Consider the following 288,358-nt stretch of genomic DNA (forward strand, 5'->3'; position numbering starts at 1 on the left):
TGTTTCAGGAGACTTGGGCCAGGGAGGAACACTCAAGAGTGGGATTTGCCACTTATCATGTACCTGCAAGGTGGGGAGGGAAAGGAAGACCTTCTGGGGGATTGGCTATATGTGTTGCTCTTCACTTGGGTTGCGTGGTGGAAAATATGCCCACTCATTCAGAGGATGTGCAGTGTTTAGTGCTTAAATGGCCAAATGGGTATGGACTGGCGGTTGTGAATGTTTACTCGCGGCCAGTTCGGATAGGGCTTGAGTCATCCACAATCGATGATCTATCCCAATTCCTGAGTACATTGCCAGGGGATTCTAGGCTTTTGGTGGCAGGGGATGTGAATTGCCAATATGAGCCTTTTTTTGGAAGTAGCGAAGGCGCGCCTATGGGAGAGGACGACTATTGGGCGATCCCCCAATGTCAGTCCCCACGCCCTAAGGTGTGGTCTCCATTGGCTACTCAGATCACAGCCCTTGCCTTAAATAATTCCCTTAGGGCTTGTAATGGCCGTTCAGCGTCCGATAGCCCGTCAGTATGCACCTATAACAAGAAGGGGCAAGAGTCCCGAATCGATTACATCATGGTGGAAACCCGGATGTGGTCGATGCTCATTGATTTTAGGGTAGTTGAGAGGGCAGATAGTGACCACAACGCGTTACGCCTGGAGTTGGTGAATCCAGGGCAACAAGAAACAGACTCACTTAATGCAGGAGGAGATGATGAGGGTACTGGTCTGATCTTATCAAGTAACAGGCGTAGGGTAAAGTGGGGGAGAGTAGTAGGTTCAGAAGAGAACTTAGCTAAAGTCTACAATATAGTTCTATCACGACTCCTGGAGGTCGAAATTCTAATCTCCCAAGATGCTCCCAGTGACTTCAATGGAGAATTTAGTGTAATCCATTCAGATTTGGCCCATAACCTGGCTGAAGTTTTCTACCCCCAGGCACCCACAAGAAGGCCCAGACAACCTGCCTCATCCTGGTATAATTCAGTATGCAGGAGAGCAAAGAGTAATCTTGTTACAGCAATTAAGGCAGGGCACAGCAAAATGGCGATCCGAGATTGCAGATTGCAGTACAAGGAGGTTATGGGGCATGCAAGAAAAGAATGGGATATGGAAAGGTGGATGAACCTAAAGCTAGCCCTGGACACAAAAGATGCGCGCAGATTTTGGTCACTTGTTAACCATGGTTCGGGTGACCCAAAATCTGCTATAGAACCGAATATTGCGGCATCAGCATGGGAGGCCCATTTTAAAGGTTTATATAGGGGGGAAGCCGCGTTGTGTAGTTTGCCCGACTCACAAGTCCCAGAAGATCAGCAGGAGCCCCTGGAGTTTACCTTGGGGGAGGTGATAAGTGCAATAGGTAAACTTTCAGTGGGAAAGGCCCCGGGACTTGATAAATTACCGGGGGATCTTTTTAGACATCAACCTGAAATCTGGGGCCCCTATCTCCTTGTCGTATTTAACGCTTTCTCGAGAGGAATGGAAATTCCCAGTACTTGGCTGGGGGCAGAGATAGTCCCGATATTTAAGAAGGGGTCACCTCTGCTCCCAGTCAACTACAGGCCAATCTGCTTAATTGACGTTCAACAAAAAATATTTGCAAGACTGGTCTTGGACCATTTGTTGACGTGGATGGAGGATCACGACGTACTGAGCCCCTTCCAGGCGGGATTCAGAAGGAATACGTCCACCATGGACCAAATCTTCAGATTGATCCTACTGTATTGGAAGACGGTAAAGGTAGAGGGTGGCAGCCTCTATATGGTCTTCGTGGACCTCCGGTACGCGTTTGACCGAGGTCCTAGGGGGAAACTGTGGGCTGTCCTAAAGGATCTGGGCCTCCCGCATCAGATTCTAGTGCTACTCATGAGATTGCATGAGGGGAACTTCGTCCAGGTTCGCTGTGGCAAGAATGGGACGCTGTCACCAAGGTTCCCCGTTGGCAGGGGGGTGAGACAGGGTTGTGTCTTAGCACCGACCCTGTTCTGCCTTTATGTCAACGAGGTAATCTCACATCTGGACAGTGTCCCTGACAATGACGCACCAAGGCTGGCTGGTAGGAGGGTGCCGGCGATTATGTTCGCGGACGACACCCTCCTACTCTCCAAATCTCCCATGGGGATTCAGAGGATATTGAATGGCTTTGGGGACTTCTGTCGGAGTAGAGGCCTTGAGATCAACGCTGACAAGACAAAATTCATGATTTTTAACCCGCCAGTGTATACTCGCGGAAATCCATCACTGGGCGATGTATGTCTGGAAAGGGTTACGACCTTCCAGTACCTGGGTGTTGTAATTCATGAAAATTTGTCATGGGGTCCGCAAAAGGCCAAATCCCACATGAGACTTTCACAGTTGTCGGGTGCTATCTCAAAGGTTTCCAACTCATCAAGCTTTAGACCAGTGAGTCCCGCCCTGGAGGTCTATAAGATGCAAGCAAGGGCAGCTGCACTCTATGGGGGTGAGCTTTGGGGTCACTGTGCTGCCCCTGAAATCACTAAAGTTGAGTCCAAATTTGCAAGGCGATTACTATCGCTTCCTCAGAGTACTCCATTAACACCGTTGAGGTTAGACCTGGGACTGACGCCTATTGCAAATGAGCTAGCAGTAAAGCCCCTAAGGTTCTGGCACAGACTATGGACCACTCCAGATCTTTTAAACTATAGGGACGAACTTAAACAGATCCTTAGTTTTAATTGTGTAAGCAAAATCCCCTGGCTTGCGTTCATTAAGCGTGAACTTCTAAGTCTAGGACTACAATCCATGTGGGAAGATCCAGATGGGGCATGTGGTCGGATATCACGAAAGATGTTTACCAAAATTTATAAAGGGCAAAAGCTGGAACTTTTAATCACGGCCCCTAATCTGGGTTCCCTCACTAATTCTTTTTTAGAATTCAAAAATTCTTATTATTTCGAGGACTTCATGGATGTTGTCTTCCCGATTTTAGCGCGTAAACTTTTTATCCAATGGCGACATGGCACTTTACCCCTCAAGGCGGTCACAAGCAAGTGGACGGCCTCCTCTAATAAGTCTTTCCCCAGCCGCAGCCGCGACTTAGAAGATGAGCTTCATGTTCTCTTCTTTTGTCCAGCATATACCAAACCAAGAAAATATTGGTTGATACCATTGTGCAGAAATCTGGGTTTTAAACATTGCCTGAATGCTTTTAGAATTTTTAAAACCAGTACATCGAGCCCTATTGTTTTTGCACTTTCAAAATTTTTGCTAGCTATGTGGTGCAAGCGGCGTAAATTAATCGATATTGATTGCTACCCTTAATGTTTATGAAATGAGTGTTTGGAACCTGACGTATTTTTAAATATTTTACAGATGAGAGGGTATTTTTGCCTGTACGAAAATATTGCCATGTGTATATAAATGTATTTTAAATGTTACTTGCCTTCCCTTCCCTCCTTCTTCCCCTTTGTGTTTTACTCTGTACTCTTTTATGGCCAAATTGGCCGAAATAAAGAATTTTTGAATTTGAATTTGGAACATATTGCAATCTTCAGGAAACAAGCATAGGCAAAGACAATACGTTTGACATTAATATGCCAACTCATGTAAGCATAGGCCTTCACCAAAGTTGTTCACTTGTGTTGCATGGATAAGTTATGTTTATCACATTAAATCCTGCCCTATTGGCTTTGCCAATGCTGTGAAAAATTGTGATTTCTTTCAGTATAGAATATATGCAGGAGATAAAGAATTCAATGTGACAAGCAGTTATAGTAGTTGCAACGAGATTGCTCACTTTTTTGCAGATAAAACTTAATCGCTCTATGCTTCCTTTCCTGATTCTGCCAAAAATTATGGGTTCACTCCGTCAGTAAGGACCAAGGACCCTTCCCCTGAAAGGTCCTTTGTGATCAAAAGCATATCGGAGGAAAAGCTATGCTCCCTGGCTGCTAATACTAAATCTGGCTCTCCGCTGGACCTGGCACACCCGGGTATGGTGATATGCGGGCTTACCACCCTTGCTCCCAATTTATGTGCTGTGCCTAATTTATCATTTAAAGCCGGGCTACTCCCAGTTGAGTAGAAGCACGCAATGGTGTTTCCCCTTTTGAAGAAACCAACTCTAGACCCCTCTAAGCCGGAGAACTTCCACCCAGTGTTATTGCTCCCATTCATGGCGAAACTGGCTGAAAAACATGTGACTGCGCAGCCTATGGATTTCATTGGGGAGAACAGTCTCTTCCATGAGACTAAATCAGGTTTCAGGCCACAATATATCACAGAATTTTCTTTGCTTCAAGCCTTGGAGACACTGCGAAGAGTGGCAGATGAAGGGAGAACGCCCCCCTCGTCATGCTGGACCTAAGTGCAGCACTTGACACTGTTTTGCATGCTGCACTGTTGTGTGTCGATTTAGATACTGTATATAGGTTTCCCGATTTATGTCCTTTTATAGGCACAATTCGCATTGCCCATATTTAGGCATAGAAATCCTACCCTTATTTAGGCATTATCCATGCTAAACCAAATACAGGCATGGCCACCTACATCCGTTCATCTACGTCACAGCGAGTTCTTGGAAAACCAGACTCTTAAGCCTTTAGGACTTCCCCTTGCTTGGATATTGATTTCTCCAATAACTCATTTATTATGCATGAACATCTATTCCTTAGGGGTTCATTCATGACGTTCTTCTGCCCGACATTTACGCCAATACTGGCATTCCTAAACACCTTCAAGGTATAAATATACCTTCACTTACCATGGCAAACCATGGTTCTGCTGCCTACTTGCACGACGCAGCTCGCCACGGCAAATTCGGAAGGAAGTCAAGTCCCCGCCTGACGCACTGACCAGACGCTTTCATCCTCCTCGCAGAGAATCCAGCTCCAGTTTTTCTGACTCCCCTTGCGGGGTGTTAGAGATCGAGACTCGGAAAGAGATTCCAACCTCACTCATTCTAAGGTATGGAGCAGACTAGAACCTAGAGGGACTTTTGGCAAATCTTGGCAACTATTGCTAAACTAAACTAAACTAGACGATAGACAGCACCTACTTCTTACCTCGTACTACACTTAGGTTAGGTACACTGGGGTAGAACTAGCTAGAAGCATAAGATGAGTATTAACATTTTAGCCTGTGTTATTTATGTATGTATTTTTATGAATATCTGTCATAGCTATAAACCATGCTATTGCAGTATTATTTTATCTTACTGCTAACGCTGTACGTATTATACTTCGCATTCCGTCTTACGATTGTAGCAGTTCATATCTCTTGCACGAGAAATAAGACTGTTCAATAAACCCTTTTTATTGAAATGCCCGTCTATCTATTTCTGTGTAACTCTGTAGAAACGAAGCATGCACGATTGATTGAGTGAAACTATTATCTATTGTTTCCACGATTTTGAGATTGTTCTGATTCTAAGGTAAACAAAGTTGTCATGTTTATGCGGTTGTAAGAAACTAATTCCTTCTTGTTTATTCGAGAAGTGTCTAGTGACCTCTGAGTTAGCTGGCACACACAAGTAATTAAGTTTAATGTACTCGATAGAGACATACTGACCTCTGCCCTATGTCAAAACTATAGTGTATATTATTCCAATGCGCAGAGCCTATCAGGAATATAGGAACTACACTACATGGCACCCAACAGTTTGGTAAAACACGATTTTAACGCTAGATACTGAAGTAACTGAGTCGTGCTTTTCTCAGAGACCCCTACTCATAATACTCCATAAGACGTCTGGAGTGGGTAGGGATAATATCCGCCATAGCTGAGTAGGACAAAAATCCTATGTATTAGCTGTTTGGTTTGTTCAACATTGAAGGATGCGGTGTTCCAAAATATTGTGCACCTTATCTTTGTTACCTTGAAACTTGCTCTGCAATTTTCATTAAACAAATGTCCCAAAACGGGGATAACAACACTGGAACCGGTGGAGCTGTACCAGACGATATCGCAGCAGCTTTTGATTATACAGGTTTTAATAAAACCGATGAAAATGTGAAAATCATCGCTCCAAATTTAAGGAGAGCCATCATTCTAAAATTTATAAAACATGGCCTAACACCAAGAGGTGGTAGAGCAGTTTTTGTGATAGAGGCACATGAATCTCACCAGACAGAGGTATTCTATTCATGGATAGTATTCCCAGAATCAAATCCAGTAACTAAAACGTTTCACTTCTACAAAGAGTATGAACCACCTGAGGAATATATTCCTTTCAAGGATATTGAAATTCCACTCACATACCAGGAGCATGATCTCTGGTTTAAAGGCACCCTAAAACATTACAATCACATTACCAGGCTCGGTCCACTAGGTAGACCAGGAGCAACATGACCGATTTTATCCGGCTACACACCTCATCCAGACATTGAAGAAATGTCAGACGTAGAATTACTTGCTCAACTCAAGGAGTTAATCAAAATATATAGACAATTGGTTCAATATGTCATGCGGACTTTCACAGTCCAACCAACAATAGCCATTCCAAGACAAACCACTTACCAGGGGAATGCACTAAAAATCACACCACAGACTTTATATGCAGTCATGGGTAAAATGCCCACAAAACGTGAACAAATTCCGTTCTGGATAGCTCAGAAAATTACTCAAATCGAAGCGGTATTTCCTAATACCAGCCCTTATAAGAAACATATGATTCTAACAATCTGTTTACCAATGGGCAATACCACATCTGGAAGACTACACCACCTGGGGCACAGTCTTTGCTGCTATCTACACTAAAACACATGGTGTTCCGTCTATGGTGGTAATACCTGATGTCCTGAAACAAATTCAAACCTAATACGGGGCAGAGCCTGCTCTGAATTTAGGTATAACGTTACTGAAAATTTTTGACTAGGTCTCAACAATAATATTATCTAATATTAAAGGAGAAGCAGCATCAGTGGCAATCCTCCAGAAATGAAGGGAATTCGATGTAACAGAACAACCACAAGAACTAGCCAGAATAATTTAAAAATCCTATGAAGAATTAGGCCGAGACAGTTTGGGGGGGAAACCAGTTAAACCACAACTGTCTGAAAGTCCTGAAAAGGCCTTTACTAAAAACAATCCTACCTCTTCTAAAAAGAAGTGGGAAAATAACAAACAACATTCAAAAGAGAAAGATTCTCAACTCCGAGGTAGGTCTCCTCAAAAGGAGCCCTCTGAAATGAGGTATAACCTCAGGAATAGGGATAATTTGAGAAAACCTGACAGGTATCAAGATACTGATACACATTTCTCTCGTACCTTTCCGATATCGTCACAGACATCCGAAAGAAGAGGACGGTCAGATCAAAAAGAAGAACGCGTGAAGTCCAAAGACGATCAACACGTTTAGAAAAACAAATCAAAACCTCAATTTCCAAGAAGAAAGTAGCAGGTCTGAAGATCAGACATGCCGAGGATTCTGAGAACACAACTCAAGAACGGAGAAGGGACTCAGACAATGTTGGACAGCGCAGCAGAAGTAACAATAGCTCGCCAGAACCTGAAGGGACTTCTGGAGACAGTGGACTTGAATGAGGACATTCAAGTTGAGACTGTAGACACCAGGGTTAGCTCTCCACATAGGTTATATGAAATAACACTCTGGATGGAGGGAGACATACCAAGAAAAGTGAAAGCACTCTTTTGGGAGCATCTTTCAAGGGGTTATGATATACTTCTAGCAGAACGGGACTGGCCACCAGAATTTGTCAGAGTGCCCACATGGCGAAGACATCATTATGCCAGCCTTCTCTAACCATGTTCTAGTACATTTAAAATATACTTATGCCAGGAAATGGGCAGTGGCCCAAGCCCCAGCATTATACAAATATCATGTAGGATGGGATGAGGACTCACCTCACCATAAGATCCAGTTAAAAAATCAACCAACTGCACAAAAGCAGTATCCAATTAAGCAAGAATCTAAAAAACAGGTCAGGGAGATCTTAGATCAACTTGAATACCAAGGGGTGATTGAAACATGCACCTCATCAATGAACAATCCTTTGTTTCCTGTTTCCAAACCAGACAATACATATCGTCTAGTTTTGGATTACAGACACTTAAACTCTTGTTGTTAAACATTTGCAGTACAAAATGCACATAGTACAGCATTAACAAATAACATTGTGCGTAAAAAATATAAAACCAAATTAGTTATTTCTAACGGTTTCTTTTGTCAAAACATAGCACCTGAAAGTAGGTATTTGACAGCTTTCTCAATAATGGGGACCCAGCGTCAATTCTGTCTTCTCCCTCAGGGATTCAAGAATAGTCCATGGTTATTCTCAGCAAGGGTAACAGAGTTACTACAAATTTATGACGACGAGGCATTGTCATATGTCGATGATATCTATCTGACCGACGATGACCTGAACAGTCACTTGAACAGGGTGAATACCATTATACTGGGCTTCACCTCTGAGGGTTATAAATTCAATTTACAAAAATCAAGAATTGCCCATCTCAACGTCCTTTTCCTAGGATATGAACTATCAAGTGAAGGCAAAAGCCTGGCAGCCAACTTTTTAGAAAAGTGTGCGCTGCTCCAACCTCCAAAGACAATGAAAAACTTACAGTCGATTCTAGGTTTCCTAAATTTTGGAAGAACATACATTCTAAACTACGCAGAAAGGGTTAAACCTCTCTACGAAGTAATCAAACCTGATTTTAAAATCACACACTGGACACAGGAACATACAGATATCCTGCGTTCACTTCAAGCTGACATGTTAGAAACAAAACACTTACAAACACACGTAAACGTATGCAACTTAGTGATCCGAATCATTCCGGGTCAATGCGGATTCACCTACTTAACTTTTAATGAAGGTGAAAAAGTACCAATTGCATAAAAATCACATTTGTATACGCAAGCAGAAATTAAATTGACATCGACAGAAAAAATTCTGACATCAGTTCAAACCGCTGTAGCAAAAGAAAGAGCCCTAGCACAGGGGAAACGCATTATGGTCGTAACCCCTATACCAGCCTTAGAGGCAGTTACAAAAGCGAGTATTCCGAATGCAAAAGCTTTACATCCAAGATGGATACAATGGTTTAATTCTCTTGCTGCAACTGATGTTGAATATGTTTTTGATCCTTATTTAAAAACACAAGCATTCCTGCAATACGAACACGAATTTCCTCTGCCTACTGAAATTCTCCCTCTTGAACAGTACAAATTTATAATTTATACTGACGGATCTGCACAACCCGCTACGGGGGTAAGCAAGCTTATAGTGCAGCATGCGCGAATGTTAAAGGTCGTATGCTCGATGGCAAATTTAGACCAATGGTCACAAAAACGCAATCTCTAGGAGATTGTACAGCTCAGCGAGCTGACCTACAGGCATTTAAATTGGCACTTGAAAATACGGATCGCGAATTCCCCACACTCATAGTGTGCGATTCCTTTTATAGTGTTCAATCATACAATTAATATTTACATAATTGGCTTCAAAAGGGTTTCAAAGATGCAAAAGGTGGCACAATCAAGCATAAAACACTTTGGGAACAAGTAGTTCAGTTGCAAAACGGATTACAAAACACTCACGTGATACGCACGCAGAGTCATCAACGTGATGGCGTTCACGTTGAAGGGAATTCATTGGCTGATAAAGCCGTGAAAGGGGCTGTGGAAACGGCTTCCGTAGCTGCAATCACTCGTTCAAAAATAAAAATAGACAGTGAAATAATACTGGCTGTCAGTGCTTCAAGCAAAGGCAGCGGTGCAGCGTTACCTAAAAGGTATCCACTCAAATACTCATATATAATTGATGCGAACAATGTTCCGTTTGCTCGAATCCCTGGAGTGGGGGGATAGGGTAATATCAGACATGGAACATAGATTAGGACTAATCCTAGCAGCACATGAAGGGATCGCCTCTGCCCATGAAGGTGTTTCCGCCACAGTATCGTTTATAAAACAGAGATACTGGTGGCCAGGCATTAGGAAACAGACCAGGAATGATGTTTTGGACTGTGAAATATGCCAGAAGATGAAAGTCTCTACTGTGAAACGTCCCGCGCAGACGCCCCTGTTAATTTCAGATAAACCATTAGCATGTGTTTACCTGGACCACTGCGGTCCCTTACAAAGGGATGGTAACTATAAATATATCATGGTCGCAGTGGATTTGTGTTCAAGGTTCCTTTGGATGTGGCCTCAGCGCTCGGCTGACGCTTGAACTGTTATAAAAGATTTGCGAGTCTTTATCGGCACATACACAATTGGCACATTACATTTTGACCAGGGTCCTGCGTTTAGCTCTCGAGCTTACAAAGAAGCCATGGCCAGTTTGGGCGTAGCATTGTGGTATTCTTCTCCATTCCATCCTGAGGGAGATTCTGTTGTGGAAAGAAAAAACCGGGACATAAAGCAGTCTATAACAGCTAGGGTATTAGTTCAGGTGATGGGTGGGTCAAACATCTTTATGGGGTCCAACGCTCATTAAACAATTTGCCAAGAAGTTCTCTAGGGGGTGTCACTCCATATGAAGTCCTATTTGGAACTAGAATGTTGATTCCGGACCTTCACATGAAAGGCACAGTGGTGGAAAATAAAAAGTTTGATATCAAAGATCGTTTGGCTGTTTTACAGGACTTAAATGAACTAAGATCGAAACAAAGCAACGTGTTCCTGAAGCCAACCACCACTGGGGACAAAACAACCGTCCCAGCATGGCCTGTCTGGATCCCAAAGCTTGGTGATCTAGTCAGAGAAAAGATCGCGAACAAGAAGGAATTTGGGCCTTCTTACAGGCAACCAGTACCTGTCCTAGCAATCCACGGATCGAGAACAATACTACTGCCGCCCCTTGCTGGTAAAAAGGAGAAAAGATTTTTGTCCATCGACCTGATCAAACCACACTTTGTGGCCGATACTAAGCAGTAGGCCAAGTGGACTCCGACAATGTAGCAGGCCCTCTCCACTAGCTACAATCCAAGAAATTCAAACTGAGAGACTCATCACCTTTGAAGATTCTACAGTGAGAAATGAAGGACTAAGCAACAAAGCTATGGAACCCGTCCCTCTTGTGACCCAAATAACAGTTCATCCTGATACACCTGTCCACAACGAAGTAACAAGTGATCAACTGGTTCCAGCGATTTCAACGAATCCTGATGCAATTCAAACCATTGACAGAACTGCCTCTGGCTATTTCATTAACTTTGATACGTTTTCTGAGGATCCCAGCGAACCTGAAACTACGCCAGCACAAAGAACTTTCAAAGAACAAGCAACAGACTTTTTTCATCTCCTGGAAAAGACTTATCTGGTTTCACCATAGATTGAACTATGGATTGTTTTGGGAATATTCTTCTTTCTACTTTGGTTAGCTCTGGTAATAACTCTGGGTATGGTGATAAATGGAAGATATATTCAAATGGACACAGCAAGTAAAGGAGTGAACTTACTTCTCCAGCCACACAAATCATCCCATTGTGAAGCAAGAGACTTGTCAGCAGTGAACATCACAGCCGTTCCTATACCAGATGGTATAGTTTGGGACTGAACTGAATATGACATTTTTGGCCCATCAGAACATTTGAAGGTTCCACACTTATTTAAAATTTCATTAAGTGACTTTATTGCCTCTAGTACCTTTTTTGATGATTGGGACTTCAAGAGTGTTAATAGCATGATGTCTGATCTAGAATTTCTGCAGTATTCACAAATCATGAATATTTAGAGGGTTCATCAGACTATGAACAAATGTATTGTTATAACCACTATGGTCATCATTTCTTGCATAAAACTGCATCACCTAGAAATGTATTTATATGTAACCAATGGAAACATTGTCTACACCTCCAAAGGGTAGCTCAAAACAAAAACTTTTGCGATGAAATTTCCATATTTTTCAGGGTTCAACCTATCAAATCCAGAATCATTTTATTTTAAGAATGTGATTAAGACAGGAACAAAAAATATGTTAACAATACAAAACAGATTTATTCTGCAGCCTTTATTGCCCAACTGTCTAGGCACGGTTTCGACTTTTTGGAAAAGACAACATTGAGACAAAATCTGTCTGGGGTACAAAAGATTGGCAAGTGCAGGGAATAGAAGCTTTGTTTAGAGCCTGTATCAACCCTGAGCAAATTATGTTTTTGAATGACACTGTCCAACAAGCGTCATGCCTTGGGTTAGCCAAGATCAAAGACATGAACACACCGACCATACCAATGCCTGCAAGTAATAACACTACACGGGGGGAGGTCGATGTACATAATATTTTGCAGCACAACAGATCAGATCCAGAATGGAAAAAAATGGTTGCTCTGGCCCACAGACACAAACAACTGTCAAGATCGATTCCTGAACAAAACACAGGCTTTCACTATCAATAGGCCAGACCCACGCTATGTTCAAAGACAGCATTCAGGGGTAGTAACAACATACAGTATAGGGAAACACTGTCTTGATTGGCTACAGAAAGCTACACAGCAGGATGTAAAACAACACTTATCTTTACTTAAAGAAGGCGCAGACCTTAGGGAATTCTTGCTAGGACCAAGAAAACCACGTCAAAAACGTTTCATATATGCCGGTATCTGCGCTGCTTATAATGAAATATGGAAGATTACAAATTGATCTTATTAATTTAGAGAAATCTCTCTCTGTAGTAGACAATGTGTTAATCTGTCGTCCAGGATATATTCATTGGACAGCATTGCCATAGACATCATGGAACAAGACTTGGTCATGCTGCAACATGGTCAGTCACAATTACGTTCTATAATGCTATTAGGCTGGACGCTCCAAAACTTGCGTTCAGGCTATGTGCCTTGGTGTTTAATCAACACTACGTCACTGTATTCAGAATTCAGAACAGATCATACTGGCACAAAGGGGAGCAGACTATAACGGTGCTGAGCATTGAAAAACTGGAAAAATTACCATGCACGGTGGCAGAAAAACCAGCTACTGAGTGGATCATACATGGTAAAATTACTCTACCTGTTACAACTTTCCATTTTCAATATTGCCTAAAACATATACCAGCAGGAAAATATGAAAGGTTGGGTAAAGAATACATCAAGACATCTTGGGATTTACCTTACACACATAGATGTTGGAGTGCGGGGCGTGAAGTGTTTCTTAGTGGTACAAACTGTGAAAACGCACTAAGCGGTTCTCTCCTTTGTCAGGGTATTAATTTACACGGGGCCTGCGATGGTTCCACTACAAACTTATCCTGTCACTTGCAAGGCTCACCAGCTGCAGTGATTAATCCAATGTTTGGACTACTTTTGAATGGAAGTTACCTCATGTTTAAAGATCACAGCTGCTGTGGCATGTTGCCAGGTATCCCATATCTAGTAATGGTTACATCCAGGGGCACTTGCTGTATGTAAGTCTTGTTTCCACAAATACAGACAGTCAGGGAGTCGCCTCTATGGCCTTCACTGAACATCTCTTCCATACGAATTGATACGATAAGCAGAATGAAAGCCATTCTTTTACAACAAACTGTGCCACTGACCTCGGCCAAAGAAACCTATGATCTACAAGGACTTCTGCCGAGATACATGCCCTTTTGAATACAAACTGCCCTATATAATTCTCAGAAATGTTAGAACGTATCTTAAACATGTCTGATACGAGCGTTATTGTACATGTATTTAAGACCGTGTGTTCAGGACTGTTAGCACCTTTTCAAGCAGTCCTCGCAATAATTCCCAACTTCGTGCACTCTGTGTTTGGCCGACTGCCACTACTTTTTGGACTTGTTGCAGGGATCCTGTTTTTGCTCCTACTGCTCCGATATGGCAAGCCAAATCACCGACGTCACTCCAAGCACCATAGAGAGAGCTCTATTGGAGATAAGGCGCTGTGAGCGCATCATCCAAATTTTGGGTTTACCTCGTCTATGAGAATTAAATACCACATGGTTTCTGTCATTCAGACCAATCTGGCAAGATTGCATCTTACCTGTTCTACGCTGCCTGCTTTGCGGTGAAAAATGCCTGCTAGACATCTGTCTAACACTCCCATCCATCATGCCTACGGATATCGATACTCTGCTGGACCCGGTAACGGCCCATGCTGTGTGTTGTCCCCAGCTGCTACCAATCTTGATGACGGCATTCATTGAGATCTCACAGACGCAAATTGCTACTGCTGAGGTATGAGAAGAAACAACAGGCACACAGGTAACATTCGATACGAACATTGCTGATGCGACCAATGCTGACGGCGATGCTTCTCATCTATTTGCGGTTAATCTTCTAAACGAGGTAATCCAACTTTCACCTATAACGGTAGACGACTTTTTGTCTACAGGATTAGAAGATTTCATGTTTTCTCCATCCTCATACACTAACTTTTGATTCAGCACACAGTGTACCGGGAAGACTCTGAATTTGGCCTTCATTTTTCAAAACAAAGACTGAACTTGGAACTTTTTCCTATGATTAATTATTTTTTTCTAAATTTGAATTTTTCTTTTTATGGCACAGTAATCTGCTTATAGTAGAACTATTCATAGAGAACAGAATTCTTTGATACACTTTCAGAGACAATATGTCACCTTGTCAAAAACAATTGATTTATGTAACGACATGAAATGGTTTTGGCCTTTTTTCTTCTTTTTCTTACGAGCCATTTCATAATGTGTATATATATGTATGTTCAGTCATTTAGCATTCAATGTAAATATGAGCTTAGAATGGAACATTGCTTTAATATGTACAGCACCAATGCATTTTTATGCATAGCAACAGTTTTTATGTATTTTACAATATGTTTTTATACATGTTCTTAGTCATCCATATGTAGCTATATTTTAGATATGTTTAGCATGTTTAGAATTTAGTAATGTCGTTCATACGAAAGTGGAGTGTTGTGTGTCGATTTAGATACCGTATATAGGTTTCCCGATTTATGTTCTTATATAGGCAAAATTCGCATTGCCCATATTTAGGCATAGAAATCCTACCCTTATTTAGGCATTATCCATGCTAAACCAAATACAGGCATGGCCACCTACATCCGTTCATCTACGTCACAACGAGTTCTTGGAAAACCAGAGTCTTAAGCCTTTAGGACTTCCCCTTGTTTGGATATTGATTTCTCCAAGAACTCATTTATTATGCATGAACATCTATTCCTTAGGGGTTCATTCATGACGTTCTTCTGCCCGACTTTTACGTCAATACTGGCATTCCTAAACACCTTCAAGGTATAAATATACCTTCAATTACCATGACAAACCACGGATCGGCTGCCTACTTGCAGAACGCGGCTCGCCACGGCAAGTTCGGAAGCAAGTCAAGTCCCCGCCTGACGCACTGACCAGATGCTGTCATCCTCTTCACAGAGAATCCAGCTCCAGTGTTTCTGACTCCCCTTGTGGGGTGTTAGAGATCGAGACTCGGAAAGAGATTCCAACCTCACTCATTTTAAGGTTAGAGATCGAGAATCGGAAAGAGATTCCAACCTCACTCATTCTAAGGTATGGAGCGGACTAGAACCTAGAGGGACTTTTGACAAATCTTGGCAACTATAGCTAAACTAAACTAAACTAGACTATAGACAAACAGTTTTGCTTTGTTTGCCATAAGTTGTCAGGGTATGCTCAGACGTGAGTCCCTTGCTCACTTTGCCACTGGATTCAAGCAAGCTTGGCTGAAGACGGCTGAAATGCCAGAAACCGGTCCTAGGAAGCTTGTTTCCGGTCCAGGGAAGACATGGCTTGGCAGTTCGGGCTGGACTGTTCCCATGAGGCACAGGGTCAGACTGATTTGCATATGGCCATGTCTGAACTGGGGTGGCAGAGTGGGCTAAAGAACGGTGATGGATTAAACCCAGATCAGTTGACTGGGGGTGAGTGCTTGCAATGTTCAACACTCCGTCCATCATTTCCTTTGATTTTGCTTTGTTCGCCATAAGTTGGCAGGGTATGCTCAGACGTGAGTCCCTTGCTCACTTTGCCACTGGATTCAAGCAAGCCTGACTGAAGACGGCTGAAATGCCAGAAACCGGTCCAAGGAAGCTTGTTTCCGGTCCAGGGAAGACATGGCTTGGCAGTTCGGGCTGGACTGTTCCCATGAGGCACAGGGTCAGACTGATTTGCATATGGCCATGTCTGAACTGGGGTGGCAGAGTGGGCTAAAGAACGGTGATGGATTAAACCCAGATCAGTTGACTGGGGGTGAGTGCTTGCAATGTTCAACACTCCGTCCATCATTTCCTTTGGTTTTGCTTTGTTCTCCATAAGTTGGCAGGGTATGCTCAGACGTGAGTCTCTTGCTCACTTTGCCACTGGATTCAAGCAAGCCTGGCTGAAGACGGCTGAAATGCCAGAAACCGGTCCTAGGAAGCTTGTTTCCGGTCCAGGGAAGATATGGCTTGGCAGTTCGGGCTGGACTGTTCCCATGAGACACAGGGTCAGACTGATTTGCATATGGCCATGTCTGAACTGGGGTGGCAGAGTGGGCTAAAGAACGGTGATGGATTAAACCCAGATCAGTTGACTGGGGGTGAGTGCTTGCAATGTTCAACACTCCGTCCATCATTTCCTTTGGTTTTGCTTTGTTCGCCATAAGTTGGCAGGGTATGCTCAGACGTGAGTCCCTTGCTCACTTTGCCACTGGATTTAAGCAAGCCTGGCTGAAAACGGCTGAAATGCCAGAAACCGGTCCTAGGAAGCTTGTTTACGGTCCAGGGAAGACATGGCTTGGCAGTTCGGGCTGGACTGTTCCCATGAGGCACAGGGTCAGACTGATTTGCATATGGCCATGTCTGAACTGGGGTGGCAGAGTGGGCTAAAGAACGGTGATGGATTAAACCCAGATCAGTTGACTGGGGATGAGTGCTTGCAATGTTCAACACTCCGTCCATCATTTCCTTTGGTTTTGCTATAGACAAACAGCACCTACTTCTTACCTCGTACTACACTTAGGTTAGGTACACTGGGTTAGAACTAGCTAGAAGCATCAGATGAGTATTAACATTTTAGCCTGTGTTATTTATGTATGTATTTTTATGAATATCTGTCATAGCTATAAACCATGCTATTGCAGTATTATTTTATCTTACTGCTAACGCTGTACGTATTATACTTTGCATTCTGTCTTATGATTGTAGCAGTTCATATCTCTTGCACGAGAAATAAGACTGTTCAATAAACCCTTTTTATTGAAACGCCCATCTATCTATTTCTGTGTAACTCTGTAGAAACGAAGCATGCACGATTGACTGAGTGAAACTATTATCTATTGTTTCCACGATTCTGAGATTGTTCCAATTCTAAGGGAAACAAAGTTGTCATGTTTATGCGGTTGTCAGAAACTAATTCCTTCTTGTTTATTCGAGAAGTTTCTAGTGACCTCTGAGATAGCTGGCACACACAAGTAATTAAGTTTAATGTACTCGATAGAGACATACTGACCTCAGTCCTATGTCTAAACTATAGTGTATATTATTCCAATGCGCAGAGCCTATCAGGAATATAGGAACTACACTACAGCACTGCTGGAATAGTACTGCTGGAATAGCTGTGGGCAGAGGGCATAGGTAGAAGAACTCTTGAGTGGTTTACAGACTTCCTTCACAAACGCTCTTTTCACGTGTTTCTGAGATTATGCCCCTCCAGGAGGGAGTGACGCAGGGCTCGGCATTGAGTCCCACGCTCTTCAATTTGTATTTCCTTCCACTGGCGTAAGTAATTGAACACTATGGCGTTAGTATGGTGTTGTATGCTGAGGACACTCAGCTAATCATCACATTGACGCAAGATGATGGCAGTGCAGCAGCAAACTTTAAATCCTGTTTGGCTGATCAGGCGACCGGGATGCGAGTTGTCTGAAATTAAACGCAGCCAAGACCAAGGTCATGGTGGTGGGGAGGCGACCCTCAATTTAGTCCTCCGCATGGTGGCCTTGTGCTCTGGGCCCTACGCAGATCCTGAAACCCAAAGTGAAAAATCTCTGCATTCTATTTAATGAACAGCTATCCTTTGATAGTCAGATCAAGGCTACGGTGGGCGTGTGCTTTGGGGTACTGAGGCTTCTGCGGATGGTTCTAGTGCTTGTACCGGATTGTGCAAAAAAAAAAACGGTAATACAAGCTCTTCTGATGTCCAAGCTTGACTACTGCAATGTGATCTATCTGGGGGTCTCCAAAGGGGGACTGGGAATGCTCCATAGGTCACAGAATGCAGCAGCTCAGTTGTTATTACGAATTCCGAAATGGCATTCCATTAGTCCAGGTTTCGCGGAACTACATTGGCTCCACATTAAGCATAGAGTCTCTTTTAAAGCTCTCTGTCTCACGCATAGGATACTGAATCGGAAGTGTCTGAGTTACCTTTTTCCTCTGATTCAATCCTATTTTCCCTCCAGACATCTTAGCTCTGGCAGTGATTCCTAGAGTGTGTAGACTACTTCTGGGGGGCAGTTCCTTTAGACTGCGGGCTGCTAAGTTGTGGAATTTAATGCCATTGCAATTGAGACTCAAACCCTCAGAGGCAAATTTCCGGAAAGATCTTAAGACCTGGCTCTTCAGGCAGAGGCAGTAGATTTAGCAGCCCTTGCTACAATCTGACTTTTTTTGACTGTGATCAGTGCTACTGCTCAGCGCGGGGACACTCTATGGAGTAACCAGGCGCACTACAAATCTTTCATTCATTCATTCATTCAATATGTTTGGCTTTATTATGCCAACTCATGTAAGCCCAGGGATTTACCAAAGTTGTTCACTTGTGTTGCATGGATAATTTATGTTTATCACATTAAATCCTGCCTTATTGGCTTTGCCAATGCTGGGAAAAATAGTGATTTCTTTCAGTATAGAATATATGTAGGAGATGAAGAGTTCAGTTGAACAAGCAGTGTGATAATTGAGTGGACTATTCAGATTTAAAATAGTTTCTCATGTATTCCAGCAGAATTACTTTTTGGTAGCTGAATGATACACCCGCTAATTAGGGTGAGAAAGTAATACTTCTATGGATATCGCCAAAGTCCAGACTGTATATTTTAAAGAATTGGTGACAATACCTTTAACAGACAGTTGCAATCTCTCATCTACTTTCCTTCACTAACAGTACATTTTCTTAGTTAATGGTAATGAGGGACAGGGTTGTAAATAGAAGATTTCTATCCACATGTATTCTCACTGGAGAGACTTGCGGAACTTCCTCATGCTCACACAGCTCATTTATTGAGGAATTCCCAACAAAACCAAATTATGGTCAATTTGCAGTTTCACGCCCCCATGGGGTCTTTGTTCCTGGACATGCCGCTTGCCTTCCAGCGGATCTCATCCACCCCCACCACCTCTCTTAGCCCATTCTTCCAGCACACTAACTCCTGTCTATGCTTGTTTCAAGGACTTGACAATAACATGGGACTCTCTGTGAAACTACTAAAGTCAAAGCAAAGGTAACGTCTTTAAAGGTGTTGCTCGATAAGAGCTTAATAAAAACTTAAATCAGATCCATGGTCAAATTAGTTTTCTTCCAACTGGATCATCTGAAAATTGTTCGATACCCCTTGTTGTAGACTGAGGTGGAGGTGTCCTGACCATGACAAGTTAAAGAAAATACTATTGTAATTCATACAAAGGGTTGTATCGCTGCACTCGGATAAAGGTCAGTAATTTCTCACAGGATATTCATCTGGTGAGGCTGGGATTTAGTAGTACCTTTAGAGCTTGTCTACCATTGCATTATGGTAAGTTCTTTGCTCACGTCAATGAGTGAGATTTAGTCAGGCTTTGCTTTAGTAACCCTTCTTGTCATCTTGTTTCCCCCAACTATATGGCCATTGTAGTCTCAAATTTCCTTCTTTCACTTTATCACTGTTTAGTATTTTGATATCGTTAGTCTCTGAAGGTCAAAAGTAATTCTCTTAAACATGTTTCAGTCGCACTTAATGCTTGACTGTATGCTGATCTGCACATCACATCTTACCAAGAAGCTGCAAATGCAGCACTGAGGGTGGTAGGACTTGGTTTAAGCCATGACAATTTTGGAACACCAAGATGAAATATAAAATAAAGAAACTGTAGCAAGAGTTGCATGTTTCTGGGTGCTCATGGCAAGAAGAGTCTCTACACAGTGGCGTAGCAAGGGTGCTATGGGCCCTAATGCAAGGAAGGAAATTGGCCCGTCCCCTGGCTTTGTAGTATAAAAAGGCTAGCGATTGGGGTGAAGTGGGCCCCTCGCATGCTTGGGCCCTAGCACCAATGCACCTGCTGCACTGTTGTTAGCTACACCCCTGTCTCTGCCATGCAGTTCTTCTGGTGATAGCGTGAGCCCAAAAAGGAGGCATCCTGAGTTGCGGAGAATGGACCAGAAAGGATTTTCTCTCTAAGAGCGCCTGTGCAGGGGAGTTGATGCAAGGAGTGATTTGGAGAAAGTGCTTTGCTACCAAAGCTAGTATTTCTACAGTGAAATGACTCACTCTTGCTAAATTAATTAGTTGATACATTGAAGTCTAGATAACGCCTGGCATGATTATAACAGGGGAACAAAGCCAAATGCGAGGGGAACATAGGACACCCTAAATGGTGGGAATGTGTATGGAACAAGCAAACATGATTTATTGACTAAACCTGTGGGGAGGCAAAGGTAAGTGCAACAGTGCAGTAAACTATATACAAGCCTACCATGGGGCCTCAAGTTCTCAGTTCCATCCACAGGGCCTGCTTCCTTCCCAAGTTTTTGAGAATCTTGGTGGTCGCAGTTGAGGCAATAGTCAAAAAGTACATTGTCTTTGAGCTAAAGGGTGGATCCAAATTAGTTGTTAGAGTTTATGGTTGAGTGGACAGGCTGGTCCCCAATCAAGAAAAGTCAGCGAAGCCAAGTGAATGAAGATCTTACAGATGGCAGGCTAGAGGAGCCAATGTACACAACTGAGAAGTAGTTAATGGTGTGACCTCTGGCAATTGACATTGGGTCAAGAATGCAGGATATATGGTACAAAAAAGTCCTACAGCGGTCCACGACTGAACAGGAACATAAATATTTTGTTTACATCAGCAAATGCAGGAATGGCCTCCGGATGGTGCAAAGTCAGACTCATCCGAGACCTGCGAGCCACTTGGAAAGTCTTCGAGGTAGAGTGTGAATGTCTATAAGGAACCTCTTTCAGTTGGGTGGGCAGTCCCCAGGAGCTGTGGCATGTGGATGTAGGATACCCCTTGGTCACTACCTGGCTGAAGAGGTAAAAGAAGACCAGTGTTACTTTTCCATCTGGTAAAGGAGTAGGTTTCAGCTGAGATGGTGCAGGCTCAGTAATTGTGGATGACTTCAGAGACGAGTTGGTGGCCTCTGTGTGCTTACAGACATGTGCTTCCCTAGAGGTTTGTCCTCCCAGGGGTTCCTCTTAGGTGTTTTGGGCTGCTACACACAATGGGGCCTCACCAGAGCTTGCAGGCCTAGTATCTGTGGCTCAATTCAAGGATTAACTTCATATGCTCTACCAGAAGAGAGAATCTTTAGCAGCAGGATCTCTAAGTAATGTTAGTGGAAAAGACCTGAATCTTTTAGGTAATATTGTAGGTGTCACATGTATTTCATGCAGAAGTGAACATGTTTCATTTTTAACTAATACATATGAAAGCGGTAAACATGAACTTTAAATATGCAAATTGGGAGCTAGTGCCTACCATCTTCATATGAGTTAAAAAGTAAAAAGAGGTATGACTCTGCATCTCTACTTCATAATGACCATTACCAGAAACTAAGACATCCTGTTGAGTAGCTGTGTAGAGTCCCAACTCTCACATTTCTCTGTTGGCCTCATGGATTGGATGAAGACCAGCACTGCAACAAATCAAATCCTTGTGGTCTCGGAATCTTTGGATGCAGTTTCAATTTCCAATGGTAGCCATGCATGGACATGTATCAAGTGGACTCCTATACTTTTTCCAACTAATGGCTGAGTCATCATTACTTAACAAATGGTTGGTCATGTATGTAAAACCCTTAACTAAAAAAAAGTTGATTAAAACATGAATGTTTATTAAAACAGTAGCTCTCTCTTGTCAACCTCCTTGATGCAAAGAGTCTCAAGGTCATAAATTGAATGTCTTCACTTTTGGTACCAAAACCTTTCTGGAAGATTTCCATGATGTCACAAGACAACCTGAGTTCACAGCCCAAATCCAAAGAAAGCAACCATTACTCCTTCTGTGTCCACACAGAGCTCCAAGTAAAGCCAAGTAGTGCCATGACCCTCTATGAAGGGAATGTCATTTGCAGAACTGTAGCCAGTCCACTGAGCACTACTGCAGATCGGTTTGCTGTGGTGTCTGTGGATTGGAGCCTGAGTAGTACATGAGAGCAAGAATTGTTCTGCAGTGCAGTGGGTAGACACCTAAGCCACTCTCAGTAATGTCTTTGTTGCAATGTCTATTTGCAGGACCATAGCAACAAGTGATCCACTAGTCTTCTCCCAAAGCTAGAGATATGGTGGCCGTCCCATCCTCTCGGAGAGATGCAGACCATAGAGGCCCCATGTTGCATGCAGATCATGGGTTCCACAGTTAAGGGCATCGTTCTTAAACCTTCTTTCAGAAAAGTCATGATGAATAGAAAGTGCAGATTCATCATGGTGTGAGGAAATGTATCACATTATAAGCAATTAATAGCACAGTTTTATTAAACATCATAATGCCTTAGCACCTAGGCACTATTCCAGTACATGAATATTGATTTTGTCCACTCTCTTCTAATTTCATCCGAAGATGACAAGCCAAACTCATTAGACGAACAATAGCAAACTATTATGGATGAATAGGGCACAGTGAGTTGGCAGAACATCCTTAAAATGTTGCATTATTGTGATCATGCTGGAAAGATTTTAGATGAGAGCAGTATGAGCTACTTCAATAGAAATAAACAAACATTACTCTGCCTGACTGTCTGCTACAAAAATAATGAACTATAAAATGTGCAGAGGGAAGACATCAGAGACATCTATTTTGTAAACATTTGCGACTAGGCCTAAATTGAGGCCTAGTTAAGAAGAGCTAAGAAAACACACTTCTAATTGTCATAGGGGAATTTGTTTCAAGTGTAACTGTAGTGTTTCAGGGATGCGGGTGCAGGGTCTGACCTCAGGCAGTGCGTATCAGGGGCTTGGCAGCAGACATATCGTAGTTTTAGGAAAGTGCCTCTTTTTGCATGATCATCCCAAAAGTTTTAGACTGATACTGCTGGTTTTTCCATTCTGAGAGTGCACTGAAGCCAGCTAACCAAACCTCAGTGCCTGTGCCAGTGTTCTAACCAATTACAAAAGACATGTTGAATTGGCTATCCTCAATTGGCAAAGATTGACTTACTTATAGATTCCTAGTACATGCTACCCAGGGCATGTAAGACAGAGTGCCCACCCAGGGCTGCAGAACTGGTTGTGCCACCTTGTGTGTGACAAAGAGCAAAAATGACTTCAAGCCTGCCACTGCACCCTGGAAGGGCAGTTTTAAACTGCTAGTTCAACATTGTCATTTAAACCAATGGTGAAGCCCCGATTTCCCTTAACAATGTATGTAAGTCTCCCCTAAGGAAGTCCTACCGAGTGCTAAGGCAGAGAGCTATATATTATTAAGTAGGACATATATTTTAACATGCCCTAACAGCAAAACCCCAAAATTGTCGGTTTTTGCTGTAGAAAAGTTAGTAGCCCCATTGGCTAACATAGAGTTACCGGCTGACCTCTCAACACGCCTAACTTCTGAATGGGAATACTGAAATGGGTACTTTGAAGTATGAGATTAATCATGGCATTAAACATGACATGATGACCAAGTTGAATTTAATGTTACTTTTAAGGAAAGGCAACTTTTAGACACTTGCCACTCTGTTGCACTGTTTGTCCAGTGGGATCACACAACTGTTGGCCACCAGAAAGCCTTCTGCCCTCCTGGGCAGTAGTGTGAATGACTCACAGGCTCAGGAACAATAGAACCCTGCAACAGGGAGAGGTGTTACCTCCCTCTTACAGGAAATCACCCAGGGTTTTGCCCCAAAAGTGAGCATCAAAGGCAGAGCTGACTTTGGTGGGCAAATGGCGATCACACTCCTGAAGGGTTGTCCCTTTGTTCAGGTAGGCATGCTGGTGGCAGGAACAAAGAAGGGAGACCAGTGTTGAAACAAGTTTTCCTGTGGGCGTGTAGCCCTCAGGTACCTTCACCTCTAGGGTGGGCTGCCAAGCTCCTAACATCCAAGGAAGGGTTCAGATATCTTGGAAGTGGGCAGGACAGAGCACCCTCCGATTGCTAATTGCCACACATAGCCGTAAGTCATTCCAGAGCAGGAGGGATCCTGGTAGTCCATTGGCTATCGACCACATGATACCCTCAGACACTTTCTGGGCATAAATATGAACCGCAGAAAACTACGGGACTGGAAAAATGACCAAAGAAGGACTGCCCTACTGATCCCTGGACTTGGCATAGAGAGGCTGCACCATCTGCTGGACTGCATCTGCCTTACCTTTGGCTAGTGGAGAGAGGACTGTGCCTGTGGCTCCTGGCTTGAGGAAAAGTCACTTCCAAGCTCCAGAACAAAGAAGGGACTCCAAAGGTAAGTCATCTGACCCCCTGGAACAAGCACGAGGGCCATCAAAGCTGAAGTAGCCCATATTGGCAAATCAGTAGCTACTTCTGGAGAATTGGTGCTGATCACCACTGGGTGCCTCAACAGAGCAATCCTCAATGGCCAAGAGTTGCACCTGAGTCTGCTGGGAGTGTTTTCTGAGTCCAATTTGATCACCCAAAGAGACGCTAGCCTCTACCAAAGGATACCCTGGAACCCGCTGCAGACAGAGACCGGTATCCCAGCAGCAGCTGACCCAAAGAGGACATAAAGGGAACCCAACCTCTGTAGCCACAGTTGCCTCACTTGACCCGTGGACCGAGGAGTAGCTCCAACGACACCCCCATCGACCGCACATCACCCAGAGCATCCTTGAGCATCCTCTATCTCCTGTATCCCCAGCATAGGGACCACCCTTTTAAAGTCTATGGCAGTCATGATGTACAGTTCAGAATTGGATTGGAGAACACTTTGGTGGCCAGGTAACTGTCCAAATACTCCTTAGTGGCCCTCTGACCTTCTCCCTACCGGATTTGGTCACCCTAGTCGGACCAGAGTAGCCAAACACAACTGTTTCAAACTTCTCAAAGTTTCCAAACTTTAAGGTTACCAATGTTTGTTTGCAGTTGTGATGAAAAGTACTGAGATTTACATTTAATTTAAAAATCTATATCTATTGAACCATCCAGTGGATTTGGTTCATTTTGGACTATAAAAATTCATAGAAATATAATCTATTATTATAAATCGGTGTCAAATTTCTTTTGTGTCGTGTGGCTTTATTTTGATGTTTAGTGCTTCTAAACGCTTTACACTAGTTCCTTTGTTTAAGCCTTACTGCGCAAAACCACAGCTACAAAGGGCTGAGGTTAAGGTTTTACAAATGTACCTGACTGGACCCCAGACAGTTTTTTGAGTGTATTACACAGTAAGTTTGCACAACCATACAATGTAATACACCCCAATCCTCACAGTGATAGCTTTTACAACACAAACAAAACATAGAAATTTACAGGAAACCAAAGGTTAAAGTAGAGTTATACGTAAGTAAGGTAGTACGAATTTAACTTACATTAAAAAAACCTTAGAAATCCACAGGGAAAAACTGTTTTAAGTCAAAATATACATAGGTCTTCAAATAATAAAAAAACAACAGTTTTAAAACCAAATAAACTTGGAAATTCACCAGTTATACAAAACTGACCTTTATATTGCATCGCTATGAGGCACTGTTTATGATATCACATATTACATCACTAATGACATTTCGAATCTATGGAAGTGCAAGTTCTACATAGATGTCAACAAAAAGAGGGAGTGGGAAGCTATGACAAGGTGATGCCCTAAGGCTCCCAGACTATTACAAATAACTATACTATGGATGCAAGGTGTGCGCGGAGCTGAGTAGGTATTCCCTCGGACGATGTCCATTGATGAACGTGTGACTACAGGGATCACCCACTGCCACAACCTTATGATGCCTCACTAATATGTAGGACATAGACCAAAACAAGGAAAAGGTGCTAACATGGTCTGTAGGGTTGCGTGCATGTTTCATTTAATTTGTATGACTGCACGAGTATAACGGTTGGAATTAGCAACATTGCAATGTAGGGATTTAACGCATCTCCTTGTCCTGAAGAAAGCCTACTGACCCACTGGGCATTATATAGGCTGAAACATGTTTACCTGATATGGGGACCCTGTGGACTCCCCTGGGACCACCACCTCCCCAGGGCTAAAATAAGCATTAAAGAGGAGAGCCACATGAGCACGCTCCCAGGCCATTTACAGCCCATATATACCACCATCTCCCCAAGGCCGGCCCATGCACAGAGAAGGAGGTGGGCCACGCAACACACCCTCCTGGAGCCATTAATGGCCCTGGGAAGTGCCAGCTCCCAGGGACGGCTCCTGCTATGTCCTGGGGTACTCACCCCGGGACATAGTTGGTCACTTTTGCTTGGAGGGAGCTTTGACAGCTACTACCAGGCAAAAGCAAATACTCCGGTTCCAGCAGGCGGGAGCTGTCAAAGTGCTCCCACCTGCTGGAAGCAGAGGTTTCATCTCTTTCTATGCCCTCAGAAATGCGGGCAGCGAAAGAGATGAAACTATTTGCACTTGCAAACAGAGCTGCATTTCCAGAAGCTCCCTGCGTGCAAGAGCACTGCCGGCTCCCACAGGGGGCGGAGAGCCAGCTGGGACCGCAAAGGCCTTGAGGCTCCCTCCACAATCCCCAAAATGCACACCGGGTGCCCTGGGTAGGCTCCAGGGCACCCAGGGAAACATGGCCTGGCCCCAGGGGTTAGGGTCTCCGTGGCGAAAATCGGTCTGGGTGGGGAGCCTTGCAGCCCTCCTCCCCATTGAATAATGGGCAGGCCCTGGGAGATGGGGTCTCTTGGGCTAAAATTGGCCCAGGGAGGGGGGCCACATTGGCCCCTTCCCTATTCAATGAAGGCCAAGCCCCAGGGATGAGGTCCCCGGGGACGAAATCATCCCGGGGAGGGGAGTTGCCCGTTCCTCCTCCCCTATTCAGTGAAGGCCGGGCCCCAGGTGTTGGGGTCCCCGGGGCTAAAATCAGCCCATGGAGGAGGACCGCGCAGCCACCCTCCCCCATTAAGTTTTGGCTGGGCCCCAGAGAATGGGGGCCATAATAGCCATAATGCTCATTTCACAGAAATTAGGCCTCAACATGAAGCATTTATAAATATATAGCAGGTGCCCCAGTTGAAGATTCACTTCAGTAAAGGACATATAATCCTAACTCGGAGGTTTGATGAAGGCAAAGTAAGTGTGTTTTCGCAGCAATTCCATATTGAAAATTGATCTGTAATCCTTTGTTGAGCTGACTTCATCGTTGATCTACTGGAGTGCAATCTATATATGACTGTGACCAGTGGGTTCTTTGTTGTCCTGCCTTGGTAAGAGTAGAGTCAGGGTCCATGGTTCTCCCATTAAATTGCTAGGAGTATGCAAATGTGGAAATCACTTGGTTGCTTCCCTGTTTGACCTCACCCACCTTAGTAGTGTCTAAAGGTCTTCCTGCCTTTTGCCAGGATGATGGACAGCTTAACAAGTGGCCTTCCCAGCTCATTACCAGCCAATTTTGGTGAGAAGTTCTTGATGCAGGGGAATATGGGGACATCTAAATAAGCACTTACTTCATATAGTTAAGAGGAAGGACCCTTGTTTGGTGGAGATTTACTTCTTTGTAGTCTTGTTGTCTATAGGAAGTTTCATTTTATTGCAAATTTCAGTATAAAGATGCACCAGGAACAATCATATTGCCAAAATATACACACGATCACTGGTGGTGACATTTCCTTGTGCTCCATTAATCAGCTGTTGTGTAGAATACGTACTGGACATTTACCGAAGGCGGTAGAAAGAACTCCGCTTAGATAAATATTTTGTGCAACACTGTGGACTCTTGTTGGATAAAAGGGCAGGTGTGGTTTCTTTGTGGCCGAGTCACTCATATAGCTACTGATACACCCATATAGATACTCACACACCCACTCACAGACACATTCAGCCACTCATGCACCCACTCACAGACCCATACAGCCACTCACACAGCTACTCACAGACCCATTCAGACACTCATGCACCCACTCACAGACCCACTCAGACACATACACCTACTCACAGCCCCACTCAGACACTCTCACATCCGCTAACACTCATTCACCTACTCAGATACCCACGCACCCACTCATAAACCTGTTCAGACACTCATGCACCAACTCACACACCCAATGAGACACATATGCAGGCACTCCCAGACCCACTCAGACACTCACACACCCACTCACTCATCCATTAAGACATTCATGCACTCACACACACACACACACTTAGGCACTCATGCAGTCACTCATAGGCTCATTTTCAAAGGTTATAGGTTACAGTTAAGAAACAAAATGTAAACAACCTTCAAAATTCACCAACAAACAAAGGTTACAGGGACATTATAGTTAGGAAATAACATTAAACAAAACATAGAAATTAATTAAAATAACCAAAGGTTACAGGGACGTTATAGTTAGGAAATAGAATAAAACAAAACTTAGAAATTCACTGAAAAAACCAAAGGTTACAAAGACGTTATAGTTAGGCTCAGATTTTATTAGTAGAAAACCAGTGACATTCAGCAGTTATAATTAGCTGAGCTAATTATAAGTTATGCCCCTGCAATGCACTGCTTATGACCTCACATATTACATCACTCATGACATGGTCAGTGACTTACAGTTAGGAACTAACATTTTAAAATCATAGAAATTCACTTAAAAAGCCAAAGGTTACAGGGTCATTATATTTTGGAAATAACATTAAAAAAATGTAGAAATTCACTAAAATAACCAAAGGTTATAGGGACTTTATAGTTAGCAACTAGCATTAAAAAAAACGTAGAAATTCACTGAAAAAAACAAAGGTTACAGGGATGTTATAGTTAGGAAATGGAATTTAAAAAAACCTTAATGTACTGAAAAAAACAGGTTATAAGGATGTTATAGTTAGGCTCAGATTTCACTCGTACAAAACCAGTGACATTCAGCAGTTAGCTAACTATAACTTACGCCCTTGCAATGCACTGCTTCTGACCTTACATATTATATCACTCATGACATGGTCAGTGACTTCACTGATGACATCTCAAATGGCATTCAGAGCCACTCACAAACCCACTCACACCTCCATACTGCCTCTCATACACCCACTCAAACACCCACATAACCACACACATACTCCTTCAGAGACCTATAGAACTACTCACGCACCCACTTAGTCACTCATACAGCCACTCACACAACTAGTCATTCACCCATACAGTTACTCATACAGCCACTCACAGCTACACACTCACCCATGCAAGTACTCAAACGCCTACTTATTCACCCATATACCTATTCACGCACCCACTCATTAACCCATACAGTCTCTCATCACAGCCACTTACTCACCCATACAACCACTCACACACCCACAAAACCACTTATATACCTATTCATAGAGCCATACGACTCACACACCCATTCACTTGCCCATACAGCCACTCACTCAGCCAGGGGAGGCCTGAACCACCCTTCTTAGCTAGTTCCATCTCATACAACCTCTTGTGGACCTTGGTACTCATCCAGCAGTCTGCATCCTGAATCAGCTTTCTGGGGTCAGCAAGCTTGCGGTCCATCAAGTGCTGGCACAGCTCTGGAAAACACAGCCCAGACAAGTGCTCCAATACAATCAAATGTACAGCCCCTGGTAATCTGTTACCTCACTGCCATTCACCCAGCCATCCAGCGCTCTACAAAAAGAATCCTCACACTCAAGCCGTGTCTGGGAATCATGCTTACTCTGTCGTAATGTAGCCCTGTACTTCTCAGGGGTAAGACCATACTGGGTAAGAAGGGCTGCCTTCATCTCCGGGTAGGTGAGTGCATATGCATCCCCTAAGGCCAGCAATGTATCCCTCCCCTCCACTGTGAAGTGGTTCTATATCCCTGACCCCAGTTTCTCTCCAGGACCCCATTCATGTGAAGCGCTACCTCATAGCCCTGAAACCATCTCTGGATGTCATCCCCTTTGGTATACTCTTTCCCTACGTGCTTTAGCCAGTGCACCGCATTCTCAGATTGGATGGATGAAACAGTGCTACCATTGGTGCTGGACTTGGCCTTCAAGTCAGACTCTCTTAAGCTCACCTCCTGAGCTAGCATAATTTGTCTCTCCTCTACTGCAGTTTATCCTTTTGGAGTTCCCTTTTATGCTCCATCTTAAGCCTTTCCAGCTCAAATTGATGCCTCCTTGTCTCCCGCCTGTCCTCCGGCTTCTCTAGGGACAGACCTCTGGAGGAAACACTGCTGCTTGCACAGGAAGATGAGTTCCTCCCAGGTGGATCCTGATCGACAACATCCTCCTGCAGGCTCTGCTCCTCCACATCATCATTCTCATCTTCTGGGTGCCCACCAGCCTCTTTTGCTTCCCACCTGGTCCTCAGCGCCTTTTGAAGCTCTTCCTTTTTAGCAAGGCCCCTGATAGAACATTTGAGTTTCTTGTAGAACCTTTTGAATTCAGGTAATGTGTAGGATTCCAACCTCTCTAGCTCTAACACTGACTCTGCAGCTCTCACTGCTGGCTCCCCAGACTGAGACGTGATTTGTAGACCAAAAACTCAGGAGTTGCAAAAGAAGAAAAAAATCGAAACCCATATGTGGTTGCATAGTAGTCTGCGATATGAAATAGTGTACACCAATCACTGTATGCAAAGTGCAAACACAAGTCCGATCCTCACCACTGACCACCAATGTTAGAAACAGGAGTCTCTAGTTGGCAGTGGTTTGCACCCCGTCCAAGTAGGGCCACTTATTCTCATCATGGTAAGGGGATTACACAGCTAAAATAAACCCTGCTTACTCCCTTGGTAGCTTGCCACCAGCAGTCAGGCTTATCTCAGAGGCAATGTGTAAAACATTTGTGCATACACACACAGTAACAAAGTGAAAACACTAGAAATGGACACCACACCCCTTTAGAAGAATATAACTTTAAAAAGGGTCAAAATCGTTCAGTCTATAGGGATCAATGGATGCGTCACTTTTATCACAAAGTACCTGGGATGCATCCAAGACAAAAACAGGTGCATGGGAGGTGAGGAACCAGAAAAGCAAATTGATGCCTTGGTTCCTTACTCCCAGGGAAGGTGATGCATCAGTTCCTTACTGTCAGGTGAGGTGATGTGTTGGTTCCTAACTGCAGCACAGGGGAGGTGATGCATCGGTTCCTTACTGTCAGAGGAGGTGAGGCATCAGTTCCTTACTGTCAGGGCAGGTGAAGTGTTTGGTCTCCGAACACGAGGCCTCTGTTCCTTACTGCTGGGCTACGTCAATGACAATTGGCACCCAGGGACGATGTATCGAAAATCCAGATGTGCTGTGTCGATGTGTTGGCGGCGGAGCAGATGCTGTGTTGATTTCACAGCCACGAAGCAGGTGGTGCACTGATTCTTCAGCCACAGCAGGGTCCATGTCGGAGTCAGAGCCTGTGCCACGGATGTCGGTGACACAGGGCTCGGAACTCAGGTTGTGGTGACCTTTCAGCTCCATGCCAGGCACTGAGAGTCGATGCATGGATTTTCTTCTTCGATTTCCGAATTCTACTTTCAAGGGCCCAGTAACTGGATTTGGCACCACGCACAAGTCAGGACTCTCAGCAGAAGAGCCCAAGCCTTGGTAGGGGAAGTCTTCGATGGCCCTGAGACTTCGTAAGAGAAGGCAAGCACGCACAAGCCCTTGGAGAATGTTGTAAAGCAGGATGTAGAAAGGAAAGTCCAGTCCTTTCACTCCTAGGACAGAAGCAGCAGGCTGGCACAACAAAGCAACAAGCAGAGTGTCAGTCCCTCTTACAGCATCCACCTCTTCTTCCTGGCAGAATGTTCTCTTAACCCAGAAGTGTTCTGAAGTTAGGGTGTCACAGCTCCAGTACTTCTACCAGTTTTTGCCTTTGAAGTAGTAGTGCACAAGACCTGGTCTTTCCCTGACTTGCCTCCAGACATAATACAGGGGGGTGAGACCGCTTTGTGTGAAGACTGGCACAGCCATATCCAGGTGTCAGTGACAACTCCCTCCATCACTCTAGCTCAGGAAGGCACATCAGCCTGGTGATGGGCTATCACGATATGCAGGGCACACCTCAGCTCCCTTTGTGTAGCTGTCTAGAATGAATGCACAAACAGTCAAACTGTCATTCTTCTCCAGACGTGGATTCAACTGGCAGACAGAGGCATAGAATGATAAAGAAAGAAAATGCCCGCTCTCTAAAAGTTTGGAAAACAAAGGGAGTTAGGCCGAAAGGACTAGGGTTAGGCAGGGCCGTATTACTAAATTGAACAACTGGGGATAAGCCTATACCTCAAATTTTTTAAAGCATATATGATTTCTGCTTCATGGACAAACACTTTATCTTTATGTTTATACCGATATTTTTATTTGTACCTTTTACTTGTATCTTTAATTTTTTTAGTTCATACATTAACACATGGAGAAAAAAAACATTGTCTCTTCATATCGACATGACAAACACTTCATAAAACATTTCAAGTTTACAGGTGATAAATCGTGCTATATACAAAACATCACAAGACTCTTTAACAAACAATTGTGAAAAAACAATATTTAAACAAAACCCAACTGACATCAACTACTTATGTCTTATTCCACAAATTTTGTGTGAAAAAAAGTCAATAATCTAAGACCTTCTTTTAGTGTCTACATCTGGTATCTATTTAATCACAGGGAAAATGGTTAAAATTTGAACATAAAAGAATTTAATCCTTAATTGCAAAGTGTAATTAAACCACAATTCCTCTGCGCATTTTTTGGGGGATGTGCCGACGCGTTTCGAATCCTAATGTTTCCTTCACAGGACTCTCATCAGGGCTTCCTTATTTTCTGAATAATGTGGGTTTTTCCTGTAAAGAATATGTGACATAAAAAGGTTTTAGACTCTGCCTCTTTTCCTATTTTCATTCTATGTACACTTCATTATGGTCTAGTGTACCTGAATACTGAGGTTTCTCTCCCCCACACTTCTGCTGGCCATGCCACCGGTGATCTCTTGGTTTAGAGACCTTCAGTTTTCTAAAAACAACATGGAGGGCTTTGTTAGCTATATTCATAGAGAATGTTGCAATCGCGATCGCAACTTATAATTAACATTTCCTACCTTGTGTACTTGCTTTTTAATTAAGCACTGTGTTCTGCGATCTTTTTACAAAAATATTGCCTGCCTGCAAAAAATATATATATATTTTTAATTTCTATAGAGGCTTTGATTTATATGCATTCATTAAAGTCTTCGACAAAGGTAAGGTACCTGTTTGAAATGCGCTTTATCCAACCGTGTTTATTCCTAACGAGTTTTCATACAGGCGCTTCGTGTCTATGGAAGAAATAACTTCATTTAGCCGATCTAGTCTTGCAACATTGTTTCTAAGTTAGCAGGTACACTGTAACAAGTGCCTACCTCTTTTTTCATGAGACGCGGTGAACGCCGCTTTTCATTCCTCACGTTTAATTATTTCACACTCGCATTTGCCTGAAATTAAATGTGCGAGTCTGATTATATATTTTAACTTTCCTTCAATTGACTGTGGCATTATTCTAATCTTTATTCTTGTGTGCTTACCGCAGTTTAAACGTCTTCACGCTGCATATCACAACTCCGGGGTACCATTATTGACGGTGGCCATTTTGCGCACAGCTTCTTCTAAATAAAGATTATTAGGTGTTTCCGGGTGTGTTTACCAATCACAGCTTGCTTCCTTCTATTGGCCATAGCAATGCATTCTGGGTTTTGGAGTTTCATGTTTTATTTAGCTCACTCATACTGTTTAATCCTGAAACCGTGCTATTGAATTTCAAGATTAAATACGCTTCTTTTTGTAGCAACGCGCTTTCTGTATCCATTGATCTTTTAGCCGCATTGATTGTCTCTAAAATAGTCCATTGAAATTAATTTTCGCTGTGAGCTTTTTTAAGGAAATGCTCAACCATTGGGGCAGTGGTCACCTTCTTTTTAATTCTTGATCGGTCCTGTGTAATCCTAGTATTTGCCTGTTGATTTGGCCTGCCTATATACATTTTTTGGCAGGGACATATTATGGCATAAATCACGTTCTTAGTTTTACAATTGGTAAAATGAGTGTGTTTCCACTTTATCCCATTGTGATTGAATTCTATACCTTCAACAGTACTGTTGCAAGCCACGCAATGGCCACATTTATGGTGGCCCTCTACTGGCTTCAAATTCCATTTCGATAGTAGGTCACTTTTTGGTTTGGGTAAGGAAATATCCACGCGTGTTATCTGCTGTCCTATACTTTGATTTTTTATCCCTAGCAAATATGGGCTTTGGAAAAGGACATTCAAGGCTTTCAAGGAGATGCCAATTTTTAAAAATAATCTGTCTGAATGTATTTGTTTCTGGGCCAAACGTAGTCACACAAACCAATGTCTCAAGTTCTTTCTTTTCTTTCACTTGGAGAAGGTTTTCGTGAGGTGTAAATCTCGCTCTTTTTATAGAGTGCTTAAGTAGTTTTTTTGGATAGCCCCTTTTCCCCAATTCTCTACAAAATGTTGCTGCATGTTCTTCCAAATCTAAGACCTCTGTGCAGTTTCTCCTAATCCTTAATAACTGTACATACAGGAGATTTTCTTTGAGGCTTTTAGGATGCACACTTTTTTAATGCAGAATTGTTTTTTAATCTGTATCTTTCTTATACAGTGATGTTCTCAACTGGTTTGTTTCTGTACTGATCTCAACATCTAGGAAAGTCATTTTGGTTTTACTTGACTGAACAGAGAACTTGATGTCTCTATGCCGGTTATTTAGCCAATCATGGAACGAATTAAATTCAATCTGGCTCCCCTGCCACAGGAGCCAGATATCGTCAATGTATCATAGCCACAGTGATATTTTATCTCCGAAGGGATTGTTATTTTCAATGAATCTTTCTTCATATTGGGCCATGTAGAGCACTGCCATTTCTGGTGCGTAAGGACAACCCATAGCAGTACCTTTGACTTGTAAAACAAACTGGTCTTCAAATTTAAAATAGTTTTTTTTAAGGCTACCTCTGCCAGTTGTAGAATGGATGTAGTTGGGACCCTATGGGGACGTTCTCTGCTGTCCAAGTAAAATTCCATGACTTCTAGCACCTCATCCTGAGGTATCTGTGTGTAAAGCGACGTGACATCAAGTGTCACCATCATTTGTACTTGGTCATCAAATGGTAGGCCTTCAACTTTCGTGATAAAATCTGTTGTATCTCGTAAGTATGACTTCACATCTTTCGCAAAAGGCTTTAAGAAGAAATCTACATACTTGGAGATTAGTTCTAGGATCGAATCACAACCAGAAACTATCGGTCTCCCTGGGGGCTTATCAAGAGTTTTATGAATCTTTGGCAAGAAATAGAAAACGGGGGTTCTTGGAAACTATTTGATTAAAAAGTCATGTTCTTTCGGTCCCAGGAATCCTCCTTCAATGACTAGTTGTAAAATTTTTGACATTTTATCTTGTATTGACTGCACAGGATCATCTTTGACCATTCGATACCAGGTTTGGTTGTTAACCTGGGTTCTCCCTTCTTCAAGATACATTTCCCGTGGCCAGATCACTACTGCCCCACCCTTATCCGCCTGTTTGATGACCGCTGATGTATCGGCTCTTAGATTTTGTATCGCTGTTTGTTGTTTCTGATTTATATTTTTATGGATGTATCTTTTTGCTTTTTCTAGTTTACCGATTGAAGATAGTAGTGTTTGTTCAAACGCATAGACTTGTTTGGGGATATTTTGAGTTGGGGTGAACTTGGATTTAACTCTAAAACCAGTCACTTCTCTATTTACCGTTGGTTCAGTGTTGTCAAAAAAAGCTTTCAATCTAATCTTTCTGCAAAACTCTACTGCTTCAAGTTTGAGTTTAGTATAGTCTGTTGGTTTGTATGGGACAAATTTTAGCCCTAAGTTCAAAACCATCTCTTCCTCTTTAGATAGTTGTTTCTGTGACAAATCAACTATAGTAGATGTTTCTAGGACTTGTAGAACCGGTTTCTTGTTTGCATTTCCCATGGTGGTTTGAACCTGGCTTTTTGCTGCCGGCCCTTGTCTAAAAAAGACACCTGTTTCTTAGGGCTACCTTCTCTGGAATCAGATCCTGAAGGCTCAGAAGATGAAGTATCTGAGAATGTAGAGAAACGATTCTTTGATCTTCCCTGATAAGAAATGAGGGCTCTACATGATTCAATAGAGGTGTAATAGTCCTCCTTGAGAAATGGATACACCTGCTCTATATTAAATGACTTTGAGTCCTTTTCAAACTTTGCACTCTTTATATTATAGTATTATCCTTGAAAGCCTGAATTTCCTTATCTAATTTTTCAAGAAGAGTTTTGGCTTCTGTGGCAGATTGGTTGTTCTTAATGGTCTGTGTCAGTTCTTCAAGATCTTCTAATTCTTTCTTACAAAGCCTCTGAGCTGTCTCTATCGTATGGACCATAAGGTCGCGGCTACATTTAGTATTGATATAACTGAAGCCTTTCTTATATTCAGCGTCCTCTATGAAAATTACTGGAACGTTCTTGACCTGGAGCCCCCAGGGGATTGTACCCGCTCGTAAGTGTTCCAGGAGAAAATGACCATGAAGCTCTGTACGAGTATGCTTCTTATGTAAGCGTGTTCGTTTTTCAGCCTCATTCTGCTGTTTAGCTGAAGAGCTAAGTGTAATCGTAGAAAAAGGAGAGGAAGCGATTACATTTTGGATGTGACATTCCGTGAAAGACAATGTTTCTTTCTCCGACATTATTTGCAGGAAAAATGATAATCCTGCCTAGAATCTACTTCTTCTGTATTGAAAGAAAAGTGGAGCACCTCGTATGCACCGTCCCTACTCACGCGGGTAAACACCCGCTCTATAGTTTGGAAAACAAAGGGACAAGGGTCAGGCAGGGCCGTATTACTAAATTGAACAACTGGGGATAAGCCTATACCTCGAATTTTTTAAAGCATATATGATTTCTGCTTCGTTGACAAACACTTTATCTTTATGTTTATACCGATTAAAGATACAAGTAAAAGGTACAAATAAAAATATCGGTATAAACATAAAGATAAAGTGTTTGTCCATGAAGCAGAATTCATATATGCTTGAAAAAATTTGAGGTATAGGCTTATCCCCAGTTGTTCACTTTCTAAAAGTGGCATTTTCAAACACGCAATTTAAAAAACAACTTCACTAAAAGATGTATTTTTAAATTGTGAGTTCAGGGCCCGCGCATGTGCAGTTTTGATGAAGAAGTAGCGATGAAGGAGGAAGAGGGAGCCCAGGGACGCCGCAGCTGAGGTAAGCTATTTTTCTTACTTTTAAATTGTTTTTAGAGGTTGTAATTTAATTGGTAATAGGGTGGGAGGGAGGCAGGGGCTGGCCAACTCCGCTCTGCTGTGGAGTGTGCGGAGTTTTGCCTACTCCGCCTCCTTCATGGAGCCCGGAGTAGGCAAAACTCTGCACACTCCACGGGCAGAGCGGAGCTCTCCGCCCACGGTTAATTCCAAGTAGAGAATTGTTTTCTTAGCCACTACAAAATGACGTGCATGTTTTAACCGATTTTCTTGGCCTTATATAGTCTGCTTATGATGTCGACCCGTTCACGTACTGCCGTAGCTTGAAATACTCCATTCACGTGAAACGCCGGGATCAGCATACTCGCTGAAATGCTATGTTAGACATTACAAGTAAGTTGCTTGGCTCTAAGGTACAGCTAGAGTCGCGATATGGACATTGTGATATCGACATAGGTTAGCTATGGCGGACTCAATTTATTATAATCTGGATTTTGTTTTACGTTTTGCAGGAATGCACATTTTAGTGTTTTTACTTACACTTATACCAGATCTGAGTGACACATATCACGCATTTCGAGATAAGTGTAGTGTCACTCTAGTACTTATGTTTACAATCGATTAGATCACTTTATTTTTCATCTTTCACTTGCCTAAAGAAAGGTTGCCTGGTGTTGAATCAGTTTTTGCTGCCAGGGTTACTATAAGCTTTCTATATGCCACTGTTCTTAACTTAAGGTTCCTAATGCCCACTTTGTGTGTATGCGTGTGTTATCATTATAGTAGACTTACGAGGTGATACTCAACTATGGTCGTACACATGTCCTTTTTCTGTAGTTTTCTGCTTAATATATTTCGAGCTCAGTTATTATGCTTGGGGGGTCTGAGAGACATATGACATATTTCTTTTGTGTGTTTAATTAGTGTATTCTGTTCCAATATTGCAGCGTTTTCTTTTTCTGAGATTACTCGATTCTAAAGATAAAGTTCATTTCACTAATCGATGTCCTTGGGGCTCCAAGGACCCTTTAACTTGAGATACTAAGTTATCGGTGATATTTGGGAGTATTGCATCGTCCTACGGTCTACTTATGGAGGTAGTTTCATGTATCTGTTTGGTTAATGATTCACACAGATAGTTTATTTCTCTCTTGGTACTTTTCTTTTTGGGATTACTTTGTGTTAATTTCCACAATATGTTGAAACAATGGCACCCTCTTCACATATGGTTTGGGGTTTTCCATCCTGGTTCCTTTCTTCTTCTTCTTCTTTTTTCCTCCTTTTGGCCTGTTTCCTCTTTTTCACTTTAACACGATTGTCCTCTGTGATCTTATTTGTGCACCACTTCCTTTTGGTTTTGGAAAGTCTGACCATGAAATTAGAAATAGATACTACCTGCATGTGAAAGTCAGCTTCATAAAATATGATGTTATTGTTACTCCGAGCTCTCTGTCGGGATTAAACATGATTGCTACATGTTCTAAGATTGTGTTCAGATGTAAATAACTTTTTTAAAAACATGTTATGAAGTTATAATGATTGCCTTTTTAATCATCAGCCTTGAAAAAGTCATTTTTTGGACGAAACACGTGTCGGCTGATTGCGGTCATCAGATACAGACCTGCGTGTCAACAGAATTTGAGATGTTTGTGCAAAATTAAAAGCTAGATCTACCACATTGTCAGACCAAAAAACGTATCAATTTGCGTAGTGCTCTGGAATTTATTACGTATAAGCCAATGATATATTGTAGTCCTGCACTTAATATTTACTTACACACCGAGGTGGCGTAGTGTTTATCCATTGAAGCAGACGGGTTGATTTTTTGTTCTTCTCACCTACCATGACTTGTTAGTGGTTGTGCTAGCCCTCTGTCATTACCACTGCCATCTTCCTTTTCTCTTTTTTAACTTTTAGCTCCAGGAAGCACGACTGAGGGGTGAGAAACCCAAGCAGTGGAGAGGGTGGGGAAGCACAGGGTTTATGTGGCGAAGACACTGAGTAGGTTGATTAGCTGTCTTAAATTGATATGTATCTGTAACCTAAAAATCTATGGTCACAGATATATCTAAAGAGTTCTATGCAGTCTAACACATTAACAGTGTGTATTTTGTGAAGCGCTTGTATGTTCTGGGGCAAGATGTGCACCATGTAAAATCACCCAAAAAAGAAAATGTGGATTATCTCCTTGACCACCTCTAAATTTCATGTTCAGCAAATTAATAATAAAGTGTTGGGTTTGCATGGCTGGAACTTCTGCCCCCGCCCACCCCAGACTACGGCATTATAATATTGGGAACCATGCATATCCATGAATGAAAAGTAGCTTCCCTTTCACCCAAGCAAAACTGTACCTATAGATCTGCAATTACAGCTGGCGAGAAAATGTGTCATGGTAAACCGGGTTCGAATTCTGAGTTCAGCTCAGTATGCTTTGAATGTCGGCAAATTTCCCTGCGGCAATTTTTATTAATATAAGCCAAAAGTAGTCTCTGTCTGCTGTGAGGTGCTTTTATGCTCTTAGGTGAAGTTTGTACTATGTAAAACTGCCCATAGTAAAATGTGGATTCTGCCCATGCCGCAACCCACACTCTAATGTAATCCTTCATGAATTAAGTACATAGATGAACCTTTTATTTCAGTAAGAGATACAATTTCGTGACTGATTTGTCAGTGTTTTACCAGCAAAATCTGGGATCAATTCCAGCTTCCCTGCTTGACCAAATTGTGTGATGTGAGGCAAATTCTTTATTTTACCGAGCCTTCTTTTGGCATTATTCCAAACCACAGTATTTTCAAATACGTGATGTTGGGATGAGCACTGATAAAAAAGAAACGTACGTGTTTGTTTACTATTCATTAATGATGTACCATCTATAATAAGAATATAGGCAGCAGTTAAAGGTATGCCTCATGTAGGCCATTATAATATGGGCAGACCCACTTGGCTGCGAATGAAAAGTTTCCTCACCTTCACCCAGGCAAAACGGCTCATGTTGCTTTCCAACTTCACCTGCCGAAAATGTTTCATGGGCAAATGGGTTTCAATCCTGGACTCAGTTCAGTATTTTGTGAATGCCACCAAATGTCCCTCTGCCCCAAATAAAAACCGTCAAAAGTAGCGTGTCTGCTTCGAAGTGCTTGTTAAATAGGATGATGTTTGCCCTAATTAAAGTGCCCACAATAAAATGTGCTGCCTGTCAGCCACACTCTAATGAGAGCCTTCAAGATTTAAGGACCAAGAGCTAACATTTAGTGACTGGGTTGCACAGGGTGAAACTGGAAAATCTGGGATCAATCACGGCTTCCCTGACCAAATTATGTGATCCTAAGCAAATGTTTCATTTTAAGATGAATCTTTTTAGTCATTGCCCCATATCAGGACGTTTTCAAGTATGTGAGCTTGGGACACTTCCAGACTTATTTATATGCCCAGTTATACATTCAGTCTTCCACTCATACTGTGACTGATTAACAAAAGCATAGAGCCACTCTCACACACAGTTAGACAGTCAGTGGCACTTACAAATACACACTGTGTAGACACTAACAGCCAGTCACACACCAATTGAAGGCTCTGACACACCCAGGCACACACTGATATAGACACTGACACACCCAGAAACACACTGATACAGCCACTAGCACAACCACCCTAACACTTATGCAGTTACGGGAACACCCTGGCACACACCCTTGCAGCTACTGATACACCCAGACAAATACTAATGCAGCTACTTAAACTCCCAGCCATACAGTAAAACAGCTACTTACACACCCAGGCACACAGTGACACACACACTAACACACCCAGGGAAACACTAATGCACCCACTGACCCACCCAGGGACACACTGATGCAAACACTGGCATACTCAGTCTAACACTAATTCAGTCACTGTACCACAGGCACATTTTGATACAAGCATTGACACATGCATGCACCCGGTTATACATGCACCTACACACCCAGTCAAACATTATTTACAGCTACTTACAGACCCATGGAGACAGTGCTACATCAACTTACAAACCCAGCAAAACACTAATACAGCTAATTACACACCCAGGGAGAAACTGTGATGCAGACAATGACACATCCAGCCAATCACTAATGCAGCTACTGACACACATGCACACACTGATGCAGACACTGACATACTCAGACAAACAGTAACACAGCCACTGACAGGCATACTCTGATACAGGCACTAATACAGTCAGGCACACACTGATACAACCACAGATAAACTGAGTCAAACACTAATGCAGCTACTTACACTCTCAGACACACACTAATGCAAATACATACAACCAGGGAAATACAAATGCAACCACTGAGAGACCCTTGGAAACACTGATACAGATACTGACACACCCAGCCAAACACTGATGCAGACGCTGATACACTTATTTATACATGTAAAGTAACACACTTATAGTGGTTGTTACATTTAAAATATAACTATATATGTAGCTACTAAATTGCTTAAACTATATAATGTAATACTATGTCATTTCAACCTACATATATTGTTTTTTGACATCTATCTGCATTTAGAAATAAATAGTAAGAATGCGAATAAAGACAGAAACAAGAAAGAAACAGAAAAAACAATACTAGCTCTTTGCAAGGCAAGAGAAAAGAGCTATTGGTAAGAACATTAAGAAATGTATTTAAAAAGTATGTGGAAATCTACAAAGTGTGCAAAATAATTGTAATAAAAAGTGACTTTAAATCAACTAAGGAAGGAAAAAGAGTAAGTGAGATTAAAACAAATAAATCATAAGAAAATACATGGTTCAACAAGAAGACAGACACAGTTTAGGACAATCGAGCAATAACGTTTCATAGTATGGCAATTCAGAACTTGGTATGAACAATGAGGCAGTATAAAAGGAGAAGGGAAGCAGTCAAACATATTTAGACTGTAGTCAATGAGGTATTTGCTCTGAAGAGGAAACTATTTATTTTGATACTGAACAGAATGAGAATACTGGATAAAACAGTGCTGTCTATGAAGAGAAGAAGCCAAAAAATAAGACTTGTGAATAGAAGTAATTATTGTTACATTTTTAGAGGAGAATGGAAGCATACATCCAGTACTGAGCCTTTCTTTAAGGAAGAAAGCTGCTTTCAAGAGAACACATTAGTGCATGCAGTTGAAACAACCGGTCGATGTTATGAAGTGAAAGATGGTACTCCCATTGCAAAAGAGGAGCTGGTTCTAGGAATGTAGAGAAGGACATAGCTGATGAGGTACAAGGAAGGCAGGTCCCTATATACAAATGAAACTGTAGAACTATTTGCAGTGTTCGGCAGGAATCACCACTTACCTACAGAGAACTAAAGAGATTGTTGTGGGTAGTAATAGCACCAACTGGATTAGATGCACACAATCTTAAAGTAATTACTTTACATCAGCTACTTATGCTACCTGTAGATGGATATATTAAGCCATTTTTTACTACAATTTCCAGATAGAATCAGAAGCGTCAAATGAAAAATTGCAATTTTGCTAGGATTAGATCCATGCAAAGTGATGAAATATACTAATTTACAGTGATATTCAGTGGTGTGTTTATCCAAAAAAGTGTGCACAAGCAACTTTCATCACTTTAGAATATTGGTTGTTCATCACTCTAAAATGCAAAAGTTTGTTTGGAGACTTTACTTTGTGAAAACACCTACCTTTTTTTTGGAGAAATGACTACATAGAAATGTGGATAGATCCAAACCAGAAGAAATATTTGAACACTATAGTATCTATCAATTGCATTCCAAATAGGTTTTTGGCGATTCTATTGATCTCTTTCAAATGAAACAAGGAAAAGGAGCGCCGATGAGTATGGGGGAGAAAAGTTTAGAGGCTCGCTGTTTTCTGCAACTATTTTCCACGCACAGAAGTCAAGCCCCTCCTCAGGAAACCCTCCGCAGACCCGACGGACCTGGAAAACTACCGACCCATCGCTCTCCTTCCCTTCGCAGCCAAAGTCACAGAAAAGATCGTCAACGCCCAGCTGACAATCTTCATCAAGGAGAACGCCATCCTCGACCCCTCCCAATCCAGATTCATCAGCAATCACATCACTGAGACCGCCCACCTTTCTGCCACAGACAACATCCGCATGCTCCTCAACCAAGGCCACACCGCCGGCCCTCATCCTACTGAACCTCTCCGCAGCCTTCTACACCATCTCCCACTGCACTCTGACAGCCAGACTTCACAACTCCGGCATATAGGGAACCGGCCTCGACTGGCTCCGCTCCTCCCTCGCTGGCAGAACCCAAAGGCTCAGACTCCCATCCTTTCCTCTCTCCACCCACAGAGATAAACTGCGGAGTACCCCAAGGATCATCGCTGAGTCCCACACTCTTCAACATCTGCATGACCCCCTCACCGCCATCATCAGACAGCATGGACTCAGCATAGTATGCTACACCGACGAAACCCAGCTCAACCTCTCCCTCATGAAGGAACCCAACGCCACCAGACTCAGAGTCCATGAACGAATGAAAGACGTTGCATCCTGGATGAGCAGTAGCTGTCTGAAGCTCAACTCGGAAAAGACAGAAGTACTCATGCTCGGACCCACCCGCTCCGCTTGGGACAACACCTGGTGGCCCACCGCCCTTGGCAACATGCCCACTCCCACAGACCACACCCGGAACCTCGGCATCATACTCGACTCTTCCCTCACCATGACCTGCCAAATCAATGCAGTCGCCTCCACCTGCTTCAACACCCTCCGCATCCTTCGCAAGACCTTCAAATGGATCCTCCCTGAATCCAGAAAGACCGTCACCCACGCACTCATAACAAGCAGACTGGGCTACGGAAACACCCTCTACGCTGGAATCAACAAATCCCTGCTACTCAAACTCCAGGCCATCCAGAACACCGCGGCCAGACTCGTCCTCGGCATCCTACTACATGAACCCATCACCCAACACCTAGGTGACCGCCACTGGCTCCCCGTAAAAAAAAAATTTACCTTCAAGCTCCTCACCCACGCCGACAAATCCCTCCACAACACCGGACCCAAATACCTGAACGAAAAAGTCTCCTTCCACCGACCCAGGAGAAACCTCTGCTCTGCCGATCCTCGCAGATACCCCTTGCATCTGCAGAACCAGAGAAGGTGGAAAAACCTTTTCCTTCATCGCGGCTAAGGCCTGGAACGAGCTCCCTATCAACATCAGGCGCTCTCCCACCCTGCACACCTTCAGAAAGAGCCTAAAGGCCTGGCTCATCAGCTGACCCGGAGCTACACCCCCCCAGTGCCTTGAGACCCTCACAGGTGAGTAGCGTGCTTCACAGTTCCCTGATTGGTTGATTGATTGACACTTACGAATGCTGTGACCAGTTGAGCCTACCCGGCTTGTACTCAAATTCAAGGGGAATTGTTTGGGTAAGTCTAGGCCCTGCAAGCACACTAAACAGAGTCTTAAAGTCTATCCCAGAAATTCAGTAGCTAGTAAGGTTTGACCCGGAAATTATAGATATTGTGAAAACAAACATGTTGGATACTTACTATGCAAGAAGGAGTCCACACCTTGAAAACGTGTGTCTTTACGAGATAGTTCAACACAATAGCTATAGAAACAACGTAACAGAAAAAGTAGCTGAAAGGAAATTTGCAGTAGTTGGTTGTGACGGTTGTTTGGTTCGATATGCAAATGGAAGTTTGATCAATCTTTCTCAACGACGTGAAAATGTTAAATGATGAGATTGAACAGGAGGAAACAATTGCTTCTGAGATAACTTAGGACAGTTCGCAAAGCAGCCAAATGTTGGAACCTCTAAGTCAAGATCCTCTTGGACAACCAATTATTAAAAATGAAGCTGCCATAGCTATGAATAAGGTGGAGACTGCAATGCAACAAGCAAGACAAGAAAGTGTTAATTTTGGAGCAGTTAGTTGGACAACTGAAAGATGAGTAGAAAGAAATGTACATGAAGGTAAAATAGAAAATAGAGCATGAATTCCTCCACGAAAGGAATGAATGTAAATGCTCATCATTTAAGTCAATACTATTAAACGTCAGTGGTCAAGCTGACACTGGGAAAAGCTTTTTAATTGATGTTCTCACCACTTACCTACAGAGCACTACAGAGATTTGTTGTGTGTAGTAATAGCACCAACTGGATTAGATGCACACAATATTAAAGTAATTACTTTACATCAACGACTTATGCTACCTGTAGAACATGGCAACAAACTGGAGTGCCAAAAGTTATCAAGTGACACTTGTCATGAAGTCTCAAGAGTACTGAAGAAACTTAAACTTTTAATCATCGATGAGGTGAGCATGGCCTCAAACTTATTGCTTGCCTTTGTACACTTAAGAATGCAACAGATTTTAAAAACAGGGTATGACGATGTTTGGACAAAAGCACTTAATTGTGTTCTGCGACCTATTACAAATTACCCCATCAAAGGACAGCCTGTATTCAAGACACTTCTCCATGATGAAATTCGGAATTCCTTGGGAAGTATTGGAAAGGTAAACATTTGGCTAAATTTCCAATCGATGGAACTACTTAAGAATATGCGTCAAACATCTGACGTGAAATACAGAAATATTCTCAAGGATATTAGAGTAAGATATCTCACCAAAGATGGAAAACGTCAATTAGAAAGTCAACTTGTTAAGAAACTGTTTCCTACAACCAAGCCAGCAGCAGAGCTAATGCTTAGTTTCATTCAAGAAGATAAAATCGATTGTCTGGCTAATTCCTACACTTTAAGAGTGTTCCTGTTTTAACGAAGAATTACTAAAATTGGAGAAAGAAGAAATTTTGCAACTTACAGAAATAGACAAAACGGAACACCAGGGTGTGACAGTACTCCTCAATGAAAAATTACGAGTGAAACTTGATTAAATGGAAAGGCTGTATCAAGGACTGTGAGATTAGATGAATGTTTAAGTGTTTGCAAGATTTGTAGAGTAATTTTGCGTAGAAATTTAAATGATGAGGAAGGATTAGAAAATGGCGCTATGGGTAAAGTGATTGATTTCATTAACTTTCTAAATAGGGATGAGGTTGACTACGTAGCAATAAAATTTGATCAGAACAATGGCAGAAAGCAGATTGGTAGGTGTACTGTACGTGTTTTGCTTGTAAAATACTTGCGTATTCTGTGGCAGCAGTTTCCAGTTTCTTTAGCATACGCTGCCACTATTCATAAATCTCAAGGTGTAAGTGTGGACGCAGCTTTTATTAATATTGGTAGTACTGAATTTAAGGAAGGTATGTCATATGTAGCATTATCTCGAGTTAGAACATTGTCCGGTTTGTTTTTGGTTGAATTTGATGACAGCAAAGTAAGTGCTGAAGCAAGTTGTGTCAAAGACGACAATCAATTAAGAAGTATATATGCTCCTCATTTAGGACAGTATCCCATTTATGAAAAATGGATAATGTGTCCAAAGCAAAAGCTTACAAAGGATTGTAGGATGTTGCTCAAAAGAAGGAAAAGAAGAAGAAAAAAGTGGAGAATGAGGGAGATATTCTAGATTACCAGTTGTCAAATCCTTCTGGTGTAAACTGCTATGCTAATGTTGTTTGCAATGTGCGCTTTCATTTACCAGTGTAAATGCAATTGAACAGAAACCACAGAAGAGATTATGTTCTTCACAGTGTAATTTGCTGCAAGGTTTAAATAGTGATAGAACTGTAATACATTGTGCTTCAGGAATTCGAGATCTAGTACATATATGTAGAGGATCAGTACAATTTACCCAATCCACAATATGCACAGGAGTTTATAATGGTCATCCTTAAGTTTAAGACAAAGAAGAAATAAGAATTGATGACTTATTTTGACAGTTACTCATGGAACCATGAGTGTGAAGAATGCTATTTTACATCAAATACACAAATAGACTGGAGCATTGAAAATGCTCTCGCCTCCATGAAGCGAAGCAGAATGCCAGCTCCCACAGGAGACAAGGAGCTGGCAGGGACTGTGGGGGCCTTGAGGCTCCCCATGCGGTCCCCAACGAGAGGCCAAGCCCCGGGGATGGGGTACCCGGGGTCAAAAATGGCCTAGGAAGGGGGCCGCCCAGGAAGGGGGCCATCCGGCCTCCTCCCTTTTTTTTATTTAAAAAAACAAACAGTTGGGCCCTGGGGATGGGGTCCCAGGGGCCGAAATCAGCCTGGGGAGGGGCCATGCAGCCCCACTCCCTTAAAATAAACAAAAAATATAAAAAGAAATGTCCAAGCCCCTGGGGATGGTGTCCCCAGGGCTGAAAATGGCCAGGGGGAGGAGGCTGCTCAGCTCCCCTCCCTTAAAAGAAGAGAATGAAAGAAATTGTCCAGGCCTCGGGGGATGGAGTTCCTGGGCTGAAATCGTCCTGGATGGGGGGGCTGCACAGCCCCCCTCCCTTTTCATTTAAATATAAATATAGAAAATGGGTCAGGCCCCGGGGGATGGGGTCTCAGGGGCCCAAAAGTGCCAAGGGAAGGGGTCCACACAGCCCTCTTTCCTAAATTTAAAAAAACCCCACAAAGCTGGCAACTTGCCGGATGTAAAAACCAAAGGAAATGATGGACGGAGTGTTGAACATTGCAAGCACTCACCCCCAGTCAACTGATCTGGGTTTAATCCATCACCGTTCTTTAGCCCACTCTGCCACCCCAGTTCAGACATGGCCATATGCAAATCAGTCTGACCCTGTGCCTCATGGGAACAGTCCAGCCCAAACTGCCAAGCCATGTCTTCCCTGGACCGGAAACAAGCTTCCTAGGACCGGTTTCTGGCATTTCAGCCGTCTTCAGCCAAGCTTGCTTGAATCCAGTGGCAAAGTGAGCAAGGGACTCACGTCTGAGCATACCCTGCCAACTTATGGCGAACAAAGCAAAAACCAAAGGAAATGATGAACGGAGTGTTGATCATTGCAAGCACTCACCCCCAGTCAACTGATCTGGGTTTAATCCATCACCGTTCTTTAGCCCACTCTGCCACCCCAGTTCAGACATGGCCATATGCAAATCAGTCTGACCCTGTGCCTCATGGGAACAGCTTCCTAGGACCGGTTTCTGGCATTTCAGCCGTCTTCAGCCAGGCTTGCTTGAATCCAGTGGCAAAGTGAGCAAGGGACTCACGTCTGAACATACCCTGCCAACTTACCGGTCCTAGGAAGCTTGTTTCCGGTCCAGGGAAGACATGGCTTGGCAGTTCGGGCTGGACTGTTCCCATGAGGCACAGGGTCAGACTGATTTGCATATGGCCATGTCTGAACTGGGGTGGCAGAGTGGGCTAAAGAACGGTGATGGATTAAACCCAGATCAGTTGACTGGGGGTGAGTGCTTGCAATGCTCAACACTCCATCCATCATTTCCTTTGGCTTTTGCTTTGTTCGCCTTAAGTTGGCAGGGTATGCTCAGACGTGAGTCCCTTGCTCACTTTGCCACTGGATTCAAGCAAGCCTGGCTGAAGACGGCTGAAATGCCAGAAACCGGCCCTAGGAAGCTTGTTTCCGGTCCAGGGAAGACATGGCTTGGCAGTTCGGGCTGGACTGTTCCCATGAGGCACAGGGTCAGACTGATTTGCATATGGCCATGTCTGAACTGGGGTGGCAAAGTGGGCTAAAGAACGGTGATGGATTAAACCCAGATCAGTTGATTGGGGGTGAGTGCTTGCAATGCTCAACACTCCGTCCATCATTTCCTTTGGTTTTTGCTTTGTTCGCCATAAGTTGGCAGGGTATGCTCAGACGTGAGTCCCTTGCTCACTTTGCCACTGGATTCAAGCAAGCCTGGCTGAAGACGGCTGAAATGCCAGAAACCGGTCCTAGGAAGCTTGTTTCCGGTCCAGGGAAGACATGGCTTGGCAGTTCGGGCTGGACTGTTCCCATGAGGCACAGGGTCAGACTGATTTGCATATGGCCATCTCTGAACTGGGGTGGCAGAGTGGGCTAAAGAACGGTGATGGATTAAACCCAGATCAGTTGACTGGGGGTGAGTGCTTGCAATGCTCAACACTCCGTCCATCATTTCCTTTGGTTTTTGCTTTGTTCGCCATAAGTTGGCAGGGTATGCTCAGACGTGAGTCCCTTGCTCACTTTGCCACTGGATTCAAGCAAGCCTAGCTGAAGACGGCTGAAATGCCAGAAACCGGTCCTAGGAAGCTTGTTTCCGGTCCAGGGAAGACATGGCTTGGCAGTTCGGGCTGGACTGTCTCATGAGGCAGAGGGTCAGAATTATTTGCATATGGCCATGTCTGAACTGGGGTGGCAGAGTGGGCTAAAGAACGGTGATGGATTAAACCCAGATCAGTTGACTGGGGGTGAGTGCTTGCAATGCTCAACACTCCGTCCATCATTTCCTTTGGTTTTTGCTTTGTTCGCCATAAGTTGGCAGGGTATGCTCAGACGTGAGTCCCTTGCTCACTTTGCCACTGGATTCAAGCAAGCCTGGCTGAAGGCGGCTGAAATGCCGGAAACCGGTCCTAGGAAGCTTGTTTCTGGTCCAGGGAAGACATGGCTTGGCAGTTCGGGCTGGACTGTTCCCATGAGGCACAGGGTCAGACTGATTTGCATATGGCCATGTCTGAACTGGGGTGGCAGAGTGGGCTAAAGAACGGTGATGGATTAAACCCAGATCAGTTGACTGGGGGTGAGTGCTTGCAATGCTCAACACTCCGTCCATCATTTCCTTTGGTTTTTGCTTTGTTCGCCATAAGTTGGCAGGGTATGCTCAGACGTGAGTCCCTTGCTCACTTTGCCACTGGATTCAAGCAAGCCTGGCTGAAGACGGCTGAAATGCCAGAAACCGGTCCTAGGAAGCTTGTTTCCGGTCCAGGGAAGACATGGCTTGGCAGTTCGGGCTGGACTGTTCCCATGAGGCACAGGGTCAGACTGATTTGCATATGGTCATGTCTGAACTGGGGTGGCAGAGTGGGCTAAAGAACGGTGATGGATTAAACCCAGATCAGTTGACTGGGGGTGAGTGCTTGCAATGCTCAACACTCCATCCATCATTTCCTTTGGTTTTTGCTTTGTTTGCCATAAGTTGGCAGGGAATGCTCAGACGTGAGTCCCTTGCTCACTTTGCCACTGGATTCAAGCAAGTCTGGCTGAAGACGGCTGAAATGCCAGAAACCGGTCCTAGGAAGCTTGTTTCCGGTCCAGGGAAGACATGGCTTGGCAGTTCGGGCTGGACTGTTCCCATGAGGCACAGGGTCAGACTGATTTGCATATGGCCATGTCTGAACTGGGGTGGCAGAGTGGGCTAAAGAGCGGTGATGGATTAAACCCAGATCAGTTGACTGGGGGTGAGTGCTTGCAATGCTCAACACTCCGAACATCATTTCCTTTGGTTTTTGCTTTGTTTGCCATAAGTTGGCAGGGTATGCTCAGACGTGAGTCCCTTGCTCACTTTGCCACTGGATTCAAGCAAGCCTGGCTGAAGACGGCTGAAATGCCAGAAACCGGTCCTAGGAAGCTTGTTTCCGGTCCAGGGAAGACATGGCTTGGCAGTTCGGGCTGGACTGTTCCCATGAGGCACAGGGTCAGACTGATTTGCATATGGCCATGTCTGAACTGGGGTGGCAGAGTGGGCTAAAGAACGGTGATGGATTAAACCCAGATCAGTTGACGGGGGGTGAGTGCTTGCAATGCTCAACACTCCGTCCATCATTTCCTTTGGTTTTTGCTTTGTTCACCATAAGTTGGCAGGGTATGCTCAGACGTGAGTCCCTTACTCACTTTGCCACTGGATTCAAGCAAGCCTGGCTGAAGACGGCTGAAATGCCAGAAACCGGTCCTAGGAAGCTTGTTTCCGGTCCAGGGAAGACATGGCTTGGCAGTTCGGGCTGGACTGTTCCCATGAGGCACAGGGTCAGACTGATTTGCATATGGTCATGTCTGAACTGGGGTGGCAGAGTGGGCTAAGGAACGGTGATGGATTAAACCCAGATCAGTTGACTGGGGGTGAGTGCTTGCAATGCTCAACACTCCATCCATCATTTCCTTTGGTTTTTGCTTTGTTCGCCATAAGTTGGCAGGGTATGCTCAGACGTGAGTCCCTTGCTCACTTTGCCACTGGATTCAAGCAAGTCTGGCTGAAGACGGCTGAAATGCCAGAAACCGGTCCTAGGAAGCTTGTTTCCGGTCCAGGGAAGACATGGCTTGGCTGTTCGGGCTGGACTGTTCCCATGAGGCACAGGGTCAGACTGATTTGCATATGGCCATGTCTGAACTGGGGTGGCAGAGTGGGCTAAAGAACGGTGAAGGATTAAACCCAGATCAGTTGACTGGGGGTGAGTGCTTGCAATGCTCAACACTCCGTCCATCATTTCCTTTGGTTTTGCTTTGTTCGCCATAAGTTGGCAGGGTATGCTCAGACGTGAGTCCCTTGCTCACTTTGCCACTGGATTCATGCAAGCCTGGCTGAAGACAGCTGAAATGCCAGAAACCGGTCCTAGGAAGCTTGTTTCCGGTCCAGGGAAGACATGGCTTGGCAGTTCGGGCTGGACTGTTCCCATGAGGCACAGGGTCAGACTGATTTGCATATGGCCATGTCTGAACTGGGGTGGTAGAGTGGGCTAAAGAACGGTGATGGATTAAACCCAGACCAGATGACTGGGGGTGAGTGCTTGCAATGCTCAACACTCCGTCCATCATTTCTTTGGTTTTTGCTTTAACTTGCCGGATGTCCCAACCCCTTTCTACTGCAAACACGCCTTTTGGCACACTCTTGGTTGGGGGATGAAGTCCCCTTCGCTACTGATGGTCATTAGGGGCCAACTAGCCCACCACGTACCTCCAGTAAGCCCCACACAGTGGGATTGCTGAGAGGTGGTCGAAGGCCACACCCCGTTTTACACCACTCTGCAAACACACCTCTTGGCACACTGCTGGTGGGGGTATGTGGTCCCCTTTAGTCCTGAGGGCCTCAGGACTAAAGTGGACTTCATCCCCCAAGCAGCAGTGCGCCAGGAGGCACGTTTGCAGAATGGTAGAGAAATGGGACATGGCCTCGGACCACCTCTCAGTAATCCAGCTGTGTGGGGCTTAATGGAGGTAACATCAGGGCTAGTTGGCCCCTAGGGACCCTCAAGAGGCAAGGGGACTTCATACCCAACATTCACCCATACATTCACTGATACACCTAATAACTCACTTACACAGTTAGTCACACACACACCCACTGAGTCATCCGTGCAGTCATTCATACACCCACTGATTCACCAATATACCTTGGTATATATATTTAACACTTATAAACTTTTAAAAAACACTCACAGTCACTGGATGATGTCATCACTGATTTAATCAGTGATGTCATTTGCGATTTCATCAGTGATGTCACTGACCATGTCATGAGTTAATGTAATATGTGAGGTCATAAGCAGTGCATTTCGGGGATGCGAGTTATAGTTAGCTCAGCTAACTCTAATGGCTGAATTTCTCTGGTTTGTACGAGTGAAATGTCAGCCTAACTATAACGTCCCTGTAACCCTTGTAGCAAGTGAAAACGTAAACAACTCCAAGAGCCCACTGCTCAGGTATTTGAAATGTTATTGCATGACAAAAAGACACGTTTCGACCACGTCCGTGGTCTTGGTCACCATATATATATATATATATATATTATATATATATATATATATATATATATAGATATATATATATATGTATAAATATATTTATATATATATATATAAGAAAACCCTCCTGCTTCACAACAGCAAGGCAAGAGTCGCACTCAGGATTGCAGGTAGAGAAGAATTATTTATTGACTGACGCGTTTCAACCTCACTGTCTTTGTCAAAGTCACTTCAAAGGCAGGAAGTGGTTACTAATATATGCATTTACAACCAGGTATGACCAAGCAAATTAGAAAATAGACATAGAAAAAAGAGTCAAAATGTACAAGAAAAAAGACTCTCTCCACATTCAAGCCAGCATTAGTAAAAAGTTATTTTCATATACAAATAAATTTACATGCCCTTCTTATAACTGCTTGATGTGGAAAGTACAGTAAATTAAAATAACAGAGTAAAGCACAGTCCATCATTATTGCGCCAACTTAATCCGCTTTGTGCAGAGAGAAGTCTCACTCAAGTGTGTACCAAGATCAAAAATGGTGCACATCCAGTATTCGTAACACTGCCAAGTGGCATTGTAGAAACAAACAAATTATCATTGGTGAAATTTAGGACCAAACCAGTAGTCAAAATATTATAAATGATACATAATCATAGGCCAGTCCTATTGATATAAATGTTCTACATGGAAATTGTCCAGAGTGAGTGCTGGATGGCTATGCTTAGGATATAAAAAACAATAAAATAGAAACATAAAGAAGAAAAGATAATAAGGATCTCACAGTAGGTGTGTCATAAAGGGTCTGAGAAAAAACTTGGATCTTACTGGGAAAAACCCACCCCTGTGTATTATAAAATCAATACGTGGTGGCAATGCCAACTAAACGACCAAGCAGCCGCTTGGAAGAAGTTGCAACCAAGAAATATAAGGAAGAGAAAAAGAGACTAAACTCTTCTGTACTGAAACTGTATTGCGATGGAGTGCAAGGGGAAGGAGGAAGGGAAGAGGGAAGGATTACAGGCGGGCCATAAGGGGGACCAGAGTATGTATATATATATATATATATGGGGTCTCAGGGGCCCAAAAGTGCCAAGGGAAGGGGCCCACACAGCCCTCTTTCCTAAATTTAAAAAAACCCACAAAGCTGTCAACTTGCCGGATGTCCCAACCCCTTTCTGCTGCAAACATGCCTCTTGGCACACTCTTGGTTGGGGGATGAAGTCACCTTCGCTACTGATGGTCATTAGGGGCCAACTAGCCCACCAGGTACCTCCAGTAAGCCCCACACAGTGGGATTGCTGAGAGGTGGTCGAAAGCCACACCCCTTTTTACACCACTCTGCAAACACGCCTCTTGGCACAGTGCTGGTGGGGGTATACTGTCCCCTTTAATCCTGAGGGCCTCGGGACTAAAGTGGACTTCATCCCCCAAGCAGCAGTGCGCCAGGAGGCACGTTTGCAGAATGGTGGAGAAATGGGACATGGCCTCGGACCACCTCTCAGTAATCCAGCTGTGTGGGGCTTAATGGAGGTAACAGGAGGGCTAGTTGGCCCCCAGGGACCCTCAAGAGGCAAGGGGACTTCATCCCCCAACATTCACCCATACATTCACTGGGACACCTAATAACTCACTTACACAGTCATTCATATACCCACTGATTCACCAATATAACTTGGTATATATATTTAACACTTATAAACTTTTAAAAAACACTCACAGTCACTGGATGATGTCATCACTGATTTAATCAGTGATGTCATTTGCGATTTCATCAGTGATGTCACTGACCATGTCATGAGTGAATGTAATATGTGAGGTCATAAGCAGTGCATTGCGGGGGCGCGAGTTATAGTTAGCTCAGCTAACTCTAATGGCTGCATTTCTCTGGTTTGTACGAGTGAAATGTCAGGCTAACTATAGCGTCCCTGTAACCCTTGTAGCACGTGAACACGTAAACAACTCCAAGAGCCCACTGATCAGGTATCAGCAACTTTATATAAATATATATATATATACATATATATATATATATATATATTATCTACTGGCGGTCGCCAGTAGATAGTTATAGTTAGGACCACGTTTCCATAGGAAATCCGCAACATTCTATTTCGAATAACTTTGGCGCCGGTCGACGAATCCTCGCGAATTTTTCAAAATAGGTGGGGCACTACGCTCCGCTCCTACCCTGAAAGTCTCGGGGGGATTCGTCAAGCGGGGGCTGAGATAAAAGGGGGGTCCCAAAACGCGTTTTTCCCATGCATTTTTCCATAGGACCTTTAGACAGAGCTACAGCCCGAACGGCTGAACAGAATTTAATGAAATTTGGCAGAGAGGTAGTCCCCAGGTCAAGGAAGTGCCTTTTGTAGGTTTGGTGTAAATCTGTTCAGTAGATTCTGAGAAAATAGCCTTTAAATCAATATATATATCTGAGCCAGCTTACGGTGCGCTTACGGTGCGCTTACCGTACGCGTACGGTGACGTGCGCGAGCGCGATTCTGATTGGCCGTTAGATCTTAGTAAACATTCGAATCGGTCGAAACCAGGAAGCGGCGGCCGCCATTTTCTCTCTCGCACTCTGACAGGGGGTTGAAAAACAAAGTGCAAAAACATGTAAAGGGGCTGTTTAGACAGCTCCCAAGCACCTAGCCATGTCGAGGGAGTCCCCAACGATCCCCCAAGTGAAAAAAGGCAATTTTAATTTTTTCGAAAATTTCGCCGATTACGCTTACCGTACGCGTACGGTAGCAAATAATAAAAAAATAAAAAAAATATCCACATTCTCCCCACCCCGTGTGCAAATGGTGCTCGTAAGGCACCATTTGTGCATGGCTTATCAGAGCAAAAAAAAACATATATTTTACCTGTCACAATGATGCTCATCATATGTTTCCTCCATGTGCGCACGGTGCGCGAAGCGCATCGTGCGTTCATGGCCCATCTAGCGTAACGTGGACAGTTCGCGCACCGCGTGCTCACTGTGCGCGCACGGAACGAACTGCGTTAAGTGGGCGCGCACGCCACAAATGGCGTAAAGTAACTTAGCATTTAAAAAACCGTACAAATTCACTGAAAAAACCATAGGTTTCACACACGTTATAGTTAGGAATTAGCATTTAAAAAACCTTGCAAATTCACTGAAAAAACCATAGGTTTCACACATGTTATAGTTAGCTGGACATTTTACTGATAAAAAAACAATGAAATTCCCCCGTTATAGTTACTGTAGGCAACTATAACTCACGCGACCGTAATCCTCTGCTGATGACATATGTGTCTTTATGAAAAAAAAATATTTGTAATATATGTATAGCTAAAATTTAATGGAAGAAGACATGGGCAAATAAGTGTCTAAATACAGTATTAGCATCAGCAGAGGATTATGGTCGCGTGAGTTATAGTTGCCTACAGTAACTATAACGGGGGAATTTCATTGGTTTTTTATCAGTAAAATGTCCAGCTAACTATAACATGTGTGAAACCTATGGTTTTTTCAGTGAATATATATATATATATATATATATATATATATATATAAACACAAGAACCTCCGATTGGGGAGCCCTCAACCCTGCAGGGCGGTCTCTTACTACGGGTACGGAGCCACCCGCCAAATTCCACTCTCTGTGAATACAAATGCAAGAGGCCCATTTCAGGAGACAAGAAGCTTTAATTGGAGAGATTCAGCACAGCGCTTCCTATAGTCCGACCGGTTTCGGCCATACTGCCTTTATCACGGACAGGAAGTGACGCAGGGTGCAGCTGAGCTTACGTTTTTTGTAGTCTTAATCGGCATTTGACTGATTGTGGCCTGCATCACCCATAGTGCACCATCCATGCAGGTAAGTGTGAAAGTTGAATGCGCGTTTTGCTGACAACAAGATAGTACTCCGCTCAGCTCCTTAGTGCACTTTACCATTCAAGCATATTTACAACAGTCAATTGTCTTATAAAAGCATAGTGCAAGATTTTTCGCTTACTCCAGTTAACTGCTTCTGTCAACAGAACGATTGGAAGGGGAGTCATCCCCGACCAAATCCCTTCCAGCGCTGCCGTCCTTGTTCACCATGTTGGCATCACCTGCGTAGGTCTGGCGGCAGCTTGTGGGTCATGCTCCCTCATCACACATAAACACAAGAACCTCCGATTGGGGAGCCCTCAACCCTGCAGGGCGGTCTCTTAGTACGGGTACGGAGCAATCCGCCAAATTCCACTCTCTGTGAATACAAATGCAAGAGGCCCATTTCAGGAGACAAGAAGCTTTAATTGGAGAGATTCAGCACAGCGCTTCCTATAGTCCGACCGGTTTCGGCCATACTGCCTTTATCACGGACAGGAAGTGACGCAGGGTGCAGCTGAGCTTACGTTTTTTTAAGTCTTAATCGGCATTTGACTGATTGTGGCCTGCATCACCCATAGTGCACCATCCATGCAGGTAAGTGTGAAAGTTGAATGCGCGTTTTGCTGGCAACAAGATAGTACTCCGCTCAGCTCCTTAGTGCACTTTACTATTGGAGCATATTTACAACAGTCCATTGTCTTATAAAAGCATAGTGCAAGATTTTTCGCTTACTCCAGTTAACTGCTTCTGTCAACAGAACGATTGGAAGGGGAGTCATCTCCGACCAAATCCCTTCCAGCGCTGCCGTCCTTGTTCACCATGTTGGCATCACCTGCGTAGGTCTGGCGGCAGCGTGTGGGTCATGCTCCCTCATCACACATAAACACAAGAACCTCCGATTGGGGAGCCCTCAACCCTGCAGGGCGGTCCCTTAGTACGGGTACGGAGCAACCCGCCAAATTCCACTCTCTATGAATACAAATGCAAGAGGCCCATTTCAGGAGACAAGAAGCTTTAATTGGAGAGATTCAGCACAGCGCTTCCTATAGTCCGACCGGTTTCGGCCATACTGCCTTTATCACGGACAGGAAGTGACACAGGGTGCAGCTGAGCTTACGTTTTTTGTAGTCTTAATCGGCATTTGACTGATTGTGGCCTGCATCACCCATAGTGCACCATCTATGCAGGTAAGTGTGAAAGTTGAATGCGCGTTTTGCTGGCAACAAGATAGTACTCCGCTCAGCTCCTTAGTGCACTTTACCATTCGAGCAGGTCGCCAGTAGATAGTTATAGTTAGGACCGTGTTTCCATAGGAAATCTCAAAATTCTATTTTGAATAACTTTGGCGCCGGTTGACGAATCCTCACGAAATTTTCAAAACTAATGAGGCGCTCCGCTCAGCTCCTACCCTGAAAGTCTCGGGGGGATTCGTCAAGCGGGGGCCGAGAAAAAAGGGGGGTCCCAAAATGCGTTTTCCCCATGCATTTTCCCATAGGACCTTTAGTCGAAGGTACAGCCCAAACGACAGAACAGAATTACTTGAAATTTGGCAAAGAGGCAGTCCTCAGGTCAGGGATGTGCCTTCTGCATTATGGAGTCAATCTGTTCAGTAGTTCCTGAGAAAATTGCAGTTAAAGTACATAAATATCTATAGCCGCGCACCGTGCGCGCACCGTGCGTGCACAGTGCGCGCACCCTAACGTGCGCGAGCGTAATTCTGATTGGTGGTTACATGTCAGTCAACGTTCTAATTGGTTGAAATCAAGAAGTGTCGGCCGCCATTTTGTTTGTTTTGAGTGCGAGAGTGAAAAAGGAAGGTGGCGAACGTGAAAAAGGGGGCAGGGTAGAGAGTTCCTGACCGCCTAGCCTTTGTCAGGGGGTCCCTAAAGGGCCCCGAAGGCAGAAAAAAACATTTACATTTTTTATTAAAAAATCGCGGGGTGCGCGCACGGTGAAAAACGTAAGACTATAACTCGCGCGACCGCCACTCTATCAAAAGGATGATGTCATCAGTGATGTCATGACTGATGCCACTGACCATGTCATGAGTGATGTAATATGTGACGTCATCAGCAGTGGATTGCGGTCGCGCAAATTATAGTTATCTGAACTAACTATAACGGGGGAATTTCATTGGTTTTTTACGAGTGAAATGTCCACCTAACTATAACATGTGTGAAACCTATGGTTTTTTAAGTGAATATATATATATATATATATATATATTCCACGTACTCCGTCAGTTATCCTGCTCCCAGCACAGCGGGTGCACCAGCCGCGAGGGCGGAACTCGCGAATCACTTTCAGCCACAGTTTTCAAAAATTGCTGCGCACTCTGGTCAATTGCAATTAAAGTAATTTATTTCAATTCGTTGCAAAACACGATCTGTAAACGCTCTGCTGACAAACGCGTTTCAGCCTCCTGGCCTTCGTCAATGTCAATAGTGTTCAATTACCATAATCTATTTAAGCATTTCATTGGTTGCCATGATCATAGAAAAATGGAAATAAAGAGCGGACTGCATATATACAGGTATTCAGTGTGGGAAGTGTCGGCCATCTTAACACTATGTAATACCACTCAATTCATAGAGACAAATAACTTATGTAAATCAGGAATATATACATGTGTTTCAATTCACAGTTAAGTAAACAGAGTTCTGTCTCACCGACTTTTAAATTCATGAAAACACTACGTCTGCTAATCATAAACGTTTTGCAAAGAATAATAATGAAATGCGCCCTGAATGGGCTGTCTTTCATATAAATCAAGCATGTATACCTGTGTTAATACACAATTAGGTAATAAAATTCTGTATCTACAGCTTTTAAATTCATGCAAGCACAACGTATGTTAGTCATAAACGTGTTGCAAAGAAATAACGCCCTGAATGGGCTATCGTTCATTCTGCTAATCTGAGTGGTTAATAGCCATACTTCCCCATGATCAAAAAAGTTTCAAGGGACAGCGGTAGGGTATAAGTTGCTCTATCCAATAAAGGACCAGAGTTCCTCCTCCTGGTTCAGTCCCCCCGGGGTTCTGGTGCGTAGCTCCACTATGAGTTTCGCCTCAAGTTGTCTCAGTGACCTGACTCTGTCCCCTCCTCTTTCTCCCGCTGGGACCTGGTCTATGCAAAAAAATGTCAGTGTGTCACTCTTAGCACCATGCACCCCAGCAAAGTGCCTCGCCACTGGGTACGTTTTGTCCCTGTTTGTTATGGCTCTTTTGTGTTCCAAGATACGCTTCTTTGCTGGGTGTATGGTGCTACCAATGTACTGCCGTCCACAAGGACAAACCAGGCAATATATGACAAAACTAGAGTTACAGTTAAGAAGTTTGTCAATAGATCTTTTAGCCTTTTTGCCTGGCACTGCATAGTCTTTCACCTTTTTGCAGTTTTTGCACGCCTTGCAACTCATGCAAGGAAAAAAACCAGTTATGGTTGGTTTGGTTCTCGGTTTCTCCTCAAAGTGGCTGCGTACCAGAATATCTTTTAATGAGGAACTCTTTCTGAAGGTAATATCAGGATTTGGAGAAATCAATTTCCCCAAGACCCCATCAGTTTGGAGAATTCCCCAATTTTTCTGTATAAGGCCCCTGATTTTGTGGGCCTCTGCCGAGAAGGTCATGATTAATCTGACCTTAGATTGGTCTTCTTCCAATACGCTATCAGGGACCTGTTTCTTAGTGAGTAGCTCCTGTCTGTTTCTACCTTCTGCCTTGTCAACCGCTTCCTGCAGCACTTTGCTCTTGTATCCTCTATCTTTAAATCTCAATAGAGACTCATCGGCTGCCTCTTGGAAATCTTCAAAACGGGAGCAGTTCCTCTTGAGCCTTAAAAGTTCCCCATACGGAATGCTATTAATCAAGTTCCGTGGATGCTGGCTCCAAGAGTACAGGACAGTGTTGCCCGCTGTCGGCTTTCGGTACAATTTTGTGCACAGCTTGTCATCTGCCACAAAAACCAGGAGATCTAAGAAGGCTACCTCCTCTCCACTGATGTTACTCGTGAATTTGAGGTTGTAATCATTCACATTCAAAGCCCTCACATACTCTTCTGCCTCTATTTGTGTGCCTCTCCAAACTATGAAGAGGTCATCGATGTACCTGGTCCATAGGGCTATTTTATCAAGCCAGATCTCATTATCACCCGCCCAGGCCACGTGCTTCTCCCACCAGCCCACGAAGAGGTTCGCGTAGCTGGGGGCGAAGCACGTGCCCATCGCGGTACCCTGTGTCTGCAAATAAAGTTCTCCTGCAAATAAAAAAATATTGTTATGCAGACAAAATGAGACAATTTGTGATAGCATTTTGTTATGTTCCTGGAACTTCAATGATCGGCTTCTCAAGAAAAATTCAAGGGCTTCTAGTCCCTGGGAATGTCTGATGCTTGTATATAAACTAGTTATATCAAGAGTTATTAACAATAAATCATCATCCCAGGAGATCCCCTGTATCTGACGGATAAAGTCTGTTGTATCCAGGATAAATGAACTCAGGTCCTTGACCAAGGGGAACAGAAAGGAGCCAGAGTGCGCAGCAATTTTTGAAAACTGTGGCTGAGAATATATATATATATATATATATATATATATATATATATATATATATATATATATATATATATATATATATATATATATATATATATATATATATATATCCAGAACCAAGTTCCCTTCAGCAAGAAGAAGAACGAGCCACACACGCGCACAACAGGTCCAGCAGCTTTATTTGGCTATTCAGGGCATGACGCGTTTCGTAATCAAACTTTTTCAAATGCCTTAAAATCATGAATGCTCATTAGTGTCCACCTTTTAAACCAGCTTGTCTCACTGCGATTGGCTGTAGTCATCTGGCAGGTACTAGGGAGTATCTCAAAACTCAGCGCTCCGAGTTTTCGCAAAGGCAGTCAAACGGCGTGAGTACTACCCTGGTGGGCGCTGACTGCCTCTTCTCTTAACGTACCTGGATCTAGCTTGTGGAAAAAGCAGCTGGCCTGGACGCTCACCCTTCCGCAAAGTGCATCCGAGACCTCGGAACATCCCAACAGTGCAAGATGCCCCCTCGTGCAGTCACGGTCCATCCAACGGGTAGGTAACTGCTGCAAAAAGCGGAGGTTCAGTGTTTCCCCGGTCCGCGAGGTATTCCTAATTGTTTGCCACTGTTAACACTGAACAACTTGTAGGGTGGGGGCTCAAGTGCGCTGTGGCCGCGCACATAATATCCAGAACCAAGTTTCCTTCAGCAAGAAGAAGAACGAGCCACACACGCGCACAACAGGTCCAGCAGCTTTATTTGGCTATTCAGGGCATGACGCGTTTCGTAATCAAACTTTTTCAAATGCCTTAAAATCATGAATGCTCATTAGTGTCCACCTTTTAAACCAGCTTGTCTCACTGCGATTGGCTGTAGTCATCTGGCAGGTACTAGGGAGTATCTCAAAACTCAGCGCTCCGAGTTTTCGCAAAGGCAGTCAAACGGCGTGAGTACTACCCTGGTGGGCGGTGACTGCCTCTTCTCCCAACGTACCTGGATCTAGCTTGTGGAAAAAGCAGCTGGCCTGGATGCTCACCCTTCCGCAAAGTGCAGCCGAGACCTCGGAACATCCCAACAGTGCAAGATGCCCCCTCGTGCAGTCACGGTCCATCCAACGGGTAGGTAACTGCTGCAAAAAGCGGAGGTTCAGTGTTTCCCCGGTCCGCGAGGTATTCCCAATTGTTTGCCACTGTTAACACTGAACAACTTGTAGGGTGGGGGCTCAAGTGCGCTGTGGCCGCGCACATAATATCCAGAACCAAATTCCCTTCAGCAAGAAGAAGAACGAGCCACACACGCGCACAACAGGTCCAGCAGCTTTATTTGGCTATTCAAGGCATGACGCGTTTCGTAATCAAACTTTTTCAAATGCCTTAAAATCATGAATGCTCATTAGTGTCCACCTTTTAAACCAGCTTGTCTCACTGTGATTGGCTGTGGTCATCTGGCAGGTACTAGGGAGTATCTCAAAACTCAGCGCTCCGAGTTTTCGCAAAGGCAGTCAAACGGCGTGAGTACTACCCTGGTGGGCGGTGACTGCCTCTTCTCCCAACGTACCTGGATCTAGCTTGTGGAAAAAGCAGCTGGCCTGGACGCTCACCCTTCCGCAAAGTGCAGCCGAGACCTCGGAACATCCCAACAGTGCAAGATGCCCCCTCGTGCAGTCACGGTCCATCCAACGGGTAGGTATATATATATTATCCTTTAACAGAAATTCCACGCACTCTCGAAGTACAATGCTCATAAGAAAGCTGATTTATTATAAGGTGTGAACAAGACATTAAGTTGTCGAAACGCGTAGCAAATAATAAATCAGCATTCTTATGAGCATTGTACTTTGAGAGTGCGTGGAATTTCTGTTAAAGGATAATAAAGGATTTACCGGCGGGGGCATACCGGCAGACGCACCACCTGACGCACCACCTGACTACGAGCTTAATCCCAGAATGACCCACTTTACGAATGAATATATATATGAAATTTGGATATTGTAAATATTGGTGTATATATATTGCTTATTTATGTATTTATATATTTATATATTATATATTTATTTATATATATATTTATATATTTATGTTTATATTTATGTAGACGCAATTTTGCACCATATATTTGTGATATATGTTCGAGTACCACACCAGTGTTTCATAGGTGAATCACATATATATTCACCCATGCATATTTCCAATCTATTAGTACTAGATATTATTCAGGATAAGTTCAGAGCAAAATCAATGTATAAATGACAAAATACCAAAAAAGGAAAATACTTCCAATAGTGACATCAGTGAAACTAAGAATAATTTTCATACATATATAAATTTGTAGAACAAAAGAAAAAATTCGAATTTGGTATTTTATGTTTATTATTATTTTTATTTTTAATTCTACATATGCACTGACACATTTTACTTTTTACTTTTCACTAGATCAACACTTTATAGCACCATTTGCACAATTGTAATCACTGGGCTTTTTATTTTGGATTATTGGCATTATTTACGATGAAGTATTCTGACAAATGGTAGGCCTTTGATGATGTTTCAAAAATGAAAACTGCATTTATGCAATTATTAATTTAAAAGCTATTAAGATATATAGATATAATTGTCTTCAAAGTGAAAAATAATTGTTGAACTGTTGAAATATCAAAAAAACGCATTATTCACGATGCAGTATTCTGACAAATGGTAGGCCTTTGATGATGTTTCAAAAAGGTAAACCGCATTTATGCAATTATTAATCAACAAGTTACTAAGATATATAAATATAATTGTCTTTAAGGTGAAAAATAATTGTTGAACTGTTGGAATATCAAAAAAACGCAAAAACATAGTATCAATGCCAGTTAATGAATTTGTGAAAATGATGAAGTTAAATACCTCTTCTATGCCCATTGATTTGTGCGAACCAATCACGGAGCACGTTGCAAGTTTAAAAGTGTCTTTGCCGCTAAACACCGTTACCATGTGATCAAGACTCGCAGGAGTTGAAACGCGTTATGGTGGCATCTAAATAAAAAACAATTATTGGCACTATTCCGTGGTCCGTGTCCCTGTGTTGCTGCGAAGAAAGCATAGACGCTGTGGAAATCGTGAGATATATATATATATATATATATCCTTCCAATAGGCAGACATATTTTCCATAGGAAAAGCGTTTGTGACTTGCACCGTTGGCACCGTTGGCACCGTTGGTTGATGAATCTTCAGGAAAGTTTCCATATAACGTGCCCTAATTCTTCAAGATTGTAGACACAACTACAGCCCGAACCGCTGAACGTCATTACTCCAAATTTGGCAGAGAGCTAGATCTTAGTCCAGAAAGAGCCTTTTTAATGATGTGGTGTTAATCCGTTCAGTAGTTTTCAAGAAAAAAGAATTTAGATTTCTAGGGACGCGAACCATCGGCAGATCCAGAGATCTCATGCAGTTTTATGATTGGTTGCCAACACTTCAACTAGGAATTGTTGGGAGCCATCTTGTGGCTCGAACTTGTCTAAGTCCCAAGAAAAAATAATTTAAAAAAACAATAAGGGGCCACGGTAGGAATACCCTAACCTCCTAGTCCTGGTGGTGGGGTTCTCACACTTTGCCCCAAAATCGCTGGTGCATCCAAGAATGTGCAGCAAAAAAACAAGCTCTGTCTCCCGCGCTTGTTTTTTAATTTGCCACCCAGGTGGGCTAGGTCCCAGAGGATAGATGTAATATTAAAATGTGGGTGGGGTCGCAGGTGGCCCCCATCCCCAGGCCGATTTTGGATTTAACAAATGGAAATTTATTAGAAACAAGTCTGGGTGCCTCTTTCAGGTGCTTTTAACAACACTACTAAAAGAAAGATGTGTTTCTTTGTGCACACCAGAGAAGCCACGGCTGCCCACACACCCATGAGTCCTTTTCAACATCGATTGTCAACATTTAATAAAATAACAGAACAGACAGGGAGAAGCAGCTGATCCCTGAGTGAGATGTGTGTGTCCTAAAGGCAGTGGAAGTAGTGAGCAGGAGGGGGTCCCTGGGGCCAGGTCCACCTCACAGAATGACCAGCAGAAAGTGGGCACACGCTGTCTGAAGATCCCATGGGCGACTTCACAGACCCCATGAGTGGACCGTTGTTCTCCCAAGACAAGAAAGCAGCTAAACAAGACACCACAAAGGGGCAACGGCTGACACGGGATGAACAGTTTGATGCCAGCTCGCCCCAACACTCCCCCATACAGCTGAGTACTACCAGAACAACCCGGTCTGTACACACCATGAAGGACACGTAGCTCTGCTACCTTATCTACATGAAATGCTCATTTTGGTGAGAGAGCCATAACCTAGGTTCTCCTTGCCTCACATGTGTGCTCCTCAGTGGGAAAGTTGCTAAAAGTGGAGCTGAGCAGAGCCTCCATGAGATCAAACGCTCCGGGGCTGGAAAGCATCACATCATCCATATAGGATCCGCTAAAGGGCCATCTTCGGGGTAAAGGCCTCCTGAAAGCAGCCTGACTGTCCTGGAGCTCAGATCACTATTACTTAGGGGAGGGAATTTAGCCACAGTGTCCCAGGCATGTACCATGCTTCTGACGGGGTTGTGTGTCTTCACATCACTTGCACACATTGCTCTCATTATAAAAATATTTTTTTTATATTTTTCAATCAATGAAAACAACCCTTCTACCCCATCTGTCCCCCACCACAGATGTTGGGGGTTCTGACAGCCCAGTCCAGACTTTATTCTAAGTGCAGCCGACTGGGAACCAAGGGAGAGGCACATAACATTGCAGGAGGAACCACCGGCACAGCACAATTCGACTTGGCAGCCAGAGCACGTGCAACAAACTTTCAGCCTTTACCATGGGGTGTCAGCATGCCCCCAAGAGGAGCCGGGACTCAGGGGGGTTAGTGAGCAGAACTGGGGTTTGCTCCTCTGGTGCTGCTCTGCCTCCCCGGGACTCACAGTAACTCCTACCTGCCTCAGCCCTGCTGCCCCGATGCTCCACAAAGTACCCGCAGCAGCCCTTCAGATGCCTGCTGGCTGCAGAGAGTCGGTCGAGCAGGGCCTGCTTACTGTTTTTCCTCCACACAGTATGGCACACAGACACTCAGACACTCAGACACCAACTCACACACCCATTCAGCCACTCTCACATATGCTCATAGACCCACACAGACACTCACACACCCATACAATCACTCACACACAACTACTCACACCCACAAAACCACCCACACACCCATTCACAGATCCTATGGCCACTCACTCACACACTGACTCGAACACCCACATAACCACTCACACCCACTCACAAACCCATACAGCCACTCACCCACTCGCACACCCACAACACTACTCACTCACCCACTCACACACCGATACAGGCACTCATACATTCACTTACAGATCCATACAACCACTCATACACCCACTCATATACCCATGCAGCCAATCATAAACTTTCTCACAGACCTATACAGCCACTCCTAACCCTACTCACACACCCACACAGCTACTCACACAGCCACTCACAGACCCATGGAGCCACTCAAACACCCACTCACTGACTCACAAATCCACTCACACGCACACTCACATACTCTCAAAACTACTTACACACCTACGCATACACCCATACTGCCACTCACACACCCAGTCACTGACCGATACATTAACTCACACACTCACTCACAGACTCATACAGACACTCACATACCCACACACAGACCCATACAGCCATTCACACCCCCATTCACCAACCCATTCAGCTACTCACACACCCACTCTCAAAGGGTACAGGTTACAGTTAGGAAATTCACCCAAAAAAACAAAGGTTACTGGGACTTTACAGTTAGAAAATAACATTAAAAAAGCGTCAAAATTCACTGAAAAAACCATAGGTTACATGGACATTATAGTTAGGAAATAAAAATTTTAAAGACTTAAAAATTCACTGTAAAAATCAGATTTTACACACACAAAACCATAGAAATTCAGCAGTTATAGTTACCTGAGCTAACTATGACTTATACCCCCACAATGCACTGGTTATGACCTCACATATGACATTGCTCATGACATGGTCAGTGACATCACTGATGACATCTCAAATGACATCACCAATGAATTTACTCATGACATCATCCATTAAGTGTAGGTAAAACTGTGTCTAAACTGTGTGAATATCTGTATCACTTTCTCAGTTGTTGTGTAAACTGCTGCACCAGTTGGTTACTAGCTACGTGAAAGTCTACATTAGTTATTGATTAGTTAACTGAGTATTTGTATGGGAGAGTGAATGTGTGTGTGGTTCGGTGGTGGGTGTGTGACTGCCCAAAGATGTGTGAATAGTTTATTCAGTAGGTATATGAGGTTAAGACTGCATGTTATAACAGTTGTTTGGGTGAGTGAATATCTTTATGGGTGTGGTGATGAGCAAATATATCTCTCAAAGGTACATGTCCAACAAACTAGAAAAATAAAAGGCAGTGTATGTGACAGTTGTTGTATATAAATAAGTATATATAAGACTCAGTGATTGTATGAGTGACTGTATGGATAACTGTATGCTTGTAATTTTATAACACACTAAGTATGAGTTACTATCTATATGAATAAATGAAGTGGTGTTTGTATAAGTGTGTAGCTGACTAAATGTAAGTATGATCCATTGTTTGCATAAGTGAGTAGGATGACTGCATAAGTGAATAGGATATGTGCTGGTGTGTAATGTCGATATAGGTGTATAAGTATATTTGATAGTGTTCTATTGATCATGGACAGCATGTATGAGTGAATCTATAGGTAAGTGATTAGATGTGTGTGTAGATCTAGGAATCACTGAGTGGGTGTTTAGAAACTTGTATTGGTGTGTTAATGGATTCAAATATGGTACTCTGTATTTTACAGTGAGTGATGGAAGGTTATACTACTGTATGATGAGGTTTATCCGATTGTCACGTGGATGATGTCATCAGTGATGTCATCAGTGATGTCACTGACCATGTAATGAATGATGTAATATGTGACATCATCAGCAGTGGATTGCGGGCGCGCGAGTTATAGTTAGCAGACCTAAATATAACAAAGGAATTTCAATGGTTTTGTACGAGTGAAATGTCCAGCTAACTATAACTGCCCTGAAACCTATGGTTTTTTCAGTGAATTTCTAATGATTTTTAAATGCTAATTCCTAACTATAACATGTCTGAAACCTGTGGTTTTTTTCTGTGAATTTCGAAGGTTTTTTAAATGTTAATTTTTAAATGTAATAATAGTTATATATATTTATTTGATACTGATTTTCTACAGTTTTTTAACTGTTTATTTTTACATATTTTATTTTTTAAATTACATTATATATTTTTAATATAAATGGAAAAAAATATTTTTTACAATATTGAAACTGAATTTTTTTAAAAATATTTTTATTTTAATATATTTATATTATTTTCGTAATTTTTTTTTGTGTTGGAATTACCAATGTTATCCTATGGAAGGAAATTCAATTTGCAGGTAAAGTATGTTCACGTTACTTTTGTAATCCAGTGCTGGACTCCTAGGTTCAGCACTGGGACCTCTACCTAAAACAGGCAAGTAATTACGTTTTTATCGTTGGCACGATTTTTAGAGAATATTTCTAAGTTTCAAAAGTCAACAAACTTATTCAGCAAAAAGCAGGCAATGATATCCTATGGAAGGAAATTCAAGTTACTGGTAAGTATGGTTAGAATTAGTTTTCAGGATCAGTACTGGGCTCAAAGATGCAGCACTGAGGTCTCTACTAATAACAGGTGAGTAAATCGGAATTCGTAGTTCGGCTGATTTTTGAGGAATATTTGTAAGTTTCAAAAATGAACACAGAAGAATTTCCAAGTGAAACCAGTCAATGTTGGCCTATGGAAGGAAATTCAAGTTACTGGTAAGTACGGTTAGAATTACTTTTCAGGATCAGTACTATGCTCAAAGATGCAGCACTGAGGTCTCTCCTGATAACAGGTGAATAAACCAGAATTCGTAGTACGGCTGATTTTAGAGGAATATTTTAAAGTTCCAAAACTCCACATTTAGAAGAATTTCCAAGTGAAACCAGTCAATGTTAGCCTATGGAAGGATTTTCAAGTTACTGGTAAGTACGGTCAGAATTACTTTTCAGGATCAGTACTGGGCTCAAAGATGCAGCACTGAGGTCTCTCCTGATAACAGGTGAGTAAATCGGAATTCGTAGTTCGGCTGATTTTAGAGGAATATTTGTAAGTTCCAAAACTCCACACTTAGAAGAATTTCCAAGTGAAGCCAGTCAATGTTAGCCTATGGAAGGAAATTCAAGTTACTGGTAAGTACGGTAAGAATTACTTTTCAAGATCAGTACTGGGCTCAAAGATGCAGCACTGAGGCCTCTCCTGATAACAGGTGAATAAATCAGAATTCGTAGTACGGCTGATTTTAGAGGAATATTTTAAAGTTCCAAAACTCCACACTTAGAAGAATTTCCAAGTGAAACCAGTCAATGTTAGCCTATGGAAGGAAATTCAAGTTACTGGTAAGTACGGTAAGAATTACTTTTCAGGATCAGTACTGGGCTCAAAGATGCAGCACTGAGGTCTCTCCTGATAACAGGTGAATAAATCAGAATTCTTAGTACGGCTGATTTTAGAGGAATATTTTAAAGTTCCAAAACTCCACACTTAGAAGAATTTCCAAGTGAAACCAGTCAATGTTAGCCTATGGAAGGAAATTCAAGTTACTGGTAAGTACGGTTAGAATTACTTTTCAGGATCAGTACTGGGCTCAAAGATGCAGCACTGAGGTCTCTCCTGATAACAGGTGAGTAAATCGGAATTCGTAGTTCGGCTGATTTTAGAGGAATATTTGCACAATGGTGAAGGAAGGGGGCAGGGCCTGAGGTGACATGTCTGCAAACACGCCCTGTGGCGCGTTTTAAGTTGGAGAATTCATTCCTCCTCAATCCCGAGGGTCCCTAGGGGCCAACTAGCACACCAGGTACCTCCAGTATGCGCCAGAGAGCTGCGTTGCAGAGAGGTGTTCAGAGGCCACGCCCCTTTTTACAACACTCTGCAATGCAGCTCCGTGGCGCTTACTGGAGGTACCTGGTGGGCTAGTTGGCCCCCAGGGACTCTCAGTATTGAAGAGGAATTAATTCCTGAACTTAAAACGCGCCACAGGGTGTGTTTGCACACATATAACCTCAGGCCCCGCCCCCTCCCTTCAGCACTGTGTAAACGCGCCCCATGGCGCGTTTTAAGTTGGGGGATTAACTCCCCTTGAATCCTGAGGGTCCCTAGGACACAACTAGCCCACCAGCTACCACCATTAAGCACCACAGAGTTGCGTTGCAGAGTGCTGAAAGGAGGGGGCGTGGCCTTTTTTTGTTGTTTTGTTTTTAAGAAGGGGGCTGTGTAGCTCCCCTTCTTTTTCTAATTTTTCGGCCCTGGGGACTCCATCCCCCAGGGTCTGCCCCCTAATTTTTCATTAAAAAAAAAAAAAATTGGAATGGGGCGCGTGGCCCCCCTTCCGAGGCCTTAGTCAGCCCCGGGGACCCCATCCCCGTGGCATGACCTTTTTTTTCCCTTTCTTTAGGAGGGGGGGCTGCATTGCCTCCCTCCTCTGGCCACTTATGGCCCCGGGGACCCCATCCCCCGGGGCCTATTTGTCTTTTTTTTATATTTATATTTTGGGGAGGGGGGCTGCGTGGCCCCCCTCCCAGGCCACTTATAGTCCCTGGGGCCCCATCCCCCGGGGCTGGTCCTCTCTGTTGGGGGCTGTGGGGGGTCCCCAATCCCCTCACGGTCCCAGCCGGCTCCCTGCCTCCTGCGGGAGCCGGCATTGCTTTTCCACATGGGGAGCTGCTAAGATGCAGCTCCCCGATGCAGCTCCCCGTGTGGAACAGCAATTTGAAAGAGAGAGCAGGTTTCCCCCCGGGACACTGCAGGAGCCGGCCCTGGGGGGTGGCGGTCCCCAGGGCCACCTCAAGGGCTGCGCGGCCCCCCTCTCACCATGTCATGAGTGATGTAATATGTGACGCCATCACCAGTGCATTGCGGGCGCGCGAGTTATAGTTAGCTCAACTAACTGTAACGGGCGAATTTCTCTGGATTTGTATGAGTCAAATGTCCAACTAACTGTAACGTCCCTGAAACCTATGTTTTTTTTTGTGAATTTCTAAGGTTTTTTAAATGCTAATTCCTAACTATAACGTCTGTAAAACTTAAGGTTTTTTCAGTGCATTTCAAAGGTTTTTAAAATGTTAATTTCATATTTTAATATTTATAAAACCTATATTTTTTCTATTTTTTTTGTAATATTTTGGAACTCTATTATCCTTTTTTTTAAATGTGAAAAATGATGTAATTTTTTTATATCTTCAAAAAAAAGTATGTATATATATATATATATTTTTTAAAACTAGACTCCCGTACCGGTAGTGTACCAAGCTCCATCACCACGCGAATCCTATCCGCGATATTGCGAAACTCATTAAGGATGCACATCTCGTATCCGACGACTTTGTAGCACTGTGTCCCGCCTAACATCATATATGCTTAAGGTCGCGGCAGCTCCTAGTTTGGTATGCGTACCAATATGCGCGTTACGTCATCTACATATAGGGTCGCGCTGGCTGCGCGTTCCGTATGCGACGAGTGCACGCTGCCATGTATTACGTCATAGACGTATGGTATCGCGCCGGGTACGCTATTCCCTCATTTATTTTTTTATTTCTCAAAACTATATCTAAATTAGTTTAAAGTGTATATGAGAGCAAGCCATCATCTAAAATATTTTCCACATTTATATATTTCTAACTGTAAAAAACTTATATTATGGTAAATATATTTTCTCAAAATCGCGTCGGGTGCGGCCTCCTTGTGCGCTCGGTGCGCAATTGCCATGTGACCTTAAAAAAAAGCTTTTGATTGGTTCATAACATCTCCCATTGTAACAGTTGGAGGACCACACCCATTTTAGTCATTCTCTCCACACCGTTTGATGAGAGACACCTCTTCTGCCTACAGAGCTTTTTTGAAAACTTTTTTGCTGTGTACACATATCTTATAGTACACACAACATCCAACGATCATCTTGATCAATAATCATGCTCTGTACAGTAGCCTTTGTGATAGCCATGCATCTGAAACGTTACATCAAAAAACAAATGTGTGTTACACGACGCCCCTGGTTTGTGTGCGCGCATTATTGTGCTGCCTTTCGGCCTGGGTATTGGTGACTCGAAGGGGTATCATCAGCCACGGGCAGAGTGCACACCCTAGATCACATGTGACAAACAGTAAAGAGTAATGTGTAGATTTGTGTTGCAGTATGCTCTGTTGTCAGGCTTTACCAGTATATGTGAGACTTTCAGATTCACGTTTGACATGTATTGCTTGACTGTAATGAGCGTTATCACTGTGTATGACGTAAGCTCACTGCTGATCCTCCCTCCATCCGAGCACATTCACATGTGTGCACTTCGCGATAGCAACACTTTCAATAATACAGCACACCATTGACAGCTTGACAACGACATGTGATGTTGTCCATTCAATGTTTTCGGACAGCATCTCATTTGCGATAGTTGCCGCCCTCCCGGTACATGCTACATTAATGTAAATTGCGGATTGTGCGACGTCAAAACTGCAACAGGGACACACACATAAGTACACACCCTGGCCAGGCAGGAACTGAACAACGCCCAGGTCCCCGGAATAATTATTCACACCCCTACGCTGGCCTGCGGTACGCAAGCCCAGCCCACTTTGCGTATGTGTAAATAGGATTACGATGACGCCACATGTCCAAGTTCTTCCACACTGCTTCAGGTGATATGGCCGCATCCACCTCGCATATCACAATGCGCAATAAAAAAAAGGGATCCATGAGGTGTACATCATCCTGGCAATCAAAACTACATCTCAATTGTGCACTCTGCTGGCCGTTGTGTTTGGACACAAACCAATGACAGCAGGTGAGCAGTGGGGCCTGAGTGCACAGGGGCTGCAATTGAGAGCGGTGCGGCGGGAGGGATGGGGTGCATCAGCCTGGGTGCACAGCTGCAAACAAGCGATGTTGCTGTGCATAATGATGTGATCTCTGACCTCATTCAGTCACATCTCTGTCTCATTTTAAGGACCTGCTGGACCGCACTGTAGGCCTGAGCCAGCGGGCGGCGCTGCCCTACAGACATGTGGCGTTGGCTTTTGGGGCACTGTAATGAGCTGATTACTAAGTGTACATGCACACAAGCTTGCGTCACTGCATTGCACGTGCACATTATGCTTCTAGCATGCGCTCTGTTCCTTTGTATGTGAACGTTAGCATAACATATTATTATTTACCCTTGTCTATTCTCGTGCACTCCAACTCCTCTTTGAACCACGATTACCACTAACAGTTGGTAGATCGTACTTCAAGAAGGAAGGATGCACTCAACTGGTGTTCTCTCTTAAGCTTGAAATAAACCTTCATTTACCTTAAGACGTTTCCACCATTATATTATTCCTCCCTTTTCAGACACTCAGTTAGTTGCACGAAAAAGCATGCAGCAGGTGCTCAACTGGTGCTGATGCTCTGCCCTTTCTGACGTCTTCCATCGTGGTATCAAGACAACGTCCCAGACCGGAGACCTGCTGTGCCACCCTGAGAGGCATCCCCGAGTCGGAGCTCGCACCGACACGTCGTTGGACACACCGGTTGTGGCAGGTGAGCAGTGAAGCCTCGGTGCGCAGGAGCTGCATTTGAGCACAGTGCGGGGGAAGGGCCTGGGGTCCAGCAGCCTGAGTGCACAGGTGCAGGCAAGCAATGTTGCTGTAGATAATAATATAATCTTTGGCCTCATTCATATCTCTGTTTCATTTTAAAGACTTGCTGGACCGCACTGTTTCTCGCGGACCCCAGCATCCCAGACACACGGGTGACGGGAGGTGAACAGTGAGAGCTGCGTGCAGTAGGCCGACGCTCTGTCTCCTCCTCTCTCTGTTCTTTTGACTCTCCCTCCCCTTCTCCCTTCCACCCACTCGCTCACTGTCCCATTCTCACTTTCTTCCTTTCATTCTGACTACCTTTCTTTTTCTCTTGGACATGACACACATACAGATGCTTCTTTTTTCTCTTGCAGGTTTTGTACGCTGCTTCCGGAGGAGTCCCACCCACTTTTTCCATGTTTTACTGTTGTTCGAATAAAGTTACGTTTCCATTTATTTGTGTTGTTTTACTAAAAGATTTTTTTTTACCAATAAATAAGTGAGTGTATGGGTTTTCTTTTTCTGACAACACTTGTCTGTAGTTTATTATGAAAATCGGCGGTTGATTGGAGGTTATGACGGAAAACATTTGTAATTTTGCAGTGCACCTACCAAATAAAAACCAACAGACTATTACATAAATGAAGCCTGGGTAATTCTACAACGGCAAGGGTTCTATGAGTGCATCACTTTATAACACCATGAGTACTGCCCGTGTGATTACAGAACCAATAAGGCACTGCCTAGGGCCACCGAGGCTTCAAGGACTGGCGAGGCCCACCCTACATATTTAAGTAAAGCCCCGGAGGTTGCCGATCCCCGGTCTTGAGTTGGCCTCGAAGCCCCCCGAACAATTCGTAAACAATACCCAGGGAGGTGGTGATCCCCTAGTCTGCAAAACGTCTCTGTGCCCTCCCGCGCCTAATTTACATGTGGGATTAAGGTCCCAAGTGCTGCAGAGACACCGCAATATAATAATAGGATTGGCCCCGGAACATTACCCACCAGTGGGCTCCTTTAAATGAACGGCTGAGACCCCGCTTCATATTTTTTCTCCATTTTTACCATCCGGATCCGCTTTATTGAAGCGATACGAGGGCTTCAATGAGTCAAACAAGAATTTACTATCACAGGGTGGAAGCAATGCTCCCGCCCTGTAATAGCAAACATAAATGTCCCACGGATGCACATCCCGGGACATTGTATGACCTGCGCCTGGGAATTGGCGCTCCATAGGGCCATGATGCATTGGTTAATGCATAACTACAGAATTAGTATAAACGCATACTAACGCTACTTGCACACGTGTAGTACAGCAACCAGAGTGTAGTGAAGAGGCAGAGGAAGCCCAAAATCAAAAAATATAAATCCTACCAGAGGTAGGCTCACATAGTTTGATCAGCCGACGACCCTGGGATGAGTAGAAACAGCTTCACCAAGAAAACGGGTCTTCAGCAGAATGCAAGCAAGCTCAAAATCTTGGTGAGTGCTGCCTTCTTTTTACCTTTTCCCGCTCGTCGCCAAATTTATGTAGTGAAGAGGAAGACAGCAGTGGATCTGATAAGTAGATTTATTGCAGGAAAAGAAGACAGCTTAAACAGCCACCAACATGACCAGACTGCAAGGCAACCATCTTCTCCAGCACCGTGTACAAACTCCCCAAGATTCCCCTCATGACAGCCCTACATTCTAACATTACATACTTACATTATAGTCAATCAATCAGGACATTTATAGAGCGCACTACCTACCCGTAGGGTCTCAAGACGCTTGGGGGGGGGGGGGGGTGTCGCTACTGCTCGAACAGCCAGGTCTTGAGCTTCTTCCTGAAGGAGAGGTGGTCTTGGGTCAGGCGCAGGTCGGCCGGGAGGGAGTTCCAGGTCTTGGCGGCCAGGTAGGAGAGGGACCTTCCTCCTGTAGTGGCTCTGCGGATGCGTGGGACGGCGGCGAGGGCGTGGCTGGCAGATCGGAGGTGGCGTTTGGGAGCATAGAAGTTGATGCGGTTGTTGAGGTAGCTCGGGCCTTGATCGTGGAGAGCTTTGTGTGTGTGGGTAAGGAGGCGGAAGGTGATTCTCTTGTTGACCGGGAGCCAGTGCAGGTCTCTTAGGTGTCCGGAGATGTGGCTGTGTCGTGGGATGTCGAGGATGAGTCTGGCTGAGGCGTTCTGGATGCGCTGGAGTCTCTTCTGGATCTTGGCGGTGGTTCCGGCATAGAGTGCGTTGCCGTAGTCCAGTCGGCTGGTGACGAGGGCCTGGGTGACGGTCTTCCTGGTCTCTGTGGGGATCCACCAGAAGATCTTCCGAAGCATGCGCAGGATGTTGAAGCACGACGAGGAGACGGCGTTGACTTGCCTGTTCATGGAGAGGGAGGAGTCCAGGATGAAACCCAGGTTGCGAGCGTGGTCCGTCGGTTTGGGTGCGGTGCCCAGGGCGGGGGGCCACCAGCAGTCGTCCCAGGCGGAGGGCGAGGAGCCCAGGATGAGGACCTCCGTCTTATCTGAGTTCAGTTTCAGGCGGCTCGTCGTCATCCACTCGGCTACCTCTCTCATCCCTTCGTGCAGGTTGGCTCTGGCGGCGGCGGGGTCGTTGGTCAGGGAGAGGATCAGCTGGGTGTCGTCGGCGTAGGAGATTATGTTGAGGTTGTGTTGGCGTGCGATGGCCACGAGGGGACTCATGTAGACATTGAAGAGAGTCGGGCTCAGTGAGGATCCTTGAGGGACGCCGCAGATGACTTCGGTGGCCTCTGACTTGTACGGTGGTAGGCGGACTCTTTGTGTTCTTCCGTTGAGGAAGGAGACGATCCAATCCAGTGCCTTCTCCTGGATTCCGACGTTGCTGAGGCGCTGCACTAGGGTGCGGTGGCAGACCGTGTCGAAAGCCGCGGAGAGGTCTAGGAGGATGAGGGCCGCTGTTTCTCCGTTGTCCATCAGGGCTCGGATGTCGTCAGTGGCGGCGATGAGGGCGGTCTCGGTGCTGTGGTTGGCACGGAATCCAGACTGCGATGGGTCGAGGGATCCATTCGTCTTGAGGAAGGTGGCCAGCTGTTTGTTGACGGTCTTCTCGATGACTTTGGCTGGAAACGGGAGTAGAGAGATGGGGCGGTAGTTCTTGAGTTCGGTGGGGTCTGCTGTAGGTTTCTTAAGTAGAGCGCTGAGTTCGGCGTGCTTCCAGCTCTCGGGGAAGGTGGCGGTGTCGAAGGATGTGTTGATGATGTCTCGCAGGTGGGGTGCGATGACAGCGTCGGCTTTGTTGAAGACGTGGTGAGGGCAGGGGTCGGTCGGAGATCCGGAGTGGACGGAGTTCATCATGTGGACGGTGTCTTCGGTGTTGACCGGGGTCCAGGCGCGGAGGGTGGTGGCGGGAGGCGTTGCTGCGGTCGTGGCGTGCGTCGGTTGAGTGCTGAAGCTGTTGTGTATGTCTGCGATCTTGTTGTGGAAGTAGGAGGCGAGGGAGTTGCAGAGGTCTTGCGATGGGGTGATGTCGTTGTTTCCGGCGTTGGGGTTGGAGAGCTCTTTTACGATGTTGAAGAGTTCCTTGCAGTTGTGAGCGTTGTTGTCCAGTCGGTTCTTGAAGGCCGTTTTCTTGGCGATGCGGATCAGTTGGTGGTGTTTCCGGGTGGCGAACTTGAGGGTGGTCCTGTTGTCCGGCGTGGGTTCCTTTCTCCAGGCTTTCTCGAGGGCTCGGCAGTTCTTCTTGGAGCTCTTGAGTTCGTCGGTGAACCAAGGGGCTCTCTTACTGCCGGGTCTGCTGGGCGGGATCCTCAGAGGGGCGAGTTCGTCTGCGCATTTGCTGATCCACTTCGAGAGGTTGTCGGCGGCCTGGCTGGGGTTCGCTGAGCTGGCCGGAGGGTGCTGGCTCAGGGAAGCATAGTAGCATTACATACTAACATTCTACTATGATTTACATTGGAATACTACACAAAGCACATGACTTTACAGCAATGAGCTCATGGTTTCATCCACAAGTGATGAGACCGGTAGGGGTGAGTAGTTCGCTTCCCACTCCCTGTATTGTATAAACGCAAACTAACAATACTTCCACAGGTATGGTACAGCACCCATAGCACATCACTTTACAGCAATGAGCTCACGGTTTAATCCCCGACTCTTCAGACCAGTGGGGTTAGTAGTTCGCTTTCCACTCCCTGTATAGTATAAATGCATACTAACTCTACTTACACAGTTATACTACAGTGGCCAGTATGCTACAGCGCCCAGAGCCCATCACTTTACAACAATCAGCTCGGTTTGATCCCCGAGTCTTCACACCGGTAGGCGTGAGTACTTCGCTTCCCACTTCCGGTATAGTATAAATGCACGGTAGAGGTCAGTAGTTCGCTTCCCACTCCCTGTATGGTATAAACGCCTAATAACACTACTGCCACAGGTATGCTACAAAGACCAGAGCACATCACTTTACAGCAATGCCCTCACGGTTTAGGCTCTCGGTTTCATACCCGAGTGTAGCAGCATCTCATCTCAGCACCATGTCACTCTGAGCAACACCGCACTTTCAGTCCGGTAGGAGTGACTACTTCGCTTCACACTCCCCCACAGAGGTTACAGTGCTCCTATCCTCCTGTTTCCTACTCTTTTCGCCTTTTTCCCGCTTAATCGTTTCAACGGAATCTCAACACTTCCTAGTTGCAACCGCTCGCACCGCTCGCAGCCAATAAGCATCAAGCTCATGCTCGTAACGCCTCAGCCAATCAGATGGCAGAATTCCCAAATATCGATATCTGCACATTTCGATATTTCTCCAAAACTACTGAACGGATTTACACCAAATAAACAAAAGCGTGCTTTCTAGACCAAGATCCTTTTTCCTGCCAAATTTGGGGTAATTCCGTTCACCCGTTCAACCTGTAGCCTTCTCTAAAATTTCCTATGTAAATTAACATGGAGAAAACATGTTTTGGGACCCCCATTTTTTCCCGGCCTCCCCCTTGACGAATCACCCCAACACTTTCAACATAGGAGCTGATATGAACAAAGAATTAGTTTGGAAAATTTCATGAAGATTCATCAAAAGACGCCAAAGTTATAAGCAAAACAAAAAATGCTCTTCCTATGGAAACTTGGTCCTAACTATAACTACCTACTGGCGACCGCCAGTAGGTAATATATATGTGCATATATATAATATGTATATGTGTATATATACATATATGTGTGTGTGTGTGTGTATATATATATGTATGTATATATATATATATATATATATATATATTTATGTATTTATTTATTTATTTATTCCACTGTTAAGGTATTAGCTGCACTGCTCTTCCTGCCCACTGGATCATTCATGAGGACCAGCAGCATGACAGCGGATACCTCCCACCCAAGTCAGTTCAGGTGGATGAATGACGTAGAAAGATACCTCAATAATGATTTACAGCAAAAGGTCACTTCGCCACAGTTGCAAAACAGGCAGCATATGGTTCATCTGTTTTGTGCTGTTTTCCATTTTTCCAATGTACTTTCAGCCCTTGGCAGCACACAAGTGGCGCATAGACCACTTCGAACAATGCAACACTTTCAAGGTCATTGGTACTGCTAGCAGTCTCTCAATGTGTAAGCTGTTAAAGATACTTCATATTGCAGATTTACTGGTTTCTCATATGACAACATCACTGAGAGAAAGTGCCCTTTTTGCAGTATCCCCCCCACTTTTTGCCCGCACTTTTTGCTAGATTTATTGCTGGTTTACTCACTTTGAAAACTGGAGCGCTGACATCCAGCACCCAGTCTATGTGCTCTGACCCCTATTGCATTTGTGCAGTTGGCTAACACCTGATTGGCATATTTAACTTAACTATAAGTCCCACTAAATGGTACTCTGTATTTCAAGGACATGTAAGGTAAATGCCACTAGTGGACTGCAGCATTGATTGTGCCACTACTACAGTGACAAATTAAATGAAAACATGACTAGAGGCCTGCCACTGCAGCATAGCATGGCGGTTTTACAATTGCAAATTCAGTCTGGCAAAATAAACCTATTGCCAGACCTAAACCTTCCTATTTAATTCCTATAAGTCACCCCTAAATAGGCTGTAAGTGCTCGTAGGGCAGTGAGAATCGTATTTAAAAGATTAGATATGTGTTCTTAATTTTTACGTGTCCTGGCAGTCAGTGGCGGCCTGCACTTTTACCAGAGAGAGGGGTAGGGGGTCACACACTCACACATACACACTCACACTGATGCATTCACACATGCACGCACACACATACATTCACAGCACTTTCACCGAAATATTCAAACATGCACACATGCATGCACCAAACATTAAAAATAAAATCATTCTTACCTGCGCAGCTCTGCCTTGGAGATCCCAGGAGGGTTGGGACTGCTGCCTTCCCTCATTGGCTGACCTTAGGTCAGCCAGTGAGGGAAGTCAGCAGCAGTCCCTCACTCACCACAGAGTGGGATAGGGCAGTGAGACTGCTGACCCCCACCCCACTCTGTGCTAAGGTGTCATTCATTGACATTCATCCCTGGGCACTTCAGGGCTTAGAACTGAAGCGCCCAGGTCCGAGACAATCAGTGACGCTCCCCCACATTACGAGGAGGAGGGCCTCAAGATGCTTTGCCAGGCTGCAGATGCCAAGCCCACAGGAGCTGTGACTTCTTTAGCCCGGCAAAGTTTAGCTCAGGCAGCCAAGAACATGCACATTTAGCACATTTCTAGCTCCTGGCTACCTGACCTGAAAATAAAGAGTGTCTGTCAGGCTGACCTTTGCTTATACGGCTAGATTGAGAAAATTCCTCCAGAAAAAAAAAATAAGACCGAAGGTAAACTTTTCACCGGAACGAACCTGGTCCCATCAGCGGACCCACGCTCCTTAGCAGTTGGCTTTAACTTTTAACTTTGACCATGACTGGCATGACCAGATACCCACAGTTGGCGCTTCACACATTTTGGCGCTAGAAAACTCTAAGGGGCACATGCATCAAGCATTTTTGCCTTTGCAAACGGGGCGATTCACAGAATCGGCCCGTTTCCAAACCCAAAAAATGCTTTTCAGATGCAGCAAACCCTATTTTGCTATTCGATAACCTGTTATTGAATCGCAAAATGGGTTTGCGGTTAGCTATTAGGAAGGCGTGTGTTTAGAGCATCCCTTCCTAATACTGAATCGCATCGGTATGTAGGAATGTTTTGTGACCGAAATGCGGTCGCAAAACATTTGCATTTTACCACCTACTTTAAGTAGGTGGTAACCCATTTGCAAATGGAAAGGGGCCCCCAAGGGACCCCTTCTCCTTTGTGAATGTTTGTTACAGCATTTTTTAAGAGCAGGCAGTGGTCCCACGGACCACTGCCTGCTCTTAAAAAATGAAAAGAAAACTTTTTCTTTTACTTTTTGTAAAGCATCTCGTTTTCCTTTAAGCAAAATGGGCTGCTTTACAAAAAAAAGAGGGTTTTATTTAAAAGCAATCACGGACATAGTGGTCTGCTGACCTCAGCAGGCCACCATACCCGTGATTTTTGTGATTTCTAGGGGGTCGCAAATTGCGATCTACCTCATTAATATTAATGAGGTAGAGCAATTTGTGAACCCCTAGCAATCGCTATCTGAAACTCTTTGAGTTTCATACATTGTAAATTGTGATTGCCTAATTGCGATTCTCAGGAATTCGCAACTAGGTATTCGCAATTTACAATTTTGATGCATGTAGCCCTAAAACACCTAAAAATCACATCTCCGGTTTAGCCATCGATTTGCGCATTAAAATGTATACTATTTTTACAAACTGGAGTGCTATTTTTTATTGTGTTGTGTTTTTGACTTATTAACTGTTTTGGTACTGATAAATGTTTTACACTTGTTTACTTTGAGTTAAGCCTGACTTCTCTGTGCCACAGCTTACTCAAGATTGACCTATGGTTTAAATTAAAGTAATCTAACTGGAACTGATATAAAATAGTGACGTTATTACTTGATGAGGCCTCACCACCACCTCAACTAATAAACCAGTTTCTCACAATCATGTATTGCCATTCAGCAATTGCAGCTCAGTTGAATGGCAGGGAATATGGAAACTTGTGGCTGCTTACTTAATCAAAGAAATACATTGAACACATGCAAGTTCACTGAGTGCACATCACCAAGGTGAATGACACTTATCACAGAACATTCCCCTTTGTTATCCTTGATGGAACTTCATAATGTACACATGAGCTAAATGCATTTTGATATATATTTATCAATCCTTTCTTCCTCACTACAAGGATTCTTCATATACTCTTTCTCTCTGTCACTCAATTCACTTCCATAGCCTCACAACTATGATCCAATTAAGGTTCAACAGAGCTCTTACACACAGACAGAAGGCATCATAAATTAAGCATTTGCTCTCATCAAGTTGCCCTTCATATGTCTTGATCACTTGCTACTGCACTCTCCAAATTGTTGTGCAAAGTCGCCCTTCCCTGTTTGTGTTGTATTACATTGCTTTGAAACGGCATAAACATGGACGTTTATCCTACTACGCCTTGCCTAGTGCAGCCTCTCAATGTGTATCAGTGCACTTGGGTCATTCACCATGTCTGTGACCTGCTACCACATATCCTGTTTCTAAGCTAAATTGATGGGGTGTGGAAGCAGGCTGGGAAGTTTCCCTTAGTGGAAAACCACAACATTTTCAGCAATCCTCCTCTCCCTGTTCAATTGAATGATGTGCATCTCAACAATGTTGATAGGACTTAATGTCAATGTGAAGGAGAAGAGAGAAAGTCTTTGGGAGAAGATCTTATTTCTTTGTTTCGGAGTTTCATTTGTTTTGCGTGGTGTGTGAGTGTGTATGTGTGAGATTATTTATTTAGTTATTTAATCATCCATTTATTTTAATATTCTTACGTAGTGCACCTGGCCCATATTATATTAGAGCACTTCAAATGAAACTAGAAACATGAAGATGGGTATAGCAGTAGCCAGGATCTAACAGTGCTAGACAAGATTCAACAAGGTGGTAGACCAACAAGATCAGGCCCATTCAAGGGCATATTTACAAGCCCTGTATGCCACTGGAACATCATTTTTTGTGACGTTCCGGTGACGCACAGGGCTTGGCCATTTCCACAAGGCCACGCAGAGCCACGCTGCGTGGCTTTTCATGGCCTTGTAGATATGGAGTAAGACAATCCAGCGCACGATGCTGCTTTGCCTAACTCTATGGGAAAGAGGTGTTCCAGGGGGGTTGCTGTGGGTGTTCCCACTTAACACCCATGGAATGTGATGCTGTCCCAGATTTACAACATCAGGTAAACCTTGGACCGCGCCAAATCTTGGGCCTCCTTAGAACAAGCGTGACGAGGAGACATGTTTACATTTCTCCTTGTTTTTTCCTCTTTTCACATGGGCTACATTCTGCAGCACACATAGAAAGAAGAAAAATGCCTCGTGATTGTTTTTGTGCAGGAAGGTGTACCTTCCTGCACAAAAACAATTGTGCCAACAACACAGACACCTTTGCAGCATGGTGCAAAGATGCCTGCAGGGCTACTTCAAAAGTGTGCTACGATGGGTTAATTAAGGAATTATCAAAAGAGGTTTGTTTTGAGTTTCTTTGTAAGGTAAAAGTGGTCAGCTGTGAATATGTCTTACTCCTCTAAATCAAAATCATGCACAGTATATGCTTGTAGTGCACAATATTCTATCTACACCATTTTGCGGTGTGCTACACTCAGTCGCAGGATTCCTGTATGCAGTTTTAGGGCCTGATTACAAGTTTAGGTGTTATTTATCGCAGTTGGTAAATAACAATACCACAGGGTTTATTTATCGGGTACAATAAATAGCACCTGTTACGAGTTTATGGGGCATAACATGCAGATTTGGGTGTTTAACCCTTTCGCTGCGGCGGGAATTCCGCCGCAGCGCTGGGGGGGGTTTGGGGGCAGCGCGGTGCTCATGACGGAGCCACTCCGTCATGAGCCACGGTTGAGCTGTGCTCATGACGGAGTGGTTCCGTCATGACTCCGCCCACTGCGCTAATCGCCCGCACAGGCGGGGAATTGGCGCCGCGTGGGCGGCGCGGCCGCCAACGACCGCAGCATGACGGAACCACTCCGTCATGAGCACACGGCGACCATGGCTCATGACGGAGTGGTTCCGTCATGAGTGGGGAAGGGGTTAACGTACCAAAATCTAACTCATCCGATAATCATTGGGTGCGTTAAATAACGCTAAACTCGTAATTCCGACTGGTGGGCAAACTGGGATTTACGTATGACTCGTAATAAGGCCCTTAGTAGGATTGTTAGGTTTGTACATCCAGGGATACACCAACCATATATTTGCATACTTGAATCACGTGTACCAGATAGCCACACATCTAAATGCGCTGGACTGTTACACGTGCGATTTTTGTGAATGCTATAATTCGGGACAGCACGCACCACCAGAGATGCACCCCTAAACATACAATATTCGTTCTGATTTTTCACTTTGTTATTCCCGCCCATTGTTCATTATATCACTCCCTTCTCAGTGCCTTTGCGGGGCGAAAATCCTATTCCCCGCCCTCTATTCGAGTTTCAGAAACTTTGTTTTTGCCAGTCTCCGAGAAAGTGTCGTTCCACATGGACCAGAGCCTCTCTCGGGGTGGCACGATTCCAAGGAGAACTAGTTATACTGGCATCTGTTTCGATAATTTGGCTGACTTTGCAGGACTTGACTCATTTATTTTGTGTCGGCCCCAGCAGGGGATTAATCCCGGGTCTCTCCCGAGGCTCCCTTTATTAGCTAACCTGCCTTCCTGTTGCCTGCTCCTCAATCTCGCTTTCTTATAAATAATCCAGTGAATATCTCATGCACAAACTATGTGCGCGTGTTAACATTCAGGCTAAAGAGCCGGGCTCCCTGGAGGGCCAGCATTCAGTGAACAAGCCACACAGAGTCTGATTAAAAAGGCCATAGGTTTGCAAAAAAAATCTAAAATTCATATCACCGAGCTTTCCTGAAGCAAGGGGCCCCGCGTGTGTGCGCGCGCGCCTGCACCGCTGGGAGCGCGAGAAAGTAAGCTGACTCGCGGAAGGGACTTCAGTGCATCCTAACTTTCGCAAAACAGCCTTTAATTAGGCAGTCACTGTACAATAATGAGGTTAGCGAACTTGTTAGCGAAACAAGTCTTGGCACGAGGCGTCTTTCCCCAAGCTCTTCATTGCTGTGGTTAAAATGTGTGCCTTGCCTTTCTGTGCTTGTGCGGGGGAGCAGCGCAGGAGATTTTAAATAGGTTCAAATTAAAATGTCCCTTACTTTTGGAAACAAAACAAACATTGCAGTTCATTGCTCAGTTTCTTCTTAATGTTTGTACTTCCAGGTTCCCTGCTCCTCTTACACCTCTTAAAAACGGTTTAATTGCTCTAACATAAAAAATAAACGTTCATATCTATTGATTCCCTTCAGTTTTGATGTAATGCAAGTATGTCTGTTGCATTTATAAACTGCTGGCAATCTCGTCTGCGTTTAAGATCTCTCTGGAGTCAGCACTGCTGAGAATCGACCCACCTACGTTCACCTCACCCACCAGCACCACAACTCCTGGCAGGACTAGCATTCACATGTCCACGCTCACCTACATTACCACCCTTGAATGCATTCTCCTAAACTGCTTATCTCTTCACGAACTCAATGGGCCCAATTCACAAAGTTTGTGTTGTTGTTTGGTCTTGTGGTACAGCTGAATTCTAGGAGCAAGCCAGCATTCCACCAGTAGTATTCGTCGCTTACTCCTGAAATGTATGAGTAACCGTTCGGCAGTACTATAAAAGTAGGTCACACCTACTCATACACCATTCTTTCTGACTCACACCCTCTGTGCTGCCGTGTGCACTGTTTCTCTTTGATAAGCTGCCCCTCTCCAAAATATTCAAATACATAGAGTGCTAGGCCCCAGTTTACAAAGTTTTTTTCTGTGACCTTTTGAATTTCCAACGGTGTGAAATTAAGTTGTTTTTGACAAAAACCCTAATAAAATCAAGGGAGATAACAAAAAAAATCTGGAGGCGAGGAAAGATTTTAGGGCGGTGTGTCCTCTTGAACTCTATGGCATGTATTTCTCACATTTAGACAGTGGGGATGAGTTCAAGGAGGGTGGCACCCTCGAAAACAGGGTTAGTTGAGAGATATGTGTTGGCATGACTTACTATTGCCAGGGTGACCACCTCCCTCGATGTCATTATAGTCATGTTTTCCAGTCCTGGACTTCTGTATGCTACCTAATGCATTCAGAGTATTGTAGTCATGTTTTCCTTTCTTTGAATAATTTGACTGACACACCTGAAATCAATGATTTGTCTGTGAAAAATTTAGGAGTGGAGATTGTGTCTGCGGTGACATGGAGTGAAATGGTCACCCTAACTCGTCTTACTCCAGACTTACTCTTAAATTTCTATGATCAATTCACACCTATTCATGGAATAAAGATTTGTGAATCATGCCCCTGATCCCTGCATGAGCAAACATAGGTCATGATTGGCTGAAGTAAAAAATTTGCCACCTGAAATTGGGCAAAGTTGGTAAGCTTATTCTTTCATGAAGACGGACTAGGTTTTGGCGTCACATGACTTCTCTCGACATCGCCCATCTTGAAGTTCAGCTTAATTTGATCCTATTCGCTACAGCAAGCTCACCCACCACCCCCACCACCTCAGTAAGGACAGGACTTCAGGCTGCACTGAATTGTTATTCCTGTTGTCATTCAAGGCAGCTCTTTGACCTGAATGGCAGTGTGGAAAGACCTCTTCTTTTTCCCGCTGCTGGAAGTCCAGCACCGGGAATGACCCATTTATGACTCTGGGTTCAAAACGTAAACGGCTGCTGAGAAGCATGCTTGAGGCTTTGAGCAGCAGTGAGAACATTCCCTTTGTCAGGTGGATCCCCTATCCCAGTTCATAAAAAAAAAAATGCACTAATGCAGAAAAAGTTGTGAAAAACTTGCAGACGCTGAGAATTGTTTGGAATTGCATCTTCACACCAGACTACCATTGAACGACATCCATGATTTTATTTCTTGTACGTCTCTAGTAAACACTATTGTGTGGCTGCATTTTTAATGGAGCTACTCACTAGCCTTCCTCTACAGATTATATGTAGATTTTATAGCAAGGCTTTGGATTAGTTACCATGGAATTACAGAAATTCCATAGAACTGTGTACCTGGTGCAAAATCCGTTTGATTCGCTATAAAAGGAAGCAATGTGATTTAGCACCAGAGGTTTGCAATTTCTATTATTTATATAGAGGATGGCTTGCAGGCAAGATAAATTACAGACTTGATTGAATTTCTTGAAATTTAATTGCTTAAAAAAAATATCTTTGTTTTAATTATGAAATATTTAACCTGAAAATAAGAAAGATGGTTTATCTGTCTTGTGGTTTATAGTATGCTGGCAGCTTCGATCAGCTCTCTAGGTCCCTTTACGGTATTTGTCAAATCACAGTCCACTAAGCTGGTTTGCACATATACTTGTGCATTATGAGAATTGTGTCTCTGTTTATGATCCTGAGCAGGCTTCGGTTGGAAAGAGATATTGGATGATATGGAAATCTAGCAAAGTCACCTACAGACATCAGTTTGCAAAACCCATCTTTAGACCCTAATGAAATGGATCATAGAGGTGATGGGAATGGTCTTACTACAATTAATTGTAATGTTTGTAGCTCATCTGAGCATGGTGACCCCACTGGGCCTGCCCTCTCCTCACTTGCGATTAATGTCGGAACAACCAGATCTGGCTTATTAATTCGCAACGAGGAAGTTAATGCGAAATCGATAGACCAGGTTGTGAGACGCAAGCGGGGTGGTTCAGCTCTGGCCAATAAAAGATCAAAAATGCAAAAACGGGCAAATGCTGGAAATTTGGACCCCGTGGGCAACACAGACTCCCAGCATATAGCGATCCAAGGTACTGAGGGTACGATGGGGACAGAATTCGGTAGAGATGTCTGGACAAAAATGGAGCAGATTCTCACCGCGACTTGCCGCCCTATTTGCAATAGACTTGACTTCATTGAAAAAAAACTTTCTAATCTAGAACTAATGTTTGTTGCATTGTTTGGGGACAAGGCGACAAGGGTTGGGGGGGGTCTAAAACAGATACAGATGAGTCAAATTGTCCTGCTCCCAAAACAATCAATATCCCGATAGATTTAACAGATCAATCAACCCTCCAGGGCAATAGACCAGGTACCAACACTCAAGTAGAATCCAATGACCCAACCCCATTAGCCTTATCAGGGAATTCAAGGAGTAAGGTGAATCTTGTTACTGCCAACCCACCGCCTGAGCTGAGAAATCCTGACCCTATTTCGGACAAGCCTATCCAACCGCAGCCAGGGTTTATTGCCAAATCCAAGATACCCTGCTTGGATCTCCCACCTGAATCTGTTCCATATGTAGTGGTTCTCGCGTGAGTCCCCCCTTTGAATTTTGGATCAAGGGAGGTTTCTAGTGAACTTAAAAATAAGTGCATACATTGGTTAAATTGTAACAAACCTCTCCCTAACCAGTGTAGAAGCGAGATATTACTTGTAAGGCGGATAAATTGGGTAGACGTAAGAGCTAAGGATATACAGGGTGACTGTGTTGTAATCAATTTCAGAGACCCAAGAACAGTTAGGTATATCTGCACAACCCAGTTTGGCAGCTATGGCAGTCTTCAATCAGCTATTAAAGCTATTCCACTCACTTATTTTTACCCGGGACCCTCTCATCACGGGATTGAGGCGCATCGGGGGTGCAGGGTGGATGGCTTGGGAAATGGTCAGGATCAATTCTATTTTTGCCCCTCTAACGCAATTCAAGTTTATGAACAATTTTGCCCGCCCCCATTCAAAGTATTTCACCATAATAATAGATTCAGTGTCCTTGATCAGGTGGATTGATGTCCAAGCTATAGTGTTACTTCCGTCTTGGCTGGGGAACAGAAAGGGCCACCTGACATCAACATGGGATTGAAGGATTGGAAATTGAATTCCTCTCAGCTGGGTCTATTAAAAAAATCACCCAGTTTGGATGTTATGGAGGAATTATCCTGGGATAACCCAAAGAGCACCCAGGGAGAGTCATACATACCGCCAGTGCTGGGTGGGTTGGTGAATGTATGTGTCCAGGAAAACTTAGGCAGGGAAATTATAATTATCTCCCCAGTTACTAATAGGTTTGCTGGCGATTCGATTCCTGACACAAGCAAGCCAAAGTAGAGTATAAATTTGCTCTCATGGAATGTGGCAGGTCTTAAGAGCAAATTGATCTGCGAAGACTGGGGAATTTTCATAGATACCTTTGATGTCTGCCTAATGCAAGAGACATGGCCTCTCGAAAATTTTCAACGGGCTGGTTTTGTGTCCTTTAACACACTTGCAGTTACAAGTGGTAGGGGGAGACCTTCAGGGGGTCTAAGCACCTGGGTGGCCCTGCACCTGGGTGTTACGGCAAGACAGCTTCAAACCAGCTCAGACGACATTCAATGTGTCTTACTTGATTTGCCCGGAAACACACACTTGGCTCTCTTGAATGTCTATTCTAGACCTTCCCCGAGTGGTTGGAAATCTAAGGTCATATTACTTCTGAATGACTACATTCTGTCCCTAGACCCCGAATACTCCGTGATTGTGGGTGGCGACTTCAATTGCCAATATGAACCACTTAGCCTGTTGGACCTAGACGATCCAAATGCGGAAAATGCACATTGGACCATTCCTGACCCCTTGATTCCCATGGTTAAGGCCTGGACCCCTTTGGTACTGCAGATCATTGCTTTTACTCTTTCTTTATCTTTAAGGGCATGCAATGGCAGATATAAATCGGACAGACCCGGATGTGACACTTTCAATAGAGTGGGGCAAACCTCAATTTTGGATTATATCCTTATCGAATCAAGATCGTGGGATAAGGTGCTTGATTTCAGGGTTTTAGATCGGGACGACAGTGATCACAATGCCTTGGTCATGACACTGAAACCAGGAAGTTGGGGTATGACTAGCTATGACATAGCGGCCCCTCTTACATCACAACCTCTTATCCTCCACAACAACAGACGCAGGGTAAGATGGCCTCGCATCTCTGTCTGCCCAGATAAAATAGCAGAAACTTATAGACATGTCTTGCCCCATCTTAGGGGAATGGCCGAAGCAGGGCTTAACTGTACTTTCATTGAGCGGGAGATCCGGCCTGTAGACATCCATAGTCAGCTAGTATCTAAACTTTTGGATATGTTTTGTCCGGAAGGGAGTGTGAGGGCCCACTTAGTTAGAACGCAATTGTGGTATACTGCTGAGTGCAGGAAGTCAAAGAGTGAACTGATCCTGGCAATTAAGGCCAAGGACAAAGCCAGGATCAAAATACTTCGTGCACAGCATAAACAAACAATTGAAAGGGCAAGAAAGTCCTGGGAGGACGACAAGTGGGAGGAGATGCGACTAACCTTACAGTTCAAAGATTTCAAAGGCTTTTGGTCCATTGTTGGTAATGGCAGGAAAGCATCCAAGCCCACCACATTTCCTAACATAGCCCCAATAGCCTGGGAAAATCACTTTGGGGGTCTGTATTCGGGCACAAATCCCAGTACATCATCCATTACTACCCCCCCCCCCCCTGCAATTTTGAGTGCCGAGCCGAGGATGTCCCGGCGATCACGGTGAAGGAGGTCGAAATCGCTATCCACATGCTGATACCCAACAAAGCGCCGGGCTTGGATAAAATCCCAGGCGACTTTTATCGGTCGGAACCCAAGATTTGGGCACCGTATTTTTGTGTCCTGTTCAACTCCATTTTGTCTGGCGCAGAACCCCCAGAAACCTGGCGTGGTGGCGAGATTGTGCCAATATTTAAAAAAGGCTGCCCATCACAACCTTCTAACTATAGGCCCATTAGCTTAATTGATATCACTCAGAAGCTATTTGGACGTATAGTCCTGGAGAGGTTGCAGAGGTGGGAGGCAGATAATAACATCTTAAGCACTCTACAGGCGGGTTTTAGAAAGGGTGTCTCAACTGTGGACCAGATATTCCGACTTCAGGTCCTTTACTGGAAGACTGTGAGCTTGGAGGGTGGCAGCCTCTACCTCATCTTTGTTGACCTGAGGTCGGCATTTGACCTGGTGCCACGAGAAAATCTGTGGAGAGTCCTTCAGGCACTTAATGTTCCTCCATATCTTTTGGATGTCCTGAGAAGACTCCACACGGAAAATTTCGCACAGGTCAGATGCGGTAAACATGGAGAGTTGTCTGAACGCTTCCCTGTAAATCAAGGAGTCCGTCAAGGATGCGTGTTGGCACCCACGCTATTCTGTTTATACATCAACGGGCTCATAGAACACCTGGAAGGCATCAAGGACACTGATATCCCAAGACTTGCTACGGGCAGGGTACCAGCTTTGATGTTCGCTGACGACACTCTGTTGTTGTCGCGAACATCTACTGGTATCCAGCGTATTTTACACGGTTTTGTGGATTTCTGTGGTGAAAGAGGCCTGGAGATTAATTTAGCGAAAACCAAATTTATGATCCTTAACCCCCCCAAGTATACACGTCCGAACCCAGCACTGAATGGTATTCCCCTTGAGCGGGTAAAGACGTTTGGATACTTGGGGATCATACTGCAGGAAGACCTTGGATGGGGGGGTCAAGTCGCTAATTCCACACTAAAACTGTCTCAAACAACAGGAGGCATTTCCAAACTCTTCAGAGGATCGGTCTCCAAGCCAGTAGCACCAGCAATAGAAACTTTTAAGACCCAAGCAAGAGCAGCCTCTATCTATGGAGCAGAACTATGGGGTCATTCCAAGATTTATACCCTAACAAGGACTGAAAACTCCTTCATGAGGAACTTGCTTGGTTTGCCCCCCAGCACCCCCCTGGTACCTATCAGGTTAGATCTGGGGTTGATGCCCATGGAAGAGGTGGTGGCACTGCGGCCAATAATATATTGGAAGAGACTTTGGTCCAATGCAGAGTTGGGCCCCTACCGAGAAGAATTCAAGGGGGTTTGGTCCCAAACTAAAAATAAGAATATTCCTTGGTTAAAGTTTGTTAGGGACACTTGTGCCAAAATTGGTCTCCCTGATCTATGGGGCTCTCCGGAGGCCTCAAGCCTGGTTGTCTTCAAGGCAAAATTGACTGAACAATTTAGATATTTTCATCTTCTGCGCCTGCATTCGAACACTGGTGCTGGTAGGTTGACTGCCCAGTTCCTACAGATTAAAGACAACTACAGGAGTGAGGCATTTTTAGATTTGATCTCCCCGCCGGTTGCTAGGAAGTTGTACTTCCAATTGAGAATAGGCAGTTTACCGTTTAGGTCCTTTACTTCGAGGTGGGATGTTAATATGATTACTGCTTGTCCTGCCTGTGGCTTTAGACTAGAGGATGAAAAACATGTCTTCTTTTTCTGCCCAATGTACCACCTGCAAAGAAAACGTTGGTTAAAACCTATTTGTAGAAATCTGGGATTTAGAGAATATGAAAAAGCCTTGAGAGTCTTGAAATACGATACCCATCCCCCAATTGTTTTTGCAGTCTCCCGGTTTTTGAATGCCATGTGGATAAAACGCAGGAAATATTGTAATTAATTCTCAAGCCCTAATTTATTTTTGAAAAATTCATGAAGCCTTGTACAATTTATTGTATAACTGCAATTTGATTTAGATGTATTTTAATTAATTGTATGTTTTGTTAAAATTTGTGTTACTTTTATGGCCTTGCTGGCCGAAATAAAGTTTACGATGGAAATCTGCTTGGATGGACATTATTAAAATATTCTCTTTTATGTTTGTCACTGTGAATGTTAAGGAGTGGTCGTAGTATGTGGCTAGTTCAGAACTGCAGTTGGGGACTAAATTAGTGTCCACCAGTGCCCAACAATTAGTGGCAAATTGCTTTAGTTATTCCTTGCCTGTTTAGCTGATCATGGCTTGTTTATTGCTGTGGACTCATGCGGTATTGATTGATAAATGTAACCTGTGGAGGCTCTGTCTTATGTGAGTTTAAGCAGGCTAAGGGCCATATGTACAGAACGCTAGCGAACCAGTATTCAGTCACAAACTGAGTACTGGTCACTAAATCGTAGAAATAGATTTATGGAACCCATTCGCAATCCTCGAATTAGCATTGTGAATGGTTTCTAAGTCAGTATTTTAGTGGCTTCAAATAGCAAATCGCATATAAGAAATCGTCACATATAATTTACCAGAACTTTGACCCAGGTGGTAATCATGTACAAACTATATAAAGTGCCTCAGAATGCATCTGAGTTTTTACAAAATGGCTGCTTTGTAGGTCATAGCACGGACAATGAGGATTTTGGCTGGACTGAAGAGAAGGTTGAGAAGACAGAAGAGGATTTTTTAGACTGAGGGTTACGCTGTTTGAACAATCAGAGGAGGAGATATACACCAAGTACAGGCTAAGTAGTGAAGTAATCTTAGATCTAATTGCTGAATTAAAGCCCCAGCTTGAGAGACATAACATGCATTTGTAAAGCGAACATTCACCCAAGGGTATCTTGGCACTGAATTACAGATGTTTATTGTTACCCAACTGAATGGTACTCATTTTATCGACCTCAAAAGCATGAAAGGCTAAGTGGACCCTCTGGTATTTGAACCTGTGACCCTGAGGTCGAACACAGGCCCCTACAGTGGCTCTATTGGTCCACTAACGCCCCAGAAACATCTTACGTAATAAGGCCATCCCCACCCATGTGTAGGTGATATGCAGTTTGCATCTATTAGCTTCTGGGAGCTCTCAAGGTGTGATAGCAGCAGCTTGTGGTGTATCCCAGAGTTCACTGTCGTAATCTTTCAGTGCATTCCTTGATTCTATGTTAATGTGAATCATACTCACATCTATTTGCCTAGAAATTACCATGAACTGCATACAACCAAGCTTCAATTTACAGGATATCTTATTTCCCAAATGTCATTGGATGTGTAGTTGGTATACATTTGTCAATCTGCTCACCCGCCACCATAGTGTATTTATTTTGCAACAGGAAAACTACTCATTCTATGAATATACAAGTTCTCTGTGATGCAAAACGTGATCACAGGCGTAGTAGCACGCTTTACTGTGAGCACCCATGATTCACTCATTTTCCGGCATAGTGACATCCATTCAAGTGGAGAGTTTGATGACGCATACGTTTTGGGTAATACGCCTATATTATTTTTTTTGTCATTAAAAAACATCTTTTTTTAATGTGATGTGTAACAATACACATTGCTTTTTCAAGTGATGGTGCATATGGCATATGTCCATGCATAATGACTCTATATATAAATCCATCACCGCGCAGTGAGCGTCACTACAATGTGGCACATAGGAAAACCCACAAGTGTGATTGAGCACAAATGTGGAATCCTGAAAAGTAGGTTCAGATACCTGCAGAAGAGTGGTGGTGCCCTACAGTACTGTCCTGACAGCTGTTGCAAGATTGTTGCAACATGTGCAGTTCTTCACAATGTAGCAACATCCAGAGGTTTAACTGTTACTGTATCTGACTCTGAAACTGATGAGGATGAAGAACAGCTACCACCTTGTCTGCAACTTGATGAGATGGAAGCAGCAGGGTGTTGAAAGCTCTGTGCCAACATTACTGAGGATTGTTTTTCTGGCTGAGTGAAATCTTGACTGACGAATGCTAAATAAATCTCAAGCCATTTTGTGCAGGTAGCAAAAAATCTAACTTTGATCCTACTTTTTTCGGGGACTATACGCATAGAAAATGACATTACTTCTTGTCACCAGCAGTATAGAAACATAGTTTGACGTGTGGGTTATGACAAACAGGACAATCAACATAAACCCAAGAATATCAGACTATGAATTCTGTTTTGTACGACCAGAAGTGCTGGCACAAAGATTTTCACCTTCAGCAGTGAGACACCTAGGGGCATTTGTACAAGCCCCTATCGCCAACACAACGTCACTTTTACCGACGTTGTGGTGGCAATAGGGTCTGCGCGTTATGTACCAGGCAGCGTTAAGCCACTTAATGTGGCTTAACGCTGCCTTGTACATAAGGCCCCCTTTCACTCTATGGTTAGCGTGAAAGGGGTGGGCAGTGGGTGTTGCGGTGGGCGTTCCACTGCAACACCCATTGATTTTGAGCTGCCCCCAATGTACAAGGGGGACGTACATGGGAGGCAGCTCCAAAATTAAGACCAGGGAAAACTTGGTCATAAGTTGGCGAAACGAGTAGAAATGCATTATTTCTCCTCGTTTTTGCTTTTTCCCTGTGTCTTGCCTTGTGCAGCACACACGGAAAAAGCGAAATGCCATGGTTTGTTCCCTTCCTGCACATAAACAAACCTTTAAAAAATTAAATGTTTTCACTTTCATGTATGCTGCATTAAGCAGCACACATGAAAGTGACAGAATGGCATTTTAGGATTGTTTATGTGCAGGAAGGGACACCTTCCCACACATAAACAATCCTCCCCTGCACGCAGACAGCAGGCACCCTTGCTCTATGGTGCATGGGTGCCTACATTGTTGCCAAGTTGCTAAACTTAGTGCCATCACAGTGGGAAACGCAAGGCTGCACCGCATTCTTGTAAATATGGTGCAGCCTTGCGTTTCTGAAGTGGCGGAGAGGGGCATTAAGCCAGGAAGGCTAATGCTTCTCTCCACCACTTCATTGTAGATATGGCCCCTAGTTTCATACACACCCATTGTGTCACTGACAGACTTACTACTCACACCAGAGTGGTCCTCACTCTCATTATAAACTACCTGACAGGCACCTATCTGAGTCCTTTCTAAGGTCGCAACAGCATTTTTGATCTGTACTAGTCCACGGGCCACATCCCTGCTGCATTGTCACATTTCAACCTGGAGGTTATCAGTACCTCTTGATAACATAGATGTTGCATGTCCAAGTTTGTTTATGGCTCTTATTAAGCCATCCATTCGGGCAGACTGCTGACGTTCCCTACATCTGTGTTGTACGTGTCTGCATTGATATCTAGACATAGGGTCTTCACAGCTTTTGTCTGATTACAATCTTAGCACATGTGCTGTTGATTATCAGCTAGGGTTGCTGCAATATTCTCCAATCCTCTTGCCATGCTATTCTCAATATTAGTATGTTTGTTATTAATCTGCGTTATTTCCCTCTGATGTAGGAGCTGAACTTTCTACATTGATGCCTCCAATCTACCAACGACTGTAACATTTTGTGCGAAGTCGCCACTTTCAAGGTTTGCAGGGGATGGATTAGTGGACACACAGTGAGTGTGACGTTTACATCATGTTCAGCTTCTTTGGGGGTAGATGGCAAGCCCTCAGGGAGATTGAGAGCAGATTCTCAGCCAATCTCCCAACAGCAATCCTCTAGTATGTTCACTGGTTAACTGCTTCCTGGTTGTGATGTCATTAAAGTGGGGCATATGTGGCATCACTATTTGCTTGCCAATTCGCTTTTTAAAGGTAACCACTATTTGCAATTCCCTAAATAGTGATCCGAATAAATAACGACTCACTGATACGACCCCAACCAATTTCTTACATTCTATATTGCACTTACCTATTTGCGAGCCACACAAACTCACAGATAGGTAATCGCTATTCTACTATTTTACACATATGCCCCCCAAATTATTCAGATCCGACCATAGTCTCAAACTCCCACCTTGATAGGCCATCTTTCTTTAGACTCTGGCTTGCCACACCACTTGCAAATCCAGCATCACTTTACTGACCTGAATCATATCATTTTTCCTCGTCTGCCCGTCGTCTTCTAGAGTAGCGGCTCCATATGCTCATCCATGAAAAACCCACCTTCACCCTAAGTTGCCTTAGAGTGACCTGCAAGAACCATTTCCTGCAACTCCAGGATTTTTCCTGTCACCTCAGTCCTCCATCAACCAATCTCAACAGAAAAGCAGTTCATATTGATCACCTCAAGAACTATAACATAGGCATTGTATTGTATTGTATTTCGTCATAATCCACCGTCCTCCTCAGACACTTGGTTTTAATGACCAATTACAGGACAATATATCTATGGGATGTAGGTTATCATTGCCTTTCCTTGACATGACCTATTTGTGAATAGCACTAGAAAGACTTGAACATTAGCCACCATTCATAACTTTTTACAACTCACAGTATTGTTTTCAACCCCAGTGTAAGATTGAGGGCTCTGTGGACGTGTTTGCGTTATTGCACATAATTGTATGTCAATTTAGCAAAAGTGCACCATGAAGCAATTATAGAATGAAAATATATTCATGCCAAGGCACAGACTACTTCTATTTTAGTGCACTGTGTGCCACTTGTGCCCTGAGGCTTAGTCTTCTTACAATAGTCTGAATATGAAAAAACAGTCATGTAACAATAGTGACGTTAGGGACACTTGCCCACAAACTAAGCTCTTCATGTTTTCAAAGAAGTGCATATTGTTAATTTATTTGTAAGGTGTTAAACTTGGCATCATTTGGCGTGTTTCCCCAGAGTTTTTGCTTTCTGCCCTCCCAGTTTTGACTTTTGCCGCACCGTGATCTTGGTGTCATCGACGACCCCTGCTGACGCCGCCACTGAGCCACTGCTCGCACCGCAACCTGTGGGCACCGCACTCCGCACCGCCTCGCTTCACGACGATGCCTTGGCATCGCAGAGGGCACTGCCGCAATGCCACACCACGACCCTGGTCTCAGCGACGACACCTGCTGATGTCGCCAACGAACCACTGCTCGCACCGTGACCTGTGGGTACCGCACTCCGCACAGCCTCGCTTCACGACGACGCCTTGGTATCCCCGACGATGCCGCTCCACGCCAAAATCGATGCCACTGCTGGCACCGTGGTTCCAGGGCATCGCTCGTAAAGTTACACGACGCACTGCCCTCATCCCGCACCGCAGCCTTGGCCTACCGGCGCCATCGACTTCAGTTCGTCAGCCGACAACAGCACTTCAGCAACGACGACGCCGCTGCTTGCACTGTGACCTGCTAGCACCGTGACGAGCACCACCTTCATCTCGCACCGCGACCCTGGTCTCACCGACGATGCCATCTGACACCGCCACCAAGCCGCTGCTCGCACCGCGACCTGAGGGCACCGCACCGCTGCACTTCGAACCGCAGCACCCGACACCTGCCGACGCCAGTACCCCTGAGCCCAACTGAGAGGAGATCGACCTGCAACGCGTGTGACATCGAGGACCCCGACGACTCCAGCACCGACCTCTGGAATGGACGCCTGCGGACTCCGTGTTTTCGGAAACTCGACGAAGAGGTCACCGGCGCTCTGCATTTCTAAAAGGTACTGTTTACGGGTCTTCCCGACACCGTAGCTGGCCCGCAATGCCGCAGTCAGCCAGAACTGTTTGGATTTGTTTGCTCACGACGCTGTGATAGCCCCGGACCGAGCTGTTGACATCAAGGAACTGTTTTTAAAGCTTATTTTGACAACTGTAGATTTTTAGGTACTGAATTGTAGATTTTGTATCGTTTTTGGTCTTGTCTTAAAGTATATAAAAATATTGGCTATTTTTCTAAACTGGTGTGGTGTCCTTTTGTAGTGCTTACACTGTATTACTGTGGGTTATGTGCAAATGCTTTACACACTGCCTCTACGATAAGCCTGACTGCTCATGCCAAGCTACCAAGGGGGTGAGCAGGGGTTAGTTTAGGAGTGTAACTCCCTTATCCTTACTAGGAAGAAGAGTCCCTATTTGGACAAAGGTGCAAGCCCTTGCCATCTAGAGACCCCCATTTCTAACATTAGTGGCAGCGGTGGGATAGGACTTGTGTTTGCACTTGACTTGGTGTGCACTACTACCATATTGCAGACCATTACGTGCCACATACCAGTTCTTTTTCTTTTTGGCCTATTTTTGATCTCGCCAGTTTGAACTTGCTACTTCATCATGCCGTAATCAAGAGTATCATCTGTTGCATCCCTGGAAATTGCCTTTGAGGAGGATAGGTTGGAAGCCTACAATGTTAGGGAATTTAAATCAATTTGCAAGAACCTAAAAGTCCTGGTCAGAGGCCTCACTAGGAAGGACGACCTACAAAAGGCGCTGAGGGTCTGGGTTGCAGCCAGAGATGCAAGTGGGCAATCTGATGAGCTCAGTGGAGAGGCAGAGGAGCCTATTCCTAGAGTGGATGTGCTTTTGGCAGGGGGGAACACTCAAGGCCAGGCAGCAATAGCCTGTCCCCAGAGGAGCTGGAGGACAGGCGGGAAGCAAGGAAGTTCGAGTTGGAAAAACTCAGGATCGAAAGTGAGAGGGAAGACATAAGAATAGCCATGGAGGAAAGAAAGATGCTCTTAGACCATGAGCGAGGTCTTAAGGAGTTTGAGCTAAGAAGTAGGCCCGGCTCAGTTGGTGGCAGCAGTTCGTCAAGACAGGCAGACAGAATTGTAGACATCCCGAAGAATGTAGGCAAGGAATTCAAGAAGGGGGATGACATACAAAGGTGGTTTCAAGGGTACGAGGCAGCAATCCACATGAATGGGACCCCGGAGGAGAATTGGGGAGCAGGATTGTGGCCTCTCTTCCCAGAAGAATCAAGGGATACTTTAATAGCTTTGGGTAAGGGGTATCACCTCACCTATCCAGACATGAAGGACGCCCTTCTCACTAAGGATGGTCTTACCCCTGAAAAGTACAGGGATCAGTTCAGGTCCAGTAAGAAGTCTGATGTCAACACTTGGTTGGAATGTGTGGATGTGTTTTACCGGTCACTGGATGGCTGGGTGAAGGGCAGTAATGTGACTGATTTTCAGGGCTCTACAATTTGATCGCATGGAAGCACTTGTCTAGTCTATGTTTTGCAGATCTGCGGCAGCACCTAGTTGATAGTAAGCTGCCTGACCCTAGGAAGCTTGCTATGGAGGCAGACCGCTGGGTGAGTACCAGGGTCCACAAGAAAGCATTTGGGGGGAGACTCAGCCAAAGGTGGGCAGGTTCCCCACCAGAAAAGTGGGGGGGACAAGGTTAAAACACAGGAGTTCTTTAAAGGGCCCCAAACTAACACCCAGGGTAAAGGTTCACATCCCCCAGGAGATAAGAAACAAGGGGTCTCATCAGGAAAGCCTGCTGAGACCGGCCCGCAAGTGTTTTGCATGTGACCAGGTGGGGCACATGTAGGGGGACCCCAGGTGCTCAAAGGGGGCTCAGCCACCCACCGGTGGGCAGTCAAAAATGTTGGCTAGTGTAGCGCTTGGAGAGGAGGAGGAGTACCCAAAGGAGAGTGGGGACCCCGCAGAAATGACCCTCGTCTCACTAGGGGACAGTGAGATGGTCCCAGGAAACCAGGTGCCCCCTAACACAAAGTAATACAGCACCTGGGTGACCATCAATGGGAAGAGGGTAGAGGCTCTCAGAGATACTGGAGCCAGTGTAACCTCAGTACCATGTCACCTGGTCTCTGAGAAGCCTGGTCTCTGAGAAGCAGGTACTCCCAGGGGCATTCCACCAAGTAATTGCAGTAGACAATTCAGAGCAGAGGGCATTGGCGCAACGCCGCACCGTGATGTTGGTCTCAACGACGTAGCCTGCTGACGCCGCCACCGAGCCGCTGCTCGCACCGCGATCTGAGGGTATCGCACGCCGCACTGCTGCACTTTGCACCACAGCAACCGACGCCTGCCGACGCGAGCGCCCCTGATCCCAACAGAGAGGAGATCGACCTGTAAAGTGTGTGAAATTGAGGGCCCCGATGACTCCTGCACCGACCTCCGTAATCGAGGCCAAGTTTTTGGAAACTCAATGAAGAGGTCGCCGGCGCCCTGCATTTCTAAAAGGTACTGTTTGCGGGTCTTCCCGACACCGTAGCTGGCCCGCGATGCCGCGTCAGCCAGAACTGTTTGGATTTGTTTGCTCACGACGTCGTGATAGCCCCGGATGGAGCTATCGACATCAAGGAACTGTTTTTAAAGCTTATTTTAAGGTTATTAATTGCTGAACTTCTTTTGACCATGATTACGTTCCTGTAGAGTTCAGTTAAATTTGGGTGAAGAAGTGATCGATGGAGTCTAATCTGGTTTAAGAGGCGATCCCATGTTGAATATTCATCAGCCACTACACTATGCTATTTGGTGTTACATTAAAGGCCATCCTAAACAGTTGCAGTGAAGGCATTTCCTGAACTGTGTTTAGTTAGATTTTGCCCTTAGGACTCCCAAGGACCTACCTCCATGTGTTAGATGCATGAAATGTTGGTTCATCAGGTGTGGGGTTGCCAAGCACAGGTTTCTAGCTAGTGTGTGATGGAATGCCAGTTTACTCAGATACCACAGCCCTGTTGAATGCATACATGTGTTTGCTATATGTTGGACAATGTTACACACATCACAGTCCTTGATGCATGTTAACATGGTCATTGCTTCTACACAGAATGGAATGGACTGCAGGATAGAAGTGCCATGTCCTAAGAACCTTGCCATCTGTTTGAAAATTCTTTTGGGTGTCAGTTCTAATACTCATGCAACCATAAAGGCTTGCCATCATTTTGGCCTAGATCATGCCCAGGTGGTTGAGGTGTGGTAGTGCCCCATTTAAACCTGAAGATGATCGGGTGCAGAATGAGCGATAGAGAAGTGCTTTTCTAATTGCAGCATTTGCTTTGTTTCAGAGATTGGCAGTCAAATATCAGACAACGTTTTCTGATAAACTGCCCCGAATTATTTTAACATGGAGATCATTTTTTAAATTACCCTTTTTCTGACTCCCTGTGAGCGAATTTTTTGACTAAAGTTCAGAAATACTGCCACTGGGGAAGGTCTCTCCTACGGACATATGCATTTAAAACAAGTTTTCTTTATATATCAATTGTTACAGGTACTTTCAAACATCTCACAAGTAAACATGAGGTAAATTGACTCACATTGTCCCCAATTTTGAACTGGGTGGAACAGAATTTCCGTCTAAATTACTGCTCTACTTTAATATAGGTGGCCCAATGACCCCACACTGGAAAAATATGACTAATAAAATCACTTTCGGAATGCACAGCAGTGCCTCGGTTCTTTGGTGTCACCTTACTCTCTACAAAACTAACAAACATGGAAGGTGCTGGAAGGAATGCTTGACATAAACTCAACCACTGGCGATCCCACTATGGCACTCTAGACAGAGACCTACCATGTGCAAATCAATCTTGTCCCTACTCCACTAGGAACAATCCAGACCAAATTCCCTGGCTGGGGTCCATCTGATGGAAACACAAGCAACCCCAACCAGCGTTGGTACTAATTTGGTCTCATCTATGAGGTTGAGCTTGAGCTTGAGCCCTGGGGCACAGTGAGTACATGATCCACATCTGGAGACACTTTTCATACCCTGGGCATCCACAGCAGCAAACAACAAGGTTGTGAAATCAATACTTGAATTAATGTCTGCCTCTGGTGATTGCTCACCAATCCATCTTTTTCACCCAGTGTGCCACTATAGACCGAGACCGCCCATATTCAAAATATGCCAATCAGTATTGTCTCTGCTCCGGTAGGAACAGTCCAGCTCAAACTGTAAAGTAAAGGTTCCCTTCATATGGGAACTCAAGCAACCCTAGACCATGAGGACGGGGATGTGACCCTGAGTGAGAAACATTGATCCAGATTAATTCAAGTGTTCCACCCACCACTTTTTGTTTTCCTCCGTGCAACCCTATACCAATGCACGGGGAGCATGCAATGCTTTCCTCTGCTAGGCAACATCCTTCCTTTCCTTTTCCCACCCTCCTAATCCACTGCCAGCCTAGAAAAGGCTGCCTCAGAGCAGGTGATAAATATCTCTATTAAAACCTACAGCATTGGTAGTTCTATGGATGATTCTGTATGACAAATCTAGGTTCACTAGTTATTCACTCTTCTAATGGGAGAAATTGTAATAGGCATATATATATATGTGTGTGTGCAGATACTAGACAGTAACAGAAATTCCAGCCACCCAGAATTGTCACACATATATCCACCTAATTTGCAATTAGGGACTTTAAGTTAGGACCACGTTTCCATAGGAAATCCGCAACATTCTATTTGGAATAACTTTGGCGCCGGTCGACGAATCCTCGCGCAATTTTCAAAATAGGTGGGGCGCTCCGCTCCGCTCCTACCCTGAAAGTCTCGGGGGGATTCGTCAAGCGGGGGCTGAGAAAAAAGGGGGGTCCCAAAACGCGTTTTTCCCATGCATTTTTCCATAGGACCTTTAGACACAGCTACAGCCAGAACGGCTGAACAGAGTTACTTGAAATTTGGCAGAGAGGTAGTCCTCAGGTCAAGGAAGTGCCTTTTGTAGGTCTGGTGTAAATCTGTTCAGTAGTTCCTGAGAAAATAGCATTTAAATCAATATATATATCTGAGCCAGCTTACGGTGCGCTTACCGTGCGCTTACGGTAAGCTTACCGTACGCGTACGGTGACGTGCGCGAGCGCGATTCTGATTGGCTGTTAGATCTTAGTAAACATTCGAATCGGTCGAAACCAGGAAGTGTCGGCCGCCATTTTCTCTCTCGCACTCTGAGGGGAGTGGAGGAAAAACAAAGTCCGAAAACAGTAAAAGCGGCTTGATAGACAGCTCCCAACCACCCAGTCATTGTCATGGTGTCCCCAAAGAACCCAAAAGGCAAAAAATGTAAATTTTTATTTTTTCGAAAAATCGCCGATTACGCTTACCGTACGCGTACGGTAAAATTTTTTTTAAAAAAAACCAATATCCACGTTTTCCACACCCCGTATGCAAATGGTGCCCGAAGGGCACCTTTTGTGCATGGCATATTGCATCATTAAAGACAAGCAATAGTTAATCATTAACAACGATGTGCCTAATACGGCCTCCGTGTGCCCATTTAGCGTAACGTGGGCACGCGGTGCGCGTAGCGCACCGCGTGCCCACCGTGCGTGCACGGCACTAACTGCGTAAAGTGGGTGCGCGGTGCGCGAAGCGCACCGCGTGCTCACTGTGCGCGCACCGTGCGCGAAGCGCACCGTGCGCGCACGGAACGAACTGCGTAAAGTGGGCGCGCACGCCACGAACGGCGTAAAGTAACTTAGCATTTTAAAAAACGTACAAATTCACTGAAAAAACCATAGGTTTCACACACGTTATAGTTAGGAATTAGCATTTAAAAAACCTTGCAAATTCACTGAAAAAACCATAGGTTTCACACAAGTTATAGTTAGCGGACATTTTACTGATAAAAAACCATTTCTTTGTTTTAATAATATCCCATTTCAAATAAAATTAATCCAATCGCCTACCACAAACATTTGTCCAGGGAAAGGAAGGGATAAAAGATAAGAGACGTATGGCTCACTCTCATATAAGACTGTTAAATTAAACTGATATGGTTTGTTTTCTGTAGAATCTTTGGAAAGCAATCACAATATAATGCCGAAGAGACAGAAAAAGCTCTATCGCTGAGATCTATTCTCAGGCCCCACTCAGTCCAAGCTTGGTTAAGGAAATCCTTTCTCAGGAAAGTATCAGACATCAGGAGAAAACCAAAGCCTCCCGGGATATGGACAAAATTCATGGAAGTGTGGAAACAATGATGAAAGAGTCTACAGACAAACAGCAAAAGCAAACAGAAAATATTTTGACATGAGCTTCTACGGGCACATAGAATAGACATCCTGAACCACATATGAATAGAGCTTCCGTAATACTCCCCATTTGCCGCCAGCCCCCACTTGGAACAGAATCTTAAACCAGGATTAAAATCCATGCCTAATACTGACCACACAGATATATCTTGTACTCTATCAGGAAAGGATGATGAAAATAACAAAGTAGTATTGCCATGTAATTACATAATGTCAGAGAAATCTGGACACTGCCTTGTAATGATTACCAGAACCTAGACTGCCTCTGATATTGACTTTCCTGGGACCACAGTACAGGACATGAGGTTGGTGAAAGTGGTATACTAATGTGAACAATGCCAACAGTCATGGAGAAAGATGGCCAGAAATTACTCCATCAAACAAGGGTAGTCATCATAGACAACTCTCTGAGGTTCTCCTCAAGAAAAAAGAAGCAAGAGAAGCTACTGAAGCCTCAAGATATGCCCTTCATGCAAATCTCTTGGATGTTCCCCAAAACCAATATACATCGCTGAAGGTATGTACTATGGACATGTTGATCCACAGGACAAAGTAATCAACCCAAAACAAAACAAAAAGACTTCAAATGCACAGGAGGTAACAGACCATGTGAATGCATGGGAATAATCCACTCTGGTGGAGAGGAAGGAAAACTATTTTAAGAGAGACAGCACACCATTACACTATGCAACATATGCACTCCAATTGAGCTCCCGTTGTCATGTATTATATCAGTACACAGATTCCATCCTCCACACCAGTAATTTCAAAGAATCAAGTGTGGAACCTATCCCTTCTGTAGTGTGTAAATATTCAATAGGAATTAAAAAGAGGCAAGAGATGGATAAATACCAGGCATTGAGACAATTATTAGCTTCTGATACAAGTTACTGAATAGCTATTGAAAGTTAAACTAAAAAAAGTTATTGAAATAAAAAGAGCACACATTACTCACAATGTCATTTCAGAGCACTTATATTGTAAGGTGGATGGACTCAGACATGATTGAATCCTTAACTGAAGTATCCAGCAGAACAGATGAATGAAAAAATTGAAATCCATAGCCAGTCCAAATGGAAAGTGTCTGATATGAGGGATGATTCACAATTTTGAAGAGAAAGTGTGAAGATCTTGAGAACTGGTAAAGAAGAACCAATATTCTAATCATCAGGTTTCAGGAAGAATCCAAGGGAACCCAGACTTGAGCCCAGCTTACCAAACGATTATCACATGGATTACAGAACTGTTGATCAAAAATGAATCAGGGCTGGAGCAGACATTATAGCCACTCGTGTATCCAAAAAGCAATGCCCCACTAAAGCCTTTCTTAGATTATTTTCAAGACTTTGCAAGAAAATATATGATATTACTCAAGGCCAGGAAAAAAGAGGAATCTATAGGCCTTCCATTTGTCTTTTTCAATCTTTCTGGACTGGAAGTGTAGTGCCATTCACAGGCTTAGAGAGATTAAGTGCAGCAGCGGTCCGTGGAGGGAGTTCCGTGGGGCGGAAAGGCGGGGCGGGGGGTACTAAACATCGGAACATGGATAATTGGAGGTAAGTAAACAATAAAGGGGCACATTGCATCAACAATGCCATTTGCGATTCCTTATTAGCGAAAAATAAGGAATCGCTAATAAGGAATAGCAAAAGGCTATGCATGTAGGAATCGCTATTCAAATAGCGATTCCTTAACTTTCCTTAATTGCTACTAGCAAATTGCGAGTAGCAATTAAGGAATGCCATCCCAATCATTCCTATGGGCCTCCAGGCCCATAGGAATGAATTGGAGATTGCTTGAGCAAATAGCGAGTACCAGTAGGTTCTCGCAAATTGCTCATGCAATTTCAAGGGTGCAAGGGTGTCAAAATGACACCCTATTGCACCCCTGAAATTGATATGTGCACATATGTTGCACACACAGATGCTCTAAGGGCATGTGTGTGCGCAACATGAAACTTTGAAAAATGCACAAAAGTGCATTTTTCAAACTTTTAGCAAATTACCATGCAGTTCATCTTCATGGTAATTTGCTCCCCCTATTAGCGAATTCGCTAGTTTTTTAACTTTCATGCATTGCATTTAAGGAATCCCAAATTGGGATTCCTTAAATGCTATCGCTATTTAAGGAATCGCTATTTAAGGATTCCTTAAATAGCGATTTTTGCTTTTGGGTTGATGCATTGGGATTGGGTATTTTTAACTCAATACCGGGAGCTATTAGCGAATCGGTATTTTACCGACTGGATTTTGGCTTGATGCATGAGGCTGCTAATAAATAAAACGAATTTTGTAGCGCGCGCTGCACCGCATTTTGTGATGCAGGGCGTGCTACGAAATTCATTTTATTTATTTAATTGTTTACTTACCTCCAATTATCCATGTTCCGGGGTTTAGTACCCCCAACCCTGCCCCTCCCCCGCCCCGCCTTACCGCCCCACGGAACTCCCTCCACAGACTGCTGCTGATTAAGTGTCTATAAGCTGAATACAAAATGTTACGGTTACCAGCATCCATCATCGCTTTGGCAGACTTGAAAACTCTTTGAGAATATTGGTTCCACATATTCCACAAGGTGGAGTAGGCCTACAAATGTCTTCCTCGAGCTAAAAAGCCAACATAGCTCATCCTAAAATTGGTAGTAGTACTCTAGAAAATGTGTACCTTTGCTAAAAGGGGAAGGGAAAGGGAAAAGAGAAAGAAAAGAAGGCCGAGGAAGGAGGGGAAAATGAGGAGAAAAAGAGATAGGGGAAAAATGGAGGCGAAAGGAAAAATGGAAGAAAGGAAAAAAAGGAAGGGAAAAAAAGGGAAAATAATGGGGAAAACATTTTTATATTTATAAAGGCATCTGGCATTAGCACTAAAAGATTCCCAGATACATGCTAATGGGGCAACAGGGTCAGGTGAAGGGTGGGAAGAACACAAAGTCACATTAATGATTCATATTTAGAACACAGGAGAATACCCCAATACTTCTGTAGAGGCAAATGTGTATTTTAAAGGATCCCTTGCTTTGTAGGTCATATCTCACCACACTCATGAATACTGACTATAAATTGTTTAGGACAATTTGAGAGTGAGGGTGGGGAGGATGGGAAGGATGAGAGGAGTAAGAGCTGTTGCCAGGCCCACGGAAGTCAGGAAGGTTGACTGATGCTGTCAGTGACGTAACGAAACTTGAGGGGGCCCCCATGTACCTACATGGAGGGGGCCCCCTCTTCGGAATTAATCAGGAGCTCTCAGGTCATAGTACTGTGGTGAGTGGGCCCCCTGCAACTCTGAACCCCGCCCTGCACCGCGGAAAGGTGTGGGCCTGTGTTACGCCACTGGATGCTGTGAGAACTGGAAAAACCAGAACAATCTGAAATAAGCAAAAGACATAAAAACAAATACTGGAGGCTCTGTGACTCTCAAGAATGTCTGGTCAGGACAGCTTTGGGGCGAGTGAGTCTTGGTAAAAGTTGAACATGCAAATACAATTATTTACTCATGAATACCTTGAGTATAGCACTGATCAGTTCACCTCCTTTTATGAGCAAATGTTCCAGGGAGATTTAATCCTCCACTGGGGAACAATTGAAGAACCCACACATCAACCATCCAGACATGCACAAATACGCAGAGACTATTTGCACTGTGTATCTGTGCAACCTGTCGAATTCCTTGCCTTCTATGTCCCAGTCCAGTTTAACATTCCCCAAACATGCGATGCAGCTATTTTTTATTCTATAACACTGTGGGGTTGGTGCCATGCAGCCTCCCAAAGTTGGGACATAAATATGAGGACAGATTTAGGAGAGGCAGAAGGATGCATGCTGCACAGGGACATGGTACAGTCTGTGGACATTTCTGCATACCTGTTTTTCGAGTGTTAGCATACTAAAGGCTGTCCTATTGGCTTTGCCTATGCTTGCTATTGCTTCTGTTGCACGAACTCTTATGAAATGGCCTTTTAATTAGCACCTCGATCAGCTTAGTTACTTTATATTTGCAATGCTCATTTCACAAATCCTTTCAAGGAAGCCTGTAGCATTTTTTTGCATTAATTATTGGTAGCATCATTGACAATCCAGCAGTTAATTAACGTGAAAACGATTCCAGACATTCTTACGCTGCACATTGCTGGCACCCCTGCTGCAAGCATTAATCCTGCACTGCCACAGAATGGCAGAGCCCTCCTCATAAGCAGTTGTGACAAATAACATATCATGAGCTGAATGTAAGATGACACATGGGCAATGAATATACATCTGCACCTATTTTTATATGGCGCACATATTATAATGAAACGCGTTAATCATTGTGCTAAATACATGAACACATTTGATTGCCACACAAGCTGAAGCACGCCAGGCAGTGAGTGCGATGGTCGAAGAACATGTTAAATCCACTCACGTGCACGCTCAGCATTAACTAGATTCCAAACAGGGAGTGACGTTTGAATTATCTCCCTGGTTACGGTTGAATTTTTTTCCACGCTTTAAATGTCGCTCGCGACAGACCCCGGATCTGATGGTGCGCCTATTCAGGCTTGATGCAAATGGCGTCCGTTCTAAACAGCGCTCAAGCCCTGAGGAATGAACTGTTATTGAACACGCAGGGCCAGGTTTACGCCATTTGCGTGTGCGGATTGTGCTTATACTGGAAAATGATTGGACTTATAAAGTCAAAATGTACTTTTTAAATTCACAAGTTGTGAATTTGCACTTGTAATGTGATTTTCTCAGGTGTATTATTATTGGGCCGGGACGAAATAAAAATTTGAGTAAATTTGGGAATTTTTTGTTATGTTTGTTATGCAAAATTCCCGAAAATACGCCTTTACGTCTGGTGGCGTAATACGCTGGCATTCGCAGCAAAATTATATCACTGGAACAACGTGAACAACCAGAGAGCAGGCTGCTGTTGATCATAACACTAGAGGTTTTCGTGCAATTTTTTTATTTTAGGGGAAATGTAGTGTTACATTAAAGCACTAAATGCCAGGGGCCTCATTTACAAGGTTTTGACGCATGGCAGGGCACTGTCACTTTGCTGCAGTCTAGGGGTGGGCGGAATTTTCGAAATTGCCTTCCGCAAAATATAACGAAGCGGCAAAAAATCTCTGCGAACACGCTAAATTCCGCGTGCTCGCGGAGGTTTTGGGCTGATTTAATGCGTTACTGAATTTGAGCTTCAACTCGGGCACCTGCTTTATTTATATCTGTAAGTGCTTCCTGTTGAGGTTTAATTTTTGTGACGGGAGCATCGTGCCAGAATGTATCCTGCCCTGCATATTTACCCAAGAAGATGCCACCGTTTTGTGCAATACCTCTACTCAACTGGAGTACTTTCTACTGGCTAATCAGTAAGTGCTACCTCGTTGGGTAAGTGCTTTCCCTACACTACAGCTGTGTACAGGACCAGAAGAGTTGTCTACAGTGACCATGTGTGTCTGTAACGTTGCCACCGTGCCGACGGGCGCCAGGATTTTATTTATTTTATTTATTTTTAAGGTTTTATATAGCGCTGGCTAGACCCGGAGGTATCAGAGCACTTTACAAGAGTATCAGACAATAATAGCAGGTTACATCTTTACAAAGGTTAAACGGTTATTAGAGCATGGCAATATAGTGACAAGTAAGGTTGAGACAAACAAAAAGGAACATATAGGTCAGGGAAAAAGCAGGCAAAGGGAGAGATTCAAGGGGGGGGCGGGTAAGAGCATGGGAAGTAGACAGAGAATGGAGGAGGGAAAGAGGATGGGAGGGTGAGAGACACAGCATGGCAAGAGGAGGGGGAGGGTGACGGGGACACAAACCGGAAGACGGGTCAAAGCTGCGCCCAAAGTCCAGTAAACTGTGATCCCAGGGGGAGTGGTATCATTACCCCATCCCTGTTGCGAGAGGCTCCCTAAGCGCAGTGGACTCTCTCAGAGGGGTCTCTGAGACTCCAAGGCCTTCTTACTGGGTCCTTCCCCAAAAAGGGGAGAGGGAGTACTTTGGCCAGGGGTGCCATACCATACCTCAATTGTGAGTGGCGCCCTTGGCGCTGTGGACTCTCTCAGCGGGTACGCTGAGACTCCAGCATATATATCTTGGATCTTTCCCCAACAAGGGGAGAAGGAATGCTTAGTCAAAGGGCACAAAAGGATAGTGAGCTAGGCAGTGTAGCGGGCAAGGGGAAAGAATCCGGTGAGAGGGGAAAGGAGCAAAGGAAGTAGACAAAGAATGAAAGAATGCTGAATGGGAACAGATAGCTAGGAGACAAGGAAAAAGCAGGGTAACAGAAATACGATGGGGGTGTGGGTGGGCGAGACAGGGAGAAAAACTGTGCCCAAAGTCCGACTGGGTAGGTGACAGTCAGGGGATGAACCAAGGTCGATCTCCTCAATAGCTGAACAGAGCAGCTCTATTGGGCGTCGTACATAGAGCTCGGACTCCGCTGTCAGCATGGAGATCAGGAGTATGCTCAGAGATTGTCATTGTGCGTAGATTAGGTGGTGGACGCTTCCATCCCTAGATGGTGGGCTGGTCTGGAGAGACGCAGGAGAGTTTGCCCAAAGACCGGCTGGGTAGGTGATGGTCAAGGAGGGAATCCATAGCCCATCTCCCCTTTAGCTAGCGAGGTAGCTCCACCGGGCATCAGTCAAAATGGCTAGGTCTCAGCTGTCGAGGGAAAGATTTCAGGGAAACTGTCCTGGAGGGTGAGCAGGAACAAGGTTGGGTGAGGGCTGATCAGGATCTGGACGATGATCCATGATTTTGGACCAGGAGAGAAAGAGCATCGAGGAGGGTCTCACTGGGGCGGCCATCTTGAGGTCAGGCAAGGGGAATGAGAGCTTGAGGATCAGATTCAGACAGTCCCATTAATCTCTATAGCCCAGAAGGAAAAGTGGGTGTAAGCAAGCCAGTTTATCAGTTCTGCAATTTTCTTTAGGGCTCTGTATTTCCGCAGTGTGAACAGTCGGACGCCTCTTGTTATTATCTGTAATCGATGTCTTACTCGGTCACCATTTTAAAGTCAGGCACCGTTCATCCGAAAATCCTCTTAAAGTCCCATTTGGATGTAAAACGCCAAAATATATTGCAAGTTGCAGGCTTTACTATTTTAGCGCTTAACTAGCATAGTGGTAGGAGGACACCAAACGTTTAAATCTGTAAAGCAAAGCTCCGTATTAAACATTTCACAGCAAAGGCCCCACACGATCCCAGTGTTATATTAAATGGGGTGTCCTTTCCCGCCTGTCTCTCACTGCACGTTGATAGTTCTGTGCTGCTATGCCGCTATACCCCGTATTTAGTGGACCCCAGTCGGCTTACCGTGGTACCGGGGGGGAAATGGGGAAGTGGGGGAAAGGGCGGGAAGACGTTGCACACCGCTGGTGTGTGGGCCGGGGCCAAACGGGCGGGGCTTCCATGCAGTTCACATGCCTCTTGTTTATAATAATATAAAGGGCCAGAGACCGATCAGAGCAGCAGATGAGGAGACAGAACCTCCTGGTGTCAGGAACTACACGGGGATTGCGCTCGAGAAACTCATGGGTGCACAGAGCTCCATCAAGGATTACAGCAAATTGTTGATGGTAGATATGGGGAAAAAGCACAACTGCCTAGCCTCGACCGTGCTCACAAATGTTTTGTGCTGATTAATGTGATACTGAATTTGAGCTTCAACTCGGGCACCTGCTTTATTTATATCTGTAAGTGCTTCCTGTTGAGGTTTAGTGACAGGAGCATCGTGCTAGAATGAATCCTGCCCTGCATATTTCCGTTCAGCCGCGGATCGCGGAAGTTTAAACATTTTCGCGTTCCGCGCGGAACGTGAAAATGCCGAAATCTCGCAAGTTCCGCGAGCTCGAACGGAATTTATTGCCCACCCTTAAAGGAAAGGGCAGTAAAGTGTTGTATTAATGATATACAGCGCATTCCTGTCCTTTCCTACTACGCTGCCGCTGTTTTGGCTGCCTTGCACCAACGCAGGCACCCATGTACCATGATATGATATGGTATGATATAGACATTTAATATAGTGCACGAATCACTCCCGAAGGAGTATCTTGGTACTGCACTGCTGGTACAAGGGTATCTGTATTGTAGGAATCATGATTTTTGTGCAAGAAGGGACATCTTCCTACACAAAAACAATAAATGGAGTTTGTACGCCTCCTTCTACGTGTGCTGCAATGCAGCACACATGGAAAGAGGAGAAAATGAGGAGAAATAAAAACATTTCTCCTCGTTACACCTGCTCTGGGGAGGTTTTGGCGGGAGACATCCATTGCAACGCATGCGTTAGGTCGCATGCATTTACGTCGCAAGCGTTACAACGCAAGCGACGTTAGGACGCAGACCATTACGCCGCGCACCATTACACCACATGCGCATTCACCACGCATACACTTTTAGATCGTATGTGGTGTAATGGACGCGAGGCGGGCGGCACGGACAAGCAACGGGGAAGAGGCGGAGGAGCACCGGGTCGACGCGAGGAGAAAAAGGTAAGGGGGCTTAAAGTTTAGGGTTTAGGGCAGTGTGTGGAGATTAGGGTTTAGGGCAGTGTCTGGACATTAGGGTTTAGAGCAGTGTTTAGGGTTTAGGGCAGTGGCTGGGGCTTGTGATGACAGTGTAGTGTTTAGGGTTGAGGGCAGTGTCTGGAGATTAGTGTTTAGGGTTTAGGGCAGTGGCTGGGGATTGTGCTGACAGTGTCGTGTTTAGGGTTTAGGGCAGTGTGTTTAGCGTAGTGTATTAGGGGTTAGGCATTAGGGTTTAGGGAAGTGTAGGGTACTTTTTTAGGCTTTAGGCGAGTGTGTGTTATGTTGGGGGGTATTTGGGGAAAAATCGCGATGCTAAACCATGCGGGGTGTTTGTGTGCGTTGTAAATGTGTTTTGCATGTCTTTGAATGCGTACGCTAAGTAATGGTTTGCATGGTGAAAGACTGCGTTGTACGTGTCATGCGATGTGAAGACCCCGATGTAATGGGATGCGATGTAAACGTTTGCGATGTCACATCATACATCCGGTTTTGGCGCTGCCCTAGGTTTATGTGATTTATTAAATCTGGGGCAGCATCAAAATTCATGGGTGTTGCGTTGGAACACCCACCACAACACCCATGGAACGCCTTCTTGACACAGAGTAAGGCAACGTAGCTCCTTGCTTTGCCGTGCTTTACTCCATATGAGGCCATGCAAAGCCATGCAGGGTGGCATTGCGTCGACTCATAGATATGGCTGAGAGGCCTGCGCCACCGGAGCGTAAACAAAATTTAAGCCTCTTGTATATGAAGCTCCAAATTTGTATTTCGGGCAATTGAACATAATTTTCCTGAAATTTCACGCAAGTACACTAAAGCAAATTATGTAAATGTCTCATAACCCTAATTATTATCTCAGTAGTGTGTAATGAAACATATGTGAACAATCTCCCAGGTTCAGCAAATAGGCATTTAAAGGAGGGAATGCCCTGGAAAGTTTGAGAACAGACTGAGCTGCGGATTTGCCATGAAAGTTTGGACACTCACCATGTGTTTATTGTCTCTTGTTTTCCATCGTGCAACAACGTACGAGATTTACTCCTGTTAGTTCCAACCGCCATGGAGATGTAAAAGGATTGACTGTGATTGTTAAGGAAAGTATTTAGCATTCCTCAGTGAAAAGTGAACATTCCTCGGTCAAAATTTGCATATCAACAGCTTCTCATTGAGGTTTACTACAGGCGGGAAAGCCCTTGATAAAAGGCTGCAGGATGCTGCTTGGTGGGTCACAGGAATGTTTCCTATAGAATGCACACTGTTGTATTTTTAGATTTTATTTTTTCTACATAACATTTATAGCGCTCGGTATTTGTTAAAGAAACACGACAAAGGCAACTGATATTTCACAACTGAACATTGCACGATAACGTGCTTGTCTGTGGGTGAGTGGGTGTGAGGGGGTCTTAGCACTTCCAGTGACTGGAAAGAGCTGCAGCTGTGAGCATTCTTTTGTTGACTGTGAGAGGGATTGGAATTCTTGCTGTGTGCAATAGCTAGCTTGAATTTGTAATGAGGAATAAAGTCTTCAAAGAGGGTGACCGGTGCATTGTTGATGTGCAACTGTGGTTCACAAAGCCTGGGACACCATCAAAGCAGCCACAACCACACAGGCAGAGGTCAAGTGTGTTATTGTCTCATTGTTGGCTCGAAATATAGTCACTAGCACTTTACTTCTTGAACATGATGTTATTTTTTCTATCCTTTTAACTATGAAACATTCCATTTAAAATGAAGGCCACAAGCACATTGCTGCATTTTCCATTAATAACAGCATTACTCGTCCACATGTTTTTTGCTGTGTATAAGGTGACTAGGGTAAGGGTGAATCTCATGGCAACTGTAGCCAATTACTGCCCACATTACTCAGTTTCTTATTTACTCGTACCAGTACTTACTCTAGAAGTGAATGTGCCCATTCACCACCTGTTTTCGACTGCTTCCCAAGCTGTTTTCCCTTTCTGTCCCAAGGATAGAGGCCACCCAAAAAAACACCACTCCTCCCAAAACACTTCCTGTCCCCTACCAAGCCCCTGATGAGAGGCTGATGAAGGTCCTGGTGAGACGGAGGGTTGTAATACTGGGATGAGTAACGAAGAATTGGAGTAAAGAAGATTACTAGTAATTAACCTGGGCATTACCCCTTCTTCTCCTTCCTCATACTATTACTCTCTCCTGGAGGCCTACCAAGGCAAAAAATAGAGACCACAGCATACTGAATAGGGAAGGAAAGAATGTTAACTTTCACTTTTCGAACATTTCTCTGTTGCTGTCATGAAACAAAAAATAGTCTCTTTAGCACAACAAACACATATGACATTAAGGAAGGTACATTAAGCCGACATGGATCCTAAAACAACCTGTGACCAAAAAAACACCTCAGAACCCTAAGAAGCATGCAACCTATAATGTAAAATAGATGTAGATGGGAATGACCAGGTAGCAGCTCTACAGATGTCTTTAATGTATTTAATGGATAGTCCTTCCCAAGAAGAAGCCATTCCCCTGGTGAAGTTAGCTTTTATTGTATCAGGAATTCCCCTACCACAGACTTAATAGGCTGAGGAAATTACCATCTTTCTCCACCTTGCCAACATGAACGAATGAGGTCTTTCTCCTTTTTCGACTGGACCATAGTTCAGAAAAAGATTATTCGTATATCCTGTAATCTGTTTGGGTAAATCCTTACTATCCTCACTACATCCAAAGGTAAATCGTGGAATATGGACTGTTGTTTTCTAGCTGAAGAGCAGGGAAAAAAATCCCCTTATCCATATAGAAGTCAGAATGGACCTTTCCAAAGAATTCTGGATCTAGAGAAAGCACAATGCGATCCAAAAACACATTCAAGTAGGGATGTTGACACACAATATTACCAAAATCAGCTAACTGCCTCGCCGTGGTGATGGCTACAAGAAAGAAGACTTTGAGAAAGAGAAACTTCTTAGTCTCCAGTGGATCACACTGAGCTCCTTGTAGAAAGAACAAAACTATAGTGAAATTGAAACCTGGGAAGGCATTACAAACCTTAGGTCTTAAGAGATCAAAACCTCTAAAAAGCTTTGATAAGAGAGGTTCTACAGAGGACAGGTTGTTCCATGGCAATCTAAATGCCCTGGCTGCAGATCAGTGTAATCTAAGTGTCACTACAGATAATCCTTTATCAAAGCCCTCTGGAAGGACCTGGAGACTATTAGGAGCAGCTGATGTGACTGGGGAAAAAGTTCTATCTCTTCACCGTGCATCAAAAGATGCTCATTGTTTATCATACGTCTTATTGGTGCATCTCTTTTGAGAGGCCTGTAGAGAATTAGAGACAGAAATAGAAATTCCTTGATTCATCAAGTCCAACCTACATATCAACAGTTTTAATCTAGCCACATTGCCTAGCGGTAGAAGCAGGGAAGGCACGGGACAATTGAAAGACCCAGTCCACCTGTTGAAGTCATAAGAGGGTAAACCATGGTCTGCTTGTCCAAAATAGAAGTACCAAGAGTATTTCAATTGGTTCTCTCTGGAATCTTACCAGGATCCTTGGAATCAGAGGGGTTTGAGGGGGAAGCATAGAGAAGTCAATTGACCAAGGACTGGTTAAGGCATCTATACCTGCTACCTGCTGATAGTGGTACAAGCAGAAGAATAGGGTAAGCTCGTAGTTCGGACCTGTTCCAAATAAATACATTAGAGGAACACGCCACTTCCTGCGTAGCTTCTAGAATATCACAGGGTTGAGAACAAAATCCTAGGTGCATGGAAAAATCCTGCTGAGAAAGTAAGCTTGGGAGTTCAGAGCACCCTTGTTGTTCATGATTCTGAGGTCTAGAAGATTGTGTTCAGCCTAGACACATATTTGCTCTGCTATCTGATTCAGAGAGTTGGAACCAATGCCAAACTAATGGATTAAATAGGACATAGTTGCTGTGTTGCTGGTGCATACTACCAAGACTTTCCCCCTTAATAGGAGAGCAAAGAACTGAATCGCTCACTAAACTGTTATTAGCTACTTTTGTTGGAAGATCACACCATCTGCATAGCCCCACAGAGGTCCTGCACTGCCAGATTGTCTAGACCTGCCGCCAGCCAGACTGCTGGCATCCATGTCTAGAACAATTGGATTGGGCTAGGCAAAGAAGGTTACTATGTCCAGACATGTAGGGGTGACAGAAATTAGGTCACTGTAATTCTACAGGAGAGGAAGCAGTCAGTCAGGATATAGGACACCATCTGGCCAAAATGAAGTTACACCTATGGGAAGACACTTAAGGTTTCTACCTGAAAAGAAAGGTAACGGGTATCCTATTTTCGAAGATAACTGATTTTACACACAAAATGTAACCAATCATTACCATAGTCTCCTGAAATCAAATCCATTCTCTCGCCGTTGTCTCCTACTTCATCATCAACATCTGTCCCTGAACTTGTTCTACCCGAACTCTGGGAGTGATACAAGTCCCTGGACTGTATGGAAGATGACTCCTATAAATTCCAACCTCAGGAAGCCAAATTCGTGCAGCTTTGGAATGGTTAAGGCTGTGTCTTCCACTGACTGGCTCTGGAAAAGGGGACAGAATCAGTAGGTCATCCAAATAAGGGTTTACCATGACCCCTTGAACATGTAGTAGACCCAAACCGGATCTTGGACTTTGGTAAAAACGATAGAGGGGGTTTTCATTCCAAATGGTAATACTCCGAATTGACAGTGACATTTCTAGACTTCAAACCTGAGGAATCTCTGATGATGGAGGGATATCAGGATGTGGAAATGGGTATTTTGATGATTGATTGTCATTAAAAAAAATCCCCTGTAGATATCATAGGGATGACGAGTTGGAGTGTGTTCATCCTAAAAAGTTTAGAAGAGATGAACTGGTTCAGGAATCTCAAGTCTATGATCATCCTGAAGTTGCCTGACACCTTCTGGAGAAGGAATACCCTGAACTAGCACCCACAACCACTCTCTTGAGAAGGGACTGGAAATATTGCTTTCTTTCCCCTCAGAAAAGTCATGTAATTCCTCTGTCTTTATTATGTCCTCCAGCCATGGAGTCTGAAAAAAGCCTCTGGAAAGTCTGGAAGCATATCTATGTAGTATCCTTCAGAAACGACCTGCTGGGACCATCTAATTAACGCCCGCAAGTAATGGCGGAAAAGTTGAAGGAGACCTTTCACTTGGCCAATGGGGCTCCAGTCATAATCAACTATTTTGCTTCATGTTGCCTTTACCTTCTGTCTGTCGAGACAAAGAGTCAGACTGAACTCCTTTAGGCTGAAAACCTTGCCTGATTTAAAAAGGTCTGTCCTTCTTGTCTTATAGTAATCGGATCTCTTCTTGCCTCCCTCCTAGAACTTCTGCTTGTGACGGAAAGGCTGAGTGTGTTTCTGACTCTTAAAATATTTTCGTTGTACCTCTTCTAGTTCCTCACCAAACACTTTGCTACCTGAGAAGGGCAGTTTCTATTGAGACCTGGCAGTTTCTCAGGAGTAGGTGCCTCCTAGCCAACTTAGAACCTGTTGAAGCCATAGCAGAGGCTCTTAAATGATCAAACGTGACGTCAGACAGGAAACATGCTTGGATCTCCATCTGACCTAACAACTAAGAAAAAGTCCTCACCCCGTTGAATGCAAGCAGATAGAGAAAATCCTTTCCTAATGATTGTAAGTCATAAACAGTATAGCTCTCTGATCTTATTGTTAAACTGAGTCCAGTGTGCACTAATTTTCAGAGCACCTACAACCAGTAACTGTGACATCTCAGTCTCCTCTTCTGAAAGAGGGTACAATCTTCGCATAAATCCAGAAACCAAAACTCTATTAGGGTTCCTCCATTCTCACTTAAGAAGATTCTGAATAGCAAGATTCACAGGTACATTAGGGAAAGAGGGTCTCTTGAACCACTCCCCACTTGTGGCAGGTTGTTCCTCCTCAGTAAGGTAGGTGGAGGTTAGAAGAGAGATGTGAAGTTACAGGTTTAAGATCCTCTTTGGATATACTTCCTGCTAGGGATGGAGGGGATCCCATAGAATCCTGCTTCCACCTCATCATAATCTTGAGGAACCAAAGAGGAGTAGGATGACAGAGAAGAGATTGTAAATAGGACCTGTCAGAGGAAGGAGGAGAACACTTAAAAGGTAAATTCCTCCTACCATGGCATTTGTATGCCTCCAAAAAGGAGTTCGCCATGTCTTGCAGATCTTTTTCTGAAACTGATGGAGAAAGGGGATTTCTGCTTTGACTCCATGTAAATATTTCTCAGTGGAGGTAAAATGAGAAGTGTGGTGAGACTTCTTTGAATGCTTCCACATGGTCAACAGCGAGTAGCCTTCAAGAGTCCTACACTCAGTGTCAAAAAGGTCGAAAAGGAATGGTGCACCTTATAAAATTGCACTTCGATGAACGAAATGAAGAAAGACAGTACTTCAAAAAGATTTGTCTTTCAACCCTGGTTTGAAAATAGTCAAACTGTGAGGGCTAAGAAATTCAAGGCACAGGAAGGAAACCACTCCACCCTTAGAAATAGGGATAGTCAAGCAGGGAGAAGTCTTTCAGGTAAAGTAATGGCTGCAAGCTCGCAACAGACCCTCGTCCTAACAAAAGTCATTGTGGTGCCGTACCCAGCCATGACAGGACAAGAGAAAGAACGCAGCGCTGCCCCCTCTGCCTTGCCAAGTAGGCTGTAAACTGATAGAATGTGTGCCTCTGCACCCCAGCTGAATAGGTAAATCAATGCAGCACCTGAGCAACTGCCCATCTTAAACAAAGACAAGGTGCCTTTAAAAGTGTGCTAAATCACCTCTCCAAATTGCAGTGCCAAAAGCATACCGTCACACAGGCAAAGAACGCCATGCTAGTTTGAACTAAATATAAATTACAAGACGTGACACTAGATGCAGCCACTTTCCCGAACCTACAGAGGTAAATATTCAGAAAGTAAAAGAATGCGGCTGCACATAACAGACCGTGACACCATTGACCTAAAGTGACTCAGACGCGGACAGGGGACAATTGAAAAAAATTTTTTAACGAGGTTTTGCCTTTCAATTCAAAAGTGTAGTGGGGCCCCAGCACCGTAATTAAGGTAGAGTTTGCAACCGTCCGAAAGCCCTCGATTGAGTAGAGCACAAAAAAAGAATAGGAAGTATTTGAGAGGAATGGTGTTTTATGGGTAGTATCTGTAGTGTCTTGTGAATTAGAAATGATGGAACCCTTTTTGCTTCAGATTGACTCTGTAGAACTGTGAGGTAAGTGTTAGAGCGGAATGCACTGAAGACTAGTTTAGAAGTTTGAGTTTGCGGTTACAGGCAGAAGAATAAAGACGTCTATTACTAAGCTCTGTGTTTCTCAGCATGGCCAGTTACTGTTCTAGATACATACACAACTTTGCCACTGTAAGTGCTCTGTTGAGAGACTTGACGAGAAATAATTTTTCATTCCATTGGTCTCATGAATGTGAGAAAAGTTTCAAGAAAATTGAGCAACCCCATGAGAATGCTACTGAAATGGCAAATTTCAGTCAAAAGCTTCATACAGAGGTTGTTGTTAATGCTAACCTAGCCAGATTAGTCTCTATCCTTGCACAGCACAGCACAGCACGAAGCTCGAAGGCACAAAGCGAGCTCTCTGAGACAGAGTTTTGTTTCCTTACCATGATGACATGGTTAAATAGGAATTAAAGGCCTGTCATTTATGCAGTTGCCTTTCTACAAAATCTACTTACCACACTTTGAACATGTCAGAACCCCCGAAGCATGCATGGAAGAGAATAACCATTGACCTTTTCAGTCCACTTGACAATGGACATCATCTATTGGTGATTATGGATGAATACTCACGATTTCCACTAATTGAAGATCTTTCATCTGCAACTCAAGAACAGGTCATTGAATGACTAGATGGCATCTTTGCGACATGGGGTGTTCCAGCCATAGTGAAGTCTGACAATGGCCCGCCTTTTAAAGGTTTTGAGATTTCTTGGAGCTTTTGAAAATAAAGCATCAAAACACCACACCTCTGTGGCCACAAGCCAACGGACTTATTGAGCATTTAATAAGTATGCTAAAGAGAGCAGAGCATCATGCCGCTCTTGATAAACTCAAATTGAAAACTGTATTAAATTCTACCTTGAGAGCTTATCCCTACTTGACCTCAGGTGAACGTCCTGCGTCTCTAATGTTCAGGAGAGCAATGAATACCAAGTTACCTCAATGGACCAATCAGAGAAAGAAAGATGAGATGACAACTCATTTGAAGGACTTATAAATAAACACAAGATAAAAGTGTATACTGACAAAAGATGATATGCAAAAAACATTGTCTTTAAGAGAGGAGATCCAGTGCTTGTACAACAAATGCAGAACAGAAAATCTGATACTCCTTTTGATGCAGAACCTTTCCAAGTGGTGTCTACTAAGGGGCGCATGGTGACTGCCCAGTGCCCTGGGAAGTCTATTTCACAAGACTCTTCTCATTTCAGGCACTTGCCAAATCCTTCATCAGTTCCAATACTTGAAAGAGAGACTGGCTCTGAAACACCAGCAACTGCTCTTGCTTCTACACTGTTGACACAGATCCTGGACATCAGTGATGACACCTCCCAGTTTCCCAGAACAAGATCAGGTCCAAGCACCAAGAAGATTGATTGAAGATATTTGAATCAATATGTCTATCTATATAAAGATTTTTTATGTTTTTATTTTTTTTATTTAACAGAGAGAGAGAGATGTATTGTCTTGTAAGTATATGAAATGATGGAATCAGTTTGGCTCCAGATAGTGTCCGTAGAACTGTGACCTAAGTGTTAGAGCATAATGCACTGAAAGCTGGTTTAGAATGTTTAGTTTGCAATTACACACAGAAGAATAAAGACATGTATTACTAAGCTTCCAGTATGGCGTAGTCCTTTGTGGGTACCCAGGCTGGGGAGGATGCTTCAATCTATATCCTTAGGAAAGAAAAAGGAAACTAGCTTGGAAAGCAGTGGAAAGCAGGTAGGGAACAGGCACCTTCACTCCTAGAGTATGTAATGGGGAGAGGAAGAAGAGGAGATAAAAGAAGACATTTTCAATGAAGCAGGATCTTAAGTTCTATTTATAACCATAGTGTTTATATTATTCAGCACCTTGTTTGAGCTATGAACTCTTGGCATACATTTATTTAAAGAGATAGTCTGATCCATCCCACTTACTTCCCCTTGACCCATTATTACATTTAAACTTTCTTCTTTGGAAGGGAATCAACCTTTTGAAAGCCTAGTGTATAGTGTAGCTTGTTTGCCAAGGGACCTCCTCCCGGTCTAGCCAACATCTAAGGTTTAGAGAGGTAGAACAAATCATAAATTCAGCAATAAATGGTTGAAAACTAACTTTTGATTTTGAAGAACTCATACTGCATTACCACATATTGCCTTGTCACTGCCACCTACCTGAATTGTATTGTCTGCATTCTCTTCCAACCCTCTACTTTGCCATCGGCTCTTTGCTCACTCATGCCAGCAACTCTTACTCCCAGCTGTTTCTTCTTCTTCTCCTACCCTATTTCAATGTCCCTACCTCGCTAGCCATGTTGCTTTTTGTAGCACTCACAAAGTTAGTTCCAATGTGCAAATTATGCTTTTCGACAAACAAGATAACTTAGGCCCCTATATACAAAGCTATTTAGCATTTCTTAATGGATCAAATAACTATTTCAGGGCATTAAGAAATGCCAAATAGCCTTACCTTATGTACAGAAGGTAGAAACGCAGTCGCGAAATGTGAGTTCTAATCAGTAGAAATCTCATTTTGTGATTCCCAAAATAGGAAATCGCAAATTGGGATTTCCTATTTGCGATTTCATAATCGCATGTACATAACATTTCCTAAATGCGAAATAGACATTTAGGACATGCTAGTACCATCAAATCCAATCTGATGGGATCCCGGTGCATTTTTAGAAAAGGCACCAAATATGAATTTTTTGCAGTGCCATAGAGCGTGCCGTTGGCCCGATGCATTGAAACATTTTACACAAGCACCATTTTTTCCCTTGGATTTAAGGAGATGCCTTAGGCCAATAGGTACGAATGGTTTTGCATTTCCAAATTTGCGATTTCCTAATAGCAATTGCGACTCCATAGGAATCACTATTAGAAAACCGCAAATTTCGTACATTGCAATTTGCATTTTCTAAATAGTGATTTCTTAGGATTTGCTATTGATGAAATGCAAAATGGAAATTTCGAACATATGGGCATAAGTGCCTCGTCACAGGGTCAGGATATTACGCATCTATCACATGCATCTTTCATTTGTTTAACTTAGAACTATATATATTATAACAATCTATTGATTAACATGGCACTTGGAAGTAGGCCCCTAATGTTTTATGGCTCATCACAAAAGGTCTAGTCTATACCTCATGTACATATATATGACAGTGGTGTTCTTCTATTGTTATGCTATGTTATTTTAATTATTTAAGCGTGTTCATCATCCCACAAGGGATATCTTGGCGTGGAATACAAGGTAACAGGCGGAGGGTACTACTTTTGGAATGGTATGATGTATAATTTCTTCTATTTTCTCTTCCTATCCTCTCCTTCCCATAATTTTGGTTAAAAATTGGAAACAGCTTTCTTTTCTGCTGCATTGTTACTATTCGCAACAATTTGTTATTCATATGTAATGATTGTCTTTTACTCTTTGCATTCTTTGTTGCTAATAAAACTTATTAAACATAAGAAAGTAGGACCATGGTATTTTCAGCGCTCTCTGGAAAGGGTGGCAAGGATGCCCAAGGTGAAATACATGGCTGAAGATTATGGATCTGAGATGCCAATCTTGGGACGTAATAGAAAAGAAGGAGCGACCGGAAAGACATCTGAGGAAAGAAAAGCCTGCAATCACGAATAATCATGCTTGAGCAAACATGATGTTGCACATGAAAAAGTACTGTATATGACCATTAATAAAAGATTGCTCATTCACAATCAACTATCAGTAATAAACAGGACCACTTCCTGCACGTGAAAGAGGAAATTAAGCTCTGGTTATTTAACCCCACTCTCTCACCGCAGTAAAATTTCACAGTTGCACCCTTGCAATTTGTCCAGGATGGTATTGTTGGTTCCTCATCTTAACTTTAAATGCGAATCAGGAATCCAGAAGTCTCTCTCTAGCTGTGTCCCTGCCATTCCTTTTCTGCTCTTAGTTTTCCTAATGAGGGTTCCTTATCTAAGTCATTTTATTCTGGTCTCCTTATTCATTCATGTGAAGCCATTCTGCTTTTTCAGTGCCTGCTGCCATTGTCTGCAAATGTTACCCCAGAAGATGTTGCCTTTATCTGTGTTTGCTGCTTCAGTACTAGCAGCAACTAGTTCTTCACAAGCAGCTCCATTACCTGCCAGCATTACCTTCATCAGTCACTTTAGTGTCAGCTGCCAATATTATTCATCAGCAGCGCTGGTACCAGCTACCATTATTCTTATGTTACCCCTGTACCAGCAGTCATACTTCCTCACCTTCTACTTTAGACACGAAGCTCCCAAATCTAGAAGCTCCACTCTGTACTACGAAGGAGATTATAGAGGCACTGGGCAAGCTACTCCCAGCTAAAGCACCGGGGCTGGACAATATCCCTGGCGACCTATTTCGCTCCGAACCCACAGTCTGGGCACCTTATCTGTGGTCACTATTTAATGCCGTTGTACAAGGCATGGCGCTGCCCTCCACATGGGTTGGGGCAGAAATTATCCCCATTTATAAAAAGGGCTCACCACTTAACCCAGCAAACTATCGCCCCATAAGCCTTCTGGATGTTACACAAAAAATCTTTGCTCGTATACTCCTGGGGCGTTTACAATCTTGGATAGAAGAGAACAACATATTAACACCCTTACAAGCAGGGTTTAGGGACAAGATCTCCACCATTGACCAGATCTTTAGATTACAACTAATCCACTGGAAAACTGTGGTTTTAGAGGGTGGCAGCCTCTATCTCACATTCGTGGACCTTAAATCCACTTTTGACTTGGTGCAACGAGACCAGCTGTGGGGTATACTTTTCAATCTGGGAGTACCAGAATATCTTTGCCACCAGCTGAAACATCTGCACCAAGACAATTATGCGCGAATTAGATATGGCAAAAATTGTGAACTTTCTGCCCCATCCCCTATAGAGAAAGGGGTGCGACAGGGATGTGCTCTGGCCCCGGCACTCTTCTCCCTCTTTTTAAACGGTCTAATTGAAACTCTATTAGATGGGAAAGACATTGACGCACCCAGGTTGGCAAACCGCAAAATTCCAGCTCTTATGTTTGTGGACGATCCGCTTTTACTCTCCAAATCTCCCGGGGGCATGCAGAGGGTGCTCGAGGTATTCAGCTCTTTCTGCAAAAATCGGGGACAAGAGATTAATTTCCAAAAAACCAAGTACATGGTTTTTAATGCTATCACCACAAATTGCCCATATCCCCGATTGGATGGAAGGGCCCCAGAGAGGGTGTCTATTTTTGACTATCTAGGGATCACGCTTACTGAAAAAATGGAATGAGGGACACAAATAAAGAAAGCTAGTCTAAAATTGACCCACGCCACGGGGTGCATCTTAAAAGTTTACAAGACTTGCACGCACAAGGAGATAGGACCCGTAGCAGAAATTTACAAAACACAGGCCAGGGGGGCATCACTGTATGGGGCAGAATTATGGGGCCATTGCCCATCCACTCCCTTATCAATGCCAGAGAACCTATTCCTAAGGCAATTGCTGGGTCTCCCTATAAGCACCCCATTAACACAGCTCAGGATGGATTTGGGGATTGGCCCCATAGCAGATGTAGTCACCTCTAGAGCCCTCTAATACTGGCGTCGGCTATGGAGTACACCTGAACTAGCTGTATATACAGAGGAGCTGAAGGATGTTATGAGCATCCAAGGTGCAGGGAAACTCCCTTGGCTAGCTTATATCAGGAACTCATGCCAGGCTTTAGGGAGGGCAAATATGTGGACAACACCAGAAGAGACCTGTCCCACAATCTGCAGAAAGGCACTTCTTGACTCCCATAGAGAATACAAATTGGCTTTACTATGGCAGGAGACTATGCCGGGGTGCTTAACCTCAAGGTTTCTGGATATTAAGCAGCAATATAGGTTAGAACCGGTTCTCGACCACTTCCAACTGCTTATAGCAAAGAAACCTTTCCTCCAATTTAGACATGGGGTGCTCCCGCTTTGAGTATTTTCTAATCAATGGCATGGAGCCCAAAAACTTGATCGTCCAGGGTGCAACCGAGTTGAAGAAACTGAAATGCACGTTCTGTTTTTTGCACCACCTATGGAAAGCCAAGGTCTCGGTGGCTGTTACAACTGTGCAGAAATATGGGTATCAGACACCACATAGAGGTGTACAGGCTTTCTAAGCATAAAACCGATACACTTATTGTGTTTACCATCTCTCAGTTCCTATACTCGATGTGGTGCATTTGTAGAGCTATTTTAAAGAAACCCCTCTTAGGAAACGCCTAGCTCCACAGCAACTTTTTACACACGCCATCCTATGCTATGTTTGCACACATGTATTGTATTATTATCCCTACTGTAATTACCCTCCCTCTAGGCTTTTTAATTGTAAAATTTTATTTGTTTTAACTTGGACCTTTTTAACACTGCCACATATATCTATCAGACAAAGTCAAAAGCTTTTAACAACCGACAAGCGTCTTATTTATTAATGAATTAGTTACTTGTTAAAACGAGAGACACTCTATCCCCCATTGCACTCAATGTAGCAACTATAAACCCTGTTGTATATTGTACCGTACACAACATCAGTACTATGAGTTGCTATGAGGGAGTGAACTCAAGAATGTACTAAAAATTCTGCACAATTTTGAAATGTTTTAATTTTAAACACAGAATTAATGTACATACCGTTTATGATGAAATATTGTATTGATTTTTTTAACTTAATTGTATTGTATTGTCTTTCCTATGTGCTTTTATGGCCTGTATGATCGAAATAAAGCTTTTTTGACTGACTGACCTTCTACTTGATTATCTACAGCTACTGTATATATTGCCGACTACTAAAACCTCTAGAGCATATCTTGGAAATCTTGTGACTGCTTATTCCTCAGGGTCTTTATATAAGGGATAAAGTACCCCCTACCGTACATCAGAAGGTGTAGTGGAGACGGGGTTTTATGTGCACACATTGCTATGTTAGCCTAAGCGCTTTAAATGTAAAACGCCATCTTGCCACTTTGCTTCTTTTGGACACGACACTACAGGTAGCTGTTATTACAAGTAAAACAGCTTGCTTGCTTTTTCTTTACATGAGAACGGTCTGTTGTTCACATCCCTAGACGTGCACCACGACCTTAGTCTGAACACTGTGTGCAGAAGCCGTCAAGGTCACATAACAATGTATGCTGTTGAATTCAGGTTGATCGGCCCACGCTCTAGACACAACACGTACACAGCTGCAAATATCTGAAACTCGGGTGCCTTTAATATTGCATTTGCATGCATGATTCAGGCACTTGGAGAAAACCTTTCCAGACACAGAGAGCAGAGCTGATCCTGTGATGTGATTCTCCTAAGCTGATCTTTGAGGTATGGGGTTCACCATTCAAACCTAGAGACCTTCTATTAGTTTAGTGGTCCACAAAGTATTATAGGACTTGTTTTCCACTATCATTTTTAATATGATTTCTCCCTTCATTTTCTAGGGTGTTGTAACAATGCTGATGGTTTTATTTTTAATCATTTGCCTGCTTATATTAGCCAAAGTACTGCACCTTAGAGCATGTAGTTAAAAATAAACATTTTAAACTTTTCCGTGTCTCCGATTTCTCTTGTTGTGGACTGATATGAGAATAAGAACGAAAAGGTGTTTCTGATTCCCGCCATTCTTGAGAGTACTCTAAGTCGCTTGTTCTGGGTTGTCTAATCATTGGTAGCTTTGAGATGATACGGAGAACGAATGAGACACTGATGCTAGTCTGATAGGGGTTCTGGGTACTGAGGTGAGTTTTTTGGTACACCACAATTCACTGAGGTCCTGGTGTCCTGTGCATAGTTCTGTGCATGAGCAGAATCCCCGCAACTTGGCGCACCTAACGTTTTGGTCTTATGATTGAGACGCCTTAGTAGTGCTTATATTTGTCCACAAGACCCTCACTCTTGTTTCTGGTTGACGGGAGTGACAGTTTGAACCTACCTAAATAGTCAATATATAGGTTCTCTCAAGCTTGAGAATTAAAAAGGTTTCATTTTAAATTCTACCCTTTTTTGTGCTACAGTTTAATATAGATTGTTTTCCCACTCTGCGTCCTTATGGCTGAAGTCGCTATTGCAGCGCATAGTCGCGCACCTCTCCGGCGACATTTGACGCAGTTCGGGGTGCCTGACGACGGGGTGTCTATTATCTTTGTAGTGAGTGCCGATGCATCGTTTCCCTATGAGCTGTTTTACTCTTGGGTTACTTTGCCAGAAGTGAATGCGGATGATAAGACGTTTCACACATACACTCCTACGGCGGTCCCAGCTAATTACACGCCATATAGGACACAGGAAATTCCTATTTCTGCTTGGCAGCATCGTATTTGGTTCAATGGCGCCCTCCCCCACACCATTACACCGGTTCGTTTGGGTCCCTTGTCCATTCCAGGGGCCACTTGGCCAGTCTTGGCCGGGTTTACACCACATCCACGTTATTTGCAAGCCCCGCTGGATGACTTACGTCAACGCCATACCGCCTTGATTACGGTACAAAGGGCTTTAGTGCAATACGTCTCTCGCAATGTCCAGGTGGGGGCACCTGGGGTTGCGGCGCAACCAGCTGGCCCGGCTGGGATCACAATCAGTCCCGTCATGGTTAATTCGGCAATGGGCAAGCACCCCTAGAATAAGGACCATATGCCTTATTGGCTTGCAGAGAAATTTGACCAGCTGGAAGCAGTTTTTCGGAATTCTACTCCTGTGGAAAAACACAGGATCCTTACCATTAGTTTGCAGAACGACTTGGTCCCAGAGGTAAATGATTGTCAGAACTGGGGTAAAGTGTTTGCAGCAGTCTACTCGAAGTGCTTCGGCACACCGTCTATGACTGTACTGCCCTCCGTGATCAAGCGTGTCCAAGATCAACATGGTCCGGAGGCGGCGGTCGAGTTAGGAATGAGGCTTGTAGGTGTGTTCGACGTAGTTGCTGATCTCATCCTTGCTAACGTCAAGGGAGATGCGGTTAACTTTCAAGTGTCGAATGATCTGTGCCTCGTCGCCGACGTCGATAAACCCTGACAGTTACCGAAATTTATTGCGGAGGCTTATAAGACCATTGGCCGCAATAGTTTAGGGCTTAAGCCTTTTGCTAAAACAATAGCGCAACCGCAAACTCAGATGGTTACGCCTCCTAAAGACCACCGTCCAGCTTTTCATGAACAAAATTGGAAAACTAAGAAACAGGGGAAGCAGCAACAAGAACAGGGGTCTCGGCCCGCGTCACCAGTACAAGTGACTACTGAACGCACATATGAATTGTGCGATCGTATTAGAATTAGGTCTCCTGATAGATTTCAGGTTCCTGAACAACGTTCTCCTCGTTCTTCACAGGAAACACCGGTCTCACAGTCCGGTGGAGGAGAACGTGGCAAAGGTCGGGGTGCCCAACAAGGACGTGAGCAGCCCCGCCTGGCTGACGGTAAAGGCAAGCAGGAAGAGTTTGCACTTCAGCGACCCCCGTTTCAGAAAAAGAAGGTTGCTGCACTAACAGCGAGGTATGCCACAGATAGTGAGAACACAGCTTCGGAACCTGACATGGGCACTAACGCTGCTAGACAGTGCGGCGGAAGTTACAATAGTGCGGCAAGCACTGCGTCCATATCTGAAGGCGACAGCAACTGATACATTCATTACTGTAGAAACTGCTGACACTAGAGTGGCTCCCCCTGACAGACTATATAACATAGTCCTTTTAATAGAAGGTGACATACAATGTACCATAAAAAGGCTTTTTTGGGAAAATCTGACCTCTACATATGACATTCTGTTAGCTGAGGCGGACTGGCCTCAAGCTTTCGTTTTGGCTGCTCCCAGAGGGGAGGGGGTAATCCTCCCGTCTTTCGCGCACATTGTACCGAAGGAGCAAGCTCAGAACTTTGCAGAAGAGTTGGCCCAGGTGCTTGCTCTGGCGTTGTACCGTACTCAGGTTGGGTGGGATAAATTGTCGCCGAGCCATTAAATTCCATTACGGTCTATGCCCCAGGCACAACCCCAATATCCCATGCGCCGTGAAGCTAGATCTCACGTCGCATAAATCCTTGAACAATTGGAATATCAAGGTGTAATAGAAACATGTGTGTCACCCATGAATAATCCTCTTTTCGCTGTAACCAAACCTGATGGGTCGTACACCCTAGTTTTGGATTATCGGCATTTGAACACTCATTGTCGGACCTGCGCGGTACAAAACACCCACAGTTCTGCCCTCGTTGATAGTTTCGTGAGCAAAGGTTTAAGACCACACTTGACATCTCCAATGGCTTTTATAGCCATAACCTGTCTTCTATTAGTAGTCAATGGACAGCCTTTACATCCGGCGGCAAACAGAAACATTAAAAAAAATTAGCCATGGGTTACAAAAACAGTCCAGGTGTCTTTGCCGCACGTGTAGTCTCTCTGTTAGAGAGCATTGACCCTGATGCGTACACATATGTTGATGATATCTATCTCACAGACGACTAATTATGGCCGCATCTGTGTCGCGTTGACTGCATCATTGTTATGTTTGCGGACTTTGGTTGCAAATTCAACTTTGCAAAATCACACATTGCAGAGTATACAGTGTTGTTTTTGGGCTCTGAACTCAACAACGAAGGTCGAGGTTTAGCACCTCACTTCCTGGAAAAATGTGCATGTTTGCGCGTTCCCACAACTCTGAAAAAACTACAATATTTGCTGTTTTTTAAAAATTTCGGGCGTACTTACATTCCCGATTATGCCCAGCGTATCAAGCCGCTATATGCCTTGGTACAACCAACTTTTTCCAAATCGAGCTGGCTGTCAGAACATTCAGCAATCCTGCAATCTTTGCAGGCTGATCTTCTTGCTTCTAGATACTTACTGACGCGTGATAACCACACAAACCTGGTAATAAGAATTGTGCCTGGCGCAGTGGGTTTCACGTATTTAACAATCAAGGGAGACACAGTCCCTATTGCTTACAAGTCACACTTGTACACATCGGCTGAAATGCGTTTTTCCACTGTCGAGAAAGTTTTGACTGCTGTGCAGATGGCGATTCTGAAAGAGAGAGCGCTGTCGCAGGGGAAGCGCAAGTTGGTTGTCACAACGTATCCTGCCCTAGAGGCAGTAACGAAAGCCAGTGTACCAAATTCTCACGCTTTGCATCGCGATGGATACAAAGGGCCACTTCTTTGACATCTCCGGATGTCACTTACATCTTTGATGCCTCATTGCAGACTCAGGAGTATTTACAGTATGAATTTGTTAATCCAGCTCCTCTTTCCTTGCGCCCGCTTGAGGATTACCATTGTATCATTTACACTGACGGTTCGGCGCAAACCGGCGACGGAATATAAGCATGATTATTCGGCGGCCTGCGCAATAGTGGCTGGTACTTTTGTGAATGGTGAATTCAAGTCTGATGTCGTGCACACTTAGACATTGGATGATTGTACCGCCCAGTTGGCAGAGCTTCATGCTCTGGTGCTTGCACTGGAGTTTGCTGATCCTCGTGTGACTACTCATATAGTGAGTGACTCTTTTTACTGTGTTCAGTCTTAGAACGACAATTTATTCTTTTCGTCTCAAAATGAGTATCGTGATTCCAAAGGTAGCACAATCAAGCATAAAATGCTTTGGGTTCTAGTCGCAGAACTTAAACAACGTCTGCCGCTCGTGAATGTAATTCATACCCTTGGGCACCAACGCGTAGGTGTTCACACTGTTGGCAGCAGTTTAGCTGATGAAGCAGCGAAAACAGCAGTGGCAACATATCTAGTGGCAGAAATTACAAGATCCAAAAGTAAGATTGATGATGACATCTTGGCAGCAATTGCTGCGACAGAGAAGGGTGATAATTACCCTCGGGGTTTCCCTTCTAAATATTCTTATCATTTAAGTCCTGATAAAGTTCCCTATGTGAGAATTAACGGCGTTGGTGACAAATTGATTCCCAACGCGGACTGCAGAGTTTCCTTGATAACGGCCGCTCACGAAGGTATGGCTTCTGCCCATACTGGCGTTTCTGCGACTGTTACTATCTTGCAACAACGTTACTGGTGGCGCGGATTGTATAAACAGACTCGCGCTTATGTCCTTAATTGTGACATTTCCCAGCAGATTAAACCTTCTACTGCTGTGCGTCCGCCACAAACACAGTTGTACATATCTAATAAACCACTTGGGTGTGTTTATTTAGATCACTGCGGTCCTTTCTCCTCTGATACTGCGTATAAGTACATCTTAGTTGCAGTGGATTCGTGCACACGTTTTCTATGGGTATGGCCACAACCGAGTGCTGATGCTTGAACTGTCATCAGGGATTTGCGTGTCTTTGTGGGAATTTTTGCGTGTGGTACCCTCCATTCAGACAAGGGTGCAGCGTTCGCCTCTAAGGCATACAAGGATGCCATGAGATCTTTGGCTCCAAGTCAAATTTTCGTCTCCATACCGGCCTGAGGGCAACAGTGTTGTGGAGCGAATGAACCGTGACTTAAACCAATCTCTGACAGCTAGGGTTTTAGGTACTGGCAGGAACTGGTTGGCCCATTTGTATAGCGTTCAACGTGCACTTAATAATCTCCCTAGAAGGTCTCTGGGTGGGCGGACCCCATGCGAAATGCTCTTTGGCATAAAGATGTTTGTCCCGGACCTTGATAGTCTAGACATGGCGGCTTCGGCCTCACCCTTTGACGTTGATGATCATTCTGCTATATTACAGAATCTACAAGAGACCAGAGACAGTCTTGCAAAGGAGCACTTGCCCTCCGCAACTGATGCTGCGCTTCAGATTCCGGTAGTCGGCTGGCTACCTCGAGTTGGTGACCTGGTCAGTGAGAAGGTGGAGAACAAGAAAGGAGTTCGGTCCCTCTTATTGTGCTCCAGTTCCAGTGCTTGGCGTGAAGGGTGGAAGAACAGTCATTTTACCTCCACTTCCTGGTCGCAAGGATAACAGGTACATCTCCATTGACAATGTCAAACTACAACGAGTGGCCGATTCTTCTTAGTATGACTCCAGCGGTCTCTTGTCCAGCAATGCTGAGAAATTCTGTTTTGGCTCCGGCAAATACCAACAGGCCTGACGTTGCCATCGAGATGCATACAGTTACTAATCCTTTATTGACTACACCGGATGGTGGTCCAGTTGAGGATACTGAGTATACTTATCCCACAGATGTGTCGTTGCCTGGTTTACAATCAAGTGCAGTTGACCAGTCACATTTTTCATTTGACACTAACTCTACAACATCGAATGCCCCATCGAAAATTTCTATTTTTGCTGTTTGGTTTAAAAGGCGTTTTTTAATTCCCCCTTGGACTTACATTTGGCTGGTGCTCATATCTATTTTTTTGTATATGTCGATTGGATTTGTGGTTATATTTCTTCGTCTAGTAAATGGACACTATCTCACCGAAAGATCTGCAATTAGATTAATTGATGGAACTTTGGCACCCCACTCCTCGTCACACATCATGAAGAGAGACCAGACTTTTGTTAATATTACTGCCTGGCCTATGTTAGATGGGATTATATGGGATGCTGTGAAATTTCAAATTCATGGTCCCACAGAGGTGATTAATGTCCCCAATGTACTTCGTGTTTCTATGGAGGATGTTGTGAAACAAAACATACGCTCTGATGATTGGGATGTCCAAGCCGTAGAGGCTATTTTTTCTGATTTGAAATATTATGCTGCTTTTGATGCTGAAGATTTGTATTTAGACACAGCAAATTATGGAGCGTTGTTTTGCTACCAACACTATGGCAATAATTTCCTGCATAAAGCAAATACGTTTAGAAATTTCGTCAATTATACACAATGGGAACATTGTCCAGCATCAATTGAAGGCAGCTCCAAAACTCTGGTGAAAAAATGTACATATTTTACTGATTTCGGTGTATCTGAACCTGAAGCCTTTTATTTTAAAATGACTGCTGAGTCAGCATCCAAGGTTAGATTGACCCACACTAAATTAGTGTATTCTAAGTCCTTTATGGATGAATTGGCTATAGGGGGCTATGAGCTGTTGAAAGATACCATTGATCTTAAATCTGTTTGGGGTTCTAAGGCTTGGCAGGTACAAGGTACAGAAGCTCTGCATCGTGCATGCCTTAACCCAAACCACATGTTGTTTTTGAATTCTACCATTTTTCAAACCACCTGCTTTGGATTGGCTACTTCTAAAAAAATTAATTCCCCTACTATTCCTGATCTGGGCGCTTATCCAAAATGGGATAATCACACAGAATTGTCCCTTGATGAATTACAGTCATTCATTACTAATACATCCTTCAACATTTCCAACTTAGATCCTGAAGGATGGTTAATATGGCAGAAAAGTTCAGATTCCTGTCAACATCGTTTTCTGGGTCTGTACCCCGGCTATACACAGGTTAGGGTGGATCCCCGATTTGAAACTTCCCATTCTGTTACTACCTATTCTGTAGGAAAGTTATGTCAAGCCTGGCTGCAACATTCCACCTTGGCATCTGTTAAACTTAATTTATCCAAATTGAATGACAAGGTAGATTTGAATGATTTTGTTAAGGTCCCTGTGGGTGGCAGGTCCAAAAGATGGGTGTATGCTGTTTACAACGAAGTTTGGAAATTATCTCAAATTGAAGCTGCTTCTAGATTAAGAGCTATTGATCAAGCCAATTTAGAAAAGGTGCTAGCTGTCATCGATAATAGCATTAACACCCTTTCTTCCAGAATTTACACGTTAGATAATATTGTTTCATCTGTTGTGGATATTGTACAGGATGATATGTCTGTTTTATACCATGGTCAAAATCAATTGCGTTCTATAATGTAGTTTGCATGGACTTTACAAACATTGAAGGCTGGGAAAGTTCCCTGGGACTACATGAACACATCATCTTTATTCCTGCCGTTTAATCTGACTGATAAACAACAGTTCATTTCCATGAAGGATGCAACATACCCATTATTGCATATTGAAATGTTGGAACCTTTGCCATTCTCTGTGAACTCAGCTGTGTGGCTTATCCATGGATTGATCACTTTACCATTTCCATTGTTTTTTAAGTTCAGTTCATGTATGAAACACTCTGCCTTAGGCAGGTACGAACCATTGGGTACAGCTTTCCTGCATGCAGTTTGGTCACTCCCATTTACATACAGATGCCTGAGAGAGGGTAAAGAGGTTTATTTAAAAGGAGAGGAATGCACTTCCACACCGGATCACTCTGTAGTCTGTCGGAACATCCAATTGCATGGCGCATGCAACGTTCACACATCAAATTTAGCTTGCATTCTGAAGGGAAATCCTGTGCCAGCGATTACACCCACATTCACGTTATTAGCTAACGGTAGTTATTTGCTTTTAAATAAAGATGTGGGATGCTAGTGGGGATTCCGTACATTGTAACTGTCTCACAATGAGTAGTCTGTTGTAAGAATTACCTTTTCCACCCTCGCAGGGGAGACTGGATATATCCATCTGGCCTTCCATACCAACCTTGAAAGCAGGGTTCAACAAGATGAGCAGAATAAGTGCTCTTTTGTCTCAAAAAGAAGTTGCGCTGACTTCCTCCAGTGAAACATTTGTCATTCACGTAGCAAATACCCGCACCGAGGTGCATGTGCTCATAATTACTTATCTCCCCATTCATTTCGGTGCTCTGATTCATACTAAATTCAATGCCTCGTCAACAACTGTCTTGGTGCATTTTTTCAAAGTTGTGGGCTCCGACCTTGTGACCTCCTTCCAAACAATAGTTGGTGTGATACCGGCATTTTTTCATTCTATTTTTTCCAGCGTCTTCGGCGGGGCTTCCGTTGATTCTCGCCTTGACTGCTGGTGTGCTCCTGTTGGTTTGCTTGCTCCAAAATGGCTGCACGATATGTACCACACGACAGCCTGCCCCTGCTGATTCAACTGCACAACCGGATGCTTGATTACTATGGAATATTACCACTGGCCACTTTGAGCGTAGCCTATGGATTATCCTTCTGTTTCTCATACTTTACTTGCGTGCAACCTGTTTTCCATTGCCTAGATTGTCCAATCGAATGGGCTCTGGATTTGTGCCTGTCGAACACGGCGTCTCCTGCCCCGGATTATGATCGACTAATGAGTCCCTTAGTGGCTCATGTGTTGGACTGTTCTGGTATTGGGATTATGGCCTGTGGAGCGGCGCACGGAGTCCCAGGGAATTGGGATATATATGCAGCAGCATATGACTTCTTGGCGAGAAGTTATCTTGAAGAACATGCAAGTTGTCCTCTGATGGTGCTAGAGGCTCCAGTTATCGAAGAACATGTATGTTCATTTACTTTACTTGATTGGATGGCTGACTCTTTTACTGAACATTATAATTACTTCCTCTTGGAGGCAGTTGCAACTTATTGTGCCTACACGTTGATGGATTAAATTGGCAGTTATCCATCTTCCGCACGTCCTAATCCAGATTTTTTTCTTTTTCTTTTTTTACTCCACATTGGGCTGTATACCGCCCCTGTGAGATGTTTTAATTTTTTTCCTTCCCCAACACATTTTTCAAACTTTCTCTAACAATTATATGGATTTGCAAAGTGTGAACTTGGTTCTGTCTCACTCGTCACTACATTGCTTCCCTATTCTGTTTGTGGCCCGATCAAGGGAGGGTGTAGTAGAGACGGGGTTTTATGTGCACACATTGCTATGTTAGCATAAGCGCTTTAAATGTAAAACGCCATCTTGACACTTTGCTGCTTTTGCACACAACACTACAGGTAGCTGTTATTACAAGTAAAACTGCTTGCTTGCTTTTTCTTCACATGAGAACGGTCTGTTGTTCACATCCCTAGACGTGCTCCGCGACCTTAGTCTGAACACTGGGTGCAGAAGCCGTCAAGGTCAAATAACAATGTATGCTGTTGAATTCAGGTTGATCGGCCCACGCTCTAGACACAACACGCACACAGCTGCAAATATCTGAAACTCGGTGCCTTTAATATTGCATTTGCATACATGATTCAGGCACTTGGAGAAAACCTTTCCAGACACAGAGAGCAGAGCTGATCCTGTGATGTGATTCACCTAAGCTGATCTTTGAGGTATGGGGTTCCCCATTCAAACCTAGAGACCTTCTATTAGTTTATAAAACTAGTTTACTAGCCAAGAGAGGGTGGTTCACAAAGTATTATAGGACTTGTTTTCCACTATCATTTTTAATATGATTTCTCCCTTCATTTTCTATGGTATTGTAACAATGCTGATGGTTTTATTTTTAATCATTTGCCTGCTTATATTAGCCAAAGTACTGCACCTTAGAGCACGTAGATAAAAATAAACATTTTAAACTTTTCCGTCTCTCTGATTACTCTTGTTGTGGACTGATATGAGAATAAGAACGAAAAGGTGTTTCTGATTCCCACCATATTGGTAGCTTCGAGATGATACGGAGAACGAATGAGACACTGATGCTAGTCGGATAGGGGTTCTGGGTACTGAGGGGAGTTTTTTGGTACACCACAATTCACTGAGGTCCTGGTTTCCTGTGCATAGTTCTGTGCATGAGCAGAATGCCCGCAACAAAGGATATTGCAAATTACTGAGTTCTATAACCATATAGAGAAATTAGGCCAAAGGCTGAGTTCTTTTATGAGGTTATGAAACTCCGCAGTGACTTGCAATATCCTTATCATTTATGCCAGGGGGTACTTTATCCCATATAATACATGGTTAACCCATCATCTTCCCCACAAACCACTTAAAACGTAGGTGCATAGCTATTTCAAATGAAAAAGAGAGCATGTTTGCAAACAAGAAGAATACATATAAAATGTTTTGTGCAAAATTAAACATATCAAAAACCTGTTAGATATTTTTTGCAAAGAGAGATTAGAAACCGTTCAATACAAGTTAGTTAAACCAATCTGCAGCAGCTCAGTATGTGTAGACACATGCAGAAAGGTTCTAGCCTTTCTCTATCTAAGGAGTGGTCTAAATAAAGATTTTCTCTCTGCTTGTCAATATCAGCTAGAAAAATAGAGCAGAGGAATGAAAAGCAATTCCGTTTTCATTGCTTTATACAGCTGCTTCAGTAAAGCTCCATGACCTGACCTGCCTTTCACCTTGGCTGCTGGCTCTGGCAGAAGGCAATGTGATGTCAAAACATGACTGTAATAATTTATAATAGTTGAGTTCTGATGTCTTTTCTTTATAATCAGTGACTGCGTGCTTCATAATTTGTCGATTATAAAGAAATTAGAGACTGATTTTATACAGGGATTTCAGAATCTCATGTATTAAAATGTCCTATTACACACACAAACACAGTCAAAAATATACACACACACACACACGTGCAAATATATGCATCAGTACCACATTGTGCTCCACATGATACAGATCGAGTCACTCCAGAGTTGTTGTTATTATATTTTTATTCCATCATGCTCACAATCAAATGACCTGACGTGCTTTGATACAACACATTCTTGCTCACATGATATCTTCATACATGTTTATAGAAAACAAGCACTCTCAATTCAATTCTGATAATTATCATAGAGCCAGAGTATTCTTATATTTATTTTTGTAGACACTCTTCTTTGGCGATGAGCAATTAAAAATATTCAGACTGTAGTAGTCATATTTAATTTTTCTAGAGTAATGATGAGTATAAAAAAGAAACCCTACTATGAAGAAGATATCGAATGATTTTGATTCTATTTTTTGTAGAATAAACTTTGCGCATACGTCTTATAAACTTCTGCTGATCTATACCACCCTACAGTGAAAAAAGGAAAAAAGAACAATAGTCATATATAAAATCTTTTAAAAATATTCATTTCATGATCATATCACTAGTTTAACGGAAAAGCAATTACTATCTCAATAAAAAATCTCAAAGAAGCACCGACAGTTCTTCGTCACAATTTATGCCTGATGGGAAAAGACAGTTAACATCAATATCTTGACTCAATCATTCATAGTGTTAAAATTCTATCTCCTCATCTTGTATTCATTGTAGGGTGACCAGATTTTCAAAACAAAAAACCAGGACAGCATTTGACATAGAAATAGGACTAAATGCTGGCACTGGTCAGCGCAGTGTCAACATTTAGTCCTATCTCTCTGCCAATGGCTTATATATATATATATATATATATATATATTCACTGAAAAACCAAAGGTTACAGGGTCCTTATTTTTAGGGTCAGATTTCACTCGTACAAAACCAGTGAAATTCAGCTGTTATATTTAGCTGGGTATACTATATCTTGTGCCCCCGCAATGCACTGCCTATGACCTCACATATTACATCAGTCATGACATTGTCAGTGACATCAGTGAAGACATCTGAAATGACATCACTGATGACATCATCCACATCATCTCCCACACATCCATTCACAGACCCATTCACAGAGCCATACCAGTACCTACACACCCATTAATTGATGTGTAGATCTACACACAGATCTTCTAGCTCACCCAGATAGCCACTCATACACCCACTCACTCACTAATACAACCATTGACATATCCAGTCATACACCCATACATACACTCACAAACTGAGTGAGTCAGCTATAGAACTACTCGTACACCTAGACACTCACCCATACAGTCAATCACACAGCCACTTACTCACCTGAACAATTACACACACACCTATTTACTTACTCATAGAAATAGTAACACATACTCACCTATACAGTCACTGAGAGAAGCATGCAGTCATCCATATAGCTACTCTCACATTCACTCACTCACACATACAGTCAGTCATATATCCTGTCACTCACCTATACTGCCTTTCACATTCCAGTTTACTCACTCATACTGACACATGCACTCAATCAGCAACACAGCCATACACACACTCACTTCCAGCCTCTCACACATGTACTCAGTACCCCATACAGCTATGACTTACCTACTCTCTAATCCTTACAGGCAGTCACACACCTCCTCACCCACACACACAGACACCCAGATAACCATAGAGGTAGTCAGACAACCAATCAATCACACATATATTGCCATTCACGTACCTACTAACACACTCAGACCCCACTTAGACATCAACTGACAGACTGATACAGACCTTCACAAAACCCATCACTCACCCATGCATTTACTGAGATACTTCATCACTCACTTATACAGTCAGTCACGCACCCACTGGGTCATCCATACAGACACTCCTTCTCCCACTGATTCACCAATACTCCTTGGTATATATATTTAACACTCACAAACTTTTTAAAAATACTCACAGTCACTCGATGATGTCATCACTGATGTCATCAGTGATGTCATTTGAGATGTCATCAGTGATGTCACTGACCATGTCATGAGTGAAGTAATATGTGAGGTCAGAAGCCAGGCATTGCTGGGACGCAAGTTATAGTTAACTCAGCTAACTATAACGGCTTAATATCTCTGGTTTTGTACGAGTGAAATCTGACCCTAACTATAACGTTCCTATAACCTTTGTTTTTTTTCAGTGAATTTCTAAGGTTTTTTAAATGCTAAATCCTAACTATAACATCCCTGTAACCTTTGTTTTTTTCAGTGAATTTCTAAGTTTGTTTAAATGCTAATTCCTAACTATAACATTCCTGTAACCTTTGGTTTTTTTCAGTGAATTTCTACGGTTTTGTAACTAGTAGTCATGTTTGCAGAGTGGTGGAGAAAGGGTGCTGGGCCTCCGATCAGATTTCAGGACTTACAGGCAGTACCAGGAGGGCTTCTTGGCCCCCATGGTCCCTCAGGAGTAAAATGGACTTCATGGCATAACCAGTAGTGCACCCTGAGCCACGTTTGCAAAGTGGTGGAAAAAGGGAGCATGGCTTCCGAAGACCTCTTACTAATCCCACTATGTGGGACGTCATTGGTGGCTCACTACCCCTCCTGTTACCTCCTTGTACATCCCACAGAGTGGAGTGGCTGATACCTGATAGGAGGCCATGCCCCCTTTCTCCACCACTGTGGAAACATGCACCCCGGAGCACGATTAGTACGGGGGTTGCGTTCCCCTTTGCTACTGAGGGTCCTTGGGGGCCAACTTCCTCTCCGGTTACCTCAAACACGTCCCACACAGTGGGTTTGCTGAGAGGTTTCAATGGCTACGCCCCCTTTCTCTACCACTCTGCAAAAGCCCCTCCTGGAGCTCTTCTAGTTGGTGGTTGAAGTCTGATTGGCTCTTGAGGGTATTAGGGGGTCAACTAGCCCTCCTGTTACCTCCAGTGAGACCCACACAGCTAGATTGCTGAGAGATGTTTGGAGGCCCTGCCCCCTTTTTCCACCACTCTGCAAACACACCTGAAATGACATCACTGATGACATCATCCAGTGATTGAGAGTGTTTTCTAAAAGTTACTGAGGGTTAAACATATATACTAAGGTAACTCACTGTGGAAGTGCCTGTATGGGTAAGAGAGTGGCCTGGTAAGTGATGTATAAAAGAGTGACTGGGTATCCCCTGCATACAAGAGATAGTGGGTGTGTGAGTTTTTGTATAGGTAAGCGAGTGGGTGTGTCAATGCATGTATGAGTAAGTGAGTGGCTATGTGAGTATCTGTATAGGTGACTGAATGGGTGTTTGAGCAGATATGGGCGAGAGGCAGGGTACATGAGTGGTTGTCTCAGTGCATTAATGGGTATTTAAGTCGGTGAGTTGGTGGGTGAATGAGTGGCTGTATGTGTGAGCAACTGGGTGTTTCAGTAGTTGTATGGGTAAGTGAGTGTGCGAGAGTTTGTATGGGAAAGTATGTGATTCTCTCAGTCACTGTATAGTTGAGTGAGGATATATATTAGTATATATATAAGTAACTGAGTGGCTGCGTGAGTAATTGTATGGGTGAGTTAGTGGCTGAGTGAGTGACTGTATGGATGAGTGAGTAGGTGTGTGAGTTGGTGTATCGTTAACTCACTTACTGTGTCAGTAGCTGTATGGGTGAATGAGTGAGTGTGCAAGTGTGTCTATGTCTCCATAACTGAATCTGTGACTGGCTGTATTGGTAAGTGAGTAGGTGTATGAGTGGCTGTATATGTGAGTTAGTGATTCCGTTAGTGGCTCTATGGGTGAGTTGTTGTGTTACTGGCTGTATGGATGAGTGACAAGTTGATTAAGTGTTTGTATGTGTTCTGTGAATGAGTTTGTTATTGATTTTGTGGGAGTGGGTGTATGACATGTTTTATGGGTATGTCAGTATTTCTCTGGATGATGTAATCAGTGATGTCATTTAAGATGTCATCAGTGATGTCATCAGTGCTGTCATTTGAGATGTCATCACTGATATCAACAGTAATGTAACTGACCATGTCATGAGTGATGTAATATGTGAGGTCATAAGCAGTTCATTGCAGGGGTGTGAGTTTTACTTAGCTCAGGTAACTATAACTGCTGGATTCCGCTGGTTTTGTATGAGTGTAATGTCAGCCTAACTGTAACCTTTGGCTTTTTCAGTGAATTTCTAAGGTTTTTTAAGTTCTATTTCCTAACTATAACGTCCATGTAACCTTTATTTTTTTGCAGTGAATTTCTAACATTTATAAATTCTATTTCATAACTATAATGTCCCTGTATTTTTTTTCAATACTTAGATATTGAACATTACATCTGCATGGTGCACCACGTATTGTTGTATTTGTCATCAATTTATTTAAAAAGTACATTAATCATCTTATTACAAGATATTTTGATTTTCAGGGTGATGTTGCGATCGACAAGGACACACCGCGAATACCGTGTGTTTTTGACAAAGTGTAAAACACATATAGACATATTTGACATAAAGTTTCAGTCTAGCTGTTTAGTAAGATATTAATTTAACTTTCCCTATTGTATTAATTTGTTGAAAAAACGACATCAAAAATGCATTTTCCTTGTTCACAGCGACAACGGAGGTGGTGATGACATCAGTGGTCACAAATACAAATGACAAAGTGTAAAACATATATATAGACATATTTTACATAAAGTTTGTATCTAGGGGCCTCATATATGAAAAGTGTTGTATCACTGCAGGAAAACAACAATGCAACACTTTTCATAGCACCCTCTATGCGACACCATGGATGCGCCGTATTTACTGTACGGCGCTCCATGGCACAAGGATTTACAGATATGTCAGTATTCCTGATGTATCTATAGGTGCAAAATTGGCGCATTGCTGGAGTGTGTCTGAAAACGGATGTAGCTCCAGCAATGTCTCTTTTCACATGGGGAAAGCCCCATGTGAAAAACCCTGCGTCACTCGGATGAAGCAAGGACTTGTAGAAAAGAGACTTGCTCAGAAGCAATCCGCTCCTTTAACTCACTAATAAGTTATTAAAATTGTTTTGTGGAAAACTAATACGCACCACATAAATACGCGGGCTAGTGAAGCTTGCTTATGTGTATACTAATATGAATAAAATGAACGAAGGACTAAAACCACTTTAAATGGGGAAATCTGTACTGCGCATGCGTCAACTGCATCTACGCGATATGACGAGTTAACGATTGGAGGACAATTCTTGCGCATGAGCAGAAGGCACTAAAATAGAGTCTTGAAGACTCGCGTGCATGGCACCTGCTTATCTGAAGCGAAAACGAGCTATTTTACTAATACTAATGCGGGGAAAGTATTAATAAGTAAAGGGGAATAGAGTAGAGATGGGTAGTAAACAGTGCGATCATTTAATTGTGAAAGTCACATTTCTCTTTTTGACTTTATTACTAGTGCGCATTTGGGCCTCTCATGTATAACTGAAGTAAGCTGAGTAAGAGAAGGACTGCGCATGTCTATTTGAAAGGAGTCATGAAGTTCAATTACAGAACACTTGTACGGGAGCCAATCTGAGTGCCGTAGCCTGGGAATGAATGGTGCAAAGTTCAGCAAAGAGATGTTCCATTCATCGTAGTGTCATTAATGTTGCAAAATGGATACATGTAGTGGCTAGGAATAACATTTTGAATAAAAATTAAGGGGATGGGTTTGCAAACAATGGTTTAATGGAATTAAATGACATGCAAGCATGGTATGATGATCTTCCCCCTTGCCTGACCAATTAGATTTCGTATTTTTACGATATTGAAACTTTAGTGGGTGGAACATGAAGAACGAAAGGTATAATTGAGATAGCTTTAGTTAGTTAGTTAGTCGAGATGCTGTGAGCTTGGAGCGGAAGATGCTCATGCAGGGAGAGATGCTATAAGAAGCCGAATGCAGAACCTTCTATCCTAATTTATTTGGGCTGGATAAGAAGATCGCTAAAGAACCTCAACGAGGAAGAGAGTCTCACAGAGGGGTGCCGCCCAGTCGTCGGTATTCTAGAGAGGTCATCTATTCTGTCCTGATTCCTGTCCTGAAGTCTTTGTCTCCTGACCTTTCCCGGGGGACCCTTACCAGCCCTTTTGCCAGGGGGTTGGTCTTTACACCATTCTTGGTAACTATTATTTTGTGTTATTTGTAGATGTTCTTTTCTCTCTATCCTCTCTTTCCTTAAGACATCGTTCATTGAGTAAGTCCATGTTATATTTGTTTGATGATTGTGAGAAAGTGGCTCTGTATATACTGTTCCCTAATAGGTACAGGGTGTACAGAGTCCACAGTCCCCCAGAGGCTGATAGAGGTCAAAGTTAGGTATGACCTTACTCTCAAAAGTGGTAGCTTGGTCGAGCAGTAAGGCAGTACCAGAGGACAGTGTAAAGCATTTATTGTACACACTCAGTCAGCAAATGGTTTCACACACTCAATAACTGAACTCTAGGCCAATGGTTTATATATATAAAATATATGCTTGTTTTATTTTTAGAACCACAAAGGGGGTAAAAATATACTTTCTCAGAATGAGAGGTTGAATATAAATACTTTTGTCTTAAGCAATAAATTTGTGTAAACAGTCACAGTTGGTTGCAATAAACAATCCTATTTCCTAAACATAACAATGCATTGAGCTCAATGGTAAATTCAGGTTATTTGTAATAAATTACTTTTCAGATTACTTTTGGAATTCCAGGTCTGGCTCCTAGAACCAGCCTGGGGTCAGTATTCAGAATCAAGTGATGAAAGTCGACTTAATAACTGTAATGATTTTTAAATAATATTTAGCTATTTCAAAAGTTAGCACTTAGAAAATATTTCAAAGAAAACATTCAATGGATCTCTATGGCAAGAAATTCAAATTGCAGGTAGAGTACTTTATCGTTACTTTAGTAATCCAGGACTGGGTACCTAGACCCAGGACTGGGGTCCTTATCAAAAGCAGGTAAGTAATTTCGTTTGCAGAAATGGTACGATTTTAAAAGAATATTTCAAATTTGCAAAAATAGACACAGAAGAAATTTCACAGAAAAGCAGACAATGATTTCCTATGGGAGAAAAATGAGTTAGAGGTAAGTATAGTTGTGAACACTTTTCAGGGTCAGGGCTGGGCACCAAGATCCAGCACTGGGAGCTCACCTAGGAGCAGGTGAGTAAATTCGTTTTTGTCACTTGGCTGATTTTTGGTGAATTTTTGCAGTTTTGAAAAGTTCACACTTAGAAGATTTTTGAAGAAAAAGCCAGTCAATGTTACCCTATGAGGAAAATTAAGTTAGCGGTTTAAGGGTAAGTACTCGACTGGCAGAGTTGAAATTCCGGGCATGGACTCAGGGGTCCCCCAGTGTCAGGTAGGTACAGTTGGTTCACCCTCAGCGGTTTCAGGACGGCCGGGTGCAGAGAGAGTTAGGCCCAATGTTATCCTATGAGGGATAGGGGGGCCTTGGTTGGGGGCTGCTGTCTGGCAAGCCACGCGGCTGTGGGAGCTGGGCTCCTGGTCACTTACTCAGGGCAAGTGGGGAAGTAGGTTAGTGTAGAGAGGGCACTGCCAGGGCCACTCGGGCGGCTGGGTGCAGGGTGCTTTTGAGCCTTCGGGCGCTCAATGGAAATCAATGGGAATGTTCCGGTTTGGAAAAAGGCTGCAGGCTCGGGGACGAGGAGGTTTCAGGTGCCACCACCACTTCGAGAGGTAAGTTGGGTAGTTGTAGGTTAGGTGGGTACCCCGGGATTGGGCACAGGGGGCCGCAGGGCGCCGGGTGCAGGGGTGCCTTTTGACGTCGGGAATCTTACCCTCTGGTTGATCGCGGCTGGGGTGGCACTTGGTTCTGAGGCTGCAGGCTTCTTCCGGGATGTCGAGGGGGGTCCTTGGGTGCCGGACTCTGGGTCACAGTCGCCGTGGGGTCGTCCTCTGGGTCTTTGTCCACTCCGCCACTGGCCAGGCTTGGCTGGTGCAGAGTGTGTTGGGTCCGCGGTCCCGGGCTGGTGCCAGGGATAGCAAATAGGTTTCTTGAGTAGAGCCTCTACTCGTGGGAGTCCCAGGGGCTTAGAGCTAAAGGGTAGCCAGGTCCTCCGGGGTTGGTGAGGTTGCTGGCCACGAGGGATGCCGCGCTGGTGCAGGTTCGAGAGTCGACAGGCCGGTAGGGCTGGGGCCAAAGCAGTTGGTGTCTTCTTCTCTTTTTAGCAGCTGCAGGGCAGGTCCTTGTTCTTCTTGCTCTTCTTGTAGTTTTCTATCTGGAATCTAAGGAAGGAAGGTTCAGGGTGCCCCTAAATACTAGATTTAGGGGCGTTACAGGTAGGTGAAGGCCAGGGACCAATGGGTCCTTGTCCTGGGGTGGGTACACCCCCTATCCTGCCTCTCTCCTGTGGGAGGGGGGCAGTAGCCTAATCCTGATAGGGTAGGGCCTCCCATCTTCAAGATGGCGAGAGCCCGGAGATGTGCTTCACCTCGCCTCCCCCACCTGAGGGGTGGGGTGGGCAGACTGGCACATCCCCTGTCCTTGTATGGGGTTTCCGGCCAAGCTTCCCGCCAGAGTGGGGGGTTGCAGTGGCCTGGGGAAACTCCAAATGGCGGCATGCCTTTGAAGCTTCCCTTTGCTCATCCTGGGGGAGGAGATTTCTCACCTCACCCAGGATGTGCATTGTTGCAGGCCCGGGAGAGCAGGGGCTCTCCCACCCAGGGGTCCAGCAACGTGTCTGCTGTGTGGCAGCCTGGGCAGCCTCAGAGCAGACGTGGATTGTAAGTTAGCTGTAAGGGGGCATCTCTAAGATGCCCTCTGGGGTGCTTAGTACATTAAATCCCACACTGGCATCAGTGTGGGTTCAATGTGCTGAGAAGTTTGATACCAAACTTCCCAGGCTTCAGTGTTGCCAATATGGTGCTGTGGAGCTCGTGTTTGACAAGCTCTCAGCACCATGTACTCTTAAATGACAGCACTGCACTTACAGTGCCCAGGAATGGACCTGGGTACTGTAGGGGCACAGGGCTCCTGCTCCTGTGCCCACGGCGTAATGCACCCAGCTAGAGGGGTGGCTGACATATGCCTTGGCAGTGTAGGAAATGGGCATGGTACACAGTGATGTGTGCCATGTCGACTCTTTGTTTTGTCCTGCACCCAGACACTCAGCCTGCAAGGGCAGTGTGTGTGTAAGGGTACAGGGCCTCTGAGGGTGGCACAATGAGTGCTGCAGCCCTTAGAGGCCTTCCCTGATCACAAGGCCCTGGGTACCTAGGGTACCATTTACTAGGGGCTGACATGTGGCTAGGGTTTGCCAATTTGGAGTTTGTGTGGTTTAAGGAAGGAACATAGGCCCTGGGCACCTGATTGGCAGGAACCCAGGGTACACTCAATCAAAGTACATTCAGCAATTTAGCAAAAAGTGGGGGCATACCATGCAAGAAAGATGGCACTTTCTCACAATGATTTAATTGAATTTTCTCTCCTAAGAATGATGGTGATTGTACTGTGTATTTGAGATGGTTCACATGAGTTTGAAATGTAGATAAAGATTTAAAATTTTCCTGAGTCTGTGGTTATTTACTATAAATGAAAAGAGAGAGTTAGTGTAAATTTTCACCATCAACTAGTTCAACTAATGGTCCATCGACCAGTGGAAAGAACTTTTTGATCAGTGAAAGGTTAGTTAAGAGTAAGAAATAACTAATCTTGAATTGTGGAAAATCATAAACTTTGACTCCAGCGGTTTACTAAATTGTGTGTGTTTATGGGCCCAGGTGAGTATATGGTATTGGGGTATCTGTTGTTGGTACGCCACTGGGTCAGTTTTCTGGTAGCAGAGTTATGGTTATTATTGACTAGTTTGGTGATGAGTATTGATTATTGATTTATGTTTAAGAAAAGAGTTAGCGTTTTTGTTTTATGTTGTCCAGAATTCCCGGGAAATGAAGAGCGGGTGGTGACAGAAGCCTTACTGCAGTGAGGTTACTCGTCTGTTGGAATAATACTGAGAAGCTACGTAGGGCTGGCAGTATTAAACTAGAGACTATTTCGTATAAAAGTTGAGAGTGAGTGAAAGCAGAAGGTTCGCTGGTGAAACTTTGGTCTTATTTCCTAGTAAGGGTAACACTGAAGGAGTAACAGGTTCTCTCGACCTTGAATGAAGAGTAAACAAAGGCTTTTACTTGCAGTAGAAGATGAGACATTCTGAGACTCCAGAATAAGTCAAAAATCTATCCTTTGTTTAGTGGAACAGGCAGAGAAGCAAATGTTTTTATGTCGTTACTAACGGATTTTATTTCAAGAAAAGTAAAAGAAATACGTTTTCGTATTACCTTGTGAAGGGAGGGTCAGTCGCCGGAGTTGTACCTACGTCACAGAGAGCCGCGCTGGGATTGGTTGAAACAGCGGGCGTGAGACAGAAGCAGATAGTAAAGGAGGAATCAGTAGTAAGAAGTAATACTGACGTCACAAAAGGCAGCGCTGGCATCGGTCAGACCACGAGCGTGAGCCTGAGTCTGATTGGTTGATTGATAGAAGCCATGCTAGGATTGGTTGACGAAAACTTGTATGTTGAATTCTGATTTGACTGCTAGTGTGAGTCGCACTGATAGCAGAGTTCAAGGGTTTGAGGAATATTCTTTCATATATCGTTCATCTAGAATGTATGGAGAAAAGAGAACATTTTGTCAATAAAGAAAATTAAGAATTTCTTTAAGAAACATGAGCCTGTGTTGACTAGAGAGGGAATTCCTATCCCGCCACCGAAAACACCTGATTCCTTTATGATGATGGAAAGAGAATATCATACTTGTGTATGGTTGGAGAATTGGATAGAATATACAAAAGGTGATGGAGTTTTAGCTTTTCCTGAACATGGTATGTTTAATGGGAGAATTCTTCAGAATTTGAGAATGAGGATGAATGATTTGGAACCAAGACCTAGGTTAACTCACTATGAGGCTTTGGAAGAATGGGAGACTGAGTCATATGACCGAGAGAAATGCAGAGGTAGAAAGGGGTATAGAGGATTTTTCCCCAGATATTTGCATGAGTCACGCGAAGGTCAGATGAAGCAATGAAGAAGAGCTATGGTATCAGAAGGTTTATATCCAGTGTTAATGGCTGAGGAACAGTCGGGAAGCAAGTGTAAGGAGAAAACAAAACAAATAAATGCGACAGGATATGGTGAATCAGATGACGAATTGTTGGAGGAGATTTTAACTAAAAATCCTCTACCCTATCAAGAAGGACCCAGTAGAGTCACCCCAAGTGCACAGGTAATGGGAACACCCTTAACCCGTCAAATTTTACATGATACATCGGTATATAGGGTGCTTCAAGATAAAGAAAGAGAAGCATTAAATAGAAATAGAGAGGAGCTAATACTGAAAATAAGTCAATTGAATTTAAACCCTGAAGCATTGACAGTACCAGTGACTTTAGGTCCTGTTATCCCATTATATGGAGATAAAATGAGTTGCCCAAAACCCCAAGCTATAACAACTCCGTTGAGTAATCCTAGAAAAGAGATAGTAATATCTGATGATCAGGCCAGTGAGTGCGAAGCAGTCATTTCATTAGTGGACCTTCCAATAAGAGAACCTGTAATTGAAACCCCAAAAAGAGCCACACCTGGAAGTTCGAAAGAAAAAGGTCTGTGGTTCCTTTAGGAACCAGAAGCTCAAAAGTGATCACTCCAGAAGATTTAGAAAGGTGGGCACAGAGAATAGAAAAGCGAAGCTCAAGTCTAAAGATCTTAGATTTTACAGATTGAAAGTGAAATTGGATGAGATGATAGCTGAAAATGTGGGAATAGAAAGGTTGAACCATTATAATGAAGAAGATTGTTTTTTTTATATGTAGGAGTATAACCAGAAATGCAAAATTGTTTCATGAGAGATTGACAGAGCTTGCTTCAGAGACTGGAGTAGATATAGGGAGATCAAAATTATTACAGAAACCGTATCGAGTGGAGTTTACTGACAAGGATTTGGAGAATATGAATGTGTCTGGTAAGAACCTACAGGTAAAAGAGTTAATGAATATTTTGCAGAAGTGGGGAGACAATGAAAAGTGGAGAACTAGGTGGACAAGGAAAAAAGAGGAAGCACAAGCAAAGGAAGCGTCATCTGCATTCTTATTAAAAGAATCTGAAAAGGCAGAAAGATTGTGTCCTATGAGAGAGGTTCCTGGTGGTGGATATGTTCATGTTCTGTGGAGTAAACAGGATATTTTGTCATTTACAAATGAGTTCCTAGATTAAGAGAGAAACCCGTTGAATGGTATAAACAGGTTGAGAGGTTTGTGAAGGTTTCAAAGGTTCTGTTTAAGGATCTGGGTGGGTTGTTTGATATTTTGGTACCTGCTGACTTATAGACAGAGAGTATAATCACAGTTGATTGGCCAAGTAAGGAGTATGCTCGAGATTCCAAAACAGGAGCACCCTCAGAGGAGGTGACAAAGAAATATCACCAAGTAATTACTTTTCTGAAAGGAAAAATCCCTCCTAAAGAAACAGATTGGGTAAAAATACATAGAACAATTCAAGAGCCAAATGAGTCTGTGCATGCATATTATGAGCGGTTATTGCAGGTGTTTAAGCAGTACAGTGGTTTTGAGAACATTGGTGATAAGGATATGGGACATTTTGTTTATCGGATAGTGTATGGTCTGAAACCGGAGATTAGTCAGATGATTCAACAGCACATGTTGTGCTGGCAGAGCAAGACGATTGACGAGATTTTGAAATATGCCAAATATTGCGGAGATGACATTGAGGCAAGGCATAGAAAGCTAAAAGAGAAAATGATATGGTCACAAGTGGAATTGGCAGAACAGCAGGAAAATAAGTTGAACACCCAGACTGATAGTCAGGTGAAAGAGCAGAATCAGAATGATCATGCGGCGAATGGTGGTAAATTAAGAGGACGAATGAATAGAGAGGAAGCGAAGAAGAAGTTTCTTTGTCATGCGTGCGGAAAGCTTTGACATTGGAAGAACGAGTGTAAGAGTATTCAGAATAATAATGGGACAAACCAAAATTTAAATCCACAGATGCATAATGAGGTGATTATGAATCAGCCGCAGCAGGTAGTTACTTCACAGTATCAGGTATCACCAGCTCCTTTGCCCAATTTTGTGAATCCTCAAAGACAGTGCGAACGCCAGAATTCACGCAGAAAGTGATAAGAAAAATCCTGCGGTTACACAATATGTTTTACAGAACAATGCTGATGAGATGGACTATGCACAATGACGGTGCCTGAGGGGGGGGAGGAAGAGGAGTGCGTACTTTGCGCATCCTTGCCAGTAGATCAGTCAGGTCCATTTATTGATGGGAAAGTGGAAGGTAGTGATATCACTTTTCTATTGGATACTGGTACTACCTAGTCTACTGTGAGAACAACAGACATCCCAAACCTACCCCTCTTGGTAGAATCTATCCAAGTTGTAGGAGCGTCGAATCAACAGATTAGAACCCCGATCACAAAACCAATGGAAGTACATATTGGAAATTTTAAAGATATGCATCAGTTTGTAGTTTGTGATTCCAGTCCAGTAAATCTGCTAGGGAGGGATCTATTGTGCAAAATGAATTGCACGATCTACTGCACACCAAATGGTGTTGCTTTCCAAACCCCTGATGAAGATGTTGTATATAAGATGATGCTTGCTAAGCAAGGTACTGAAGTAGTTGAGATGTGTTCATTAATGACCGAAAATGAATTACTAGAAGAGTTAAGAACCGCAGTACATCCAGAAGTTTGGATTTTTACGGGAAAGATATTTGGCTGATGTCAAATGTAGATCTATTAGAGGTGACAGTGAAAGAAGGTGCAGTTTATCCAAACACACAACAATACAAAATGAGTCCAGAAGTGAAAGCAGGAGTTGCTTCAAAAATTGACCGACTGATTAAACAAGGCATTTTAAAAGAAATAATGAGTAGTCCTTGTAATTCGCCAATAATGGGACTTAAAAAGCCTAGCGGAAAATACAGGATAGTGCAGGATCTGAGAAAGATCAACAAAATTGTAGTGCCTTGTTGCCCCGTAGTGCCAAATCCAGCAGTGATTCTTTATCAGATACCCTGGAATGCAAGCTGGTTTACAGTAATTGATTTGTGCCAAGCCTTTTTCTCTATTCCTTTGCACCCAGATAGCCAATATTTGTTCACCTTTAAGTTCGAAGACCGTGCCTTGGCATGGTGCCGAGTTCCTCAAGGGTATACAGAGAGCTCCTCGATTTTTAATCAAATCCTGTTGTCGTGTTTTGCCCCGAAAGGAAGTCCTCTACCTCCTACGTTCTTTACTAAGATGAGGCCGTGACACTAGGTTTTAGTATAAGGGATTTCTTTTTATTTGTGTCAAACAGAATCTCAGGTGACCAGGGAACAAAACCAAACAAATTAAGGTCTTTCTCTTCTATGAATCAGGCTCCTGGGTTTTCACTGGGGTTTCCTCCTTTCTACGCCGGGGTCCGTCTGGCGAATGTCTGGCGAATGTCTCTGGGTGAAGGGGAAGGGTAAGGAGAACAAAAGAAACAAAACAAACGCTTTAAGTCAGCTGTTCCTTTAAATATGAGGATGGGGAAAAAGGGATTGTGCACCACCACCACTAGTGTCCCTAAAGTGCAGTGCCTATGTGAGGGGGGAATTCAACGTGTCGTCCTTGGTGTGGCCCGTAGATCCTCCCACCAACCCCTGAAAGAGAATGGGCATGTGGTTGTCACTTGCCTGGCACCACAACCCTCCAGGGCCGTGGTGTAGGGAGAACCCGCCTCTGTGTCCCTTCTAGGAGAGCCAGTCCTGTTGGCATTACTTGCGTCCTCGCCTCTTACTCCCGCCGATCGGTCTGGGTGAAAGTCGTCTTCTGCGATGTCCCTAGTGGTTCCCTCGGTTCTGCTGGTCTCGTGGGCGCCTTCCTCGTCTCCCTCCTTCCTTTCACCTTCCAGACACTTGTCTCCCCTCCATTCCTCCGTCTCTGCCTTTTGTCCCTCCTCCAGGTTCCTGCTTCTGGCGCTTTGGGGCAAAGAGTCTAGACCGCTACCACTACTTCCTGTCAGTGGTATGTCGGCGACCGTGTTGGAGTTCTCGGACTTTCCGAGTGCTGGTGAGAACTCGGTGTCCTCACCACAAGTGTCTATAGAAATTGCTCATGCCCAGAAATTCAGTCCTGGTACAGTACATTGATGACCTACTAGTGGCATCAAAATCACGAGAAGATTGTGTTACTGACACAATTGCATTACTGAACCATTTGGCCGATGGAGGACACAAGGTGTCTCCAGAAAAATTGCAGTTTTGTCAACAAGAAGTTAGATATTTAGGCCACAAGATAGAAAGAGGAGTTAGAATAGTGACCCCAGAAAGAATAAAAATAATCAAGCAAATGCAACTACCTCAGCCACAAAGGGAGGTGAGAATGTTTCAAGGAGTAATTGGGGACTGTAGGCAGTGGATTATTGGGTTTTCCCTGCTGGCAAAACCATTGTTTCAGTTAACTTGGAAAAGAGCAAAGGACCCAATTGTTTGGAATGATGAGCGCGTGGAAGCATTTTTGAAATTGCGAAATTGTCTGTGTGAGGCCCCTGCCTTGGGCATGCCTGATTATACAAAAAAAATTAGCACTGTTCTGTTGTGAGTGAGAAAGTTGTGCACTTTCAGTTTTGACTCAAAGGCATGGATTAAGCCAACGTCCAGTGGCATATTTTACTGCTACTTTGTATCCTGTGGCTTCAGCTTTACCTGGCTGCATAAAAGCAGTAGCTGTGAACTGTATGAGTCTGGAGCAAAGTGAATCGATTGTGATGGGACATCCAGTCAAAGTTTACGTCCCGCATTCAGTTGAGATTCTTTTAACAAGAACTCGAACACAGCACCTTACCCCTAGTCGAATGACTAAGTATGAAAGAGTGATTTTGAGAGCAGAAAACGTGACAGTAATAAGATGTCTGATGATGAATCCTGCCACTTTATTGCCAGACCCATGTTGTGAAGAAGTGAAAGAGGAAGTGGATCATGATTGTTTGGATGTGACTGAGATGGGAACCAAACCCCATCCCAATCTAAAAGAAGAGCCCCTGAAAAAGCCAGATCATGAACTATTTGTAGATGGCTCATGCATGAGAACAGAGGAAGGAGGACTCACTGCAGCATACGCTATATGTAAAGTATCGGAGGTCATTGAAGCATCCTGTTTACCGGGAGTCAAGTCTGCACAAGTAGCTGAATTGGTGGCCTTAACTAAGGCATGCAAAATTGGTAACAATTGGAGAATAACCACATTTACAGATAGTCAATATGGTTTTGGGATTGTGCACGACTTCGGCCAGCTCTAGATGCAGAGGGGATTTCTGACTTCTTCAGGATCTCCTATTAGAAATGGTAAAAATGTATAGGAATTATTAGAATCAATAGAATTGCCAAAGGAAATAGCAGTGGTCAAGTGTTCTGCTCACCAGTCAGGAAATGACTATGTGGCGGCAGGTAACAGATATGCTGACCAAATTGCTCAATATTGTGCAAGAAATAACATGGCACTCAACAGAAAAATTGAAACAAGTGAAATCAGCAGCCACCTTATGTTTTTCTCAGCTCGAAAGACATGGGATGAGGTTAGACAGTTGCAGGATGAAGTTGAGGCAAATAAAAAGGAAATCTGGATAAAATCAGGTTGTGAAAGAAGGACAGAAGATGATGTATGGGTATACACTGATGGCAGACCAGGTATGCCAGACTGCTTCTCCCAAATGGAAAGATTGTATCATGGAGACACACATGTTGGTAGGGATGCAATGATCAGACTATTCAGACAGAATTGGTACAATCCAAAGTTTAGGGTAGTCGCAGAGAGCATTTGCCAAAGATGTTTAATCTGTCAGCAGTAAAATCCAGGCAGGAAGACAGTAGTCAGTTGGGGAAAAATTGGAAAGGCAGAAGGACCATTCACAAGATTGCAGCTTGACTTCATAGAGTTGCCTCCGAGCAACGGAATGAAGTACGTCCTTGTCAAAGTGTGCTTGTTTTCACTGTTGTGGCCTGGAATCCTCAGGATTGCACGTTGCATATAATGGTCCACCTCTCGACACCACCACGGTCTGATTTTGGTAACACAGACTCCATGGAGTGGTCAAGCGGGGGAAGGGTAGGAAGGGGACAGCAGGGATGGAGACCTGAAATGACAACCAGATAATTATTAGAACACAGTAGGTTTATGTGTAATCTTCTAGTCCCCCCCGGGCTCCTTTCTAAAGAAGGCCTAGCTTAATCGTGCCTCCTACCTGTAAAAGAAAGAAATAACTCTTCGGCTAATTCTGGCAATGCCACACACCTGGTCGAAATGCTGTTTTGGTTTCTGCAGAGAGAATATCAGCGTAAGTACTTACTACATAAGCCTCTCACAAGAGTGCAACTACCTGGTAGACTACCTACCTATTGGAACCTTTCCTTTTGTTGGAAACAGGGGAAGGAAGAGCTGAAGTCCTGCTCACTCGCTATCCCTCTGCTAGCGAATACGTATATAAAAGAGCCAGCATGAATCATACAACCAGTTGTTCACATTTCATAGACCTTAACAGCACATCATGCAGTCAGCCTCTCCTCTGAGTCTGGAGAAGAACTGATCAATCCAGGGAACATCACTTAGTAAGTCTTAAACAAATAAAACTTGGTATCACAATGTCTTGCTTGTATTTGTAATGAGGGGTACAACCAATGTATATATCAAGCTCTCTGTTTCTGGAATCACTCCTGTGCTTCTTCCATGCACAACATAATTATCTCATATACACAAAAAACAATAGGTACGTAGGCCATCCGGCCTCTCAAAGGGACAATTATTCTCTTTCCCTGCAAGAGCTAGAATTACTCACCAACAGGGAAAGCCAAACGGGGTATCTCTGTATCACGAAGGCTTAACGGTCGTCTTCCCAGCAAGAGCAGCCGAGCGCTCGCCAACAGGGAAGAAGACACTTCTATTATGAATTCATGAGCTTATCCTCAGTGCATGCGCAGAGGCAAGCGAAGGTATTGCGGTATGAAAACCCAGTTCTCCTTTCCTGGTTCTCTAGGGATTGTTTAGCGGGGTCCATGGAACCTATGGGCACTTCACCACGCACCACAAATTTGTTCTGAACACACGGAGCGTCTTTAGCACCCACAGTTAACCCCCACTGCCACCATTAGCAGCGGAGCGAAAGCACTGTTTAACCACCAAGCTCGTAGAAACTAAGTCGGTGCAAGAGCACCCTTACCAGCCTTGGCATTCAGTGACTCCCTCCGGAAGAGTAAGCGGCAGCCTCTCGCCGCCATAGTATTCCTTAAGACGCGCTGTCTCGCGTGCGTGCTAACGTTCATAGACGTCGCCGCGCCGAGGCTCCAGGGACTTGTAGTTCCTGGTGTTCTTCGCGCAGACGCGCTAGGAGGCAGTGTTCTTCCTGCGTCCAACCCCGTGGGCTGTGACATTCACAATGGGTGGAGGCATATTCCACTAGGAGAAATGACAGTCTCACAGTTGCTAAATTACTGTTGAGGGAATTGATTCCTCGTTTAGGTTCCCCAATCATTTTGGAATCAGATAGAGGACCTCATTTTAATAATGAATTAATTTGATTAATCTGTGAAGCATTCAATATTGAACAAAAACTGCACTGTGCATACCGCCCAGAGGCTTCTGGAGTGGTTGAGCAACTAAATGGCACAATCAAGTCAAGGTTAGGAAAAGTGTGTGCATCAACATAACTAAAATGGCCAGATGCATTGCCTCTTGTGTTGCTGGGACTCTGAAGTATTCCTGACAGAAAAACAGGATTAATTCCCCATGAAATACTATGGGAAGGGCAATGAGACAAGCATTTATTCCTGGACATAAATTGATTAGTATAACTGATGATCTGGTATTGGACTATTGCAAAGGTTTGGCTGACCCAGTGCGTTCTGTCTATCACCAGGTTGGAGAAGATGCAATTTGCCAGGCAGCCAACACAGGCGCATGATTTGAATCCTGGAGACTGGGTGGTAGTGATGAAAGTCGTGCCTAGCATCCAGGAGGGATAAACCACGTCAAGTCATACTGGTCACTACCACAGCAGTGAAGTGTGCAGGTTTACCCAATTGGATTCACTCTAGCCATACCAAAAGAATTCCAGGCCCTACTGAAGAAGAAAAACAAATGAGTGAACCAATTGAAACAGCTGAAGGTTGTGAAGTCGAAGAATCTAGAGTGATAGATTCTGAAGTAATAGACAAGGCACAACCGAGCACAAGTCAGGAGGGTTGGACACCAGTGATTGACATACCTGAAATTGTTATTCAGACAAGAAGAAGAACCAACAGGAAAGTAGTAAGGATCAGATAGGTGTAAAAGAACGCGCTCAGGAAGAAGTGAATAAAGCTACTCGAGACTCTGAGCAGGACCAGACAGGGAAAGAAGAACATACTCAGGCAAAGACAAACAGAACCATTCAAAGACCTGAGCAGGGACAGACAGGAGAAGAAGAACACATTCAGGCAGCAGAAGAACAAATTGCAGTAAGATCTGAACAGGACCAGTTAGAAGAAGAAGAACAAGTTCGGGCAGAAGAAGAAGATCAAATTGAAATAAGATCTGAACAGGACCAGTTAAAAGCAGAAGAACAGGTTCTGGCGGACGAAATAACAAATATAAGACCTGAACAGGAACAGTTAGAAAGTGATTCAGAACAAGAACAGATTGTGCCTAGACATACTGTAAATAAAAGAGCCTTAGAAAAAGACAAAGAGGGTGAACGTGCAGTTCAAGTTAAAAGGGTCAGAAACGGTGATAACTGGCCGGGTGGATTGAAAAGACTGAGATACTATCTGAGAAAAACAAACGAAAGACCAGAGCAGGTGAATGAGGTTACAAGTCAAACTCAGTCTAAACAGTCAACTGTGAGAAACACACGAAGAAGCCCAAGACTGAGAATTTTGAAAAATAAATACAAGGCTCCTGAGTGGACCTATGTAATATTAGAAGAGTTCGAGAATTTAGCTTCAAGTGAGGAATCAGAAGAAGTAGATGCTGTACAGATTGATGAAAGAAAAGTGAGACCACCTTAAGAAGAAGAGTGAATTCCCAAGTGAAGAAAGAAAAAGGAGAACATATCTTCTCAGATTAAAATGGCGAGAAATGAAGTCACTGAGCAACCAAAATGAAGTTTAGGACGAAGATGTTGTAGAGCCTGCATGTGTAGTATACTATTAGTGATTTCAGTATGCTTATTTCTAACAGTAGCAGTACCTTTATTAATGATAACAAATAAGTAAAATGATACACTTACTAATGAGAAGACATCTACAATAAAAGGAGATAGAGTAGAATTAGAAGCAGCAGATGAGACAGATTTTCATCACACAGTATTGGATAATGACACGTCTTTAAATGTTTTCACAAAATTGTTATGTAGATACAATGGAGATTAGTGATTGTTATGTCTGTATGAAATTACCAGTGTCAGTATCAGAGGGAGTCACATATCACCATATACCGTTAACATATGGTATATCATGTGGTGTCTTAGCAAGTCTGTTTTATGCAACGGGAAAACTTCAGTATTATTATTCAAACTTAGATGTAGTATTTTCAGAGCTTCCTATTCGGCAGAATATGAATCCAGTACTTAGAAGTCAAGATGCACCGTTCATGGGTGAATTTTTCTTAACAATGAAATCAATAGATATAGACAAGGCACACAAGAATAATTTAACATGTATCTTACGTGAAAAAGAGAAGGTGTTTTTAAATTTAATTGAGAGAAGGAGACAGGATTTCCAAAAGAAAGCTGCTGAAAAGAAAACCCATGTACCACCATGGGCTGAGAAAGAGGGAATTTATACATCTGGCAAAGCTCATGCTGCGATGTCCCTGGACTTTGTGAAGAAAGGGAAACCCCGCCTCTATAGATTAAAGACAGATTATAATAACATATTTATTCATTCCAGTGACTGTGAACATAACTTCCTAATTTTGGGAGGTTGGGGACTAAAAGGGGGAACTGATCCAGTATTCCCTGGGGTTTACTACGTGTGTGGGAATACTGCTTATTATAAGTTGCCTGCACGGTGGTATGGAAGCTGCTACTTTGGGATAGTATTTCCATAAATGTATCATGTGAAAATATTATCACTGGGAGTAATGAAAACACTAATGGCCTAACACGGAGAAGGAGCGCTAGTTTTTTAGAAATAGTAGGTGATATATTTGATGCATTGATACCTTCAGTGGGAGTCATTCTGAATTCACATAGAATTTGTCAATTGTCAACAGCAGTTGATCGTCTCTCGACTGATACTGCTGTGGGTTACTTGATGATACATACAGAACTGGTTGCAATTAGGTATATGGTTTTACAAAATGGACTTGCGCTTGATATTTTATTAGCAATAGAGGGCGGAGTCTGTGGAATGCTGAAAGTTCAACTTTGTTGCACTTACATTCCTGATAAAAGTAAGGAAATTAGAGGTTATATAAAGAATATTACAAAACTTCATGAAAATTTGAAATCACTGGAGGTTGACAGTGTATGGGAAAAACTAACAAAGAGTATTCCTTCAATAGGGGCTTGGTTTTATGATTTAGGGAAAAGTATTTTAGGTCAAATAATGCTTCCAGTAGTTAGTATAATGATGATAGTTTTAGCAAAAATGATTTGGTGTAAATGTTGCAGAAACAAAGGAAAGGGAAGAAAATATGAAGTGAATGGGAAAGGAAAGAAAAGAAAGAGGGAATGCGAGGAGATCCAAATGGAGGAAATGAAAGGGAGGATATACAAAAAGATGAGAGACTTAGAGAACAAAGATGAAAATGAGAAAGAAAAGGAGGAGAATGAGAAATGCTGAAAGTTGGCATCTGAGAAGGGATGGGTAATTTTGTGATGGCTCAAAATGCCATCAGAGAGGGGACTGATGGAGCAAGGACTCGTAGAAAAGAGACTTGCTCGGAAGCAATCCGCTCCTTTAACTCACTAATAAGTTATTAAAGTCCTTTTGTGTAAAACTAATACGCACCACATAAATACGTGGGTTAGTGAAGCTTGCTTATGTGTTTACTAATATGAATAACATGAACGAAGGACTAAAACCGCTTTAAATGGAGAACTCTGTACTGCGCATACATCAACTGCATCTACGCAATATGACGAGTTAACGCTTGGAGGGAAATTCTTGCGCATGAGCAGAAGGCACTAAGATGGAGTCTTGAATACTCGCATGCATTGCACCTGCTTAGCTGAAGCGAAAACAAGCTATTTTACTAATACTAATGCGGGGAAAGTATTAACAAGTAAAGGGGAATAGAGAAGAGATGGGTGGTAAACAGTGCGATCATTTATTTGTGAAAGTAACATTTGTCTTTTTGACTTTATTACTAGTGCACATTTGGGCTTCTCATGTATAACTGAAGTAAGCTGAGTCAGAGAAGGAATGTGCATGTCTATTTGAAAGGAGCCATGAAGGTCAATGAGAGAACACTTGTACGGGAGCCAATCTGAGTGCCGTAGCCTGGGAACGGATGGTGCAAAGTTCAGCAAAGAGATGTTCCATTCATCGTAGTGTCATTAATGTTGCAAAATGGATACATGTAGTGGATGGGAAAATATTTTTGAATAAAAATTAAAGGGATGGGTTTGCGAACAATGGTTTAATGGAATTAAATGACATGTAAGCATGGTGTGTTGATCTTCCCCCTTGCCTGGCCAATTAGATTTCGTATTTTTACGATATTGAAACTTTTGTGGGTGGAACATGAAGAGCGAAAGGTATAATTGAGATAGCTTTAGTTAGTTAGTTAGTCCAGATGCTGTGAGCTTGGAGCGGGAGATGCTGATGCGGGGAGAGATGCTATGAGATGCTGATGAAGAAGCCGAATGCAGAACCTTCTATCCTAATTTAATTGGGTTAGATAAGAAGATCGCGGAAGAATCTCGAGGAGGAAGAGAGTGTCAGAGAGGGATGCGGCGCAGTCGTCGGTATTCTAGAGAGGTCATCTATCCTGTCCTGATTCCTGTCCTGAAGTTTTTGTCTCCTGACCTTTACCGGGGGACCCTTACCAGGGGGAACAACCTTTACAACGCAACTTTTACAACGCACTACACTTACAACGCAATTTCTACAACGCAACATCCACTACAACGCATTCCATTACATCGCATGACACTACAACGCATTTTTAAAAACTACCTTTACAACGCATTCCATTACATCGCATACTACCTTTACAACGCATACCATTACAACGCATAATGTTACACTACACTATCCAACACTTACCCTACTGTTGCACCCCCTTGAGTTAGAATAGTAATTTGTACCCCTATACTATCCAACACTTACCCTACTGTTGCACCCCCTGGAGTAAGAATAGTAATTTTTACCCCTATACTATCCAACACTTACCCTACTGTTGCACCCCCTGGAGTTAGAATAGTAATTTTTACCCCTATACTATCCAACACTTACCCTACTATTGCACCCCCTGGAGTTAGAATAGTAATTTTTACCCCTATACTATCCAACACTTACCCTACTGTTGCACCCCCTGGAGTTAGAATAGTAATTTTTACCCCTATACTATCCAACACTTACCCTACTGTTGCACCCCCTGGAGTAAGAATAGTAATTTTTACCTCTATACTATCCAACACTTACCCTACTGTTGCACCCCCTGGAGTAAGAATAGTAATTTTTACCCCTATACTATCCAACACTTACCTTACTGTTGCACCCCCTGGAGTTAGAATACTAATTTTTACCCCTATACTATCCAACACTTACCCTACTGTTGAACCCCCTGGAGTAAGAATAGTAATTTTTACCCCTATACTATCCAACACTCACCCTACTGTTGCACCCCCTGGAGTAAGAATAGTAATTTTTACCCCTATACTATCCAATACTTACCCTACTGTTGCACCCCCTGGAGTAAGAATAGTAATTTTTACCCCTATACTATCCAATACTTACCTTAAATGCAATGTAATATTATGCGTTGTAAAAGTATGCGTTGTAACGTCATACATCCCCTTACCAGCCCTTTGGCCAGGGTGTTGGTCTTCGCACCATTCTTGGTAACTATAATTTCGTGTTATTTGTAGATGTTCTTTTCTCTCTATTCTCTCTTTCCTTAAGACATCGTTCATTGAGTAAGTCTGTGTTATATTTGTTTGAAGATTTAATTGAATTTTCTCTAAGAATGATGGTAATTGTACTATGTATTTGAGATGGTTCACATGAGTTTGAAATTTAGATAAAGATTTTAAATTTTCCCGAGTCTGTGGTTATTTGCCATAAATGAAAAGAGAGAGTTATTGTAAATCTTCACCATGAACTCGTTCAACTAATGGTCCATCGACCAGAGGAAAGAACTTTTTTGATCAGTGAAAGGTTAGTTAAGAGTAAGAAATAACTAATCTTGAATTGTGGAAAATGATAAACTTTGACTCCAGCGGTTTACTCAATTGTGTGTGTTTATGGGCCCAGGTGAGTATATGGTATTGGAGTATCTGTTGTTTGTACGCCGCTGGATCAGTTTGCTGGTAGCAGAGTTATGGTTATTATTGACTAGTTTGTTGATGAGTATTGATTATTGATTGTTGATTTATGTTTAATAAAAGAGTTAGCGTTTTTGTTTTATGTTGTCCAGAATTCCCGGGAAATGAATAGCGGGTGGTGACAGAAGCCATACTGCAGTGAGGTTAATCGTCTGTAGGAATAATACTTAGAAGCTACGTAGGGCTGGCAGTATTAAACTAGGGACTATTTTGTATAAAAGTTGAGAGTGAGTGAAAGCAAAAGGTTCGCTGGTGATACTTTGGTCTTATTACCTAGTAAGGGTAACACTGAAGGAGGAACAGGTTCTCTCAAGCTTGAATGAAGGGTAAACAGAGGTTTTTACTTGCAGTAGAAGAGGAGCAATTCTGAGACTCCAGAATAAGTCGAAAATCTATCTGTTGTTTAGTGGAACAGGCAGAGTAGCTTGAAGCAGGCGTAAGAATTTGACGTAGTGACGTCCTAGAAGTGTCGCAGTAAAATCTCATAGATTTCTCTGCGTCACTTCCACATGGCTTTGCAGCGATGGAACACCCACCCTGCATATATTATAACTGATGCAGGTATAATGTAGCACAGGGGTTTACAAAGTGCCGCATCTGCCTAGATGCATCACTTTGTAAATATGGCGCAGTGTGGTGCATTTTTTACACCTTCATGAAGTATGATTGCTATAGTTGCGAAAGTTCTTTTTAATTGGAAATTTGTCCAGCTACAAAGTTTGTAATTTCACTTTCCAATTTAGTACCATCATCTCTGCATCGTTGTAGCATAACTATGACATATTTTTCATACCTTTGTAGTAACAAAGTAGACCTAAGTTCTAAACTGCAGTTTGGACATATCTTGATGGGCATTTTTGGTTACATTTTCAAAGGCCACAGCTTTACAATCTGATAACATCAAGTAGAGAAATTGTTCCAAATTGATTTCAGTGCTAGAGGTGAATTCACAATGTTCACAGTTATGGTTCCATTTATAATTTAAACCAAATAATTTATTGATATTCACATCCTCTTCCTCTAATAGTCCTAGCATTACCATTAAATTCTTGAGCATCCTGCTGAATATTTTGAAAAAACGCTATTAATACAGTACACTACTCTACCTTTTAGACCTTTCTGCAGCTCAGTTGGTGGTAACTTGCCTGCCTTTTGCTCCATTTGGACTATAGCCTGAAATGGATGTATACTTTGGATAAGAATTGACTCAAACATTTAAGCCTTGAAGTGGTTCTTGAATGGGAACCGTTACTAACTTGTTATGCACCCTCTAGCTGGGATTTTATTATCTTCTAATTTATTGTAACAGTACCTACATTTAAATTGCTGTGTGGACACGTCAAAGCATTCCTATACAAATAAGTACACAGCAAACTTTTGCCATTCATCATTATTTTCTTTTTCACTTTTTGAATACTACTCAACAGTCCATGTCTGAATCTTGTAGTGAGTGTGTTGCTAACACATACAAACAAACGGTGGTTTTTAAGAGCAAACCGTGTTTAATTTTGTAATCTCTTCTTCAAAACTATCAACTATAATACCTGTGTCCTGTTCTGCAACTTCTTCTGTTATCAACTCTTCATTTTCTGTAGAGGCCTGTTCTGGACAAAAGAAACAAAACTGCACATCATAACAAACCTTTTCTACCTCTGCCACACCGTACTATGCAAAAATGCTCTATTCATTTCTTCTAAACATAAAGCAGGAGTTTTCACATAGTACAGCATTCTAACTAAAGTTCGCATTTTTGAGAGGTGTTCAGCTTACACCCTGAAATGATGAAAGGTGCTTTGGCACACTTTCTTTGTTAAACAAGCTAGTGAGTGTCGCTCAAATTTTGTATGCTTTCTAACCTTGCAAGGATCCAATCTTTGTAAAGTACTTATTTTGTGTTTTAAACTTCACCTTGGAAAGATATGTAGAACTTTTCTTAGTATATCAATGGATTGCTGTTTAATACTATAAAACATTGCTACAATTCAATTTGTATATACATGTATGGATAGTGCATACATGATTATTTAAGTGTATGGATAGCAGCTGGCAGATTGGATGGGTGCATGAGTAGTGTTTCAGTGATTGGATTAGTACATGGCTACTGCCCATGTGTTTTTGGTTGTGTGAACAGTTACTGCCGGGTGATTAGATAAGAACATCTGTAGTGCCTGGATAATTGAATGAGTGAATCAGTAGTACCTGGCTGATTAGATGAGTGCATGATTAGTGTCTGAGTGATTGCAGGAGTCCATTGTTAAAGCTTGAGTAATTGGATGAAAGCAAGTGTACTGCTGGGTTGATTGTATTATTGCAAGGTAATTGCCTCAGTAATTGAATGAGTGCATAGGTACTGGATGGATGATAGGTTCACTGCAGTAGTATTGCCTGTGTAATTGGAAGAGTGCATAAGTTGTGCTTCTGTCTTTGGATGAGTGGATGGGTTGTAAGTGGGTGTTTGAACAAGTGCATGGGTTGTGCCTGGGTGTTTGAATGAGTGGATAGGTACAGCCTTGGTGATTGTATAAACAAATGGTTAGTTCCTGGGTGATTGGATGAATGCATGGGTAGTGCCTGCATAGTTCAATGACTACATAATTATTGTCTGCGTGATTGAAAGAGTGCATGTGTTGTGCCTGAGTGATTGAATAAGTGTGGATAGTGTGTGAGTGATTCGATGACAGCCTGAGTAGTGGCTGGGTGACTGGATGAGCACCTGAGTAGTGCCTGTCTGGCTTTGAAAGTACATCCATTGCTGCAAGATGAATACCAGTTGTGACTTTATCTGTGACTCATTGTTTAAGTCCTTCTGTCAGTATCAAACTACCTGTTTTAGTGTATCTATACTATTCTACTGAGCTATATGTGAGTGAAGCACACTTGATATATAATTGGATACATGGCTCTCTAGGAGGATACATTGCTTTGTTACTCAGCGTTCACATGCATCAATACGTTTCTAAAACTGAAAATAACAATTCTCACTTTTTCAAAGCACAAACCCTTTTCTTAATGGCATACATACATCATTTCTCAAATATTTCTTGTGTCTATAAAACATATATTCATCATTTCTTAAACAAAAGTTACACACCAAGTGAAGCTAGCACAAGAACTCTCAGCAGACATTCTACACTATTAACCCTCCTCAATTTTAAACACAGCATGTTTAAAGAAATACACCACCCTCACCAAATCCATGAGATTTTCAACAGCTCTAAAGGACATAGATCACCATGTAAACATATATGTGATTTCATAATAGATATACACCTTCAGGCCATCTTTCCATAAATATTTGGTTCTCTACATCTTTAAGTAAACTCAATAGTCTCATCGTACATATAACTATCTGCAACCAGAAAAACCATATCTCACCATCTAACCATATGCAACTGGTCATATAATTTAAAAACCATGTTGACATACACTTCCTAACACATACCTAACAAGTATTACTACTTTATAATTCATATACAGGCGCAGCACATTTTCTTATCTTTTATTCATGACTACACTACTCCTGTTTAATAATGTGATTAAAAGTACAACAATTCCCAGAATGCAAATAACAGAGACCTACTCTCTCCCCCAGCAGCTCCGCTGGTGTGCTGCAGCTGCTTACCCCGGTCACCTTGTTGCTGGTAGGTGTTCGAGGCCCTCCTTCACCCGCAGGCTACTGCCTGCGCCTCATCCCTGGTGGTCCAGTGGCAGAGCCTTGCTCTTCTGCTGGTCTGCTGTTGTCTGTCCTGCGTTTGTGCCCATTTTTCTGTCTTTTGTTTAATTGTGCCTGTAAATTGTCATTTCTGTCTTTTCTGTATACTGTTGTATTTTGCCTTTTTTTAACAGTTTGTGCTGTCTCTTCGTACCTGTGCTGCTGTTGTTCCTGTTTTCGCTGCCCTTTCCCGCAGCTGCTGCCCCCATCCCCCTGACAGTTCCCGCCTCCCAGCTGTGCTTCACTCCCCTTTTCCTATTTAATGGGGGCCGCTGTGTGGCTACGCAGCATACTCGCGCAGCGGGCGTGCCACAGGCACACCAAAGGCAAGCCCGTCTGCTACTGTCTGCGACCAGCGCCATGTACCCTGGATCTCCGACCACCCACCGCTACGACTCAGCTGCCCTCCTCGCACTCAACCCCGGAAGGAACAACAACTGCTAGCTCTCCATGCCGAACGCCACCCATGGCCAGTTCTCCTGCTGTCACTACCGCCAGCCCTTCACCACCCTCCGCACCCCCATGGCCACCACCCCCACATCAGACGCCATCACCACTGAAGCCCTGAGGTGCATCCTCCTCAACCTGTGCTCCCTGCACAGACAGGCTGTAGAGATCTGGGACCTCCTCGACACCCTCTTGCCAGACGTCGCTTTCTTCACAGAAACTTGGATCAACTCAACCTCTGCCCCTGACATCACCACAGCCATCCCTGACAGATACAAGATCTAGAGGAAGGATCGCCCCCACCACCCAGGAGGAGGACTTGCCATTGCACACAAGACTTCCCTCTGACTTATGACCTCTAGCTCGAGCGACAGCCTGCCCATCACCGAACACCTCCATTTCCAGATCCAGACAAGCCCCAGAACAATCCTAAGAGGCACCCTCACCTACAGACCTCCCGGTCCTCGAACTGCACTCACCACCACCACCATCGCCAACCTCATTGGGCCCCCTGCCATTGCCTCCATGGACTACATGCTCATCAGAGACCTCAACTTCCACCTGGACATCAGCGACCCCAACTCCACCACTCTCCTGGACAACCTCGCCAACCTCGGACTGAAACAACTCGTCACCACCCCCACCCACAAGGCAGGACACATCCTCGACCCCATCTTCGCAGGAGGTAACAACATCTACTTCAGCCACACCACACAACCCCATGGACGGACCACCACTGCGTACACTTCCACGTCAACAAACCCACGCTGCCCAAACCTGCACCCCGCCCTCAAGAAGAAACTGGAGCAAGGTCACTGGGAGCAGCTCAACTCCATCCTCAACTACTATGCCCCCACCACCTCGACCACTGCCAGCCTCCCAGCCAAAGAACTCCACAGATGGATCAACAACTGCACAGACGAGCTCGCACCACTACATAACCCTGAATGACAGCGCCCCAGAAAGGCCACTTGGTTCACTGCTGACCTCCAAGAATCCAGACACACCTGCAGACGTCTCGAGAAGAACGATAGAAACAGCAAATCCTCTGAAGACCGCACCACGAATGCCATGACAGAATACCACCAACGCATCAGATCCACAAAAAGGACCTTCATCCAGAACAAAATCCTCGCCAACTCCAGCAACTCCAAGGAAATCTTCAGCGTCATCCAGGAATTCACCAAACCCTCCAGCAAAACCATGGACATCACCCCCTCCCTGGACCTCTGCAACAAGCTTGGCTCCTACTTCCATCTGAAAATCAAGGGGGTCTACGACAACTTCAATGACCAGACACCTGGCTCCGAAACCACTCCATCTCCACCTGGACCCTAGTCACCACCGAAGACACTGCATCGACCATGAAAGGCATCCACTCAGGAGCCCTTACAGACCCCTACCCATGCACATCTTCCACAGAGCAGCCGCCATCACTCCAAAACTACCACACACCATCAATGCCACCTTCGAGACCGGCATCTTTCCCGACGACTGGGAATGCGCAGAAGTGAGACCCCTACTCAAGAAGCCTTCAGCAGATCCAACGGAGATCAAAAACTACCGACCCATCTCCCTCCTCCCCTTCATGGCCAAAGTCATAGAGAAAACTGTCAACGTCCAACTAACAAAATGAATCCTCAACCCCTTCCAAACCAGATTCCACAGCAACCACAGCACCAAGACCACTCAACTCGCCACCACAGACGACATCTGCACCCTCCTTGCCCAAGGACACATTGCGGCCCTGATCTTACTCGACCTCTCTGCAGCCTTCCACACCATCTCCCACCGCACACTCACCACCAGACTCCATGAGTCTGGCATACAGGGAGCCGCCCTTGACTGGCTCCGCTCCTTCCTCACCGACAGAACCCAAAGAATCAGACTGCCACCCTTCCTCTCCAAACCCACAGAAATCAACTGCGGAGTACCCCAAGGATCATCGCTCAGCCCCATGCTTTTCAACATCTATCCCCTCGCTGCCATCGTCAGACAGGACAGACTCAGCATAGTATCATACTCCGATGAAACCCAGCTCATCCTCTCCCTCACCAAGGACCCCATCACTACCAGATTCAACTTCCAGAAAGGAATGAAGGACGTTGCATCCTGGATGAGCAGCAGCTGCCTGAAGCTCAACTCGGAGAAGACAGAGGTCCTCGTCCTCGGACCCTCCCCCTCTGCATGGGACAACACCTGGTGGCCCACCGCCCCCCCGGCAGCCCCCCACGCCCATGGACCACACCCAAAACCTCTGCATCAAACTCGACTCCTCCCTCCTTATGACCCGACAGGACAACGCCGTCGGCTAGAGGATGTGGTCCGTCGGCTAGACTGCCGACTTTGGTGCTGGAAACCAGGGTTCGAGCCTCGGAGTCGTGTCCACATCCTGTGATTCTGTGCAAATCACTTAATCTCCCCGTGCCTGAATGTGTAATGTACATACGGTGCTCGTGTAAAGCGCTCCAATACCTTCGGGTCGCGTTTGCGCTATATAGATATGCAAAAAAAAGAAAAGACGCTGTCGCCTCCACCTGCTTCAACTCCCACCGCATCCTCCGAAAGACCTTCAAATGGAACCCCTCGAATCAAGGAAGACCGTCACCCACACACTCATAACCAGCAGACTGGACTATGGAAATGCTCTCTATGCCAGGATCAACAAGTCTTTGCTCAACGAACACCACACCATACAGAACACCACAGCCAGACTCGTCCTCTGCATCCCTCACCATGAACACATCACCCAACACCTGCGTAACCTCCACTGGCTCCCCATTGAGAAGAGAGTAACTTTCAAGATATTCACCACGCCTACAAATCCCTCCACAACACGTGGCCCCAATATCTTAACAATAGAATCTCCTTCCACGTACCCGAGGAACCTCTGATCCTCTGACCTCACCCTCGCCAAACCCCCACGCATCTGCAGAGCAAGAACTGGTGGAAGAACCGCAGCCAAGACCTGGAACGAGCGCCTGATCGACATCAGACGTGCTTCCACCCTACACCTTCAGGAAGACCCTCAAGAGCTGGCTCTTCAACTGAGCAGAGCTGCTCCTCCCCCCCCCCCAGCACCTTGAGACCCTCACTGGTGAGTAGAGCGCTTAAAAATTCCCTGATTGATTGATTGATTGATTGATTGATTGATACCTATTCTGCACATAATGCTTAGACACTTAAAACATTCTTAGTTTTAAATACATTCCTCAGTGTAACTTTCAACAATACTATAATGTTGTTTTTCTATAAAGTACATAATGGAATAAAGGGCCACTGACTCATGTTCCTCTTAGGTCCCAAAACATTTGGAAAAAACATATTAAACACATACCCTCTGCCAGTTACAGTACGTCTGATTTTTTTATGTCACTTTGATACACTTTTTTTTATCAAACTATCGCATATATCTTCATTTCTAATGTAATTTTTTTTAATAATTACAAAGTTATGAATTGAGTTTGTAGATGTTATTGTTGTTTTATCTCTTTTTGGATAGTTGTGACATGGGTAGGATTTGTAAAAACTAAGCACAAGAATGGTACACCACTCTCATACAAAGCAACTATAAAATGGCTATCGCTTCAACTTTCCACTCTATGATCATGGGAACGGCAGCAAATGAAATCATGTCTTTATTTTTTGACTATTCTGTCTCCACTTGTGAATGGTTAGCATCTGTTAACCCTTTTCCTCTCTTTCAAAAAGAGATTCCTGTTTATGTGTGTTCTGGATGTTGTTGCGATCATCGCGGAGTAATCGCGAAAAAAAACGGGAGTCCAAAGCCACATTTAGCTTCATTTTTTTTTCATTTAAATACCGCGCAATAGTTTATTGCATAGTCCTGAGAAGGAAATTAAAGTTTAACATTATTTAAATTGTGTCATACCTCCTCAACTAAAAAAAAATATTGTGTCTCTTTAACACCCTTCCCTCCAGTACACGCTTAGCTCAGTGTGTCTAGCATCCCAGTGGAACCAGTAGGTCACAAGTTACCAGCACATTCTAGCAGGACCATGCTACTTCCAAATCAGATACAGCAGATGTGGTTTACTCCACAGAATCAAAAGCATATCCATGTATGTATTACATTTCTTTTTTTAAACAAAAGACAATAATAGGACTTTCTACTAATGCATCCAACACACTACCTAATTTTATTCACTTACTTGCTGACAGCATCCAATCAAATATATCTCTTTTTTTAAAGAAAGCACCTCCATTTTAACTGCTTTTCATTTGGAAAACGACCTCATTCAGCTTCATTCTTCTACTGACTGCTTTTGCACCTTCACTTCAAAATGCTTAGAGTGTGGCTTGTTGGCCACAGCTATGTCTATTGGGCTAAAGAGACTGCAAAAAACAGAGGTATTGACAGAGACATGTGTTCGCCAAATGTGGAGAATACTTGGTTTGGCCGGAGAGGGTGAAAGTTTCATCAGTTGCTGGCTTTGGATAAAACTATTGTGGATTGCCGAGCTCCTCACCTCCTGATTGTGCACTGTAATGGAAATGACCTAGGCACACTAACTGGTGTATGGTCTGGAATTCCTAATGTAGGATACCTTTGCAGAACTGATGTCACTTTTCCCTCACACTGTCTTTATGTACTCCAATATATGCCAAAGACAGAAATGGAAGTGGTCAAATCAATTTTGTCCACAGATTGGCAATGTCAGGAAACATGTTAATGAAACTGTTTGTTGCTTGGGCTATATCTATAACAGAAAATCTACATTTTGACGTGCGCGGAATTTATAGAAATGATGGCGTGCACTTTACAGACAAATGCAACAGGGTGTTTCTAAGTAACCTGAAACTCTGCATTCGGTCTTATGTGTAGCTGTCATATACACACAACCAACACAACAGCTCTTGTCAAGGCCATCCTAGTACCCGAAATATTGTAATTTTTTTTGTTCTAAAGATCCTTTTTTAGTTGTTGGGAATCTTTGCAGTGATGTCGCAATGGTTACGAATAAGTTGCGAAATCACAAAACAAAAGCAGACATTCAACGGCCACCAGCACATTCAAAAATAATAACTAAATACAATCCATTCTCAACATTGCATTACACATAATTACTACATACATGCTTCTTTAAAAAAAAATGTTTAAACTCCTGTTTTTGTACTAAATATCTTTAAAAACCATCTCTAAAAACTATTTTCCATTTTCACAGTTATTCACGGCGTCGTGACGATCGTGCCTTTTTCATAAAGTATAAACCACATATATACACACATTGCATTATTTTACATGCTATGTTTTTTTTTTACTGTATTGTCTAAAGTCACGTTTTTCTAGTGAGTTTCTATAAAAGCCATCTCTAAAACCAATTTTCCGTTTTTGTGGTGACGTCGGGAGTTGCGATGATGTCGGTAGCCACGACGATTGTGCCTTTTTTACAGACTGAAAAACAAATATATGCATACATTTTATAATATTTTTGGCACTAGGGATTTATTACTGTACAGTCCAAACTCATATTCTTCTGGTGAGTTTCTTTAAAAACCATCTCTAAAACCTATTTTCCAGTTTTGCGGAGACACCAGGACTCGTGATGACGTCGGTGCCTGCGATCACCGCGAATACATTGCGAAAACGAAAAGCAAAGGCAGGAATTTAATACTCACCACCACATAAAGAAATGATACCTATATAATTCATTCTAATCATCACACTAGATAAATCACTAACTAAATAACTCTACAAAAACATTTATCAGTCTCTCAATAGCTCTATAGCAGTGTATTTTAATGATTCACTGGTTTATGTGAGTGGGTGCATAAGTCTCCCAAGAGGGTCTGTGATGGGATGCATGAGTCCTTCAGTAGGTCTATAAGTGGGTGCATAAGTCTCTGAGGGGATATATGAATGGGTGCATAAGTCTTTGATGGAGTTTGTGAGTGGGTGTATAAGTCTGACTGGGTATGTTAGTGGGTGTGTGAGTGTCTGAGTCAGTATGTAAATGGGAGTATGAACATTTGAGTGGGTATGTGAATGGGTACATGAGTCTGTGTCTGGATCTATGAGCGGGTGCATAAGTGTCTGAGTGGGTCTGTCTATCAGTGGGTGTGTGAGTGGAAGCATAAGTGTCTGAGTGGGTCTGTGACTGGGTGTATGTGTCTCTGAGTGGGTCTGTGAGTGGGAAGATTAGTCTCTAAGTGCATCTGTGAGTGGGTGCATGAGCCTTTGAATGGTTATGTGAGTACACACATTGGTCTCTGAGCGAGTCTGTGAGGGGGTGCATTAGTGCCTGAGTGGGTACGTGAGTGGGTGTATGAGTGTCTGAGTGGATATGTGAGTAAGTACATGAGTCTATGACTGTAATCAGCGAGGGTATGTACATAGATATACTTACTTTTTGTTTTATATTCCCACCAATATTTGTGGTGTTACCGCAATAGTAACGATGTGCCAGCAACGGTACACAGGGAGCCACGCTGACAGTCATATCGTCGTCATGAATATCGTGCATGATTAATAAAAAGCAATTTTGGACACATAACTTGTGGCGCTAACACCCCCATTTCTCAAACATGGGGTCTGGGTACATCCACCCTGGCCCCTTATGTTAGCTTTCACAGAAATGTTCAGCCCCAGGAACCGTTCCCGATCAATAAAGTGACAGCCGCAACTTTCTGTTCAGGTAGCGTCCAGCCAATTACAGCATTCTTGTTGGCACATGCATTCACGATTGGCTGCAAAATCATCGCGAAATATCCGCGGCAATAGATATCACTATAAATTTCAACTTACATTTCTCAAAAACTACTGAATGGATCTGCACCAAATAATAAACAGTACAATCTGCATAATAACATTTACCTTTCTGCCAAATTTGGTGAAATTCCGCCCAGCGGTTCGGGCTGTAGGTTTGACAATGTGTTCCTATGGGAATTAACATTACAAATTCACCCTTATTTGGCACCTCTATTTCTCAGTCCCCACTGCATGGATCACCCCCAAACTCTCCATGACACACAGAACCTACATTGACACTTTTTGGGGGTAAATTTCATGAAGATTGGTCAAACTACGCCAAAGTTATAGTCAAGTCAAAAAATGCTTTTCCTATGGAAACATGGTCCTAACTATAACTACCTACTGGCCAGCAGCAGTTTCTTGTCCAGGGCATCGGGGCTCTGCCCCCTTTACTATCGCCCCATCACTATCTCTAAAATAAAACCAAAGTCGTCGTTTATTTGTTTTTTTGGGTCTCCACACTGCATTCATTTCCACACAGTATTATTTTTTCTTCCTCGGGCCAGGAGCCGGGACTGCTTCACACTGCCAATTTGCCACTCAGCATGAATCAATGATGCAGAGTGAAACTTCTGGCCTGGGCGGACCCAAAGTCTTCACTATTTGCTGGGCTGACGATTTCACAGCCCTGAGGCCAGTGAGGTCATCAGCGTGGCAAACACATAGCCCTGAGGGCCAGTCTCCACCCCCTGAGGACGTCGGGGTAAAATTATCGATGGGCATTTTCAGATTGAAGCCCTCTAGTGCTGGGGCTTCATGTCACTCGGAAAATGGAGACCATGGTCACCCCACACTTTCCCAACTCATCACAGGTGGGTGGTCCCAACCTGCGACAAGTTGGTAAAGGTTGGATTAGAGACTGCAGGCAGGCAGGAAGTTGAGAACTCGAGTCTGCGCAATTTTTCATCAACATTTTTGAAGACACACTGCGCAGACTCGAGGTGTCTGCTACCCACGCTGCATTTTGTATGGGACATGATTACTGCTAGGGCATCACACTTGTATAACACAACAAAGCACGACTGACTGTCTGGCTGCTGGAAGCAGACTCATGGCGGCATGGAGCTACGGTGGTGCAGATGCACACTACAATTGTGTGTGACTCAGGATGGTGTCACTTGATTGAAGACTTCAGATGCTGTCCTGCAGCCAGCAACCCAGTGGACCACGAGGTGAGAGTTTATATTTTACAGCTGCGTCTGCCCCTGAAAACTTTAGATCAGTGTGCTTTAGTTTTTACCTCTTTGTGCATTTCTCTGCCGTTTTTATATAGCAACTGTGAGAACTCACCTGGTAGGCAGTACTAATGGTCTTTGTACAGCTTGCATTCAAGAGCCCATTTGAATATGCATTCATTAACCATAATGACTTTTGCAATACTGGCATTCAAGCCCATATTTTAAAATACTTTCATAAGCACACAATAATGTTTTTTGTAGAACTGGTTTTCTGAATGCACATATTTGAAGGTGCTTTCATATGCTCATGATTATGCTTTTCTTTTCTGAAGCGTTTGGGTGAGATGAAAATGTGCTTAAGCTTGCACAGTTTAAGTAAAGAAGCTCTGTTTATCCACTTTTTCTTGTTTCACCTTACAATTCAGCTAGTAATTGAGTGTCTATTAGTCTTTCTTTGTGTTAAAGCTTTGGTGTTTACCTCTTTGTGCATTTCTCTATAGTTTTTATACAGCAACTGCAGAACTCGACCTGAAGGCAGCCCTAATTGTTTTTGTACAAGTGCCATTCTGAACACACATATTTGATTGAATGTGCTTTTATACGTGAAAATGATGGAAAAGAGCTTTGGTGAGATAAAATGTTTGCCTAAGATCACACAATTTAAGTTGTGGAAAACCTGATTTATCCATGTTTTCTAGTTTTACTTTGTGTGAATCAGCCACTAATGAGCAGATTCTATGGGACAGGTGGTCCCCTTTTTTTTTGTTTTTTTATTTTTATTTTTTATTTTTTTTTATTTTTTGTCCTCATCTCACCTATAAACTGCTAGCAGGACATAACCGGTCAGTTTTAATAATGGGGCGCCCTCCGACCGCCTGCAATTGTTTAGGTTATCCAACCAATCCCCTTTTGTCGTCCGGGATTTAGGTGTTAATCATAGGACCATGGTATTTATCGACCCTTAGCAACTGCAGAATGGAATCAACAGAGTCTCAGTTCCTGGCCCAGACAAACAAAGGGTGCCCAGAGTGAAGGAAGGCTAGGGCTGGAACTCATAACATCTAACCGGGCCATAGCCAGTGCTGATTTTAACCAGTCTTCTACTTTCGGGGGGAGGGGGTCTTTCCACCTGAAACATATCTCCCTTCGGGCCAGCAAAATCAAACATAATAACAGCCCTCTGAGTGGTTGAGCCAAACCGGCAGTGGACACCTGGTCGTTGGCAAAAAAGATCAGAGAGCCGTTCAACACGATATCTATTCCGAAGGTCATACATAAGTATCTGCACACCCCTTCCCAGTATTTTCCTAATTCAGTGCATTCAAAAAAGATGTGTACATCGTTGGCTTTAGGGAGCGAGCACCTGGGGCATCTCGGCTCCGGGTCTGGGACAAATTTCGAGATCTTCGCCGGAGTATAGTAAATTCGATTAGTAACAAAAAAGTGATTTCTCTTCAAACTGGCAGATTTTGTGTATTTATAAAGCAGGGTCATGGAGGGTTCCAGGAGGCTCCCAATATCCGGTTCAAAAGGAGAGTCATTCCAGGCTGAAACCTGATGAGGAATACCAACGTCATCTGCGTTGATCAGGAGCCTGTACCAGATAGAGATTTCCTTCTTAAGATGTTGAATGTTCTTGAGAGCATCTTCCACCTCACCATTTCCCCTTAGATTCTCCTTCTCCATTTCAAACCATGATTTTAGTTGAATAAACTTGAACCTCGAGAACCCCGAGCCTATTCTTGCTTTCAATACCTCCCAAGGATGTATGCCATTTTCATCCCCCAACTCAGACCAAGTCGCGACCCCGGCTCTTTTAATTGGGAGTGCCATACTATCCTGGAGGCAGGGGGGGGGTCCCCGGAGAGTCCCAGATCGGTGCCTGATCGGAGTAGTAACCTATCCCACATCTGGAGCGGATGAAATACCAGACCTCCAAGGCATTTTTGATCACCTTCAACCTTACTCGTTTGAAGAATTTTGGGGAGCCAAACTTGTAAAGAAACCCTGCTTTATTCCCCCCGCCTTCAGTGCTGACCGACTCCCCCAGCAACTTCCCCAGGCACATGCAGTTGGTTCCCCTAAAAGCATCCTGATAGCCTTAAATTGAAAGGCAACCAGATAGCAGCGGATATCTGGAAGGGCCAATCCCCCTTTAGCTAGGCGGCGCCTCAATTTTTTCCAAGATAGCCTAACGCCCTTCTCACCCCAGATGAAACTCCCGATTTTACTTTGCGCCTTTGAGATAAAGTGTTTAGGGAAACCTAGAGGAACCGCGTTGAACAAGTACGTTAATTTCGGGAGGATAGTCATTTTAACTAAATTCACCTTCCCGAAGATGGTCAAGGGGAGGTTCCTCCACCTTGCAAACAGCTGGTCAATTTCTTTTACTATTTTCCCTATATTAATAGATGGAATTTTCCCCAGATCTTTCACTATAACTATACCAAGATATGGTGGTCCCCTTGTTTATGCTGAATGCATTTTTAGCTATGAATGTCATGGGACCTAATGCCACCAAAATACATTGAACGTGGCATTGTATGGGCAGTAGAAGACAGCCGTAACTGTGGTGCCGTGGAAAATGCATAATTTTATCAGATTTTTTAAAATAAGATTTGCACAGAAAATAGTGACTGGTCTCCCAAAAAATGCCATGCCACACCCCCGTAACATGCCCCCCTACATGCTCCAACCCCCAAAGGACAAACCCTGACTCACCACTCTCAAACTTCACAAGCCACCACTGCTACTGCCAATTACCAGTAGGTGATATAAATATACAAATATGTACGCACTGCTGCTTGGGGGATAAAGTCTACTCTACCTCATCGCCCCACCAGCAGTGCGCCGATAGGTGTGTTGGCAAAGTGGTGAAAAAAGGGGCGTGGCCTCCGACCATGTCTCAGCAATCCAGTTGTGAGGGGCTTACTGGAGGTAACAGGTGGGCTGGTTGGCCCCTAAGGACCCTCAGACACGAAGGGGACTATATCCCCCAAACAAGAGCGTGTCAGTAGAGTAGTGGCAAAAGGGGACGGGGGCTTTGGCGAGTTGCCAGCTTCCATTTTATTTTTATTCTAGGGAGAGGGGACCCCATCTCCCGGGGCCTGACTCATTTTTTTTTAATAAAACAGGAGGGGGCTGTGTGGCCCCCCTCCAGAGGCCAATTTCAGCCCCAGGGACACCATACCATGGGGCCTCGCCTTTTTAAAAAATTTCCAGAGGCCTGTCCTCTTTATTTATTTTTTGGAGGAGACCCATGCGGCCCCCTTCCTGAGGCCGATATTGTCCCGGGACCCCATTCCCTGGGACATGGCCACATCCTTTCTTTTTTTTTAAAATAAAAATGGGTAGTGGTACGTGCGCTGCCATTTTCGGCCCCGGGGACTCCATCCCCGGGGCGTGGCCATGTCCTTGGGGACCACGGGGGAAGCCTCAAGGCCTCCACTGTCCCTGCCGGGAGCCAGAATTGCAGTAGAGCAGAGGGAGCTGCTAACATGCAGCTCCCTCTGCCCAGAAGCAATTCTGCTTCGCTTCATGGAAGCAAGAGCATTTTTCTTGCTCTTGTTCCATGAAGAAAATCAGAGTTTGCTATGGCTTGGCGGGAGAAAGCCATAGCAAACTGCAATGTCCCGGGGGTGGGCACCCCGGGACATTGCTGGAGCCGGCCCTGGGGGGTGGTGGTCCCCAGGGCCATGGAGGGATCCTGGAGGGGGGTCACACGGCCTCCCTATTCCATCCACATTGTATCCCCGGGGAGGTGGTGGTCCCCGGGGCTGCAGGGGGGGGTGTGGCCCCCCGCATTGCAAAAAATGAGTCCCAGGGAGTTGGCAGTACCCGGGGCTGCATGGGGGGGCTTGAGCCCTCCCCACGGATTCTATTTTTCATATTGCCCCAAGAAGGTGGCAGCCCCACAACATTGTCTTTGATTGCCCCCAGGTCCTGGCCCACTCGGGGGCTTGAAGGAAAGTAAGTGCAGGAGTCGAAGCTTCGTTTTTTTTAAAGTTTCAGTCAAATTCGCAGATCCAGCATGAATCCTGCCGAATTTCTTTTTTTAGAATTCTTTTTATGCCCTGTGGGTCCCTGTGGGACCTCTGAGCAGGCCTAAGGGGTCAGGGTATTTCCACCCTGACCACTTTTCTTGATTTTTAACATTTTCTTACCTTTTTTTCTTCTGACTGTTTAACCGAGTCACAAGATGGCTGCCAACACTTCCTGGTTTGAAGTGGTGGCACCCAATTGGATGTCAGGCAAGAGAACGGGAGGGTTTGCGGATCCTCAGCGCCCATATTTGGATATCTGAGAAATCTTTACATTTCTCAGGAACTACTTTATGGATTTACACCATTTAACCAAAAAAGTGCACTCTGCAGCAGGAGCTACCTTTCGGACAAATTTGGAGTAATTCAGTTCCGCAGTTTGGGCATTTTGGGACTCCGCTTTTTCTCTGCCCCTGCTTGACGAATCACTCCAAAACTTTCAACACAGCAGCTGAAGAAACGGGCCACTAGTATTGAAACTTTCGCAAAGATTCGTGAAACGGCACCAAAGTTATTGGCAAATCAAAAAAACGCTTTTCCTATGGAAACTACGTCTAGATAGATAGACAGACAGACAGACAGACAGACAGACAGACAGACAGACAGACAGATAGATAGACAGACAGATAGATAGACAGATAGATAGATAGATAGATAGATAGATAGATAGATAGATAGATAGATAGATAGATAGATAGATAGATAGATAGATAGATAGATAGATAGATAGATAGATAGATAGATAGATAGATAGATAGATAGATAGATAGATAGATAGATAGATAGATAGATAGATAGATAGATAGATAGATAGATAGATGTCAGCCATATGGAACACACCACAGCATGGCAGAGTAAGTTTTTCATTTTCATGCTACAGAGGCGTATGTGTGTGTAAACACACATACTCCCCTGTGGCATGAAAATTAAAGACTCCCTCGGCTAAGCTGGGGTGTGCTGCAAGGGGTGATTTGTGATTCTTCCCTCGGGTGCTCTGCAGGGGTTGATTCACCCCCATTAAACCCTGCTGTGCTGCCTGAATTAAGTCAGGCAGCATAGTAGGAGACTCTTTCAAACACTCTTTCCCTGGTGTCATGAGAGGGCCACTGTGAATTAGAGCCTTCACAGCACAGTGGTATGTGAGCATGTGCACCGGAACCTCTCTCAAAACCGGGACATTTATTTGTTTTTGTAAAAAGTGTTGGGACACCGGGACAGTCATTGAAAAAAAACAGGACTGTCCGTGCAAATCCGGTACATCTGGTCACCCTAATTCTTTGGCACACAGTCAATTGCAAAGTATCTCATCTGTGTCCAATCGCTTGCATGTTCAAAGGGGGCAGGAGTAGAGGGGCCTGAATCCCTCACCCCTTCACTTTTGTGTAAAATATAACACCTACGCAACTCCCATGGAATGCCATGAAAAGGCAGAGTAACGCAACACAGCGATTTCCACTTGTGTTGCGTTACTCCAGATTTTTGGAGCCACTCAAAGCCAGGCAAAGTTGCTTCAAAAATCTGGCTTAGATGTTTGCGTCATGCATGTACCACATTGCGTGGTGGACACGTAACGCAACCCTCTCATAAATATGCCCTTACTTTTCTATGATCCCTATAGTGTGCCACGCAACCGGTATTTTGGTGCAAGATTAAGCAAACAGTGAAATATAATCAGGAACTAAATAGCTGAAATGGATTACCTTAAATATTTTTTTACATGAAGTGTTCAAAAATCGATCAGTCTAATTTGCCGATACAGTTAAAAACATGAATGTAGGGCCCGATGACCCGTTTCAATGTCCGCTTTTAATTACTAACGGGTTTGAGACCCGGAGGGACCCTGCCCACTTAGATACCTGGGCCAGATATATTCTCATTGTTAAAATGTTTCTGTGAAACAAACGGACTTACTTACAAGCCCCTTGCACCACTTTTGCATCACTTTTCCCATGTAAAAAATGACGCAAAAGTGGCGCAAGAGGCTTGTAAATAAGCCCCAAAGTCGCCACTCCAGTTAAAGCCTGTAAACAAATTGGTGCGCAGCATCGTGCCCCAGAGAACTTAGGGGCATATTATCAAGCACGGCGGTAAAATTATCGCCGCTTTAGCGGCAGAAAACTGCCGCTAAAAGCGGCGATAATGGGCTTGATAATATGCTGCAGAGAATTCCAATAGAAGCCCATGTTGACACCAGAACATGGGCTTCTATGGGAATTCTCAAGGGCATATTATCAAGCCCATTATCGCTGCTTAACTGCCGCTAAATCGGCGATAATTTTAACGCCGTTTCTTGATAATATGCCCCTTAGATAAAAACAGAAAGCAATGCATGCACCTGCCCTCCGTTTCACTGTACCCTGTTTAAAAAAAACCTAACAATTGAATGATTGTTGTCTTGTAGTAATACCACCACCCGCAATGACCTGCGAACATACACATGTGCACTTGATGGGGCTCTGACATCTTTATTGCATTCATCAATGCGCGTCATAGTCCATTCCGACTAACGTGGGGATTCGGACGTACGAACGAAAGAGCCGTGAGGCACGCGCTGGATGTGAGTCACGCTCTGACGGCAGCAGCAGCGCGTGGATGCTTGAAATGCTCCGCTCAAGAATGCTCTGCAGTAGCAATCAAATAGATAACTAACCAGAACAACCAGATATTGCAATCCAGTCCGTGGCCAGTACATAACGCAACAAGAAAAAGCGCCTGTTTGTGCATCACATCCTCACCTTTCTTCCTTGTCAGAGCCCTTAGTCGTGGAGTATTATATATGTTCCCGAGAGGCATCTTGGCGCCAAAAGTAAACTCATACCATAACTTCTTTGTCCGTGGTGCTACTGCTTTTTCTAGGCGCTTTAAATAACATATTAATACGTTGACTTATGTTTGAGCTTGGAATGTACAACTCAAAAGATAAAATGCTGAATCCGGTTTGCTAGGATTCGAACTGCTAACTTTCAGAATACATCCTTTTGTCTATGGTAAGCCTTCAGCACATTGAACCACCCTGCAGGACCTTTGTACAGATATTTCGAAAGAGTTTTGTTTTTTACTCAGAAGAAATGAAAAGCGGTTTTAAGGAAACCTTCGAAATTCCTTTAAGTGTAAGAGAAAATATACTTTTGATGCAAAACTAAAAAATACATCATTTTTTGTGTCACGAGGAGCGATGCAACCAGAACTCCCCCAAAAGCACTGATCATGTCTGCACTGATGGTGTCATAGAAAACTTCACAAGTGGCATCACTGATGATGCTGGGGGGCTGGGGCACTCTGTGAAGGATCTGTTCAAAAGCAAAGCCCTCACTGTATGGAGGTGGAGAGGGTGGTTTATGAAAGGCTGGGATGCCCTAAGAAAATTGGGAACTGGAGGGCGTGTCACAGCCCGAGGGCTGGCTTTGAAGATGCCTCAGGAGAGCGGCCCTGGCTGTAGCATCTGACGGTCACAGTAAAGGGGCTGGGTGGTCGACACCAGGACTAGGCCTGGAACAAAGGGTGGCGGGCGGGTGGGGTCGTGCGGGAGGGGTAGAAACACAATAATTAAAAAAACTTACCTTGTGCCGCCGGCAGCCTCCAACATCGCGTATTGTTATGCCGCCTCTCCTCTTCCTGTCTGGTCCAAGCAGCCCCTGTGACAGACTCCGTGTCCAATCCCTGCGCTGCAGTGCAGCGCGGGGATCGGTCTGAGTGGGCAGTAAAGATGCCACGCTCAGACCAGGGACTCTGCTCAATGCAGCTGGGCTGGAGAAAACCTAAGTGCGCATGTGTGTTTTGGTCGGCCTGAGACGGCCAAACACACATGAGCACTTATGGAGTGGAGTGCACTAGCACTCCCCCGCCCCCCTCCCACGTCTTGGCTTGGCCCCGCCAAACACCGCTGGTTAAGACCCGGCAAATGTAAAATAAAACGATGCAAGAACATTGTTTTATTTTACATTTGCTGGCTCCAGCCAGGCAGGAGGGCAACACTCCTCCGCCATTGAGGAGGAGCCGCCACTGCACCTGCTATGATGGTCAGTGCTGGGCCGGCGGTGACTGGTTCGCTCTGGATACTGAAACACGGCTGTGGGTGAGCCGTGAGATGTATGTTTCTTTCTTGTGATGTTTCGCAAAACAATGAAATATATTAAATTATTAAAAAAAAACGAAGCCCTGCACACAGAATGTACTGCTCACAGGCAAAGGAGGCGCACAGTGAGATGTGAAGCAAGGGCTGTCGCGCACTTGGGCAGAGTGTATGACCTGCACCCAGTGAGCTTTGGAGCTCAACTGTGAAAACATGTTTAACCCCTCCTTGCACTCAACTCTTTAATGCAATGCACAGATGTCAAGGTATATAAAATGGATTTGCAATGAAGTATCTGAAGTGCATGGGCGAAGTGTGGGTTGAATTCCATGCGGATTTGTCCAAAGGCACCAAAGTTAGTAGCGAATTAAAAATCGAATTCCTATAGAATGATAGTCTCAACCATAGCAGAGCAACTGTCGCCAAATCTCCTTTAGGATATGTATGTACATATATATTTTCTATAGTATTCTCCTCATTACCCCAAAGGGCCCTCCTCCAACTCTCGGCAGTACGATGAGGGTCACACCACTTTCCTTCCATCTATTTTTTGGGGACAGGCTACTCAGCCCCACAACATGTCAATGTCTCCTAAAAGTAACACAGTAAAATAAATCACAGAGAATCTGACTGGGCGTCTGACAGCTGTTTCATTACCTCTGATGATTGCAGCCCCTGTCCTCCGAGGACGCTGTGACCAAGTGATGTGGTGCCGCGCATGTTCAAGAGTGGCGGGAACACACTCCAAGAGCCCCTTTCTACTGCATGCAATGGCATGCAGTTGTTGTGTCTGGCTCGTGCAAACCCTGGTGCATGTCCAGGGCCAGTGGGACAGACTGGCAAGCGCGTGCTCCTGTAAATTGCGTTGATGTCGATGATTATGTCATCATTAAACACTGACCAATTGTGAAGAAGCTGAAGCAGTCTTACACGCTAAGAGGCAAAGGTGGCTGCTGTGAGGCTAAGGCACAAAAAAGCAGGCCAAACTGGACTTTTTGCTAAGTGTTGCAGTTAGCGCTCTAGTGTCCGACGCTAGAGCGCGCAATTAAAGGAGGTTATGCATACGCCACGACGGTGGCATACGCCGTTGTATAAATAAAGGGGGCGCGCCTTGCGGGGCATTCGCGCCGAGACATCATATCTGTGTGGTCTCCATTATTGGCGTGCCGCCATAGTACTTGCGCCGCTAGGCCCGCGCGCACCTGCAATACTGGCGATGAGGGCGGCCAGACCCGCCGTGTGCACAACCACCCGTGCCGCCTCCTAACAGCCCACTCGCGGCAGTCCCGCGACCGCGCACCCGTCCCTCCTCCGGACCTCCTCCAGTCCGCTCCGTTACTCACGGGAGCCCGGGGACAGCGCGGTGGATGTAATCGGCGTGCTGCAATGATCTGAGACACGGTGAGCAAGTGTGCACCGAAATCACTGCCTGAACTCAGCGGATGAACATCTCCGCTTGCCAGGTCTCGCCCCTGCCTCAAGTCGGCCTCCACGGAACAGGCCCTCTGTGCCCTCTCCTGCAAAGGTCTCTGCCTCCACCCGCGTGTGCCACCACGTGGCCCTCTGTGCCCTCTCCTGCAAAAGTCTCACGCTGCTGGCCATCCCAGCCACCCAGCACCACAGCACCCTCACAGCGCCATGGGAGACGACGCCCGTCCGGCGCCAGCTACCCCATCTCACCCGCCGACCGGCGTCCTACCGCCTTTCAGCGAGACAGCTGACCCCGCCACAGCCACCCCACACTGGCAGGCGTGGATCGGCCGGCTCAACAATTACTTTATTGGCTCCAGGGAGACTGATGGTGCGGTGAAGCGGTCTCTCCTGCTTCACTACGCGGGGGAAGAGGTGTACCTGCTGTTCAAGCACCTCCCTAATACAGGGAATGCGGATGACTACGACGCGGCCGTCGCGGCCCTCAACACGCATTTTGACCCCCAGATGAATCCTGACTTTGACCACTTTAAGCTACGACAAGTTAAGCAGAGAGAAGGGGTGTCAGTAGATGCTTTTCATGCACGACTGAGGGCACTGGCGGACACACATCTTGTCGGAGACCGGGCGAAAGAAGAGATCAGAGCGCAGCTAATCTACGGCATCCGGAGCAAGAAACTGCGGAGCCTTATCCTTCACCAACTTTACATTCCAATGGCTGACATCCTGGTGCTCGCACGATCCCATGACCTGTCCGACGCACGAGCAGAAGAGATGGACCAAGCACTAACAAGGGGCACAGGGTCAGGAGTGGCCATCAAGTCAGAACGGGCGGACTCAGTGCAGGCAAAGGAGAAGGTACACCGACCGGCAGCCAGGAGATCGCCTCAGGCCCAGTGTGGATACTGCGGGTACGATGAGCACCCAGGCAAGACCTGCCCAGCGAAAGGGAAGACGTGTACCCACTGCGGCACCCCGAACCACTTTGCCTCCATATGCAGGAAGCGCACCACACGGAAAGACCAAAAGGGAAGGAGGCCCACAAGAAACATGGTGAGACAGTTGTCCCAGCTGTCCCTGTCCTCCCACACCGACGCTGGACACAGACAAACGCAAGCCCTGCAAGAAGACGACTCCGAATCCGATGATGAAGGGGAGACATATCTCGTCTCGTTCACCAGAGCCCTCAAAAGCACGAGAAGACCACAACCTCGATGTGATGTCATGGTCGCAGGGTCAAGAGTGAACGCCGTGATCGATACCGGCGCATCAATCACCGTCATGGGAGTGCACCAGTATAACCGCCTCCGGCCAAAACCAGAGCTCAAGGCCTTGAAGGCCCGAATCTACGCCTATGGGAGTGATGTGCCCCTACCCCTCTTAGGGAAAATGACAGTACCAGTGGGAACAGAGAACGCGGAAATAACAATTGACATACACATCATCAACCAAGAAGTGGACACGCTCCTGAGCGGGCACGCCACCGAGGACCTAGGACTGCTAGCATTTCTCCGGAAGGTGCAAGACACCCAAACAGCCAACTTGCTGGACCAATTCCCAGAGCTGTTCACCGGACTAGGGAACATCAGGCGCCCGCCAGTCAAGCTCCACATTGATCACTCAGTCGCACTCACAGCACTGAAACACCGACAAATTCCCTTCCACTTGCGCCCACTGGTGGAAGAGGAGCTTAAGAAACTCGAAGAACAAGGGGTTATAGAATCAGTCACCGGACCCACCCCCTGGGTGTCCCCAATGGTGATCGCGGAAAAGCCCCGTCAACCAGGCAAAATCCGGGTGTGCATTGACATGAGGCTGCCCAACAAAGCCATCAAGAGAGAAAGACACATTACGCCCACCATGGATGACATCATTGCCGACCTCAACGGGGCTCGCTGGTTTTCCAAGTTGGACCTAAACGCCGGCTACCACAAGCTAACGCTAGCAAAGGAAAGTAGATACATCACCACTTTCAGCACACACCTTGGGCTGCAAAGATATCGGCGACTCAATTTTGGAATATCGTCCGCGGCGGAGATTTTCCAAAACACTATCCGGGACATCCTACAAGGCCTACCCGGAGTCATGAATGTAAGTGACGACATACTAATCCACTCAACAACAGTGGACGAGCACTATCGCCGAGTCCGGGCCACGCTGGCACGACTCAAGGAGTATGGAGTCACACTCCACAAGGACAAGTGTCAGCTGTTCCAGCAGCAATCGAGTTCTTCGGCTACACCTTCACCAACCACGGCATGCAGGTAGACCCAAGAAAGTCCCAGTCCATCAAGGACGCCCCCGCGCCAGCCTCGGCCTCAGAGGTACGCAGTTTCCTGGGAATGGCCACGTACTGCGGGCGTTTCATCCCGAACCTGGCAACGATTGCCGAGCCGCTCAGACACCTCACGAAGAACGACATCCCGTGGCAGTGGGGACCTCGCGAAGACAACGCATTCCAAGCCATCAAAACCGCGCTCCTCGACCAGGCCACCCTGGTCTACTTTGACCCAGCAAGAAAGACCGAGCTGCTAGTCGACGCCAGCCCGGTGGGACTAGGAGCGGTTCTCACCCAAGAACAAGAACCGGGGCGATGGGCTACACTGGCGTACGCGAGCAAGGCGCTCACAGCAACCGAACAAAGATACTCCCAAATTGAGCGGGAGGCGCTGGCCATAAAGTGGGGCTGTCGACACTTTCACCTATACGTCTGTGGACACCCGTTCACTGTCGTGACGGACCACCAGCCGCTAGTGCCCCTCTTCAAAGGGACAGCACCACACCCCCCGCCACGAATAGAGCGATGGGCCATCGGGCTGCAACAATATCACATGGACATAACGTATCGACCGGGCGCCAAGAATCCGGCCGATTTTCTGTCCAGACACCCAGACAGATGTGAGTCCACCCCGACTGGGAGAGAGGAGGAAGACGACGCCGAAGCACACCTCGACCTGGTAGCTGCCCTGACCTGCCCCCAAGTGCTGACACTCCATGAGATCCTACGGGCAGCAGAGCACGACACCGTAATGACCAAGACCCGAGAGGCCCTCCAAAAGTGGTCCTGGACCAGTTTCATACAGTCCGCCAACACCTGGACGGATGACGAGAGAAAAGACCTACAACAGATCTGGCGGATACGGAACAAACTCAGTGCAACCAGGGAAGGAATCATCCTGAGAGGAGCCAGAATCGTCATTCCAACCGCGCTACGCCGCCAAGCCACCCTCCTTGCCCACAATGGGCATCAGGGAACGGAGAAAATGAAAGCCCGGATGAGGAAAAAGGTATGGTTCCCGGGGATGGACACCTCAGTGGAAGACGTCGTGAAGAGCTGCCCCGCGTGTCAGATAACTAGCGGACCAGAACTTCCAGCCCCCATCGTAACTGAAGAACCAGGGAAGCACCCATGGGACAGAATCAGCGTAGACTTCGGAAGCCTCCCAGACAGGAGAGTGACACTGGTAGTCCTTGACAGCTTCTCCAAATATCCCCTGGTAGAGGCGCTACCTTCCACGGCATTCACGTTTGTAGGACCAGCCTTAGAGAAAATGTTCAACATGTTCGGGCGCCCCTCGGAACTGAAAAGTGACAATGGGCCACCGTTCCAGGGCCACGAATTCAAAGAGTTCCTTGAGCTCCAGGGCATACGTCACAGGCGAATCACCCCTCAATGGCCCCAAGCTAACGGCGAGGTCGAACGCTTTATGCGAACACTAAATAAAGTCCTACGGATAGCGGTCGCTGAGCAGCAAGACCCTGAGCGAGAGATTCAACGGTTCCTAGGGGAATATCGGAGCACACCCCACTGCTCCACCAAACAGGCCCCCTGGGCCCTCATGCTAAAAGGGACTTGCCGCGATGGTCTGCCCACAGCCCCAGGATGGGCCCCTCCACCATTTGAGGAGGAACAAGCGCTGCAACGAAGGAAGCGCCGAAACCAGCAAGTGAGCCAGTCAAGGGGCAGTCGGGAACGCGCCCTAAGACCAGGAGACAATGTCCTCATAAGGAACCGAAGACCAGAAGGGAAGTTCAAATCACGGTATGAGCCCGGGAGCTGGACAGTGGAGCGCAGACACGGAACAATGGTAACAGCAAGGAGAGGGGGCGAATCGGCCACACGCAACATCTCGTGGTTCAAACGGATTCCTGAGGCCACAGAACATCGGCACGGTACCGCAGGAGACGAGGAAGAAGACACCGAGATCCCCGAAATGGAACCCCAGTCACCCCCGAGCAGGCACGAGTCGACAACAGGGCCGGAACACCCTGACCCCGCAGCCGGCGGGGCTGAACCTGACTGCCCGTCAAACCCCAACACCCGAGCAACAGCCAGGTATGGACTGAGGGGGAATCCCCCGCTGAGCAGCCGCCTCAAAGACTTCGCATGCCAAGTAAGTGAGTGACTATGTTGTCCAAATCCGGGTTTCGTCATCCAAGTTGGAGAGGGATGTTGCAGTTAGCGCTCTAGCATCCGACGCTAGAGCGCGCAATCAAAGGACGTTATGCGTACGCCGTTGTATAAATAAAGGGGGCGCACCTTGCGGGGCATTCGCGCCGAGACATCATATCTGTGTGGTCTCCATTATTGGCGCGCCGCCATAGTACTTGCGCCGCTAGGCCTGCGCGCACCTGCAACACTAAGCAACAAAAAACACATGTTGTCATTTGTTTCCTCTGTGGGATTATTTCAAATGTACCTATGAATCAAGCCGGGCTAGGTGTGCTGGATTGGTCATTCTTCCTCATTTCACATTCCCTCCCCAGAGTGGCATCCGGTCACTGACCTACCATAATCAGATTTTGAAATGCAATCTTCACAATTTCCGTGAGTAGATGTACACCTATGTGTAAACGTGCATATCTCCACACTCTGCTGAAGCATCCTACAACAGGTTTTACGAGACTAAAGTTACTTCGAATAATTTTTCATATGTATGTGGAGAGCTCCGGTATCGCTGCGGATACCTCTCTGTGGGAACTTATAAAGAAAAATATTAAAGTTTAATATTCCTAAAAAATGTATTAAAATATTTTTATTGAAAATATTTATGTAAAACAATTGAAAATATTTATTATAAACCCACAACTTTTAAAATAAAATGTTACAACACATTAACTAATTAAATAAGTTGTGTATTAAATATTAATTAAAATATTTACATTTGATTTAAGGAATAATTTTCATGGGAAAATTCGACCCAGTGTAACATTTGTTAATATTTATTACATATAAAAGTTTGCTAAACATTATGAGTAGAATTAATGTAATTTTAGTTTATTTTAGTTACTAAAGTGAAATTAAGTTTAATATTAGAATTTAGAGTAAATATTTAATATTTATATATATTTAAAATTAAACAAGGAGGCATGGCCCAATGTGATGGCGGAGTTTTAGTTCCCGAGCTCCTCTGCCCAGTTGCTTTTTGCTAGGGCCCCAGCCCTAGCAGCGGATCCTGACCCCCACCTAACCACTCTGCTAAAGGGGGTCCACTACTGGCCCTCGATGGGGGGGTTGCTGCGGCCTACTAGGCAATGACACTGCCACATGGTGCCTCAGCCCCTGGGATAGGGTGAGATGCTTGGAAAGCCCGTGGGGAGTGCACACCGCACACTGCCACAGCACACAGGAGAGGACAGCACTAACTGGCGCAGGTCACAAGGGGCACCAGGGCCTGGCCCACTATCCCATGCCCTCCACACCCTCCGGTGGCCGCACCCAGCCCCTGAAGAGCGAGCCGGAGGAAGTGATGCGGGGGGGGGGGGTGGCCGCCTGTGGGAAATATCGGAAGACTAACGCTGGCTCCTCCATGACTGGGGGATGTCTCAGGCATGTGACTCGCTGTGCCCCCAGGTGAGGGATCAACCTGTGGTGACTTGTCCTAGAAGATCGGGTAAGAGTGGGCAGGAGACTGTGAGAAGCACCCAGTTCCCCATATACCTTAGAGCTGCGCTGACCGGTGTGGGCCCTGAGAGGAGCAGGGATCCATGCCGCGCAGACCGGCACCCGCCTCCAGTGACCGCAAACAGACTGGGAACAACATTCCGAGAAGAGTGCAGTGAGGTGGGACTGTCGCAAGCTCCCTCACAGAACCGAAAGAGAGCACCATACCGCAAAACCACCTCCAAGACTGCTGCACATTGTTTTCAACACCACTGTGAGGGTGAGGAGGATGATTCCCTGACTGAGGGCACCTTGGGCAGACTTCCACAGTGGGCGACTTGAGGGTCCCACAGACTTGCACCCATGCAGTGACCTCGGAGCTCACCTTCATTCCTTGGAGAGGTGGGGGTGGTAGTTGGGGAGTGCTAACTGTTTCACTGCGAACACCTTCACCCATCACCTGTGACCTCCGGTGGGGCCCTGCATTTTTGGCGTGCTACCACTGCCGGCGCCCCCATGTTGCTCCTCTAGATTGCGAACCCTTGGGTGGTTTCCCTATGGGTTCCCTCCACCCTCACCTTGCCCACCCCAGTGGGGTGCCATGTGCCCAGACCTCTTTGTGTACCCCTACTCGATGGCTCATCAGATGCACCAAAACCCTACTACGAGAGGAACCTGGCCACCCGGACAACCCTGCACCACATCTGCCGCCACTTGGACCATGGCTGGAGGCAGGGGCACAAGGGATCCCATCATTTAAACGTTACTCTAACCACCACCTCAGCACCCCTTGGGGAAGGATGCACCTCCACAGTCCAGAATGAGTGGGCCTGGAAGCTTGCCAGGAGGCCGCTGCGACAGTTCACCAGGGACCTGCTCCTGCAGCTCTTGCAGAAGCTCCAAATGACCTCAAGAGAGTCAAGACCAAACTCCAGCAGGATATCCGCAACCCCAGAGGGATGTCGATGACATTGGAGAAAGTGTGGCCCAGAACAAAGCCTTCATCAATAAACTCGAGGACAAGACTCTCCACCAACACATTTTCTAGCTGGAAAATCAGTACTCCCTCCTGCAGGAGATAACGCAAGAATCTGGACAACAGATCACACCATAATAACATTCACATCAGGGGAGTACCAAATACTGTTACAAGCGTGGAACTCTCCAAATACCTCTCTGACCTCTTCGATGCTATTCTTGAGTGGTCCAGAGGTGACATTATATTAATGAACAGAGTCCCCAGGGTGGTCCCTCTCCACAAAGCAGGCAAACGCACACCAGATGTCCTCACCCATCCTCAAGGAACTGTTAATGTCTAAGACTCGACAATGGGGTCCCATCCCATTCAATGGCCCTGAAGTCCTCCTCTTTTAGGATCTCTCAATGGCCGCACTGGCCAGACGCAGGCGTGGCCAGCACAGGTAAGAGTGGTGGGGTGGGGTGGGGCGGGGCGGTGAAGTCGGCAGACGATGGGATACATAAAATAAAATTAAAAAATAAATACAACCACTTGCCTTGCGCTCGCCACGTCAGCGATACATCGAGAACAACGTAAGGGTTTTTTAATTTTAATTTTATTTTACCTATCCCGTCGTCTGTTGATTTCCCCCCACCCCGCCTCACCAGTCTTACCTGCGCCAGCCGCACCTGGCAAGACGGCACGCCTTCAAACCAGATATGGACTTCCGCATCGCTCATAACATCAAGTACCACGGGGCCCATCTGTTTCGCATCCTCTTCATCTGGAATGGCCAGTACAGTTTGGGTCTCCTGGGAATCAGGCATGACCTTAGACATCAGCCTCTGGATGCCAAACAGTCTCCAGAAAAGCCGGGTGGTTTTCACCTTGCCCAAATGAAATAGAATCCAGTAAATCCCTACTTCTGGAGCATCTTTGCCACTCCACTAATGACACCTCGCAGGCCAGTGATTAAGCATGTGCTCCCTTGTAATTAATTGCTTTGCTCCCTTTTTCGCTTCCAATCCTGCTTGCTGCTATGCACACCTCACTACAGCTTTCTTATTCCTTCCACTGTGGTGCCAAGCGGGCAGACTGGGAGGTGGATATTGGTCTATATAACCAGTGAAGCCCCACTTTAAAGTCCAGTCACAGACAATGGCACAATCCAACAAACTCATTGGTGCTAGGATCTCTACAACTTGTTGTTTTGATGCTCTATTTGTTGTTTCTAGGTATCCTTGAAGTTACTTGTTGTGGGTTTGGGCAGGAAGGGGGTAGGGTTACACTGGCACTCACCATTGCTCCATTCACCTATCAGGTCCACAATGGGGATCCCACAACATGTCACCTTTACTTCCTCCCATTATCAATAACCGCACTAACTTACAAGTAGTCACATACAATGTAAGTGGTCTTGGTAACCCCTCTAAAAGGCCTGCTATCCTGGGAGAACTTCAGGCAACAGAAGCTTCCATTTGCTCCAAGAGACCCACCTTCTGTGGTCTGACACTCACAGACTGTTCCTTCAAGTTCCCAGTTCAATACCATGTCTTATCCAAAGTTAAAAAGGTGGTAGTAGCCTTACTCATCACCCAACACTTCACTGAGCACAACTACAAATCAGTCAAAGAGGGTAGGTGGGTGGCGGTTAATGATACCTGGAATGGCCAGCCCATTTGAACTGCCTCTTTGCACGCTCCCAACTCCGGGAAAGAGGCCTTCCTACGTACCTCGATACAGACCATAAACGCCTTAGCATGCAGCCCCCTGATAATAGGCGGCGACTATAACTTGGTCACAGCATTGCCACGAGGGGGTCCAGTCCTGTCCTCGGAGGGTTGGGCTTTGCCGACAGACATAGGCCTCCTGGATGCATATCGCACACGTCACCCCTTAACAATCGACTTCTTGCACCACTCATAAGCACAGCACAGATACAGGCTTGACCTAGTGCTACTGGACATGAGGCTTGAGGGCAATCTCCTTGAGGCAGACTATCTCCCCCTGATTCTCACCAACCACAGCCCCGTGGTGGTGTCGCTCCGCTGGAGCCATTTTCCACCCTGGTGCTCAGTAGTCTCCTGGCAACTGAACAACTACCTCCCCTGCAACCCAGTTCTGGTGAACAAGATCTGTTGCACCCTCACAGAATACCTAGCAATAAACAATACTGGGGGCGTGAACATGTGGGTGATTTGGGACACAATGAAGGTGGTTGTCGTGGGGGGGGGCTTTCATCCTGAAAGCCACACACCTCAAACGCATGCAGAACCTTACTAGGACCAATCTAAATACTGACCTGGAAAACCTTGAACAACAACATAAACGCACCCCCTTCGAACAACCTCTGGAGGAAGGTTCTCATGGAACATGGTCAACTTCACATCCTAGAGTTGGATAAAACCATATAACTTCTCACTGGACTAGGGGCCTGGTTTCACGAGGGGGTAACAAGCCAGGTGCCCTACTAGCCCACAAGCTGTGGGCCTTCCTAACTAAATGACTCCGGGAGAGATTAGAGATGATGACGGTACCATACACACCACTCCGACCTTTTCGCTCCTTGATAAAATTACTGTACACTGCTTCCCCAGCAGCCCTGGAGTCGTGTCACACTTATCGTGAGTCTGTCACTCTTCCCTGCCTCTCGGCACGGGCAACTAAAGACTTGGATTACCTATCATCCCCCCAGAAGACTGGAAGCCATAAGCGAACTCAAGCTTCCAAAGGCCCCAGGTCCTGATGCCTTCACTGCACTCTTCTGTAAACGGTTCGCTTCACAGCTCCTCCCCCTCTAACAGACCCTCTTTAACCAGCTTAGGATGGACACAGTAGCATCCCCAGCATGTCGCAGGCCTCCATCATTTTAATTCCCAAATTAGGCAAGGACCAGACCAATTGCTCCTCATACCTTTCCATTTTCCTGCCTAATCTCAAGCTCCTCACTAAGGTATTGCCAAACCGGCTAGATAAGTTCTCAGTCGCACCACTGGCGACCAGGCCAAGCAGGTTCTGGACCTCATCAACATCACCCCGAAAAAGGTCAGGGACGAAGTCCTTCTCTTCCTAGATGCAGAGAAAGCATTTGACAAGGTAGACTGGAACAAGATGTTCGATGCCTTACAAATATATGGCATGTGCCCCCTCTTTCGGGGCTGGATCACGGAGCTTTACTCCTCCTCTACGGTCAAAATCAGAGCTAACTGCCAGGACTCAGAGCCCTTGCCTATATCCCAGGGCACTGTACAGAGTTGATCCCTATCCAGTTTCCTTTTTGATCTCTTCCTGGAGCCCCTCCTGCCAAAGTCAGGGACAATTCAAAGATACACACAGTTAATGTAGATGCCTTCACAGATGACCTACTCCTCAACCTCACTGACCCCAGCTGTCGTCCCTGGCACTAGTTTCCATTCTCAAGGTGGCGGGCCGCACGGTTAATATGACCTAGTCCTAGGGCTTGGTTCTGTGGATGGGAGAACACTTGTGAGCTCCCTGAACGCGACCACTCCATTCTGTTGGTCCAACGCCTCTGTTCGATGCCTATGCATTACATTTTTACTTAACTTACAGGTGTGCGTGCAACTTAACTTCAACCACCTTATTTGTGAGGCTAAAATCTCTCTGGCTGCATGGAGAAACCACTCCCTCTTCTGAGTGGTACGCATCTCTGCACATAAAATAGTGTTGCTACCAAATATCCTCTACCTATTCCAGTTCATGCCACTACATATTCCAAAGGACGCCATCTCATGCTTGCAGGCAATTTGTATGCAATACATCTGGGCGAGAGGATGATCCAGACTGGCTGCAAAGACTTGTATGAGATACGCCGGGATGGTGGACAGGGGACATCCTGAATCTTGCCCTATACTACCAAGCCTCACAACAGTGGTATGGGGAGGTCCTGTGGGTCTCCAAAAGCACGAGAGGCAGACTACTGTAGTTTCCCTGGTCACACAGATTACACTTGCCATGTGGGACTCGATCGCACTTTAGAAGGGTCTTATGTTCCTCCCCTCTCATGCTTCTGCCTTCGGGAATTTTACACAGCAGAGGCTCTGGGGTCCTTCAAAGACTCTAAGGGCTACTACAGCATCCTGGAGTCTGAGGGTTTTCGATAACTGCAAATCCACTACTGGATCATACATCCCACTATTAGGGCAGGTGCCATCAGGGCCCTAACACCCTTTGAAAAATGTCCTCCAACATCTCACTATAAGCAAACACCTGGTCTCACAGATTTATAATATCCTCGACACTCCACTCACCACGCACAAAGCACCTTTCCAAGCACAATGGGAAAAAGACCTGAATATCACTTTTGAATTTATACTCACACCATCAACTTTTCTCGCCACGCCCAAGACAAGGAGATCCTATACAAAACTGCTTTATCGTCTGCACCTATAATCTGCCAGACTCCACACCATCGCCCCGCGCGATACCTTCTGGCAGGGGTGTGGCGAGAGGGGCTGCCTCCTATATATCATGTGGACTCGCTCCCTCCTGAGGGACTTCTTGGACAAAGTCTTTCTCGCCTCTCTCAGATACATGTTACCGCCGCAACAAAATCCCAGAATTGGCTCTCTTGGGCAGCTCCTCAGAGGTCTTCTACCCCCTTGGCTCAGCTTCAGGTAAACACATCTTCCACTTGCTGTTAGCAGCCAAACACATTATCCTTTCCCTCTGGGGCAAAACTGTAACCCAGACTTATGAACAGTGGCTCCACAAACTTTGGTGTCTCCTTGGACATGAGAAATTAGCTTATGAACTGACTTATAAATCCAACCTCTTCCTTAAGCTATGGAACCCAGGGCTCTCCTATCTCAACAAGGCATACAGAGGCCTAACATGCGCACAAAAGTTGTCCGCCCAAGGACTGGCCAATATCACTGTTGTCCCACGCTTCGGCTCTCATGCGCCTTCGGAGGACTGATGGTACATATCTCCTCTTTACATTCACAAGTGACACAGTATTTTGACAGGCTTTGGGAGGCAAAGTTTATGAGAGGCTGCATCCATCGAACAGTTTTGAAAGTTCTCCTTTTCTGCAGAAAATGCAACAAAAAATTATTGAAACAAAAATTAAACAAAACAGAACATATATATTTTACACGTTAAAATAATTACATTTATTCAACATCATTTCCTATGGTGTGTTATTTTTTGCCCCTGCATCTATTATTTTCTATGGAAGGGTGTTTCAGTACCTCTGGATCACCAGACCTAAATTAAAAGGTCTTGGTCAGACCGAAAAAATGCCCAATTAGACAACTACGCATCATTTGAAACTTCAAATACAAGTGACCGCCTTTAGATTTTAGAGATAACTGATTAGACTCAAGTTTCTGTAGGAAATTCTAAATATTCAGGAAAATCTACAACCTGTAAATAGTCCTTATGTTGGAGGAAATTTAGCCAGTGGAATTTACTTCATATTTAGAATTTCCTCCAGAAATTGAAGGATTTTCAGTTTAATTGAAACTCAAAATAATGCCCCTAATCTCTAAAAACAGTATTGTATATTCATGTGCAAGCACATGTCCTCTCTAAAGTAGACTATGGGTTTCCCCTACTTACAAGATTGCCAAAACCAAACATTTCCCAAACTAGGCACAATCCTGAATTCAGAAGAGAGGAAGAGAGGCTAATATCCAATTTGAATAGGACAGAATATATCTCCAGTGCTTAAATAATTATAATGGCTGCCGTTGGGACATAGAAGCACCGCCAGACCTCTGGATGTTGCCATCTTAGTCCGTTTTTAGAAAAAGGGAGTAAAACATTTCATACAAAACAGTCTCTTTGACATGCAGAATCAAAGTAAAGGGCTGGTGGGTTATTTATAGTTTAGCCAATAGGGCACCCCATCACAAACATGGGGAGTACCATGTCTGCAAACTGACGGTCCGCCTGCTTTATTTAGTCGCATGGATTGCTATGTGTTAGCCGGTAGTGCCACCCCCAGCTCTGCAGAGGAAGCCTCAGTGCCCTCTTAACACATGTGCACGCTGGGCAGTTGCCCGGGGGCCCCTCGAGCATAGGGGTCCCATGCAGACTAGAATTTAACACTCATTTTCTGTTAGTGGTTGTGTAGGCAGGGCCCATTGCACTGCATTGCCCGGGGGCCTATAATGCTGTTAAGATGGCCCTGGGAAGCCTTGCACCAATCCATCCATAAATGGACAGGGAAGTCACTCCAGAGACCATGCAAAGTGATCCTTTCCATAGGAAAGTGGAAGGAGTAAATCTCTTTCCCCATTCATTGCCTGATGATGCATGCCCCAGAGGGGAAGTCGGTATTTATTGCACCCTATACAATCTGACACCCAGGGATATGGAATTTAGGGGGATGCGATAAATTGCATCTATTGCAGTAACAGAGAAAAATAAGCACATTTTGGCTGTACCAAAATATTCAAATACAGGTTATTCTGTTATGATTTCAGGGATGACTCATAATAAATTGTGATTACATAGCACTGAATACACTTGGATATTTTACCACTGATTGACAGGTTTGAGTATGTTCCATGGAATTTCTGACAAATATGTTATGTCAGCTGACTGCAAGTGTAATGTATAAATCGGATGTTAAACACAGATAGCTATAATAGGTATTTGGGAGGTGGGCATTACCAGCACAGTCATGTTTTTGAAGCTGTCAAAGGTTTCTTCACTATTGAAGCAGGCTGAAGCTTACAATAATGAATCATGTGTCTTTTTGTTGGGCATGCAAATATGACCATAAACCTCAAAACTAATATATGGTTTAGTGTGAACGTCTCCTTACCATTAAATAAGTCAACATTTGCGCTGAAACGTCCCTTAGCTGAAATCTCCAGGTGGTTTACCTTTGCCTATTTAGCCAAGGAAACCAGTCCACATCAGGCCAAATGCTGACTTTCTTCCTAATATTGTTCTGAGGGAAAGCTATCTCAAGCAGGAGCTTTGCGCGGAGGTTGTCCTAGGGCCAGCTTTAGCCCTGGTAGCGCCCAGTGTGACAATCATTTTTGGCGCTTCCACACCCCATGACCGCCTCCTGGGATTCTCTCACTACCACTGGGCAAAAGGGCCCCTCATCTCTCCTATCATAAGTTATTGCTAAATGTAGCGTCCCCTCCTGAGGTCAGCGCCCCGTGCGGTCGCACCGGTCACACTTCCCTAAAGCTGGCCCGGGGTTGTCCGAACAATCTGCGATGCGTGTGCTTCACGCGGAGAGTGCTTCCATACAAAATGCTTGACTATGTAGAAGTTTCTTAGAGGGGAGGATGGAACAGAGAGTCTACAGAAGATGCTGTGTTGTTCGATCAGCTCCACCATTCCACATGGCTCTTTCATTGAGAGCTTAAGTGATCTTTGGAGTTTACACTGGTGCAGGTTTCTAATGATTGCAGTATCCCAGGCAAGTGATTCTTCTTAACCTAAAATCAGATTATAATGTAATGTTTTTATGCACTATTGTAGGCATATAACATTTGGTAAGGAGTTGTTATGTGCTTTGACAGGTCGGGCAGGCTTTAGTCAATTAAGCCAAAATATTGTGACTCACCTCTTGCTGCCACAAAGACAATATTAAAGCCTCTACTCACACTCAACCGAGATGTGTCTTTGTAGTCAAAACAATCAAGTTTGAAAACAGTTTTCCTAGCAGCAACAATGTTGCAACCACCTACTACTCCTCTCAGATCCCTGACCTGTGCTTCAAGTGACTGGTTTCAGAAATCAATGGAGCTTGGAGAATTGTCTTCTACAGTCAACCAACATGTATTTATTTATTTATTTGTTTGTGGAAGGGATAAACATTGCGACAATGAATACTGTACATAGCAAAAAAACAGTGCATGAGTTCATACACTTGGTGGCAAGCAGGTAGAATTTTATAGGTCAGATTCATGGTGAGTTGTGAGTTTGGATGATAAACAGACCAGACACACAAGTACTACTAAACATAATAAGACACATAGACACATTAAATATATGCAAAATAAGATATTGGCCTTGGGGAATACTAGGGAGAAATAGGAGTACAGCGGTAAATGAACGGAGATGTCTTCATTTCACTTTCCATCTATATAGTAGGCAAGGCTTTACAGCTGTTTTGAAGTGGTAGTAGAGAAGATAGAGAACTTTTTGTTGGGATCTACTCCAAAGGCAAGATCCAAGTATCTGGATTGATCGGAATCACAGAGGTTTGGGGAGAAGGGAGGTTTAGGTTAACCAGGTGAAGGTTCTGTGAGGGTGCATATATCTTTAGCATTTGCGAGAGATAGGTGTGATATACATTATTTGAGGCTCAGAATACCGGCACTGTAAATGATGAAGGTGAAGTTAAGACTAGATGAACATTTTCTGGATGGGGTTTGCTTGAGGATTTTACATTTTTGGATTTTGTTGCATAATTTTATATTTCTAGGGGTTTTACACATTGTGGAAGCATTAGCCAACCACGTGGGTGAAAATGTAGTCTCTGTTTCCTTTCAAATTCTAGAAGTGCTTGTTCTTGTCAATTTCAGTGAATATACTGATCACTTTTGGGTACAAGCAAGAATGAAGACCTACATATGCTTTATAAGGACTCGCCATAGCCTCTTCATGCCAGCTGGCACATTTCTGCACAAATGTGGATTTTAGATTAGCGTGGTCTTTTCGACTTTAAGGCAACATATGTGTATTCTTCATCAAATGGACCAAACTATCTTGGTGCAGTGGAGACAAATCAATTATCCCAATTACGGGCCACCCACTATCAAATAGAATTGCCCCCCTCATTTCCAGGTGGACTCTTGGGGGTACTGCACGGATTTTGACATTGGTAGTGCCCCACTGCAGTGGAATTACTCCTAGCCTATTAACGCTGGAGCTGTCACTGCAGTAAAGTCCATGGTGTCCTGTGGTTTCTGCGCTGGAATATGGTTTTTTTTCAGATGTAGCTCTGGACTGAATCTTAATTAATCGTACATGTTGTGTTCAACAGCTCCAATCAATTGTTCAACTTTAAAAGCATCTGTGTCGAAGAGGAATCTTTGAATTGGGAAATACTCCAACTCTACACATTTGTTATGGCTGTACACGGCCCCAGATGCGTGGTATGACACGGATGCTTTTAAAATTGAACAATTGATTGGAGCTGTTGTACACAACATGTACGATTAATCAAGATTTTGACCAGACCAATGAGGAACATTACACTGCAGAAGATGCCTGTAACTTGCGAGAACTAGCCAGTCCTACTACGCCCTGAAGAAGCCTGAATTGTGGGCGAAACGCCTTGGCTGTGCAGAAATGTTCATGTTCTTTGACAAAGAATGAATAAAAGAAGCACAAGATAAAAAACGAACAAAGACCTCTCGCATTGTATTTATGTTATTAATCACAACACTGTTTATTATTAGAAAATCTCTCGTTATATGCTTCTCTTCTTTTGTATATATGTTGACTAATGAAAGGTCAATGATGGTGGCTGACCTTTAGAGGTGGGCATTTATCAGAGATTAAGTGGTTGACCTGGTGATTTATTACATTCAACACATGTAGTGGTGTGGCAAAGAGTGTCCCTTGCTGCCATTGCCTGTATAGTCTTCGATTACAGGAAGTATTCGCTTCCTCGTCAGATTCCTTAATAAGAGATGATATACCTTTAGACAGGTCCCAAAAGCCATTATCTTCTTCCCATAAGAGCTGTTCCTCTTCCAAAGCTCATAATACAGTGAGCCACACAAAGTTACTTCTGTTTTTATATCTAGTTCTTCTATGTCCCAACCTCCATCTCAGAGATTAATGTATGGCATGGGCGAAGGAAAGAAATTTGGTATAAAAGAGATCATCAGAAAGTAATCTAGGCATTATCTCCTCACCACAAACTTTAAGTTTCCCGACATATGCTGAAAAATTAAAGAAATAATAGACCAACCTCAGTAGCAATGCAACACCAATGACATAAAGCAGCACATAGTGTTATTTTTAACTTAACCTAACACTGAAGCCAACACGATATGCCTCCTCAAACTGCTATGAAAATCATTAGAGGCCTCTTAAAATGAACCATAAATTTAGACAGAAATCTAGGTATCAACCTCACACATAGCCACTAAGGGTATGCTACTGCTGCCCACAAAGTTGAATGCTCTACGTTGAGCGAATCCGAAACATGGAGAAAACGCCTATGAATGCGCTTAAACAGTAGGAACTCTAAAGGGTGGAAATGACTTATTTACGTAAAAGAGATGGCATGGTTTAAATATCAGAACCTTAAATAACACCTAAAGATAGACCTCAGAGCACACCAAGGACCCAATATCACTCAGGTACCTTGTACGGTAACTGCCACTAAGAATCCAAACCTATACATCATAGCCTGAGAGGAATCTCTTCCAGGGCTTAAAAGGGAAATTCATGCAAAGCTTCAATTCTGGTGGTAATCCCTATGAAGGAAACAAAACTTTCTTGTGGTGGTCAGTAGAAAAAAAACTTATAAGTGCCTGAGTGAGTCTGACTGATTGATGGACTGAAAACCAACCAATCATCCATGTATATATGCAGTATTGATAAACCTTGTGTTTAAAGATCCCAAGCAAGGGTGTGATTGTATCTTTGGGAAGAGTTGTGAAGCTATCTTCAGTCTGAAGGGAAGAATGACACCCTGGAAATGCTGATCCGATACAGTAAACCAGGGTTACCTCTGGTGATGATGTCAGACTGGTACATGATTCAGGTTCTGTAAATTAATAGATACCATGAACTCCCCAGCTCAGGCCAAACACAGTGGTGAACTCAGCTAGGAACCTAGGTTTTCAATTCAACAATGAATTGTCTTGCAAGGCTCAAGTAAATAAGGTCACCTCTGCGTGCTTTGGTAAGCTTCGCATTATTCGTAAAATTCTCCCTTTTCTGCCTATGGACACATGCAGGACCGTCATTCATGCTCTTATAACATCACACTTGGACTATGCAAACAGTCTGTATTTGGGAGCACTGGCCTATTTGATTAAACGTCTTCAAATTGTACAGAATGCAGCGACAAGGCTGATATGTAATATCCCCTGTCGTCACTCAATCTCCCCTCATCTGGAGAAGCTACACTGGTTGCCTGTGACCAGCCGCATACAGTTCAAATCTCTGGTCCTGACATTTAGAGCAATAAAAGGGCAAGGGCCTGCATATCTCAGAGCCAGACTCAGGCTTGTCCAGTCCAATCGATCACTTAGATCAAATCATCTATGCCTCCTTCGCCCTCCCCGTTTTCGTCGCTCCAGAACGGGGGGCAGAGCTTTTGCAGTTATTACTGCTAAATCTTGGAATAGCCTGCCACTAGCTTTTTGTATGATTGAATCCGAATGCCTGTTTCGGTGCAATTTAAAAACCTGGCTGTTCTCCAACCCTTAGCCATGCTTAAATACTCATTACTGCTATCTGTCCGTAGCGCCGGGACACCCCCGTTGGGGGTAGCTGCGTGCTTTATAAGCTATATTTATCTAAATATAAGATAAATAAATAAATAAATATGGTACAGAGTTTCCCTCAGTGTATTTCTGGAATCCATTAGTTTAGTCTCCTCAAGTCATAAACAAACCAGAACCCACACAAGTTATTGAGTAGAATGGTGACTGAAGCAAATAAAAATGGGCTCTTTAATTTTAGCCCTTACAATGTGCTCTGCAGCTGCCCTGTGCCTTCTCTGGGAATTTCAGAGCACGTTGATGTGTTCCCATGGCATAAGACTGACAACTCACTTGTACTACAAAATAACCCTTCAACCTCCCTCTCGTAAGTCTGACGTAATCACAGGCAGGTCTTAAGCTACCTTTGATTTTGGACCAATCCTCATTCACAGGCTGGCAAAGACCCACCCACAGAATGCCTTTGAGCCCCTCTTGGGGGAAGAAGTTTGGGGCTATGGGCCTAGCCTGAAACTGACAGATAACACAGCATTAAGGAATGTGACAAGGAAGAAAGGTGAACTGGTAAATAATCCTGCTGTTAGTAAACTGTATGAGTGAATTTCAGTCATCTCTTCAGCTCATAGTATGCAAACCTCTTCAGCCAGGAAGTTAGGTTTGCTGCTATAATTTATTCATAGGTAATGTAGAAAGCCCAAATCCTGGTTGCCATCATAGAAAGAGAAGCAAATTGGTCGGCACGGTTGAGATGCATCTCCGTGTTTCCTAGTGTCACAGAATGGGCATCTCAAGTGGAGCAGCAGCACTGACCCAAACACCATTAAAGTCTCTGAGACACTGCACGTGGTGGCGGCCTGGGTCCCGGAAGCACTCCTGTCCAGCTTCGGCCGGCGCAGGTAAGCGCTGTGGTGCAGGGTGGGACGGGGGGAGTCGATAGTCGACGGAATAGGTAAAATTAAATAAATAAATAAATCTATTCCATCGTCTGTCAACTATTCCAACCCCGCCCTGGCCCGCCCCGCTCCACCGCCCCGACCCACTCCACTGCCCCACCACGCTTAGCTGCACAGGCACTGCTCCTGTCCCTTTAAGAATATCTGTTCCAGCCCACCTTCAGCTTTCAATACAAACAAGAATGACCTGCACATTTGACTACAACACTCATAAGGGCTGTGTGAGATGTATACAATAGAATATAATGTAATTGAAGAGAAGATAGGCAGGAATCATGCGAAAAATCTAAATACATTTTGAATGTCATCAGGAAATAATAAAAAAGCAGGGTGTTTGGAAGGCAGTGTTTGAAAGCCGGTACAGGTTTAAAAAACAACCCACAGAGTAGCTTCTTTCCTCTAGATCAGCTGTTTCAAAGCTGCCTCTTGCAGTTCTAAAAAACTCTTTTCGCAAAGGGGAGCTAGCCATGCATCATGGATTATCAATACGTGCTGCTATGTACCGACAGAGGCTGCTCTCCTTGTACACAAGAACCGAATCAATGGACACCATTACACACATAGGAAAAGGACTTTAAACAGATTTCTGTAGTCAATACTATCCTCAGGCTGTCAGTCAGACAGTCTCTTATAGTCACTTGAAGATTCTGGCACTGCACGGCGATTCAACTAAAAGGATATATATATAGGAAATCAGAAAAGGAAAACAATGAGCTGATTTATTCATTTATTTATTTGTAGAGTCTTATATAGCTCTGGCTCGACCCGTATCAGAGCGCTTTACATGAGGATCAGCGAGTTACAAGTTACAAAATTACATCAGTTACACAGTGCTACACAGTAAACATGAGTAACAAGAGAATAGCAAACAAAGACATAGGAAAACAGTGTTACACGGTAACATGAATTACTAGAGCATGGCATAACAGAGACAAACACGGCCTGTGGGGCTTAGAAGGTAAGGGGGGGGAAGTAAAAAGGGGTAAGGAATGCAGATCTGGTCAGGAAGACCAGCAAGTGGGAAAGTACTTCAGGGGGACAAAACAGTCAAAGTGAAAGATAAGCAAACCGGTTGGGTACCAGCAATCTCAACATCCAAGGACTCAGAGACTGTAATAGATGAGAGGAGAGTAGGAGACCTAAGGGGGGGGTCTACTAGAGGTAAAAGGTCAGTCAGGCGAACAGGGAGCAGTTCAGCGGCAAAGAGAAATGGTCTAAAGCGGCCAAGATGGAGGACCCAGGTCATGGGCACCGATAGCATTATCCCAACATGGCGGGATCTGATACATAGTGAATGATGCTTACACTAAAGTTAAGTTATACAGCGGTATAAAATTTTGTTGAAGAGCAACTTTATAGTACATGAAATCTGGTCATGTAGGTGGTTTTAGCAATAGTAGGGGGAATGGCTTTGGGCATACTAAAGGTAGCGAGGAGGTAGCAACAAGTATGAATGGGCCGTGCACAAGAACTGCGTAGATATGGGCATACACTAGTTGGTTGGTGAAAGAAATGTCAGAGTGTGCAAGAGATGAAGGGAGAGAGGAGAGAGAGAGAGAAGGGGAATAAGAGAGGAGGGGGTAGGGGAGAAGGAGGTATGGTCCCCTGGTGTGTAATGGGTACCAGTGTGGTTTGGTGAAAGTAGGTCTGCAATGCATAAGACATGTGTTTGTGGTTTTAGCCCTGGTGTATGAGAGCTATGAGGGGGTCCACTTTTTGGAGATGCAAGTCGCGTGAGTCCCAAAGACCCCGTGAGCCAAAGGTGATGTGCGCTTTCTTATACAGGATGTTGTCGGCGCTTCTGGTGGCACATGAAATGTTCCACCATCTCTTGTAGGGAATTTCTGTAGTGGATTTCCAATCCAGCAGAATTGTGTTAGTGCCTAGGGCTAGCATGAGGTCGAGTAAAAGTGAATCTTGAGGGGATAAGTTAATGATAGGGTGATGTGCCGCTAGGCCAAGAGTTGAGGTCAGAAGGGTTGCAGAGAATTGATGTTAAAATGTCTTAGATGGTTTGTTGTACCTTGGGCCATTCTGCCATGGGCACATATGGGTACAGATCATCAGGAGGCTTAAAGGACTTTATGATTCCTTCAGCCTCACTAGGAAGAGTCCATAGGTAATCCATTTCCGTTTCGCTAACAGGCAGAGGGCAGGCAGCCACCAAGGCAGCGAACCCCAAGCTACACATATTGCTCAGAAGGTTTTTTTACCCAGACCATTATTTAGAGGGACACTGTCAGTGGTGCTGGAACAGTTTTCAGAGTGGGTGCGCTGGTGTCAATGTCATATTACTGAAGTCATTCAGGTTGTAAAAAAATCGAAGCATTGCACAAAAAACAGTTTAGCCAATGAGCCACACCCATTCAGCAGGAGAGTGGTAAAGATGAGTTAGGTGGCCAGTGGTGTATTTTGGAGCACTGGTGAGGTAGTGCAGAACATTTTCTGTTGAAATGGCCACTGAACTTGCATAGATATGCAGTTATACTGGTAAAACTATGCAGCACACAAACGATAATGTGCAGAAATTTTGATTCAGTGAATATTTATCATTTTTGCATCAACCAAGTAAAGGGTCTTGAACTGTTTTGATCCTATTAAAATCTTTGTTTCCATCACACTTCAGAATTACAAAAAATGTGCTTCATGTTGCTTTCATAACTGTTGATATCTTTTCAAATATGTGTATAGTTCGTTTATAGGTATTTAAATGTTGTTGTGTGTTAGGAAAGAACTGACATCCTATAGTCTTTCCATTCACTTCCTGTAACCCAGCATGATTGTCACCCAGGTCACTTTTAGGGAATTCTTTCTCTTTGCAGTCAGAGAAATAAAAGTAAATGCCAGTTTCCAAATAAGGAGCAGTGTGCCAGAAGAGATTGCCTGAAATGATAAACACAACGGCCCTCATTTATGGGATTTTGTTGTAGGGCAGCGCATCAAGGCACCTTGTTGTGCTGCCCTACACCAATGTGAAAGGGTAGCAATGCACTGTATTTATACAATATGGTGAATTCCCTTCCTTTCTCCCTGCGCTGGTGCCGTTTTGGCAGCCTAACGACAATGTAGGCACCCTTGAACCATGATGCAAGGGTTCCTCCGTTTCAGGTAGATTTTTTTTGTGCAGGAAGGGACACCTTCCTGCACATAAACAATCCTAAGACACATTTTCCACTTTCTCTGTGTGCTACAGAATGCAGCACACCTAGAAAGAGGAACAAACAGGGACAAATAAAGAAATGACTCCTCGTTACACCTCACCTGTGGAGGTGTACGGAGTTTGTGCTTCCCCAGGTTTACATGATTTTGTAAATCTGGGGCAGCATCAAAATTCATGCATGTTGCGTGAGAAAAACACTGCAACCCCCATGGAACACCTCCTGGGCGCAGAGTAAGGCGATGCAGCCTTTTGCTCTGCATTGCCTTACTCAAAATGTATGAGGCCACTCAGAGTCACACAGAGTGCCTTTGCTTGGCTTCATAAATCAGATTGCGAGCCCTGCGTCGCATGTACCACTTTACATGGTGCAAAAGTAACGCAGGGCTCTCATATGCGCCAAAATGTAAAGGCATCTTCTTTGCTCATTCCCTTTCTGAACTCTAGCATGGTTATTTTTTGGGGAGTGCTGTAGCACCCCCATAATCCCTACTTCCAGCCTTATGGGCACTGCTGTTTAGACTGCTGCTCTGTGTTTGACCTTGATTTCTGGGTTTCCACCTGCTGCACGGACTCAGACTGCATTCTTTTGCATCATTCTTATTTGTGCAAGCCTGCCTATACTTTCACCTCTGACCCCTCAACCTAAGGGCGTGGTTGGGACTCAGGCGGCTGCATCAGCAAACATTGTGCAGACTTTTAACCTGTTGAACATTGCTCAGTCAACTCATGATATCACCTCCTTCTTCGGGTACCCCCAAGACACACCAACATGAAAAGATGTTCGGGTTGCAGGGCACTCCAGGTTAGGACTGAGTTATTTGGCCGCTTTGTTACAGTGCAAATGGTTATTTCTTGCTAACTCACTCTACGGTTTATTTCCTAGGGAATAAAGGAGTATTGCATACTATTTCAAGGATTTTAGCGGGTGTATGGCATTATGCAGTGGTTAATTTGTAAAACATAAGTGCCGGGGCTCTCGTCAGGAGGCAGCTGGCACCTGCCCATTTCTCCTGTTAGCACCACCTAAAGCAGAACCAGCTACTAACCATGAAAGTAGGGAGAGGATGTGGCACAATGGCCAGAGCTGCTAACTTCAGTACTGGGTTCGAGAATCTGCATAGGCTCAACATCCTGTAATTCTGGACAAATCACTTAATCTCCCAGTGCCTACCATAGAATGTGTCCTTATCTGGTGCTCATAAAAAGCGCTGGTGTTGATGATTAAGTGCAGATGCTGAGCACCAGAACCAGCGGCTCAAATTAAGCACTGCCATTAGGATATCAAGTGATAGTGTCAGGTAAGCTCCAATATACTCCTGTTTCTCCCTTTGCATATGGCGTGCTTAGCCACCATTGTCCTCTTGCTCCACATAGGCTCTGAGCCAGGAGTCACACTAACTGCAACGTGTATGTGTGAACATATACCCACACACTGTGAGAAGGATGACTAGCACCCCACCTACTGACAAACCTTCTGAGGGTGTCAGGATCCACTACTTCATTGACTAATGGCAACCTACCACAAAAAGGAGACAGAGATTGCAATAAGTGAAGAAATGACTGTTCTCTTTGAAAACTGAAGCATCAAATGAGGAGTGGATGTGGCCTAATGGCTACAGCGCTCGACCTGGAAGTAGTGGGCCTAACAAAATCAATGTGTCTGTCTGTAACGCAACTGGTACTCATGTAAAGCGCTCTGATACCTTTGGGTCAAGTTTGCACTATGTAAAACTCAAATAAAAAAAGTGCAATGTAGGTGATACATGATGACAAACGATTCGGCTCTGATTACGGGTTAGGTAATATCCAGAAATTCCAGGTGGCCAGAATAACTTTTTCCAACCAGTATCTCCGCACATGATTTTTCACATTAAGAGCTAAACACCTCAGAATGGAGAATAACTGTGCATATACAGAATTACTTTGCAGTGTTCCGCACTGTATTCCTTTTACTGAGGGGGATAACACACACAGGTAATAAATATGTTTCAGTGTTTCTGCTTTTGTCAGGGTGCATGATGGGAGGCACAGAAAGTAGGGGAGGGAAAGGAAAGATTAGCAAGGCTGGACTGGCCGCAGCGTGCACCGGGCTGGTGCCAGTTTTGGGCACCTGGGGGGCCGATTTTGTTACAGGGGCGTTTTTGCAGCATAGCGGCAATATCGTCCGCAGTAACGAAATCGGCCAAAATTGGCCCTGGCAAACTACTCGGCCGCACCCCCAACCCCCCGGGGGTCAGACGAGCACTTTGCCAGGGCCGGTTTTGGTTCCCAGACCGGCCCTGAAAATCAGTTCTGGCAGAAGAACTTTGAATGCTCCCTCCTCACTAGATAAAAATGTCCGGTTGGAACAGGGAATGGGCAATAGCAGACAAAGCCTCGTTCGATTTTACTGGCTAGATTTACATACTAGTAAATTCTGGCCCGGTGTTCCCGAACCCAAGGAAAGCCGGTGTGGGAACACTGGGCCAGCCATGATCAGGCAGAGTGGAACATCATAAGGGAATACCACTCCAGGTGAGTCTATCAAGGCCTCTCATGTTGAAGCCAGGGGAGGCAGCATATGGTTTCATGCTGAAATGGAGGTCAGTAGACTCTGAGGGCTTGATTACAAGTATAGGTGCTATTTATTGCACCTGGTAAATAAGAGGGTTAATTATTTACCAGGTGCAATACACAGCACCTATTATGGGTTTCTGGGGAATAACATGCACATTTGAGTGTTTAATGGACCAAAAGCCACATGGTACAATAAATACACTATGCATTTCCCCTGCTAAATTTCAGCAGGTTTGACTTGCCAAACTTTAATGAATGTTGAGGTATTTAATGCATCCGATAATTATCAAAGGTGTTAAATACCTTCAAACTCGTAATTCCGTCCCACGGGTAAACAGAGTTTAAACATGGGCTGGCATTTAACGAGCAGCTTGTAATCAGGGCCTAAGACTGATCAGGCGACCTTCGAGGCTGAATGGACGTACACCAAGGCACAAAATGCTTGGCTACAGAAGTGCTATGGGCATGATTTTGAAGTTCTTTATGATGCCGGATGGGCGTGGTGACGATTGGCAAGGACGTTAGACATGGTTAGACTATAGGAGAATTAAATGTTAGACTAGATTTCCCCACATCTCATATACCCTATTGTTGATACCCACTTCAACTGGGAAGGAGAGGGTATGATTATCATCCAGGATGTATCCCGAGATGGTGAATTTCCTGTTTTAAGGAAAATACATTGCATATCTGGGGGAGATTTATTAAGATTTTGCATTGTGTTTGCATCACAAAAGTGATGCAAATCGGCACAAAATCTTTTTTTTCCAATTTACTTTCCAGTGCTAAACTTATTTAGCACTGGAAATAACGGAAAAATAATGCGAATCAGCGCATAGTGCAACCGCTCACAGTAAACCCAATTTAATAAGTAAAGTAGATTGGGTTTAGCTGAGAAAACCTTGCCTTTTTCAAGTAGGCGCAAGGAAGGAGAAATGCTTTTATTTCTTGTTCCTTTTCCGACTTTGCATGTGTGCTGCACTGTATAGCACATATACAAAGAGGGAAAAGGTTTGAAGGGAGTCTCACCATAGTATTTTGTACTGCAAGGGAACACTTCCAGTACAAACCCTATGCTAGACTCACGCAGACACCCTTGCACCATGGCACAAAGGTGTCTCTGTGGCGCAGAGCAGCTGATTTCAGCGCTAGTGAGAGGGAAAGAGAGAGCCTTATTTGAGTAAATAGGACGCTCTCCTGCTCTCTCCTTTTCATGTAGCGCAGCACAGCATTTGCAGCTGCCGTAGTGCACTACATGAAAAAATAAGTAAATTTCACCCCTAGTGTTTGTTTGCTTGCTGCATGAATACATTTTATTGAACTAGAAAGTTAAATCTCAGCTTAAAAACACAAGTTATTGTTGTCTGATGAGCAACATCCTTGAATACGACGCTGTTAAGACATTGAATCTCTGTGATCTACGAACATACACATATATGTTTCTGTTTCCGTCCTGCTGAATCACAAAATACTAACCCCGTGAGGAGCTTGCGTAGCTTGCGTAGCGGGACTACACGGAGATCCGCAGAGTTGGGAACAAACTCCGTAGAACTCCGCTCCATCACCCTCCTCCACCCCCCTATATGCGCAGTTTTTGCAAGATGATCGACCCAAGTAGGTGAGAGACGGCGAGGAAGAGGAGGAGGGCAGCCCGGGGATGCCGCAGTACAGGTAAGTGTTTATTTTGTTGTTTTTATTAATGTATGATTCATTTTTAATAGGGGGGTGCAGGCGGGGGGCTTGCCATCTCCGCTCCGCTGCGGAGTCAGAGGTTTGCCCTATAATCCACGTTCTCCACGGAACGCGGAGTAGGCAAATCTCCGCACACTCCACGGGCGGAGCGGAGTTCTCCGCCCGCCCCTACAAAATACGTCTGCACCAACCCCTCTCACAATGCGGGATTTGGACCTACACATGAAACTTCCCAGAAAGCGACACTCCACAATTCACATATTGTTTAGGAAGATAAGAGCAATTTAATGATGTTTGTACCCCACGCTCGAAAATCATGTTTCACTAACACTATTTTTCAAATCTTCCTTAAAATGTTTTAGCAGCTATTATATTTCCTACAGCAACAAAGAATGTTGCAGAAAGTACTTTTCAACCTCAAATCCTATTTTCTCATTAACACTATGAAAACTTTTTTACATTTTTATCACCCCTTTTCCCCTCTGGCTTGTTACTTTTCTCATGTTTGATGTCGACCCCGTGGGAAGGAAGGGGGTCCTTTCACAGACCATGTCTTTCTTGAAAAATGTGAACTCCCAGCAGCAATCCAAGTTCCTAACCATCCACCACATTACGCACCCAGGTCATCGTGAGATCTTGACACCGATATCGATCCGATGACGTCGCAGTCTATGGTCTCCTACTCTGGCACTCTACATCAGAGGTTGAGATGGGGGTGAAGGCACTTATCAAGCTTTTTTTATTTCTTTTTTTATTTTGCAAGGCTAGTACCCACCGATTTAGTAAATACAAGACAAGTTTTCTTTTAGGATTAACCCTTAGCGAGCTCCTGGCCGGAGCTTAAAGGCAGGTAGAGGTGTCCTCCTCTGATGTGAGCTTAGAGGAGTGACCGGATGGCTAAAGAGTAAACAAGAAAACCTCAGCAGATGCCTGAATTGATTTCACGTGATATTAACTTTATGCGCCTTATGTATAAAGGGTAGTAGAGCAAGAGTAAAAATCTCCTTGATAAAATTGTAACATTCCTTAATTATGTTTCTGTGCATGGCAGGGATCATTGAATGTTTAGGAAGGCTTTAAACTGCTTACACGAGTATCTAACACATTCCCTGCTTTACAGTGACAGACAGGAAGAAAAATATATATGTACGGTTATAAATTAATGTACAATATTTTATGGTATTATACATATTCAGTATGCTTAGCACATTCTTTACTTCAGCTTTGGATAAAAATAGTTCTGTTCTCATTAAAGTGAAGGATATGAAAAAATTGTGATCTCACTTCCTGTGAGGAAGTGGCTTGTGGCACATTGCCTATGCTAATTAGCCCTTGCCTATTTTTGTAGGCCTTGTGCCTGCTTTTAGCTTTCAAGGGAGGTGTGGTGTCTGGCATGGGTTGGCGAAAGCTACGCAAGGCTAAAAAAAAAAAAAGCATTTGCAATGCAATTGGTCTCGCTTTTGTGAAAGTTAGAGCTATAATTGCTTTGTAAATGACAATGGGGCATATTAGCAAGGATCAGATCGCCGCTTTATCGGCACTTTTTGCCGATAAAGCGGTGATTTTTTTATCGCCCAATTACCAAGCTGTCGCTAACAGCAGTTAGCGACAGCTTCCAGGCGATAGCTACCGGTTTGGGGCCCGCTTTGTATGTCAGCGATATTTATCGCTAATGACATGCAAAGTGGGTGTACCCAAACTGGTAGCGACTGAAAGCAGTCGCTAACACAGCTATCGCCTATTAGCAATACCCGCTGCGCGATAAAAAAAAGCGCGCTAACCGCGATTAGTGCCAGGATTTTACACCTGGTAAAAACCTGACTTTGCCATAATAGTCAATGGGAGGTGGATTCTACGGCTAAGTCCCCACCTGCCTATTAGCGAGATTTTCCTTAGCGATAGGATTTTTAACGCTGGAAATCTCACGTTAAAGATGGGATTCGCTGCTATCCCTGGATTTTAATCGCTGTGGAGATAAACGTTGGTAATACTGCGTTATCTCCGCGATAGAATCCAGCGATAGGAGGCGATAAAAAAATCACGCTAAACGCGGTTTGCGGTAATTATCGCAAGTTGCTGCTAACATGTCCCAATGTTTTTTTTTTGGTTTTTTTTGCAGCGGAGTGATTTTTTTTTTTTAAATAAGTGCACGCTATACCAAAAAAAAGAAACATTCTGAAAAACGTGGTCTCATAGGTTTCTAACTTATGGTGGCACTCGGGGTGGAGGGAGGCAGTTAAAAGCTGCAAGTTGCAACCGATTTAACTCTGCTTTAGTAGAATACATTTCTGGAATGAAAGAAGGTAAGCATTGGGATTGGGGCAGGTTACCTAATGTAGATGGGTTTCCCTTAATTTTAAACGGTTGGCATGCTAATTTGAAGCAGCACAGAGAGGAGCACTGACATATATATAAAAAAAACACTGAACATGTGTAACGAACAAGCAACGCCATTCCCTGTGGCACCACCAGCATGGCGGACGCCAACATCAATGATAAGCTCATCTGGAGTAATACCCATTTTTAGTAGATGCCAATGTAGAGCACAAAATTACACCAAAGTTGCCCACCTCACCTAAGAAAAAAAAAGCACTTCATCTCCCCGTGTGCACAAAATAAATATGACCTTGTGTAATGCAATTGGAGTTAATGTAAAGCGCTCTTATAACGACTTTCCTCTTTACAAGTGTACATTAAAACCAGGGATTGAAGAGCTATACAATTACAACACACTGGGTCATGCAGTCTGATTCAGAAACACATGCTACAAAACAAGGATGATTTTGTGAAGTAGGCACCACACACTTTAATCTGATAATTTATGCCTAAAACAGGCCACAGAACTCCATAACATTCACAAGAGAAACATATCTTTGGCGGATAACTATACTACAGTTGGGTCTACGATTCGGGGTGACAAGTATTCAAATGTGTCAACTCCCTTCTTGCAGAGAAACAGCTGCAATTAGTGTGTACATTTTCTCTTGGGTCCAGTGGTCATTGGCTGCACCGCTCCATTTGCAAATTAAGGGTAAAAAGGGTGGTGGCATGGCATTAGCAACAACTTTTAGAACTGTGGTTTCGGGTGCAGGTGTACACAATTACCGTGACCCTGCAATTACCGGCTATGAACCTACGGATCTGCCAGAGAGCACAACACAACCACTCTATCCACAAACAAACGCACAAGAGGCACCTTAGCAACATTGTCCAATGACACCATAGTAATATTTAGATAATTCACCGAGTAAAAGATGTTCTGCTCCAATTACAGTGACATCACATTGAATTCTGAAGGGACAATTAACAGATCTACCTCGAACCCAGTATTTGATGTGGTACATTGGACATTAAGCATCAAACACAAACTGATGGTATGCAGGTCTAGCATGCCTTGGCCAGTGCACATTGATATAGTATCCAAGCCCGGCTTGCATGCAAAAAATAAAATACTAATCAGAACAGGTAACACATAATTATGTATGAACATTGATGCTTTTTGGACAGGATGCTACCAGTCTCTCACACTGTGTTGCAGGGATTCTGCTTATACACAGAACTATGCGTAGAACCCCAGGACCTCAGTGAATTGTGGTGTACCAGAAACTCACCTCAGAACCCAGAACCCAGTATCCGGCTAGCATAAGTGTCCCATTCGTTATCCGAGGTTTAGCTCGGCGGTCCCAATGAAAAGACAACCCAGAACAAGCGACTCAGTGTACTCTCAGGAATGGTGGGAATCGGAAATACCTGTTCGTATATTATTCTCACATCAGTCCACAACAAGAATAAACAAAGACACGGTGAAAATAAAAAAAGTTCATTTTATAGACCACGTGTCCTAAGATGCAGTACTTTGGCTAATACAAGCAGACAAATGATTATAATTAAAACCATCAGCATCGTTACAATACCATAGAATATAAAGGGAGTGATCATGTTATAAATGACAGTGGATACTACCACCTTCCCTTTACTAAGAAGCTAATATTATTATTATGCTAATAAAAGGTCTCTTAGGCTTGAATAGGGGACCCCATACCTCAAAGATCAGCTTAGTGAAATCACATCACAGGAGCATCAGAAGTCTTCTCGCAGGAAGGCTCGTCTTCGGTCTGAATATTAAACATGATGTCTGCAATATTAAAAGCACCAACTTTCAGGTATTCGCAGCTGCCTGTATGTTATGGCTAAATAGTGAGTCGATCAACCTAGAGTGGAAAACATGCATTGTCTAACGACCCAGACTGTTCTTGTTACACCATGTACAGACCAAGGTCGCTGCGCAGAGCTCGGGATGGTAACAACAGATTGCTCTCGTGTGAGGCAAAGCACGAGCCAGCAGTTTGTTTAAACAATAACATGTAGATGCAGTGTTGTGCGCAAAAGCAGCAAGATGGCTTTCTAACATCTAACGTGGTTATGCTAACTTAACAATGTATGTACGTATTAAGGGATTCCTTACTACATGCCCCCTTGATCGAAGCACTAACCAGTAGGGAAGAAATGAGAGAACGCAGAGTTCAAATTCGACAGAGCAGAACAAGGTGTACTCAAATTGAAACCAAGTATCGGTATCAAAAAGGGAAAGAAAAAAAAAAGAAAAATGCTGCTTTAGCTAGCAGTCTAAAGTCACAGGTAATGTTTAAGGCATGGTAGAAAAAATATAGTGGATGACAGTTCACTCAATCCATGAACGTGTATGCAGCATACGTAGCAACAGCTTCCAACAGAAAATCGTTGGCACGGCCACTAAAAGTTTCAGCCATCCAGTTAATCAAAGAAAAGGAACATACATGTTCTTCAATAAGCGGAGCCTCTAGCACCATCAGAGGGCAACCGACGTGTTCTTCCAGATAACTCATATCCAAGAAGTCATAGGCAGCCCTTGCGATGTCCCAATTACCCAGGATTCCATGCGCCGCACCACAGGCCATAATCCGAACACCAGAACAGGCAAACTCGTGAGACACTAAGGGACTCATCAGTCGATCATAATCCGGGACCAGAGACACCGTGTTGGTTAAGCACAAATCCAGAGGCCATTCAAAGGGACAATCTAGGCAGTGAAAGACAGGTTGCACGCAGGTAAAGTAGGAATACCGGAAGGATAATCCATACGCCAGGCTCAAAGTCGCCAATGGCAGCGTACCATAATATTCAAGCATCCTGTCACGAAGAAGATGCAGACGGGGCAGGTTGTTGTGAGGCACAGAAAGTGCAGCCATTTCGTAGTATGAAAAGCAAAAGTAGCACACCTGCCACCAGCGCCAGAATCAGCGGGACACCGCCAAAGACGCTCGAAAAAATAGAATGAAAAAATGCCGGAATCACACCAAAAATAGTTTGGAAGGAGGTCACGAGGCCTGAGCCTACAAGTTTAAAAAAATGAGCCAGGCCAGTTGTTGACGAGGCATTGAAGATTGTTTGGATCAAAGTTCCAAAATGCAGGGGGAGGTCAGTATTCAAAAGCGCCTGTACCTCAGTGCGCGTATTTGCCACGTGAAGGACAAATGTTTCTCGGGAGGAAGTCAATGGCACCTCCTTTTGGGACAATAGAGCTCTTATTCTGCTCATCTTGTTGAACTCTGCTTTCAAGGTCGGAATCGAAGGCCAGATGGAAACATCCAGCCGCCCATGCGGGGGTGGAAATAGAACATTATTGCAGCAGACTACTCTCTGCGATACAGTTCCTATATATGGGATTCCCACTAACATCCCGCAGCAAGCCTCATTATTCAAAATTAAATAACTACCGTTTGCAAGCAGCGTGAAAGAAGGTGTAATCACTGGCACTGGGATTCCTTTGAGGACGCAGGCCAAATTTGGGGCGTGTACATTGCATGCACCGTGTAACTGAATGTGCCTACATACTACAGAATGATCAGGTGTCGAGGTGCACTCCTCACCTTTCAGGTAAACCTCTTTACCATCTCTTGTACATCTATACGTAAAAGGGAGAGACCAAACCTCATGTAGGAACGCGGTACCCAACTGTTCATATCTACCCAGAGCATAGTGTTTCATGCATGACGTAAACTTAAAAAGCGCGAAAGGGAGCGTGATCAACCCATGTACTAACCACACGGCTGTATTCAATTCCGCCACAGAGAAAGGTAACGGCTCCAATTTTTCAATGTGTAACAATGAATATGTAGCATCTTTCATGGACATGAACTGCTGCTTTACAGTAAGGTTAAAGGGAAGGAATAATGATGTCGTATTCATATAGTCCCAGGGGACCTTTCCCGCCTTTAACGTTTGTAATGTCCATGCAAACTGCACAACAGAACGCAACTGGTTTTGACCATGATACAATACAGACATATCATCCTGTACAATATCAACAATTGAAGAAACAATATTGTCTAATGTATAAATTCTGGAAGAAAGAGTGTTAATGCTGTTATCTATAACGGCCAAGACCTTTTCCATATTTGCTTGATCAATAGCCCTCAATCTTGAAGCCGCTTCAATTTGCGACAATTTCCATACTTCGTTGTAAATAGCATATGCCCACCTCTTAGATCTGCCACCCACAGGACCTTTAACAAAATCATTCAAATCTATTTTGTCATGTAATTTTGATAAATGAACTTTGACAGATGCCAAGGTGGAATGTCGCAGCCAGGATTGACATAATTTCCCTACAGAGTAGGTTGTTACTGTATGAGAGGACTCAAACCGAGGGTCTGCGCGTTGCTGCGTATACCCCGGTTTCAGACCTAGAAAACGTCGTTGACAGGCATCTGAACTGCTTTGCCAAATTAACCATCCTTCTCGACTAAATTTCGAAATATTGAAAGATGTATTAGAGACTAATGACTGCAAAGCATGAAGGGACAGATCCGTTTGGTTATCCCAATTTGGGTAAGCGCCCAGATCTGGAACAGAGGGGAAATTTAGTTTTTTAAAAGTGGCCAATCCGAAACAGGTGGTCTGGAAGATGGTTGAATTTAAAAACAACATATGATTTGGTATAAGACAGGCACGATGTAAATCTTCAGTTCCCTGAACCTGCCACGGTTTGGAACCCCAAACCGATTTAAGATCAATAGTAGCCTTCCACAGATCATAACCTTTGATTGACAACTCATCCATGAAGGACTTAGAATATAGTAATTTGGTGTGTGTAAGTCTAACCTTCGAGGCAGACTCAGCCATCACTTTAAAATAAAAGGATGCTAGGCTGGAAACACTTAAATCAGTAAAATAAGTATATTTATCAACCAATGTAGGTGAACTGCCTAAAGATGGTGTAGGACAGTGTTCCCATTGGGTAAAATTTACAAAATTTCGAAACGTATTTGCTTTATGCAGGAAGTGATTGCCATAATGTTGAAAAGAATACTGTTCTGCATAGTTAGCCGCATTTTCATATAAATCTTCTGCATCAAAAGCGGCATAATATTTCAAATCAGAAAACAGTGCTTCAATGGCATGAACATCCCAATCATCAGAACGAATGTTCTGCTTAACCACATCACCCATAGAAACACGAAATACATTAGGTACATTGATGACCTCAGTAGGACCATGAATTTGGAATTTAACCAAATTCATGGTCCTAGCCAAGTTGCAGGGATTTAACAGCATCCCACGCAATTCCATCCAAAACGGGCCAGGCAGTAATATTCACAAAAGTCTGGTCCCTTTTCATGATGTGGGATGAGGAGTGGGGGGCCAAAGTTCCATTGATAAGTCTAATTGTAGATCTCTCTTTGAGATAGTGGCCATTCACCAGACGGAAAAATACTATTACAAATCCAATGGACATAAACAAAAAAATACTTATAAGCACCAGCCAAATGTATGTCCAAGGGGGAATCAAAAAATGTCCATTGAACCACGTAACAAAAATAGCAATGTTCGAAGGGGAAGTGGAAGGCAATGAGTTAGTGTCAAAGGAGAAACGTGACTGGTTAACCGCCGTAGATTGTAAAACAGGCGATTGACCATTTGTAGGATAAGCATACTCAGTCTCTTCGGGCAGACCACCAGCCGGCGGTATTAACAAGGGATCAGTAACTGACTGCATCTCGATGGCAACATCAGACAAGGTGGTAGAAGCAGGAACCAACACTGAATTTCTTTGCATCGTCTGGCATGAAACTGCTGGAGTCATACTAAGAAGTATCGGCCACTCGCTGAAGCTTGACATTGTCAATAGAGATGTACCTGTTATCCTTGCGACCAGGAAGTGGAGGTAACATGACTGTTCTTGTACCCTGCACTCCGAGCACTGGAACCGGTGCACGATAAGAGGGGCGAACTCCTTCTTGTTCTCCACCTTCTCACGGACCAGGTCTCCAACTCGGGGTAGCCAGCCGACTACCGGAATCTGAAGCTCAGCATCAGACGTGGAGGGCAAGTGTTCCTTCGATAGAGTGTCTCTGGCTTCTTGTAGGGTCTGAAAAACAGCACAGTGATCATCTACGTCAAAGGGTGCGGCCGACGCCGCCATGTCTAGACCATCAAGGTCTGGGACAAACATTCTGATTCCGAAGAGCATCATGTATGGGGTCCGCCCACCCAGAGACCTTCTAGGGAGATTATTAAGTGCACGTTGGACGTTATACAAATGGGCTAGCCAATTCAGGCCTGTGCCTAAAACTCGTGCTGTCAAAGATTGCTTTAAGTCACGGTTCATTCGCTCCACCACAATATTACCCTCAGGTCGGTAGGGGGACGAAAATTTGACTTGGACCCCCAAACTTCTCATAGCCTCCTTGTAAGCCTTAGAGGCGAACGCAGGGCCCTGATCAGAATGGAAGGTACCACACGCAAAAGTTCCCACAAAGACACGCAAATCCCTGATGACAGTCCGTGAATCAGCACTCCTTTGTGGCCATACCCAAAGAAAACGTGTGCACGAATCCACTGCAACCAAGATATACTTGTACGCAGTATCAGAAGAAAAAGGACCGCAGTGATCTAGATAAACACAACCAAATGGTTTATTAGATATGTACAACTGTGTTCGTGGTGGGCGCGCAACAGTGGAAGGTTTAATCTGTTGGCAAATGTCACAATCAAGAACATAACCGCGCGTTTGTTTGTATAAACCGAACCACCAGTAACGTTGTTGTAACAGAGATACAGTAGCGGACACGCCGGCGTGGGCAGATGCCAACCCCTCGTGCGCTGCTAGTATCAGAGATGGTCTGCAGTCCGCGTTGGGAATAATTCTGTCACCAACGTCGTTAATCCTCACTAACGGGACGTTATCAGGACTTAAGTGATAAAAATAACGAGAAGGAAAACCCTTCGGGTAATCACTTCCCTTCTCTGTAGCAGCAATAGCTGCCAAGATGTCATCATCAATCTTACTTTTAGATCTTGTAACTGCTGCCACTAAGTATGTAGCCACTGCTGTTTTTGCTGCCTCGTCAGCCAAGCTGTTACCGACAGCATGGACACCAAGGCGTTGGTGACCAAGAGTGTGAATAACATTCACGAGAGGGAGACGTTCTTTAAAGTCTGCCACTCGAACCCAAAGCAATTTATGCTTAATTGTGCTACCTTTGGTATCGCGATATTCGTTTTGAGACCAGAAGTGTAAATTGTCATTGTAGGACTGGACACAATAAAAGGAGTCACTTACTATAAGAGTAGTGACTCGGGGATCAGCAAACTCCAGTGCAAGCACCAGAGCCCGGAGCTCCGCCAGTTGCGCGGTACAATCACCCAACGACTGCGTATGCACGGCATCAGATTGGAATTCACCATTTACGAATGTACCCACGACAATTGCGCAAGCCGCAGAATAGGCATGCTTCGATCCAATCGCCGGCTGCGCCGAGCCGTCAGTGTATATGACACAATGGTATTCTTCGAGCGGGCGCAAAGACAGAGGAGTCAGATGAACGAATTCATACTGTAAGTACTCCTGAGTCTGTAAAGAGGCGTCAAAGATATAAGTGAAATCTGGTGATGTCAGAGTCGTGGCCCATTGTATCCACCGTGGATGCAAAGCTTTAGAATTTGGTACACTTGCTTTTGTCACTGCCTCTAGGGCAGGATACGGTGTTACAACCAGTATGTGTTTTCCTTGTGACAGTGCGCGTTCTTTAAGGATCGCCATCTGTACTGCCGTCAGAACTTTCTCAACAGTGGAAAAACGCAACTCAGCAGAGGTGTACAAGTGTGATTTATACGCAATGGGGACTGTATCGCCCTCATTGAACGTCAAGTACGTGAAACCCACTGCGCCTGGTACTATTCTTATTACCAGGTTAGTGTGGTTATCACGCGTCAGTAAGTATTGTGAAGCAAGAAGATCAGCCTGTAAAGACTGTAGAATAGCAGAATGTTCTAGCTGCCAGCTAGACTTCGAAAAAGAAGGTTGTACCAAGGCGTAAAGCGGCTTGATACGCTGGGCATAATCAGGAATATACGTACGTCCGAAATTCAGAAAGCCCAGCAAAGATTGTAATTTTTTCAGTGTTGTAGGAGCTCGCAGGCATGCGCACTTCTCCAGAAAGTGAGGAGCCAATCCCTTACCTTCATTGTTGAGCTCGTAGCCCAAAAACAACACTGTATATTCCGCGATGTGAGACTTCGCAAAATTAAATTTGTAGCCATATTCCGCAAAACTCGTAATGATATTGTCGACCCGAGACAGATGTGGCATCAGCTCATCATCCGTGAGGTAGATATCGTCAACATAGGAGTATGCGTCGGGGTCCATTCTTTCTAAGAGAGAGACCACGCGAGCGGCAAAGACGCCAGGGCTGTTTTTATAGCCCATGGCTAATCTTGTGAACTGTTTTTGTTTGCCGCCTGAAGTAAACGCCGTCCACTGGCTACTCAGTGTGGACAGGTTATGGCTAAAAAAGCCATTGGAGATGTCAAGTGTCGTTTTAAATCTCTTACGCACGAGACTATCGACAAGAGCCGAACTGTGAGTATTTTGTACCGCGCAGGTCTGGCAATGCGAATTTAAGTGCCGGTAATCCAAAACTAAACGGTACGACCCGTCAGGCTTCGTCACTGTGAATAAAGGGTTATTCATAGGGGACACACAAGTTTCAATAACACCCTGATATTCCAATTGGTCAAGGATTGCAGCGACGTGCGGTCTAGCTTCACGACGCATAGGATATTGGGGCTGTGGCTGGGGCATAGACCGCAATGGAATCTCATGGCAGGGGGACAACCGGTCCCATCCCACCTGAGTACGATACAATGCCGGCGCTAGCGCCAGTGCCCACTCCTCAGCGTACACTTCAGCCCGGTCCTTAGGCACTGTGTGCGCAAAGGACGGGAGGATTACCTCCTCCCCTCTAGGAGCTTATAAAATGAAAGCTGGGGGCCAATCTGCCTCGGCTAGGAGGATATCATAGGTGGTAGTCAGATTATCCCAAAAAATCCCTTTTATTGTACGTTGTATGTCACCCTCAATTAGTAAGACTATTTCATAGAGTCTGTCAGGGGGAGCCACTCTGGTGTCAGCTGTCTCAACCGTAACCAATGTATCAGTTGCTGTCGCCGCCAGAAATGGACGCAGAGCTTGACGGACTATGGTAATTTCCGCTGCGCTGTCCAGTAGCGTCAGCGCCCATGTCCGGTTCCGAAGCCGTGTCCGCACTATCTGAGGCATACCTTGCCGTCAGAGCAGCCACTTTCTTCTTCTGAAACGGGGGTCTTTGTCTTGCGAATTCTTCTTGCTTGCCTTTACCTTCAGTCTGTCGGGGTTGGTCACGTGTTTGTGGAGCACCCCGACCTTTGCCACCGCCTCCGCCACCTGACTGTGAAGCCGATGTTTCCTGTGAAGAACGAGGAGAACGTTGTTCAGAAACCTGAAATCTATCAGGAGACTTAATAGTAGCACGATCACGCAGATCATAAGTGCGCTCACTACCTGACTGAACGGGAGAGGCAGGCCGAGACCCCTGTTTCTGCTGCTGCTTTCCCTGTTGTTTTGACCGCCAACTCTGTTTCGGAAAGTTTGGACGGTCATCCTTACCAGAGGTTTCTGCCTTACCCTGCTGCTTAATTTCGGGAGTTTTTACAACAGGTTTAACTCCTAAAGAGCTACGACCCACATCTTCTTATGCCGTCGAGATTATTTTCGCGAACTCCCGCGGCTTATCCTCTTCAGCAACTTTCTTCAGTTCATTACGAACTTGGAATTGCATAGCATCACCCCTAAGGTTACACATTACCATGGTAGCCACCAGGTCAAACTGTCCGAGGAGCCGCATGCCTAATTCTAGCGCAGACTCCGCACCGTGGTTATCTTGAACACATTTAATAACGGAGGGCAGTACCGACATAGACGGAGTGCCAAAGCACTGCGAGTACGTCGCTGCAAAGACCTTGCCCCAGTTTACACAATCATCAATGTCGGGGACCAAGTCTTTAGGCAAACTAATGGTAAGGATCCTGTGTTTCTCCACAGGAGATGTATTCGGGTAAACCGCTTCTATTTGGTCAAATTTTTCAGCAAGCCAAAAAGGGAAATCATCCCAATTTGGGGGGCGCTTGCCCATAACAGAATTAACCATAACAGGACTAATGACCACTGTGTGGTGGTCAGTAGGCTGCCCCGCAACAGCAGGTGCCCCCACCTGCACATTGCGTGACACGTACTGCACCAAAGCCCTATGTACTGTAATAAGGGCAGTGTGCAGTACACGCAAATCAGCCACCGGCACCGTTAGGTAACGGGGATGAGGCGTATATCCGGCTAGTACTGGCCAAGTGGCCCCTGCAATTGACAAAGGGCCCATTCTCGGCGGTATAACCGCATGGGGGAGGGCGCCATTAAACCAAATAAGATGCTGCCAAGCAGATATTGGTATTTCTTGTGTCCTATACGGTGTATAGTTCGCTGGCACGGCAGTGGCAGTGTAAGTATGAAAAGAGTTATCGTCCTCACTCACCGCCGGAAGCGTCACCCAAGAGTAAAACAACTCATAAGGATGAGCCGCATCGGCTCCTACCACAAAGATTACGTTCATACCAGTGTCCGGCACCCCATACTGCGTCAAATGACGTTTCAGAGGTGCCCGACTGTGCGCCGCTATATCGACCGCCATAAGGACAAGCTACACTCGAAGTAATCAGTAGCACAAGGGTTCAATAACCTTTTTAATGATCAAGCTTGAAGAAACCTATATCAACAGAAATAGGTAGGTTTAAATCCGTCAGACTTGTTATCCGGAAACAAGAATGAGGGTGCTGTGGACTAATATAAGCACTACTAAGGCGTTTCAACTCATAGACCAAACGTTAGGTGCGCCATGTTGCAGGGATTCTGCTTATACACAGAACTATGCGTAGAACCCCAGGACCTCAGTGAATTGTGGTGTACCAGAAACTCACCTCAGAACCCAGAACCCAGTATCCGGCTAGCATAAGTGTCCCATTCGTTATCCGAGGTTTAGCTCGGCGGTCCCAATGAAAAGATATATTATTCTCACATCAGTCCACAACAAGAATAAACAAAGACACGGTGAAAAGAAAAAAAGTTTATTTTATAGACCACGTGTCCTAAGATGCAGTACTTTGGCTAATACAAGCAGACAAATGATTATAATTAAAACCATCAGTATCGTTACAATACCATAGAATATAAAGGGAGTGATCATGTTATAAATGACAGTGGATACTACCACCTTCCCTTTACTAAGAAGCTAATATTATTATTATGCTAATAAAAGGTCTCTTAGGCTTGAATAGGGGACCCCGTACCTCAAAGATCAGCTTAGTGAAATCACATCACAGGAGCATCAGAAGTCTTCTCGCAGGAAGGCTCGTCTTCGGTCTGAATATTAAACATGATGTCTGCAATATTAAAAGCACCAACTTTCAGGTATTCGCAGCTGCCTGTATGTTATGGCTAAATAGTGAGTCGATCAACCTAGAGTGGAAAACATGCATTGTCTAACGACCCAGACTGTTCTTGTTACACCATGTACAGACCAAGGTCGCTGCGCAGAGCTCGGGATGGTAACAACAGATTGCTCTCGTGTGAGGCAAAGCACGAGCCAGCAGTTTGTTTAAACAATAACATGTAGATGCAGTGTCGTGCGCAAAAGCAGCAAGATGGCTTTCTAACATCTAACGTGGTTATGCTAACTTAACAATGTATGTACGTATTAAGGGATTCCTTACTACAACTGCATGGGTTAAACCTATGCTTGAAACAAGCTGTTAGAAAGTTACACCGACACAAATATGGTTTAAAATCCTTTGTGTCACTGATGTGGCACAGATGTCACTGCCTAATATTAGCAGCATGGACATGATACTCAACAACCCGTATTGATAAGAATATGAAGGACGCTGGATCCCTGTGAAGTATTAGATACACTGAAGGGAGGGTCACAGTGTCATATGGGCAACAATGTGTGTGTTCTCATTGACATACCAGTACATACTCGCGAGGGGTAATCACTAGGCCACGTTTATAACCAGGGAAATATGAAAGCGCCACACTTTATGCTGAGGGCACATGTAATTACATATCAGCCCGATAAGCTGCATAAGGCACACTTCAAGCATGGCCTCCATTGTGTTTACCTGGGAAGGATGAAACACAGGGATGACCTCCCAGAGACTTCTCCCTGCAAACATAACACTGGCACATAAGCAACGCGTGCCAACGTTTTCCACATAAACACATCCGCACATTAACACACACCAAAAGGACTGCTCTTCTTAGAAATAGCAGCACAGAGGGATTCTGTGAGGGTTGGGAGGGGGGAGCAAATGGAAGAGGGGTGATGGGTGATGGGGTTGTGAGTCCTCGATGCGCACTTACAGTCCCACAGAAGTGGCTACGAAGCCAACAGCTGGGATTGCAGGGCCGGACTGGCCATAGCGGGCACCGGGCAATCCCCCGGTGCGCCACACGGTTGGGGGCCGGTTTTGGGGCCCTGGGGGCCGTTTTTGTGATAGGGCCATTTTTGCAGCATAGCTGCAAAATCGGCCCTGTAACAAAATCGTCCGAAAACCGGCCCTGGTAAAGAGCTCGGCGGCACTCCCAACCCCCTGGGGGGGCCGGCTGAGCACTTTGTCAGGGCCGGTTTTGGTTCCCAGTCCGGCCCTGAGCACAACATAAAAGCGACCTGGCAGACTGAGGTCGCTTTTGTTGAGGGTGGCACGGCGAGGGTGGTGTGACAGGGTAGGGAGACCTTTGCTGGGTCAGAGGGGAGAACGGGTTAGGGTATGTTGCACGGGGTAAAGCAGGAGACTCCAGTGCAATGCTAAGTATGTCTCCTCAAGATGGGCAGAAAGGATTGTGGGCTCCTGAAGAAACAATCAATTTTAGGCCATCACAGATTGAATTCTCTAAAAATAAAACATAAATGCTAAATTCAAAACCGGAGAAGGCAAAAATGATAAAGACTACATGCATCCCAATGCTCAACAAACCAAGCTTACCAGGGAACACAGTTCCGGTACCAGCAAATAGTCAATCCACGTAGGTTCACAAAGCGAAGCCAGGGCTTTAAGTGGGATGAAAAAACTGGGGGGTCTCTCAAAGTGGCGTGGCCAAAGTAATTAAGGGCGTGGCTTAAAAACACCTAAGCTAAAAATCTGTGCTTAGCACAGTATGCCGCCTGACTTGTATTTTGCTGTTTCTATCATTGCATCCAGATATATGATACAAGTAACATCATACCTATAACAAGTCAGGACTATTGGCTTTGTCAATGGTTGTTAGTTGCATACGATAAATAGGCAGCAACTGTGGCTTGTATATAATATTGAAAAAGCTTCCACTTAAAGCCCTGGTGACAGACACTCTGACAATGTTGTTGCTCCTGAGTTTCAAAAAGAGAAGGGAAATCCAGAGAGAAAATGACTCTCTTTAAAGGATTTCCCTTCCCCTATAACGCTCACCTGGCATGACTTCATGCCGTAACTTCTCCACTAGTGAGAAGTGTGAGCACGCGCACATCCATGTGCCTCTTGTCACTGAAGTGGGGGAAAAAAACAGACCACCTGTGCCAGGGCACAAAACAAAGCCTGAGAGAGACCCGTTTCAAGCCCCCCTTTAAAAAACTGCTGGTGCTCAGACCCGGTGAGACCAGGCCCAGCTCCAGGAATTTGTTTTTGGGTGGGCCAAGGATGCATTTGGGTGGGCCACTGCGGGCCCAATTTGTTGCTTCTTGTGGTAGCCTACAAGGCCTAGATTACATCATATCTACTTGCAAACATGATACAATGGATCGATTCTGTGTGTATGCAGAGCATGTGGAGATTTATTTGAAAGTAAGAGTAATGTCTAGACCTAAGTGCAAACTCTCAAATTCCAACAGGCCACGCTTCAACACAACCACTTCCAGGCCTGATTATCTACTTTTCTACCATCCCTCTCCTGTACACCTTATCTCACAGCTGGCCTTGGGCCCCAGACCCATATCAGCCACCATGAAGCTCCACTTGCCTTAATCCCATAAAAAACATCAGTAAAACCACCTTCAAACTTAAAACATTGGCTATAGCAGTAAATATAATTAGCACACACTTTAATATGTTTCACAGTTGCCCTAATGACCTGACTGCTAATTAAATAAAACCAGAAAGGCCATGACAGGAACAGTTTTACAGCTAGTGCTTAAGTCTTTTTTGGTGCCCCACCTATTAGCTCTTTCTCTGCAGATACCATTACTACCACCCTCCAACAGTGCCATTCATCTCTCCGTAGCCTCTCTCACATGCATTTCATTTGTTGAATAGCGTTACTCATATCAGTGTAGGGTTTCACAGTACTTTACACCACGCACACATTATACAGAGACAATAAATCAGACAAGTATTTAAATCAGTCTATAGGGAATGCCACATAAACCAATGAGGATTACAAGGTGTAGGAATCACATGTCATCCAAACTGGTGGGCAGTATATTTTAAGAGGGTTTCGACTGGAGAAGCACAAACTCAGGATTTAAAGCATACCACAGTTGTTGGGGGTTGGCTTTACTGATAAAAATGTATATTGCGGTGCTGAAGAACATGTAGATGTATTCAATGTGTTTAATATTAATCATTTGACTGCATTATTTGTATACCACAGTATGCAGTGATATGTACCAATTAACGGAAAATGTTAATAAAAATGTTTTTAAAATTAAAATGTATATCAGCCCAAACTCTTTTTATACAAGAATCTCTGTGACAAAGGCAGTAACCCACTGAGGTATCCACATAAAATACAGCCTATCTGCATTTCAAAACTACCAGCAGGCAAAAGATTGCTCTCCAGCAGGATCATTAATCACCAGTTACCTGGACATTTTTATTGTTGTCTTGCATCCATGGCCAAGATAATGATAAAAACTATTTAAATGAAGCATACACAAAGTGTGTGCCTTGCAGGGCCTATGCAGATTTAAAGAATAAAAACAAATAGTAACACATCCTCTTACCTACTCCATTAGTCAAACTTTGTGTGGCAGCCTGATCTAATATGCAGCTGCAGGGGTCAGGAAAGGTGAATAGGAATAAACAAATTTATTTTCTCCAGCGCTGAACAGAAAAGGAAATATCCACGCAGCAGGACGGTAGGCAAAAGTTACTCGGTGCCAAATAAAGAATTTGTCCCCTTCGCCATGCCCCTATTGTTCTTGCATGACACAGTCCACCTTTCTAAAAGGAGTTGGGTGATTGGGGATGGCTGTAAGTAAGAGCCCAGGCCAAATCACTCAACTCCCAGAACAGGAAGGAAAACAACGTTAGAAGAAACGTTTTAAATTAAAGATGCGATTTTGTATTGGCCTTCGCACCCTCACTGCAAGGGCCAAGGCTTACGTTTGGGTGGGCCAGGCTCATGTTTGGGTGAGCCTGGCCCTCCTGGCCCCCCTCTAGAACCAGGCCTGGGTGAGACGCGGCCCACTTAAAGCCCTGAGCGTAGTTAATTCTATGCCATCAACCATAGAAAAAAGTTCAATTTCTGTGAGGAAAAAAGAAAGCATCAATTGAGGCAACTTGCGGGAAAATTAACAGTTAGGCCGCTTTCACAAATACTAATCGGCTATTCTTCCGGTTTACTAGGGAACTAAAATCACCACAGAGACCCACAATACGCTGTTGTCGGGCCGCACAAAAAATTATTGAAAAGTCGATCGGCGTTTAAATCAGCACTACTCCCCACAGGAAACAGAAGACAGACTACCCTTCAGTGTCATCAACAATTAATATCCATTATGAAATTTCCTTAACAGTCACTTAATCTGAAGTCTAAAAATCTATTTATTTTAAAGGGACTATTTTGAATCTCCTTTTTTTGCAAAAAAGGAATTCAAAGCCCACGGCATGGCAAACAACGCATGCACAAGACATACATACTGCTACTCCATACAAAAGATCAAAGACCGCATCGTGGCAAACCACGCATACCTAGGACAAAAACACTATATTATATGAATTAAAACAACATTATAGCCAATCAAAAGGACCACAACGACGGTGCAACTTGCTGCCAAAGAGCAAAAAATTAAGTAGAGCTGTCATTCATATATTAGTACACAGAGGCGCAACTAGAGCCACATTTCCGGGGGGGTGGGGGGGGGGGGGGGGATAAGAAAACATTTCGGGGGGGGGGCTGAATCTTTAAGCAATAGGCAGAGTGGAGCAGCAGGGGCTCTTAGAAGGGGTGAGCAATAGGCAGAGTGGAGCAGCAGGGGCTCTTAGAAGGGATGAAACAACAGCAAAGGCCTCATTAACATGCAAATGGTCTTTTAAAGACCTGTGAAGTGCTCGGGTGCCGCTGTGTGGATGCCCGGGAAGCTGTCTCATCCCGGGCTGCCACACACGACGGTGGGGGCTGAAGCCCTTTGAGTCCAATGGGTGTTGCGCCCTGTTAGTACATCGTGCATAGTCTGGCCAGTGACTACATTGATACAAGTTTACTGAACACGGTATGCAAGAACGAGATAAAGCGCCTGACAGAGAAGATGCCCCAGCCCCCTGCCCCAGCACTCAGCCTGCCCTCGGGGACACCAGTGATTATCCGCCGGAGACAGTGTCCACTCTGCGGCCAAACATTGTCTCTGGTGTCCGGACATTTTGCGCTTTGTATGCCACACGAGTTTCAGTATGAAGGAGACATGCCCCTCATATGTCCAAACACTCCCACCTCCAGACGTCGGAAGGGTAGTGCATTTGTGCTTTGAGGGTGGTGGGAGGGTACATAGTGTGTGTGGTGTTTCGGGCCTCAGGCCCGCATGCTGTAAGAATGACCACACAAACACGGCGGGTACTGGAACCGGGCCAGGGTACGTGCGCCCGGCCCCTTTTATTAACATGGTCACCTGACTGGTGACGCCTGTGATGGGTGGGTGTATAGTGTGGGTTACAAGCAGGTGGAACACTAGAATGTGTCCAGATGGACACCACATCCCTCCCAAACTTTAATGAAAAAGAAACAAACAAAAGTCCAAACTATGAAGAAGACAAAACAACAATTAACAGCACCACTGAGTCTCTTCTGGTGATCTGCTGGGCGGCGTTGGAGTTCTGGAGCACACGGTCAGGAAGCTTTAATCCACTTCAGCGATATAGTTCAGACCGGCCTGGTCTCGCAGTTGTGGAGTCTATTTGCAAAGTTCAAATATCTCACAAAGTTCAAAGATTGGTGCATCCAAAGCGGTGGTGGAGTCCACTCTGGAGATCTTGCAAGCGCTCAGGTTCTGGTGGACGACAAACCTATAGCTGTTGGGAATGATCTTGGTGTATGAGGCCTTTGATGGTCTTTTCCGCTCCTGACAGCCGAGCAACTTCAGACTTGCCTCTCTTGCCTGGACTCCTCTCTCACTGGATCCTCCTGAAGGGCCTTCCTGCCGGGCTGCCATGGGGCCGTGTGGACTGTGTGAGCTTCGTGCAGGCCGCGCGAAGGCTTCGCTGAGGAACTGCCAACAGGATCACAGCCAAGTCGCTCGTATAGCCGCAGAGGGTGGTGTCCAAGTCTAGGTGTGCTCGCCATCAGGACTCAGGTCCAATGCCTTCCTCCGATGGTCTTTGGGTGACCAGTCTTCATCTGTGACATCCATGCTTACCGTGCCTGTCTTGGAGCTGCTGCCGACGCATCTCTCCTATTCGGATTCCCCTCTCACAGGAACTCCGTCGAGGCCATTGCCCCTGGATTGCTACGTGACCGCATGGGCTGTGCGGGCCCTTCGTAGGCCACGCTGAGGGGTCGCTGCAGAACTCCCAACAGAGCCACGGCCAAGCCTCGTGTAACCCAAGGTTGTATATTACAATGGTCGGGTAAGCTCTACTTCAGGTTGATGGGGGCACACAGAAGGTTCATGGGTGGCTAGCTTCGTTGAACTCTGGTTATGTGGAGTGTAGGGATCCACTCTGGTGGTGCGATGCTCCTTTGACGTCCATGGTGATGATGCACCTGGATGACGATGACAAACACAGTAATTTTCCTTCAGTTGGGCAACATGTGCGATCTCTTGCCTTGGGTGACCTCGTGGAGTGAGGAAGACTGGAGAGACTTCGTGGCCACTTGCAGTTGTCTTCCAGCTGGTGCCCTTGCTAGGCGTGGTGCTATCGATGCCAAGCAGCCGGTGACAGGTGAGAGGATGGCCGAACTGCGAAGCGTGGGGCCTGGACGCAGATCGCGCTTACTAGTGGCTTACGGTTGGTCCTCCCACGAAGCTGTCTCTAGTGACGTCTCTGCACCCTGATGGCTGGCTTGAGCTGATGAACACCTTCCCTAGTGCTGGCACGAGTCCTCTGTCCTGTCGCTCTTCTTCGTTCCTCCTTGCGCGCCTGTGGTGGTTGTCTGCCCTGTGGCTTTGTGCCACTGTGCTTTCTTCCTTCACGGAGTGTCGTCCTGTCACTCTCTTCTCCTTCGCTAAATGGCGTCCAGCCACGCACTTTTCCTCCTTCCGCCAGATTTTCACTTGAATGTGGCGTCCTGCCACATTTCTCATGTTTGCATCACATGGACATCTCGCTGGTCGCTTCCGGTTCTTGGGACGGTCTTCACTCTGCTGCTGACCTGTCGCAGGTCTGTCCTGTCAGTAGGACTTACTTCTTCCTCTTGAGGACCTCTCACGGGCATCATCCCCTCCTCAGGGATTTCTGCGATACTCCACTTGAGGTTGCGCCATCGTGGCACCTGATCCTGCATCCCTTCGGGCATGCTTGGCGGAGTTGGTCACTTCGAGTGATGTGCTCCATGCTGGCGGTGCGACGGTAGCGTCCGGCCACGTGTCGCCTGATGTCGGAACGAACGTTGTGGTGGCGGCTTGCCAAGTGGGGTGTGCGACTCTCTTCTTGCCTGTCTTGGGTCATTGGCGACTTCGTCTTGAGGCAGTGTGAGGGAGGACACTATGTGCTGTTTTTTGGCCCACTGTGGGGCTTCGCTGGTTTGGTGGAGATGTAGAGGTTCTCCCTGCTGCCTTCAGCATTGCTTCTCCTTTGTGAAGAGGTCTTTCTCTCCCGGGTGCCGGCCCGTGCTTTCAAACTTCTCGGTACATGAGTTGGTGCACCTTGCGCTCTCTGTTCTCCGTTCATGGGCGCCCTCTTCAGGTGCTTTGGTTGCTCTTTTTTTTTTTCTTGCAGTGGTGGCCGCTCACCACCAGGGGCATGCGGTGCACTCTTCTTACTTGTGGTGGCATCAGACAGCCACTGGGGGTGCACTGGTGGCACTGGGCATTTTGCTGTGTCGCTTTTGCGGACACGTGGCGGGCAATCAGGCCTGCTTTGCTACATTGTCTCTGGGAGGGCACTCTTGCCTGGTCCCTGCATACTTGGTGTGCTTCCCTCCTGTATTTGGTAGACTGTATCTTGGGCGTGTGCACGACACTCTTCTTGCCCTTCCTAGACTTTCTTCTGCTGCCAGGAAAAACTGCTGCTTTGAGCGCAGCAGGTATCTGGTTGGGATTGTTACAGCCTCTTGCATTCACCTATGCCGTCCGGTGCTGCTGGGTGTACAGTGCTGCTTGGCATGTGCTGCTAGTATTCCTCTTGCTCTATTCTGGTGCAGTTGTGCACCGTCGGTGTCCTCTGAGTCCGTGCTCTCTCAGTATTTTCTCTCATGGGGGGCACACAGCCCTCTGAGCGCCGTGGTGGGCTGACAATGTTTTGGTGTGCACTGGCACGCCTGGTTTGGAATGCTGCACCCTGGATGCAGGAAGATCTGCTGATGTCTGTCTCGGCCTGGTGGCCTCCTACTTGGGCCAGGACTCACCTCTCTCTCTCTCTCTCTCTCGCAGGACAACTGGTGTTCAGCTTCCTCAGGGCTGTTTAATTTCAAACTGCGTGTGCCATTTGGGTGTGGCACTGCCAGTGGCCAGCCTTGGCACTGCTGCTGGATGATTATTTGCACACATGTACGGTTGTGTCTTCTTGCTTCCCAGAGTGCGGTGCCTCTCATTGGCCACTAGGTGGCGCTGCCAGACTTCTGCTCACCGGCCGCGGCACTCTTTCCTGAGACTGCGGGCCACGTACTGCTGGGTTGGTGGTGCCCTATACTGTCCTTTCTGCTCAGTGGCTGTCGTGATGACTGATGTGCAGGACGGATGCAGAGCAGGCAACTTCCTCCGCGGCCTTCAGCGCGATGGGCAGCCCCTTCATTATCACGCTGGCGCTAATGGAAGCAGACGCGGCCTCCCCAGGAAGCAGGGTCACAGCGGGTAAGTGCCGTTTGCTGACTCCTTCATCTCTGCCGCAGGGAGGATGTCAGCATGCGGGGGCGGCCTGCGGAGCACTGCTGATCGGGTCGTGCTGGGAGGCTGTTGTAGCACTGGGGCATGAGCACAGTAGTACATTTCGGACGCGCCTGTGGTGCTTTTCAAATCCCGTGGGGTGCAAGGTTCTGGCGTTCTCACTGCACTTCTTCTTGGCCTTTGAGCGGTGAGGCGGGCAGCGCTTCGATGCACTACCGCAAGCTTCTCAGGCCAGAGCAGCTTGTCTGGTTCAGCAGGGGCTGCAGACTTGCGTGCACCCTCACTCTTCTTCTCAGCTGGCTGGGTCATGGTAGGTGCGAAAAACAGCCATGGGAAACTGCTTCTGCGTCGGCCTTGCTATGCGCCTGACTGCACCTCTTGGGGAAGGGTGCTGCTCTCTCCTTCCACTACAGGGCAGATGGCGGCAGGCAGCAGGGGTCATACCTCTTGCACCGCCTTGGCTAGTTTGATTTCCTCCTTCCCGGCCGGCATTTGGCAGCTGGCAGAGCGTCTGGGGAGTAGAGGGGAGGCACTACGGGTACTCCGTCTGCCTCAGTGTTGGCGCAGTTTCCATTCTGCCACGTGGACACTGTCGGAGCGGGGAGATGTCGACACTTCTGCCTGATTCATAGCTCTCGGCCGCCAGCAGCAGGTGCATGGGGTCAAGGTAGGGCCACTCTCGACTCCTCTCCCCTGGGCACTCGTTCCGTTATCAGTAGGTTGCAGTTCTCTCTCCTCACGTGGGCGATGCTGGTGCGGGGTGGAGTCTCACCTCCTGTGGTGCCGATCGCATCGCATGCAGTCAGTGTGGTGGGCTGCAGCCGGGTTAGTATGCAGTCAGATGCAGGACGAACTGGAGGGCGCGTGTCCTGGCGTGCCACAGCTCTGGTGCTGCGGTCGCTCAGCAGCAAGTGTAGAAGGTGCCTTCTGTTCAAGCTACACTTTCCCCCACAAAGGACTGGGACGTGGCTGCCTCCTCATGCGTGGGATAAGACCCACTTGTCACCATTGTGGTGTTTCGGGCCTCAGGCCCGCATGCTGTAAGAATGACTACACAGACACGGCGTGCTTGAGTACTGGAACCGGGCCAGGGCACATGCGCCCAGCCCCTTTTATTAACAGGGTCACCTGACCGGTGACGCCAGTGATGGGTGGGTGTATAGTGTGGGTTACAAGCAGGTGGAACACTAGAATGTGTCTAGACGGACACTATAGTGTGAAGGGGATGGGGGAATCAAAAATAAACAGCAGCGACAGGCAGGTGGTTGTGGGTGGGGATGGCATAGTGAGGAAGCCCCCTAAAAAACATACAGCTTGGGTGCTAGCCCGGTCAAGCAGCGATGGTGGTGGTGTGGAGATGTCACTGGAGTGATTAATGGAAATGATGGTGGTGCAAAACTAAAAGAGTGTGCAAACACAAAGGGGAAACCCTTTTGTGAAAGGATACCCGCAGTAGGCCAATACTTTAGGTGAGGAGCAAGGCACAAAAAGGTGGGACGAAGACGGCAAATACACCAATGAGAAGCAAGCTTTTGTGATTGATGGTCTCCCTAACCAATCAGCAGAGAGGGGTGGAATGAAATCCCACATACTGATTACAACATGTCTTCCAGACAGTGCATGTGCTGCCTAGGCTCAACCTAAAAACACCAGGGCTTCTGGGTTCAGAAGTCTGGTGCATGCCGTTGTTCCCAGACCTTTTCCATTAGGCATTAGGCACAGAGGTCAGGTTATCCCATGCGCCACACACTGCATGTGGCTTCGATATAGCTATATATATTACCTACGCTTCCGCAATAATTTTGTAAAAATGCTTTTGTACATAATGAGGTGAAAAGAAGAAGGAGATGTGTAAAGAGATGAAAAGATGGTAAACGGGGAAATGGACTGAGAAAATATGAAGTAAAAGAATGACAAAAGCGTACAACAGCAGAAAAAAGAAAATGGGAAAATAGATGAAAGGCATCAACAAAAATAGGTCAACCTACAGAATGAGGCTAGAAAATGGAATAAAGATGAAAAAACACAATGAAAATGCAGGACACACACCGGTTAAGAGATGACAGGAAATTAGGAATAGGGAACAAATGGAAAAGTTAGAAATATACAATAGAAGCAATAGGAAACGGATGAAAGGAGCGAAAATAGCAAAAATCAACCATAAACAAGATAAACGAAGAGAAAGTGGAAAATAATGAAAATTTAAAGAAAACACCTACTAACAGGCCCTTTGTGTTTTAGACATATGGGCAATGGCTACAATATTCGTGAGAACATTCAAATCACACTCAGAAAACGTGGCAGTTTAATGCACCTTGCTCCCAAGATAGTGAGATCGATCAGTGGGTTAATGCACCTCTTGCTGAGATCTGCGTGTAATCTGTGTGTGTGGCAGTTTAATGCACCTTGCTCCCAAGATAGTGAGATCGATCAGTGGGTTAATGCACCTCTTGCTGAGATCTGCGTGTAATCTGTGTGTCTCAGATTCCAGGTCTACATGGATGGCTCCCTCCCATCAACACACTGACAGTGTGGAACATTCTGTGACGTACAAGCCGTACAAATAAATATAACATAAAATAACATAACATGACATGATAGGTAACATAACATAACAGCCTCCCTTTAGAAAGGAAGTTCTTTTCTACAGCTTCTCTGTCAATGTGTTAATTCAGTATAAAGTGGTGTCTTGACAGTAGAGGTTCTCACTCGAATATTACAAGCAAGTCTTAGATTAAGGCCATTCAATCTTAGGTAGGCTTCACTAGGCTGAACCAATTGAGGTTGTCCATTAGTTTCGATTGATTTGTCAGTAAGAGACCCTTTCAAGATCATACATCAGGTGGTTTTAAGAAGAGAACACAGAGATTCTGGGGAAACCTCATTAATACCTGCCCTCATCATCCACCAAAATGCACATGCCTCTTGTGCCACCATCAAGGCTAGTAAATGTGCCCTCCCAAATTCCCTCATGATCTGTCATTCAGTCATTTTGTCCACCTATAAGTGTAAGGCCAACTCACTTGTAGAGCATCACTTTAAAACCAATACTCAAATATCATTCTCCCACTCTTGTCAACTCCCATAGATGATGCGGTCCCTCTAATATGTACCCCCACAATGTATATGTGTCGCGCTCATCACTTTAGCGGTGTTTAGACAAAATATCTGAAACAAAAATATCATGGGACAAAATATTGTGTCAAGAATATCAAGGACATAAATATGAAGCTAAGTTTCTATACATAAGCAAAGTTTTACTATACATAACTCCACATATGATGATGATATAGATGTATCTTCAGGGTACGTAGATGTGAAGTTAAGAATTGGAAATCGATACATACCTATTTGCACTTACCTTCTCGATATTTTGGTCCTCGATATTTTTTGACAATATTCTGCGATGTACACAGAAGTTATGCACGTTATGCACACCCTCTTTCTTACACTTGTGCGACAGCATGTTTTACATGCTCACATGCTATACTACACCATCATCTACTTCAAAACCTTATGGAGCCCATGTTAAGTCACTGAGTCGTATGAAAAACTGTGACAATAGCTATCATTTTGATTTTATTTGGAATTAATGCACTTTGACAGACTTCATTCTCTAAATAAAATATTTTTTAATTGAATTATAGAGCCCATGCAACACACCTTTAAACCTAAGTACAGTGTGGAAAATATAACACAGAGCATGAAGCACAGCAGAACACCAATGAACAATTTCGAATGGTTTCCCATTTGTCTGCATAACAGGGAAGATGTAATTATAATTATAAGCTCTGAGAGCGGTCACTTAATCACAAGGCCCTATGCCCTATAAAGGAAAGGTGCAGGGGTCTGATATTACAAGTGGTGGTAAACATTTATATTGTTGTAAAAGTATTTACAGTGTGGCATTTTTATTGCCGTGTTAGTTTAACTATGTGTGCTCACTGCATTTGTCTGTTAGTTATTATGGAACGAAACTTCTACACAGCAAATATTTTAACCACAATGTAGTTAGTGTTGTATTCTTGCTAAATGGACCAGTGTCAGTCTTATTTGTAATACACAAATGAAGGACATTGACTGTTCCCAAAGTTCTGTTGCAAAAACTGCATTGCTGATGCCCGTTTACCTATCATGGTTCCCCTCCACTCCCCTTTTGTGTTGTACTTCTGCAGGACTCCGCTTCTGGGACTATGCTCAGGATGGCAGTGCCACAACATAATGATCTCTGCAATTTGAACCTTCGACAGACATTGTGCAACACTTTTTCAGAAGTCTCGTAGAAAGACCCACACAGCCTTGATTACACATCAAGGCCCTCATTACAAGTTGTCTGGATCAGCATCCCCCGTGAGGGATAACACTTCTGGAAACTACAAGCTTTTTGGTGTCTCCAGGCATGGAATTATTGTGTCCTCAACTCTGTACCAGATAATTCAGGATCCAGGGACATAAGAACCAGAGACCTCTGGTAAGCGACATGGTTGTGGGCAGCTGCTATCCTCCCGCCATATCAAGCCCCCAAAACTCTCTGGGCCAAGAGTAATTGCAACAGTTACCACCTGCTCCAAGAAGGTGGCAAATGTGTGCAGATTTGTTTTTTCTCCTGGCTCTGGAAAAACATACAACATTTGACCCAGTGTTTCCAGGCACAAGTGTTATTATTCATTCTAAGGAAAATAACTCATAATCGCTGTCAAATGACGGGGAGATACCAGCTAGAATTTTTACAAACGGCCCAAATCTACTCATAGATTTGGCAAGGAACTCGAAATGAGTGTCCTAGATAGAATGAAGAAAGAGATGAGAGAGAGAGAGAGAGATTGTTGGACCAGGCCCTCTTTGCAGGGTTACCCCCAACATTTTTGCCTTCTTCCTCCTATTTTCCTAACCCTCTTTTTGTTGACTTTAGGACTCTGGCCACTTTGCCACCGCTAATCAGTGCAAATGTGCTCTCTCCTTTAAACGTGGTATGATTGGTTTGCACCTGTTTGGCATATTTAATTTACTTGTAAGGCCCTTGTACAGTGGTATCCCATATACCCAGGACCTGTAAACTAAATGTCACTAGTGGGCCTGCTGCACTGCTTGCGCCACTCACAGAAGTAGTCTATCAAACCAGTCTCAGGCCTGCCACTGCAGAGCCTGCATGTGTAGGTTACTGCCACATTGACTTGCCATTTATAATTACTTGCGAGGCCTTAAAAATCTCCCTTTACTTCATATACTGCCAAGTGTTTCTGGGTGTATGGTGTTTCACACTAACTAAAACCTTTCACTTACAAGCACAGTGATTCTTGATCTTGTTTGTAACGTGCATAATGTGGGAACCATGTTCCTTTATTTTTACTGATGTGCTTGTGGTGAGTATTAGTGATTTATATGTCTCCTAACCTACCTGTTGCATTTCATGTCCTGCTATTATAAGGTATGTTGTTTTGAGTCTTGCATGGTCAGGATGACGAGTATTATTTTAGGACTGGCATGGTATGCACAGTATTTATGATTCCTGTCGTTTTGGTGTATGTGTTATGTATAATATATACTATATTTGTACATAATCCTATGCGGACTCTCTTTTGTGGTGTGTTTGTTGTGGTGTGTTCATGATGTTACTGGTACGAGTGTGTTGCGCAAACGCTTTACACATTTCCTCTGATGATAAGCCTGCCGGTTCTTTGCCAAGCCACCAGGGTTTTTTTTGTATTTATCTTAATTTCCCTGACTAAAGTGGTGGGTTTTGCCTGGCTTAGGTGCACACCCTGGCCAACCAGAAACCCCATTTCTAACAGAGATCAACGGAAATGATGAGGAATAAAAAAGGGCAAAAGGCAGATGGTGTGAGGGTGAGGGTGAGAGAAAGAGATAGAGGCAGTTAGAGAAAGAACGAAAAACAAAAGGGAGAGTGAGTGAGACAAACATTCAATGGAAGAAGGAGCAAAAGGGAGAAAGAGAGAGATGAAAGAGAGCAAAGAAAGCGACAGGAGAGAGTGGGTGGGAGAATTAAAGCCTTAGATAGTGGAAAGAAAGATGCAGACAGAGAGATTCAGGAGTGAGTAAGAGAGCGAGAGACAGGAAGGAGAGAAGAAAGAGATTAGGAGAGGGAGGCTAGAGTGGAAGAAAGAAGCAGAGGGAGAGCTAAGAGAGAAAAAGTGTGATAGAGAAAGACTAAAAAAGGAAGAGAGAAAACTGCGGACAGAGTGGGAGAAAGAAAGCAGCAGATAGAAAAAAAAGACTGAAAGAGAGATAGAAAGGGAGAGAAAAGGCAGAAAGAGGAGGGAAAATGATGGAGAACCAGAGGGATAGGAAATGCTTGATACAGAGAGAGAAAGAAAGAAACATTTAGAGAAAGAAAGGTGGAAATAGAAGAGGCAATGAACAAGGCAGAGCAGGAGGGAAGAGACTTAACGAAAGACAGGGACAAAGAGAGATAAGAGAGAATGAGAGAAAGAGGCAAATATGTAGGAGAGAGGGAGAATATGAGAAAAAGAAACAGAAAAAGCGAGAGAGAGAGAAAAAGATAGAAATACAGATAAAGAGTGAAACGATAGTGAGGTAAATAAAGAGGAAGAGAGAGTACGAGGAAGAAAGAGAAAGGTACAAAAATGAGAAAGAAAGAATAAGGCAGAGAAGAGAGAGTGGAAACAAGAGACAAAGGGCACAGCAGAGAAAGAAGGACACAGAAAAAGACAGGATACATGGAAACAGAAAGTAATAGAGAATTGAGAGAGAATGAGAGAAAAAGAGAGATAGAAAGAAAGTGAGACTGAAAGAGTTAAAGATTGACAGTGAGGAGATCAAGAGACAGGAAAGAGAGTGAGTGAAAGAAAAACAGAGTGAGTGAGACCAAAAGAGACAAGGAGGGAAGAAGATAAAGGTGTGAGCCAGAGAGAAAGGAAGAGAAAAAGAGAGGATAGGAGATGAAGAGACTGAGAAAGACAATAAGAGACAGACAAGAGAGTGAGGAAGAAAGAGATCGAGAGAGATATTGGGAGAAAGAGACAGAGAGAGATAAAAGAGAGTCAGAGAATGGAGAGATATGGAAGAACGGAAGAGCTGGAGGTAGTGAGAGATAGGAAGATAAGAGAGAGTAAACGAAAAAGACAGAGAGAAAGAGATTGGGAGTGAAAGTGAAAGACAGGGACAAGAAAGAGAAAAAGAAAGCAAGAAATGAAGAGACTGAAAATTAGAAATAAGAGAGAGAAATAAAAAGACAGAGAGTGAGAAAGAAAAATGTGAGAGATAATGGGAGAAAGTAAGAGACAGGGGTGAGAGAGAAAGTGAGAGAGAAAAGACTGAGAGATACATAATAGAGTCACAGAATTAGAAAGAAAGGTATAGGAAAAAGAGAAAAAGAAACAGAGAGCAATAAAACAGGTGACCTCATTTACACCTTGTTTTTGCAGTGTATTTACCCCCTTTCCTGCACTGCCTATGCCTGATAGGCCAGTTCGACCCTGACTACTTTAAATTTTGCACAATGCCTCTGAGAATAGAACCCTATGTGACACAAAATTGCAGATCATTGCAAACACAGCAGGGCAATTTTCAAAAATCCTCAGGACACGGCAGAGCAAACTGCAAACATTGTTGATTTGCTTCTGTGAAGCAATCATGCAAAACCAGCTTCTGGTGTTGCCCTTACACGTTGTCACAGTTTTTGACTGATATTAGGATGTTTGTTGTCAAGCAGTAGTTTGCATGTCAAGTCTCCTTGGTGGCAACGTGTGGTGGACCAATTAAACACACTGGCACCATCATATTTTTCGGTCACAGAGGTGAAAATGAGGTACAAAGATTTATTTTTAAAGTGTGATGTCACAGGGCTGGAACGTCTTGAAGAATGAGTGGGTGTATAAGTGTCTGGATGGAGGATTTAGTAGGTGCGTGACTGACTCTATAAGTGAGTGATTAAATGTGTCTTACTGAATGCATGGGTTAGTGACTAAACTGTAAATGTCTGTATCTGTCTGTTGTTGTGCAAGGTGCTGCATGGGTTGGTCAGTAGCTACATGAGTGTCTACATAGGTTATTGATTGGTTGTCTAAGTATTTTTTTGGAAGATTGAGTGTGTGTGTGGGTGGGTGGGAGGTGTGTGACTGCATAGATGTGTGAGTGGTTGATTCACTGGGTGTATGGGTTCAAGAGTGCATGTGGTAACAGCTGTATGGGTGCATGAGTGTGTGTATGGGTGTGTTGGTGAGTGAATGGATGTCTCAGTGGTATATGTCCAAGTAACTACATATTTAAAAGGCAGTGTATGTGAGAGTTGAAGTATATAAATGACTCTACATGATAGTCAGTGATTGTGAGTCTGACTGTATGGATGAGTGTGTACTTGTATCACTGATTATATAAGAGAGTAAGTATGCGTTAGTATCTGTATGAATAAGTGAGGTGGTGTGTGTATAATTGTATAGGTGAGTAAATGGGACTGTGATTGATTCTTAGCATGACTGACTAGGTGTGTGAGTAACTGCATGGATGAGTGGCAGTGTGTGAGTGTCTGTATAGGTGTATGAGTGCATATGATAGTGTTGTATTGATGAGTGACTGCATGTATGAGTGATTGTATGGACGAATGAGTGGATGTGTGTGTAGACCTAGGAATCAGTGAGCGCGTATGTAGTAACTGGTATTGGTGTGTCAATGATTTAGCAAATGGTAGTCTGTATTTTACAGTATTTTACAGTGGGTGTGTCAAAGGTTATATTAGAGTGTGAGGAGGTGCATCAGATTTTCACGTGGATGATGTCATCAGTGATGTCATTTGAGTTGTCATCAGTAATGTCATCAGTGATGTCACTGACCATGTCATGAATGATGTAATATGTGACGTCATGAGCAGTGCATTGCGGGTGCGCGAATTATAGTTAGCTAAACTAACTATAACGGTGGAATTTCTATGGTTTTGTAAGAGTGAAATGTCCAGCTAACTATAACGTCCCTGAAACCTATGGTTTTTTCAGTGAATTTCTAAGGTTTTTTAAATGCTAATTTCGAACTATAACGACCCTCAGGATTGAAGGGGAATTAATCCCCCAACTTAAAACGTGCCACAGGGTGCGTTTGCACTGTGGTGCAGGGAGGGGGGCGGGGCCTGATGTGACATGGATACAAGTTCTGTGAGTATTAGATGGACCACTGTTATTTTATGGTGTCAGGATCTGATAGCGCGTTTTCCAGCTGGTCTCTTAACCCTTTGTGGTCTGGGCACCAACTACAGTGCTCAGAATGCCGTTGACTGAGTAAAGATGAAGCGGGGTCTGTAAATGAGATAGCTAGACAGGCAGGACGGTAGGTATGTAGATACACATACAGAGAAGACAGATAGATAGACAGATAGATAGACAGACAGCTAGACAGACAGACAGGTAGACAGATAGACAAACAGACAGACAGATAGACAAACAGACAGATAGGTATGTAGATGGACAGACAGAGAAGACAGATAGATAGACAGATAGACAGATAGACAGACAGACAGACAGACAGACAGACAGACAGACAGACAGACAGACAGACAGACAGGCAGACAGACAGACAGACAGACAGACAGACAGACAGACAGACAGACAGACAGACAGACAGACAGCCAGATAGATAGATAGATAGATAGATAGATAGATAGATAGATAGATAGATAGATAGATAGATAGATAGATAGATAGATAGATAGATAGATAGATAGATAGATAGATAGATAGATAGATAGATAGATAGATAGATAGATAGATAGATAGATAGATAGATAGATAGATAGACAGACAGACAGACAGACAGAGAGACAAGCAGAGAGACAGGTAGACAGACAGACAGATGTGTGGATGAGTGGATGGATGGTGGGTTGTGTGTGCTTTCTTTCAGGGACTCTCGTGAATTCAGAGTGTGCGCAGGCAGACACAAGCACACAGCCGAAGAGCCGCGCTTCCAGCTCCCTATTGCTGCCCGCACCTCTCCAGTTAAACGCTGCTCAAAGACACCAACACCTCTTGAAGCGTCCACGCCACTCCCGGCCCAGAATGAAGCACCCCTCCAGAGTTGGCTGACAGACACAGACAGACAGACAGGGGAGTATGGAGGAAGCCTGACCTTGCCTCCGCAGCCTCCTCTTGCGGAGCCCGAAGATGCGCACCTTGGAGAAGATGTCCACCAGGTTGCCATTGCACAGGCCGCAGTTCTTGCTGGGGCTGCTCCGCCTCTTGCTCGCCAATGGCCAGTCCAGGTGCTGCTCCCAGGCCTGCTGCTTCTGCTGGATCAGCCCGCTGGTGATGGCCGCTGTCATGGGCGTTGTCCACCCTTCAGGGGAGGGATGGAGGACGTGCTAGCCCCGCTGCTGAACCATGCTAATTCTGAAGCCACTGGTCAACGGTGACGGGCAACACAGGTCCTGTGCTTACCGCCGGATACCGCGCAGGAACTGCGGGTTACCACCAATGAGTAGGGCATCGCTTGGTAGGCAATCGCCACCAGAATACCTCTTCCTGACCACTTCACCACCAGAAGCTTCCAGAAGACCTCTCCTTCAATCTTTCAACCCCATTGGTCAGAAGAAGACCCCCACAGCTGTTCACCCCCACCGGCCATCAGAAGGCCTCTTTCTAAACCACTCACCGCTACCAGCCTCTCCCTAATCACCTCCCAACTACCTTTCTCCAAAACCACTTCGTCTACCAGAACCTCTGCCCAAAACCACCTCACAATTAACAGGTACCCGAACACCTCTCTAAACTCACCTCAACATCAACCAGCCACTACAACACCTCTGGCTAGCCACCCCACCCCGAGGAGCTACAGCAGACCTGCCCAAAGCACATCACAACTCCCCTGACACTGTGTGCTCATCACCCACCTACGCCTGCCACTCATGGAAAACCATCCGAGGGAAAACCCACTAACACACACTTACCACAGTTACCACACTCACTATGCCCTACAATTTCCACATAATACCGAAATTGTTTATGTTTATGGCGGTGCGCCAACAGGTATGCCCATATAAACTACCACTGAAACATGCACATGCCCCCAAGGACTGGTTCCTACTTAAGGAGACTTTATTTGAATTAATTTTCACGGAGCTACACACCCACTTAGGGAAGATGAATACTCGTTGCAGGACTACATGTCCCAAAATGCCTAAATGTAAATGCAGGAATGAGCGAGGCCCACTAGGGGGCTGGAAAGGAAATAAAAGGCTTAATTTAAAAAACGGAACGAGTATGTGTTGCCTGTGAATTCATGCCCCGAAGAAGAAGCGTAAGCTTTGAAACGCGCTGGCTGTGATTTTACCAGGATTGGGAGCAAGTGTGAAAGGAGAGATGCCGGAGGGCTGGCAAGCTGTCGTGTGCCCTCTAATTCCGCTTGTGGGCTTTTGTTGATACATTTCTTGCGTGGTTGCCTAAACACGCTGAGGAGCATCATCACGGCACGAACGAGCTGAGGCTGCGGGCTGGAAATGCATCGAGCCCATTCTAAGCAGCACAGTGAGCCACTGTAACATGCACATGCCCCCAAGGTCTGGTTCCTACTTAAGGAGACTTTATTTGAATTAATTTTCACGGAGCTACACACCCACTTAGGGAAGATGAATACTTGTTGCAGGACTACATGTCCCAAAATGCCTAAATGTAAATGCAGGAATGAGCGAGGCCCACTAGGGGGCTGGAAAGGAAATAAAAGGCTTAATTTAAAAAACGGAACGAGTATGTGTTGCCGGTGAATTCATGCCCCGAAGAAGAAGCGTAAGCTTTGAAACGCGTTGGCTGTGATTTTACCAGGATTGGGAGCAAGTGTAAAAGGAGAGATGCCGGAGGGCTGGCAAGCTGGCGTGTGCCCTCTAAATCTGCTTGTGGGCTTTTGTTGATACATTTCTTGCGTGGTGGCCTAAACACGCTGAGGAGCACCATCACGGCACGAACGAGGTGAGGCTGCGGGCCGGAACTGCATCAAGCCCATTCTAAGCAGCACAGTGAGCCACTGTAACATGCACATGCCTCCAAGGACTGGTTCCTACTTAAGGAGACTTTATTTGAATTAATTTTCACGGAGCTACACACCCACTTAGGGAAGATGAATACTCGTTGCAGGACTACATGTCCCAAAATGCCTAAATGTAAATGCAGGAATGAGCGAGGCCCACTAGGGGGCTGGAAAGGAAATAAAAGGCTTAATTTAAAAAACGGAACGAGTATGTGTTGCCTGTGAATTCATGCCCCGAAGAAGAAGCGTAAGCTTTGAAACGCGCTGGCTGTGATTTTACCAGGATTGGGAGCAAGTGTGAAAGGAGAGATGCCGGAGGGCTGGCAAGCTGTCGTGTGCCCTCTAAATCCGCTTGTGGGCTTTTGTTGATACATTTCTTGCGTGGTTGCCTAAACACGCTGAGGAGCATCATCACGGCACGAACGAGCTGAGGCTGCGGGCTGGAAATGCATCGAGCCCATTCTAAGCAGCACAGTGAGCCACTGTAACATGCACATGCCCCCAAGGTCTGGTTCCTACTTAAGGAGACTTTATTTGAATTAATTTTCACGGAGCTACACACCCACTTAGGGAAGATGAATACTCGTTGCAGGACTACATGTCCCAAAATGCCTAAATGTAAATGCAGGAATGAGCGATGCCCACTAGGGGGCTGGAAAGGAAATAAAAGGCTCAATTTAAAAAACGGAACGAGTACCTGTTGCCTGTGAATTCATGCCCCGAAGAAGAAGCGTAAGCTTTGAAACGCGTTGGCTGTGATTTTACCAGGATTGGAAGCAAGTGTGAAAGGAGAGATGCCGGAGGGCTGGCAAGCTGTCGTGTGCCCTCTAAATCCGCTTTTGGGCATTTGTTGATACATATATATATATATATATATATATATATATATATATATATATATATATATATATATATACACACATACACACCATATAGAGTAATATATTTAGAGTGTCGCTGGTGTTGAGGGAGCTCTATACAGGAGCGGATTCCCACCTAAACCTGAGAACTACCCAGAGTTCTCTGCTTCTTTTTTGCATAATTTATGCGTCACTCTGAGCCTGAAAGGGTATTCTTTTTATATATATATATATATATATATATATATTACCTACTGGCGGTCGCCAGTAGGTAGTTATAGTTAGGACCACGTTTCCATAGGAAATCCGCAACATTCTATTTTGAATAACTTTGGCGCCGGTTGACGAATCCTCGCGAATTTTTCAAAATAGGTGGGGTGCTACGCTCCGCTCCTACCCTGAAAGTCTCGGGGGGATTCGTCAAGCGGGGGCTGAGATAAAAGGGGGGTCCCAAAACGCGTTTTTCCCATGCATTTTTCCATAGGACCTTTAGACACAGCTACAGCCCGAACGGCTGAACAGAATTACTTGAAATTTGGCAGAGAGGTAGTCCTCAGGTCAAGGAAGTGCCTTTTGTAGGTTTGGTGTAAATCTGTTCAGTAGATTCTGAGAAAATAGCCTTTAAATCAATATATATATCTGAGCCAGCTTACGGTGCGCTTACGGTACGCTTACCGTACGCGTACGGTGGCGTGCGCGAGCGCGATTCTGATTGGCCCTTAGATCTTAGTAAACATTCGAATCGGTCGAAACCAGGAAGCGGCGGCCGCCATTTTCTCTCTCGCACTCTGAGGGGGGAGCTGATAAACAAATGCCAAAAACATATAAAGGGGCTGTTTAGACAGCGCCCATGCACATAACCATGTTAGTTGAGTCTTCAAAGATCCCCCAAGGCAAAAAACGGTAATTTTTTATTTTTCAAAAATTTCGCCGATTACGCTTACCGTACGCTTACCGTACGCGTACGGTAAAAAATTATTAAACAAAAAAAAACCCACTCTCTCCACCCCGTGTGCAAATGGTGGCCGAAGGCCACCATTTCTGCATGGCATATAAGAGCACAGCATTTCCCCAAAAAATTTCAACAGATTACCTATCACAAGGAAGTGCATAATATGTCCTCCATGTGCGCACGGTGCGCGAAGCGCATCGTGCGTACATGGCCCATCTAGCGTAACGTGGGCACCGCGTGCCCACCGTGCGTGCACGGCACTAACTGCGTAAAGTGGGCGCGCGGTGCACGAAGCGCACCGCGTGCTCACTGTGTGCGCACGGTGCGCGAAGCGCACCGTGCGCGCACGGAACGAACTGCGTTAAGTGGGCGCGCACGCCACGAATGGCGTAAAGTAACTTAGCATTTAAAAAAACGTACAAATTCACTGAAAAAACCATAGGTTTCACACACGTTATAGTTAGGAATTAGCATTTAAAAAACCTTGCAAATTCACTGAAAAAACCATAGGTTTCACACATGTTATAGTTAGCGGAAATTTTACTGATAAAAAACCAATGAAATTCCCCCGTTATAGTTAGTGCAGGAAACTATAACTCACGCGACCGCAATCTTCTGCTGATGACATATGTGTCTTTATGAAAAAAAAATATTTGTAATATATGTATAGCTAAAAATTTATGGAAGAAGACATGGGCAAATAAGTGTCTAAATACAGTATTAGCATCAGCAGAGGATTGCGGTCGCGTGAGTTCTAGTTTCCTGCACTAACTATAACGGGGGAATTTCATTGGTTTTTTATCAGTAAAATTCCCGCTAACTATAACATGTGTGAAACCTATGGTTTTTTCAGTGAATTTGCAAGGTTTTTTAAATGCTAATTCCTAACTATAACGTGTGTGAAACCTATGGTTTTTTCAGTGAATATATATATATATATATATATATAAATATATATATATATATATATATTTATTTATTTATTTATTTTGAGATTTATAGAGCGCCTGGTGACCCGAGGGCATCCCCGCGCTATAAGAATGTAAAATCCAGGACAGGCGGAAACCAGGAACTATTTGGGGAAGAGGAGGGTTTTGAGTTTTTTGCGGAAAAGTGCGTGGCTAGGTTCCAGGCGCAGCAGGCGAGGGAGAGCGTTCCAGTTAGAGGCGGCCTTAACCGAGAAGCGTCGGCCACCGGTGCGCGACTTCTTGAATCTTGGGACTGTGGCCAGATGTTCGTTGTCCGAGCGAAGGTTTCTGTGGGCTTTATAAGGTGTGATCATATCTTTGAGGGCGGCAGGTCCAGCCCCATTGATGAGTTTGTGCGTGATGCACATGGCCTTAAACTCTACTCGCTGGCGGACCGGAAGCCAGTGCAGAGATTTAAGGGCCGGTGTGGTCGGGGCTCTGGGAGGAAGGTTGAGAATGAGTCTCGCCGCGGCGTTTTGTGCACGCTGGAGTTTGGCCAGGGTGGATTCAGGAGCGCCGAGGTATGCGGCGTTGCCGTAGTCCAGACGTGCTAGAATGAGCCCTTGAACTAGAAGTTTCCTGGACAGGGGGGGCAGGAGGGGGAGGATCTTACGAATTGAACGGAGAAGGCCAAAGCAGGTCCCCGCGGTCTTGACTGCCTGGGTCTGCAAGGAGAGGTCCTGCTCCAACCAGAAGCCCAGTGTTTTAATTTCTGTCTTAGGCGTGGGGATGTCACCGAAGGAATCCGGCCAGACTGAAGGAGGGACGGAGGACCATTTGTTGCCCAGAAGCATGATTTCTGTTTTTGTCCGGTTCAACTTCAGCGAGGATTCGCACATCCAGGTGTGTATGTCTTGTAGGCAGTTAAGTAGGATTTTAGGGTTATTGTCCAGCTGGGAAAGAGAGACGACGAGTTGGGTGTCGTCGGCATAATTGACTATTTTTATCCCATAGGGGGTAACCACATCCTCTAACGGGGCCATGTACACATTAAACAAGGTGGGACTAAGCGAGGACCCCTGGGGCACACCACATGTGAGCGGAAGGGGGTCTGAGCGGGAGTTGCCGTCCCACACCTGAAATGAGCGACCCGAGAGGAAGGATTTGATCCAAGCATGTGCCGTTCCCACAATTCCTGACTTGGCCAGGCGATGGAGGAGGACACGGTGGTCCACCGTGTCGAATGCGGCACTGAGGTCCAGGAGGATCACTGCCACTGATCCTCCTGAATCCAGGATACACCTAGCCTCCTCGATGACGGAGAGGAGTGCGGTGTCTGTGCCGTGGCCCGGCCGGAATCCGGTTTGTGACTGGCGTAGAATTTTATTCGTTTCGAGGAATTGGAAGAGTTGCACGTTGACTAATTTCTCAGCCACCTTGCTGATGCAGGGGAGGAGCGAAATGGGTCTATAATTTGCCATATCGTCCGGGTTCAGATTGGGCTTTTTCAGCAAGGCCTTGACAACTGCGCTCTTCCAAGAGGAGGGCACAGTGCCTTGGGCAAGAGATGTGTTAATCAGATCCCTAATGGTAGGTGAAGTACTGGGAGAAACGGTTTTTAAGAATCTGACGGGTGCCGGGTCCAGGGGGGATCCACTTCTCATTTTGGCCAGCGTGGTGGTGACCTCATCGAGGGAGACTCCTCTAAAGGAGGACCGCCGTGGGCTGGTGGAGCAGGCGTCTGCATCAACCGGGATGGGGGGGCTGATTGGGGGAAGGGACTCCAAGATCCGCGTGATTTTGGAATCGAAGTATGAGGCTAAGTCCTTGCATCTGTCCGGTGGGGGAGGAGAGGCAGCGGGAGATGAGGGGATGTTGAGCAGTTCCTTAACTATCAGGAAGGATTCTTTGGCCGAATTGGTCGCATTTTTAATTCTGTTGTCGTAGAAGGTGGTCTTGGCTAGTTTAATGGCCGATTTGTAGCGTCTTACCGCTATGTTGTAGGTATCTTTATTACTATGTAGCCAGTCTTTCCTCCACAGTCTTTCCGCTCTTTTGCATTCCTTGCGGAGATGTTGTAGGTATCTTTATTACTATGTAGCCAGTCTTTCCTCCACAGTCTTTCCGCTCTTTTGCATTCCTTGCGGAGGTCTCGTATATATATATATATTCACTGAATATATTCACTGAATATACGCACCGTGCGCGCAAAGTAAGCACGCGGTGCGCTTCGCGCACCGTGCGCCCACATTACGCAGTTAGTGCCATGCACGCACGGTGGGCACGCGGTGCGCTACGCGCACCGCGGGCCCACGTTACGCTAGATGGGCCATGTACGCACGATGCGCTTCGCGCACCGTGCGCACATGGAGGACATATGATGCACTTTGTTTTGAAAGGTAATATTTTAATTTGTCGTAATTTTTATAAGCCATGCACAAATGGTGCCCTTCGGGCACCATTTGCACACGGGGTGGATGTGTGGATAATTTTTTCTTTTATTATTTTTGTTTAAAATATTCTAGTTTATCACACCTCTGATAAGCCATGCACAATTGGTGGCCTGCGGCCACCAATTGCACACAGGGTGAGGAGAGAGTGTGGATAGTTTTTTTTTTTTTTATAATTTTTTATCGTACGCGTACGGTAAGCGTAATCGGCGAAATTAGCGAAAAAATAAAAATTGCATTTTTGGCCTTGGGGGGTCTTTGGGGACTCCCTCAACATGGCTATGTGTGTGGGAGCTGTCTAAACAGCCCCTTTACATGTTTTTTGGCTTTATTTTACAACCTAACTCTCAGTGCGAGAGAGAAAATGGCGGCCGCCGCTTCCTGGTTTCGGCCGATTCGAATGTTTACTAAGATCTAAGAGCCAATCAGAATCGCGCACGCCACCGTACGCGTACGGTAAGCGTACCGTAAGCGCACCGTAAGCTGGCTCAGATATATATATTGATTTAAAGGCTATTTTCTCAGAATCTACTGAACAGATTTAAACCAAACCTACAAAAGGCACTTCCTTGACCTGAGGACTACCTCTCTGCCAAATTTCTAGTAATTCTGTTCAGCCGTTCGGGCTGTAGCCCTGTCTAAAGGTCCTATGGAAAAATGCATGGGAAAAACGCGTTTTGGGACCCCCCTTTTATCTCAGCCCCCGCTTGACGAATCCCCCCGAGACTTTCAGGGTAGGAGCGGAGCGTAGCGCCCCACCTATTTTGAAAAATTCGCGAGGATTCGTCGACCGGCGCCAAAGTTATTCAAAATAGAATGTTGAGGATTTCCTATGGAAACGTGGTCCTAACTATAACTACCTACTGGCGACCGCCAGTAGGTAATATATATATATATATATATATATATATATATATATATATATTTTACATATATTACCTACTGGTGGTTGCCTGTAGGTAGTTATAGTCAGGACCTAGTTTCCATAGGAAAAGCGTTTTTTGTTTTCTCAATATCTTTGGCGCCGGTTGATGAATCTTCGCGAAATTTTCAACAAAACGTACGCCATGGAATACATACTTAAAATATAATATAATAAAATAATTGTATGAGCAATTAAATACTAAAACTACCTAATACTTAAATACATTACAAAAATAAAAATACTTAAAAAAATATTATTATTAAAAAAGAAACAAAACAATCTGCTTTCAGAAGCACATATGAGAAAAAACAAGCTACAAACGATAGAATAAATGGAAGCATAACAAAATAAAACACAGTTTGTCAAGATAATAGAGCCTGAGACAGCTGACCAAACACACATGAGCACTTAGGGAGTGGAGTGCACATAGAACTCCTCCTCCCCTCTGCCATGCTTCTGTCCCGCCCCTTCCAAGAGCTCTAGCTAAGAGCCGGCAAATTCTAAATAAAATGATGCAAGAACATCATTTTATTTTACATTTGCTGGCTCTGAGGCAGGCAGTGAGATGATTGGTAGACCTTAGTCAAGGAGGTATACTTTGAAGAGGTACATTTTCAGTTCTTTATGGAAGCCCCAATGCTACGGTTTAAGTCTGAATTGGTCAGGGATATTGCTCCAACAGCTGCGGCCCTTGCAGGTAAGAGCAGTGGGGCCAGGTGGGGGTTTCGACAGACAACTAGGGAAAATTCAATAAATAATTAATTTTACTTCATTCGCTGTCGAAAAAACCCCTACCCGTCCCCACTGCACTTACCTACACTGGCCACGGCTGAGTTACAAAGTTTATAGGCAAGGTATGAGAAAAACGCTTTGATGTTTTGCTTTTTTGTTAGTTAGGGATTTTGAGAATCAACCTGTCTCTGTTTCTTGTAGTTTTTTGTCCACCCATGATTTTCAGTTACTCCTTCAAGCATCAGTTTCTTTTTCATGTATCAGTAGTTATTAAAACTATTTTAAACATTAACATGCAGCACCACGAATTCAAAAAATATCTTCCACTCAAAACAAGCTTTATTATTGAGAAGTCCTCCAGCTTTAGATAGGAAGAAGACACAAAATAAGGATCAGCATATAAATAGGGAATAAATGTTCTCTGTGTGGAAAAGATGCTTTGTAAATCTACATAACATCACCACAAAAATCCCACACTGTATTGTTTATCACTTTCTGAATTCTGATACATCATTAACTCAACCCACTCTAAATATGAGGCAAATGTAGTTGTCTGTATGCGGCCATATGAGCAGTGAAGATGTCCCTCCCTGCACATTAATAATCATTTTAAAAATGATGAGTTGCAACTTCTATGTGCGCTGCACAAAGCAGCACACATAGAAAATACAATCACAATTTTAAGACTGTTTATGTGCAGGAAAGGACACATTCCTGCACATAAACAATCATTCCCCCTCAACGCAGGCACCCTTGCACTATGGTGCAAGGGTTCCTGCATTGGCGCTAGGCAGTTAAATTTAGCGCCAGCGCGTGGGGGAAAAGTCAGGGCTGCACCGTATTGTTGTAAATACGGTGTATCCCTGCATTTTAGAAGTGGCAGAGCACAGCGTGAAGCCAAGAAGGCTAACGCTGCACTTTGTCACTTCTTTTTAACTATTCCCCACAGTATTTTTGATTCAATATTTTTGTTGTTCATCTTATGAAAGGCGCGGCAGCTGCTTCAAACAGCCGCTCTGCCTATCATTAATGTGCTGTTACCAGGGCAGCAGTGTGTTTGCGGCTGCCCTGGAGCCTGCACATTTCCTGAAATAGACACACCATTCCTGTTTTCACACAATTGACCTCCCTAAGCAAACAAGGACCATGTGCCCTTACATAATGCTGACCCACAAAAGTTCCCAGTTAGTTTTATTGTTATCATGGTTTGGCAGTGCTGTAGGGTTTACTAAGCCCCAAAACTAGCCGAAAATGGGATTTTCTATAATGAATTTACCACTCTCTTGGTCCTCCGAAGGACCTTGCTGGGTGCAGAGGGTGGTGGGATATAAATGGTCTCAACCGTCATCCAATGAGGACCAGGAATTGGACAACTGAATTACAAAGTTGATATCAAGCTAATGTAGATTACTCTCAAGACAATACTATAAAGATAAAGGATTATCATTGCAAGTCCAGATCTCCTGAGCCAAAATCATACATACCAAAAGTTCAGCTAAAGCTATACAGAATAATAGCATTAGAATTTGATGCTCTGATATTCCTCTAACAGGATCTCCCGTAGTCATTAGTAAACCCAAATTGGAAATGCACCTTCACTTATATAGGGATAAAATATGACAGCTGAGTCAAAGTAGTGAATTTAGTTTAGTTTATCAAATGATACAAAGATAAGTGCATCAACAGACTGCATAGGGTAATAAGCCAAATAAAGAAAGCTCAAAATAAGTAACAAAAGCTCAGGAGTTCAGGAAAGGGACAATTTTGTCAGTTCGAGTAGTATCCGAATGAAGAGACCACAAGCACATATAGCATATGTTTCAGTTTGTGAAAGAAGCAAGGTAAATCCCTATGAGGTTAGTGATCTAAGACAGCTGGATGGAGTGGTTTACAGTGTTAATGTTAGGCTGGACGTCGCAAGACAGCCAACCAAAATAACAGGCAAACTCTAAACTGGTGGAGTGAGCACCACTTCCCTGCTGTCTGTCAGCAGCAGTGCCCCCCCCCCCCCAACACACGGCTCAGCTGGGGAAAGGGAAAAATAAAATAGTAATTTTATTAGTATTTTATTTTTCACCTTTGTGGCGGTGGCAGCGGGGGGGGGGCTATGCTCCTACGCCCTAATGGAGGGGCCACCGCTGGCTGCTCCACCAACCAATCTGTGGCTTCAGTAGTGTACAAGGTGATGGGAAGCAGGGCAAGCCAGCAGGCAGGTGCTAGACTCGGCTTATGTTGAACACATTGCTGCAGCTGCTGACAGGCATCCGTCCTTGTATGGATGGATGATGTCAGAGAGGAGGGAGAGTGATGCCTTAAATGCAGCAGCATGAAAGGGTAGGAGTTGCAGTGGCATCAGTACTTGTAATAAATTATTACACAAGTGATTAGTGATGTATGTTTCTTATTAGAGGTGTGTGTTCTGAAGTCAAGATACACTTGCAATCAGAAAATCAGAAATTAATGGGCAGGTGTTTATTGTCAGGTAAAAGTCTCCCACTTATTATAATAGTAGTAACCATCTTATTGTAATCTTTTCTATAGTTGGAAGATGCATATTAGTTCCCTTCCTTCCCCCATTTGTCTGGCTTCTCCTTTTCTTTTGAGTCAATTAACTTGGTCGGTAAACATAACCCAGCATCTGCAGGTGTCGGAATGGATTCAGGGGTGTAAAGAAGCAGGTCAGGAACACAAACCGTGTAGGGCAGTTGGCAGTCTTAAGTCTGTGTTGAACTTTAGAAGATAGTTGTGGGGTGCTCGAGATACCCACAGTCGATCTCTGATGATGCAGCATCAGAGTTGCTGAGGGATGCGCACAGATGCATGGTGCAGGAGCCTTAGGGCATGTTCCCAAACCTCAGTAGATAGGATGTGGACCATGGGACCCTTGTCTCCTTTTCCTATCCCAAGGGCCTCCTTTCCCTCCTTGAGGCATGAAATGGATTGACGAGTCTTGCTCTGTCCATCCAAGCTCCACTGTCTGTCCATTCCTCCCAGAAGTAATTGTATTTATTTGCCTCCCCTGAAACTCAGAGGAGAGTCATAGAAATACCTACAAATATTCGCTGTTATAACTCCAGTCCTTGATTGCTGTGAGCATTATTGTGCTTCTGGCAAAAGGGGAGATAAAAATACAAGCATGCCATTGTGCATGGAAGGAATACATCAGCAAGGTCTCCAAGGGCTGTGGGGCATTGACATGCAGGGGCTTAAACAGATGGAACAGGTCTCTCTTAAAGCAGTGCTTAGTTATTAAAATATAAATATAAGTGCAGGGGCCCCGTCCCTGACGCTTCCAGGTAATTGAAAAACCAATGCTGCCTATTCTTTGTTCCACCCACTGCCTCTTTCTCCCACCGCCCTACATTTCCTATTGCTTTATCTCACTTTTTCAGGTTCTTTCTCATCCCTGATTTCTTGGTTTGTCACTGTTTTCCTATCTTTCTCTTCCTCCTTCTTCCGCCTTTTTAGGCCTTTCTCTCTTTTGCCGTGGGTGAAAGAAGGTGATGATAAAAAATCCTGGTGCTCAAAAAGGAGATCATTTGCCTATCAATTCAATTCAATTTAAAGGGGCATATTTATAAGAAACTCGTGGAGCAGGGTGTTACGCCAAAATTGGTAACGATGTGCCCGACAGTTTAAAATGCAGGGATGCGCAGTACTCACAAGAAGGCGGTGCACCCCTGCGTTAGCCCTAGCGCTGATGCTAAAGAAGCTGCCTAGCGCGAGCGCAGGCACCCAAGCGCCATTTTGCTAGGGAGCCTGCACTGCAGGGGCAATTGTTTATGTGCAGGAAGAGGCATCTTCCTGCACATAAACAATCTTTACAGGCGATTTGCTCTATCAGCACACATGGATAGAGCAAAATATGAGGAGAAATAAAACATTCCTCCACTTATTGCCTGCTTAAGACCAGGTATTCCCTGGCTGTATTTTTGGCACTGCCCTATACCTTGTAAATATGGGGCAGCATCAAAAAGCAATGGGTGTTGCGGCAGAACGCCCACTGCAACACCCATTGCACACCCCTTACCCGCTAAGTGCTGTGTGAATATGGGCATTATTTACGAGGCAGTGTTAAGACACGTTAAGTGGGTTAATAAGGCGAAGGAGTTAACACCGCCAGAACAACGAAAAAAGTGATGTTCTGGTGGCGTGAACACCTTGTAAATATGTACCAAAGAATCTTTATTCGACCAGATAAGGTCGTAAAAAGAGCATAAAACACAATAAAAAGACTGTAAAAACAATACTGAATAGTAAAATAATAAAATGTATATAAATAACATACTTTACGCTAGCAAACAAAGCAGCTTTCTTCATTCAAAGCTCCTGACAAATAGCAGCTACCAATACAAGTCCATTCTAATGACTTTTTACACTTGGCAACTTTTCCACAAGTTACTATAGTAAAATACAGACAAAAAGATGAACCATTATCAAATTTGATTAAAAATAACATTCCACCTCCTGCCTCTTTCTCCCACCACCCTACATGTCCTATTGCTGTATCTCACTTTTGCAGGTTCTTTTTCCTCCCTGATTTCTTCGTTTGTCACTGTTTTCCTATCTTTCTCTTCTTCCTCCTTTTTTTATGCCTTTCTCTCTTTTGCTGTGGTTGAAAGAAGTTGACGATAAACAATAAGTCACGGTGCTAAAGAAGGAGATCCTGTGCCCATCACTTGCATCCACCTCCATAAATTAAGCACTGGTCTGAAAGCAGTTCCCTGAACCCTGGTCTGCATTTTGCAACAACGCTGAGTCTCAAAGTTATTTGATCCCATATTTTACAACAAAGATTTTGCAGGTGATAGTTGCCAAACTCTGACAATCATTTACAGCTTCTCCATTGAGTGAAAATTGTTTCTTCAGAGAGAATGATCCCTTTGGAAAGGTCATGTGTGAAAGGTCATCTGTTAATTTTAGCCTCGGAATAATTTAAATGCGTGCATTTTTAAACATGATCATATTTGATACTATACAAAGTTATTTTATCACGTTTTTTAATAAAACGTACATTTTAAAAAATAGCTTTTTAAACAGATAATGTATTAGTGATTCAGCCCTAGAGGCAAAAGGCCCCTTGTGGCAGATTGGTGGTCAATTAAAATGACATAACATAACATGCCATAACTTAACCAGCTGGGTCGGTGCAGGTAAACGCAGTGTCGCGGTTGGGCGGGATGGGATTGATGTCGACAGACGACAGAATAGGATTTATTTATTGAATTCATTTTCCCTATTCTGTTGTCTGTCTACACCCCCCCCCCCCCACCTCCCGCCCGGCTCACCACGCTTACCTGCATGGACCGCCACTGAACATAGCATACCACGTTGGTCTTGGGGATGCCTGTGCATCAAAGGAACTTCAAAATTCAGGATTGGCTATTACCACAGTACGGCACCCTATAGAAAAGGTAAAGATCAGTATGAATGTCGAAGGGCATGGCAGACTTTTGATACTAGACTGTGAGCTTCCATTTGGTGTCACCTGGCTAGATCAATGTGACTGTTGGATCCTACTTATGACATTTCCGAGGGAGCAGAGAGCCTGCTCTGTCATTCAAGGCACGTTGAGATCCGAAGCTCGAAGAGGGTGTCCCTAGTGGACTAGCACGAGAGATGGTCACAAACAGGAAATGCTGGTCCTGTCATGGAGTGATTGGACAGATATCCGCATGCAGGGCTTTATTTGTGCATGTTATTGCGTGTCCAGGGCATTGGCACTTATTTTTGGGGACCAGGACTTATTTTTAGGTCTCGCCTTGCTATCGCGTAAGCGATTGCAAAGCGAGACTATAGAATACGGGTTTCAAAAGTGCTCCCAAAAAGCGGATTGCATGGCTAGCACGCGCACAATCACGCGCATCGTGCCACCATGCAATCCGCCTTTTGGGAGCACTTCAAAGGGTCCGCTCCCCCGCCCCCAAGCGCGCGTGCGTGCCACGCTCCGCCGGGCTTGTTTTTTTTTTTTAAACTTAAAGCACGAGGCGCGCGTGCGGCCAATGCTTGTTCTTGCAGAAGAGGACACGTCGTCCTTCCAGGTGAGTGGCGGACCGATGTATTTGTTCACAGTTTTGTAAAGCGCTGCGTGGACTGCAGCTTAATTGCGCTATCGTTGTTTTCTATCCCCCCACCCCTCTGTATTTGTTCACGGTTTTGTAAAGCGCTGCGTGGACTGCAGCCTCATTGCTCTGTCGTTGATTTCTAACCCTCCACCCCTCTTTGCAACAGTTATTCATAACGTCTTACCTGTGCAGCGTGTAGTTATCACAGTATAAAGCGCACTCATCGACCCTGCAGCTCAACAGTTTGAAGAGGGCCAACAACACGCCCGAGTGAACGTTGGAACTCTCCTCCCCCTCCACTAAAGGTGCAGGGCCTCCCCTCCCCCCGCACTTCCCAGTGCTGAGGCTCAGGTGTGCAGGCAACACTCGCGCAGTGCGCAGGAACCTGCTCTGCAGATGCCGCAAGCCGTGGACTTGTCCGTGGAATGACAGGGCTGTGGGCAACAAGTGGGGGTGGGGGGTTGGGCGGGTGTGGACCCCTGACTGCACAAAAGCCTGAGGGCGACGAGACTGGAAAGCGTAACCACCCGAGTCCTGGGCCCCTACCCCTTCAGGCAGTGGCGTAATAAAACTTGAGCCCCCCCCCTTTTTGAAAAGTGCATACAACGGGGCCCCCCACGCCCAGACCCTGTCAGGGGCTCTAAGGTTTGCTTGTGCACAGTGCCAGGGGGAGGAGAAGGAGGAGGGGGACTGGAGCACCCCTTCCTCCCCCCCCCCAGGATTGCAGGGGCTATTGTTACTCGAATACTTCTGGACCCCTTTTTAGCAGAAGGCCACCAAACATACGGGAGATTAAGGAGCCCCTCTCCACATTGTGCAGGAGAGTTGGACATCATTTTGTGTTACGCCATTACCCGAGTCAAGTGGCGTATCAAAGCCCCTAGGGACACTAATTAAAGCCCAGGAATCTGCCCCCTCCCCCCCTTCTCTTGTTTGGTAGTAAAAACCGTTATCAATGTTAGCAATTGGGGTCGAATGGGCCCCTCACATCCTTGCGCCTGGCGCCACTGCACCTTCCACACTATTCACAGATATGACCCGCCGGGAAGAAGGTTTTGTCTTTACATTGTCCCCATTAATTTCTGCCTCACCCGACCCTCTGTCCCTCTCCTCTTTGCCACTTTATCTTTACCTCACCCCATCGTACCTTTGCCTCGTCCCTTCCTACCTCTCACCACCGCACCGCCCTTCACATTTGACCAAAGTGTATGCTGCTGCCTCGCTTCACTTGTATGTAGATTCACTTCCTTCTACCTCAATCACATATCGCATAAGTGCCTCATACCTCTACCTCATTCTCCCTCTCATCTCTGCCTCATTTTTCTTCCTCTCATCTCAGCCTCAATCTCCACTGAATTTCGCCTCTGCCTCAATCTCCCTCTCACCTCTGGCTCATTCTCCCTCACACCTCTGCCCCATCACTGCTCAGCTGTCCACCTCACTCAGGAAGAATCACAGCCACGTTATTCCCCCCTCACCTCTTCCTCATAATCCCACACTCTCCCCTGCAACCCCCCCTTGCTTCATGTGTTCCCGACTGCCTCTTCCCTCATCGCTTCCCTCCCATTGCAGCCCTCTCTGGCTCATCCCTGCCTTTCTCTCACCTCTAATTGCATTTCCCTCCCTTTGCAAAATCTCTCTCCGTCGTTTTCATTGGCCTGATGTCCCTTCTTGTTCGTGTTTCCATTTCCACATAACTGCGCCGCCCTTATCTCTCCCCTCCATCTCGTGTGTCGATTTATCCCCCCTCTGTCTCCACGGCTCTCGCCTCTGTGGTCTCCTTCCATGCTTTTCTCTCTCCTGCTTTCTACACCTCTCCCTCCTTTCAGACCCCACTTATGCTCCTCACTCACCTGGGCCCTCGTCCTCATCACTTCCCAGAGTGGATGGCAGGTCAAAGAAGATACCCCGTTAAAACCACACAGCTGTTTCATTCCCTACAACCAGCCCCTCGCTTTAAAACCAGCATTGGCAATGCAATAGGTCTCGCATTTACGTGAGTTTAAGCTATTGGCATTGTAAATGACAATGCCTTTTATTTCAGTTTTGAAAACAAAAATAAAAGGCATTGTTATTTGCAATGTCAATAGCTCAAACTCGCGTAAATGCGAGACCTATTGCATTGCAAATGCTTGTTTATCATCAGACTTTGACCCAAAGAAAGAGAGAGAAAAGCAGAAATGGGGACAGAGGGAGGTAGAGGAAGAAAAGAAAACAGTGACAAGGGAGAGAACATGTATGTAAAAGAACCTGCAAGAGTGAGATAAAGAGGCAGGAAGTGTAGGGTGGTGGGAGAAAGAGGGACAAGGAAGAATCAAGACAAAACAGTCTTGGATTTCTGCAACCTGCAATAGTCCACTAAGGAAAACTTTGGGTGCTGACACATATTATTATTTTATTACAAGTTAAGCAAGGTTTTGCCCAGCAGCCTGCAGCTGCAATTATGGCCCCGAAGAAAGGCTCCCTAAAAAATGGGCAGGAAAATGGTTGTATTTTGAAGGTGAATTGAAAAGAGATTTGTCCTGCACCGCACTACTTTTTGAAAGTACCTTGTTTGCACCATACACACAGTTGTACTTATTATAATTAGGAATAAAATACATTGTGGCCTTTTAACTCTGTGTAAATGGCAGTACCTTTATTATCTGATTGGTGAAACACCCTCCTCTCCCACTCTTCCTTGCCAGTAGGGTCGACTTCCCATTCCTTCTCACAGCCAAAACTGCAGTTTTCCTCGACCAGTCTGAAGCCTTAGTACTGATTTATCAAAGAACCTACCATGCTGGAGAAGATTTGGCCAAAAAAAAGGGGCACAAATGTATAAAGGTTTCAGTTTGAGGAGAGGATTACTTCAGAGGGTGTGTCCAGATCTAAGGCTAACAAGTGGCGGCAAAGAATCCAAAGAGTTTGGCTAATGGCACCATTTTTGTTTAAAATTATATGATCCAGTCTAAGCAATCCAACACTATATGCATCTTCTAAAGGGGAGTGATGTAAAAATATAGGCTTTTTAAAGTACAAAGAGGTATTCAGGTTTTATTTTGGATGGAAAATAGGCGGCGGTTCATACGGAAACAGTAGCCTGTAATTTTGTACTTCACAGAAAATGAAAACAAATCTTTGAAAATATAATTTTGTAGTAGGCCTTAAGATATACTTTCAAGAGATCATGGATAAATACATAGCTTGCATTGTACAGAGAGCTCGATGAAAAAGAAGAAAGAATTAAAAATCAGAGGTCGAAGTACATGGGATCTATTGGGAAATACATTCCCAGGCCTTTTCTACTTTTACCAAAACAGTTCTCATAGTTTTTGCTAAAAAACAATTGTTCCTCAATGGTTAATGCCGACCTTGAATTGCCTTAGACTGAAAGGAAAGGAGGGCTTCTTTTCCACTGTGGAACAAGAAGAGGGGCACAGACAGCTGAAGTAAAAAAAAAAAACAGCCTTCTCGCTGCAGTGCCTGTTGCCTGAAATAAATATAAATGTGCAATTGACTAATCAGAAATCTAAAAGCTGCTTGGGACTCAGTATAGTCTTTGACTGTCATCTGGTGCTTCATGGTGACAAAGAAATAATCGTTTTTTAGATACTTTAAGGTTATTGCCAGTTTTAGCACGTGCTCTTCAATGGAAACCTATTTGGAAAAGGGGTGTGCTAGACAAAGTCTGATTGATGTTGCTAGACATATAATTTTGTAATCTGTTTGCCAGGGGCGGCTCCTCCATTAGGGCGGAGGATTGTCGCCCCACTGCTTTCTCGCAGTGTGAGAAGCAGAAACATAAAATGGTATTTTAAATACCATTTTATGGTTCTGCTTCTCGCGCTGGGAGAAAGCAGAAGGATGGGTATGCCTGGTTGGGGGCAGGCGGGAGGGTATGCTTGGTTGGGGGCGGTGGGTGGGCAGTTTGGAGAGGAGTGGCTTTCCCAATGTTGTGGACCCTGACTGTTTGGTAGGCCCTCTGGAGCCGACCAAACCAGTTATGCGCACTCTACATTTTCTCTATGTAGGCTGCATGGACCAATCAAATCACTGCCATTGCAGCGTTGTGATTGGTTTAGGGGAGAGGAGGGAAGATGCCTGTTCCTGTTCCTGTTCCGAAGAAGGCATCAAAAAGTCAAACGCGGGACCTGGCCACGAGCGGAGGTGGCGCGGGACCCGGTCAGGTAAGTTTTATACATTTTTTTATCCACCTCCCATGCAAACCCCCGCCCGACCCCCCCAACCGCACCCCCACCCACGAGTCATGCGAGCCACGACTGCTGTTTGCACATTTTATGGCAGCCTGTTTTGTCGTTCTGCATCCTATCTTGAACTGTGCACTATATTTTTCAGCTGCAGAAGCTTAGCTTACCCTGTATGCATTTTGTTAACTAATTCATTCTCTGTCACAGGCTGGTACTTCATAGCACTCTAAATATACATGGCACTATTCACAGCGCATCAACTCAGATCAGTAACTCTGCAGGTAGACATACAGACCTGTGAAGGTATTTCATTAATTAACTGTGTTATACTAAATCTTCCTGTATGTCACTGCCCCATAGCATATACTGTTTCATTTAAGCAGTGCGCATTGTTTTTACGTGAAAAGCGAACAAAATAGGTGCACTACTTTTTTAAGTCCCGTCTCTGACCCCGCCTCACTGTCCTCATGATCATAGTTCTCATGCTTTTTTAGTATACTGCCATATCATCACCATTTTGCATGTGCAACACCAAAGTGGCTGAGGTTCGCCATACTGTACAGGCATTAAAATAAACTGGCAATACAACATGACTTTAATTCATGATCATGTTTTAGATTAATTGAGCTAGGACCATAGCTATGAAACAGTCATTCAACCTTTTGGGAACTCCTGATCGCAGTAGCACTTGTCAAGCTTCAAGTACATCATATCATATCTATAATCCTCATTTCAGGTCTGTTAACTTTATGGGTAGGAAGAATATTTTGATGGTAAAAAAATATACATTTCCAGCCATTTATCCATGGCTTGGTTCTGCCACCTGGAAATGCCACACTAGGATATAGCTTGGTGAGGTTATCATTATGGGGAATGGAGTTACCTTACCATTGAATCACACAAAGTAAAGCCGAGAATCTTGAAGAAGACTCTGAACTTCACAAAAAGTCAATGAGCATCCTTAGATTGGGACGAATGACCTGCAAAACGTTGTCACACCTATCAGCCAGATTTTGCCGTTGCCGGTGACCTGGCAGTGGTGATGTCCTATTGCAGTAGACTATGGTAGAGAAAAAGCCAGCTGTTAGAAATTGGGTTGTTAGTTGACTGAGGTATGATCCCTGGTCAAGCAGCAACCACAATCCTAGTCAGGGTAAGAGGCAGACAATCCTAAATTAACCTGTGGTCACACCCTGGTAGCTTGGTGCAGAGCAGTCAGGTTAAACATTGAGGCAATGTGTAAAGTATTTGAGCAACATTTCAAACAGTAAATTAGTGAACACACCACACATAAGATCCCCAGGGGCGGCTCCTCCATTAGTGCAGAGGAGCGTCGCCCCACTGCTTTCTCGCAGAGCGAGAGGCAGAAACATAAAATGGTAAGACTACCATTTTATGTTTCTGCTTCTCGCATTGTGAGAAAGCAGAAGTGTTTTGCTGGGGGCGGGTGATCCGGTCTGGTCTAGGGCAGGAGAGGAGTGTCTTGCCCACTGCTGAGGGCGCTGACTGTTTGGTTAGCCCTCCGGGGCCGACCAAACCAGTCATGCGCACTCTGCCTTTTCTCCATGTAGGCTACATGCAGCCGACATGGTGAAAATGGCCTTCCCATACGTGCCAGGCTGTAGGCATCCCAATCAATCACAATGCTGCCATTGCAGCATTGTGATTGGCTTAGGGAAGGGGAGCGAGGCTGCCTGCTTCCTGTTCCTGCCGGAGGCAGGAGAGCAGGAAAACGCGGGACCCAGGGAAAGGTAGGTTTAAAAATGTATTACCCCCCCTTCCTGCGTGACCCTCCCATGTGACCCCCCCACGATTCATGCCTGCCGCAACTGAACTGAAGATCCCACACCAGGTTTAGAAAAATAGAGTAGACTTCAATAAAATAAACAAGACCAAAATGACAAAAATCCAATCAGTAGCACTGGAGATATAGAATTTTACAGTTTATAGTGAAATATAGCTCTAACTAGCACAAAGCTTTATTGTGCCAGACCAGGACAAAGTCACAAGTTCCGGCCGACCCTGATTGAGTGCAGGCCAGCTCAGTTAGGCTCGCTGAACATAGGGCCTGATTAGGATGGCGGGCGGACCTTCGTCCCACAGTAGGCATTAGGAGGCGACCACCACCACAGTGGTCATAATGCCTATATTTTGCACTGTGGCGGGTGCTGCTGGCTGCACCTCCCGCTGCAATGCGAAAATGGGACACCGTACATATCCCTATACTACGTGGTAGGCACCATGCAGTGCCTGCCACATGGTGCAGGGATCTTTAGAGGAGCACCATAGGTGCCCCCAGTGCACACAGCCTAGGGTCAGGGTGGAGGAAGGCCCACTATGGGCCCCCAAAGTCACTTTCCGCCTGCCTGTTCATGGTGGGTTAACTGCCATGAACAGGCGGGCGGAAAGGGACATCTTAATCCCTATGGTGGTGCTTGGTAGGCACTGCCACCATTGTAGAGAATGTGAGGCCCTCGACCACACCGGTGGGCTCAAGGAGCCCGTCCGGTGCGTGGCAGTCGGACTTTCCGACCACCATTACAATATGGCAGGTGGAAAACATGCTAACGATGGTGGTGAGACCACCACCGACAGGCTGTCGGTGGCAGCCTCACTGTCATCGTAATTGGACCAAAGTACCTTAAATCCTGGTTGCGGAGCATCGCGTGGCTCCACGTCAAAGATGCATCACACAGCCGAGGCGATGTGTTGGTTCGGCAGTGCAGCGAGGCTGCGGTGTGAGACCCTGATGCATCAACGTTGAGGATCCTGTCGACAGGGCTTGCAATGTGAAGTCCAGTATTGAGGGTGTGAGGCTCAGCTGAGGCAATGCGTTGAGGCTCAGGGACTGTGAAACTGCGATGTGGGGTTCCTGCATCATGGTGAAGGCTGCCCTCAATATAGGATGAGAGGAGCTTGAATTGGGAAAATCGCCGCGCAGTGGTGGTTTCAAAGGCGATGCATTGGTCCCAAGGTGAGGGAGGCGGTGGCATTATGAGTCTTTTTATGATGGGTCCAATCCACGCAACAACGACGATGCATCGGTTCTGCTCGGGGATGCACCGCTCAGCCTAGGAGATGCATCGGTTCTGCTCTGAGGTGCGTCACTCAGCAGAGAAGATGCGCTGGTCCCCTGGCAAGCATCTTAGGCCCTCTTCCAAGAGTCCAGGACTGGAGTGGCACCACTTGACAGGGTAGACTCACAGATGTCAGAGTCCAGGTGCTGGGGCTGGATGCCTGTTATGTCCCTGAGGCTTCAGATCAGGAGGCATGCCAACTAGCCCTTGGTGTCCCTCTGGCTTCCGGAATCAAGTTTTGCAGGTCCAGTCCTTCTCACTCAGGCCGGTGGGAAGCATTTCAGCAAAGCAGAAGTCCAGCAGGTTAGCATTCCAGCAGAGTGGGAGTCCTTCAGCAGCACAGCAGTCCTTCTTCTTGGCAGAGTATCCACAGATCCAGAAGTCTACTATCTTGGTGGCGTGTGAGGTCCAGTATTTATACCCAGTGGTGCCTTTGAAGTAGAGGAGACTTCAAAGACATGTCTTTGAAGTTTACTGATGCCCTCCATTTCTGCCCTGGCTCTAGTCTCACTACCAGGGGGTTTTGCAGCCCTTTGTGTGTGGACAGGACACTGTATATTCAGGAGTAAATTAGGCTGCTCCCAGCTCCTCCCTCCCATCCTATCAGAGATGACCGTAGGGACACACCTAAGCTCCCATTGTGAGGGGCTGTCTGGGAAGAATGCACAAAGCCCAATTGCCTCCTACACCCAGCCATGTGACCAGAAACAGGCTACAGGCACCAAATGACTAAAGCAAGAAAATACCAACATTCTAAAAGTGGCATTTTCAGAATTGCAATTTCAAATCAGAAATCATCATGAGTCTGGATTTTAAATTATATTCCAAAGTCACCAGACTTCAAGGGTTTATCCATTTCAAATTAGAAATTACACTTGTAAAATGTAATCCTAATCCCAATAATCCCCATGTTATCCTATGGGAGAGATAGGCTCTTTCACTGCCAGGAGATATAAAACTTAAAAGTACATGTCCTGCCTTTTAAATACAGTGCACCCTACCCTCTAGGTTTTCCAGGGCCTACTTTAGGGGTGACAGATATATATACAAGAGGTCTCGCGCTGCGCGAGCAATGTTGCACACTGCAACGCTAGGAGCGAGACCTAAAATGCAACGTTTTGGCAGATTTATTTGGCTTGGTCAAAGTGGCAGAGTATACTGCACTCACAGGCTCTGCAATTGCAGACTTGAGACATGGTTAGAGGGGCCAATTAAGTGGGTGGCACAATCAGTGCAGCATTCCCACTAGTAGCATTTAATTTACAGGCCCTGGGTACATGTATTATCACGTTATGAGGGACTTATAATTAAATTAAATATGTCATTTGGGGATGAACCCAATATTACTATGTTTAGAGGAGAGAGCACGGGTACTTTAGCACTGGTTAGCAATGCTAAAATGTGCAGAGTCCCAATACTAGCACAAATTAGGCAGAAAAGTGGAGGAGGTAGGCAAAAAGTTGGGGGAGACCATTCTAAGGCTGCCAGGTCTAAAATGTGCTTAGCCAGGCAGGGAGTTATTTATAAGATGTTCAACTGTTGCCAATTTTTCTTCCTGGGGAGATATGAGAATTGGAAACTGGATTGGGAAGAAAATGACTGGGCTGGATGTTGTGTCAAATTTGAGTTGCGAATCACCACTAGAGCCCTCCTGCTGTTATACTAAGTATGGAATGCATCATGATGGTGTTCTTGTGGGTGGTAGTTTTTCATTTCGAATTTCACAATAGCCTTTCATGTAGTAATAGAAAGCAGTGTTTTTCAGGGCTGTTAATGATCTTCTTAGTTGGTGATGGTTAGGCAGAGCTAACGCTCAACAAAATATCCGGGTCTAAAGCAGAAGGCAAGCGAGAAACTGAGAATGTCAAAGAAGTATTCCTTTAATTGGATGAAATCCCTCACTCACCAGTGGCAAGTTTCATTATAGGGATTCTCCTCACACTGTGGAAGCAAATCAGGGTGCAGGCTATAACTTGAAGACAGTAGGGTGGTGAGGCTAGCAGAGTGTAAAAAGTGCTAAAGTGTAAATTAAAATGGTGTGAGCAGTGTGGTTAAAACTAACTCCAAAACATACCTTCAGCTTTATTCTTGTCTGCCTGGGAGAGGATTAAAAAAAGTGAATGGACTAGGGAGCAGTCAAATAAACCTGCCATTTTGTGTCATGTTCAACATGTTTCTGCCACCGGAACCCTCAGCTGAGGTGTTCGGGCATTCATCAGGACCTTGAAAAAATTAACTTCTGCTTTGAAGTAAGCCTGGGCAAAGCACTACGCTACGCTCGCGTAGTTTGCGAAGTTTGCGCTAATTCGCACTACGCGAATTGCACGTAGCACAGTGAAAACACGCATAGCGTTGCGTAGTGCAGCAGTCATTTTTTGCTTGCTCGCGGTCCTCAACATCAAGTTGGCGACCGCGAGCAAGCAAAATGACATCCCGGCGAGACTTTTTCCTCGTTCGCGATCAGCAACATCAAGTTGGCGATCGCGAGCGTGGAAAATAAACCTCCCAGGTTTCTCATTGCGAGTGGTCGCGTATGCTCGCGACCGCTCGCGATGAGAAACTACCAGTCCGCGTTGAGAAAGCTGCCGCTCTAGTAAAAATCTACTCGAGCGGCAGAAAACTACAGCTCGCACTGTGCAAGATTCCGTTTTCAATGATTGCACAGTGCCGGATCCTTGTCCGCACTGTGCAATCATTGAAAACGGCATCTTGCACAGTGCGAACATGGTACTACGCAGTTCGTGAAGTGCTACGCGTAGCTCGCGTAGTGCGAAGTGCACTTTGCGTAGCTACGCGTAGCGCTACTTCGCGAACTACGCCCAGGGTTACTTTCAAGGAGATAATTCAAATAGTGCATACACAGAAAAGGGAATACAAAACCATAAAACATGGTCACCAATAACTCATCAGCAGAACACTTTCCAATGACCAGTACTCCAGTGGTCACAACGACATCTAGGTTACAGATAGAACGTTAGTAAAACGTATCACACTATGGTGCCACCATCAACCGAAATGTGGAAAATCCACCAGTGAGTTGTCCAACTTAAAAACAGTAGCGACTCTAACCATATAAGCAAACAAAAACATACAGAAGTTAGAGATATATACATCAATATATACACCAAACACTAATTAAAATTTCCACAATTATGGTGATCCATTTAATCTAATATATACAGAAATAGAATTGAAAATAATAAAAAGATCTACAAGTATGTGGCTCTTTCATAATTCTTTCTAATGGACAGTGCACATGATTCAAAATTGGTATGTATACCCTTGGTGAGTTCAATTTCTGCAGGAACTCTAGAGCTGGTTTATACGGTCTAATATTTGACTCAGTTCAATTCAAGTTTCTTAATTTGCCGCAAATATTGACATATAAAATACGTTCATAAATAAAAGCAACATAAAATACACCTAAAATGTACATGGGATAGCAATAATTTCATTTTACCAAAGATCATAGTCAAATTGAGCTTCTCCCCTGGCCAGAATCAGGTTCCATTTACCCACGCCCAGACAGTGAATGAAGAAACTTCAGTAACCCTCCCTCGTTTTCCTAGATCTCGCCACTGCCTTTAAAAATGCCCAATCACACTGGCAAACGTCAAGGGTGCTTTACAATTGTAGATAAAATAAAGCATCCCTACATTTCCTGAGCCTCAAGGTTTTTTAAATCGGTTTGATGTATGGTATAAAATCGGTTTTTTTTATATAAAGTGCAGAAGAACATAAAATGCGTCACTGACTGCTCTGGGTGCCCATCACAGGGGCAGGCCACCGCAGGGGTCCCTAGATGTGCATGCGACCCAAAAAGTCCAACAGCCAGAGCACAGAGCCAACCATACAAAGTAATAATCTCTCCCAGCGAGAAAGGGGCACTGGTAAGTACAGCGTGGGGACCTCAAGTGCAAGGACCAGGACATGCTCTTTAATACTTCTCTTACTTAATTAATTCTCCAATCTTTGAGACTGATAACATTCTAAAAAGAGAAACTTCACCATCTTCTTATCTGTTTGCTTAGAGTGCGGTGTGCATGGAACAAGGCTTATAAATTTAGGGTTTTGTAGACTTGTTGTGTATAAGCCAGACAGGGGATAGATAGTAGAGCCCTTATCCAATGTCAGGCAGTCCAGAATAATGTCTCCTCTCAGGTGAGCCTCAGTGTTTGCCCATACACTGACCCAGAGTAAAAGAGGAGACAACCTGGTTTTATCTGTAATGTGGCCAAGGCTCAGCTCTGAGTGTATAATAAAAGGGGGCTCGAGGGGAGGTAAGTGCAGGATCTGCCTACAAATTTAATTTGCTTCTAAATGCAAGAGAATAACGTTGCATTGCCCTTAACTCCCTACACCATAAAGAGCCGCAGATATACACTCAGCATTACAAAGATTTAAAAGGTGAGCCTGAGGCCAATTAATTAAGGCACCGGACACTCTACTAAGCATTGGGTTTGTGGCTACCGAGAACCCGTACTATTGAAAATAACCCCCAGGTAGATAAAATCATTCACACTTCGTAATGATCTCCCTCTCACCATCAATTTAGACATGTTTCTTGCCTGGCCCCCATACGATAATGTGAGATTTCCCATAGTTTCTAACCAGGTCCAGCTCATTATAAAAGATATGAAGGAGTCCATAAGCAAACTCAAAGCCGCCAGGGTCCGTGCCATGAGTACCGTATCATCTGTGTATAGTAGCGGCGGTACGAGAACTCGCGAAATCAGTGAGATGTCACTGGTAGCTTTGATCAGAGCTGGGCATAGATTATTAAAATAAACAACAAATATTAATAGGGCCAGGATGAAGCCTTTGTTCACTCCCCAGGCCAAGGGGAAAGCATCAAACAGTTCGCCAGCCAAGTCATACCTAACCATCGTGAGGGAGCGCCGGTGGGGATTGTGCAGCAATCGAAAATGAAAGTGATGTTTCAAGGCGGGTCACATATATTCCAGTCTGTGGACCGGGCTAAGGAATTCTTGCACTTTGTCAGGGAGGAGGGAGGGCACAGAGGTAGCATTTCCGGGAGATAAGGGGTTTGTAATTATGTTGCTATGCCTACTAGGCGAATTGCTCCTTGGGCCTCGATGCTGTTCTTCTTTAACCCCCCCTTTTTAGGCCATACGTAGCGTAGTGCGCATGCGCTGCTCTGCGAGGCTTCGTGTAACTGCTCTGTGTGGGCCTGACTCCCCCCACGCATTGGGTTGGCTTTTGCGTGTGTCTTTCAATAATGAAAGCAAGCAAATGGCTAAAGGCGGGTGCATGTCCCACCTCTTTTGTAATGTTCACTCCCACGGCGTTTTGCCTGCGGGAGTGAGCAGCGGCGCGCAGAGTGGCAGCTGCATTCCTCATTGGTCAGGTTACTATCTACCTGTGTTTAATATGTTACTTCGGATTTAATGTCACTTCCTGGTTGTACGAATAAGGTAACTTTAAACTGGAAGTAGGTTTATCCCTATCAGTAGTGAAACCAGGCGGTATTGCGGTTTCATTTTAACATCTATTGCATGCTGGGAGCTGTAGTCTTGGTTTACTTCACTTATACTAAACTGATTGAAGTACCAGATCACAGCGGTCTAAATGAAATGCTGTGGACAGAACATACTGCTCCTGGAGAGACCGTGACAATTAAATATTAAAACCCAAAAATATTTGTCAGACAGGTCGGCAGCTCCGTAAGCTGAACCACATTGCTAGCTTGAAAAACAAACTTGTTTCTGCTTATCGAGAGCCCGGCATCTTGCAAGAGGATCCTACGGGCCCTAATTTATTTTGTGTTCAAAGCTCTCAATTGAAAATGGTGTTTGCTTTGTCTCACGCTGTCTCACGAGACTACGGGAGCTGCAGACGCTTTCCTTCAGCCTCTCCCAGGCTCCTTACTCTGAATTAATTCGAAATTAGTTTGGCTTTTGCTTAACAGGCTTCCATTTATGTAAATGTTAAGCTGCTTTGACATATACGTTCTGTTATTGCTCGGTTCCGAGTATTTCTTGTTTTGTTGTGTTAGCATTTAGTAAACATTGTGTATTTCTGGGCAAATCTCTTTTTGTAGCATGTTAACATTTGTATTATCTCCAAGGCAAAATTGTACTGCAATTGTATCGGGCTTGATATATGACCATGGGCGTATTTATATATTTTTAAAAAGAAATACACATTTCTATTCATAATTATTTTTTTTAAAAGCACAACGGGTTTTTTGCATCTGTTTGTTTTTAGTGGTCTTGTGTGCATTTTCTTTTTATTCTATAACACTGTCAATTGTACATTTTGTGTCTTTACACTATAAAACACAGTGCTTATATTATCATGGCTGCCCGCAATTCTTCTAATGTTGGTCTCTACCTAGCCCTAGTCTTCTCCCCGCACCAGCAAACAAAACAAACCTGTTTTCACGCTGCAACAGCATTAATACAGCATGCCCCCCTTTTATACAGCCACCCTCTCAATATATCATAATAATGCTGCCAAGGTCAATAGTCACACGTGCGTCCTCGTCACCATTACACCTGCCACGTCCCACCTTGGCACCCATACTCCAGGCATGCTACCCATTCATCTCCAACGTATCTTGGCTCATTTCATATCGACATTAAATAAAAAGTGTACGATTATTCGAAAATGTTGAGTGTATGGGCATGCTAATAGGGGATAATCTGCTGCATGGCTAAACTTATAAGGTCCCAAAGGCGAGACCTATTGGCTATGCCAATGCTTGTTTTATTTCTTCTTGTCTCTTCTCCCAGGTCTGGAATCGCTCCTTGTGTTGAATAATAAGCATTGTAAAGCGTTGGATCATCTTGCTTCCCTCTCATGGATAAGATTATCCTGCAAGCCCTGCATGACTTTGAGACTTCCGTAGGGTGCAAAATAGATGTGCATACATGGAAATCAATCTTATAACTAATGATCACACAAAGCCGTTAGGGGGGGCTAACTTCAAAGGTATGCCTTTTTTTGTGTGTGGCGACTATACTACACCCCTTATGTCTTGCATGGAATGTTTCCATGCACTTCTGGACCAAGCTTTAGGTGTAGACATCAATTGGGAGACTGGGTACATGTATATTTCATGTGCTCGGGCATTACTGATCTCTGGGATCTAATCTTTCAGTGGCTTAGCAGGAAATTTCAGACATCTTGCCCCAGACATTTTAAATGTCCTGTTTGGTATCAACAATAGTCTAAACTTATCAGTCAGACAAAATTATTATTTATTTCATCATTAGTGGCCAAATTCTTTATCCTTCGAAAATGGAAATCAGTGGAAACTCCAACCTTCGGCCAATGGGTATATAAAATGAAACAGGTGGAATCTAAGTAAAAGTTATACTACCGAATAGTGGGGACCATGATGAAGTTCCATAACATTTGGGGAGAGAATCAATGAGTGGGATTATGTTTTATAATTATTTTCTTACTTTTGTTAGGGGGGGTGGAAGTCTTTGTGTTAAGTATTATTGATTATACCATGCCAAAGAAATTGGCGATTTTAGTGAAAATAGTGACTAAATTGAGATTTCTATTAAAAAAATGATGTAACTGTGTGGACTATATGCAATGAACTATGCCTTTTTCAACCTGCGACTATAAATAAATAATAATAAAAAAAGAGATTGACATAGTTGGAGAAGAGGTCAGTTTTTCCCTCAACTGTTCCCTTAAGTGCTCTTCTTCATCCAAGTCATAGATGCTCCTAAAGTGTGCAACCCATTCAGGGCCTGGGGGATTAGAGGGGGATTTGGTTGCGCTTCCGTTAGTTTAATCTAGTTTACCGCTTCCCAAAATGTCCTACTATTATTGGAGAGTGACGCGATTTCTAAGAGTTCCCAGTCTCTACAATCATAGCTTCCCTCCTCAGCCTCAATGTGTGTTTATAAACAATGTGGGCTTCCCGCATTTCAACAGGGTCTTTGGGGGTTGCACCTTCCTTAGCCTTTGGTTTGCTAAATAGCAATGACTGAGGGCCATATGTATGAAAATACATTTTTGCGATTCTCAAATAGCGATTTTTTGCGAATCTCTATTTGAGAATCGCAAAACGCTATGTATGTAGGATTTGCTAATAGATTTGCGAATCCTACATATTCCTTAATTGCGAATTGCAAATTGCGATTCGCAATTAAGGAATACCTCGAGGCCCATAGGAATGAATGGGAAGACATTCTCAATTTGCGATTCTCAATTAGAGAATCGCAAATTGAGAATGCAATTTCAAGGGTGCCAGGGTGTCAAAAGGATACCCTGTTGGACCCCTGAAATGTGCATGTGTGCACATGTGGCACACATACATGCCCTAAGGGCATGTATGTGAGCCACATGGCACTTTGAAAAATGTAAAAAAGTGCATTTTTCAGAGAAATTGCAAATTACCACCAACTTCAAGTTGGTGGTACTTTGCGATTCCTTAAGGTCAAATTGCACTTTTTCTGTGCTTCTTACATTGCATTTAAGGAATAGCAATTTGCGATTCCTTAAATGCAATCGCAAAATAAGGGATCACTAATTTTGTGATTCCTTATTTTGCGAGGCAGTTTTTCCTTAATACATACCACTGAGCCAAATTGTGATCGCAAACACCAAAATTCTGTTAGCTCCCTATGCCTAATCAGCAGTAGCAGTATTAAAGTGAACAATCATTTTATCCCCTCGGACATCAGACAAACAATGCAAAAAAGTTGTAAGGTGTGACTTCCGAAGCTTGGCAAGGGTTGACCTTGGATCTTTCAAGTGCCAAGTAAAACTGAAGCTATCCCTAGAGTGCTAATTCATTGTGACTGACGCTTCGGGAGGAGTCGTTTGAATCACTGGGAGTTGATATTCTAAATTAAAGGTATTACGATCTCCCCGTTTCATTGGTAGTATTGTGCCCTGCGAAAACCATGTTGGGAGATTACTAGTTTTAAAAATATACTCAATTACAGAAGGCCAACAATGTCCTCTGAAAGTGGGCAGTGAGATAGCATCAACACTAAGGGGCATATTTATGAGTCACTTGCGCTGCAGAAGCATCACTTTTTGTGATACTCCGGAGGCGCAAACTGCAAAATCCTATTTATGAGGATACACAAAGACACTTTGCATGGCTTTTAATGGCCTCATACATATGGAGTAAGGCAAGGCAGTGCAAATCGCTGTGTTGCCTTGCTCTGTGCTACGGAGGCGTTCGATGGATACTGCGGTGGGTGTTCCCAAGCAATACCCATAGATTTTGAAGCTTCTCCAGTTTTACAAGACCATGTAAACCTGGGGATGTGCCAAAACCTTACGCCTCCCCAGGGGAGGCTCAACGAGGAGAAAAAATCTTATTTCTCTTAATGTTTTCCCTTTCCACATATGCTGCATTCTGCAGCACACAAAGAAAGAGCAAAAACCCTCCCAGGATTGTGTTTTGTGCAGGAAGGTGCCAGAGAATGAGAGTTGTTGGGCACCAGAAGCTGCTGGTGAAGTTGGAGGTGGATGTTTGGGGAAAGGAGATTTGGCTTACCGTTTAAAAGACAATACCACTGATCTTCTTAAAACTATGACGTATTGCATGGCCCAGGAGTGTGGGACGCAATACGCAATTCACCACAGACTGCATTATGGCGCAGCAGTGTTTGTGTATATATAAATCTGTATTGTTCAATTAATAAAAAATCATTACAATCATGGAGAATAAAAACAAGTTTCTTAAAACAGAGTTGTCCACAATTTTTTGAACACATGCATTAAAGTTTTATGATAATTCAGCGATAACCTTCCGTACAAGACCATTGAAATCCCATAAACATCATAAAAGTAATATTTCGTTCATAACATAATTATAACATTCCATTTCATTATTAATCGTAACAACTCTATATAGTATTAAAACCTTCCATACAGTCAATCCTAGCTGCCTTGCCCAGCCCAGTTATTAAAGTGCCTTTATGCTATCCGTTCAGACAAGCTATATTTAATGCGGACACTTATCATATGTAATAATAATAAATATCAACTTGATCTATAAAGTGCCTCCGTGTCTCTACTCAAAGCTTAACCGGGTTTTATTAAGCTCATGTGCCAGGAAACCTATGTATCGGAACAGTTTTATGAAACTATCCATAGGGGTACTCCTTGATAACTTCAGATAAATATAATTTAAAAACAATAACAACAAAAAATGTAAATGTCTACATGTTAGTGTTTGTGTTAGTCTTGGGTGCAGTTTGCTGATGTTAGGCAACAATAGATCCCAGGCCTTTGCAAAATACTGAGTTGTGTCATGCCAGAGACCATCTGGAACGGGGTTTCAGACATTTGCCTTGTTCTTCATTAGATTGCAACATGCAGCCCAGATGGCTGTTCCCCAGTGCTTTATTGATGCTTTAACATTTTACAAAGAACTTCATTTCCCATAATCCTTTATGGAAAAACATATCATTTAAACTCATTGTGTTGATGCGCAATCCCAATGCATTTCGGCAATAATGCCTTCGTCAGGGGGTATTCTGAAAGTAATAAATGTTGATGATTATTGTTATGAGTGTAATGCACAAGGGCTTATTTTTCCCAAACGTTGTGAAGGTGTGGGGAGTGAGGAGGAAGGACACTGAATGTGAGGTAGACGAGGTGTAACAAATGAAAACGGGAAGCATTTTAAAAGAGGTGCACGTCATTAGATAAATACTCCGTGATGTTAGAATGATTGAATTTGGTGGTTACGGGTTGAAAACGAAAAGATGAAAAAGTGAAGGAACATGGCGTGAACTAGGGCTGTGACTTTAAATTGCGGGACGACATATAGTACGAACCGTTAAGTGAGCCGTATGTGATGTTAGAACGGCTGGACATTAGGACAAATGGTAACAAGTTACGAACGAAAAAGTGAAGAAGCGTAGCCTGATTTTAAGTTGTAAGGTTGGATTACGAAACGACGTTCCGTGTGTAGTCATGCGTTTACTTACGAAGGGACATCATGTGTTTATAGAATCCATAGAATAAGTTATTAGTATCCTAAGACACCGTGCAAGTGCAATATTTAGTATTAACGCTTACCGAGTGTTGGTAGAGTAGAGTAAGACCGCCGTCGATAACTTCCGTGTGTAGAACATAATCTCGCGATGTTTCGAGTGGTGAGGCTACGTGTATCCGAACGGATATAGTGTGGAAAAATGGTGATAGATACAGAAAGAAGACTTATGGGTGAATTGCAATGCTGTGATCTATAGATAAGGTGTAAGAATGGGAAGAATGGGAAAGTAGGAGACAAAGCAATATGCGGTGTATATGTGGGAGAAATTGTCGCACAAGAACAGAAAGGTAGTAATTATATGTAACATGTGGAAACAAATGTTGCGAAAATGTAAGAACGTATAATAACGCGTTCATAAAAAATACAGGAAATAAATACATGCTTCTAGGCATATGAAAGAAAAGTATTAACACATGAAACATAGTATAATGCGTATCAGTTGGATGATAAAAAGTCTGAAACTGAAGATGAAATTAATTCTTCATAGGTAACATAGAAATTCCATTCGGTCGTTCATTCCAAACGGTTTCATGGAGTTTAAGAGATAAATCCAGTAGTTTTCTCGCTGTAATAAAAAATTGTGATTGTCTCTTCCTTCTTTTTTAGAAATTATTTCAAGGATACAAAATTTGAGTTGGCTGATGTTGTGGCCGGCTTCTAAGAAGTGTTGAGTCACTGTGGATTTCATTTGCTTGGTTCTGATATTGGATTTGTGTTCATTTAGCCTAATTTTGATTTTCCTCTCGGTTTGCCCTATGTAAATTTTGCCACATGGGCATTTGAGCATATAAATGACGTTAGCAGTGTCACATGTTGCTGTTAATTTGATTTTGATTTTATGCCCTTTCATGGGATGGGTAATATATTCGCCTTTGATAACGCTGTTGCAATTATTGCAATTTAAACATGGTAGGGTACCCTTGAATGAAGAAGGTGTGGATGGTTGTTCGATATGTTTTAACCTCTTCAGAGGACCCTACATCTGATGCCCGGGGGACATACCCCACATGTTTGGGAATGCGCCAATATTTCATAGTTACACTCTCATTCGGTGAGTGATACCCTGGAGCACGATACAACTCTTCACAACCTAGGTAGTGCGCGCACTATACCCTTTGTTCACAGTACTGTCAATTCCGAATTTAGTACGCAGCACACCTTAAAAGACACCATGCAATTTGAAGAAATATCTCACCTTTCGGAAACCAGAGCTGAAACATTGGCCTTCGGCCAAGAAGAAGTTTCAAGAATCTATGCACTTATACACGAGGAAACAACTGATTTTTCCAGCAGTCGCACCAAGGAACAGAACATTCGTCAACTCCTATATCTTTCAAAAAAAGAAATAAATCAACGCTTACATGCTAGTACCATGATCAGGTACCATAAGGCCCAAAGAATTCCCAGGGGTCTTAGGATTCCATTGAAACCATCACTTTACAAAAACTTACAGAGATTTAAAGAGAAGTGGTTTGCAATCCTCAACAAATGCTCACTGGATCTGATCCTATTAATTATAGAGGAACTTTCTACTATCTTGGAGGAATTATCCAAGGACATTCAAAACGTCAAATCTGAACTTGAGAAATCCATGACTATTGAAGAACTCGACAAAACACTTGAGGACATCAACAACCAGCTGGCTAAACATACCGCAGAGGTTAATGAACGCAAAATACGCAAATTCCGCAGGGATACAATCGATTACAAAATGGGAGAAGTATATTCCTGGGCGGACATCTACGCTAGACGTAGACAAGCTAAACCCTACACTACAAATACGGATACTTCTTCTTCAGACAACGAATTCACTCAACAGCCAAGAAAAAACCCCAACAGAGATAAAATTCCAACAACATCTTCTACTAGTATACCATCTACATCCACATCCACTACCAACTCAACCACTGAAGACATGCCTTTTTTAGAGGTAGGTCACACAGAACAAAACGACCCAGGAGGAGCCAGAGAAAAAAGCAAGGACAAAGACAAGGAACAACCACAAACACGCACAATTACAGCCAAGAAAGACAAGTCCAAGAGAGGGAATCAATAGAAAATTTGGTTATCAACATTTCGGATTACCATTTTAAGGACATCGAACTGAAGATTCTACAAAAAGGTACATCCCTTGTACCAACTACGGGCACTAACACCCTTGAGCTTAACATCAGTTTCTTCAAATTGATGAGGAAACTTAGACTGCGTCACTTTTTTTATAACGTTTTTGAATCCATTAAAGAACAAGAAGAAGATCTCCTAAAAGGGTTACATGTAAGAAGCACCTTTATCTCACCAGTCAGCCACAAAAGTTTGGACTTGTTCGAATCACTAGTCAAAAATGACATAGCTAAACTCAACAGTCGGAAAAGATCTAAACACAATAATCTTTCATCTAAAGAACTAGGTATACTAAAAACAATAGCACAAAAAACAAACATAACCTGTACCAAAGCTGACAAAGGAGGAGCCTTGGTCATTCTAAACACCAGCTATTACAACTCCCAGATAACAGCACACCTACAGGATTCGAATACATATATGAAACTGGAATCCAACCCCACAGTACAATACATGCAAATTCTACAAACCATTGTCCAAAAGGCTGTTGAAAGAGGCACCATCAATGAAAAAGTCAAAAAATGTCTATTACATCCAAATCCCAAAAGTCCCACATTATTCATGGTACCTAAGATTCACAAAAACCCTACGAAACCACCATGTCGACCAATAGTTACCACATGTGGGAGTCTCCATGAACCAGTAGGAAAATTCCTTGACCGCTATTTACAGCCTAGTGTTAACATCATGAGATTCTTCATTAAAGATACTACTGACTTTCTCTTGAAACTAGGTCAAATCATTGTTACAGAGGACGAAGAAATCACTCTATGCACAGTGGATGTCAATTCACTATACACTTCCATCCCCCATCAATTAGGATTGGAGGCTATTGAACAAGCTTTGCTACACACTGATTACCAACATAATCTACAAGTTTTTCTTATGGAGCTCATGCAATTTACCCTTCTACATAGCTATTTCAAATACTATGATGAATGGTTTCAACAACTAACCGGAACATCTATGGGAAATTGTGCAGCACCTGCATATGCGAATATTTTCATGAATCGTTTCGAAGAGGACAATATCTTAACAATGCAAACATGAAACAATCATCTGAAACTATACCTCAGATTCATTGATGATATTTTCATTGTATGGAAAGGCCCTGTGAACATTCTCCAAAACCAATTAGAGAAACTTAATCAAGTGGATCAACGTATACAATTCACCTTCAACATCCATCCACATTCTATCACATTCCTGGATGTGCAAATCACCAAAAAATCCACTGGATTTGAAACAGACCTATACAGAAAAAACACAGACAGAAACAATACCCTCCACTACCAAAGCTTTCATCCACAACCTCTCAAACAACACCTTTCATACTCACAAATGCTGAGAGTGAAAAGGATAGTCTCCGACCCTAACAAAGTCACAGACCAACTCAACACCTTGGAACAAAGATTCAGGTCTCGTGGTTACCCAGACCAAGTACTGCAACAAGCGAAAGAACGTTCAGCATCCATAAGCAGGAATCAACTACTCAGCACCCAAATCAAACCCACCAAAAATCAACTCACGGTTGTCGCTAAATATTCTACCATGAGTCTTTCCTACAAACGCATAATCAAAAAACATTGGCAACTACTCAGGTTGGAATAAGACTTCAACCATATCTTCGACCAAGAACCTATCTTCGCCTATACTAGAAACAGAAACATTGGAGAAATCTTAAAACATATCGAACAACCATCCACACCTTCTTCATTCAAGGGTACCCTACCATGTTTAAATTGCAATAATTGCAACAGCGTTATCAAAGGCGAATATATTACCCATCCCATGAAAGGGCATAAAATCAAAATCAAATTAACAGCAACATGTGACACTGCTAACGTCATTTATATGCTCAAATGCTCATGTGGGAAAATTTACATAGGGCAAACCGAGAGGAAAATCAAAATTAGGCTAAATGAACACAAATCCAATATCAGAACCAAGCAAATGAAATCCACAGTGACTCAACACTTCTTAGAAGCCGGCCACAACATCAGCCAACTCAAATTTTGTATCCTTGAAATAATTTCTAAAAAAGAAGGAAGAGACAATCACAATTTATTATTACAGCGAGAAAACTACTGGATTTATCTCTTAAACTCCATGAAACCGTTTGGAATGAACGACCGAATGGAATTTCTATGTTACCTATGAAGAATTAATTTCATCTTCAGTTTCAGACTTTTTATCATCCAACTGATACGCATTATACTATGTTTCATGTGTTAATACTTTTCTTTCATATGCCTAGAAGCATGTATTTATTTCCTGTATTTTTTATGAACGCGTTATTATACGTTCTTACATTTTCGCAACATTTGTTTCCACATGTTACATATAATTACTACCTTTCTGTTCTTGTGCGACAATTTCTCCCACATATACACCGCATATTGCTTTGTCTCCTACTTTCCCATTCTTCCCATTCTTACACCTTATCTATAGATCACAGCATTGCAATTCACCCATAAGTCTTCTTTCTGTATCTATCACCATTTTTCCACACTATATCCGTTCGGATACACGTAGCCTCACCACTCGAAACATCGCGAGATTATGTTCTACACACGGAAGTTATCGACGGCGGTCTTACTCTACTCTACCAACACTCGGTAAGCGTTAATACTAAATATTGCACTTGCACGGTGTCTTAGGATACTAATAACTTATTCTATGGATTCTATAAACACATGATGTCCCTTCGTAAGTAAACGCATGACTACACATGGAACGTCGTTTCGTAATCCAACCTTACAACTTAAAATCAGGCTACGCTTCTTCACTTTTTCGTTCGTAACTTGTTACCATTTGTCCTAATGTCCAGCCGTTCTAACATCACATACGGCTCACTTAACGGTTCGTACTATATGTCGTCCCGCAATTTAAAGTCACAGCCCTAGTTCACGCCATGTTCCTTCACTTTTTCATCTTTTCGTTTTCAACCCGTAACCACCAAATTCAATCATTCTAACATCACGGAGTATTTATCTAATGACATGCACCTCTTTTAAAATGCTTCCCGTTTTCATTTGTTACACCTCGTCTACCTCACATTCAGTGTCCTTCCTCCTCACTCCCCACACCTTCACAACGTTTGGGAAAAATAAGCCCTCGTGCATTACACTCATAACAATAATCATCAACATTTATTACTTTCAGAATACCCCCTGACGAAGGCATTATTGCCGAAATGCATTGGGATTGCGCATCAACACAATGAGTTTAAATGATATGTTTTTCCATAAAGGATTATGGGAAATGAAGTTCTTTGTAAAATGTTAAAGCATCAATAAAGCTATCATTGAAATCTACAAAAAAAAACGCCTCACCTCACACTTTATCTTAACTGAGAAACCTCTTCAGAGGACCATACATCTGATGCCCGGGGGACATACCCCACATGTTTGGGAATGTGCCAATATTTCATAGTTACACTCTCATTCGGTGAGTGATACCCTGGAGCACGATACAACTCTTCACAACCTAGGTAGTGCGCGCACTACACCCTTTGTTCACAGTACTGTTCCCCAGTGCTCCCACTGGCTCCTTACCAAGCTCTTCATTATTTCCAAATATTTGATGAACAAAGGTTCAGCCCAGTTAAGGTCTGCTGGTAGAGAAAAAAAAATATCTCCCCTAACAGTCCTGAGCACCTTTCACTGAGACGCCCTGTTGGAGGGTAATATTGACTGATTTTCCCTCCCTGCCACAGGTTAGTTTCTCTGCAAATTGTTGTGCCAAGTGCGTGCACTAAGCAGCCGGGCAACAATGTTCTGCGAGCGGGTGAGTGGTCTCTCCCAAATGAGTGGAAGATCTCTGGTGTTTTGCCCAGAAGCTGTTGAATCAGGTTCTCTCAAAATGGAGATGGAAGACAGTAGGGCTTTAAGAGGGCCTGGCAATCATTAAAAACTGAGGGGCTTATTCATGAGCCCTTTGCACCGCCATTGCGTCACTTTTTGTAACAATGCGACGGCTTTAAAAAATGCACCACATTGCGCCATATTTACAAAGAGACGCATCTAATCAGATGCGTCACTTTGTAAAGCCCTGCGCTACTTTATACCTGCGTCAGGTACAATATATGCAGGGTAGGCGTTTCCAGGTAAAAAAAAGGTTCGTAAAAGTGTTTCCGTGATATCTATGAGATTTCACTGCAACACTTCTAGGAAACCACTGTGTCAAATCCTTACGCCTGCCTCACAGCAGGCGTAAGACTGGGGCAGGCCCTTTTACATGGGGCTTGCTTGATGTAAAAGGACACATTGCTGGAGTTGCGTCTGTTTTCAGACACACCCCAGCAATGCTTCACTTTTGCGCCTACAGATATGTCAGGAATACTGACGCATCTGTAAATCCTTGCGACACAGAGCACCATACAGTAAATATGACGCATCCATGTTGTTGAAAGGAGGGCACACTGAAAAGTGTTGCATTGCTGTTTTCACTCAGCGATGTGACACTCTTCATAAATGAGACCCTGAGTTTGAAATGGGTCCCCTATTCGTGTCCTTAAATTTATTGGCAAAACACTAATCGATTTCTCAACATTGACTGTAAACACCCTTAAGCTTTCAAATGTTTCACTTTATATTTCCTTCACTAAGAATATTAACTTTTTTTTAGATGTGTTTCTCTGTTCTTTTTTTAAAGCAACATGTGACTCTTGTATAGTGCACACTGTGAACTGAGTCACCTTCAGGTGTCTTAGAGAGTTCAGGTTGGGAGTGGATGTTGATGACATGGTATAGTTGAGAGCTTTGTAGTCCAGAGTCGCTGAATGGATGCAAAACAACAGCCTCACGCTCAACACAGATGAGATTGAAGTACTGTTCTTCGGGATTACCACCCCCCGTGGAATGACTCCTGGTGGCCTGCCGAACTGGGACCTTCTCCCACCCTCAGACGACACCCAGAACCTCAGCATCATATTGGACAGCAAACTCCCCAAGAAGAACCAGAGCAATGCAGTCTCCTCTGACTGCTTCCTTACGCTGCGCATGCTCCGAAAGATTTTCAAATGGCTCCCAGTATAAACTAGACGCATCGTCACCCAAGCCCTCATCACCAGTCAGTTGGACTACTGCAACGCACTCTACGCAGGAATGACCACCCACCTCCTGAAGAGACTCAAGACCATTCAGAACTCAGTGTCCAGACTCACCCTCGACCTCCCCAGTTGGACGCACATCACCTGAAGAAACACCACTGGCTCCCCGTCCACAAGAGATGCCAATTCAAGATTCTGACTCACACCTACAAAGCCCTGCACAATCAAGGATTGGCATACATCAACCACCGCCTGAACTTCCACCAATCATCCAGACCTCTGCGATCCACCTCCCTCTCCCTCGCTCACACCCCCGCAGCTTCAGAAGCAACAGTAGAAGACATTCCTTCTCCAACCTTGCCGCAAAGTCCTGAAACATCCTCCACCTCCATCTCCAGACTTTACCCTCTCTTCAAGAGTTTAGAAGGGAACTCAAGACCTGGCTATTCAATGGATGCCACCTAAGCAGTTTGGACCCCAGTGCCTGGATACCCTCGCGGGTGATGATTGGCTGCGCTTAATAAATCTTGTTTGATTGATTGTAGTGGACTCTGAAGGAAGTGTGCTTTTTTCACAGTGCCTGAAAGTAGGTGATAGTGGTGTGCAGACTACATTCACATCCAATCTTTGGCCTCTCTGCTGAGCACACAGAACAATGGGCACATGCGTGCCAAGTGCAACAGTGGGAAAGTGTGTGAGGAAGGTATACACAGCTGTCAGAATATGGACTGTATCAAAGGAAAATAAAATGCAGTGCTTACAGGTGAGGGGATGGGTTATGTGTGTGGGCTAACAGTGAAGTAAAAGAAATGAAATTAAGTATGTTCAGAAGGAGTGAAAAGATGTGTTGAAGAGGAAAGAGATGAGGAATGAGATATGCAGATGGGTAATTGCAGAAATATCTAGGGGGAAGGACGTAAAAGTCTAACAGTGAGTGGCTGCTGAGAAAAGCATGTGAGAGGGAATTCAGGCGTGAATAAGACACTCTGGGGACCACTACTCCTTCCACAGACCTTAATAATGTTTAATTCTCAGTGCCATATTTTCAGAATTGACTCTTTTCCAAATCTTTTTCAAAATCATGGTTGTTGCTCATTTATTTGATACTGCTAACCAGCAATTGCAAAGCCAAAAAGTCTGACTTGTTTTAAATGGATGTCCATTGTTGTCTTGTATGTCTGGATACAACTACCGAAAATTCACAGAGAGGCACCTAAACACTGGTTAGCCCGCTGTTTGAAGGATAGGATTCTACGTTCCATGTTCTAAGCCTTAATTGCGTAGGCCACGCCTCTTAACAATCACACCTAGTTGCGCTTCTTTGACACGCACCTTATAAAGACCCCCTCCCCACCATTTACATCCCACTTAAAGTCCTGGCAGAGTAAGGGCTGTATAACACATTTTGTCAAATGGCTGGAGAATAATTTTTTAAGAGAAAGGGGCCTCACTGTTTTTCAGGTGCTCCTGCCCTGGAGGGCTGGTGAATAATTTTGTAATAGAAAGGGGCCGTGCTGTTTTTCAGGTGCTCCTGCCCTTTAGGGCTGGAGAATAATTTTGTAATAGAAAGGGGCCTCGCTGTTTTTCAGGTGCTCCAGCCCTGGAGGGCTGGAGAATAATTTTTTAAGCGAAAGGGGCCTCACTGTTTTTTAGGTGCTCCTGCCCTGGAGGGCTGGGGAATAATTTTTTAATAGAAAGGTGCCTAGCTGTTTTTCAGGTGCTCCTGCCCTGGAGGGCTGGGGAATACTTTTGTGATAGAAAGGGGCCTCCCTGTTTTTCAGGTGCTCCTGCCCTGGATGGCTGGAGAATAATTTTTTAAGAGGAAGGGGTCTCACTGTTTTTCAGGTGCTCCTGCCCTGGAGGGCTGGGGAATACTTTTGTGATAGAAAGAGGCCTCCCTGTTTTTCAGGTGCTCCTGCCCTGGAGGGCTGGAGAAGAATTTTTTAAGAGAAAGGGGCCTCGCTGTTTTTCAGGTGCTCCTGCGCTGGAGGGCTGGGGAATAATTTAGTAATAGAAAGGGGCCTCGCTGTTTTTCAGTGGCACAGCTTGTAGGACATTGTCACCTTGGCCCTGTGTCCTTCCCAAGAACAATAACCTCCTGCTTACATTCCTTGTGTGTTTCATGAAAGGGCACACCCGCGAATGTGGGCCACGCATCGCGAATGTGGGCCATGCCTCGCAAATGTGGGCCACACCTGCAAATGTGGGCCACGCCCCACGAATGTGGGCCACACCTCGCAAATGTGGGCCACACCCACGAATGTGGGCTACGCCCGCGAAATTGGGCCACTTTTTTCATCAGTGCCCGGGCCAAATTGTGATCCCAATCCGACCCTGTGTCTACCATCTACTCCTGATTCCAGCTAAATCTAAGCAAAGTTGTTGCAGCAGGTTTAATACTTTGCTGAAGGAATCGCCGCAGAAATGCAGTTTGTGTGTGATTTGATGCGGACTTTATTTGTGAAGTGATCAGGCTGAAGTTTGTTATACTGGTGGTTAGAAGGTACAGTCACTCCTAAAGCTGTAATGGAATTTGGAGTTGAATAAAACTGTCAGGAAGGATCCATCTCTGCCTCTGTAAATTGTGATTTAGGCCTCGGATGTGGCTGAAAGTGATTGGCAGTGGGCAAGCCACAGAATGAATGAGAGCCGATACAGAACCGACCCTGAGTTCCAACTTGGCAACAGGAGTCAAAGCACGAGCCAAGACTGTCCTGTAAATCTACCAGCGGATGAAATGTAAAACGATGACAGGACTACTTAAAACTGGCTACAACACGTTTATTGGGTTTTTTTTTTTACATTTGTGGGTCATGTTAGAATACTGCATCGGGTAACATTTTGAAACATATACTTTCTCTTAGTCATTCAATGTAATAAAAACAACCTCATACAACTTGAACTTCCAGGCCATCTTAATAGTTTGGGGTTGCCCTGGAATAGTTCAAAATGTCACTCAGGTTTGAGATTGACGTTTAGCAGGCAATGCTGAAACTGGCACCAGGCAGCAGTGGCAGGAGTTGTGGGTGGAGCCAGCTGCAGTGGAATTCTTTGGGCCCTGGCACCTATATTTTTACAAATTAAGCACTGAGTAGCAGGTCGTTCAGAACTGGGTTCAAAAATATAAAAAGGGAAGCTCTGTGAGACAACAGTTAGAAACCAGTCAGCGAGGCTCACATCTGAAAGTTATTTGCTTATTGCTCTCAAGTTCATTTTTCTTCATAATAGAAATAATCTAATATTAATTTACATTAAGTGCACATTCTTTTTAATTTCAAGATATTTTTATTAATTTTATAAGCTAATACATTAGCATTTCTGTTATACGGTTAGCCAAACGTAGTTTGTAGAGCAGGGATTACAGGCACTTTGAAATATAAATTTCGCTAATCCCCTCTGACTTGACTTGCTGAAAATTAGGTAAAGGATGTTAGAAAGAAGCAGGACAGAAAGGGGTGAAAAGAGGATACAAGAAAGGTTCTGTGGAAATGAGACTAATACATTCTGATACCACTTGGTGGTGCTATTTCAGGAACAGATGTTCTTGGTCGTGTACTTTCAGAAAGGTGATGTTCTGAGAGTGACTTGAGAACACAGCTGTCACACTCCATTAATTACTGTCAAGACATGGCATGAAAATAACTAAAGAATCACCAAAATTGTCTCGCAATAGGTTAAAAAAGACTTCCGGAACATTTAAAATTAGTAGTGAAGCACCAGTTCCATTCTCTTCAACATGCTGGGGTTATTTTCCGCATACAGGGCAGGAGCTAGAAACAAAGTACTCCAGGGACCCATACATTTGAGTTTAATGTGTTGCAGACGAAAAGGGGTGGAGTCAGAAGGCGCAGAGTCATGAAACGTGGAGTCTGATAATCAACATATACATTTATTTTTAATAATCTGCCACAAAGAAATTGTCAAGAAGGACAAATGTTACAGTAAATCTGTTTTA

Source organism: Triturus cristatus, chromosome 10, assembly GCF_964204655.1.
Source record: "Triturus cristatus chromosome 10, aTriCri1.1, whole genome shotgun sequence".
Classification (NCBI taxonomy): domain Eukaryota; kingdom Metazoa; phylum Chordata; class Amphibia; order Caudata; family Salamandridae; genus Triturus; species Triturus cristatus.